The 243793-nt window shown below is 41.0% G+C and overlaps 9 protein-coding genes, 1 long non-coding RNA gene and 1 other non-coding gene across 23 annotated transcripts; 6 read left to right on the top strand and 5 right to left on the bottom strand.

Moving 5' to 3' along the window:
* Nucleotides 1-7778: 7778 nt before the first annotated feature.
* LOC144899854 (uncharacterized) lies at nt 7779-8593 on the top strand. Its single transcript, XR_013628188.1, has 3 exons — nt 7779-7997; nt 8077-8157; nt 8222-8593. It is a non-coding gene; the product is annotated as an uncharacterized LOC144899854 (long non-coding RNA).
* A 1334-nt stretch (nt 8594-9927) lies between these two features.
* best2 (bestrophin 2) lies at nt 9928-18420 on the bottom strand. 2 transcript variants are annotated; one of them, XM_058078501.2, is made up of 10 exons: nt 18244-18420; nt 16961-17180; nt 16802-16896; nt 16493-16726; nt 15214-15368; nt 15045-15122; nt 13407-13559; nt 13245-13325; nt 12702-12856; nt 9928-11011 (listed from the first exon to the last, which is right to left on the bottom strand). In XM_058078501.2, exons 2-10 carry the CDS (start codon nt 17110-17112, stop codon nt 10273-10275), a joined length of 1842 nt encoding a protein of 613 aa, XP_057934484.2. In that variant the 5' UTR covers nt 17113-17180; nt 18244-18420; the 3' UTR covers nt 9928-10272. The 2 variants fall into 2 exon arrangements, with proteins under 2 accessions (XP_057934484.2, XP_078649894.1); XM_078793768.1 differs by lacking the exon at nt 18244-18420 and having other exon boundaries at nt 16961-17351.
* Nucleotides 18421-19223: 803 nt separating this feature from the next.
* get3 (guided entry of tail-anchored proteins factor 3, ATPase) lies at nt 19224-23516 on the bottom strand. Its single transcript, XM_058073427.2, has 7 exons — nt 23332-23516; nt 22344-22491; nt 21987-22135; nt 21644-21794; nt 21464-21571; nt 20662-20859; nt 19224-20382 (listed from the first exon to the last, which is right to left on the bottom strand). Exons 1-7 carry the CDS (start codon nt 23469-23471, stop codon nt 20254-20256), a joined length of 1023 nt encoding a protein of 340 aa, XP_057929410.1. The 5' UTR covers nt 23472-23516; the 3' UTR covers nt 19224-20253.
* A 333-nt stretch (nt 23517-23849) lies between these two features.
* On the bottom strand, nt 23850-25622 carry LOC131139779 (noggin-1-like). The gene has a single exon (XM_058089669.2). The coding sequence runs from the start codon at nt 24944-24946 to the stop codon at nt 24050-24052; it is 897 nt and encodes a 298-aa protein (XP_057945652.2). The 5' UTR covers nt 24947-25622; the 3' UTR covers nt 23850-24049.
* A 162-nt stretch (nt 25623-25784) lies between these two features.
* LOC131139766 (target of Myb1 membrane trafficking protein) lies at nt 25785-35721 on the bottom strand. Of its 3 annotated transcripts, none has more exons than XM_058089650.2 (15): nt 35536-35721; nt 33213-33297; nt 32154-32232; nt 31871-32020; nt 31603-31737; nt 30920-31063; nt 30651-30767; nt 30371-30504; nt 30258-30300; nt 30038-30176; nt 28958-29024; nt 28427-28502; nt 27384-27443; nt 27247-27286; nt 25785-27148 (listed from the first exon to the last, which is right to left on the bottom strand). In XM_058089650.2, the coding sequence occupies exons 1-15, from the start codon at nt 35606-35608 to the stop codon at nt 27003-27005; spliced, it is 1488 nt and encodes a 495-aa protein (XP_057945633.2). In that variant the 5' UTR covers nt 35609-35721; the 3' UTR covers nt 25785-27002. The 3 variants fall into 3 exon arrangements, with proteins under 3 accessions (XP_057945633.2, XP_078649305.1, XP_057945641.2); XM_078793179.1 differs by having other exon boundaries at nt 28958-29021; XM_058089658.2 differs by having other exon boundaries at nt 30038-30173.
* Nucleotides 35722-37144: 1423 nt separating this feature from the next.
* On the top strand, nt 37145-90125 carry grk4 (G protein-coupled receptor kinase 4). 3 transcript variants are annotated; one of them, XM_058065198.2, is made up of 16 exons: nt 37145-37434; nt 56272-56367; nt 63483-63595; nt 64968-65045; nt 65148-65248; nt 68827-68919; nt 70445-70508; nt 70723-70863; nt 79008-79198; nt 81011-81048; nt 81272-81361; nt 81464-81672; nt 84260-84397; nt 85092-85229; nt 86218-86349; nt 87427-90125. In XM_058065198.2, the coding sequence occupies exons 1-16, from the start codon at nt 37383-37385 to the stop codon at nt 87481-87483; spliced, it is 1731 nt and encodes a 576-aa protein (XP_057921181.2). In that variant the 5' UTR covers nt 37145-37382; the 3' UTR covers nt 87484-90125. The 3 variants fall into 3 exon arrangements, with proteins under 3 accessions (XP_057921181.2, XP_057921182.2, XP_057921183.2); XM_058065199.2 differs by having other exon boundaries at nt 86218-86395; XM_058065200.2 differs by lacking the exons at nt 37145-37434; nt 56272-56367; nt 63483-63595 and adding an exon at nt 63646-63816.
* A 1143-nt stretch (nt 90126-91268) lies between these two features.
* Nucleotides 91269-118522, top strand: htt (huntingtin). Of its 7 annotated transcripts, none has more exons than XM_058076022.2 (67): nt 91269-91670; nt 92322-92405; nt 92590-92710; nt 93609-93668; nt 93794-93873; nt 94048-94186; nt 94359-94500; nt 94628-94806; nt 95556-95760; nt 96002-96049; nt 97032-97109; nt 97245-97630; nt 98806-98932; nt 99032-99147; nt 99209-99320; nt 99410-99547; nt 100809-100967; nt 101060-101157; nt 101219-101358; nt 101476-101539; nt 101662-101762; nt 102413-102559; nt 102642-102762; nt 102860-103005; nt 103081-103265; nt 103368-103579; nt 103662-103788; nt 103868-103992; nt 104068-104178; nt 104306-104383; nt 104648-104871; nt 104982-105060; nt 105146-105307; nt 105382-105437; nt 105553-105701; nt 105791-105927; nt 106001-106117; nt 106395-106517; nt 106615-106874; nt 106989-107131; nt 107199-107427; nt 107571-107709; nt 107808-107987; nt 108156-108332; nt 108883-108959; nt 109351-109486; nt 109556-109678; nt 109766-109973; nt 110169-110314; nt 110510-110687; nt 110775-110873; nt 110971-111155; nt 111237-111363; nt 111450-111553; nt 111673-111827; nt 111910-112049; nt 112111-112196; nt 112281-112411; nt 112487-112619; nt 112725-112880; nt 112990-113180; nt 113268-113382; nt 113565-113778; nt 114594-114813; nt 114924-115086; nt 115166-115326; nt 116543-118522. In XM_058076022.2, the coding sequence occupies exons 1-67, from the start codon at nt 91573-91575 to the stop codon at nt 116754-116756; spliced, it is 9564 nt and encodes a 3187-aa protein (XP_057932005.2). In that variant the 5' UTR covers nt 91269-91572; the 3' UTR covers nt 116757-118522. The 7 variants fall into 7 exon arrangements, with proteins under 7 accessions (XP_057932005.2, XP_057932229.2, XP_057931918.2 ...); XM_058076246.2 differs by having other exon boundaries at nt 103365-103579; nt 112114-112196; nt 114705-114813; XM_058075935.2 differs by having other exon boundaries at nt 103365-103579; nt 112114-112196.
* On the top strand, nt 104430-104559 carry LOC131101807 (small Cajal body-specific RNA 14). Its single transcript, XR_009119312.2, has one exon.
* Nucleotides 118523-119380: 858 nt separating the features above from the next.
* rgs12b (regulator of G protein signaling 12b) lies at nt 119381-173045 on the top strand. Of its 2 annotated transcripts, XM_058076452.2 has the most exons (19): nt 119386-119581; nt 120359-121594; nt 122500-122730; nt 123331-124257; nt 131517-131636; nt 156141-156162; nt 162821-162990; nt 163330-163422; nt 163518-163661; nt 165220-165402; nt 165495-165645; nt 165886-165974; nt 166094-166297; nt 168211-168284; nt 168376-168502; nt 169404-169500; nt 169571-169623; nt 171769-171940; nt 172224-173045. In XM_058076452.2, the coding sequence occupies exons 2-19, from the start codon at nt 120554-120556 to the stop codon at nt 172826-172828; spliced, it is 4503 nt and encodes a 1500-aa protein (XP_057932435.2). In that variant the 5' UTR covers nt 119386-119581; nt 120359-120553; the 3' UTR covers nt 172829-173045. The 2 variants fall into 2 exon arrangements, with proteins under 2 accessions (XP_057932594.2, XP_057932435.2); XM_058076611.2 differs by lacking the exon at nt 171769-171940 and having other exon boundaries at nt 119381-119581; nt 172224-172438.
* Nucleotides 173046-180121: 7076 nt separating this feature from the next.
* dok7b (docking protein 7b) lies at nt 180122-194303 on the top strand. The gene is made up of 13 exons (XM_078793113.1): nt 180122-180998; nt 181083-181128; nt 181729-181814; nt 182797-182947; nt 183055-183255; nt 186625-186744; nt 189921-190034; nt 190218-191019; nt 191473-191626; nt 192942-192987; nt 193066-193128; nt 193303-193497; nt 194158-194303. Exons 1-13 carry the CDS (start codon nt 180888-180890, stop codon nt 194283-194285), a joined length of 2217 nt encoding a protein of 738 aa, XP_078649239.1. The 5' UTR covers nt 180122-180887; the 3' UTR covers nt 194286-194303.
* Nucleotides 194304-195430: 1127 nt separating this feature from the next.
* On the bottom strand, nt 195431-204054 carry lrpap1 (low density lipoprotein receptor-related protein associated protein 1). The gene is made up of 8 exons (XM_058077889.2): nt 203775-204054; nt 203313-203457; nt 201598-201728; nt 200419-200539; nt 197696-197851; nt 197390-197472; nt 196869-197045; nt 195431-195716 (listed from the first exon to the last, which is right to left on the bottom strand). Exons 1-8 carry the CDS (start codon nt 203931-203933, stop codon nt 195648-195650), a joined length of 1041 nt encoding a protein of 346 aa, XP_057933872.2. The 5' UTR covers nt 203934-204054; the 3' UTR covers nt 195431-195647.
* Between the last annotated feature and the right edge of the window lie 39739 nt (nt 204055-243793).

The raw sequence follows: 243793 nt of genomic DNA, 5'->3' as shown, positions 1-243793 counted from the left end.
AGTGTCTTGAGACACATGCTAACTCGCAAACTAGAGAGCTAGCGACCTAAACGGTAGCCTTCAAGTTATTTCCTTTAAACTTAAATAGCCAAAAACTTACCACTTCCACATGGATAGGGAGGATAACTATTAACAGTTATTTAACCTTTAACATGAACATTAATCAAACGTAATAATTTTTTCTGGGTACATGATACCATACAGCATCCATATCAAACTTAACATTAAACTTTCATATCAAGGCGGGGGCCTCAAACTAGTGTCCGCATGTTTGAGACCCCTGCATTACAGCATTACAACACAAGACATACTTTGTTGCATATAAAAGTAAAAAAAATTTGTCCAAATGACTCACTTATGCACCTTTGCTATGGCGACATTTACACAATCCTTTCACTTGTTAGAATTATCAGCATGCTAATCATGTTTGTAAACCGGGGTGTGACACAGAATGTGAAACACGCACGTACACGCATGTTAGGCGCACACTCCTTCCCACTTCCCGTTGTGGAATTTCACAACCGATATAAAGGATGAACTTGTTGAACTGGATGGAAGGAGGCCCAGAGAAAGAGAGAGATAGAGAGACACAGGATGACACGGGGTCAGTCACGATGAAGAAAAAGTGTCTAAGGTAGCTGACGAGGGAGGAGAAAGTGGAGGATGTCATGTTTTTGGCGGCCATATGTATTATTCATGCTGTCAGCAGAGACATGGCCGAAGTCACGGGAGTGTAAGTAATGGCCTCTGTCACGTAAATCAGCGGCGACGATGACCTCATTTTACTGCACAACTCCTGCCGCCCACACACTTCAAGGAGCTGCAGTTGCACGTGGCTGCACACGCACACACACACACACACACACACACACACACGCCCAGTAACATATGTGCTTTCTGTTTGCTCACAATGAACAAATAAAACATAATAATGCTGATATATCATGTTTATTATCTGCCTGTCCTGACACATAGAGGCGGTAATCAAATCCATAAAAATAAAAAGCAGATAGCAGAACAACAAAACAGAAAGTATTGAAGTTTTCCATCAGTGTAAAAATGCCCTCTGTGCCTGATATCATCTGTTCGCTGACAAGTTGTTCAAGTTCCTGTTATCATTTCTTTTCAGCATCCCAGCAGCGTACAGTATTTATTTACTTATGTTCAAATCAAATCAACTTTATTTGTGTAGCACTTTTCCTGCAAAAGTTGAAGCTGTCTCCTCAAAAATGGTGAAAATCCAAATATAATAATTCAAATTCACTTTTCATGCTGTATTCTCTAAGATGATCACTTACAGGCACGCAGTGGGGGGAATTCCATGGTAACATCACATTGGGTTTAACTACGTCTTCTTATTTTCCAATTGATTGCAACACTCCAGTCACCGACTTAATTGATTTTAATCCTCGTCATTCCATAAAAAAATAATAAAAATAAACATTAAACAATACTTCCACATTCCAAAAACATCTGGTGACCTTAGAAGCAAAAGGAGTACTAGTTTGATCCAAAGAGAATGAAATGTAGCGGGACAATAACACAAATAACAAAAGTTTTTTTTATAACAAATAACTGCTTGATCCAATCTGAATACTATGAAAAAACTCACAAATCAGGAAGTCATTACACAATATGAAAAATAAAAAATGAAAAAATTCCAAAATTAATCTCATCACACAGCAACTTAACACTCAAAAGGTATACCTCCGATATATACAAGTATGTATCAATATGAGTTTAAAGTGAAAAATAAGTCTTAAAGTATTCCCATTTCGTTGGAGCAAGCCATTTCACAGGCATTTCTCTGTCCACCAGAGGGAGTCAGAAGACCCAGAACGCATAGGGAGGTTGACGTCATTGCAGCATCCCAATGTTAAAGTTAAAGTTTAAAATTGTTAATTCATTCATTCATTTTCTACTGCTTATCCTCACAGGGGTCACAGTCATGCTGGAGCCTATCCCATCCGTCTTCGGGCGAGAGGCGGGGTACACCCTGGACTGGTCAGCCAATCACAGCGCACATACAACACACCACACCACACTTGTTTTCTTAATTTAAAATTTGTATTGGCAGATGTTTGTATATTCAGAGATATACCTTTTGAGTGTTAAGTTACTGTGTGATGAATTTAGTGTTAGTAGTGTGACATGCTTGTTGTGATTGGCTCCCGGTTCCCTCACAGACTCACCAGCGGCACAGTATTTGAACAATTAGTAGTAGTTCTGAAGTAAAGGAGATTATGCATGTCATTGACTGACTGTGAGAAAGGTTGGGAGGCAGTTGAAAAAGCTCCCATTGTAAGAGCAGTACACATCCCTCCCATCTTTAAACTGTGCCCCACCTTGGCCTCGGTGCTAATAACATGCTCAGGTTGGCTGGGTAATAAGGCGCAGTGAGTCCCAAGCTGTCTGCACGCTTTGCGAACTGGAACAAACATGTTTGGCTCTTACTAAAACCCCACAAAGAGAGCAATCAGGCTGTATAATAACAACCATTTGAGAGCAGGTATTGACTTTGGAACTTCAACAAATAGAAAACACATTGAACAACTCCAAACTTCAGCAATATTATCCCATCAATATTTGTCTAATAACATAATTCTAGAATTCAAGTTTGGTGCTTCTGGCCAGCAGAGAAGGCCTTGCTGGTTCCCACTGCTTTCAGGATCTTTGAGAATGGTGCATTCATTCATTCATTCATTCATTCATTCATTCATTCATTCATTCATTCATTCATTCATTCATTCATCATCATTCATTCATTTATCCCAGCTGTCTTGGGGCGAGAGGCGGGGTACACCCTGGACTGGTCACCAGCCAATCACAGGGCACATATAGACAAACAACCATTCACACTCACATTCATACCTATGGACAATTTGGAGTCGCTAATTAACCTAGCATGTTTTTTTTTTTGGAATGTGAGAGGAAACCCGGAGTACCTGGAGAAAACTCACGCATGCACGGGGAGAACATGCAAACTCCACACAGAGGGTGGAATTGAACCCTTGTCTCCTAGCTGTGAGGTCTGCGCGCTAACCACTCGATCACCGTGCAGCCAAGAACATGAATAAAAACTAAAATAAGCATGTGTAAAACTATAAAAAAACATTTGGTTAAGATCCAAAACAAAAGGTATAAGGTATAAAATAACCATTAGATAAAAGTCAAGTTCAAACATTAAAAAAAGTATACTAAGTTAAAAAAGTTAAAAGTTAAATTAAATTTAAAAAATTTAAAAATCTCAACGTCCTCTACGGCCCTCAGGTCCTCCGGCAGGCTGTTCCAAGAAACGGGGGCCATAAAACTGGAAAGATGCCTCACTGTGCCCATATAAGGAAATCCGCCCCTGTGTGACATCACAAAGGTGGCAGTTTTACCACGCCTTTTGAAACCGAGCGTTTTGAGCCATCACAATTTTCTTTCAGGGCTCACTTCCAAATAAGCCCCTCTGCGCGCTAACCACTCGACCGCCGCCGTGCCGCCCGAGAATGGTGCAGACAATTATAATAATATCATATAACCATACCTTTAACATCCCTTAAACATCCCCTTTAACTCAAAGTTTTGAGTTTATAAATAGTTTTGGGCTTAATGGATGAAAAAGTACTGCAGTCACAATTTCAAAGACTCCTCCACCTCCACCCCCAGCTTACCCTCGCCAAAAAATAAATCCCCATTAGGCAGTGAGTGGCATGTAATTAGATTTCAAAATGAGAGGCGTATCGAAAGATTTGTGGTGTTAAATATAACTTTGTACGCAATTATATAACCAGGTGCTGATGCCAAATGAGCATAAGGAGACATCCCCCAGGAGCATGGTCTTTACTTCAATCTATGTGGAAGATTGTGTATTTGAGTACAAAGACAAAATACCATACACTTATGGAGTAAGAATTATTATTTTATGGGTTTAAATATTGCAGTTAATTGTAAAAGCTTAGTATATTGGGAAAATGCAAAGTTACATTACAGGTTCCCATTATTTCCCTAGAGGAAAAAAATAAATTTTTAAGTATCGCTTTTTTGGCTTTTTTTTTGCCAATAACCGATATGCCGATATTGTCCAACTCTCATTTTCCGATTCCGATATCAACCGATACCGATTTTTTGGAACATCACAATATTAAGGGCTCTAAATGCAATATACTTAAGTTCTATGTGAAGTATTTCCATAATGCCTCATATTAACTCACTAGCAAGAACTCAGTGTATAGACTGGTCATATATCTCATCTTGTTTCATATTATCTACGTACTGTATTGTATATAACTCTGGGAAAAACTGTTGATTTTGTTAATACTTGGGTTGTTTATATTGGTTATTTTTCTATATTGTGTATTTTGTACTGCTTAACTGATTCTGTACTCTTGCTGCTGTGCAATGCAAATTTCCCCACTGAGGGACGAATAAAGGCATATCTTATCTTATCTTATATTTTTCTTGTAAAGCAGTGTTTGTTATTTGTCATCAACCTCAATTTCTGCTTTAAAAAAAAAAATTCTGAATTATACGTTATTATATGTTATTTTTCCGTTTTGGGTAACCTTACTTTTTTTTATTTTTTTGTACCTGTGGCACCTCACAGCTTACCTTTGCGCCATTTAAAGCTATTCATTGGACTTGAATGACTTGAATTCCGATACGTAACTGGAAAACGTTTTTTTTCTCGGTATGTTCACAAAAGGTCGATATTATTCACAAATCTGTGTTGCCGAGATAATCCATCCACCTCAAAGGTGCGGTTATATCAAGATGCTGATTAGACATTGCATGAGTTATTGCACATGTGCGCCTTAGGCTGGCTACAATAAAAGGCCACTCAAAAACCTTAATACATTAAAACTGCACATTTTGTCCTTTTTTTTGCATTTTTATCGGTCAAACTGGTGGGTGGTCTGCTTTATTTGAATAAATCAAATTAATGATTTTGAGGAATAATATATTAATAAAACACATAATGGTCATAACTTTATGTGTGTTAGACAGTAACACACAAAGAACCAGATTGACAAGTCCTTACGCACAGAGAGTACTTCTTCCTGATGCAAGTTGTGTAAGACAGGGAGTGGCACAAAACACTCAGACACACACACACACACACTAGAATAAATAAATGTGAAAGTACACACTTGGAATAAGTACAGTAAACATGGACTTGTACATGTCTTGAGTTGAAGTGTGTATTCCATCCAGTTATTTCACGACGGTCAAACACACAAAACAGTAGATACGACTGTGTGTGTTTGTTTGTTTCACCAGTACAACAAAACAAAATGTGTCACATGTGTGTGCAGTAGTACAGTGTACATAATACACAGTAATATCCTGCACATTAACAGGAATTGCGTGTCTGTTATGGTCTGGGTTTCATATTAAATATTTGTCTCTTTTTACACATTTTTTCTCCTGTCGTTGCATTGAAAAAAAACACGTCCAACACGAAGTTTGTAAGGATCTGCACAGCTGATCTGAACCTAAAACGCGACGCAGTGTGACATCAGTGCTCTAGTTTCTGAAGAAACACACACACACACGCACACACACACAGACAACACACGCCCCATTCTTTGAAATCCTCCTCCACATTTTGGTTTTCACAGTTAATGGGAAAAAAATAAAACCACATTTATGAAGTCAGAGTCACAGACCGGAATAAGTTGACCTTGTTAAAAATGTATCTCAGACGGGAAACTGAAACGCGCCAACTTCAAGTTCTCTGTGCTGCTGATGTGTATTCACTCTAGTGTCTGATGGCGTTAGCTGATAATCGGGATGAGAATCAAACTGACGTTGGCGTTTACTCAAACTGGTATTTTCTTTGAACTGACATCGCTGACAGATCACTGACAGTTCTCTCTTCAATTATAAAAATTCCTATACCCAATGTGGCAAGATTTTTTATGGCACCCCCTTATGGTTTTATTTCATTTGAACATACATCAGATTACAATTGAGTGCATCCCATAATCAGTTCCCAGTTCCACATGTCCAAAAGGAGTAGGAAGAAGCAAAGCTTATTAAATCCTACCCCTCCATCTGGTACTTTTACAATCAGTAACTGTTACATTTGTTCACTTCCTGCTTTCCATAATACAGTTTAAGTTGTTTTGTTTTTGTTTTTTTTAATAATGCACCTCGTACTGAAGTACAAGAAGTACAAAATTTAGCCTGGGTGTGTTCTTTCAGCGTAACACGCAGCTGGAGACGTTCTTCAGTTATGGTAATGGTAATGGTAACGGTAATGGTAATGGTAATGGTAACGGTTTTATTTCATTTGAACATGCATCAAATGACAATTGAATGCATCACATAATCATTTCCCAGTTCCACATGTCCAAAAGGAGTAGGAAGAAGCAAAGCTTATTAAATCCTACCCCTCCATCTGGTACTTTTACAATCAGTAACTGTTACATTTGTTCACTTCCTGCTTTCCATAATACAGTTTAAGGTTTTTTTTGGTTTTTTTTTTTAATAATGCACACCAAATCAACTTTTGCATGTTTTTTGCGTATGAACGCGCATTGTGTTCTGCATGCTTGTGGTGCTCTATTGCGTCTGTTATTGTATTTACTACTGCTACCAGTAGAGGGTGTCGTATACCCATGTGAACGTCGAAGGCTCCACCTTATCTCAGTATGTGTTTATGTGCCTGTGCTAGCATAAAAGGAACCCACGGTCTACAACAGTCCTTATTGGCTGACTGAGAACCCACCCATTGTGTTCTGCGTCCTGGTTGGCGGTAGACCATTGTCAATTAATCTCATGTCATTTCCTGTTGTGGTCAATGGTCACGAGCAAACTAGCTACCTATGTGACCTGCTTGCTAACCGCTAATAAACAATAGAAGAAAAAGCTCACTGGAAAAAATTAGTCTTCAGTTCAAGGAGTAGGATGAAGAGAAGGAAAATATATTTTAACAAGGATAGAAAAATGGTACAGCTGAACCGAGCCAGACCAAAGCAGCGTCAGAGGAGTGAATACACGTAAGTCACTTAATAATTTCTTGTGTTTAACTTAGCAGACTGATCATTAAAATTCAAATAAAATTTTAACTTTGAGAATGTTTAAAAAATAGAGAAATGTGAGAAAATGTTCATGGCTGTCTGAGAAAAGTGTATGTAAAAAGTGTAATGTAAAATATAACACAACAATAACAATAAAATTATAGAATTAGTCCCTGATTTCCCTTTTTGTACCAGAATTGCATAGGTTGCAACTTGTTTCTACAACTTACTGAACGCTATTTATGGATATAATCTAAATTTACAATATTTAAAATCATTTAAATACAGTAGCGGTTAATACGGTAGCTCTTTCTTTGACAGGAGTCAATCGTGAACTGTCGAGTGAACTCCTGACAAGCTTGGCAACCCATTTGAAATCAATATAACAGTCTCTGACTTGCGGTGTCATCTTACGAATAACCCTAAAATCATCACACAGCAACTTAACACTCAAAAGGTAGGGAGGAAATATACAATATGAGTACTATCCATCCATTTTCTATGCCGCCATTTTGTGGGGCGCTGTAATGATCCATCTGATGCCTCTGTCCACCAAAAACTGTTTGCCTTCCACACCAATATTGTGTTTTTGTTTAACCTACTAAAGAAAACACTGTTAGTCCATTTAATGAAGGCTATTTTACCACTATTTCACTGATGATATCAGCAGTGCTAATTGCATTGTGTTTGGTGTTTATAGCCACTAATCCACAGGCCAATGACTGACGGTGAAAAAGCCCGAGTCAGCAGGATAGCATCTTTGTGCAGGCAGAAACAAACCAGAGCGCTCGACTCCCCATTTTGTTCTTTCTGCCACACAACAAACCTGCTGCCTGGACTGCCAAAAAAAAACAACATCTACGTATGCCAACGAGTAACAATTTTATTTTTGAGATTGTTTCAGGGATGTCAGGTCGGTTTGTGCAGCGCTCCGCGATAATGACAAGTGAGAAGAAAGCCGGCCAATATGATAAGGAGATGGTAGAGGTGGGTTTGTGTATTGAACCTTTGCTGCTTCTCTGAGCTCTGTGACTTTCAAGAGAAAATTAATTTCTTCTTGCCACAGCGCCGTCAGGGAGAGGATTGTTGTTCAAAGTTCTACCAGGAGCAAGAGGAGGAACTTCTTCTGAAAGCCTGGAAAAACATGGTGGGTAAAAGTAAATAAAACTAATAGTTGCCCATATTACTCCATGCAGTTGTTTGCTCTACAGCAGGAGATTGTGTATGAAGACCTCAGACCTCCAGGCCCTGTGCAGTCCTTCCTGACCAAACAGAGGCAGTCATCACGTAGAAGGAGGGTGCTGCAGCCCAGATAAAAACATTCCTCTTTGTGAAGAGCACTGGACTCAAAGATTATTATTATTTTTTTGGTTTGCCTGAGCCTCATTTTACTGGCTTGATTGTGTCGCCCTCTTCTGGTAAGACATTGTAATTAATTCCATTTCATTCCATTCAGTGTGGCCTTCATGATTCATAATATTTGTGTGTTATTTTTCTGAAAACAAATGTGCTGTGGGCTGCACTTTGGACACCACTGTAGTGTATTTTGTGTATCATATTCATATTAATAAAAGACAGCATCTCAAAATCAATTAAAAAAACAAACAAGTTCTTGTTTTTTAATGCACAAGATTATAGACACATGCAATCCAGAAAATGATATGTAAATGTTACACTTAAGGGGAAAAAGTGAGCCTATCCCAGCTGTCTTTGGGCGAGAGGCGGGGTACACCCCAGACAATCACAGGGCACATATAGACAAACAACCATTCACACTCACATTCATACCTATATGGACAATTTGGAGTCGCCAATTAACCTAGCATGTTTTTGGAATGTGGGAGGAAACCGGAGTACCCGGAGAAAACCCACGCATGCACGGGGAGAACATGCAAACTCCACACAGAGATGGCCGAGGGTGGATTTGAACCCTAGATGTGAGGTCTGCGCGCTAACCACTCGACTACCGTACCGCCCATTCCAGTAACAATTTACCCGGCTGTACATTTTGAGGCGACTCAGAGCTATTATGGTGCGTTCAAGCACACCAAACAATGTGCGAAATCTCAATGCTTCACGAAAAAACATTATCAATGAAGTGTAAACACATAAATGCGTAGAAACTGTGGTACATTTGACCGGTATTATCACAATTCTTTTTATTATTACCACCTTATGTTGAATGAAATATGCTTTCTGTGGAAAAAGCAAAGAAAGAAACCATTTTATAAGCAAAAATTAACCAATTTCCTGAATAATGACTGTGCGGGGATCCACTGTATATGATTCATTTCAAGTGCACTGAATCCAGAATTATAGTAGCTATTACGGTGCGTTCAAGCACACCAAACAATGTGACGAAAAAACATTATCAGTGAAGTGTAAACATATAAATGTGTAGAAACAGTGGTACATTTGACCGGTATTATCACAATTTTTTTATTATTATTATCATTTTATGGTGAATGAAATATGCTTTCTTCGGAAAAAACGGTCTATTTTGAAAGAAAGAAACCATTTTCTTTCAAAGAAACCAAAGAAAAAAATAAAAACTGTATTATGGAAAGCAGGAAGTGAACAAATGTAACAGTTACTGATTATTTATTATTATTATTAAAAAAAAAACTTTAAACTGTATTATGGAAAGCAGGAAGTGAACAAATGTTGGCTTATCGCCGGGCTTTATGCGCTTCTTATTAGCTTTCTCCGTTCATTGCGTCAATATTGAAAGGCATTCACACATATTATTATGCACTTAAATTCTTTGACTATATGGACTATAAGCCACTACTTTAATAACAGTAACAAAAAGTTACTATGGTACCCATTATGTCATTGTATGGTCATATGACCTTGTACTTTGGTACAAGGTGCATTATTAAAAAAAAACAAAAAAAACAAACCTTAAACTGTATTATGGAAAGCAGGAAGTGAACAAATGTAACAGTTACTGATTGTAAAAGTACCAAATGGAGGGGTAGGATTTAATAAGCTTTGCTTCTTCCTACTCCTTTTGGACATGTGGAACTGGGAACTGATTATGTGATGCATTCAATTGTAATCTGATGCATGTTCAAATGAAATAAAACCATTACCATTACCATTACATTACCATTACCATTAGCATTTTATTAGCAAAAAATCAACCAATTTCCTGAATAATGACTATGCGGGGATCCACTGTATATGATTCATTTCAGGTGCACTGAATCCAGCATTATAGTAGCAAATTATAGTAGGAAATTTCAAGTGTTTTGTGCACCTAAGTCCCAGTCAGCTCTGATCCCATGCTGACACTTCGGAAGCGCTGGGGCTCAAAAGATGGCACGGTGAGAAAGGAGATGTTGTGCTGACACAAAGAAGGTTTGGCGATGGCGGGTGCAGCTCTGTGGTGGTTGATAATAGGCTGGGAGCTGCAGTGCTCCAGATGAGAGGAAGAGGGGTTAAATAGGAAAAAAGAGGGGTGTTGGGGGGTAATTGGAATGGTGGAGGCTGGTCGAGTTTCTGTCGAGATAGGAGGAGGAGGAGGAGGAAGGAGCGACACAGGAGGCTGGATGTCCGGCATCTCTTCTTCCTCCTCCCTTGCATCTTCCACCCGTTGTCCATATTTTCTATGATCCCTCTGGCTGATGGTGTCTGCGTCTTGTCCATCAAACTGAATGTCCAGCAGAGGGACTCTGGCAATCTTTTCCTCCCTGAAACTGCAAATAGTGCTTTGGGTGTCTTGCCCCAACCCAGACGGCAAAGACCCCCCTTTACCGATTTTACAACTTTCACTGTCATCATCGTCGCTGATGCACTGGTCGATGCTGGGGGAGTGATGGAGCTGCTGCAGCTGAGCCGAGGTGCGGCGCAGAGCTCCGCTCATGAGGCCGCCGGGCGAGGGAGCCGCATTAAGGAGTCGGTTGAAGAGAGCCATGTTTGGGTGACGGCTCACTGACTCCTCGATGTTCTCCGCTATCTCCTCCAGGGGCTGGAAGTGCATCTCCTCTTTGGGAATCCTGTCGGAGAGCACAGGGAGTTCTGTCTCTGTTCTCTGATAACCACTCATGTTGGTGTTTGGTCATTCCTTATCGGGACTTGATAATGTATTCTTACATCACGCCCCCCTCCTAATTACTTTTTTTTGTTGCATGGTCATCAAAACCTTTAAATATTAGTCAATGACAACACAACTGAACACAAAATGTAGTTTTCAATTTTTTTTTATCATTGAGGAGAAATAAATCCAAACCCTGTGTGAAAACCTTTAGTAAGGTGTGTGTGTGTGTCCCATTACATCTGGTGTAAAACTAACCCCACATTTGAGAAAACTAACGGTAAAATATGGTGGTAGTAGTGTGATGGTCTGGGGTTTTTTTGCTGCTTCAAGCCATGGAAGACTTGCCGTATTACCGAATTTTGCTGTCTACCAAAAAATCCTGAAGGAGAATCTGTTTGTGACTGAAATCAACTTGGGTTCTGTAGCAGGACAATAATCCAAAACTCTCCATGAAGACTTTGGATTGGTCCTGACCTGAATCCTATTGAGATGCTGTGGCATGATCCTAAAAAGGCGCTTCATGCTGGAAAAACCCTCTAATGTGACTGAATTACAACAATTCTGCAAAAATAACTCAATGCAAGCAACTAAGGGTGGCAATCACTTTTTCACACAGGATCATATAGATTTTTGTTCTATCCTAATCATAAAAAGTTTCATTGGATTTTGTGATCAGTCGTGCAAATTTGTAGATTTTAGGTCAAAAAAACAATTTTGGCTCATTTTTTATTTCAGGATAATGTCTTATGAAAATGGGATAATAAATGTAAAAAAAAAAGTCCACTAATTTTACCTGTTTATGTCTTCATCCGTCACTGATTATGTTTTTTTTTTTGTCTAATGTTGAGATTTCGCACTTTGTTTAGGGGTCTTTGAATGCTCCCTGACATCACACATTTTAGATTTTTTGATACTAATAGCAACAAAAACCTTTGTTTTTAAGTATACAAAGTGGACCAAGTCCAGCAAATTTGTGGATTTTCGGTTCAAAAAAATTTTTTTTGGCTTTTTTTTATTTTAGGAAATCATCTCATTCACTGTAAGTCGATAATATCTTATGAATATGTGATAATAAAGGGGGAAAAAGCCCACTATGTTTACATGTTTATATCTTTATCCTTCACTGATTATGTTTTTTTTTGTCTAATGTTGAGATTTCGCACTTTGTTTAGGGGTTCTTGAATGCTCCCTGACATCACACATTTTAGACCCCTCTTCCAGGTCCAACATCATCAATGTTGACCCTACAAATGTTCTTCTGGGGGCTTCTTTTTTAAAAAATGATTTTTTTAAACTAATAGCAACACAAACTTTTGTTTTTAAGTATACAAAGTGGACCAAGTATATTTACAATCAAGCATATACAGTCTCGCAAATTTGTGGGTTTTAGGTCCAAAACATTTTTTGGGGCTTTTTTTTATTTCAGGAAATCATCTCATTCACCGTAAGTCGATAATATTTTATGAATAAGTGATAATAAAGGGGGAAAAGCCCACTATGTTTACATGTTTATATCTTTATCCTTCATTGATTATGTTTTTTTTTGTCTAATGTTGAGATTTCGCACTTTGTTTAGGGGTCCTTGAATGCTCCATCATTGAATGCACCGAAATGTAACAATTCTGAATATGAAAAACTATGACACTCACGCCATGTCAAAAGTAGAACCCTGAAAGGAGGGCTTGCGAAGGACAAAAAGGGTTGCAGCCGTGTAGGGGGGTCTAGGGTTGGAATCATTCCAGTAGCGGTCTCGTTCCATCATGGGCAGATCTCCGTACATCTCATCCACCGCCATCATGGACACCTGCAGTTTGAACGTGCAGACACACATACAGTATATCTGTAATAACATAAATATGAACAGTTTCATCATCAGAGGCACCCACAACTGACCCACAACGGACTCAGTACCTCCAACAAGGTTATGAACCCCTGGCTTGGACTGTGCGTAGGTTACACAGGACTGTATTTTGGACACCCATGGCCTAATGTATAGTCGTCCAAGAAGCATTGCCAGTAAAACTACATGGCTGCACCACAGTAGGCAGTCTTCAGAACAATACCACCCCCTTTTTGGTGGAACACCAGAATTGATGTAAATGTTGCCAGATGTGAGTCAATGAAGTGTCTCATTGTTGTAGTTAAATTACAAAAACAGCACTCTGAGGAAGCAACCAAATGACAAAATAAACCTGGAAATTCCTGTCAATCAACCAATTTGTCTCAAAGTCATCGTCATCTTCTCCAAAGGGGTTGATCAGCTGCTCTGCAACCTGTTGGAGAAGGAAATACCAGTGAACATGAATTACCCAAATTAGGTACTAATTAGGAATTTAGATCAAGCACCAACTGACCTTGAGCCATCCAGCGTAAAAAAAGAATTGGAGTAAAGTGAAGATCGGCACATAGAGGTCAAGGTCATGTCCTGAATAACCTTGATCCGGATCCAGGAACTGACGACCGATTAGACACACCAGGAAAAAACTGTACACGGCCAAAGTCACCACCTTTAGGACAGGTAGGGGAAAGTCAAGGTTACCTTAGTCCAAGTAGGGTCGTTTTTGGAATATCGAACGATTCTATTTGAAGGACAGGAGTCTGATTCAAGTGTCAACAATCAGAAGAAGACCTAGGTTCAAAAGGTTAAATATGATCCCCACAAAGCAATTTTAATCCCAGAAATTAGACTGCGAACTGAGAGTTCTTATTGTTCATCTTGTTTCTATTTGTTTGATATGACTTGCCGATAGTGATTGTGGTTCGCTGTGTCACACAGCTCAGAGACCCGTGTTCGATTCCCCGCTTGGGCATCTCTGTGTGACGTTTGCATGTTCTCCCCGTGTGTGCGTGGGTTTTCTACAGGTACTCCGGTTCCCTCCCACATTCCAAAAACATGATAGGTTAATTGGCGACTCCAAATTGTCCATAGGTATGAATGTGAGTGTGAATGGTTGTTTGTCTATATGTGCCCTGTGATTGGCTGGCCACCAGTCCAGGGTGTACCCCGCCTCTCTTGCCGGAAGACAGCTGGGATAGGCTCCAGCACCCCCACAACAGTATCACTTGGATTGTGAACATCCAGCAGCAACACAACATTTTGGCTTGACTACTATTTTGATGAAAAATATACTGAACCAGGGCTGCACAGCGGCCGGGTGGTTAGAACACAGGCTTCACAGCTAGGAGACCCGAGTTCAATTCCATCCTCGGCCATCTCTGTGTGGAGTTTGCATGTTCTCCCCGTGCATGCGTGGGTTTTCTCCGGGTACTCCGGTTTCCTCCCACATTCCAAAAACATGCTAGGTTAATTAGCCACTCCAAATTGTCCATAGGTATGAATGTGAGTGTGAATGGTTGTTTGTCTATATGTGCCCTGTGATTGGCTGGCGACCAGTCCAGGGTGTACCCCGCCTCTCGCCCAAAGACAGCTGGGATAGGCTCCAGCACCCCCCGCGACCCTCGTGAGGAAAAGCGGTAGAAAATGAATGAATGAATGATATGACTTGCCGATAGTGATTGTGGTTCACTGTGTCACACAGCTCGGAGACCCGTGTTCGATTCCCTGCTTGTGAAGTTTGAATGTTCTCCCCGTGTGTGCGTGGGTTTTCTACGGGTACTCCGGTTTCCTCCCACATTCCAAAAACATGCTAGGTTAATTAGCGACTCCGAATTGTCCATAGGTATGAATGTGAGTGTGAATGGTTGTCTGTGTATACGTATGTACCCTGGGGTGTACCCGGCATCTCGCCCGAAGACAGCTGGGATAGGCTCCAGCATGACTTCAATAGATGATCTGTTTATTTAGCTCACTTGTTGCTTTTTGTAAGATGTTTGAATTTGGGTATTTAACCAGAGTAAAGGCAACAATGGTAAGATTTTTTTTTCTTTGTTTCCAGGTAACTAAAAACCTACCCCATGATTACTGCCTGTCTGCGCTCACCACTTTCGGGACTATTTTATATGTACTATACAAAGTGTCAGCTTTAGCTTACCTGGGTGTAGACCAGAGGAACACTGATCATGTCATAGTGAAACAGCATGCTGCATTTTCCCCGGAACACATTCAGCTCCTGTTTAAAAACAATAAACAATACCATGTGAGGCATTGTTGCCATCACTGTGTGTGTGTGTGTGTGTGTGTGTGTGTGTGTGACTGCACACCTCCAGTAGCAGTTTCAGTGTATGGTCATCTTTAATGCGGCCCTCACAGCGGGCCACAGCAGCCAGGTTGGTGAACCACACACAAGGGATCCAGTATTTATTATAAGGAGAATGGAGGCCTTCGAATTTCTTGCGCTCTTCTCTGGTCATGAATCCTGCAGTTTTTAATCACCGGTACAACAGGTCATTTGATTTCGGACTCTGGGGCAAAAAGAGACTGTAAGATGTGTCATTGAGAGAAAAAAAAAACCACAAAAGAAGAGTACAGCTACACAAGTCTCGCCACAGAGACGATAACTTATTTTATCAGACGTTCTTTTCAAGATGTGCCTGTCCTTGTTTATGTGTTCTGTGTCACACGTCGGCACGCTACAATAAGTTGACTTTTCTCTCAGTAATAATAATGATGAAAGTATCAAATCAACTTTATTTGTAGAGCACTTTTCCTGTAAAGACATGCAACACAAAGTGCTTTACAGAATTAAAAACAATTACCACAATTAAAAGGAAAAACAATTACTAAGAAAGCCCCTCCCTACCACCCTCCATACTAGACACACACACAATCACACACAGTAGGGAGACAAGGAATCAAGGATCAAGGATCAAGGATCAAGGAAACGCCACCTTTGTGGTCGTCCACACTGGGAGGAGCCGCAGGCCGTGCCATTGGGGGACTAGCACCCGTGGGGCCCCCCGACTCCAACAGACGGACGGACCCCCACATTAAAAGGGAGGAACCCCCATCCAGCCGGGTCGAAGGGACCCAAGGATTGCACCCCCTCAGCAGACCCAACATAGCCCCCCAATGCTGAGGAAACACTGGAGTTAAAAGCTAAAGACTCATTCATTCATTTTCTACCGCTTTTCCTCACGAGGGTCGTGGGGGTGCTGGAGCCTATCCCAGTTCCCCAGTATCCCAGAGGCGGGGTACACTCTGGACTGGTCGCCAGCCAATCACAGGGCACATATAGACAAACAACCATTCACACTCACATTCATACCTATGGACAATTTGGAGTCGGCAATTAACCTAGCATGTTTTTGGAATGTGGGAAAAAAACCGGAGTACCCAGAGAAAACCCACGCATGCACAGGGAGAACATGCAAACTCCACACAGAGTTGGCCGAGGGTGGAATTGAACCCTGGTCTCCTAGCTGTGAGGTCTGCACGCTAACCACTCAACCGCCGTGCCGCCATAAATAGGACTAAAAATATAAAAAACATAATAAAAGTTTAAAATTTTAATTAAAAAGTAAAGATATAAAACACTCTCACCTGCCTCCACCACGTGGTCCACGGTGGGGAAGCGCTTGAAGACGGCCGTGCTGACAGATCTCAAAATGAGCAAAGCGGACAAACTGGCGTAGCGCATCATGGTGCGCCTGAGAAGGCGGCCCCGCTCATCACTGCCCTGGAGGCCCCCTGAGAGGACACACATGAGCTGATCGGGTAGCGGGATGCTGGTGTACTGATTCCACCAGCGGTTCACCACTAGTGTCACGTAGAAACCTGCCCACAGAGATTGGAGAATGGGACGTTATACATGTGGGACACTATACTGTAGTACCCTTCCCTTGTACTTACCTAGTACAAAGGACATCGGGATGAGACTGGCATAGTGGTTGCAATAAATTGCAAGCTTCTCAAAATACCTCTTCTGATCATCAGGTAGTAAGAATCTAAAATAATCACAACAAAATGATTCTGATTCGAGGAAATCATGGACACCTTAATTGTCGTTACCTGTACGTGATGCTAATGGCCGTGTACATAGCAAAGAACGCCAGGAACTCCTTATACAACACCTTGTAGATGCTTCCTTTCCACACCAAAAGCAACTTGGAGAATCCACAGAAGCGAGCATTTGCCACCCTGGCCGTGTAAGTGACGGTCATTGGTGAGAGTCAATGCACAGCCCCACAATAAACTGATGCTTTGGAATCCAAGGGAAGGAGAGGAGCCACTGAAAGAGACACTGATATGAGCATCTTTATCATAATTTTAAGTCTAATTAAGAAACCTTGTTAAACCTTGGAAAGGCCCAACTTCCCACTGTCAGTGCGTTGTACTATTGTACTCAAGGAAAAGATACCTGTTTCTTTGTTTGTGTATTTATTTGGTATCAGTCGATACCAAACTCATTTTGGGGTCTCAAACTCAATATACCTGGGGGCCACTGGAGCTCGGGTCTGGGTGAGACTGGGCCGCATCAGGTTTTCAAAACAAAACAAAAAAAATGCATTTATTAAAAACAAAAAAATTTGCTTTGGTTCCAATTTTCTACAATAAAAGCTCTGATAAAACATTCCACTGTTCTCAAATATTTTACTTTTTATTTTTCTACACAAAATAAAATGAAAAATAAATAAACAAATAAAGAAAATTAATCAGTAATAAAGAAATATAATAATAATAATAAAACGGTAAATAATAAAAACTTAAGAAACCACATATAGTTGGTGGGTAGACAAATTATTTTTTTCAGATTAAAATGAACAAAGCATTATTAGAGGCCTGTAGACATGACAAAACACGACTATAGTCACATTTATACTCTTTTTATTTACAACATATTGCGCAACTGCAGGGTCTTGAGACACATGCTAACTCGCAAACTAGAGAGCTAGCAAACCTAAACGGTAGCCTTCAAGTTATTTCCTTTAAACTTAAATAGCCAAAAACTTACCACTTCCACACGGATAGGGAGGATAACTATTAACAGTTATTTAACCTTTAACATGAACATTAATCAAAAACGTAATATTTTTTTCTGGGTACATGATACCATACAGCATCCATATCAAACTTGCGCGGGCCGCATTACATTAAACTTTCATATCAAGGCGGAGGCCACATTTGGCCCGCGGGCCGCGTGTTTGAGACCACTGTTAGCATTGACCCCTGTCAATTGTTAGCATCACTTAAATAACTAATACGACAGCTAAACTGTGTCGGTTCGATTTAATTCCTCATATAACAAATCGCTATTACTTTATAAGGATACTTAAAGGGAAATATGACCTTACCTCTTTTAGTTTAGACATCCAAATGTGTCATGTCGGTGTGTAATTGGTCCCACAGGAGAAATGTTCCCATGTAGTCCAGGTCCTCAGTGAGTGGCTGTGTGCCTTCCAGTGGTGTTTTGGAGCACATAACATCGACATCGACATAGCATAGTAATCTTCGTAGCCTCCTCGCTGCGACCAGTGGTCATTGCGCCCCGGGGTAAATCCCCAAAACAAGGAGGAGCAGCTCGTTAACGCGGCCCCCGACCGGGAGAGTCCGCCAGGCTGATGGAGCACAAGCGACAGACCGCAACGGAAGAACTTGGACTGGAGGAAAGTATTGGACCATGAGAAACTTTTTTTTGTGTTGAGTAAAACAAACATTTTACGGTTATAGTTTCTTCGTGATCTTATGTGATACATACAAGTTTGTATTTCATTTTTTTAATGTTGCTAAAAGTGCTTATTAGACAAATATTTATATTTTCTATACTCAAGTGTAATAGCCTACACATTTTCATTCATTCATTCATTTTCCACCGCTTTTTCCTCACAAGGGTTGCGGGGGTGCTGGAGCCTATCCCAGCTGTCTTTGGGCGAGAGGCGGGGTACACCCTGGACTGGTCGCCAGCCAATCACAGGGCACATATAGACAAACAACCATTCACACTCACATTCATACCTATGGACAATTTGGAGTCACCAATTAACCTAGCATGTTTTTGGAATGTGGGAGGAAACCGGAGTGCCCGGAGAAAACCCACGCATGCAAACTCCACACAGAGATGGCCGAGGGTGGAATTGAACCCTGGTCTCCTAGCTGTGTGGTCTGCGTGCTAACCACTCGACATTGTTTTGGAAAAATTATTTCAATTATTTTTTAATTTCTGTATCCCCACAGTGCTTTTTGCTGCAGCTCCCTGCTTTGCCAAAGTCAATCCATTTTGGAGATGAAGTGGCACATCAAATAATAATAATTAAAAAAAAACACACAAAACCTCTCAAGTTGAAGTAGGTTTATTTAATTAACATTCGCAGCATCATTTAAAAGGAGGTTCATAGAAAACAGAATTTCCGCTCAAGCATTCACTGACAAAAGGTTTTACTTTATGCTGACTGGGTACCCATCATCGGATACTTACAATTCATAACAATGCACTTAATATACTTCATGGAGCTAGACGTGTATGTACCTTTGTTATGTTCTCGGAACGAGCTCCGCAGGACAAAATAACAGTTAAAAGATGGAGCCTCACGCGTCGAGCCCAGCAGAGCTTAAATAAACAAAATACAGATTCCCTTTAGCCTTTTTGCATCATATACCAATGAAGTTCCATGTGTAATTCTTGATGACATTCAAGGGAACGCCCTGCGTTCACCGAGGATTGCCCTATTTGATTGAAAACACCTTGAAATTTGTGGTAAATATGGCATTAAAATCGTTATGTACAGTTACATTTTTAAATATTCCATCTTGTTCCACTGCATGGATAGTTTGAGGTGGCGGGTGTCATCATCTCATAAGGCAAACCTGTCTGAACGCTGGACGTTTCCATTACATTTGTGATCAACAGGAAATCAAATCCTAACCTGATCTGTTCTGCTTTTTTCTGTAATGTGGATTGTCTTGACTGAGGGAAATGACAAAATGACAGGTGGGGGTTTATTTTAAAAAGATTGATATATTTTGTACTGACACAGTGACGCTGCAGTGATCTGGGCCGCCGGAAATGGGAGTTAAAAATAAGACAAATACCAAACCAGGACCATTTCAAAGCTGTTGGTTTGTAGAGTAAGAAGCATTGTTATTGGAAAGTGATGATAGTCAGGATGGAGGACAGTAAGTATGATTTTTTTTTTTATTCAAAAGTGGAATAGTACTGTATTGAAGATGAGATGACACAGAGGCAGCACCAAACTGAGGTGTCGGGCCTCACACGATTCGGGTTTGCACAACGGGTTGAGTATTACTGGGAGGCGTGGTCTTTGGGCTCGGGGAGTGGTGAAGCTGTGGTCCCACAAGGAAGAGAGTTACTTGTTTGGTGGTTTGTAGGGTTCCAGAAGCTGCTTAGAGAAAGTGTTGACCTTGTCGGCACCTCGAACTTCATGGGGAAGCAGCGGCAATTTGACTATGTGGAAATCTTCATAAAGATCCTCCATCTGATGGAAACGCACACTTGTTATTTATACTGTTTGCAGCTTTTTCAAATGTGTACTCTAGTGAGGTTCAATGCAAAAAAAAATGCAATAATGTAGAACTGCACAACAATGTGTTTTTGTAGTGTTGCAATGAACACTGCATTAAAAGCAGATATTTTAACCCAGATCTTGTGTAGGTATGTAGATACTTTAGTCAAGTGAGAGAAATTAAGGATCCATATGGATTGTGTGTGTGTGTACCTACACAACAGTGATCAAATTAGCAACAAAAACACTCACCTGATCCAAATACTTGGACTGAATTTTGTGTCGCGCTTCACACATTTTACACGGCCTCTCGGCGTCTGGGAAAACCAGCTGATTGACAATGATGTTGTGTGTATCGATGCGGCACTTGGCCAGCTCCTGGATCAGCCTCTCCGTCTCATACAGGGACAGGAACTCGGCAATGCACACGCAGATGAAGGTGGTCTGCTCCTGTTGGGGGGGTAGAAAAGATGGCAAGTTACATGGGAGTATGTGGTGCAGTGGACCCCAGCGCATTTCTGAAATCAACATGCATGGCCTCGCAGACTTTTGGTTACAAATATCTTAAATAAATATTCTATGAAAAGTTTTTCCCCCATAAAAAAAATTCCCCCTAAGTCAGTTCTAATTGGAAGTTAAGTTTTTGGCTTCTTACTTTGTCCTTCTCCCCCACTCCATTTGCAATATTGCAACCACTGAACAAATACATTGGGAGGTTAATGAGTTAGCTCGGTGAGTTAGCTTGCAATATTCTATCAGCGGCAGCCGTCTGTTTTGTCCCTGCAGTGATCCCATAGCCTGGACATTAGTGTTATTTATACAAAGAAGTGTAGGGGTGTCATTTTCATGCCTGCAGGGCTCTAAAAATTGTAAAAGTAATGACAATGTCACAAAAAGGTTTTCTATGCTCTTCTATGCTTATTAATACTGAATCCTATTTCATGGTAATTCATTTATCGCGTTTGGTTCCTGGAAGCAATTATCAGCGATAGATGAATGACAACTGATGGAAATGTTCGAGCGTTGTTCATCATCGCCTGGCAATGTGACTTACAGGATCTTTGAACTGCTCGCTAACTGAACGGATGACTGGCAGAGTCTCCTCCAGCTTGGATGCCAGCTGGTCTGCATTCATGTCACCCAGGCCGAGCATGTTGCACATCTGTGAAGAACAAAGAGATTAAAACGCAGACACATTGTGCGTGACCATCTTCAGTCCAAGTGCCATCCTCACCTGGGAGATGAATGGACTGATTTGGTTCTTGATCTGCATGAGTCTGCCCAGGCCTCGTTCCACAATGGTGGGAAAGTTAAGCAGGCGCAGTGTGTGGCCGGTAGGAGCAGTGTCAAACACAACCACTGAGAAGTTCATTCCTTTCACTAACCTGAGTTTCAGAAGAAGCAAAACATAGTGAATAAACCCCCGTTTCGATACATATTGAACAGAATAATGGTGCATGGAGGAGTTGCCAAAGTGTGGATGTAGCCATCTTCCCATAGATAATGTAATGTTAAGTCTTAATAGAGCAATAATACGCTAATTTGGGATGCAAGCTATTTCACCGTGACCGTCTCACCTCATGACCTCTGCATAGCTCATTGCTTCATCAATGCCGGGGAAGGCACTCATGGCCTCCTGCATCATCTTCTTGCCCATGCTGAGCATGTTGTCTTCCTCAAAGAACTCATCGGGCAGCTCTGCCACACCCAAGCTGGGATCAATTTCCTACAGCCACACAAAAACACACTACTGGTGATATCACAATGTAGCATTTGTTAACATCCACCTCAGGCCATTCATTTTTCTAAATGATGGTTTGTGTTTCAAAAAAATGCAAGAAAGTCATATGACTGAAAAGGTCCAAGCACATGTACTAAGTGTGCACTTTCTTAAAGCGCTGTAACGTCTTTTCACACAGAAACTTCAGACTTACCATAGCAAAGAGGTTGTCATAGCCCTTCACCTTTGTAGGCACCTTTGAGAATTTCTGGTCAAAAGCGTCAGAGATGTTATGGGCAGGATCCGTAGAAATTATGAGGACGCTCTCTCTGACAGCAGCCAGTTGAACAGCCAAACTGCAGCTGGAAAACAAAATACGACAATAAATTAGACGTTATGAGGGGTGAAATGATTCCTTGAGTCATTCCAGTACCTCAATCACATAATATGGTTGAGAACATTTTTCTCTGCCTCAAAGAATCCTCACGTATGCTTATGGATTTAGCGTTATTTCAGAGGAAAAAGCAGATGTTTGATGAAGAAGCGGAAAGATGGAAGAGGCTTAATTTTCAAGGTAAACTATAAAAAGAGTCTCTATGCTCTGTAGAACCTTGAGCTGCGACTTCATCACAGGTCTGCATATTGTTTTCAGTGGAACAGTGGAATTGCCTGTAAACATCAAAAATGTTTTAAACAACTAATTAGAACTTTTTGGAGAGAATGCAACCACTGTGTGTTACTCATTTGATGATGTACCTAATTAAGTGTCCAGTGTGCGTCATTTTTTAAAGGAGTTTGACTGATTAACAAGAGGGACCACATTAATTGTAGAACGTTGAGTCGTAAAATATAACCAGGAAACGTTGCCTCGCAAAAGATAAACACAAAAATTTATGTTATGCAACAAGCCAGCTGTTCGAGACACAAGTAATGTGTCTGTTGGCTGACGCTGGGCTAGCTTAACAGCATGCTAACCGGTCCGGCATAAGCTACAGGCAGTTTAGGACAATTACATAAAATTATTTTTTGATTTTAATGTACAGTAACAAGTTCCACCATAGCTATACTGTGTAAAGTAACGTATGACAACATTAAATGGCAAGGAGCTATGTTGAAAATCACCGAATGCTGACTGGAAACTGGCTATGCTAGCTAGCAACGTATGCTGTTGTGACCGGAGCTAACGAGCGTCTTTTACTTACCTACACGTCGTTTTACCTACACCACCTTTTCCGCCTACAAATATCCACTTTAAAGATTTCTGCTCGATGATATTCTTCAGTGTTGGTTCTAAAGGCTCTACATCAGGCGCATCTTCAAACTCGTCTTCCAACGCTGCCATCTTGTGTGTGTTTGCTGTCGTCAAGCTCGGGTGGGCTGAACCGACTCTGATGCCTTCACGGATCCTCGAAATTTTTATTCGCAGCCTAATTGCACTTGCAATGTACCTAACTGTCCACAGGCCAGTGTAAACTTATTTAGATTTGTTTTGATAAATAATTGAATAAAACAATATTGTCATTTAATTGCTGTACTGATTTAATATTTAAAGGCTCAAATGTAACTTTCAAGTCTAACATACACAGGCCACTCTTTGTTTGCTTTATTGACAATAAAAGCCTTTGAATGTTGTCTTGGGTTCCTTTATTTGTAAAGTGTACCTAATTTACGATATCACAAACATGGGGAGACCGTTTGTTAAAGCATTTTGTCCATTTAATTAAAAAATATTGTCACACATAATCATTTTCCAAACACGAGCAAGCCTCTAAAATGTACACACTTTGATCTAAAGTAGCACAAGGTGAATTTCTTTATTTGCAAAATTCTGTTAGCTAATGGACTTGCAGTAATTCAAGACAATCAATTGCAAAAGTACATCTAAGACTAATATTGGAACTACTAATGAAAAAAAAACAATCATTGACATGAACATGTACAAGCTGTCACCACAGGATAGGGCACTGCCATCCATAAACACCTTCTCAACCCTTCACTACCACCCATCAACATGCTGACATCAAACCTGTCAGTCTTAAAGCGCTTTGAATCGTCTTTTCTGATCTTCAAGCAATGCCAAGCCAGAATCTTAACGTGCGTTATCTGAGCTCTCACGCATACCATCCCAGGAGGAAAGGAGCAGCTTTGCACTCTGTCTGACTTGTCGCAATCCGTCTGCCGCAGCCAACGTGGCCAGAACGCCGGGCCTAGATCCACCCACTGAGAACACAACCCGCATGTAGCGGACTGCACCAGCCAGGCTCGGACCGAGGTGGTGACATCTGGAGACAGAGTACTGAGGTCCACATCTGCAGCTTTCCTTTCCAACTTCTTCCTCTGACTTGCTGCCGCTTCCCTCAGCTCTGAAGAAGAAGTAATGTTGACATCTTCTCCGGAAGTGGTGTCATTTGGTAATCTGGCAGGTAGGGAATCGCCTCTTGATAAAGCATCACAGCTACCTTTGTCCGTGTTGACTCCAGAGCTTCCAGATGGTGGACCAATAGACATCCAGAATGGGTCAAAAGAAGATCCCAAAATACGAAGCAGCCGTGAAGGGCGATAATGTCTGGGTTTGGGCATGTAGATGTAGTCCTCGGGATTAGTCCTCGGCAAGGTGTACGGACGAAGTGGCTTTGAGTAAGACGGCAAACTGGCTCTCAGCCAAAGCAATGGTGGATCCTCATCAGTGTGCTCCTGATCTTCAACACCAGTTAGGAGTTGATCTTTGGTGGACATGTTGGACATGGAAGCTGCAGGCACATGTAGCAATGCACATATACTCAGGCAGCAACAGAGATAGACATCACGACCGGGCATCGTCTTTGGTCTGAGCGGTCTTCAGCAGATGAATGAAATCTGTTTCTTCTACTTGGACTTCTGCCTTTACTCCTCTGTCTTCCTATTATTGAGTGCCACAGGAACTTCATGTACCAAGACCCAGACATCCTTGAGTTCTTCAACAATAACAATTAAGGCTTATCTCACATAGACTGGGCTTATTATTGAGCATGGTCAGCATACGGCTGAGCAAAGATCGGTTGTTTAGACTATATTTCCATCAGAAAAAATACAATTCAGCTGAGAAATCACAATTTCTCTCTAACCTGTACTTGAGAATTGGAATAAATTATCAAAAAGACAACCCGCACCAAAGGAAAACATGCCTCATTGAGGATTATTTGGCCTTGAATTACTTAAGACCTCCATAGAGACTTCTTAGATCCATTAGAAAACAAACTTCAAGGAAAATGTGCATTACGGTAGATATCACAGGGATTTTCATTTTTAATAAGTAGCACAAAACATACATTGACCATACATTTATTTTGCCTGTATAAAATGTAGAGTATGGATCAAAGGCAAACAATGGTGATGTGAAGCTACTGTCTTTTAAACAATCTGGAAACACTTTTTCCACAATTAGATTTAAATCAAATGTTTGAATCAACAGCATAATAATGCATGTAATAAATATGCACACAAAGTAAATAAACAGCAGAGTTATCACAGTAGTGGTGTAGTGCAGATCGTTCTATAAGCGTACATAAGTCTTCCAAGAAATACAGTTCAGGTCACAGTATGGCTTTTTTTTGTGTTTGTACTGTCAAATGTGAGGGATACCAAAACTACAATTGCACTGTCGCAGACGACATCCCGTCCAGCAGACCATAATTGCTTATGATAATGTATATATATTAAGTTCTTAATTTGATCTCACCCTGTTCTTATTTGTTATAAGTTGTTTTTATTCTTTTAAAGCACCCTGAGCACCATTGGGATGTTGTAAGGTGCTATGCTATACAAGTCAACTTTGACTTTGGTTTGACAAGACAACTTTGAATTGGCTTCGGGGGCACCAAAAAAATCGGGGATTTTTTTTTTTTTTTACAGTGCAACCTTGGTTCACATCCATTCTAACCAAAACAGACACTAACTGAGTCAATTTTTCCCATAAGAAAATCAGTTAATCCAATGAATATGTTCCGTTGTACTCTCTTCCTTTCAATAAAGACATTAAAAAAATAACACATTTTTGGGATGTAATTATAATACAGTGAAACCGTATTTCTGCCCAAGGTTATCATTCTGTTAGAATCTCATACCGGCCTATGCATGTTTTTACATAATTGATAGTAATTATGGCAATCCCACCCTTAAATTTGACTTTCCAAATTGTATCATGACAAGGTGAACCGAACTGCTTGGAGAAAACATTAGAGGCCTCTATACATATGCTTGTAGGTAGTATATTTCAGTCTAAGGCAGGGGTGGGCAAACTACGGCCCGGGGGCCACATCTGACCCGCCAAGTGTTTGAATACGGCCCGCCCAATCTTTCCAAAGTATTTCATTTAAACTCAACATACAACCTGGCATCATGGCCTGAGCCAACCTTTTGATGGTTTTATCAATTTCGTTTTTTGACATGGTCTGTTGTTTACAAAGTGCTCCTGAAAAAAGGGACACAAGCACATAATAATAAAAATAATAATAATTATTATTATTAGATTATTATAATTATCATTAGAACTATTATGATTATTATAATTATTATATTAATGCTAATTATTATATTAATTATATATAATATTATTGTTATATTTGCATATTTTACTTAATAATAATATAATAATAATTATTTAAATTTTATTGTAATTATTATAATATTTTATTATTTTTAAAATATTTAAATATAAATATAAAATAATAAATAATAATATCAGATTGCATGACAATTTTACAGATACAATAATACCAGGTGGACTGTTACGTGTAAAATATATAGTCTGCCCCCCCCGTAAATTTTGTCATATCAATGCGGCCCGCAAGTCAAAAAGTTTGCCCACCCCTGGTCTAAGGGCTTGCCTCTCAGTCTAGAGTGAAAAAAGCTGGTCATGTGATCTGTCCTGTGGCCTTGTCGATTGCGGCGTCAGTCTAGAGGTGGAGGGCAATGTGTCACAGGTCGTACGGTTACTCTGGTCTGAAGATTTTCCCCGATCCTCTAAAAATTGATCAAATTCTGGAAGAAAAAAAATCAGTCAAGAGAGCAAGCTTGGTTACAAAGGAAAGAGAAGTGAAAACTGTAAAAAATGTTTATACAGAAAAACAGAGGCACACCTTCACTGGAGACTCCCTCACTGACGGCGGACTGGTCTTCCTGCATTTTCACACCAAGCAACACACAAACAACAAAGATGATGTGATATTTGAAAATATCTGTGATGGTGCCGGTCGAAAGAAATGAAGGATCTCACCGTATGACAAGACAGCCATTTATCCCCATTGTTCTGCAGCGTGTTTGTCCCTTGCATCGTCTTAGCAGGATGACAAAGAAAGACAGATACCTTTTTAGTCACATGATTACTTTTGGCTCCGGTGCTCCCCCTGCAGTTGTCAAGTGTAATTTAAATTTAAGGCATGTTATAAATCAGGGGTCTCAAACACGCGGCCCGGGGGCCAAATGTGGCCCGCAGGACACTAGTTTGAGGCCCCCGCCTTGATATGAAAGTTTAATGTTATATGGATGCTGTATGGTATCATGAAAAAATTATTACGTAAAGGTTAAATAACTGTTAATAGTTATCCTCCCTATCCGTGTGGAAGTGGTAAGTTTTTGGCTATTTAAATTTAAAGGAAATAACTTGAAGGCTACCGTTTAGGTCGCTAGCTCTCTAGTTTGCGAGTTAGCATGTGTCTCAAGACCCTGCAGTTGAGCAATATGTTGTAAATAAAAAGAGTATAAATGTGACTATAGTGTTTTTCATGTCTACAGGGCTCTAATAATGCTTTGTTCATTTTAATCTGAAAAAAATAATTTGCCAACTATATGTGGTTTCTTAAGTTTTTATTATTTGCCGTTTTATTATTATTATTATTATATTTATTTATTACTGATTGATTGATTTTCTTTATTCTTGATGTGTTTATTTATTTTTCATCTTATTTTGTGCAGAAAAATAAAAATTAAGATTTTTAAGAACAGTGTAATGTTTTATCAGAGCTTTTATTGTAGAAAATAAAATAAATTAAAGCGTTTTTTTTTTTTTTTTTGAAAACCTGATGCGGCCCAGCCTTGCCCAGACCCTAGCTCCAGTGGCCCCCAGGTAAATTGAGTTTGAGACCCCTGTTCTAAATCCAAAGTCAGATAGATAAAGGCAATGAATGCATTTCCTTGTCATTTTAAGTGTGCAGCTGTTACAATGTTACAGCTCATATTAATTCAACAGGAGGGGAAATCGGGGCAGGTTTAACAACATTAATCATGTGAAATTAGGATAAAAGTATATACTGTACATACACTTCTTGTGACCTGCAACCTTGAGTCCAGGGCCCCAGCAAGGCCCTCTACAGCTCCTGGGTCCTCATACTTGACACTGCGCAAACAAAATATTCACTCTGTAATCCATAAAGCATGAATAATTCCATACATACACGATACTCAATCGTCACAATTGTGCATACTAGAATAGTAGTTAAATCTACGCCAAGATGCCGCACATGGTGTCCTGATGTGTGTATTGTATGTAGTCTCTTTTACACAGAGATCCAGCAAAATTGCTGCATCATGAACATAACAAATGATAACAAATATTTATCCCTTTCACACAGAGTAACTTGCATTCTTTGTTGGGCATTGCCATTGCCTTTCAACGCAACAAGTGAGTCAGTGTGAGTGTGTCAAAATCACACCCCATCATTTGCCTTATCCACACATCCACACCCCTGATACCACTCTCAAGGCAGAATTGCCAAGTTAACTTGCCGTTTAAATAAAACAGTGACACAAACGTAAAAAAAAAGATAACACGGTAATGAAAAAGGGGCTCACCTTTTTCTCTGCTCTGCTAAGGATTTGCCTCGGGTTTGGGCAAACATGTCAAACTCTTCCTCTTCTTCTAAAAGACAGAAGTTGTTTGACAGCTGAATAATAATTTACAAGCAAAAAATGAAGAACCAAAATGTATTTTCTTATGCTTCAACATTCTAAGAATATCGGGCCCTAATTTACCGTTTGTGCAATTAAGGGACCATTAAAAGGCACAGGAAGCGTCTGCAGTTAATTTGCCAAGAGGGCAATACCAGTAGTTGCGAAATGCGGGTCTGAAAGCTGTATAAAGCCGTCCACAATGTAACCCCAACACTAATCAGCGACTGGGCAAAGAAGACAGAGTTTGGACTAAGGATCGACCGTTATGTTTTTTTTTTTGGGCCGATTTTTTTCCATCACCCTTGCATTTTGCTTGGGCCGATATTTGTGGCCGATACTGCTTTTGATCGCTCAATTTACATGAAAAAAATGACCATGATAACAAATATTACAGGTCTCATGTTTAAACAAATATTTATTGAAATGTAAACACTGAAAACAGTAGGATTCAGCTTTCTTAAACACACATTTAAATTGCATTATCAACTTTAAAAGGAATAAATATTCAACCATGTGCAAAACATTTCTGTCGTAGTTTAAATTTATCTAGCATCGGTGTGATGACTGCTCCTCTGCAGCATGACGTGACTGTAAATCATGCGGTGGAAAAATACATCGGCCGATACCGATACAAGGAAAAAACGCAAATATCCTTAGTTTGGACACACTCCTCAATCGCCTTCCTGGCTAGAAAAAGCTAAAATGTTGATAAGAATAATTAATAAAAACACTTCTTAAAATTAATGTGAAAATCTCAATTTGTCTCATTCTTGTGGACCCAATCGTCTCATCTCGTGAGTTGGGGGGGGGGGTCCTTGTGGCACCCCTATTTGTTAGTAATTAGCAGTGCTTGTAAGCATGTGGTACCACGATAATACCAGTTCATAGTGCGAGTTCATGCTTGTTCCTAGTAAGGACTTTAATGCAATGTCTTCGCATCATGGGATTATTAATAGCAATAAATCAAATACTGATACTGACTGTGGTTTGCTGACTGCCTCTGACTGGCAGACTGAGTGTTGGATTCAGGTTGGATGGTTGTTGCAATGACAGCAGGCTGGCTCAACGTTGAAGACTCTAGGTTAAGGTCGACGAGGTTCGGGCTGCCCTCAGAACTCTGCTGGGAGAATGAAATAAGAGTTCATGCATAGAACTTTAATGACAAAATAGTACAGCACTAAAAAAGTACAAAAACTCTCACTTCTTCCCCATGTGCAGTTTGTGCCTTGTTAAGTCTGTCAAACCTAAAATAAACAAAATAAGATTGTATTAGTCCTTTAAAAAAATAGAATAGCGGAAGTGGCTGCCGCATACCTTTCATAGCGGATGAAGGCATTGTTGAGGTCATCATTAACCACAAGAAGCTCCTCAATGAGTCCTTCATCCAGCAACCGAGGGATGAGCTCCACCACCCGAGTCTGCATGTTCTTACATACCGAGTATAGTTGCTGTTTGGACAGAGGGTGGGAGTAGGATTCATGGAATGTCTACGCTCATGATATCAAATTCGTTTGCAGAAAATGATGGCAAACATTTCCTAGAATGCTTTAAACATGCAATGATTATGGACAAAGGAGCACATGACCTCACAAACCTGTAGAAGTTCCGTATCATCCTGCTGGTTTTGTCCTGGTTTCAGCTCATTCAGCATTTCGGACATTACTGTGAGGTTTCCCTTAACCAGCGCCAGATCTCTTTGCAGCTTCTCTTTCTGGAAAGGACATTTTCAAAATAAAGCCACTATATTTAATGTGACGACAGTAGGAAAAATTTTTTTTTTGAGAAAACATACACACAAATACACATTTTATACACTATATAAATATTGTCTTAGGCCTGTCTTTCCTTATTAAGAAGCATTACCTGCTCTCCAGAGAGGGGGCTAGGTTGCTCGCTGGGCGGCGATACAGGGGAAGAACTGTGAGTGGGAGAACTGGGAAGAGTTTGTGGTTGTAACTGACAGGGAGGAGCACCCGTTGTCTCGGGCGTCTCATTTTCTGGGACGGTCTGAAATATGAAATCAAAAGAACGTGAACACAGAGATTCATCATACGTGCGTGTTTGCTAATCAGGTACTGCACAACTTGTATCATATATTCACAAATATAATATAGTCATGACACTGACTGACAAAAGGCATGCCTTCAATAAAATATACACTATTTTTGTGAATGTATATTTTAATAAATACCTCACTGACATGGTCAATCAAAACTAAGCATTGTAATTGGGGATGTCAGGTCATTATTGGTCCGATATCAGCATACAAATGTGATATCGGTCGAAATCTGTGTCAATTTTTTCCCGATCACAAAAATATTTTTTAAATGCTGTGTTCATGATATCGGAAATTGAGAGTTGGACGGTATCAGCATATCAGTTTTCGGCAAAAAAGCCAATATCAGACATCCCTAATTGTAATGTTTGTGAAAGTATGAATTTTGGAGCTCAGATTTTGCAGACCTACTATCTATAATGAAATCTATAAATATATACAGTATATATGCATTTTATTTGCTTTATTTACACCAGATGGTTGGGCTCACCCTGCTGGGAGTGTGAATGGGGGACAGAGCATCCAGGTCTGTCATGGGAAACTCCAAACCTCGTCTCCTTAGGTCGTCATAAACATACACCACCCCCGCGAGGGAGGGGGAAGTACGAAAGGCATCGGCCCATGACTGAGAAAAGCACAGTATATCTTTTTAAAGATGTAACAAAGCTTCCATTCACAAATAACTGGAATACAGGAAACAATAAAAAAAACAAAAGCCTTCATTGTATTACAACCAATGATAGACTGATTAACCATACCTGTATGAGACTGAGCACCCTGTCATGCAGGGCAGTGGGTGGGTTATATTTGGGTAAAATGGCACGCACTAAAACGCCTTCGACAAAGTCCTGTGACGCCACAAGGACATGGAAGCGGTGGCCGCAGTTCTTCACACATGACTCAAGAACCTGCATGACACGGAGACACAGACTGAAGCCCCAGAGAACAACAATATTATATTTACTAATTCTAACGTAGCTTCTGTGTAAGCTCAACACAATTTGAAACATAAAAAAAAACCTGTGCAGATAAATTACTCACAGTAAGGGCCAACATGATTTCTCTGAAGTTCTTGTTACCCACAATTCTCTTCTTAATGGCTTTGACTGCATCTCTTGGCCTGGGAACACAACTTTAATTTGCATTTTCATATTACGCATTTACTGTGCTATGTAAAGTGTAACACAGTGGTTCCACAGGGGACATAAATACGATTGAGAAACCGATACTATCTCTTTGTCTGTGCTGTACAGACTGAACTCGAAACTGAAACCAGTAAAAGCAGTGAAGCTTACAAACGTAGTCAAACTGCATGTTTAGTACAAAAAGTTTGTAGATGTTGGCAGGTCCACAGAAAAATGAATAAACTTTGCTTTGGTTCCGATTTTCGACAAGAAAAGCTCTGATAAAACATTCCACTGTTCTCAAATATCATAATTTTTATTTTTCTACACAAAATAAGATGAAAAATAAATAAACAAATCAAGAATAAAGAAAATCAATCAATCAGTAATAAATAAATATAATAATAATAATAAAACGGCAAATAATAAAAACTTAAGAAACCACATATAGTTGGTGGGTAGACAAATTATTTTTTTCAGATTAAAATGAACAAAGCATTATTAGAGCCCTGTAGACATGACAAAACACGACTATAGTCACATTTATACTCTTTTTATTTACAACATATTGCGCAACTGCAGGGTCTTGAGACACATGCTAACTCGCAAACTAGAGAGCTAGCGACCTAAACGGTAGCCTTCAAGTTATTTCCTTTAAACTTAAATAGCCAAAAACTTACCACTTCCACACGGATAGGGAGGATAACTATTAACAGTTATTTAACCTTTAACATGAACATTAATCAAACATAATAATTTTTTCTGGGTACATGATACCATACAGCATCCATATCAAACTTGCGCGGGCCGCACTAACATTAAACTTTCATATCAAGGTGGGGGCCTCAAAGTAGTGTCCTGCGGGCCACATTTGGCCCGCGGGCTGCGTGTTTGAGACCCCTGGTTTGTTATAGCTGGATTTGAAACTTTTTTTTTTTTTGCATAAGACACTAAAATAATGACAAATTATTCCTACCCTTCATCTGTCTCATTGATGATGTCGCATATCTCCATGTTGAGCCCCCAGTCCTCTGACTGCAGAAAGCCACTGGTTGCTCGCTCTACGGACAGAATACACAATACAACCACTAAGTGATGTAGACTGCAAATAAAGACGATTCTGAAAACGTGCCTTACGGTTATCTGCATTTCGTGAGAATTCTATTATCGTTCATGAAAATGTGAAAAAGAGACACAACTTTTATGCTTTTCATTTTCAAAATAAACAACAAATACATAGTTTGGTTGTTTGTATTTGGTAGTATGGTTTTGGATTTGAATCTCAGATCAGACTTCTTCTCTTTGTGGGGTTTGCTTGTTCTGATTGACCTTATGAGGGTCATATTTGAAGGTTTGAAATTGTCTATAGTTGTGAATACTGGATGTGAATGGTTGCTTGCTTGTCTATGCGTCCTGTGATAAACTGGTGACCAGCCAAAGTCACCTGGGATATGCTCCACTTCATCCATAACCACCAACTATATTATATTGGTAGAAAATGAATACTAATGGTCGTGCACTCTTTATTGATACCAAAAAAAAAAAACCCATGCTGGCAGAGGCGGATTCATTAGAAACAGATGACATGATCATCACTGGGTAGAACATATTTATAATAGAATGGACTGAAAAGGCTTGTTGTTTCCCTAAAAATAAAGGACACAATCTGTAATGAACATAGAAACCTCTGCCCGTTTATTACATAACCAAAACAGCATTCTGAGCTTTAACCTAACTTAACAATTGAGCAATCACAGCCAGCTTTACTCCAGCCCTCACGGGTTCCTCATAATCTCCTTCAGTCCTTCCACCCCCCTACACTTCTCAATCCCATTTACTCTTTAGCCTTGCTGCATCTACTCCCCCACTGAACTTCCACTTCCCAGCTTCGTGCACTTCATGTGACTTGTCAGCTGCTTGTGTTTGCCTCAGAAGGCGCTGAAGCCGCGCTGACATTTACGTGTGAGAAAACGAGCGAATGAGATTAGACGGAGAAAGGGTTGAGTCCTGCCTGCAACACTCTGTCACTAATTGAGTGGGGAGATAACACTTTACATTTGCAAGGATGTGAAGACAATCATCACATATTTATTGTATGAATGGACACACCCCTCACTGTATGATTGCACTCATTTTTTCCCACTTTATGTTGGAGTGTGTTTGTAGGAATTTGTTGCCAATGCATTCATTTTTGAGATCAGCAGTCACTAATGTATAGAACCCAAGCAGTGGCTCATAATCTCTTTTCTAGTTTTCACGTTAATTAAAAAAATGTTAAAATAAAATATCTTGAATACATGACTTGACTTTCTACTAGCTAGTGCTGCTTTTCCTCCATGAAAGAACGGCAGTGACAAGCACCTTCCAGTGTCTGAAAAGCGCTATACAAATAAAGCTTACTTATTTACTTTTATAGGAACAGAGCATTGGAATCAAACATTAACTGTGCTATAATGAGCAATGTGTGGGGTGAGCTCACGTAATTTAAGTTGAATTCACATTTTGAGTGTACAAAATGTGTATTTTCTGGGCTTTCTGATCATAATTAAATGCAGCAAATTGTACTTCCACTGTAAGACATACATTAGAGACTATATCCACTTATTAAAAAGACCACACATACATCCATAATAAAGACGTTGTGATGTTCGGAGTGTCCTTGAATGGTACCCTGTGCCCCCGTCTGCCATCCTAAAAGAGGTGTGGCTTGCCATTGATGCCCATGCGTTAATTAAACTGAAAATGACGGACTAAATTATGTGTCTTTAAATGTGGCTGCCATGGAGCTCCGTGCGATGAGCACATACCATGCATTTTGGTAAATAATATTAATAATATTGATATTATAATAATTAATTACATTAACATATTAATTATCGTAATATGAATTAATAATATTGTTAATTTTATTCACAGCTGTTTGAAAAAGACGCACAAGCCACCAGCAACATCATGTCATCTACACAATGTCAAGAAAAAAAACCATTTCTGCTAATTTAATGTTGTTTTTTTTATGTACAGTAAAACAGTACACATTTTGAATCATTTATGTCGCCCCCTGCTGGCGATGACAAACAGTGCATAGACGATGACCGCACATCTGCATTCGGTGGACTTTGAAAGTGAGTGTCCATGTAAGACATGGATAAAATATTATAACTCGTCTTCTAACACTGACGGGTAGAGATTGTTGTCACTTTAACATAAAGCAGACACTGAAAAATTAGAAAAGAACTAACGCCTGCCTCCGTTCTATGTTTTGGCTTCTTCAGGAACTGCAATGCCTTCGTGCAACTTACCAATTCTCTGACCAACAGGTGTTGAAAAGGCGTTTCCGATGAGAAACTCCATCTTCTCTCCGAGCGAAAACATCCTGTTGAGTTGGCAGCGAACGTCAAATGGAAAACGTACGTTTAAAAGTCTACTCAAATAGTCAATACAGAACCGCAGTGCTGCCTTTCTGCTGTGCTGCGACTTGCCTCAGAGCAGACAGTCACGTGAATGCGCGCGCAAGCACACACACATACACAGGAAGTGCGCGAAGAATAGCCTGTAAATGCGGAAGTAAATAATTCAACAAATGCAATACTGAACTATTGTTAGAAATGTCAAGCATTGGAATTTAAAAGCCACATTTCAATACAGGATTTGAGCTTTTCAAATATCGCACTCGACTACCTACACATTTGTCTTTAGCGCCATCTAGTGCCTAAAATGAACGTAAGTATTTTTAAGTTTTAAACTACCCATAAATAGTAAATAGGTGCTGACATTACAATAGTGAACGAGCACTACTTATTTAAACAGTTTACTGCGATAATCGAAAAACACTAGCAGTTAACTGAGATTTAATAATATATATATATATATATATATATATATACATTGCGGAGGGAAAAAGACCTCTTGTACATTACCACTTCCTGTGTATTTTTTTGTGACGCAGCATTTGAATTTTGAGTGTTTGCATAATGTCCACCAGATGGCAGTATTGAATATAGTACTGTGTAAGACGCCTCAGTGGACACTGTGACAGCCATGGTTGATTGTAATGTTATTGTTTTATATATATATATATATATATACATACAGCAAATGTTGCAAATTTTAACACTGAGGGACGAATAAAAGCATATCTTATCTTATTTGGTTTATTATATTGGAGACTCTAACTTGCCCATGTGAATGTGAGTGTGAATGGTTGTTTGTCTATATTGTGTCCAATGTTTGACGGTTGATCAGGACAGGGCGTACTCCACCTCTCACCCACAGTCAGCTGGGAACTTGGGATAGGCTCCAGCTCACCCATGACCCCAACAGGTGACAAATATGGAAAACTGCAATGTGTTTTTGCAGGTATGTGCCAAAGTGAGAAATAATAGCCCTACAAATAATATTGTCCAAATGTATTTAGAATTCTTATATCTGTATAGGGGGCGGCACGGCGGTCTAGTGTTTAGCGCGCAGACCTCACAGCTTGGAGACTAGGGTTCAATTCCCCCCTCGGCCATCTCTGTGTGGAGTTTGCATGTTTCCTCCCACATTCCAAAAACATGCTAGGTTAATTGTTGACTCCAAATTGTCCATAGGTATGAATGTGAGTGTGAATGGTTGTTTGTCTATATGTGCCCTGTGATTGGCTGGCGACCAGTCCGGGGTGTACACCACCTCGTGCCCAAAGACAGCTGGGATAGGCTCCAGCACCCCTCGCGACCCTCGTGAGGAAAAAGCGTCAGAAAATGAATGAATATCTGTATAGGATTTGAATAAATGTGCAAGCGTGTGTGTGCACTGAGTCCTCCTCTTGCTGGTTGTGCAGAGAGAGGAGGGGCGAAGAGGAGGAGGGAGGAGGAAGAGGGAGGAGAAGTAGAAAGGAAGGCAAGCATTGAGGCAGACTGGCAAAGAGAGAGAGAGGGAAGAGAGAGAGGGAAGAGAGGCAGGCTGTGAATGCTAACAAGCCCCGTCGTAATCGTCTACAGCTTCCCAAAACATGTTGTAATGGAGAGGAAGGACGAGCAACCATTAAGCTAGCTACTATGACACAAGCGCTTCGCAGCCGTCGGCACATTTAATTTGACAGGAAAAAACGCCATTTTTTCTCGCTGAGTGAAATGTGTCGCGACTGCTTGGGGACCACATTGTGACAATGGAGATTGAAAATATCGTGGCTAACACGGTTCTCCTAAAGGCGAGAGAAGGTAAGAGCGATAAAATGTGTTTTTTTTTTTAGCCTCGCTTTGAACGATATAGTGCTCCTTCGTGTCCTCCTTGTGGTCTTTCTGTTTAGTCCTCCATACCTGTTCGCTGCTTTTGTCTGCGTGTAGTTATCGCTTGAAATCAGCTGTTCTCAGTCCTAACAAGAGGTATATCAGGCGGCCAGGTTTGGGCCCTGTTGACTGGGAGAGTGAACAAGGCAGGGAGTGTTTGCACCATCGGTGCATTGCAGGCGGCCGAGCGCATTTTTCCACACTAGCACCGGCGGGGGGGGGGGGGTTTAATGGCTATTTCCATTTAATGGCATGTTACAACACGGGAGTGGAAGCAACCCCCTCCTCGTACCTGTTCGTGTGATGCTTGTGAGCTGATCGGTGCAGTTTGACGCAGAGGTATACCGCTGCCATTGACTGCTACGAGTGCAGCTGGGGGGGCCTGCATTGGGCCCAGATGTGCAGCCCGAGCCTGCACGGTGATCCCCCTGCAGGGTATCACCTGGAGGTGGAGGATCAAAGGCAGAGAGTGCATCTGTTTCCAGGAGATGGTAGAGAGAGAGAGAGAGTGGGCGCAGAGTGGGTGTGCAGCACAGGAGAAGGAGGGGGGGTGTATTATTGTTGCACTAATATGGTTCTCACCACGCTATGAAGATAATGGTCGAGATGACCACTTATATTTGCTAACAAGTACCTCACAGTGTTCTTTTAACTCAGGGGTCTCAAACTCAATTTACCTGGAGGCCACTGGGGCTAGGGTCTGGGCAAGGCTGGGTCACATCAGGTTTTCAAAAAAAAATGCATTTATTAAAAACAGAAAAATATACAAACTTTTTCAGTGCTTTGGTTCCGATTTTCTACAATAAAAGCTCTGATAAAACATTCAACTGTTCTCAAATATCTTACTTTTTATTTTTCTAAACAAAATAAGATGAAAAATAAATAAACAAATCAAGAATAAAGAAAATCAATCAGTAATAAATAAATATAATAATAATAATAATAATAAAACACCAAATAATAAAAACTTAAGAAACCACATATAGTTGGTGGGTCGACAAATTATTTTTTTCAGATTAAAATTAAAAAAGTATTATTAGAGCCCTGTAGACATGACAAAACACGACTATAGTCACATTTATACTCTTTTTTTCTTTTAATTTACAACATATTGCACAACTGCAGGGTCTTGAGACACATGCTAACTCGCAAACTAGAGAGCTAGCAACCTAAACGGTAGCCTTCAAGTTATTTCCTTTAAACTTAAATAGCCAAAAACTTACCACTTCCACACGGATAGGGAGTATAACTATTAACAGTTATTTAACCTTTAACATGAACATTAATCAAACGTAATCTTTTTAGTGACATGATAGTGACATGCATGCACAAAAGCACAGGAGGTAGAGCAGGTTGTCCAGATTCACTCCTTCCACCCAGTCACTGTTGATGTGTCTTTGGGCAAGACACTTCTTGCACCCATCTTGCCTCCAGTGCTGCTCACAGTGGCGTATGAGTATGAATGTTTGGTGTTTGGCTGGAGAGGTTCTAGGCGCTAATTGGCAGACACTTTTATGTCAGATTGCCCTAGGGCAGCTGTGGATACAGATGTAGTTTACCACCACCACCAGTGTGTGACTGAGGAGTGAATGAATAATGCATTCACTTCACTGTGAAGCGCTTCAGGTGCCTTGAAAAGCGCTATATAAAATTATCACATGGCAACCTTTACTATAAAAAGAGGCATTTCTTTCCCCTCTTATATTAAAGTCTATTTTAAATTTTAGCCATTACAACTTAGCTATTATTTAGTTTCATGAAAGGACACGGTATAGACCTGTTCTTTCCAAGGCATCCAAGGAAAGTATCCTTAAATGACTTCTGTTGTGCTGGAGAATTATCGTATAATGTGTGGTTAGTTCTTACCGTTTAGCTTTTCTTTGCTGTTCTGTTAGATTGTACTTGCATACCCAAGACGGCATCATAAGACAGGTTTCTGAAAGGGGTTTGACTCCGAATATATGGGCATCAACCTAAAACAGGTTTTCTTCTTGCACTGTTATTACCAAACATAGCCTACTGTATGTTTGTTTATAGCAGGGGTCTCCAAAGTGCACCCTTGGGTCCATTGGCGGCCCACAGCATGTTTTTCATCGGAATGCAGGACAGTTGGGGGGAAAAAACGGGAAGGAGGGGAAAGTTGCATTGTAACGAGAAAAAACGAATACTGGTTTATGCAGCCGTCGCTGGAAAGAGTTTGGACAGAGTTTGATTGATGCCAATATACTGTAACAATTTCAAAATGGTGGAATAGTAGGCATGTCACTAACAAATTTTGCTGGACGACAAATTATTGCCGATAAATGCTATCATTGGTAAAGAGAGAGAGAGAGGAGGAAATAAAGCATGCATGCACACGTCAACATATTGAGGCCGGCAAAATGATTGAATTTGTTTTTATTTATCATATTGACTATTGCGACCAAATGTGTATTAAGTTAGGTATTTTTTTGTAATTGGCTGATTCGTAAAGTTAGGCCCCATTGTAAGCGAAAAGCATAACTGTACAATACTACTTCCTGTCAGATTTGCAGAAGCTCAAACTAGAAACATTTTTTTAATGTTACAAATAAATATCTATTTGCATAAGTCAGCGTTTATTGCAATCATGTATTGCAATTTGCCTTTCCAGAGGTGAGCGCGGCTGTCACACTGCATACTGTAGACAGTTGAAGCAAACATCGCTCTTAAATACCCACATTCTGGCAAAACACGTCTCCTGTGGTTCAGATGTTGGCTGCTATATTTTGCGCTTTGGTCCCCCTAATGCTTCATGACGCCAAAGTCTATGTATACACCAGCGGAGTGTGTGTTGGAATGGGTCCCCACTGCAAAATCTGTCTTGTATCCCATGAATCTGCAAGAGTTTGTCCTGCTAATGTGTCATTAAGTCTGTTCTCTAACTGACTGACCTCACTGTGGAGAAGGAAATGACGAGACAAACCCCCAGTGTGGGACCCAGCAAGAATGCTTTTTACAGACCAGTGGTGGCTGGTTTGCCACATCCAGGCGGTGTCAGCGATTCCGATATGAGTTAATAAAAATTATAAATGTCTAATTTTGAAGTAAAATATAATTGCTGTTCACTCTCGCTATGCGGCCTCTCCACCTCCATATCTATGCAGGGATATCCAATAATTCGGCGTAGCGAAGGGATGCTATGGCACAAAAACAATAAGGAAGTAATAAACAAAGTACAGTAAAGTCTCATTATATTGATATTCTCGGGAGTCGGAAAAAATACCGATATAACCGGACTATCCATATATCCGATCCTGCGCCCAACTGCATTAAAAGTGGGCAATAATGCACTCGAACAATGTTCTATAGTATAGAACAATGTCGAGCAGCTTAAATCAATCTTTGCTTAAGGATTTCAATACCAAAAAAAGAACACGGCGAACGGCTGCACATGCCTAAAACAGAAGAACCAACTGCGTTCGTGGTTTCTCTCGTGTGTATAGATTCTATACAGGCATGTGTTTGGCCAGCTATGTGGGGCGGGTTGAGCATGACCTCTGAACCAGGAAGTGCGGGAATCGGTGTGTGTGCTGCGCTCTGGTGGTGGAAGTGTGAAAAATAAAGTTGACTGGAAGCAGCCGTTCGCCGTGTTCTTTTTTGGTATTGAAATCCTTAAGCAAAGATTGATTTAAGCTGCTTTTGTATCGATATAAGCAGACCAAATTGGCTGGCGGGAGATGAAAAGGGCATCGTAGTAACTGGATTATCATAATAACTGGGTATCGTACTAACAGAACTAATTATATCATAAAAGACTAGAAATTTGCCGGGAAATGAAAATAGTATCGTAATAAGTAGTAATTCGTAATAACCGATATCGATATAACGAGACTTTACTGTACTACTAAACACTACAAACTCCCCTGAAAACACTGAGCTGCCATCACAGCTTGCACTCGGGTGGCGCCATCTTGAAACTAATACATCCATATGAACTATATGCTTGTGATATCGTGCTGAACAGAAATATGGATATTAAATTTTTTTATTTAATTTTTGTACAGCATATTAAAAGTTTAAATGAAATACTTTGGAAGCTTCTGGCGGGCCAGATTCAAATACTGTAGTTTGCCCACCCCTGGTTTATACAGTAACAGGGACCTTTGCATTGAGAAACCGTGTGACCATAGTTCATCCAGCAGACTCCACTGTTGTGGCATCTTTCTTGGAATCCTATCACAGCACAGCAGATGGTGGTCTGAAGTCTGTGAAACATTGTTTACTTTTGTAGCTGTGAAAGAAAATCCTCACTGCCGTGCATTTGTTCATAAGAATGGCCTGACTGTTGTTCTGCCTGTGATATGATTTTTCTAGCAATCAAAACACATAAAAAAAGACTTTAGATATCTAAGGTTTCTTCTCAGCGGTGACCGTTAAATAGTAATCAAAAATAACTATCGTCATAAAGCTTAACAGTACAGCTTGCCTGTTTGTTGTTGCAGACTGTTTTAGACATAATGACAATTTTTATACAATGTTTTATAATATGTTTGCATTTGCATTTTGTGTTGCTCTCCATGAGCATACGTCTTCATCACATTTTTTCCGATTTTGCGAATTGAACTTTTGGTTCTTAATGACGTTATGCAGAATCTCCTTTTTGAATGCCCGTGTTTATTTGTTGCACTTAGCTGCGAGTTCTAAAAATAGCAGGTGTGGACACCATTAGTGATGACATAGTCCAACATGACTGCTCTCTCCAGTTGGACCTCTTGCTCAAAACAAAAGTGGTAGATGGGTGCAGTTAGATTTTAGCCACAGCTTGTCAAGCATCCGGTCTGGAGAAGCCATAAACACTATAATGTTGACTAGTAGTCACAAAAACAGTGGGGACACACCAATCCACATTTTTTTTACTTCTGATTAGATCTGAATGTAGATAACTGCAGATACTCATAGAATACCGATACCAGAGCTTTGTTTGATTGAATATTCTACAAATAATGACATGGTGGTCTATCAACGATTTCTTTATTGAACATAACAGGTTTTAAAACTACCAACATAGTCCGCCATCCCATCCTACGATATGAGCGAAAGGTCCACTATGTGGAAATATGTACTTTGACGTTTTGTGTGTTATTCATCATAGTTGGAACTGGGCTGAAACTATGGGCATGTGTTTCCAATAGTCAATATACAGTAAAGTCTCGTTATATCGATATCGGATAAAACGAATTACTACTTATTACGATACTATTTTCATTTCCCAGCAAATTTCTAGTCTTTTATGATATAATTAGCTCCGTTAGTACGATACACGGTTATTATGATAATCCGGTTACTAGGATGCCCTTTTCATCTCCCGCCAGCCAATTTGGTCTGCTTATATCGATACAAAAGCAGCTTAAATCAATCTTTGCTTAAGGATTTCAATACCAAAAAAGAACACGGCGAACGGCTGCTTCCAGTCAACTTTATTTTTCACACTTCCACCACCAGAGTGCAGCACACACAGCGGAAAACACCCGTCCCTCGCGCCTACCCCTCCGGGTGGCAACACCTTCCCTATCGATAGTTCCGGGGTGAATTATGTCCCGGTAACCGGTAATCACTACAGCGTAAGTTTATTTTTATTTACTGTAGTACAAAATTTATTGTAGTAGACAAGCATGCTAGATACGCAATCCATGAACTCAAGGAGAAAATTACATGCCATATCAAAGATCCGCCCACTTTTAATGCAGTTCGGCGCAGGATCGGATATATGGATAGTCCGGTTATATCGGTATTTTTTCAGACTCCCGAGAATATCGATGTAACGAGACTTTACTGTACCATCTTGGCATAGCTAACAATGATATAGGTTAGCTTTGTGTACTCGTAGAATTTTGCATGCCGTCGTATTAAGGGTTGGGCAATATATCGATATTTTTAAAAATATCGATATTTCTCTTATACACAATATCAAAAGCAAGCTTATCACTCATATCAATATAGACTTGATTTGATGCAGGGGTGTCATGTTTCAAGATGGCGCCGCCCGAGTGCAAGCTAGTTACGATAGCTCTGTGTCTTCTACGGCGTTTTTAGTGTTTAATTGTGCTTCGTTTATTACTTCTTTATTGTTTTTTGCGCCATACCGACCCCTTAAGCCAGTGTGCAGCTACGGATATTCATCTTATTACGTTTATAGCTCGCTGCTTGCACCATTGTTGACACTCGGGAGCAGTTGTTAGCAGCGGTTAGCATCCCGTCTCGACATCAAATGATGGGATATCCCAGCGGAAATATGGATTTGAGAGGCTGCATAGCGGGAGTGAACGGCAAAAAAAGTCGGTATAAAAGTCTTCAAAGACGGCAACCATGTTCACCGTTTGTCGTCATGGGGAACGTGAGATGGAAGCACTAATGGCGCTAACCCGGCTGCAGAAACTACTATTGTTTACATTTTAATAAAACGTTGCACACATATTTGGCTTTGACTTTTGTCTAAATTCAGTTTATGGCAAAAATAATCAATTTGATATATATATGTATTTTTTTAAAATATATATCGTAAACAACATATATATATCGTAATATCGATATTCTACCCAATTATATCAGGATATGAGTTTTGGTCCATATTGCCCAGCATATGTAGATTTAGTGTGTATTTCATCCGACTGTGTAAGCACAATTTTTGTGACCTATTAAGTCACAAATATCACTATTGTAAATACCATCGTTATCGGTCGACATATTACTCACGTTGTGGGTTGCCAAATGTGGCGCTAAACAAGACCGAAGGTGTGGATAATTGGTATAAACCGTTACCTATCCACCAACAACCACATAGCAACCGTTGCTATCAACAATCACATGACCCGGAAGTGATACTCGGTGACTCAAGCAAATACATAATCCAACAATTTGTGGATACAATGCTATGAAATTCTGGTATTTTTTGTTTATTTTAAATACATGTTTTCCACTTCCATTTTCTATGCCACTTATCCTCACCAGGGTCGCGGGTATGCTGGAGCCTATCCCAGCTGTCGCAGGGCACATATAGACAAACAGAAATAGAAAATGGTTGGATGTACATTTTAGAGCTGTAATTAAAATACCATTAACTCGAGATATTTTTACCCAAGGTTATCATACCGTCACAATCTCATCCCGGCCCATGCTTAGTGTCGCTGTTCGAGAGCCAAGTGGAGCATGTGTGTATGCGGTGCGAGTGAGGAAGATGTCTGCAGTGCATGTGTGGACACAGCCACATTTGCTGTTACTCTTTTGCCAGAATTTTTTTTGCTGATATTCTCCTAGCTAGATTTGCTGTCAACGCGAAAGCACAGGCATGGCAGGCATGAATCAGAAATCTCTACAGGGGATTTTTGTTACATGGATACTGGATCGAGAGGACTCTATACCGAACCACTTCAGTCACATCCAAACCACATAGACCACTTTATTCTGAGACTAATTAGTGCAGCCATTTACACTGTCCACAACTGCATCATCCCAAAGCTTTCCAAGATTACTACATGAATGTAGCTGCTCTGTAAAATAGGTCTTTTGAATGTAAAAAATATATAGCATGTGGTTAGAGATGCTTTCTTATCTTTCATTAAAAAAAAACGTGATCACAGAATTCTAACTTTTTCACCTTATAAACCTTGACCGAGAAAAAGAACATCCAAGTGTGAGTAGACGGTGTTGCCCCTCTCTACCACCCATTAAGCTGTTGGCCAGCAGATCTCCCTCTGACCACTTGTGAGGGTTTTCCTGTGACGTTAGCCAGTGTAGCTTTATTAGTTTTGTGGTCAAAGCCAGACTAACATTCGCTGTCATCACTCTGGGGTGTTTCCTCCAGCTGAGACTCATAAAACACATTGCTTTGTGACTGTCCCTTCATGTGGGACTCATTTTACAGTCATTACACCCACAAATGGACTCTATATAGAACGAGACGCACTTTGTCGCACATGCGGCTCTGCAGTGACGGGATGTTGGCTGGCTGCCCGAGATGTGCACAATTTTGAAGCCAACCTACTAAACATGAAAAGAAAATACTGCTAGTTCGCTCATTGGTTGAGCGGAGTTGGCTGCTCGACTTGGCTCAGTTCAAACTAGGGTATATTGGGTCTGTGACGGCAAAACGAGACGAAAGGAGATTTTAACTAGAGTTGTCTCGATACAACTTTTTCCACCTCTGATATGATACCAATTAGGTATCATATCGATAGACAACATATTGATATTTTTTTAGATACGGGTTTAGAGTTTTCCAACGATAAGAAAATGACTTATATCAGCATTCCGGTTAGCCGATGAGAGCGTATTGTAGCTTTTTATACAAGACTCTGTAGAATTAAAATTTGATATCGTCATATTGTGATATATCGTGGTATACTGTATGCTAAGGTCCATATTGCCCAACCCTAATCCCTATATTGCAACATTGACTATTATCCAATACTGATATTGACTCTATCAACACAAATCATACATACTTTTATGATTTTGTAGAGTGGAATAGAAAATCTTATATCAATTTTTTTTTTTACCTAAATATATCGGGATATGAGTTTTAGTCCATATCGCCCAGCCCTAGCACAGATTGGCATGTCTTTTGGTTAACGATAAACATTTACACCAATATTATTTATTATGATTCATTAACTATTTCGCTACCAAAGACCATTTGGGATGGCTCGTGTATTTCACTCCTTTAACTGTGCCTCTACATCCTGGTGCTGTTCCACTGAAACATTTTTGTATACTTGTTAAAACATAGGCGGCACGGCGGTCTAGTGGTTAGGGGGCAGACCTCACAGCTAGGAGACCAGGGTTCAATTCCACCCTCGGCCATCTCTGTGTGGAGTTTGCATGTTCTCCCCGTGGGTTTTCTCCAGGTACTCCGGTTTCCTCCCACATTCCAAAAACATGCTAGGTTAATTGGCGACTCCAAATTGTCCATAGGTATGAATGTGGGTGTGAGTGGCTGTATGTGCACTGTGATTGGCTGGCGACCATTCCAGGGTGTACCCCGCCTCTCGTGAGGAAAAGCGGTAGAAAATGAATGAATGAATGAATAGAGGGTCCCGAAATGGATTACATCCAAATGAATTAGACTTTAATAACAACTCTTGGTATGGCAGTATGGAAAGTGGAAATACAAGTATGGACAAAGACCATACACTCTATGATCTGTATATTTAACCTATAATGGGCGGGAACACAGTAAGTGCACACCATGTTGACGCTGGAGCATTACGCATGTTTGAAAGTTAGGTGCCTTGCTGAAGGGCATCAACCGTACTCATATACTCCCTTGCAACATATCTCCATGCCGGCTGGGAGTACTGAGTCCTTCGGTAAAAACAAGCGTTTTTAACCACTTGACCATGGCGGTGGCAATGTGCTATAACTTATAGGAAGTTGATGTCATTCCGATGAGAAGCCAGCTGTCAATTTGCTTTCAACTTCATTCTTTCAACTGCAGTGCCGTCATTTTTTTTTGTCAGTCCTTTGAATATGATATACAAGTGTTGTCTTATCAAAGATAATCCTCAAGGTGTCATTATGTTTTATGTTCCACGTTCAAGGGCTCGCTACTGGAGAGGCAGTGCGGCCATGAAATCAGCCAGTTGGCTGCTATACAACTGTACGCCATATATAGATGATAAAGCCGCAGCTTGTTAAAGATAACTCTTACTTTGTTCTTTAGTACTAGGTGGAGTGGTACATCAACACAGACATTACAGCAGGGGTCTCAAACTCAATTTACTTGGGGGCCACTGGAGCTAGGGTCTGGGCGAGACTGGGCCGGATCAGGTTTTTCCAAAAAAAAAAAAAAAAACCAAAAAACGCATTTATTAAAAACAGAAAAATGAATAATCTTTGCTTTCGTTTCGATTTTCTACAAGAAAAGCTCTGATAAAACATTCCACTGTTCTCAAATATCTTAATTTTTATTTTTCTGCACAAAATAAAATGAAAAATAAATAAACAAATCAAGAAAAAAAGAAAATCAATCAATCAGTAATAAATAAATAAATATAATAAAAACTTAAGAAACCACATATAGTTGGTGGGTAGACAAATTATTTTTTTCAGATTAAAATGAACAAAGCATTATTAGAGCCCTGTAGACATGACAAAACACGACTATAGTCACATTTATACTCTTTTTATTTACAACATATTGCGCAACTACAGGGTCTTGAGACACATGCTGACTCGCAAACTAGAGCGCTAGCGACCTAAACGGTAGCCTTCAAGTTATTTCCTTTCAACTTAAATAGCCAAAAACTTACCACTTCCACACGGATAGGGAGGGTAACTATTAACAGTTATTTAACCTTTAACATGAACATTAATCAAACGTAATAATTTTTTCTGGGTACATGATACCATACAGCATCCATATCAAACTTGCGCGTGCCGCACTAACATTAAACTTTCATATCAAGGCGGGGGCCTCAAACTAGTGTCCTGCGGGCCACATTTGGCCCGCGGGCCGCATGTTTGAGACCAAAAGCAATCTCTGTTCTACACATTATCTTTCAGGTGCACAGTGTACCAGTCCCGGCGTGAGATCTTTACACAAAGCAATTTTTTGTGTATTTATTTTTGGGAATTTTGGGAATGGGGAGTGTTTTACTCATGTATATAGCAATGCACAGAACTATTTAAAAACACAAGTGCTGAAGTCATCAGTGCCCCATGTTTGCTGCGGCCAAGTTGTGTGCTCTATTTTGCTTAAAGTACTGAACGACTATTCAACATAAGCGTTTTCTAGGCTCCTCTTTTGAGTCAGGGCCAAATGGAGTAAAGGAAAAGCCCGACCACAAAGAATTGCTGAACATGTAACAAGAGCAAAAAAAAAAAGTGTTTATATGGGGGAGGGGAGCCTGAAGCCGAGAGTAGGGAAAAGGAAAGGAAATGTGAGAGAGGTGAGGATTAGCAGGAGCGCCGCTGCCTGATACTCGCATGTTTCTGTCTTCCTCTCCACTCGCTGTCTTCCACTGTGGATATACAGACGGATTACCTTAAGCAAACACCCGGCCTTTGCTTTGAATAGGCAACAGATATACTCACAGCTAATGTTGTCCTTATCAGGGGCTACTCCAGCCAATCACACGCTGCATGTGAGAGCGCCTGGAAAACAGGCCATTCATTTATCACGGCCCGGCTCCATTGTGTTTGCGTGCGTGTGCATGCTCGCATTACAATGGCCCTAAACTATGCGTGACCCTGTCTCATTTCCTACCATTTGCAATCCATGTTTTTGGGAGTGCCGGAGCTGTCTGTGTCGTACCTTCGTCACCGTAGGGCAGGGGTCGGGAACCTTTTTGGCGAAGAGAGCCATGAAGGCCAGATATTTTAAAATGTGTATCTGTGAGAGCCATATACATTTTTTTAAACATTGAATGCAATAAAATGTGTGCATTTTTATGTAAGACCAACAGTTGTAGATATAATGGGCTTTAATTGTGTAGACCAGGCACACTACCCCACGCCAATGGGGTGTGGCCAGCACACTTTCGTGAGCAGCGCAGTGTCTAATAATAAATCAAATACTTGTTGCCATTAATGCAACTTCTGCTGCTGCATAATTTTGCACCATACTCAGTATATTTCATTCTTTTGGTCATCTTTGCCAGAAGGCTTGGTTCTGCAGCTTTAGCTAGGTGTCTATTTGACTAAAGGAGAAAAGTTTATATTTACATGTTGACATCTCAATGACCGAGGTAGACTACCGCATTACCCAGTAATAATCGAGTTTTGGTGTTTGACCTGGAAAATATCAGGAAAGATGGATATGGTCGGCCGTATTGCAGTAGAAAATAGATGGACGAATTAAACTGCATAAGAAAGTTGTTGATTTTTAATATTATTTTTAACAGTCATTTCTGTGATGTTTACTTTAAAATGTTAGCAAAAATATATTTTTATTGTGGTAAGAAATGCTTGGGAGCCAGATACAGTCATCAAAAGAGCCCTACCTGGCTCCCGAGCCATAGGTTCCCTACCTCTGCCGTAGGGTGTGGCATGGGTTGGTAGCAGATATTAAGGATACAATTCTGTTTTGAAAGTTGCTGTCCGAGTGGTTAGCATGTCGGCCACACGAATCTCTTCTTCAGGTACTCCAGTTTCCTCCCACATTCCAAAAACATGCATGTTACGTGAATTGGCGACATTGTCCATAGGTATGAATGCGAGTGTGAATGGTCGTTTGGCTATATGTGCCCTGTGATTGGCTGGCGACCAGTCCAGTGTGTGCGCCGCCTCTCGCCCAAAGTCAGCTGGGATAGGCTCCAGCTGTTCTGTGGGAGTTTCTTTTGTAATGTCGCTTCATATTCTTGATGACCTTGGTTGAATTAAACGTCACAATTATTAACAGGAAATTGGCGCATGGCAAGTTTTGCAGTTTTTTTTACTGCCGCACACAACATCACCGCTGTTCCTCGCTGCTTGGTTAGCACACAAGCAGACATTAAAACACTGTTGTTGTGATCACATGGCCTCAATCCAGTTGCTGCTGGTTAGATGAGGCTTGTAATGGAGTGCCAATATCGGGGATTGCTATTGGCTTGTTACCGGTTTGAAGGTATACGTTTCCAAATCACTACAATTGTGTGTCATACTGTTTCTACGTTGAGAGAGAAAGTGGAGGACCAGTGTGGCCACCAAGTGGAAATAATTTATCATGTTGTGTGTTATTCCTTTGCGTTTATTTGCATTTTGCTTTGTTTTTTTGTGTGTTGTGAGTTGAATTGCAGGATTAGTCACAGTAGACTACATTGAGACTACATTTATTTTCACTATACACATGTACAATGAGATTGAGAGCAGCTCCTTTTGGTGCAAACGTGGAATAAAAAAAAAGATAAATAACAGTATAGATTATATTTATTTAGAAAGATCTCAATTATTTTTCATTATTTTAAATACATACTGTATCTTCCACTTTTCACTTTCATCTGGTGATATCCTATAGTTTAATAATGACATGATTTTTTTTCGTCTTTTGACATTTCACAATGTCAACCGTCAAACTGTGATATCTTTGCTTAAGGTTATCATATCGTCAATCTCATACCGGCCCGTGCCTAATCTGAGATTTGAGATGCAGCAGATGTAATCCGATGTCTGATATGAATATCCGCTCGGGACATCCCTAGTAACACATATGTCATCTTTAAAATCAACGTGCACTTCCATGGAAGCGAGGAACCACCGTCATTTTTTGTGTTTATTAGGGCGAGTGGTTAGCGGAGGCCACACAGCTAGGAGACCCGGGTTCGATTCCCCATTCAGGCATCTCTGTGTGCATATTCTCTTCATCCATGCATGGGTTTGCTCCGGGTACTCCGGTTTCCTCCCACATTCCAAAAACATGCTAGGTTAATTAGCGACTCCAAATTGTCCAGCGGTATGAATGTGAGTGTGAATGGTTGTTTGTCTATATGTGCTCTGTGATTGGGTGTGATTGGGTCCAGGGTGTACCCCGCCCCTCGCCGGAAGATGGCTGGGATAGGCTCCAGCATGCCCGCAACCCTTGTGAGGATAAGCGGTAGAAAATGCATGGATGGTGTTATAAGGGGCACACATGCACATCTGTCACGAATGAAACCAACACCCGAAAGTGAAGAACTTCATGTTCTGTTCTTCGACATCCCTCACCCCTGCTTCCAAACACAACAGCAGTCCTGTGGGAAAACACTTATTTGCAGGGAAATGTTTGTAATGTACTTTTATACAAATCATCTTCTGTAACTATTATACTACTTGTTAAGTATGATTGTTTTGGGGTTTAACAAAACTGTCTCGTGAAAGTCACAAGTGTGGAGCATCAAGTGCTCCACACACACAATAATGTATGAAGACATAAATACTGGCTGCTTCCCACTATGGTGGATCTGTGTTCTCTGGCCTTGTGGATGAGCATCAGTGTGTAACATGTGTTCATCAGATGGGCGAGTGTATTCTACCACATGGTGATGCAAAAAAAAAAAAGAAAAAAAAAAGAAACTGTGAAAGACTCTGTTCTCATGGTGACTTCAGTAGAATATGCCAGTAATGCAATCCAAAAGCCTTTGCACTTTACCATACACTCTAAAGGTTCTATACACCACACTCGTCATGGGCATGAATATCTTTAATTATGGTTTAGGTCTTTAATGATGTATTTGCACTGTTCCTGAATGTACAACAAACATCTTCATTGACTTTTAAAAGCATCGCCTTCTGTCACCATCAACAAGCTTCTGGATAAGTCTGGCTGGATCTTTTGGTAGAGTTCATTGAAATTGTTTGGTTTCCTGGCCCGGGCTTGGCTTTTAAGCACAGTCCACTAATGTTCAACAGGGTTTAAGGGAGATCTTTCAAGAAGCTGAGAATTGTAGCCTTAGATTTTTTTGTTTTTTTTAAGCTGTTTGAAGAAATTAGCGGTCACCCTCCTTTATGATTCTATCCACTTTGTACAGAGCACCATTGCCACAACAGCCGCACTACATCATAAAAACACCAAAATGGCTGACCGTTGCTCTAGTGTTTTCGTGTGAAAGCTTCATCTGACTTCTTCAAAAATACTTTACTAACTTGTATAAATGTACAATTCTCCTTCTGAATATTGGTTGAGCCAATGAAAGCATTCATCCGCTGTCAATCATTATTACTAATGAGAAGATTGACAAGTAAGCCTTGTCAATTTAAAAGACATTCCAGAAACAATTACTCAAATATTAAGGAATAGGTTTTTATTAGACCCATTATGCTAATGTTTTGGCTTTTTTGTATTGAGTTGTGGCCTCCTATAGAGCAGCTACACACAATAATCCGAAAAGACTTTCTAGATCTTCCAGAATCTACAACAATTCCAGCTGTATTTCCTTGGATTTCCAAAACGGTCTGTTTGAATTTATTCCACCCACGGCCTGCATCTGAGCACCCCCACTCTGCTGTGATTGGTCACACTCCCAAGCGCTCCGAAGTACTGCTGAACCACACTTTATAGTTTTGTGGGTATAGGAGTTGATAATAAATGAATAAAGCTTTTGGAAAAATGGTTAGGAGCTACTGGTAGCTCATGATTCCTCACTTGCAGTGTATGAACTCAACATAGGTCCGCGTTTACTGAGTGCAGGCATAATGTGTCCGACATTAATGCAACTTTTCCGATAAGAGAGTGTGGCTTCTCCTGGCCAACAGTTGCTCTCTCCTCCGTGGATGCAAAGCAGCGTAGCGTGTACAACATCAATGCACCTTTCCTGACGAAAGCGCGCTACTTCTGTCTTCAGCAACAATTTGGCGGATAGTTCCCGTTCACTGATTCCTGAAATTTGTATGACTGATCTGATTCGAAATTAGAGGAAACACTTAATTAATTAAAGGAAACATGATGTGAAAGTAGGTGGACCATACCTAATGTATGGCTGCCGAAAGAAAATGATGGTTTGCTCTGAGATGGTTTGCCCTTAAGCCATTTATGGGCTCTTTTTTTTTTTTTTTTTCCAAGCGACAGCGCAGCTTTTGTCAACAGTATATAAAAGGACTGCAATTACATAAAGAAACAAGTGCAACAGGGGTTCACCCATTCATTTGTCAACTATTGCTTTTCTTGGAAAGCCAACAGCAGAATGCGGCAGGAAATATGCCCCGCCCCCAATGTTTCCTGTTAATTAAAACGGGGTGGGGGCTGGGATGTTGATACTAAAGTGCTTCACTATTTTTTGCTTTTGTTTTGTGTATCCGCAACAAAGTTTTTGTGTTATTTCTTGGTGTCCAGTGCATTTTTTTTAAAATTTCAATCATGTGACCGGTGCATGTGCTCATGCTGACTGGTCCTGAGATCCTCCATGATGATCTCACAGTTGACTTGTGCCAAACTGCTCTGATGATGTTTTTGGAGCGCCCCCGTTCTGTCGGAAGGGAGAACCGAAGTTAAATAAATACTCGCTCCATCCGTTCTGCATTAACGACCTGCACACATGGCTTTGACGTCAGAGTGACATTAAACAGGGTGGGGTCGCTCAGCGAGGTTTGACAGGCACGTGTATGCACAGATGCACAAACACACACACACGTGTGTGTGTGTATTTATATACAGTATATATATTTATATACACACACCTCTCATTTATCCTGTCTTTTTACCCGACTTCAGATTTCCGTTAGTTTGTCATTGGACTGCATTTTTTTGGAGTACAGTCATTCCTTGCATACATCTTGGTTCGATTATTGCTCCCTCATTGTATGCCCCCCCCCCCACAGTAGGCTCCCCCCACGGCCCTAGCGAGAACAAGCGGCATTGAAAAAAATGAATGGATGGATCGATAGATAAATGATTTGCGGTTTCATGGTTTTAGTCAAAACATGGTATGGTATTTGTCAAAATATATTGAAATACAACCGATGTGTAGTATTCTGGTCACTGGGTGATAGTAATGCCACAAAACATTGAAACATTACTTTAACATTAACACTGCATGAAATCATGAAGTCAGCCATGGCAGTAAAATGAATAAAAATGCTCTCCTCCAAGCTTGTGTGGAAGTGGTAAGTTTTTGACTTCATAACTTTAGAGAAATGGATAGTTAACAGTTGCAATATGGCTGAAACAATGAATAATAAGAGTGTTTAGGTGACTATAGGGGTGTTGTTTCATATCTAGAGTTCTCTAATAATGTAAAAAACACGTATTTAGAAAATCATAAATAGGTTTTCTATTCTCTAACTATGAAAATATTTAAGTTATCAAAATTGAATTGAAAATCACAGAAATGTAGTATTTAGCGAAGTTGGGTCTGGAATCAATTAGCCACTTTAAACGAGGGGCGACTATTTCTACTGTACCTCTGCCTTCCAAGCATTTCAACTTGGATCTGTATTGTTCCCAAATCATGACCGCTTTTTACCGGTGGTTAACATCTTGGCCACACAGTCAAGAGATCGGGAAGACCACAAATGCGAGTGTGAATGGTTGTTTGTCTGTATGTGCACTGCCATTGGCAGGGTGTACCCCGCCTCTTGCCCAAAGTCAACTGGGATAGGCGCCCCGTGACCCTGGTGAGGATAAATGGCATAGAAAATGGATGGATTCAGATGTGTACAATAGATAGATCTTGCCAGTGACTAAACCAGTTTACCAACATGCCAATATAAACATTACATGAGGTGTTTTATATTCCTGGGGAAACAGGAACACTGTGGTCCATCTTAGCAATTGGTTGTATAGCTTGCAGTGGTAGCGTTTGGACATGTGTGCACATCACTTTCAAATATGAGCTTGTGTGGCAATGCAGCAATGTGAGTCAGGTTAACGTGTTGATGAATACAGGGCTTGCTGTCAAAGAGCGAGGCGTGCTGTAGGCAGATGGTTATGCGGATGTTTATGTACGCCGCATGTAATATTCTTGTGTATGCAGAACCTGTTTTGCATGGTAACCTTCTCCATATGTATATCGTATATATACGTAGATATAATGTAGATAATCACAAGCCACTGCTAGGCTGGAGGATTTTCCTCAACTGCAGCCAGCTGATTTGAGCTTTCTTTCACTGTGTCCGGTGACCTGAAATTAATAAAAAGGAAGCATCTTTCATTGTTTTGTCTTCCTGTGTTCCATTTTTTTAGTCATGTTTTAATTTAATTCAAATTCATGCTGCTTAACACATAACACATAAGTGATGCAATGCATTGTGTTTATCACAATCAGAATCAGGTTCAATGCTAGGTATATAAATTATATAATTACATTTTTCAAACAAGTCAAAAAGTATAAAATATAAATACATGTTTGGGGCAGAGTGACAGTACATAAATGAACATGTTAATGTAACATATATACAGTAAACCTCGGCTATATCGGATTCAATTGTTCCCACTGGTTTTGTCCGATATAAGCGAAATCCGTTATATGCGTATACCGGAAAATGTCCGTTTTACGCATATATCAGATTTATATCCGGTATATGCGTAAATCGGATTTTATCCGTTATAAAAAGGCACTTCCTTGACTATGTTTCCAATGTACCTGGACGCGCAGGCAACGCTGCAAACAAAGCAAATGACGTCGTATAGCGGCCTGTCACGATTCGGCCATCCGATATATGCGAGGGAAATTTAATGGAAATGCATTGGAACGGGACTGGAGATTTTGTCCGAAATAGGCGAAATCCGTTATAAAAAATCCGATATATGCAATGAATTTTTATTGGAAATGCATTACAGAAAAATTGTTTCTTTTTTTATCTGTCCGTTGTGAGCGAATTTCCGATATATCCGACTCCGATATATCCGAGGTTTACTGTAGTATGGAGTGGTGGGGGTCTTGGGTGACAGTAAGTACAGTATAATTTGGCATTATCATCATTCTTTGTCGATTTATATCCCATTTGGTGATGAAGTGTGCTTATTTGAACATGCATCAAGTTACAATGGAATACATAACATAATAAATACACTGTGTATTGATGTGTATTGATGAGGTCTTTTTCTGTTAACCGTTTTTGTGAAAAAATGTATGAAGTTATGAACAAATGTGCATAATTGGCCGTGACCGATGTGCATGGAGTGTTTATGCACACTGTGGGAGACGAGTTGAAGGCAAAAATGTTGACAATACGGTCATTTATTGGCAATAACTGAAACTGTGAGTATGACAAATGTCATGCCCCATGGTCTTCATTGTTGAGCACATGCTTTGTCATGATGCATGGAAGTCACACCACGGCACACATGTACATGAGAAGATACCTGTGATGAAATGTTGTGACTCTGTATTGATTGTTTGTGTTTCTCGCTCTCAGGTGGAGGAGGGAAGAGGAACGGTCGCAGTAAGAAATGGAAAGAAATGCTAAAACTGCCCCATATCAGTCAGTGTGAGGAGCTTCGGCGTACTGTTGGTAAGAAATTGGTCGTGATGTTCTATTTGAGACAGAACGATAATATGCCATGCTGTGTCAGTGGGTTGGGTCGGCTTGAAGGAGGAAGCTCCAATTGGGCTTCCTTCCTCTTTCTCAGCATCCCCACCCGCAGTTGCAAGCGAGGGACAGGAAGTCACTTGTGTATGAGCTTGTCGGAATTGTCTGCTCAGGCTTTTCTTTCCGTCTGTTTGCACGCGTCACCACTACTCTCCACATTTGGGTTTAGCTTTTTTTTTAATTTAAGGTTTATTTGTCCAGAATAAAAAATCATTAGAGAGATTACTCTTTTCTCTTTTGCAAGAGTGTTCTGGCCAAGAGGCTGCAGCACAAGCACAAATGTAAATTACAGTAGTTCATACATTCTTGCACACAATAAAATGCGATATTAACCATATGTATGTAACTGCTCAGTTATAAACATAGGGTAAAATATATGCAATATTTGGTCGTGGTAAGCATGGTAAGCATACACATGCAATAAACATGTATTTAAATAGTACTTGAATCTTATGAAAATACATTATAATGAATTAACAATAGCTTTTCTCCGGCTAGTCCAATTTCCTTACGCATTTAAAAAATGCATGTTGGGTTAATTGGATACTATAGATTGTCCATTGGTTTGAATGTGAGTGTTAATGGTTGTGCCCTGCGATTGGCTGGCGACCAGTCCAGGGTGTACGCCGCCTCTTGCACAAATTCAGCTGGGATAGTCTCCAGCATGCATGAGGGCAAGCGACATAGAAAATAATGGGTGGATACTTTTATAACGCAACACAGCCAATGTGAATTAAATATCGTGTGCACAAAACGTTTGTCGTTTGGCTTGGTGGGGATGACTAATTTTGGTTCGGCGATGGAGTCTCGTGTTGTATACCTGTGAGAACTTGTGGTGGGGCACATCAAAAACCCAAATGGGTAAAACATTTCCTAACCCTGTGGCTACGTAGTTGAAATAACCCAGCAGTTGTCGTGTCATAGCCCAAATCTCATCTAAACAACATATTACAGCAGGGGTGTCCAATTCAATCGCACGGGCGGCCAAAACTTCGGAGAGGGGGACGTACATTTTTTGTGTCTGTTCATTCCTGCTTGAAATTTACACTTTGTTTTTCTTTTTTTTAATTTCTCTTTTTTAATGTGTTATTTTATACAGACTGGGTGTACAGTTAAACTGTGTTTAGTCATGTAGTATTCAATTATTTTGACTTTTGGTCTGTATCTGGTACCTTTATTAAGAAAGGTTTGGACTTTCGTGCTATATGCTAGTTTTATCCCCCACTTTTAAAATCTAAATTCCAGAGGAGTAGTCTACACTGGAAGAATCATTGACTCACTTAGATTGCTCTAAGCACCTAGTTTGATAAGGTCTTTGAGGCGGGCCAACTCAAGGCTATTTTCCAAACAGTTCCGCGGGCCAGATGAATTTGTGCCGCGGCCCAGATTTGGCCCCCGGGCCTGAGTTTGACACATGTGCATTAAAGGGTTAGACATTTCATAACCCAGGGTTTGTGTTGATGAAATAACCCAGAGTGTAGGGAGTCGGGACCCTTGAAGACCCTTCATGGTGTCAGTCCCAAAAGTACATACTTCGCATTCATAGGCCCGTTGAGGTGACTTGAGGGTGACCAGTCGAGAGACGAGCTCTGCCAAATAAATGTGCATGCTGCAGCACACTCGCTCTTGTCCTTTTGTTCACATTGCACTCCAGTAATGATCCGGGTGCATGAATAAATGTGTTTTTCGTTTTTTTTTTCTCACTCCGAACCTGCAGGTGTTGTACAATATTCCTTATAGTACAACACTCCTTATATTAAAGCGGTAATTCCGTTAACGTGGACGTCATAGGGCCCTACATACAGTATTATGTATGCATTGGTTCTCTTAAGCAGCATGAACCACACTCCCCACCCCCATATGCATACCCCTTTCTTGTTACTTTCTATGCCTCCCCTCCCGCTATCTGACTCTCTCCCTCATTCCTACACTTTAGACCAACCGGAGAGCCATGATTAGAAAATGGCAATGAAGAAAAGAGATGCTTTTACAATAGTAAAGGAAAACGCTCCATGGTAGATTGAAGTTGAAAATCTGCAGAGTTAGAGATGATTTCATGACACAAACTGCAATTAAAAACGCATCCAATTGATAAACAGCCAAAACAGTCGATGCCCATTCAAGTGTTCGGAAAAAAAATGCACTTTGTGTGTGTCGCAGACTATGCGTACTCAGCAGCTGTTATGCGTTACACACGTCACTGTTACATAGAGCCTATTGCATAATTTCCCTATCACACACACACACACACAGCGAAGGATCAAAATAATCTCCCCTTTGCGTACTTAAACACGACGACGTGTAGACGTGTGCACACACGCCCACACACGCTCATGCACATACTGTACATGGCCATATCCTGTGTTGTAACCGGGGGATGGAACACTACAGTATAGACACTGTGATAGCAGTGTCTTTGTTGTGTCTTGATAATGTCAGGCATTTGGCCTTAGCCTTGACAAGTAGGGCAGTTCTAGGAATCCTAGATTACATTATGTTGGCTGTAGCTGCTGTGTCTGCTAATCATTCTACTGCTCTCGTTTTCGTTCCATCTTCCTGTGTCTTTTCATTTCATCCCGTCTGTGTTTCTGAAAGCACGTTCATAGAGTACTCAGTGGCATATTCTATACCAGGGGTCTCAAACTCAATTTACCTGGGGGCCACTGGAGCTAGGGTCTGGGCGAGGCTGGGCCGCATCAGGTTTTCCAAAAAAACACAAAAAACGCATTTATTAAAAACAGAAAAATTAATGCTTTGGTTCTGATTTTCTACAAGAAAAGCTCTGATAAAACATTCCACTGTTCTCAAATATCTTCATTTTTCTACACAAAATAAGATCAAGCATAAAGAAAATCAATCAGTAATAAATAAATATAATAATAATAAAACGGCAAATAATAAAAAATTAAGAAACCACATATAGACAAATTAATTTTTTCAGATTAAAATTAACAAAGCATTATTAGCATTAGCATTATTATTACAACATATTGCGCAACTGCAGGGTCTTGAGACACATGCTAACTCGCAAACTCGAGAGCTAGCGACCTAAACGGTAGCCTCCAAGTTATGCTTTAAACTTAAAAAACACCAAAAACTTACCACTTCCACACAGATAGGGAGGATAACTATTAACAGTTATTTAACCTTTAACATGAACATTAATCAATCTGGGTACATGATACCATAAAGCATCCATATCAAACTTGCGCGGGCCGCACTAACGTTAAACTTTCATATCAAGGCGGGGTCCTCAAACTAGTGTCATGCGGGCCACGTGTTTGAGACCCCTGTTCTATACTGATCCCAACTGTGCTGCATAGATGAAATAAGTTCCAGTAAACCGTTCACTTAAACAGATAAATGCGCCAAGCAATTTACTGTACAGGTTTTCTAAATTTGTCTTCATGAAGCCTGCGTTTCAGAGCTATTTCCAGCCGACAGGGAAACACCAAAGATTCTTGGGGATCAATGATGTAAGGCAATACCCGAGGGAAAGCACAATGCGCTTCAGCACGAGCACATTTGCTTTGTGAGCATTTGCTCTTCAGATGTAAAACAAAAACAGCAGGCGCGGAGAGGCGCAATAAAAGCTCCATCTCTACAATCTTCTTACAAGTGATACCTTAGACCTTGTGATCATGTGAGTTAGACTAATAAGCCATGTGCTGTAGAGCAGAGGGAATGCTGGGTAATAAACTGCGCAGCTGGGAGAGCAGTCACAAAGATTTGATTTACTATTGCATGTTGTTCTGTCGCTGTCATCCCTGGGATATTTTCATCCCGTGCTTCCTCTTCCATCCGATGTACACAAGTGTGCATGCTTTCATCTTATGTGTTTGGCCTATTTTTGGTATTTGTATGGATGAATTGTGTGTTGTTTTGTCAGCTAGTGACCTTCTTCAATTGGCATTGATGGATAAATGGCCTAAAATGGACATGAATTAGTCCTAATAAATTAGGCCTGCTGCACAGGAAGCATACACGCAAACACAATTTTCTGTATTACCCAGTTGCATTCACGGCAACCGTTTGGAAATGAGAAAAGACAGCTGATTGGTTGAAAATTGTGCATATTTAGTTTTTCTTCATTGCAGTAAAAATGACATTATGGATGTAAGTCAATACAATTTGCAATGACTGGAATGCACAAGTAATGCAAGGGGGATTAAATAATCTTCATTTTAAAGGTGAACTGCACTTTGTTTGGAATTTTATCCATCATTCAGAATCCCTATGTGAACCATGAACACATTTTTTTCCATTTCTGTGTCACTGGGACACACCCATTTCAACTATGAAGCCCTCTTAAAAAACCCTGTAACAATGTTGCATGGTTTGATATACATGCTGTGATCATGCATTAACACGTACACTGATGATGTGATGTAATAGTTGCGATATTTTGCCGTATTTTTAATGATTTGAAACACTACTAAGTTCTTATCAGGCGCATTGATTCACATACTTATGCTAGTTTCGTGCAACAACAGCAGCAATAACACTTATGATGTCCGCTCTCATTGGGATGGCTGTGTCTTCCAGCACAAGACTGGTGCTCCAAATCCTCAGGTAAAAAAATGCTGATGGCAGGCGAGCATCTTGTTGAGTCTTTGTAGAGAAATTGAGAGGTACATTAACTCTGAGGTGAGCGGTTAGCGAGGTGTCATGTTAATTAGTTAGTATCAATGTGTGGAGGAACTTTTCTGTAGTTTTTTTAAATCATCAAAATAGGGCAAGATACTACAACTATTACATGTTATCATTAGTGTACGTGTTAATGCACGATCACAGCATGTATATCGAACCATGCAATTTTTTTCCCCCGGCTTTGTAGTCAAAAGAGGTGGGTCCCAATGACAGCATTGTAAGCTAGCTCAAATTAACTTATTTTCTCGTGTTATAATGCACAGAAAATGGAAAGAAATATGTGTTCATGTTTCACAAAAGGATTGTAAATAATGGTCAAAATTACCCCAAAAGCAAATTTCCCCACTGAGGGATGAATAAAGGCATATCTTATCTTATCTCTTGTCTAAAAGTGCGGTTGCCCTTTTAATACTTCTAATCTAATATCAGACCTCTGGGGGAAAAAATCACTTGTAGAGTCAGGGGCAGCATTTATGGAGCAAAATAATATAACGTTACCTGGAGAGTACTACTTATTATTATAATTATCTTATTTCTAAATGTAGTCACAAGTCTAATCTTTCTTACTTCCCAATGTATAGCAATGTGACAACATTTTAAAATATGCAGAATCAAGTGATTCATTCTGTCTGATAAAGCATGACTTTAACTTGAATTTGGTACATCCTTCACCTCTGCACCCCAAATAATAAGTTGTAGTAAGAGTTTCTTTTTTTTTTTATTACTCGAAAATGGTGCCTTTGGTATAGATCAGTCTTTTGCCTTGACTCAATGTTAAAGCAATGGGCTTTAACATCGAGTCAAGACAAAAGACTGCGATCGACCCACTGACCTTGGCAAGTACAATCGTACTGCAAAATGTATAATAACTGTGAAGGCTGTGAAAATCTGTTTTAAAAGTCCACAGAGCAAAATCAGTCATTTTCACCCTGTAGTGCAGCAGCATGCTGTATGTTAGTTTTCACCTGACACTAACCACAAGAAATACCAAGCTATCATTGATGACAAGAAGATATAAAATCCACCATTCACTCATCTTTGAGAAAAGTCAATGTTTTTTTTTAGAATGATTATATGAAGTTGGACTTTACATTCAAAGCATAAGTTTGACTTGATGTGGTCCAACACTCAGTATAAATCTGATACAAAATTGAAGAGGAAGAAGTAATTAACCCAACATAACATTAACATTAACCTAACGAAAATGCACCCAATGGGAAAATAATGCCATTTTTAAGGACGTCCCCACGGACTCTCCAAATCGAGTGTGCATGCACAAGGTCAGATTTTCTCTAATTTAGTGTATATGGTGCAAATCTTGCCATGTTATTAATATTGTGAGTCGAACTGTATTTATATATCACAAAATGTCCTTGTGAGCACCCTATGAGCTTTCCGCTACATGGAAACAGGAAGCGGAAGTCAACTCTGTTGCCCTTCTGTGATGTCATCAACATTTGATAATGTTCACACAAAACATGCATGTGTGTGTATAAAAAAAAAATATATATATAGTACCACTCTCAATAAATATGAGGCAATAGTGTCTACTCTATATTACTGTTGTTGATGTTATGCTTCCTCAGCTATTAGCTAACTGTCATTAGCAAACCGTAGCTAGCTAATGTTAGCTACAGTAGAGGCAATGAGCACTAAATACCTATAAATATGACTACAAATCATTCAAATTACAAAGACAAAACCACAAATTTGCTAGTAATACGTAATAGGAGTATAAATACCAACAAAAACATAAAGATCACCTCAGAGTTCTTGAAGTGCAGTTTTTGCTGACCTCAAATCTCCATGGCGACCATTGAGCACTGTTCACCACTTTATTCTATAAAAACAGATAAATGGTGGCACCCCTAAAAAATATTTTGTATGTGTTGTTTCTACATATATTGGAACACTTTTAGTACCCAGCCATACCAAAATTCAATAATTGTGCCAAATATATATATATATATATATAGCTTCAATGAAGATGTGATTCTTGCTAAAGACACGATGTGGCCCGGAGATCAACAGCAGCTTTCTTGAATTTATTTAAAGTGTTTTCTCTTTTTCTTTATCAAGTACTGGCACTTGCAACTTTCCTTGGCTCCATTTTGGGCTATTGAGGTGAGAAACACCCGATCAAGAAATAGATCTTGTCAAAACCCGAAGGTAGTGTCTGTATTGATCTCACTGCCACATTGTCTTTTCTTACACTTTTATTATCACTTTCATTCAATCAAAAGGTGATTTGGTATATTTCGGTCAGATTCTAACCTTTTGGAATGCAGCAGTGACTTTTGCTTTATTTTTCCACTTTTATTTGGTAACTTAAGCTGTTTTAATGTTGATCATTAATTCTCTTTTCCTGTCATCTCTCCTCTCCTCAGATAGGGACTATACCAGTCTGTGTGAGAAGCAGCCCATCGGTCGGCTTCTATTTCGTCAGTACTGCGACACCAGGCCAGAGCTGAAGCGCTGCATCGAATTCATGGACGCCGTGGTAAGATTTTGAACATGCTGTTTTTTCTGTTTTCTTTTCATGTGTGTGTGTGTGGGTGGGAGGGATTGTCAATGAAGGAGGTGCACATGATTAGTGACATAGACAGGCTGTCAGAGTGCAGACCTCTCCTCTTTCTTTATGCACTCATCCGTGAGATCAAGCCCACGTCAGGCCGTGGAGCAAGCAAACACAAGCCCAAGATTGTGTCTTGGCCCCCGGAGGTATGTGGCTAAGCAAAACAGGAGCAAATCACGCTTATTTAAAAAGAACACACATTAGTGTTTGTTTTTTTTTTAAGTTTGGCATACCTGTTCTGGGATACGTGTACTAGGTGAAATCATTTTTCATGATCAACATGAATACTTCATGGCATGCATATGATACAGAGTCGGTTTTCTTCCAGCTGAGCTTATTTTCATGGCAAACAACTTGAATCTTAGTAGCCTACAGCATCTCCCTGCCTGCAGCCATATTTTTGGTTTTGCTATCTGTACTGGAGCGACGTCTGTGGAAGTTGGGACCAGTTTCCAGCCTGCTCGTGTTAATTTCAAGTTGCAACAGAGTTATGACCTTAGCATTAGCATGTTAGCATCGTCAGTTTGAAGGCAGTTGAAACATTGTCTTCTTGACTTGACAGTTGGCAAGTGTTTGGAATGTAAATTAACCTTAGGAATAAACCCTTTTTTTCTCCCAGTTTCAACGGTACAATTTGAAGAGCTTGTTGCTTAAAAATGGTTACAGATAAAGGCATACTGGAAATGACAAAAATCATCAGTACGACCCAAAGTTTGTGATGGGAGTGAATATACTCTTTATGACGTCACCGGACTGAGAATATTCTCCACGATACCAGCTCATCAAGCACACCCAGCAATCATCATCATCACTTACAGCGGCATCTCGAACAGCACTGCTGCCACGGCTGCTATTATATGCGACCATTATTCCAAAGACAGATATAAAGTATCTAACTAAGTACATAGTAGTGGAAAGTCTATAAACTCCTACAATTTGCATGAAACCAGATCAATAAATGGTTGGTTAGGCCGGCTGGGGGTTCCTCCCTTTTAATGTGGGGGTCCGCTCGTTTGTCGGAGTCTGGGGGCCCGGGTGCTGGTCCCCCCGATGGCCCCGATGGTGATTGTGTATGTGTGTGTCTAGTGTGGAGAGTGGTAGGGAGGGGCTTTCTTAGTAATTGTTTTTCCTTTTAATTGTGGTAATTGTTTTTAATTCTGTAAAGCACTTTGTGTTGCATGTCTTTGCAGGAAAAGTGCTCTACTAATAAAGTTGATTCGATTTATGAATATCAATATATATCTGTAGCGGTATTGAATATGTCTGTACTGACATGGATCTCCTGTTCTCCTGACAGGCCATGTACCAGCTAGCTCCTGATGAGAAGCGGCGGGACTGCGGATTGAATGTTTTAGACACTTACTTCAATAATGGGGTAATTTACACTCTTGATACAGTGGACCATATGTGTAACTTTGATACCAAGCCCCTTGTTTTGATCTATCTGTATATCATCTCTTCCTGTTTCCCCTTCAAGTCGGCGGCCCATCTCCCCGACATACCCCAAGATGTGGTTGCTGGGTGCCGGGAGAGACTAGAACAGAGTCCTTGTAAGGAGCTCTTCAACGACTGCACCAAGTAAGTCTCATCTTCTCCACACATACGACCATTTTGACTTGAACTGCATGGGTCTAACTCGGGTGGGCAAACTTTTTGACTCGCGGGCCGCATTGATATGACAAAATTTACGGGGGGCAGACTATATATTTTACACGTAACAGTCCACCTGGTATTATTGTATCTGTAAAATAGTCATGCAATCTGCTATTATTATTTATTATTTTATATTTATATTTAAATATTTTAAAAATAATTACAATAAAATTAAAATAATAATTATTACACTATTATTATGTAAAATATGCAAATATAACAATAATATTATATATAATTAATATAATAATTAGCATTAATATAATAATTATAATAATCTAATAATCTAATAATAATAATTATTATGTGCTTGTGTCCCTTTTTTCAGGAGCACTTTGTAAACAACAGACCATGTCAAAAAACGAAATTGATAAAACCATCAAAAGGTTGGCTCAGGCCATGATGCCAGGTTGTATGTTGAGTTTAAATGAAATACTTTGGAAAGATTGGGCGGGCCGTATTCAAACACTTGGCGGGCCGGATGTGGCCCCCGGGCCGTAGTTTGCCCACCCCTGGTCTAACTGAACAACCTCTCTTAGAACGCATCGCCGCTTGTAATGAAAGACACATTTGTTAGAGGTTTTCTTTATGACAAGTGTGGGTCGTCACAGCTTAGTGGCACCAAAGGAACCTCTCTCCTCGACCGTGTTTGCACACTGTGCTATGTGCATCCTGTCACTGGTGACGATGAGACAGCTGGCACCTGGTGTGCAGTTTTACACACATACACACTTGCAAACAAGTGTAAAGACTTACAGACGAAAAAAGTGATTTGAAAAGGGGGGAGAAAAAAAAAAGTTCATTGGGCAAGGAGATCATCCGGATGGCTGGCATGAAAACAACCGCGGCCTCAGTATTCACACACATGGACTTGAGCGTGCACACACACAGACACTCACACTCGCAGGTGTTTCTGCTGCCGCCGTTGCAAGCCCGGAGGAGCAAACAGACCAGGGATTATAAGACTGAACTCTCATTGCATGTCTTAGTTTTGCATTCGTCACACTCACCTTTCACTTACCCCCATTTATACACCATGATATTAAAAATATGCAAAAATGGTTTGTATTCATTCATTTTCTACCTACTTTTTCCTCACGAGGGTCGCGGAGCCTATCCCACCCTGGACTGGTGGCCAGCCAATCACAGGGCACATATAGACAAACAACCATTCACACTCACATTCATACCTATGGACAATTTGGAGTCACCAATTAACCTAGCATGTTTTTGGAATGTGGGAGGACCCGGAGAAAACCCACGCATGCACGGGGAGAACATGCAAACTCCACACAGAGATGGCCGAGGGTGGAATTGAACCCTGGTCTCCTAGCTGTGAGGTCCAGGGTGTACCCCGCCTCTCGCCCGAGGACAGCTGGGATAGGCTCCAGCACCCCCCGTGACCCTCGTGAGGAAAAAGCGGTAGAAATGAATCAATGAATGAATAATGTTTTGGGCTTGATTATGTCTCCCAAGCGGCAGTGCGCCAAAGAAAAGGAAAGCCATGCATTGAAATGAAAATGAACATCATGCAAAAAGCACTGACAGAGGAGAAACGGCCACCAATATTAGCCGCTCTATTTGCCCCAACCTCTGGACTGAATCATGAATGAATGCTGGAGGTGTCATGATTTCCTCGCACTGTTGCAAGTAGATCTGGGACAATAAGAAGGTATATGACAAAAATAAGGAGTTATTCTGTTTATTACTACTTCATGTAATTATTGTATTGTCTCGGAGGACCACCTGCACTGTAAACATAAACACTGTTTGTAAACTCAGCTTGAAGTCCACCTTAAACTCAAAAACAAGCATTAAGGATGTTAGCATTGTAGAAACATTGGGACAACTTATGCTTGGTGCATCACCCCTTCCTTACTATTTATAGTCTTTCATTACTATTTATATTTCCTTGTGGAACCTTGTCTTTAATTCTGTTATTCCGATACATCATTCTTTCTCAGTTTTTCTTTTTTTTTCCCCTGAGGGAAAGCCTAAAGGAAAGCATGGTACCGCACGTGGAAAAGTGACGTTTTCACAACCGTTGCAGACCACAGTGTATGAGTTCTCTCATGGGTTTTCCTGAATTGCCGCGGAACAGACAAGCGTATGCGCTTCCGTATGGGCCGTATAAACATGTCTGCTGATTTCATTTTTCCTTCATTCTTTTCCCTCTCTCTTAGCCTTTGTCCAAACAATAGCCATATTGTAACTGTGTTTATTTCTGCTCCCAGTGGTGTCCGTCACGGGCTTAACCCCAAGCCAGGCTGTGCTCGGCTCCTCCCGCTTTAGGAGTCTGTGAACAATTGTAACCCCTAAGACAAAATCATGTTCATTCACTTGATAATTGAGTTGTAATGACTGAACTTGACTGAACTGCACTTTTAACTCAATGGGGTTAATGAGCAGATCATACCCGACTAATGTCACACTCAAAAAGCTTAGGTTCTGCCAAGAACAGATGACGCTGCCGTTTAGAACATATGAAATTATGTATATTCTGGGATTACATAACTGTATTTGCTTTTACAGAGCACCGGGTGCCCCTTTTGTGGAAACTCTCAACCATTGTTTTGGTTTTTAGCGAAAAACAGCCACAGTTTCCCCCACATCTTGAGCTATGAAGTCATCCTAAAATGTGCCAAGGAAAGTCTTTTTGGCAAATTTGACTTTTTATCATATTTTTGGAATATGAGGCACTTGAGATGGTTTAAAAAATATGGTCATTTCTTTTTTTTAACAAGGAGCCACCATTATTGCACAATTCAAATTAGCTTGACCCTATTGTTGTTTTTATCACCATGTAGTCAAAGCAGATGAAGACATCACAAACATGAGAGATGTTCAGGGTCAGGTCATTGAGTCATATTCTCATAACTTGTCGTGATAACTGACATCTTCCAGAAGGTTTTGTTTTTTCCACCTTTTGAAGTATAAAATTATTTGAACTAGGTGTAGAGCAATGCTTCTCAATTATTTTCTGTCATGCCCCCCCACCCCAAGGGACAGAAACTGATATTATTTATTCATTTATCTGTACTGCACAGACAGAACTTAAAAATGAAACCAAAATGGAAGGCGTATTAAAGAGTCAAATTGCATGTTGAGTATTATAAATTTGTACATTGGTTGGTATTGCATTGAAGTGAAAGCAAGAGGCTTTCCTTCTGTCCCTCTGACGGTTGCCCGTGACCCCACCGGGGCGGGGCCCTCTGTCAAAAATTGTACACAATACTTATTTTGTTGTAGTTCACAAAGTGACGTAACATTCATTCATTTTCTACCGCTTATCCTCATGAAGGTCGTGGGCGTGCTCGAGCCTATCCCAGTTGTCTTCATACACCCTGGACTGGTCGCCAGCCAATCACAGGGCACATATAGACAAACAACCATTCACATTCATACATTCATACCTATGGACAATTTGGAGTCGGCAAGTAAGCCAACATGCATGTTCTTGTACATACATAAAATGATGAAAAACCTTTCTGTCTCTCCCCCAGAATAGTTCGTGATTATCTAAGCGGAGCTCCCTTTTCCTCCTACCAGGAGTCCATGTACTTCTCTCGCTTCCTGCAGTGGAAATGGTTGGAGAGGTGAGCAGTTGGACGTACAGTGTTGTTGTGTAGCAGGATATTATGTTGTTGTTTTTTACAGCATCGTCCATTTTTTTTATTGTTTATTAACACAAATTAGGCTGAAGTTGTATCAAAATAATAAAAAATTGTAAAACATACATGTACCACTGACATGAACCAACATGGGTTTATGTCTTTATACTTTACTTATCAATCAATCAGTAATAAATAAATATAATAATAATAATAATAAAACACCAAATAATAAAAACTTAAGAAACCACATATAATTGGTGGGTAGACACATTATTTTTTTCAGATTAAAATTAACAAAGCATTATTAGAGCCCCGTAGACATGACAAAACACGACTATAGTCACATTTATACTCTTTTTATTTACAACATATTGCGCAACTGCAGGGTCTTGAGACACATGCTAACTCGCAAACTAGAGAGCTAGCGACCTAAACGGTAGCCTTCAAGTTATTTCCTTTAAACTTAAATAGCCAAAAACTTACCACTTCCACACGGATAGGGAGGATAACTATTAACAGTTATTTAACCTTTAACATGAACATGAATCAAACGTAATAATTTTTTTCTGGGTACATGATACCATACAGCATCCATATCAAACTTGCGCGGGCCGCACTAACATTAAACTTTCATATCAAGGCGGGGGCCTCAAACTAGTGTCCTGCGGGCCACATTTGGCCCGTGGGCCGTGTGTTTGAGACCCCTGATCTACTTTAAGGACAAGTCCAATATGTTTTTTTTAGCTGAAACATATTGAGGTATCATTGCTGTTATTATACATTTGCACAAATGCTAGTACAGTGTTGCTTTTCTCTCAGCAATGACACAATAAATATTAATCACCCCCAAACACGAGGGTTTGCTTTTCATAATTCTGTGCAAATGTTTCATACATAATGATAATTTGCATTTCATTTGGTAAATGGATTAATGTGGATTAATAATATACTTACCGTAAATTCTGCTACCTTTTTTTACATGTTTTGTGAACCCTGCTGCTTAAAGAGTTATTCAGCTAATTTATGGTTAAATAACTACAGTTCCCATGATGCTTAGAGTGCAGATTCAGGAAGGGAGGTGACACTAAGACACCAAGATCACTTTTTAAAGTCTTTTGCATCAATCATGTTTTGATCTGACAGATCTTAAGTAAGTTTGATCAAGTGTAGAATTACAGTACTACAGCTTCTGCATGGACTGATTAGACCACGGCAACTTTTTAACAATGAAAAATAAACATCTCATGTCTCGCTCTTCAGAGCTCGGGCACAGATTGTAGGTAGGATTGCAAGGTTTATAGCGTGTCTTTGTTACAACATGGACACCTATGGCTTATAGACATGGCCTGTATATGCATAAATGTATTTTTCTTATATTCACTTCAGCGTAGTCCTGAATTTACAGTACTCGGTGTGCACCTTCATATGTTCTGAGCTAAATGTGACCTTTTTAGTTATTTTATGCCTTTTTATCTTATCTGGCTTTCTTCTTGTCTTTCCATTCCAGGCAACCAGTAACCAAAAATACCTTCAGACATTATAGAGTACTAGGAAAAGGTGGATTTGGCGAGGTGAGTGTCACCCGGTTAAAGAATGTTTACTGTGATGCAGCGGCATGTAAGCCTACACGGCGCTCTTTGAAATGTACATAACTTTTAAAGAGTTAATTCAGCACCTTACTTGATGGAAGGGTGGAAAATCCTGTGATCTGACGTTAACTTCCGTTGGTTACTCCTTGACATCAAATCATGTTTGTTCATGTGTACTCGCTACTTGTTTTTCCAGGTTTGTGCCTGCCAAGTACGCGCCACCGGTAAGATGTACGCCTGTAAAAAGCTGGAAAAGAAACGAGTGAAGAAAAGAAAAGGTGAAGCAATGGCACTAAACGAAAAACGAATTTTAGAAAAAGTTAACAGTAGTTTTGTAGTAAGTACTACCCTTTTCTTATTCAACCTTTCAACAAAATTGTGTTTGCTTTATGTGTGTGTGTGTGTGTGTGTGTGCATATGTGTGAGCATTGTTGGCTGCAAATGAAATCAATGGCCGGTTTGCAATGGCTACTGATCAGGTATCAGACTGTTTTCTAATGTCTCTGCCTCTCATATTCAGGGAAAAAAAGAGATGATGGGATGAATTTATATAAGTATAAGTATCATACCATTTTTGACCAGCAGTCATGGGTAATAAATTTGTGTAGTTTTGCTGATGAGCCTGCCATTATTGCAAACAAGCTAACATTTATTTCATTTGAAGCACCCGTACTGGGAATGCTTTTAAAATGTTCATTGATTGTGATGAGCCTTGCTGCTTGGCGGGAATGACATTGTTAAAGCACAGAGTAACCAAATGAAAAACACTCTCACACGTTTTAAAGGAAACCTGCACTTTTGGGGGGGGCGGAATTTTGCCCATCCTCCACAATTCTTTCTGTGAGCGATTGTCTTTTCTGTGCTTTCTGAAGATATAAAAAACGGCTAGAAAGAAGCAGCTCATGAATGCATGTAATGGGACACACCTATTCCACTATTTAAACAGCTCCAAAAACCTCCAACAAACTTTTATGGTTGTATATCCATGCTGCGACCATGTAGTAGCACACGTTGTATGTAGTATTTTGCCATATTTTCAGCTTCCATCTAGAACGCTGCACTTAGAGTTAACTTTTCCACACTCATGGATGATCGGGATCGGAATCGGCAGCATAAAAACCTGATCGGAACATCCCTACTCCTTACTTTTGGTAGTTGTCTGAAGCATTGTTTGTGTGGCGCTGATGCGCTGATGTGCTGGTGCGCTGTGAGTGTGTGTGGTGAGTAGTTAGCCGGTGGTGTGTGGCAAGATATCACTACGCAAGTAACATATTTTTTTGCATAACAATGGGGCTGCACGGTGGTCTAGTGGTTAGCGCACAGACCTCACAGCTAGGAGACCAGGGTTCAATTCCACCCTCGGTTATCTCTGTGTGGAGTTTGCATGTTCTCCCCGTGCATGCGTGGGTTTTCTCCGGGTACTCCGGTTTCCTCCCACATTCCAAAAACATGCTAGGTTAATTGGCCACTCCAAATTGTCCATAGGTATGAATGTGAGTGTGAATGGTTGTTTGTCTATATGTGCCCTGGCACATGTGCACTGGCGACCAGTCCAGGGTGTACCCCGCCTCTCGCCCGCAGACAGCTGGGATAGGCTCCAGCACCCCCGCGACCCTCGTGAGGAAAAGCGGTAGAAAATGAATGAATGAATGTTAATAACAATAATAAAAACAATGTTGCTACAGGTTGGTTAAGACAGTATGCAAGTCTCATTACTTAAATGGAGCATTGTTGGCGGTTTTATCAGAAGGCTTTATATGGTGGAGTTGGTGCGTCCTCTGTTCCTCCATCTTAACACAGAAAAGACAAAGACGTGTGTTCAGGTCTCACATAAGGATTGTGGATGATGGGCAAAAGATTCCTCAGATTTTTTTTTTTTTTTAAAGCCCAAAGTTTTTCTGAGGCTTTTTCTTTAAAAAAAAAAAAAAAAAAAAAAAAAAAAACTGAAATATTGTTTGTAAACATCACAACATCACAGCACGCTATTGGGAAACACGTCATGTGACTTGTTGCAATGTCATTGAGTCTGTTGTGGAATTTTGTGGCTCACAACACCCTGCATGCAGCGTGTAGAAGAAAGCCGTACAGTGTCCTGCCTAAGAGTATGTGTGCCAGAAGGCCCCCCCCCATTAAAAAAAAAAATAAAAAAATCATTACCCGACCACTGTACCACCATGCTTAAAGCTCTTAACACTGCTGTTGTACTTGGCTGATTTTTCATATGGAGGAATTCTGTAAACGGAGGCATAGTCATGAGCGTGTAATGTTTTTTTGGCAGCCAGTGGAATAACAAGCTTGAACAGTCATTTAGGAAGTCACCGAGCTTTGTGTTCCTTGCATGCTGGGCCAAAGCAACGAGGGGCAAGAATGTGAAGCTTTGACAGTCCTGCAAATGTACATTCCTATATACTTTATGGGAACATCTGGAAACTTAAAAGGCAGATGGTTATGGCTATTAATTTGAGGATAAGTTTACATTTTTTGTGAATAACTATAAATACTCTCGGTAGTTGAAATATGTGCATTCTTTGTAAAAGTTAGGTTGATTAATTAATTAACCTGGACTGATCACCTGTCAATCACAGGACATACAGTATACATAAACAACCATTCATACTCGCACTCACACCTGTGGACAATTAAGAGTATTTTTGTGGGGAATAGATGCTCCAACTGAGATTCAAAACCTCAATCTCCTGACTGTGAGGGGGGGGGGCATCCTTTATTTTCATTTTGCAGTTTCTCATGCTTACATCTGTGATGCAATATGTATTTTATTTGTGTGTTTTCCTTCTAGTGTCGTGTTAAAATGTACAGTGGCACCTCGGTTTTCATAGGAGTCCTTTCTTGGTCTTTTGGTACTCCGTCTTGGTTATTGTATGGCCTAACATCGCATCTACGTACCAAACTAGCCCTAACTAGGAATTGAGTGCCCAACAAACAAAGCATCGACACATTAGTGATTCATTCTCTGTGAAGAATGGTAATGTTGGGACACTACAGACAGACTCCGGCCAGAGAATCCTTTAATCATGTTTATTATGTGTGTAAATTGCAACCAAGTAAGTGTCTGCTCATTATTGTATTCTGACGAATTGCGCTGTATGGAATAAGCAAAACCTGGTGTTTATATTATTCAAAATTTTGTCACATGTGAGTGTGAATGGTTGTTTGTCTATATGTGCCCTGTGATTGGCTGACGACCAGTCCATGGTGTACCCCGCCTCTCGCCTCAAGACAGCTGGGATAGGCTCCAGCATCCCTGCGACCCTCGTGAGGAAAAAGCAGGAGACTGAATGAAAAATTTTATCACCAATATTTTCACATTCACAGCAAATGAATATCGGCTCCAAATATTAATTCTTTCATTCATTTTCATTTTCTGGGAGCTTATCCCAGCTGTCTTCGAGCGAGAGGTGGGGTACACCCTGGACCGGTCGCCAGCCAATCACAGGGCACATATAGACAAACAACCATTCACACTCACATTCATACCTATGGACAATTTGGAGTCGCTAATTAACCTAGCATGTTTTTTGGAATGTGGGAGGAAACCGGAGTACCCGGAGAAAACCCACGCATGCACGGGGAGAACATGCAAATTCCACACAGAGATGGCCGAGGGTGGAATTGAACCCTGGTCTCCTAGCTGTAATGTCTGCGCGCTAACCACTTGACCGCCAAATATTGATGATCAAAAATCAACAATGGTACCGGCCCCGAAAAAACATATCTGTTAGTGGTACAAACTTATAAGCTAAAAGAAAATTAGCTTTTGATATACAAAAGAGTGTTTTGGCTAAAAAATGGTTGTTCCAAAGAATTTCTTATTACATGACAAGGACTTTCCAGGTGGGAACAGAATGTTGATTTCCATGGTGGAAATATGTTTCTATGGAACATGTGTTGTACTGTCACCTGCTCTGATACAGAACATCTCCACGTTCTCTATTTAAAGCTAATAGTTGTTTGAGTTGTTGTATTGTGATGCAGGATGAACTATGTTGAGTGTCTTGCTTGAGTGAGTCACGGCCAGCACAAACATACACACACACACACACACACACAAATGCACGGAGGATGGAGTGGGCTTGTTACCAAACCTTACACTTCAAGCTTGTGTCACCTGGGACTGACACATGATTCTGTGTGTGTGTGTGTGTGTGTGTGTGTGTGCTCGTTCTCTTTGCTGCAGGCAGAAATGATGACTCGTCATGTACCTCTCTATCTACAAGAGCTGCTCTGTTGCCTAGCAACACTGACCAAACAGCAGTAGCAAGGAGCAGAGTCAAGCGCTCTCCGAAAACCCCTCATCTGTCTCTTTCCCTCCTGTTCTTTGTCTTTCTGATCGGCGCTCTCTCAGATATTGTTACCTACGGCGGTAAAGTTAGAAATATATTCACAAATTCAAACTCCCAGGATCAATAACTCCCGTGTTAGAGCGCAAACCATACCTTTTTCCAACGAGCTACAACATGAGGACTCTTTTGTGCAGTATGACTTACATTGATCGTTATCAGCGGCCAGCAACCAGACCACAGCGCAGGGACGATATGCCGATATGCAAATGTATTATAATAATACCAGAAAGAAACAAAAGGATCATTCAATAATTTCACTCTGAAGTGTATTGCCACCAAACTCACCTCGGACATTAATTACATCTGAGTGGCGATACTACTGGAATGCCTGAATAGACTCCCAAAGCATCTGGTCTTAATCATCAGTCCACTTGGTTTTTGGGAAAGACTAAAAGCAAGTATTGCATAGAAAGAATATTTTGGACTGTAACTAATATTTAGATTTATAACACTTATGACGGTTGGCACTGCGGTAACTAGTCTTGTATACAGGAAGTTCTTGTAAACAAATAGCTGAATTCGCCTGCACAGCAGAAGTGTAGTAGATTTTTGTGTGTTTTTTTTTGTGCCTTTTGACTTCATACAATGAATAAATACAAAAACACATCTTTTTAAATAATAGATTTCTATTGTAACCCAGGAAGAGTAGTCGCTGCTAAGGAAGTGACTAATAGGGATTCATAAGAATAAACTAAATTAAGCTAAAACTACGGCAATTAGTTTGGAAAATGTACATAATTTTGGAGACTTTTTAGAGATGGCGGGAATAGCATTTGGTGAAAGGGGCTTTTATATATAAAGTTGGGGAGTTTTTCATTTTCTTATCATTTGTGATGAAATAAGCTAACACATTGACCCCCTCCTGGTTGCACTCCAAAACATAGTTTGGGAACAGATGCTTTTAAATCCTTTTGGGGGAGTAATTGAATAATTTCACTTCTTTGATGTGTAGTGCCACCAAAATAGGTAGAACACTTGGATTTTTTTTTTTTGGGGGGGGGGGCATTTGGGATATTGTACAATATTGATATTGTATTGTTATTTTCAATTCAACCACTAGATGTCTCCTGCTGGTTATACTACGACACTTATTTGGGAAAATGTGTTTTGGCATACTCATGAATTCATTCATTCATTCATTATACTCACTAGGGTCGCCGGGGTATGCTGGAGACAGATGGGAATATGTACACCATAGACAGATCCCGTCCCATCACAGTGGGGAATTGTGAGGAATTTTAATGGGAATATCAATGCTAAAACCTCACTAATTCCTTACTTCCTGCCTGCTAGTTACACTACAGCATTTACCTTGGAGAAATGTGCTGGATTACATTTAGCATTGAATATGACAATGCAACACCTTCTACAGGTGGATTTATTAAGTGCTGTGGTATAACAAGGAGGGGTTATTGATGTCTAAGGGGATTTTGGTGGCACTACAAGTCAGGAGTGAAATTAATGAATCTCATTCACAATTAAAAAAAAAAAAATTAAAAAATCCCCAAACTATGTTTATGCAACTTTTCCCAAACTAATTTCTGTAGTACAGTACTTCTCAATTTATTTTATATCATGCCCCCACAGGGGACAGAATTTTTTTTTTTTTTTCAGTAAAGACATTTGTATACTCTCCCTGCCCTTTGGATACTCGCCGAGCTCCATGCAAGTCGTACTGCACAGAGAATCACCCGGTCTTTGTCAAATAATTACAAAGGGTAAAAATCAGACCTAAATGTGCATTACTGTAAATAAATTACTAGTCATAAATTATCTTACTCCCTATTTGCTAGCTTTCTGCGTCCAAAATGAATTGAGAGGCCCGATGCTAATGACACGCGGTATCTATCTTGCCTCGCTCCTTGCATCTTGTGTTGGTTTTTGGATTGCATGGGATATCGCAGAGGAATTTTCCCATTCCCCTTCTTGTGGCCAGTTACCACATCTTCCCCAGCAGATGGGATTCCTCTTCATGGCAGTAACATCCTGCTTGCAGTGCACTGCTACTCACACTAATGCACAATACCCTGCATGTCACTGACCCTCAAGGGAGACAGGGGAAGGTTGGTGGGAATTAGGGAGGGAAAATGGAGCTCAAGAAGACAAGAAAGGCCATGAGACATTGACGTAAGAAGGAAACAAGAAGCCTTTTAACAACCGCACTCGATCCTCGTCCGTGTGCATTCCTGACATTCACACAACATTAGTGAAAGTATTGAGACATCTTTTAATTAATGAAATGTGGGCTATCTCCATCCAACCAAGGCCTTCAGCTTACTATGGGATGCCTTTGAGCAGGGGTCTCAAACTCAATTTACTTGGGGGCCACTGGAGCTAGGGTCTGGGCGAGACTGGGCCCCATCAGGTTTTCCCCCCAAAAAAAAACAACGCATTTATTAAAAACAGAAAAATGAATAAACTTTGCTTTGGTTTCGATTTTCTACAAGAAAAGCTCTGATAAAACATTCCACTGTTCTCAAATATTCATTCACTCATTCATTTTCTACCGCTTTCTTACTTTTTATTTTTCTACACAAAATAAGATGAAAAATAAATCAACAAATCAAGAATAAAGAAAATCAATCAGTAATAAATAAATACATATAATAATAATAAAAACTTAAGAAACTACATATAGTTGGTGGGTAGACAAATTATTTTTTTCAGATTAAAATGAACAAAGCATTATTAGAGCCCTGTAGACATGACAAAACACAACTATAGTCACATTTATACTCTTTTTATTTACAACATATTGCGCAACTGCAGGGTCTTGAGACACATGCTAACTCGCAAACTAGAGAGCTAGCGACCTAAACGGTAGCCTCCAAGTTATTTCCTTTAAACCTAAAAAGCCCAAAACGTACCACTTCCACACGGATAGGGAGGATAACTATTAACAGTTATTTAACCTTTAACCTTTATTGTGCGCGGGCCACACTAACATTAAACTTTCATATCAAGGCGGGGGGTTCAAACTAGTGTCCTGCGGGCCACGTGTTTGAGACCCCTGCCTTTGAGGAAGGAACTTGAGAGACCTGAACTAGGCAAAATTATTGTTAATATAGCGTATATGTGTCAAGACTAGAAATATATATGATGTGAAATGTGTGTACATTATTTATGCTGGCATAAAACACCCCTAAAAATGTCTTGGAAATGTCGCCTCCTACAGTGATACCTTGGTTTTTGTTAGTAATTTGTTCCATACGGTCAGTCGAAAACCAAAACATCTGAAATCCCAGGGCAATTTTTTTTCCATAGCAAATAATGTAAATCAAAGCAATCTATCCCAGACAAACTGCTGGCACACACAGCTTTCTTTGACTCCATGGCGGGTTATTTTGCAGTGACAGTGAGTCAGCATTGCATAGGGTGCTTTGTTTGGGTACTCAATTCTCAGTACAAAACAGGGTGAACTAATTAGTTTGTATAATATTCTCAATTAAGTTTGACAAATGAATGTTCCTTGTTGTATTGTAAATATTGCGATGTTTTGTTTTGTTGGTGGTTTGTTGGGTATGTGATCCAAGATGGCGTAATTAACAAGAAATGCTACATCAATGTACCAAAGGGTAAAATACAACAGTTGAGGCAGACATTTTGGCAAAAATTGACTGAAAACCGAGGTTTGACTGTATTACATTATATACAATATGTAGAGCAGGGGTGTCCAAACTGCAGCCCGGGGGCCATTTGCAGCTTGCAGTTAGTTATTTAGTGGCCCGCAGCCTATTGTAGAAATAAAATCAAACCGAAAAATTGACCAAAAATGCAAAACGTAAAGCAAAGGAGCTGCAATGTTGATGCTAATAACTAATAATAAAACAAAGCTTTGTCTGTTTTTTTTTTTTTTTTTTAGCCTTTTTAAAATATTAAAACACACATACAAATATTATTCAGATATTCCACATCTTTTGATTTTATGCAGCCCTTGGTGGAAAAAGTTTGGACACCCCTGATGCAGAGGCATGAATGGAATGGAACCATTCTGCGCCTGGGTCTCTTACCACTCCTCTTCCTTTTGTCTCTTCCACCCCTATTTGCCTCATGTACAACTCCTTTCTTCTCAACTTCTCCCTCCCTATTGTTTCTACCCCAATGTGACCCCTTTTTTCAGGTTAGTCTAGCCTACGCCTATGAGACCAAGGATGCGCTGTGCCTGGTGTTGACCATAATGAATGGTGGTGACCTAAAATTCCACATCTACAACATGGGCAACTCTGGCTTTGATGAACAGAGAGCCATCTTTTACGCTGCTGAGATCTGCTGTGGCCTTGAGGACCTGCACCGTGAGAGGATAGTCTACAGGTTAGCAAATTCAAGGGTTCGGATCAACAATACTCGACATCTTTTATGACAAATAGCCTCAGACTGTCTTGAATCTTGTGCATATGCTCGCAAATCAGTTAAGTTAAGACAAGAATTTTGAGGAATGTTTGCGGATCTTAGTTTCTGGAAACATATGTTAGGAGTTTAACTCTGCCACAGCCCCTTCTATACAATCTTGTTGTCCGAGAAAATAAATATGTCGGCGTCTGAAGAGAGACGGACATCAATTTTACCCGTGAAGTTATGTCCTAAAACATACTACAGCTCAGCTTGTGAAAACAATTGTATGTTTGATGCCGTCGGTGTTATAGGAGCTTTTGAAAGCCTGAGAAAATGACCCTGATGGTTCAATGATGCGCTTGTTTATCGGAAAGTAAGACCGCATCCATCCATCCATGACAGTGGGCAGATGTTTGGGATTCGTTGTTGGTTTTTCCAGCTGCAGAAATGCTAAACAACGTGATGAATCTCATCTAAAAACTCTTTTGAATAGGAAATGTAACATGTTTGGTACAAATTAAATATTAATTCATTCATTTTCTATCGCTTTTGACCACCGTGGACTGGTCGCCAGCCAATCACAGGGCACATATAGACAAACAACCATTCACACTCACATTCATACCTATGGACAATTTGCCAATTAACCTAGCATGTTTTTGGAATGTGGGAGGAAACCGGAGTACCCGGAGAAAACCCACGCATGCACAGGTAGAACATGCAAACTCCACACAGAGATGGCCGAGGGCGGAATTGAACCCTGGTCTCCTAGCTGTGAGGTCTGCGCGCTAACCACTCGACCGCCATGCCACCACAAAATAACTATTATTTAAAATTAACAAATTAACTTTGACTAGGCCAATCCAAAGTCTTTGTTTTGTTTTTCTTAAGACAATCAGAGGTAAACCTGCTGGTGTGTTTTGGATCATTGTCCTGCTGCAGAACCCAAGTTGGTTTCAGCAGCTTGAGGTCATAAAAGGGTGGCCGGACATTCTCCTTTAGGATTTTTTTTAGTAGACAGCAGAATTCATGGTTCCGTTTATCACAGCAAGTCGTCCAGGTCCTGAAAACAGCAAAACCGCCCCAGACCATCACACTACCACCACCATATTTTACTGTTGGTATGATGATCTTTTTTCTGAAATGTTGTATTTCTTTTGGGACACACACTGTTTCAACAAGTTCAACTTTTATCTCATCAGACCAGAGCGTATTTTCACAACGGTCTTCGGGATCATTAAGATGTTTTCTGGCAAAATTCAAACAACGGTGGTTTTCATTATAAAACTATCTCAGTTTATGACTTTCTTATGGTGGAGTCCTGAACGGTGACCTTAACCGTACCAAACTAAAATTTCAACACTGACTCCCAGATGTCACTTCCTGTTTTCCCTCCACTCGGTTCTCCTAATGCAAAGACACATTTACAGCAACACACACAAGCATGATGATTGTTGTGTCTACTATATTATGCAATAGGAGCATAAAGGTGACTGTATGCTTATTTCATGTAGAGAAGGCTCTGAAAAACGTATGTAGAAGGTTGCACAGAGGGTTTCTACGCTCTATGAAAATATTACATTTATAAATAAGGCATCCTACTTTGCAGAAATTCATTATGGTCAGGCCTAGAACCAATTAACCATTTAGATGCACATACAGCACGGATGATAACCAATATATGAACTCTGTCTAATAATTCCTATTTGTTGTCAATGAATGCTAAATAACCGCTTTATAATTACATTTTCACAGCTAAATTGTACATATTTCCATTGTCTTTTTTTCCAGGGATTTAAAACCGGAAAACATCCTTCTGGATGATCGTGGTATGTCCGTTTCTTCGTTCACATCCGATGTGCTTATTGGAATGCTTCTGCAAGGAGAGAGTTATGTGCATGCCATTGTTGTTTACAATCTAAATTGTGCAAACACAGCAGCATAGCGCATCACATATTTCTGCACTCTGTGTTTGTCCAAAATGATTGTAGTTTTTATTGTCATGGTTTTGTAAAAGCCGGTAATCATGTTTTATCTATGCATCATGTTTAGGGCACATCCGCATTTCAGACTTGGGTCTGGCTGTGCAAATTCCTGAAGCGGAGACGATACGAGGGAGAGTAGGGACTGTTGGATACATGGGTATGAAATTGACTTTTTATTTTTTTTTAACAAAACTACACCCTGTCAATAAGCACTAATAACCAACTAATACACAACATCTCTTCATCCCTTCTACCTCAGCTCCAGAAGTAATCCAGAATGAGAGTTACACCTTCAGTCCAGACTGGTGGGGTCTGGGCTGCCTCATCTTTGAGATGATTCAAGGCCAGTCGCCCTTTCGCAAACGCAAGGAACGAGTCAAGCGGGAGGAGGTAGACAGACGAGTGCGTGAGGATCAGGAGGAGTACTCTGATAAGTTCTCTGAAGACGCCAAGGACATCTGCAGACAGGTGAGTGCGAATGGGTAGATGTTACAAATGTATGGCTTGGTCAAAAGAGAAGAAATGGGGGTCTAAGGCAAGGGTGTTGACTCCTTGTGTTGTTCCTTGCCAAGCACATAGTACCATGAAAAGAAAATGTGCAGAAATAACCGTTTTCTTCAGAGATGTTTGTTTTTTTGGAGGGCTATATTAATTAATCACTAGTCAGAATCGAAGTGTTAAGTTGTTGGGTGATGAATTTATTGCTGTGAGTGCTCTGATAGCTCTTGATTGGCTCCTGCCATGGAAAGAGCAATTGCTTCCTCAACTTGCAATCAGTAGTAGCTCTGAAGGAAAGGCGGTTTCTTGAGATTTTACCATAAATTAGCCGTACCGCTGTGTAAGTCGCAAAGACTACGAAAAAAAGTAGCGGCTTATACACCACAATTTGCCGTGTGTGAAACCTGTTGTTGTTACTGGTGTATAACACCATATACTGCAGTCACGGTCTTATAGAAAGTAAGATATTTTTCACTGTTCAAAAATGCTTCTGGGATGAACGGTGACCAAGTGGTTAGCGTGCAGCCACACAGCTAGGAGACCCGAGTTCGATTCCACCGTTGGGCATCTCTGTGTGGAGTTTGCATGTTCTCAGCGTGCATGTTTGGGTTTTCTCCGGGTACTACGGTGTCTTCCCATATTCCAAAAACATGCTAGGTTAATTAGCGACTCCAAATTGTCCATAGGTATGAATGCGAAAGTGAATGGTTGTTTGTCTATATGTGCCCTGTGATTGGCTGGTGATCAGTCCAGGGTGTACACCGCCTCTCGCCCGAAGACAGCTGGGATAAGCTCCGGCATACCCCCCAACCCTCGTGAGGATAAGCGGTAGAAAATGAATGAATGAATCTTGACTTCCGTGGTGATGGCTTTCCTTTTCTTTGGCGCACCGCCGCTTGGGAGACATAATGAAGTCCAGAAAGCGAACTAATAAGCGATGTCATTCTTCCTCAGTGTGGTTACACATACACACTCTGTATCCTTCCGCCCAGTACGGGCCACACACTGCATTCTTGCGCCGGGTGCGGCGTGTATTCTTCCGCCGGTGTGCGCTGTTGTTAGTTCAGACTCATGTTTACTAACCAAAATGATGTTTAATGATGTTGAATTAGTTTACAAGGCGACCTGTATATATGTTGTAGCCATTTCAACCAATGTTGATTCTAACTTTTCTAACGAAAATGTCATCCATACTCAGAAAAGCGAGCCAGTGAGTTTTCTGTTTGTGAGCCAGAGAGGACGTTTATTTGTGTCTTGCTGTGGAACATTCTGACCTGAGGTTCAACAGATTAGAAGACTCCCTAGGGGGAGGATGAGTGAGGAAAGCAAGAAGAAAGGTTTCTGAAACTGGGGGTGGGAGGAGGAGTCATAGCGGAGACATATAGAAGACCACAGTCCAAAAAAGTCATGTGAGTTATCAAGAGCAGAAAGTGAGAGTCTGACCCAATATGGTTGACGTTGTGCACTGACAGCATTAAAAAAGGTGACCTGGGGAGGTATTGTGTAAAAAGTGAGCTTGTTGATGATGAATTTGCACACATCGCTACACCGCCGCCACTAAACAGCACTCATCCACTTCATAAGCCGGCAGTGCTGTAGGTGGTGTGGAGGGAATATTATCTCCAAGCTCTCATAGAAACAGCGGCGGTGCTTTCTAATTCTATCTATGATGGTGCTGCATTAACCCCTAGGTGCATGGATTACTGTGCATTACTGCTGGTCTTTATTCAATTATGCATTATGTGAAGTTATATAAAGTCAGGAGGGATTACATGTATGTGTTTTTAGCATAAATCATAAATATTATGGACTCCCCTCTTTTGTATTTTCTACATACAGTAAAGTCTCGTTATATCGATATTGGTTAAAACGAATTACTACTTATTACGATACTATTTTCATTTCCCGGCAAATTTCTAGTCTTTTATGATATAATTAGCTCTGTTAGTACGATACACGGTTATTATGATAATCCGGTTACTACGATGCCCTTTTCATCTCCCGCCAGCCAATTTGGTCTGCTTATATCGATACAAAAGCAGCTTAAATCAATCTTTGCTTAAGGATTTCAATACCAAAAAAGAACACGGCGAACGGCTGCTTCCAGTCAACTTTATTTTTCACACTTCCACCACCAGAGTGCAGCACACACAGCGGAAAACACCCGTCCCTCGCGCCTACCCCTCCGGGTGGCAACACCTTCCCTATCGATAGTTCCGGGGTGAATTATGTCCCGGTAACCGGTAATCACTACAGCGTAAGTTTATTTTTATTTACTGTAGTACAAAATGTATTGTAGTACAAAAGCATGCTAGATACGCAATCCATGAACTCAAGGAGAAAATTACATGCCATATCAAAGATCCGCCCACTTTTAATGCAGTTCGGCGCAGGATCGGATATATGGATAGTCCGGTTATATCGGTATTTTTTCCGACTCCCGAGAATATCGATATAACGAGACTTTACTGTATTTGGCCCAGCTTTACCACACATGAAGCAATTTATTCAACATTTACGTTTTTTTGTGTGTCTTTCCTATTTTTTTCTTTTATAGCTCCTCTCTAAAGATCCCAAAAGTCGACTTGGTTGTCAGGGTCTTGGGGCCATAGAGGTCAAGCAGCATCCCATCTTCAGGAACATCAACTTCAAACGATTGGAGGCGAACATGCTGGAACCTCCGTTCAGCCCTGACGTAAGAGAATGGACGCAAAACCTAAAAATACACCGAAGTGCAGAAAGTGGCAATTTCATGTCATGTTGTCATGTCATATCTGGCGTAGTGAGAACCAGATCCAAATTTGAAGATTCCGACTGGAATCTCTTCACACAGAGAATTATTTTATTTTCGGTCACATAAATAGACTGACAGAGGGGAAAGCAATTGTCTTGAGGGGTTAAACCAATATTGGACCGCATAGTAGGATTATCTTCTGCTGTTGGCTTTGTTCGGGTTGGTAGGAGAGCAGTATCAAAGTCCTCACAGTAAATGGCTACGTTCCAAATCATGCACTTCCACACTTGCTGGTTTGACTGTGTTTGTGCATTGTGCCGTCAGTGCACTCAACACGGACCAATTATTATATCATAACCACCCTCAATCCTTGCCATACTGGCTATGTAGCGGAAATTTACGGACTTACTTGAGTGGTTGTAATTCAAAAATAAAAAAATAAAGAAGTGGACTCAAATAAATATTGTTATTGTTGGTAAGTAATGACAGTTATCCATTTAGGACAGCACTACACTGTCAAAATTTGAAGTCCTAGTATGCGGTGAATTGAAGTGTAAATGTAAACGATTTGGAACCCAGCCACTGAGTTTCATTCTATTAAAATGCTAAACTTGATTATTTAGCTTCAAGTTCACAAGTCTTCTTGGAATTTTAGCCCCGGGCCGTGTACTGCAAGGACGTCCTCGACATCGAGCAGTTCTCCACTGTCAAAGGTGTGAACCTTGACCCCACGGATGACGACTTCTACCACAAGTTTGTCACAGGGAGTGTCTCCATCCCGTGGCAGAATGAGGTACTACAGCAACAGTTCACTGCGGTGATGTCATTGTTCCAGCAGCTAGCATAGCACAGTGCGTAGTAGGTTCCATTCAGAGTGGCGGTGTTACATTCAAACTCATTTGCCAAACATGATAAATATATTAAATATCTGGGATCACTGATTTGTTGGAACAACAGTCTTAATAGAAAATCAGTCACATGCAGCCTCTGCTTGGTGTGATTTAATCCAGGTTAATACTTTTATTGAAATGCTTACTTTGTTCTGAACATCAATACGTTGTATTGTGTGCAAATAGACAAGAGGTTTGTTGCTCTTGATAGAACCCTCTCTTTTCTAATGAAGCCCTGATGAAAACTAATCAATAACAATGTAATGGTTTTATTTCATTTGAACATGCATCAGATTACAATTGAGTGCATCCCATAATCAGTTCCCAGTTCCACATGTCCAAAAGGAGTAGGAAGAAGCAAAGCTTATTAAATCCTACCCCTCCATCTGGTACTTTTACAATCAGTAACTGTTACATTTGTTCACTTCCTGCTTTCCATAATACAGTTTTTTTTTTTTTTTAAATAATGCACCTCGTACCGAAGCACTAAGTGATATGAGCATCCAATGCCATAATGGGTACCATAGTAAGTGTCAATATAGTGATATATATAGCACATCATGACTGGTTCAAGACTCTTCATCCTTGTATTTAGCAAACATCAACTGCTTGTATTGTTTCTTGAATTGGCTCATTGTAAATTGGCTCATGTAAATGTAAACAAAGCAATTAAAACAAAAATGTTAAAAGTCAAAAAAGCATTACCTGGAACCAATTAGCCACGTTAAATGGTAAATACTTTTCGTCAGCACCGGTACTATTATGATACCGACTATCGATACCCATCACTAGCCGTGACTGAGCTCTGCTTGTTGTTGTCAACAAGGCCCCATTCAAAAAAAAAAAAAAAAAAAAAAAAAAAATCCAAACTTGTTCCCTCTCTTTGTGTAGATGATTGAAATGGAGTGCTTCAAAGAAATCAATGTCTATGAGACTGATGGGACGCTATGTCCAGACCTGGACATGAACCGGCCAAACCCTCCACCAAAGAGAGGCTTCTTCTACCGCCTGTTCAGAAGAGAGGCAAGTGCTAGTGCTCCAGCAACTGTTCGAGGGGGTGGGGGCTAAGGTACTTCCTCTATTCCTTCTATTCCTCCTTGGCCCTGTTCAACGTTACATCATGAAATGTGAATCCTGTCTCATGTGATCTTGTAAGTGTTTTTAAATTTGACTTTTTGGGGTCTGATCATTTCCAGACTTCACTTCATTTCCTTTGTTTGTCTGGGTTGAATGTTTCCCTTTCTCTCTGTTTCACTAAATTTTTCTTCATGTGTTTTGAAGGTGTGGCTTCATATGTTGTGTTTTCCTCACCTCATCATTTGGTTGCCACAAGTACTGTAAATTCTGGTGTATTGTACACTGTACAACACACTTGTGTTTAAACTTCATGTGGTCACGGTATTAAAATGGCATATTGTGGCGTACACGGGTCCTTGGGGACCAGTCGGCTCTTTATATGACAGGAGCCAATCATGACCTAAAATTCACAACAATCTTGGAAAATTGCAGGTCATAACAGTCAACATTAAACTCATCACACAGCAACTTAACACTCAAATCTTATACTTCAGAAATGCAGAAACATGTACCAATAGAGTTTAATATGAAAAAAAATCTACATTTTGAAAGTTTTTTCCATCATGCATTTCATTGGAGGAGCATAAAAAGCATTTAAAATGGTGGATGTTGCTGCAGTGTTGCTTCTGTCCACCAGAGGGAGCCAGAGTACCCCAATAAAGACATTGCTCAGACACAATGCCTTATGGGAAAACTTCATGGGAAAATAATTTTCAACTCACATTGGTTTGTATATTTATGTATATAGTCAGTGTTAAGTTGTTGGGTGATGAATTTATTGCCGTGAGTGCTCTGATAGCTCTTGATCGGCTCCTGCCATAGAAAGAACAATTGTTTCCTCAACTTGCAATCAGTAGTAGCTCTGAAGGAAAGGCGATTTCATGAGATTTTGCCGTAAATTAGCCCGTACCGCTGTGTAAGTCGCAAAGACTACGAAAAAAGTAGCGGCTTATACACCACAATTTTGCGGTGTGTGTGTGTGAAACCTGTTCTAACACCATATACTGTATGCTTCCTCGCCAGGTCTGCTTTAAGAGCGGTTACAGTGATGACGAGTTCGAGGAGCCCTCTCGACTTTAAACCACTCCCTCCACCCCTGCCGAAAAAACATCCCGCCCGCCGATCTTTACCATAAACTCCAGCCGAGTGCAAATCTTAGGAACTCAGTGAATGTTGACCTGTATTTATGAGCTGTACTAAAAGTGTATTATAATTAAAGAAAAAAAAAGTATGAGTTAAAAGATTTTGTACCTTTGTACTTGAATTTATGTCTAGATGTATATTTTCACTAAAGGTTGTATTGTACAAAAAGCCATAAAAGTACCACTTGAATGCATACATGACATTTTTATTTTATTGTCTTTGGGAATGAGTATGGACAATGTTTCTTTGGGCAGTTTTTTTTTTTTTTTTTTAAAGAAGCACAGTACCAGTTGTCTTTATTTTTCTCAATGTAGCATAATGCCTTTTTTTATTTTTATATGTGCTGTATTTTTTTAGAATTGATTTGGCCAATGCGAGGTGTTTTTAGCACATCAGATCCACATCAGATTCCCAAATTAACGCCCTTGAGGCTCGGGTAGAGCTGAATGATGTCTGTCAATAAATCAACTATGTTGAGTACTGATTTGTTGCTACCCCAAAATTCCGCTCCTTCTTGTCTTGATTGGATAATGCAAAGTTGATTATAACCTTGTATTCACCTCTAACTCGACAGCATGATTTGGTATATGGCCAGCATATGTCTAGTGAAGGTGATATTGATTTACTTTTAATAATTTTTAATCAGAATGTCCAGCAAAAGCTAACATTGATTCCAGATCAGATATCAGATATGTATTTTACAAAGCCACTTTTTCTTTGCACTCTGTCCTCCAGCAGATGTGTCCAGAAACGGGGGAAAAATATTTTTATTATGATTCTCCCCAAATATTCCATGATTTAGCTGGGAGCGAGTCAGGCACCGTGTTGTGAAAAATCTGACCCCGCAGCTAACTTGTTTCATATTTGTACCCACATCGCTGTTGAATGAAATTAACCTCTTTCAATCCCGCCATGGAGTTGAGATTAAAGCCCGCTTTTTTGCCTTTTGTGCAGTAGATCCTAAATAGTATGGCTGTAGTATGGCCACATATCCGTAGATGATATGCAGCTATATTCTGTGACTGAAGCCGTGTCTATGCTTGATAAAGAGAAAATATGTTTGTCGTAATAGTGCACAACTTTTAATCTTCCATGACAAACATACAGCAGTATGTTGTTCGCTCATAGAAAAGGTGCTGGCTCGTTTGTGGAGAAATGGAGAAATGCAGGATTTTCGACTCCTTCCGGTTCTAATTAAAAAAAAAAAAAAAAAGGCTCTCAAAAGGCATTTGACATTGTGGAATTTGTATGTTTTGAGGTGGTCAGTGTAACTTCCTACCATCACTTTTCAATACTGTGAATACTCCGTTTTAGACAGTGTGTGTACATTTACCTTGTATGGAAATTGCATAGAATTTTATCTGAATTCAGAGAAAGGTTGATTTTATTCCCACAGCTTACAAGTTACACTTGGTCATTTCTCAAAAGCAGTTCAAAAGTGAAAATGTGTGCATATATTACTCCGTCTGATTTTAGTGTTTTCTTGCTCTGAAAAATGCACATTCCACTATCACCAAACAAAACATGTGCCATGTATGTGTCGCTGGCTTGGAGTCGTTTGTTTCTATTTGTTGCACTCAGGCATGCTCTGAAGCTTACTCTCTTGCCTTTTGTAGGGTTTTAGCATTTTTTTAAAGTACTTCCAGCCTCAAAAACCTTGTACATTTTAATAATAAGCTGTAAAACACTGACAATACATAGAGAAACCGATGCCTGCTGCACCTATTCACCTAATAGGAGTACAACTCCGCCATCCACTTAACATGTTCATTGCACTGGGATGTGTGTTTCGCCAATGACAATAGGAAGTGTCTCCTTTTTCAATGATACCAAAATCAATACTGAATAAAATGACATGTATTATTTGTAAAAAAAAAAAAAAAAAAAGAAGCCAGGAAAGACTGAAAGCCTTCATTGTGTGTGCCAGTTGCAAAAAGACATCACGCCTTTTTCATCCTTTTTCACCCTTCCATCCATTTCGAAGCGAAATCCTTCACATAACGGAACTTTAAACTGCTCAAAAGGTTTTGAATGTCCGCACAAAGTGCATTGTAATGCCTGTTTTAAAGAAAAAAACATATGCTTTATTACACAAGCATGTATTGGTTTGTAATACTTCAGGTTCCTTGTATATGTACAATGATGACCTTTTAGTGCCAACATATCTCTGATATCTGAGGACAGTTCAAATGACCTGTAGACGTGGCCTTGTTCGAATACGGGAAAGACATTCCTTTTCTTGGAACGGTGAGTCAACCCTTCCAAATTAGGATAAATCTCGCCAGTAACGCTTGAGGGAGAGATCCTCAGTTCCGTGATGTCGCTTGAGTTTCTCATTCGGTCTGGAATCGTTAGTGTAAAAGCTATTTTAAGGAATGCTCTACTGGTTTTCCAACAAGGCCTGACACCCCCCCCCCCACCACCACCTCTTTCCTTTTTTTTTTTTTTGTACCTGTACAGTCATGTTGTTCAACCACTGCAGTCATTGTTAAATTCTTGTACAAGTTGTATCACTGGTTGTTGTACCATATCTTACATTTGTAATTATGAAAAAAATACACTGCCATTTGTATAAAATGTATCCGTGTCCGGACTAATTTGTGTATTTACTCGGGGCTGTCCTGTGAAATCGATATTTTCTCATTGATTGCGTAACAAATAGACTAGTATCATTATGGGAACTTTATTCAAATAATATTTTTTGTTTTGTTCTTCTCACAATACTTTTTTCCCAATCTAGTTTCTCCAAAAATTGCAACTGAGATTAAGTAGATTACATTTTTGTCCTCATAATAGATTGTCATTTGCATAAATGTTGTTGTTGTAATGATACCATACATTTATAATTGTAACATTATGACTTTATTCTAATATTTATACTTTATTCTTGTATAATTATGGCTCTACAGCTTATTTTTTTCTCGTTAGTATTTATATTAAAATGTGTTTGAGGCTGATTAAAAAAGAAAAAAAAAATCAGCCACGAGCCACTAAGATCCCTCGGGCCACATTTTTATACACCGCTGTATTAGAATAATATTATACTAATTTTTCGACCCTTTGTATTGAGTTGTGGTCTACTATAGAGCAGCTACACACAATAACCCGCACAGAAAAATTATTCCAATTGTATTTCCTTGGATTTGTGTTTCCTGTCAAAACGGTCTGTTTTTAAATTATTCCACTCGCGACCTGTGATTGGTCACATGCCCAAAGTGCTTCCTAACTATGGACCATATAAGGAAGAAGGCCCCTCTGTGACATCACAAAGGGGCACTTTTACCACGCCTTTTGAAACGCAGCGTTTTGAGCCATCCCAAACTTCTTTCAGGGCTCACTTCCAAATCCACAAACATTCTAAGTACATTTCTAGGTCAGAAAAGTGGGGAAGGCATAATAGGTCCACTTTAAAATTAAATATTATATATAATATAAATATATAAATATATATATATATATATTACAAAATTATGCATTGCATTTTAAGGTATTGAAGCTTTAATACCTTAAAGCTGACTTAAATTGAATGATATTTTATGTTTACCTCTAAGGCTTACTGTAATATAATTGACAAAGCATACAAATCCATCTGACTAGCAATGGTCCCGTGACTACAGCAAAACAACAAATTAAAAAAAAGTAGCTGTCTCATGATTGGCTGTTGGTAACATAACCCCAATCTGATTGGTCAGTCAGGTTGTTTTCGTCCTATCCCTAAGAATCTGTCACATTTGCCACTTCCTGGTCTGATTTCTGCTGGTGCGTCCGTCTTTGCTGCATCAAATATGGCCCATAAACCAGCATTTCCCTCAGTAAAGTATATTATCGTGAAGAGATAGTAGAAGTCTTGGATAGGAGGGTGAGAGTCGAGAGCCTGCGGTAGTTGTAGCGAGCTGTGTTAGCACGCTCGTTACACTACGCACCGCTTGCTCTCCGTGTGCTAACTTGCCACCCCCGTGTTAGCTAGCTAGCTCACAATTATAAATATTCGCTAGCCAGCAAGGTTTACTCTCGTTTATTGCAAAAATGGCCACAATGGAAAAACTAATGAAAGCCTTTGAGTCATTGAAGTCATTCCAGCAGCAGCAGGGACCGCCGACTGCCGAGGAGCTTGTCCAGAGACAGTAAGTGGGGTTTTTGTCCAGTCGTAGCATGCTAACCATGGGACTAGGCAGATAGCTTAGCCCGTTAGCTATCTTTACTTGTCACAGGGAAATGCGCAGATTTTATCGACCCAATGCAGACTGAAGTCATATTAATTGCTAATAATGCATCATCTCGAATTATGATAGCTTCATTGTGTTGCCAGATATCCACCCTGCTACGTTATGCAGTTGCAAAAATACATTCATATGTTTTTAGTCTTGTTAATTCAGAAACTAGATTCTATGTGGTGTAATTGGCTACAATGTAGGAAATAATGTAGTTATTTGCTGAGCAAGATGATGTATTTTACTGTATGTACTGCAATGCCACAGAATCAGGTGCATCACAAGGGTCGCCCCTGTTGTGATGACGTCATTGATGTCTCTGTCCCTATACCCACAACACTTGTTTTAGGTGCTTGTTTGATTCCACCTCCATTTCTGTAGTCATTTATCACATCTATATCTGGTCTTATTTATCGACAAATATTTGTTAATATAAATATAAAAATACTGCACTGTGATTTTCTGCCTATTGTTACAGTTGTAAACACACTTTTACATCTTACTGTCCTTTTTTTTTGCCTTCTCCGTGCACTATTCTTTGTTTATAATCACCCAATGTTACAGGAAAAAGGAGCAGGCAACAACAAAGAAAGACCGAGTCACGCATTGCTTGACAATATGTGAAAACATTGTGGCGCAGTCTCTCAGGTACGTCTTGGTATTCATTCAAACACTTCCAGGCAATATAAACAGGTGTATATATATACTGAATATATGTATATATATATATATATTTTAGATAATTGATTTCAGTTGCACCAGTACAGTGTGTTTGTATGTGTCAGTCTAATGATGCTTCCTCACTCGACTCCTGTGTGCTGCTTGTTGTTAGAACATCTCCGGAGTTTCAGAAACTGCTGGGCATCGCTATGGAAATGTTCCTCCTCTGCAGTGACGACAGTGAATCGGATGTCCGAATGGTAGCCGATGAGTGCCTCAACAAAATAATCAAAGTAAGAGAACGCTTTAAAACAGCCAGACTATGCTGTGTCACTGTAATTTAGTTTAATTGCAGAAAGCATGACTCGCCCGTGAGAAAATACCTGTCACAAACACCAATTCTGCAACTTCAGTGAAAGATGACATATCAAATATTACATATTATTATTACTATACATGATCATAACAAGGGCTGCACGGCGATCGAGTGGTTAGCACGCCTCACAGCTGGGAGACCCAAGTTCAATTCCACCTTCAGCCATCTCTGTGTGGAGTTTGCATGTTCTCCCCGTGCATGCGTGGGTTTTCTCCGGGTACTCCGGTTTCCTCCCACATTCCAAAAACATGCTAGGTTAATTGGCGACTCCAAATTGTCCATAGGTATGAATGTGAGTGTGAATGGTTGTTATATATGTCTATATGTGCCCTGTGATTGGCTGGCGACCAGTCCGCCCGAAGACAGCTGGGATAGGCTCAGCACCCCCATGGCCCTTGTGAGGATAAGCAGTAGAAAATGAATGAATTAATGATTTATTTGGTCTCAAAAAATATAGACGCTCAATTTGTGGGACAGCCAACATTTCAAAACTGCATGGTTTTGTGACTTGGTTAAATAAAATAGTTAAAATAATAATAACATGAAAATAATTGTTTTGTATGTTGTACCTGATGATAATAATAATCGTACATTTTATTTGTGTAGCACTTTTCAGAGTACTCAGATGCTTTACAGTAGAGAAAAAAATAAATAAAAATAAAGTTGAGTAAACGATGCATTAAAATACAATATCCAAACATTCATTCAGAGCTAAAACAAGGCTAAAAGCGGGGCGGGGTGCAGCAGTCAGGTATAAAAAGTTAGACATTAAAAACTGATTTTGATTGATGGTTGTTGGTTTGATTTATCCACAGGCACTGATGGACTCAAATCTGCCAAGACTACAGCTGGAGCTGTACAAAGAAATTAAAAAGGTAAATGTTCATATTTGTGCATGCACTATTAAATAATATTTGACATTTGGTATAATTATTTGTGGTATGTATGTTATTATTCTAATAATCGAGGAGTTGATGAGGATGAATGTGTCTCTCTGTAGAATGGTGCCTCTCGGAGTTTGAGGGCGGCCTTGTGGAGGTTTTCTGAGCTTGCTCACCTCATCAGACCTCAGAAGTGCAGGTAGACACACAAATAACATGAAACTTTACATTTGAATAGGTTTGTGATACACAAGCCTTTCACCCTGTAAAAATAATCATAAAATGTTTGGTTGAATCAAACTGCATTTCTTCAAGGTTTAGAAGATTAAATAAGTGTGTTTATATTTCTTTTCCTCTCTCTGTTACAATGCAGACCCTATCTTGTCAACCTTTTGCCGTGCCTCACCAGAATCACCAAACGGCAGGAGGAGACCGTGCAGGAGACGTTGGCTTCAGCCATGCCTAAGATCATGGTCGCCTTGGGACACTTTGCCAATGATGGCGACATAAAGGTGTCCACTGATGTGTCTATCCCTGCTTATTGTCATCTTTTCAGTATGAGTTGGTTTTTATCTGTCGATTGTATGTTATATAACGTATACATTTTCTTATTTCTGATTGGATTACATTTAAATGATAATCTCTTTAACGCGCCTGGTTTTTGAGTCAATATTTTTGTCTCAGGTCCTGTTGAAGTCGTTTGTTGCCAACCTTAAGTCCAGCTCCCCCACCATCAGACGTACAGCCGCAAGCTCGGCCGTTACTGTGTGCCAGCATTCAAGGCGGACGAGCTACTTCTACACGTGGCTCCTGAATGTGTTGCTGGGTAGGACCATACACTAACCTGCACAATCGACAAAGTGTTTGTGTTCTATTCTGGCATTACTGACACATGCATTACTTTCATAAAAAGTCTTAACACACTGGCATCCTGTTTCTCACCTGTGGTGTAGGTCTGGTGGTTCCAGTAGACGAGGAGCACCCCAGTCATCTTATTCTCGGGGTGCTGTTAACCCTCCGCTACCTAATACCTCTACTGCAGCAGCAGGTCAACACCACGAGCCTCAAAGGGAGCTTTGGAATCATGAAGAAAGAGGCTGATGTGCAGCCAACACCTGAGCAGCTGCTGCAGGTAAAGATAATCTGGGTGTATGTTTCTTTCATAGGACTGCAATTAATTTTATGAATGTATGGGAAACATTTGTCTATGCATTTTTGTTGACATTTGCACATCAGGAACTATGAAGATACAATTCAAGAGCTGAGTCAAAATATATCACAGTCACAGGTTATTCATTTCATTCATTCATTCATTTTCTACCGCTTTTCCTCACGAGGGTCGCGGGGGGTGCTGGAGCCTATCCCAGCTGTCTTCGGGCGAGAGGCGGGGTACACACTGGACTGGTCGCCAGCCAATCACAGGGCACATATAGACAAACAACCATTCACACTCACATTCATACCTATGGACAATTTGGTGTCGCCAATTAACCTAGCATGTTTTTGGAATGTGGGAGGAAACCGGAGTACCCGGAGAAAACCCACGCATGCACGGGGAGAACATGCAAACTCCACACAGAGATGGCCGAGAGTGGGAATTGAATCCTGGTCTTTATTCATTTCAAACTATATTTAATATTTGTAGTTTGCAGCGGTCAATAACTGCATTGTTTGTGTTACTTTATTCCACGTATGTATCTTCACACAATAAGCAACATTGTTAACTTCTCAGTGTTCCTCAAAACTATGCATTATTATATTTCTGAGTGCAGAATTTTGGCTGTAACAGTATTTCACTATATGTACCTAACAAGGTTTCCAGTAAAAAGCATATGAAACCACAAGTGTTGTTAACGACTCTTCCATTCCATTTGTCTGCAGGTGTATGAGCTGACTTTACACTTCACTCAGCACTGGGACCACAACGTGGTGACAGCAGCTTTGGAACTTCTGCAGCAGATGTTGAGGACTCCTCCACCAGAGCTTCTCTACATGCTCATCACAGCAGGGACCATTCCACACGCCACCGTGTTTCGGCAAGATACCGAGAGTCGTACACGCTCCGGAAGCATACTGGAGTTTATTGGTAAATGCACGGTCGGGTTCTCATAATCGGGACAGCATTCCCTTCTTTAATATTTGGTTCGGGGAGTTTTGTCATCCACTAACTGGACTTCACCTTGCTCATTTGGTGGGATGCCTTTTCCCTGTGTGTCCTGCTTACTCCTTTTTGTAACCTGTTGTTTCTCCTATGAGTCTTTGGCGCTTCTGTTGCTTTTCTCCTCTTCACCTCCTGTTTGTGCCTCCTGTTTCCTCTCATTTTCCAGCTGGGGGAGGGTCTTCATGCAGTCCACTCCTCCTCAGGAAACAGAGAGGTGATTGGCTTACATTTCCTCCTGCTCTCCCAAACCCGCTTTGTGTTACCAGTGTCGCTTGGATGTACTAACGACAATATTTTTGCTTAATAGGTTATTTCCCAATCATAGAACCTCCGATTCAAACCGACCTTCATGTGCTCTGTTTATCCAATGTAGATTTTTGTCCCTGTTCAGTTAAGTAATGGATTAACATTGATTCCCACAATGTGTTCTGTGACTTTTTAATTTAAATACTACCAGAAATATCAGCCATGACATTAGATCCAGCTACAGTATTCGATAAGTGAATGGATTCCTGTGGTGCACAAATAAGAACACAAATCAGACGCTATACAGTCATCCTTGCTACATTGCGTTTTTCAGAGCTTCACGCTATCATCAATCCATTCATACATTTTCTATGCCGCTTATCCTCACTAGGGTTGCAGGGTATGCTGGAGCGTAAGTCGTGAGTCGTAAGTCGTAAATAAGTCGTGCTGTTTCATGGTTGAATACTGGCTATTAGTAAGAACAAAAAGTATGCATACTTATGTATGCATACTTTTTGTACATACATGCCTAAATTAAAAATGTTCAAGCATAAATGTGGCTGAATGCACAAAAGGTTAGAATATAAGGCATTATAAGAAGACATTGAAATTGTCATATGCAGTATTCTACACTGTTTACTAGGGGGGGGAGCCGGTGAATCATATAAGCACCGGACATAATTGCTAGACGAACAGGCTTTTATCACAGGTTTGAAAACCGCTAAAATATTTTGCCACAATGTTCATGCTGTATGAGAGTAGAAAAAATATAAAAATAGCTCAAAACATTTTAGAGATATAACTATAACACTGTAAAACCGGGTTGTTTTTTTTTTTCTTACTGCCAGAATCTCATACTCATACCCATAAACAAGGGATTATTGTATTGCATGTATGGAATAAAATCAGTACAAAAGATTACCATAATGTTTAAGTTTTTTTTTTTCCAGGTAAAATGCTTTCTGGGGAGGAAGATGGTTTGGAAGATGATGCTGAGAAGTCTCAAGTTACCACCGGGATTTTTACAGGTGCGGTCAGCTCGGATGTGTAATGTACGGCAACTGACTTCGCTACATACAGCATGCACACACACACACACACGTCATAACAACAGCACATTATTTATACATATTTATTTACTCTTTCATCTTTCATTGGAGCAGATGGCTCCTCTGCAGCCCAAGTGGACATCATCACAGAACAGCCCCGCTCCTCTCAGCATACCCTGCAGCCAGGTGACTCTGTGGACCTGAGTGCCTCGTCGGAGCAGGGCGGGGGTGGAGGCGGGACATCTGCCTCGGATACTCCGGAGTCCCCCAACGACAATGAAGAGGAGATGCTGAGTCAGAGCTCTAGCGGTGGTACAAATGTTACCCCAGAGACGGCTGACTATACTACTCCAGAGAACGCTACCCCGGAAGGAGGGCCACTAATAGAAGGCGGGTCACAGCTAGGCACCAATGATAGCTCACTGCCACCCAGTGACTCCTCCCAGACTACCACAGAAGGACCAGACTCGGCTGTCACACCCTCAGATGTAGCGGAACTGGTCAGTCTAATTGTACATTTTATTTGATGTTTGTTATTGGGACAAATGTTTTTTTGCAAGCTAACCTGTCCTCTGTCCTCTGTTGCTCACAACGTAAATTACTCATGGCCACCGGTGCGGTCATTAGAGTCAACTCTTTGTTTGTCAGTGAATTGAGTTCAAACCATTATATCATTTTCTTTATGCGGTTGCAGTATCTTGCACTGCCAATGCCATTCTAACTATTTTATCTTTATGGTTTTGCCCCCCTCTTCTTCTTTTTTTTCTTGTCCTTACTGTCCCAGTTGCACACGCCATTGCCACACGTGACAGCGCCATCTCCGCCCTCGCCAACTTCCACCGACGGTCCCGATGCTACAGTCAGCGACTCTTCTGTCTGCATTGCTTCTTCATCATCTTCGTCTCTCTCTTTTTCCTCCTCTTCTTCCTTCTGTGCCACCTCCTCTTCTAGCACTAGTGATAAGGTCAGCCCATTGGACGATTCATGGCGAGTGGGAGGCGTTTGCTTGTCCGTCGACTTTTACCATCCTCCTTTCTTCTTTTTTTATTCTCTCCGATTCACTTGTTATTGTTGATTTTCCTTGCATTCCAACAATAACATGCTTTTTTTTAAAGCCATTAAAGCCTTTGTCAGAACAACAGCACCTCCTGCACAACATGATGTGGCCTAATCTTGTGTTTACTTTCCAGCATGATGACCATCCTTTACCCTTCTGATTTGTGTTCCCATAAATTGCAAAGAGTCGACAGGCTTTTGTTCAAGCAGAGGACAAATCTAGTGAAAATACCGTACATATTTGTAGTTAAGCATTGCACCTCAATTAGTTAATGTAAATATCCCAAATGTTCCCATTTTTCCATTGTAGTGGCCATCAAGTAGGCAAACAGGATGCCTTCTTTTGGGCCGTTGAACAGAGGTCTCAAGGCTGTGTTTTTCTCCCTGAAGATGACTTTTTGTTGTGCAGAGCCAAAGCATGGAACATTTGACTTGAAAATGAGTATTTGCTTGTGTAAATGGAGAGTTAAATTTTGTATTATTAATATGAAAAGAATGAACTGCACTTGCAAGTGGACTTTAATTCGGATATATCAATCAATTCCCCGTTTTTGCAAACGTAGTAGTAGTAGTAGCGTAGTAGTAATTTACTGAAAATCAACTGTGTGTGTCAAACAAGGTGCTGGATGGCAGTGAGAGCCAGTACTCCGGGATGCAGATTGGAACGCTACAGGACGAGGAAGATGAAGGGACAGGACCTTTTTCCAGAGATGAACCTTCTGAAACGTTCCTGCAGTCCGCACTAGGTACAGTATATTTGTTTACACACATCAAAATGCATACGTGTATTTGCACTGGAAACTTCTTCAATGACTGACTATGTCACTGTGTGTGTTTGTGGGCAGCCCTGAGCAAACCTCATCTTTTTGATGTCCGAGGTCACAACCGGCAGGGTTCAGACAGCAGCGTGGATCGCTTCATACCAAAGGAAGAACCTGCTGACCCTGAACCTGACAGCAAGGTCAATATTTCACAATGCAAATGATAATAAAAATGTCTTACTTTTCGTTATTCTTCTCCAGCCATCAAGTATAAAGGGGCCAATTGGACACTATACAGACCAAGGAGCAGAGCCACTTGTGCACTGTGTGCGTCTTCTTGCTGCCTCCTTCCTGCTGACAGGACGAAAGAATGGTCAGTGTGATAAAATTGATGTAAAATAAAATTTAATGTTGAAGAGTTTTTCCTTGCTATTCAAATTCATTTTGTTTCTGTATCACCAGGTCTGATCCCTGACAAGGAGGTACGAGTGAGTGTGAAGGCTCTGGCAGTCAGTTGTATTGGCGCAGCTGGGGCACTGCTTCCTGAAGCCTTCTTTAATTCCCTCTACATGGAGCCGCTGGACGGTATTCCTGTGGAAGGTAAAAAAAAAAAAGGAAGTTTTTCAAATGTTGCATTTATTTTGTGCCACCAAATCATTCTAGTCAAAAGTTAACTGTTCCCATTTGGACACACAAGGGCTGCATTCCATTGAGTTGCTCTCGTTCACCTCCCCGAAGCGAACACACCCTATTTGAATATTACCATGTTTTCTTTAAATTCCATTTAGGTTTTTTTAATTTCCAAAAACTCCACCAGTAAAAGTAGTCAAATACAATTACCTCGCTCATTTTATGCATCTTCTTCTTCCAAACAAACAGTGCTTGATTCATTACTGCCTCCCCATGGATGTATTTTTGTGGCCCGCAGGACACTAGTTTGAGGCCCCCGCCATGATATGAAAGTTTAATGTTAGTGCGGCCCGCGCAAGTTTGATACGGATGCTGTATGGTATCATGTACCCAGAAAAAATTATTACATTTGATTAATGTTCATGTTAAAGGTTAAATAACTGTTAATAGTTATCCTCCCTATCCGTGTGGAAGTGGTAAGTTTTTGGCTATTTAAGTTTAAAGGAAATAACTTGAAGGCTACCGTTTAGGTCGCTAGCTCTCTAGTTTGCGGGTTAGCATGTGTCTCCAGGCCCTGCAGTTGCACAATATGTTGTAAATAAAAAGAGTATAAATGTGACTATTGTCGTGTTTGTTAATTTTAATCTGAAAAAAATTTGTCTGCCCACCAACTATATGTGGTTTCTTAAGTTTTTATTATTTGCCGTTTTATTATTATTATTATTATATTTATTTATTACTGATTGATTGATTTTCTTTATTCTTGATTTGTTTATTTATTTTTCATCTTATTTTGTGTAGAAAAATAAAAAGTAAGATATTTGAGAACAGTGGAATGTTTTATCAGAGCTTTTCTTGTAGAAAATTGGAACCAAAGCGAAAATTTTTTGTTTTTAATAAATGCGTTTTTTTGGGGGGGGGGGCTGATGCGGCCCAGTTTCACCCAGATCCGAGCTCCAGTGGCCCCCAAGTAAATTGAGTTTGAGACCCCTGGACTATGTAGTGCATATTGCTCTATTGCCAGTGAGCTATTGTAATTGTCAAATTTATTTGAAATATTCCCAAGTATTTGTTGCATGTACAATATTTTTGACTTGTCAGTGTGCTTCTTTTTGCCTTTACCAATTGGATAACTTGTATTTATTTTTGCATTGCATTTTCCATTTACGTGAGTGTTCTTCAGTTCATGATCTTTGCCTTTAATCCGCCTATGTTTCACATTGTCTTTTAGAGCAGCAGTATGTCAGTGATGTGCTGGATCTCATTGACCATGGGGACCCACAGATCAGAGGAGCCACAGCCATCCTCTGTGCAGCCATTATTCACGCTGCGCTCACCAAAACGCGTTACAACATTCACACCTGGCTGGCCAGTGTGCAGAGTGCCACAGGTCTGTATTTTGAAGTCATGTCTGGATGCAGAAATGGGAGGGCAGCAAGCAATCATTTTAGAATTAGTCATTGCTACTATAATCCTTTTCAGGTAACCCTCTGTCCTTGGTGCACTTGGTGCCTTTGCTGCGAAAAACCCTGAAAGATGAATCTTCAGTTACCTGCAAGATGGCTTGCTCTGCAGTCAGGGTAGGTTTGTTTCTGTGTGTAGTGGTCTACTTTTTGTCTAAGTGATATTTGTGTGTTTCAGCACTGCATCATGACAATATGCAGCAGTACACTAAGTGAGCTGGGCCTGCAGTTGGTGATTGACTTGGTGGCTCTGAAAGATTCTTCCTATTGGCTTGTCCGCACTGAACTGTTGGAGACCTTGGCCGAGATGGACTTTCGGTAAGATTTTTAAAAATTATTATTAATTATATTTTCTTGGCATTATTGAATGAAATGTTGCTTGTGCTTGTAATATTGAAGAAATAAATCTGTAATCAATTTTGTTTTGTTTCCCAGGTTAGTTAATTTCCTGGAGAGGAAAACAGAGACTTTACACAAAGGCGAACACCACTACACTGGGGTAATTTTCACATTTTTAGACACCCGTTGCCCATTTTAGCTTAATTATGAGCAATGCAAAGTTGTTTTATGGATATTTACAGTGTAACTGGTCCATCAATTTGTCCTTTTTTTTTGTTGTAGCGTCTTCGGCTGCAGGACAGGGTTCTAAATGATGTAGTCATTTGCCTGTTGGGAGATGATGACCCCAGAGTCCGGCATGTGGCGGCTTCTGCTGCTAGCAGGTAAGCAGTAGTAAACAGTAGTTTCTGCACTGGTATCACTGTCTTAATTAATTTGTTCCAAAAAGTCAGACAAAAAACAAAACATACCAAAAAGGCACTTGTTCCCATAGGAAATGGAAATTTGAACAAAAAGTACATTTTATTCATAATCAGAGTTTTATATGCTGGAACTCATTGTTGAGGGTGACTTCCTGTATATCCTTTGCAAAATAAAATTCAGTAGTGTTTGTCACTTTTATCAAATTGCTGTCACTTGCAACTTTCTTTAATAAATATCCGGAGAGCAATACCTGCCATGCAATCCATGTCTGAAACCCAGCCCTTGACCAACATTGCCAAAGTTTGCGCTCATCTTCATCAAAAAACATGTGTGTTAAAGGTGTGGCACGGGACAGAATATATATTGAAGTGGGCCAAGGGTCACTGCAGAAATGAAATAAATAAAAACTGATACTAATAACTAATTTGTGTGACAAAAAACAGTTCAAAATGCACCTTTATTGACTCTATCCAGCTATATTTTTTACCTGGAAAAACATTAAAAAAAAGTTTCAAACGTGTGGACAATTTTGTTGTTTTTGTTTTTCTGTTTGTCTTTCAGTGTCAAATGGACACAAGTAGTAATTGGCTTCCTTTTCTTAATCCAACAGACTGGTTTCTAGATTGTTCTTTGACTGTGACCAGGGTCAAACAGACCCCGTTGTTGCTATTGCACGGGATCAGAGTTCAGTTTACCTCCAGCTGCTGATGCATGAGGCGCAGCCCCCCTCCCAATTCACAGTGAGCACAATCACAAGGTAAGTATCTTGTGTATCAGCAAAAATGTCTTCTGTATAGCTATTTTGTGTTAATTTACAAAATCTTATTTCTGTGTGCTAGGACTTATCGGGGCTTTAACCTGTCCAACACCGTGTCTGACGTCACACTGGAAAACAACTTGTCTCGAGTCATCACTGCTATCTACCATGTGTTCACGTCCTCGACCTCCAGAGCCTTGACTGTGAGCATGTGCACTTCGCTCAAATATTTTACTGCACCCTTTTCTTGCAATTAAGAACTGAAATTAAGTATTATTTCCATATCATGTCTTTTAAAAGTTTGGCTGTTGTGAAGCGCTCTGTCAACTGGCTTCACATTTCCCTGTGTGCACGTGGAGCACCGGCTGGCACTGTGGCTACATTAACTCTATTAATAGCCTTTCATCTCGAGCCAATCTCAACCGTAGCCGGGGCAGAGCCCTCAGGTAATGTGCACACAGACGCATACATTTTATTTCCCTGTACCGTATACATATGTTTTACTCCTTTTTTTTATTTAGCCTTCCCCAGTCCAGCAGTGCTCCATCCTCCTCAACCTCCAACTCCTCTGCACCTGATGTGGACCGAAGGACTCTAACAATGGGAGTGACCAACATGGTACTCTCCCTGCTGTCCTCTGCCTGGTTTCCACTGGATCTTTCTGCACACCAGGATGCCTTGTTGCTAGCTGGAAACCTGCTCACTGGTGAGCAGTATATAAAAATGATTTAATAAGTGGTGCAACTTTGAGGGGTAAACAATTGCCAGTTTGCCAATTGAAAAATTTTCACCTTCATCCTTTAAGCAGTGGCTCCTAAATGCATGCGCAACCCCTGGGGTGGCGAGGAAGAAGGAAACGGTGGCAGCAGTGGAGGACCAAATAAAATGGAGGAACCCTGGGCTGCGTTATCAGAGCGCTCCTTGGTGGCAATGGTGGATCAGCTTTTTTCTCATCTGCTGAAGGTCCTCAACATCTGCGCCCATGTTCTGGATGACACTCCACCAGGACCAGCAGTTAAGGTTTGATTCCGTCAGTATGGATAACATCCTTTTTGTAAGAAATAAGTGAATGTGTGTTTCATGTACGTACCTCTTCCTGTAGGCCACACTGCCCTCCCTGAGCGGCGCTCCCTCCCTCAGTCCTATCCGCAGGAAGGGCAAAGAGAAGGAACCTTCTGATTCTAATGCTGTGCCCTTAAGCCCCAAAAAAAGCAATGAGGTCAACACAGGTACATAATACACAAACCCAGGAACGCAACAGACCTCTTTGTGGTTTTGTAACTCGTTTTTTGTGCCATTTGCGAGCAGGCAGAGCTGTTGACGGTACGAGTGGAACAGCGGTAAACAAGTCTAACACCATCGGCAGCTTCTACCACCTGCCCCCCTATCTCAAGCTTTATGATGTTCTGAAAGCAACTCATGCCAACTATAAGGTGATTCTTATTATTTTTTATTTAAAAAAGATACTTTCTGAAATACAGGAAACTTATTTTTCTGTTTGTTGCTAGGTGACGTTGGACCTTCACAGTAGCCAGGAGAAGTTTGGAGGTTTTTTGCGCGCTGCCTTGGATGTACTGTCTCAGCTGCTTGAGCTGGCCACACTTCATGACATCAGCAAAGTAAGTATTTCTGCTTTCATCTCTATTGGATAATAATTTAGTTACAGGCGGTGTGCTGACCTGTTCTACAAGGCAAGGCCATTCATTGCAATGCATTTCAAAAAAATATATTTTTCTCCCTATGTAGTGTGTAGAGGAAATTTTGGGCTATCTCAAGTCCTGCTTCTCCCGAGAACCTACCATGGCTACAGTTTGTGTTCAGCAGGTGAGTAGTTTGACTAGATAGGACTGTGGTTAGTCTCAAATTGTGTGTGGCAGTCTCCATAAGGTTACAGCACTGAGCACTGTGTTGGCACCAGGGACTCCACACAGAGTAAGGCTGGATCCTGCCGACAGGGCCTGTAAAGGCGTTGGCTTCCCTGTGCGATGGTTCCATACATCCCATCATTTAATTAAAATAAAAATTCTGTGAAAGCAATTATAAGGATGAGTTTGAAAAATATATTGGTGGTAAAATTGTTTCTTTCAGTTGTTGAAGACCCTGTTTGGCACAAACTTGGCATCCCAGTATGAGGGTGTACTGAGTGGACCCAGCCGTGCCCCGGGCAAGGTACTTCGTCTTGGCTCATCCAGCCTGAGACCAGGCCTGTACCACTACTGCTTCATGGCACCATATACACACTTCACACAGGCTCTGGCTGATGCCAGTCTCCGTAACATGGTGCAGGCTGAACAGGAGCAGGACACCTCTGGGTGGGTCTAAATGCGTAGACCAGATGTATGAAAGGACTTTTCTTTATTGTACCATCAAAAATTCATTGGAATGTGTCACAGTATTTTGTTACTTTTTTATCAATTTCCAGATGGTTTGATGTGATGCAGAAGGCGTCTAACCAGCTGAGGTCTAACATTGCAAATGCAACACGTCAAAGAGGAGACAAGGTATATGTATTTTTTTTTTTTATGCACCTGGGATAACTGATTACAGATCACTCCAGAGAGCTAAAGCGTTACCATGTTCACACAGAATGCCATCCACAACCACATCCGTCTTTTCGAACCACTTGTGATTAAAGCTTTGAAGCAATACACCACGAGCACATCTGTGGCTCTGCAGAGACAAGTTCTGGACCTTCTAGCCCAGCTTGTGCAGCTCCGAGTTAACTACTGCCTGCTGGACTCTGATCAGGTTGAACAGATTTTCACACCATGATCTGCATTTGTGTGTTTTTTTCTTTAACATTTCACTTCATTTCATTGCAGGTGTTCATAGGGTTTGTCCTGAAACAGTTTGAATATATTGAAGTGGGACAGTTCAGGTAATTTCCCTCAAGTATCTCCATCGACAGACTGCAATATTTTAAATTTGTAGAAGCTTACACTCGACACATAGCAGGGCTGTTTTACAGGAAACATTTTGGGTTTGTCTTTCAGAGATTCCGAGGCCATCATACCAAACATATTTTTCTTCCTCGTACTATTGTCTTACGAGCGTTACCATTCCAAGCAGATAATCAGTATCCCCAAAATCATCCAGCTATGTGATGGCATCATGGCCAGCGGAAGGAAAGCAGTCACGCACGGTGAAGCAATCATAAAAGATGGAAACACTAAAAAAAAAATATGTGAAAACATACTTGTAATAGCATTTCTCATCTTTTTTTATCTGCAGCAATTCCTGCCTTACAGCCAATAGTCCATGACCTGTTTGTCTTGAGGGGCTCAAACAAGGCAGATGCGGGCAAAGAGTTGGATACGCAGAAAGAAGTGGTGGTCTCTATGCTGCTCAGACTTGTTCAATACCACCAGGTACACCGTAAAATGGGTGTTAAATCACCAGGACCAGGCCTTCTTTTGTTCTTATATTTTATTTGTGATGTAGGTTTTGGAGATGTTCATCCTTGTTCTGCAGCAGTGTCACAAAGAAAATGAGGACAAGTGGAAGAGATTGTCCCGACAGATTGCAGATGTGATTCTTCCCATGATTGCTAAGCAGCAGGTAACATGCATCATCTTTGTTCAGCTAGTTTGTACGGTTTGTCGGTATGACATTTTCCATGCCGCTGCTTTTTTTTTTTTTTGTGCACAATGACACACATGAGTTTTGCATGTCTCTTGGTTGGACGTGATACTCTATACACGATAACCCTATCCTTTAAAAATGAATGGAGTGGAGGCAATGTCAACTACTATGTGTTGCAACCATTATACATGTATAATGCCATGAAGTGATTAATCTTAATTTTTGACATTTAATGTGTGGTGAATCCCAACAGATGCATTTGGACTCCCCTGAGGCTTTGGGAGTTTTAAACACTCTTTTTGAGACTGTGGCACCATCCTCTCTTCGGCCTGTGGATATGTTGCTCAAGAGTATGTTCATCACTCCATGCACCATGGTGAGAAATCACTCAAACGTTTTTAGAGTACAATTTTAGTGACTTATTTAAATATTTTTCAAGTTGATGACCTGTAATCCATGGCCCATTCCCCCAGGCATCGGTGACTACAGTTCAACTGTGGGTGTCCGGTATCTTGGCAGTGCTCAGGGTGCTAGTCTCTCAGTCAACTGAGGACATTGTGTTATCGCGAGTCCATGAGCTCGCCCTCTCCCCACATCTCCTTTCGTGCAACACTGTCCACCGGCTCCATCAGCAAAGCCCCTCCTCAAATGGCCCACCCACTTCTGATTCATTTGCTGTTCAGGAATCAAATGGTCATGCACAGAAAACCTTGCCTGAGGAAACGTTTGCCAGGTTAGTGTGTTTACTGACTGATCAAAAGTACATGCATGCCTAATTTTCAACCCTGTTGAAATGTTTTTGTCACATTTGTTCATTTTTATTGTTGTTGTTGTTCTCATCTGTTAGATTCTTGCTTCAAATGGTTGGAGTGTTGCTGGATGAAATTTCCTCCAGACAAGTTAAAGTGGACATTACAGAGAAGCAACACACCTTCTATTGCCAGCAGTTGGGCACATTGCTCATGTGTCTAATACACATCTTCAAAAGTGGTGAGCATTTTTTCCAAGTTTGATGTTAATCACTGAAGCAGATTTTACCATGTGCTTTTCTATCCAGGAATGTTTCGTCGAATCACAGCTGCAGCCAGTCGCCTCTTGATGGGTGAGAGCGCTAACGGCCAGAGTGACTCCGAGGCCGGTCTTTACTACCATTTAGAGACTCTAAACGGCATGGTGCAGGGCCTGATCACCACCCATCCCTCCTTGGTGCTGCTTTGGTGCCAGGTCCTACTCCTCATCAACTACACAAACTACTCGTGGTGGGCTGAGGTTCACCAGACGCCGAAGTAAGGACAGTCATAGGAAATAGACAAACAATTAGCATATGTGAGGTTATACAGTATGTGACTATAGGGATAAGGCCTTTATGTGGTTATTTGAGCTACTGTGAATCTGCTGTCAATCCTCTTTTCTTTTTTTTTTCAATCAGGAGACACAGCCTATCATGCACAAAACTGCTGACCCCTCACTCTTTAGGAGAAGGTGATGACAAGCCTTTGCCCCAGTTGGCTATGGTGAACAGAGAGATTGTCCACAGGGGAGCTCTTATCCTCTTTTGTGATTATGTGGTAAGTGAGATGACAACTGAGATACTAGGTGACTAATATTTAATATCTGTAATCTTTTGCTGTAGCATGTCCGTTATGAATTTTTTTTTTTTTTATAGTGTCAGAACCTCCATGACTCAGAACATCTCACCTGGCTCATAGTCAACCATGTGAGTGATCTCATCAGCCTTTCTCATGAGCCGCCCGTGCAAGATTTCATCAGTGCTGTGCACCGAAATTCAGCTGCCAGCGGCCTCTTTATCCAAGCCATTCAGTCGCGCTGTGACAACCTCACCACAGTAAGTTCTTTCTCTGGGCTTAATTTCCTCATGTAATCAGACTACTGCACATGTGATACAATTGTCATTTATGTAATATTTATGTAATAATAACATAGTCAGTTATGTAATATTTTATATTCATCTTCCTTTACTTATCTCTTACTCTTCCCTATCTCTTCTGTGTAGCCTACAATGTTGAAGAAGACTCTGCAGTGTTTAGAAGGCATCCACCTCAGTCAGTCTGGCTCCCTGCTGATGCTGTATGTGGACAAGATGCTGAGTACACCCTTCAGGGTTCTGGCTCGTATGGTGGACACGCTGGCGTGTCGCAGGGTGGAGATGCTGTTGGCTGAGACATTACAGGTTTTTACAAGTTTTATCATTTCAGAAGTAAAACCGCTAACTAGGGCTGCAGCTATCAAATATTTTAGTAATTGAGTATTGTAATAACATTTGTCAATGTAGTATTGGAAAAAACTTTTTTTTCTGTAAATGTATTATTTAACCAAGCAAAAATATAAACATTTCACTAAATAATGAGCGATCAATTGATTTTAATTTTTTAGATAATCAAGGGTTTTATTTCAGACATTGTGCATGGTGTAACTGATGGTTATTTTTAGGACTGTATATACAAAATGCATTTTGACCGCATGCAGGGCAGGGGACTGCTATTGTGCTATTGTCTTTTATTGCCTTGTTGCTTTCTCGAGCCTCTTTATAAACGCCGGCTTCCTTCTTCATCCACTGTGCGTGTTGATGATGTAAACGATTCTTCAAAGTAGATTAAAAATAAAGTTTTTGTAATTGTGGTACTCAAATTATTTGAATAATCGTTGCAGCCCTACCGCAAACTGAAGTTAACTACTTTGTAGCAGTTTACAATACTCTTTTTAATGACTCTACCTTCCAGAACAGTATAGCCCAGCTGCCCGTGGAAGAACTGGACAGGATCCAGGAATACCTTCAAAGCAGTGGCCTGGCTCAGAGGTAATTTCCGCTGGCATTACTGCCATTTTGATTTAAGCATTAAAACTAGGGGTGCTCCGATCAGGGTTTTATGCTGCTGATTCGATACCGATAATCCATGATTGAAATCAGCCAATATCTATCAGGTGTGTTTTGGGTTTGGCATGCTTGTGCAGTGAGAGGGGCAAACGGGCTTGGGACATTGGATATATTGGCTATTGGATATATTCGAGCCAGAGATGATTGCCGTTGAAAGGTGTTCATCATCATATACCGAATATATTCTATTTCACAGCCGATACTGATTGGTGGCTCATCCGTCAGAGCATCCCTAATTAAAACTTAAAAATTGTAAGAATTCACGAGTTGTCTCTGCAGATCTGGAAAACTGTGATTTATTTTTCCATCACAGGCATCAGAGGTTCTACTCCCTGCTGGACAGGTTCCGAGCCACTGTTGCTGAAACCAGTAGCCCAGTCCCTCCTGTGACATCACACCCCTTAGATGGGGATCCACCCCCTGCTCCTGAACTGGTCATTGCGGATAAAGTGAGGAATCTGATTTTTTTTTTTAAAGCAACTTCCCTTAAATTCAAATGTGCAACATTTTTTTTAAAGGAGTGGTATGTGACCCTGGTGAAGTGTCAGTGTTGTCTTCGTGGAGATGTCTCTCTGTTGGAGACAACAGAACTCTTAACCAAGCTCCCTCCTGCTGATGTTCTCAGCATCATGAGATGTGAGGTAAACGCGTATTGCTAATGAACTTCACATGCTCTTTTTTTTGCAGTACTTTCAAACAAAATGAACTTGTTCTCTCTGTCATGACAGTTATTCAACTTAAGTCTGCTGTGTCCGTGTCTGAGCATGGGAGTACAGCGCTTAACACGTGGACAGGGGTCACTCTTGTTAGAGACGGCGTTGCAGGTGACCTTTGAGCAGCTTGCTGGCGTTACACAGTTGCTTCCTTCACCGCACCAGTCCTTCTTGCCTACATCCCAGCCACAGTCTTACTGGACCCAACTGGGTGATGTGTATGGTAAGTGTGGAATCCTAGACTGGGGTCTGTGGATTAAATTAAAGTGTTCCTGGCGGGACATTTTGAAACTTAAGTGCCTTAAGTGAGCAATTTTTTTTTTTTTTTTGCAAAGCTGCTGTAGTACTGTCTGCGTGGAAAACAAGATGTCAATCTTTACTTTCCTGCTTCAATTTTTCATGCCTTGCTACATTTCAGATGAGCCAAGTTTCTACCCCAGGGTTTTAGCCCTCAGCAGAGCACTGTCCCAGTACCTCCTAAGTGTAAACCAGCTTCCACCCTCATTACACATTCTCTCTGACAAGGAAGACCTCATCACTACTTTTACCTGCACTGCTGCTGAGGTAAAATACCACATTGCTATCGAGTTACATTTGTTTACTTTCCCTCTACAGTTAGCATAGAGAATATTGCTTATGATTTCAAATACAAAACACATTGTAGGTTGTCATGATCCATCACGTCTGCTGTAATAATTTACTCATTTTGGTGTCCACGCGCCACATTATTAGTCTTTTGTTTTTGTTTTTGTTGCCCAGGTGATAGCGTGGCGTCTGCTCCAGGATCAGCTCCCCCTGAGTGTGGACTTGCAGTGGGCTCTAGCCTGTCTCTGCCTATCCCTGCAGCAGCCTTGCATCTGGAACAAACTGTCCACGCCAGCGTATACCACACGCACATGTTCCCTCATCTACTGCCTACGTCTGATTATGGTTGCTGGTAAGGAGATAAATATGTTGAATGCTGTTACATCGTTAAACTTATTTTCCAGCTTTAAAAAAAGCTTTCTTTGAACTGGCATTTAAGTGGCCGTGAGCCCTGGAGACCAGCTTCTTCCCCCAGAGAAGAAGAAAAGGTTAGCCAGGGATGCTAAAGGAGATGAAGTGGATTCAACACATGCTAACCGTGAGGATTCATTTACTTGACAGTAGCATCAGTTTGATTTTCTGAACATAGCTTGTGCAAAGTTGATGAACATGTGACTGTTACGTTTTGGTTGCAGATGATTGCGAGTGGCAAGCATGTGAGATCATGGCAGACCTGGTGGAAGGGCTGCACAGCATATTTTTCTTGGGACATCATAGAAATAGCGCCATCCCTGCTTTTCTAACGCCGACCTTGCGTAACATTGTGATCAGTATTGCCCGACTGCCTCTGGTCAACAGCTTCACTCGAGTTCCTCCTCTGGTTAGTGCGTTTCTGTGTTTTGAGGGGGGGAAAAAAGCAAGTGTGTGAGGCAAATACACTCATTTGATGTCTCAACCGCAGGTTTGGAAACTGGGCTGGTCCCCACAGGCAGGGGGGGAGTTTGGTACAACATTGCCTGAGATACCTGTCGACTTCCTGCAGGAAAAGGATGTCTTCAGAGAGTTCCTGTATCGCATAAATACGCTTGGTATAGAAAAACACACATGTGGCATTTACAACCAAACTATACTATTATTTATTTTAAAATAATAAAACATTTTCCGGCCGTTTCAGGTTGGAGTAGCAGGACTCAGTTTGAGGAGACTTGGGCCACTTTGCTGGGGGTTCTGGTCACGCAACCAATCACAATGGATCAAGAGGAAGAGACCCAGCAGGAGGTGTTTATTTTATCATGCATTTCAGAGTCATCCTTATACAAATGTGCATCCAGTTTTGTATGCCTGCAGAATTGTCTTGAAATGACAAACCACTACTATACATCTGCTTCACATTGAAGGAGGATTTGGAGCGTACCCAGTTGAATGTGTTGGCAGTGCAGGCCATCACCAGCCTGGTGCTGAGTGCCATGACGCTGCCCACTGCTGGCAACCCTGCAGTCAGCTGTCTGGAACAGCAGCCTCGTAACAAGAGCCTCAAGGCCCTGGAGACACGGTAGATTTTCATTTTTATCCTTCCACAGTAGCCACACACACACGAGTGTGCCTCGAATTTAGATTTTTGAGTTTGTGCCCAGGTTTGGGAGGAAACTGGCAGTTATCAGGGGTGAGGTGGAGAGGGAAATACAAGCTCTTGTCTCCAAGAGGGACAACATTCACACACACCACCCTTACCATGCTTGGGACCCCGTACCATCCTTGTCAGCAGCATCAGCAGGTAGCCATCAACATTGCGTAACTGATTTTAATGTTTGCCTAATTTAATGATTCCCATTCAGCAGGAACCTTGATAAGTCATGAAAAGTTGCTGCTTCAAATCAACACGGAGCGGGAGATGGGAAACATGGACTATAAATTAGGACAGGTAGAACCTACATGGAGGTCTATGACAGTTTGTTTGATTTGGTAGTTTTTCCATTAGTTTTTTGTGCTCTTCACTACTTTTCAGGTGTCCATCCATTCAGTGTGGTTAGGAAATAACATCACACCGCTGAGGGAGGAAGAATGGGGTGAAGATGAGGAAGATGAAGTAGATACGCCTGCTCCAACCTCCCCACCTTTATCACCAATTAACTCCCGGTATGTGAGTAATTTAGACTGCTTAATGCGTTTTTCAATTGCGCCCACCTGACCTCCTCCTATTTATGGTTTCAGGAAACATCGTGCAGGGGTGGACATTCACTCTTGTTCCCAGTTTCTGCTGGAACTCTACAGTCAGTGGCTAATCCCAGGCTCTCCAAGTCACAGGAAGACTCCAACCATACTAGTCAGTGAAGTGGTCCGATCGGTGAGCACACGCTGACATTAGAACCAGATCACTTTATCTTGTGGCTAATTCAAGCAGACTGCTGACTGCTACCATCTCCTACTTCCTTCTTGTTGTTTTTGGCAGCTGCTGGCGGTGTCAGACTTATTCACAGAGAGAAACCAGTTTGACATGATGTTCTCCACCCTGATGGAGCTCCAGAAGCTCCACCCGGCGGAGGATGAGATCCTCAATCAGTACCTGGTGCCTGCTATCTGCAAGGCTGCTGCTGTGTTGGGCATGGTGAGTATTATTTTCTCTGGATTGATGATGGTAGACATGTACTTGTATCACTTGGTTTATAAACAATAAGCGGGGTTGTACGTACTTTTTTATTCATGTTTTCTTCCAGGACAAAGTTATTGCAGAACCAGTTTGTCGCTTGTTGGAGACAACCCTGCGCAGCACGCATCTGCCCAGTCGCATGGGTGCGCTTCATGGGGTGCTGTATGTGTTGGAGTGTGACCTGCTTGATGATACAGCCAAGCAGCTCATTCCAACCATCTCCGAGTACCTGCTGTCCAACCTGAGGGCTATTGCTCAGTTAGTGTGGCCATTTATTCCTCCATGAAATAACACATCTTTGGAGAGCCACACAATAAATGCTTATTTCCCTCTTGTATTCTATAGCTGTGTAAACCTGCATAACCAACAGCATGTCCTAGTGATGTGTGCTGTGGCCTTCTACATGATGGAGAATTACCCTCTTGATGTAGGAGCCGAGTTCATGGCTGGAGTGATACAGGTAACATTAGAGACATGAGGGAAAACTGCTATCTTTGCATAATAGAATGCAGTAAATGCTCACCTTGCAAATGGCAAATAACCAAAAATTGATACGGCCATATAATTTTTTTAATTTTTTTTTTTTTTAACCCCCATACCGTCTGTCTAGCATGATGAGCTCCGATCTTGTCTTTGTTCCAGGTGTGCAGTGTGATGGTATCGGCCAGCGAGGACTCGACCCCTTCAGTGATCTATCACTGTGTTCTCCGGGGTCTGGAGCGCCTCTTGCTCTCCGAGCAGCTGTCTCGTATGGATGGAGAGGCGCTGGTCAAGCTGAGTGTAGACAGAGTGAACATGCCATCACCTCACAGAGCCATGGCCGCCCTGGGCCTCATGCTCACCTGCATGTACACCGGTAAGCATGGCTCAAAGCAATCAGTGTGCAAAACAGATTTTCTACTCGATGCGCTGTTGTGTGCTTCATGTTGGCCAACTCCCCTTGACGGTCCACTGTTGAGTCAAATGTGCCTCCATTAAGTTTTGCATGAGATTGTAAGACCTAAAGCTTACCCAGCTTCATGCTTCAAAAAAATGTCTTCTTGCATGTAAGTTGCTCTTGAGCTTTCCATCCCACCAACATATTTTTCTTGTGAATTTTGTTTGAATTTGCATGGATTCATTCATATCATTATCCATACTTATTGGCTAATACGCTAATTCTTTGCATGCATGGTAGATTTGGAGTGCAGCAAAACTTCAGATGCATCAACTACTCTTAACACCTGCTTGCTCCCTGCATGCAATTTATCGTTAATATAATTGTTAGGTGTAGCCTACCTTTAACCCCTACCTCGACCCGTACTAATAATTTTGTTCTCCTTGCATTGAGTGGCCACATAACACCCTGAAAAGTTGCCCAAGAGATATGCAGCACTTTGTGCTTTCTTGTAAAGTAAGCTCAAATACATGGAGCTCACTCGATTGACTGTTCTAGGTAACGGTGTAGTAAAATGTATCAGTGCATATCTCAAACTTTTTGAAACAGCAGTCACTTCCTGCCTTGGGATCATAATGAAATAAAAATTGAAATCCGCCCCCAGAAATGCACCATTAGTATGTCTTGGTTGTTACTAAATTGATATTGAATCTCTGCATCCGTGTCCCTGCTCAGACTCTTAACCTTTCCCCGTACTGATTTAACTGGTGCTCCCCTCCCTGTCGTCCCCTCAGCGGTGCTTGCGTCAGGTTCAGAAGTCACAGGGGTTAAAGGTCAGGTTGACTCTGGCTCTGCTGTAGCGGATGTGGTGGGCGTCACGGCGGGTCATGTTGGTTTCTCCTTAGGCAAGGAGAAAGCTAGCCCCGCCAGTCGCCCAACACACGCAGACCCTCAGGCCCCAGATAGCGAGTCGATCATTGTCGCCATGGAGAGGGTCTCCGTGCTTTTTGACAGGTAGGTGAACTCCTACACGCAGACATCCCTTTTATTTTGATGGGGCGCTCCTGCGGACGGATCATTTTCCTGCGATACATCATCTCACCACTTGGGTGTCCTGCATACAGAATCCGGAAGGGTTTGCCCAGTGAAGCTCGAGTAGTGTCGAGGATACTACCGCAGTTCCTCGACGACTTCTTTCCACCTCAAGATGTCATGAACAAGGTCATCGGAGAGTTTCTGTCCAACCAGCAACCTTATCCGCAGTTCATGGCAACAGTTGTCTACAAGGTTGGTAGAAAGAACACCCAAGAGGCCAAATGTTCATGTTCATGTGTGAGTAGACCTTACTTTACCTTCCCACATTCAGGTTTTCCAGACACTCCACGCTACAGGTCAATCATCAATGGTGCGTGATTGGGTGCTGCTCTCCTTGTCCAACTTCACGCAGAGGACACCCGTAGCCATGGCGATGTGGAGCCTCTCGTGCTTCTTTGTCTCTGCCTCCACCTCACAGTGGATCTCGGCCTTGTATCCTTACCGTGTGGACATAAACAAGTCATTTTGTCACTCTGAAGCCAGACAGAAGTCTGGAAACATACTCTAAAACCCCAATATATAGTATTGCGTCACAATTCTGGATCAATTTAATCTTTGTAGTCATTGCTTTTACATCACCAGGGAGCCCAAAAAATAGGTAAAATTTCAAATTAATGAATGAGAATTCCTGGCTGCACCTCTGCTACTGTCAATATATGAAAAAGCAATCCTAAAATCACCACACAAAAACAAATATTACTTTTTGAAGACAACTTTACATATATATATATCACATGTGAAACTTCCAGAGGATGAGACGCCTTCTTTAAGGAGACTTTTGATAGAAGCTGCTCTCCGATTAATTTATGTTTTGGCTTATTAGCTTAGCCCTCTTGACTGTCGCACGCATACGGCGGCGCGAGTTGGCATTTGACTGATGATCACACGTGAGGCTCCGAAGCTCACCGTTATCTCTCAACTGTTGTTCTTCAAATGTCATATTAAAGCTTTTTAATGCGCTACCCCCCCCTTGAGATAGTCTTTGTGGCATGTGTTGGCAGTTAGGTTCCACACTGCAGACATGATTGTGTTTTGAAGGAAAGCGTGAGGACTAACACTGCCAAAGACGTTAGGGTGGGATACCACAGATGATCGGTGTTTATGGGCATATGCCAATCATATGATTTGTTTACGTGAATTAGACGACGCTGAGCTATCAGAGCATCCCTAATTTTAGAACCTTGAGATGAGTTTATTTTCAGTGGATGATGCCACTTCAGCAATCATTGCCAAAAAGACTAAAAAGTCGATAATAAGATAATTTCACATTTGTCTTTATGCTTCACTGAGTGTAGAATTTTGCACTTTGAATGCACCGTAGTTTTGTGTAGTGACTTGCTCCAACTTGACTCCAATTCCATCTGTTCATGGTTCATCTTTCAGTATCATTCATTAGTGTTCATCACTTTAATAAGAGGCGTATTTGGCAAGTGAGTAATGGCAGTTAAACGCAGAGAAGCCGAATCCAATCTGATCATTCCGTCAGTCACTGTTAATGTCAAGCTAGCAGGGGAGTTTGAAGGAGAGAGCGAACTCTGTTTTTTTTTTTTAGTAGTGCATATGCAGACATTACCTATGTCAAGTACAAGCTGCTGGCGAAGGTTCAAAACCCACACAGTGTTTGTCTTTAACCCTCCTCCTCTCCCAGGCTGCCTCACGTCATCAGCAGAATGGGCGCCAGTGAAGTGGTGGATGTCAATCTGTTCTGCCTCGTGGCCATGGACTTCTACCGGCATCAGATTGATGAGGAGCTGGACCGCAGGGCCTTCCAGTCTGTCTTTGAGACTGTAGCTTCACCGGGAAGTCCTTACCACCAGCTGCTGGGCTGTCTGCAGTCAATCCATCAGGATACAACACTCTGAGAGAGAGAGAGAGAGAGGGAGAGAGAGGTGGACAAATGTGGTGAGCTTTTCTCATTCAAGGAATGAGCAGCAGTAGTTACCTGCCTTTTCCCCTCTTCAGATGAGATCTAAGGTATACAGTAATGTCCATCCATGTGTGTAAGATGTGAGAGGAGAATCTTATGAATAGAACCAGACACCATATGTAACAACCCCACAACCAATCGTCGTTCCTGTTCTATATAGCACCTTGATGAAAGCAGAATGAGATGATTTATCCAACACTTTGTTTGAATAGTATCATATAGAGTCATTTTACAAGATTTCAAATTGCATCTATTTTTCAATGTATTTTTCTTGTGCTTGTCAGGACTGACTGCTCATTCTTTAAAAATATAAATATATATTTAAGCTTTGTGTGGTCATCCTAATAAGCACACTTATTGGAGGAGTCAAATGTTTATTTTGTGTGTACGACAATGATCACTTCTAGCCATTCTAGCTTACTTTTGTTATTGTGATCAAGAATAATGCAACACAATTGTTTATGCTACTTCAAAGTAATACTTTTAAATTTTGCCACATGGCAACATGTCACATATATTAGAACGGAATGAACAAAAACACCAAAATCCACGCTACTTCAGTTGTCATCCTTGTTTAAAATGGTATTTGATTATTCCACCACGTGTACCCAAATGATTCCATGTGTCCATCTCTTGTTCCTTAGAACACTCAGGCTGTAAGATGTGATGTGTCTCACTTCAATGTTGTAAAAAGTAAATGAATATGTAAGCCATTGTGCATGATAGAATTGTACAAACATAAGGAGAGTTCTTACAGTACCAATACGTTGTTTGTTTTTTTTGTTTTTTTTAATGCACATAAGATCATGAAAGCTACGTGACCACGGAATGCACCAAGCTGTGTATTTAAACAAAGACTCGGGTTGCCTGGCACTGTGCTAGGGTGTCATGGTGTGTACATACACTTGCCTTAGATAAGGATGATGTCCTGTACACTGAGCGCTTGAAAGCATGCTTAGCACTAGCGCTAACGCTTCTTGCATTATTGCCTTTTAGTGTACGGTATGTAGATGGATACAGTTGCCATGACTCTCGTGCGGGCCTGAAGGCAACACAAGCCAAAGGCAGCCTTGTTACCATGGCGACAAAACCGCAGCTTTGACAAATCAGACAAAAGAATTGTTGATAATGTCAGAGCGCAGCAGGTGTTTTCCTCTTGAGTTAAGCTTTAAATCAGTTTGTCAGAAATGAGAAGGTAAAAAAAAAAATGTTCTAAACGCCTAGCACCTGGTCTTGATAAGTACGTTCTGCAAGAAAAAGTGATGGATTTTTATGTTGAGGTCCGTTTAAACTCTAAAGGCAATGCAAGTTTGACCGTGTTAACTTGTGTATTAACACAATAAATAAATCAGTCATCTGCTGCTTGGTAGACTGCAGCTGTTATTGGAATTCTTGTGTGAAACCACACCTTCTTCAAGCAGATTAACGTTTTTTTTTTTTCCCACTCATTCTGATTTTCAAGATACAATGTACTACTTAAAATGTCAACAGGAATTACTGCAAAACAAGATTTTAATGTGTTAAAGTGATTGGTTTGTTTCAGCATCTCCCCTTGAGCAGCAAAAGCCCGAGTGGCAATGGGGACTCTGCAGGGGATAATAAGATTACCCTGAAATCTTTGGTGGTTTGAGAAGATGGTTTAGGACAACATTATGGTAAGCTGTTTTAATTTGCTTCCTCAATAAAAGAGTCTTGATTGTATTTTTTTGACTGGAAAATATGATAGAAACCGGAATCAAGCATTTGCGATAACTTGTAATGAGTCTCTTATAGTGCTGTGGAGGAATTTTTGTTGTTTTTCTTTGGCAGACAGCAGAATCCATGGTTCCATTTATCACAGCAAGTCCTGAAGCGGCAAAACAGCCTGAGACCATCACACTACCACCACCATATTTTACTGTTGGTACGATTTTCCTTTTATGTCAGATGTAATCTAGGTGTAACACACCTTCCAAAAAACTTTGTGACAGTAAATCTGCCATTAGGTTGAAGGTTTTTGGTAAACAGGAAGTGAATGGTGGAACTGGGAAAACACTAATGTAAAGGATGTTTTAAGGTCCGAATGATGCACATACGAATACATGACCTGATGTAGTTTTAAAAGTAACAAAGATTAGAATAATTGAATAAATCCAGGACACATAATCAGACAGCGGTGTCCATGAAATAACGAGAAATTGTGGAACTCAGTATAAATCACATGATGATCATTAGTGAGAAATAAATGAATTTGTGTCCCTTAAATCGTAATGCATGAATTCAGGATGTGTGATATCAGACATTGTTTTTTCATTAAATAATGAATGATATCAGACACTTGAACACTGGGGTTCATTAAATGATAAATTAATTCAGGATAAACTATATCAGACACTTGTGCTGTTTCATCAATTGACTTGTAACGATACAAAATGAATATTTAAATGACAGTAACGACAAAAATAATAATGTGTTGCACTTTTTTAATGGGTAATTTAAAAGATAATCTGCTTTTAATGATGTTTTGGACAGTAGTGTTTAATGGCCTCATTCCAGGATTGGAACAGTTCAATATTTCCTCCACATCCAGTCCCTCCTCGCAGCCCACTCTCCTCCTCCTCCTCCTCCTCCTCCTCCTCCTCACCCCCCAGTCCTCGTCCTCGGAAGGCTACTTGGCCAGATGGTGCAGCCTTTTCTTTTGTTTACTCATCCGCCATGAGTTGCCCTAACTGGTCCTAGCTACTCAAGTATGGATGCTGCCTGGGAGCCGCCATTCGACAAGTAAGTCAATAGCGCTAAGCTAGCTAACTCTCCACTAACTCCTTTTAGTGGCTTATGTGTCATTAAAAACAGCATCTACTTTTGACTTTGCAATCTTAGCTTCATAAACTTATTTTTTTTGCTTCCCGTTTTTTTTTTTTTACCTCCTTTTATGAAACACATATACACAAAGCACGGTGTTCTTAGTGTACATTAAAATAGGGCTCCGCTATTTTCTCTGTTGCGAAAGTTAATTTTTATTTCTGATTTCTCACCCGAACTTTAGTCAAGTTCTCCACATAACTGTTCCTTATAAGAGTGACATGTGCGTAAGCCAATGGCAGCCTCTTAAAGCGTGTGTGTACGCCGCCGTTGCCAACGTTACAGCGCCATTCTGTGAGTTTGTGTACGTGGGAGGCGGGGCTATAATGTAAGCAAGGGTGGGTGCGCATTGGGGAAGAAAAAACTTTTTAACTACTGTAAACAGAGGAGAGTGCGTATTATTTTCGCAACACATTTATTGCATGGCGTGAGTTTGTATCCTAGTTAGCAGTTACACCCAAGCATCGCCGTCGTTAGCAAAGTAATAATAATGTAACGACCCCAAAGATCATGTAAACTAATGTACATTGTCATGAAGACCACTATGTGCTGCGTTGGAAATAGGTGGCTACTTTGTAATGCATGCAGTGATGTAGTAGAGTAGTTTTTGCAACCATATTGACTTTTTTTAAACATACTTTAGTGCAAATAAAGGCTCATGTAACATAACTGATAATGATCTGGTCTTTTTTGCAGGTAGAGAAGTCTTTCAACTGGAGAGTGATGTAGAGGTCCACTTTAGGAAGGTTGTACCAGAGCTGAGTCCAAACCTTCACCCCGTGGCGGAGCTCTTCGACTAGAAGATAGTTGTTGGCTGGATGCCGGGTGCTCCTGCTTGACAGAGACTGAAATGTTTCTAAACAAATAAATGAGAGAAAATACTCTTGCATAATGTTCAAGCAAGCCGATACCTCATCAAGACGACGTCCTCATGGTGGCAATGAGCCCATCCGATCCCAGTCTCCACCCCCCTCTGTCCAGCAGAGGAGAATCCGGACTGTGGAGGTGGCAAGAGGGCGGACAGGGTATGGTTTTACACTCTCAGGCCAAAACCCTTGTGTGCTCAGTTGCATCCTGAAAGGAAGCCCTGCGGATTACGTCGGTTTACGTTCAGGGGACCACGTCCTTTCTGTCAATGACATCAATGTCTCCAAGGCGTCCCACGAAGATGTGGTCAAACTCGTCGGACGCTGCACCGGTGTATTGAAGCTGGTCATCGGCGAGACAGAGCGCCACAGGCGACATCATCACCAGCAACGCAGCGCAGGTAGTCGTCACCATAGCAGCAACGCTATGGCCGCATCTTACCAGGACTCGTGCTCCAGTGACGATGAGTTGGACGGCCTTTATGATAACAGCATCAACAACAACAACAACAGCGCCAGGGCTGGCTGTGGAGTTCACGGGGTCTGGTTCAGACCCAAATTGGATTCGAAGCAGCTCGGCATCAACCGGGCAGAGAGGGTGGTGGCAGAGCTGCAATCCGGAGGAATTTTTAACATGATTTTTGAGAATTCCAGCCATTCGTCCAGCAGCTCTGACAAGGAAAGACCTGCACACACATCATCGTCTAAACCGCGCCCGTCATCCGATGCCGAGTTTCCCGCCTATCGAAACCCCTCCAACCCCGTCCAGCTCTCAGAGGAGGAAATGGCCCAAGTTCTTAATGATGACTCGGTTTTCCTGGACACAGATTTTCAGCGTCTCCACCTTCATCATCACCAACAAGACATGGATGTAGGGGATGGCCGTGACTTGGTCCTCGAGCCCAGTCAGGACATTGTCAACGTGGGCATGATTGTTGGCTACCTGGGCTCCATTGAGCTGGCATCCACGGGTACCAGCCTGGAGAGTGACAGCCTGCAAGCCATCAGAGGATGCATGAGGCGCCTCAGGGCTGAACACAAGATCCATTCCCTGGTCCTCATGAAGGTCAGCTACAATATGTCTCATTATACTCATTCATTCATTTTCTACCGGGTTGCGGGGGGTGCTGGAGCCGATCCCAGCTGTCTTCGGGCGAGAGGCAGGGTACACCCTGGACTGGCCCCCAGCCAATCACAGGGCACATATAGACAAACAACCATTCACACTCACATTCATACCTATGGACAATTTTGGAGTCGCCAATTAACCTAGCATGTTTTTGGAATGTGGGAGGAAATCGGAGTACCAGAGGGGGGAATCAAACCCGATCTCCTGACATGTGGCCAATATGCTGAACAATCTGTGATAAGTGATTTTCCGTGAAGTAGGATTTCTTATTTACTTCACAGTTGGAGTATATCAAACCTGTTTAGAACCTTTTAAAAACAGTTTAACATTATTAGAGGTAGCTATAATCACATTTATAGTCCAATTATCCAATATAGTAGACATAAGAGTCAACTTAGCCATTTAATTTACGCCTGTATAGGCTCCAGCATAGCCCGCAACGCTAGTGAATATTTTTTAAAAAATAGTGAAGAGTGAAGCTGTAACATTCAAAGTGTAATGTGTTGATGGGGCAAATTTTTGACAATTTGGAGTGGCCAATTAAGCATGTTTTTGGAATGTGGGAGGAAACCGGAGTACCCGGAGAAAACCCACGCATGCACGGGGAGAACATGCAAACTCCACACAGAGATGGCAGAGGGTGGAATTGAACACTGGTCTCCTAGCTGTGAGGTCTGCGCGCTAACCACCGCCCTCTCATTATACTAATATATTATATTAATGCATTTGTATGTATATCTGTAAAGACATCACACACATGTTGTATTTTCTGAAATATACAGTAAAACAAGCATTTTAATATACCTTCCCAAGTGTTAATTTTAAACTTGTTTTCTTGCCAGGTCATGTATGACAGTGTGCGTCTATGCAACGACAGAGGGCAGATCCTCGCCATGTATCCTGCAGAAAAACTAGCCTTCAGTGCTTGTTGTCCTGATGACCGACGATTCTTCGGACTGGTCACCATGCAGGCCACAGATGATTGTCATTTCAACAGAGGACGATACGACGAAGGCGGTTTGAGGACTTCTTGTCACGTGTTCATTGTGGACCCCGACCTGTGTCACCACCAGGTGAGACACTGTGGTTGGGTATTCTGATACCCTTATTTTTTTAAACCTGTACATATTCACTGCATTAGGGTCTGATATTGATTTATTACAGTACATATTAATGAATTAAAACATAATATTTTATTTTAATAATATAATAAAAGCGGCACGGTGGTCTAGTGGTTAGCGCGCAGGCCTCACAGCTAGGAGACCAGGGTTCAATTCCACCCTCGGCCATCTCTGTGTGGAGTTTGCATGTTCTCCCCGTGCACGCGTGGGTTTTCTCCGGGTACTCCGGTTTCCTCCCACATTCCAAAAAACATGCTAGGTTAATTAGCGACTCCAAATTGTCCATAGGTATGAATGTGAGTGTGAATGGTTGTTTGTCTATATGTGCCCTGTGATTGGCTGGGGTGTACCCCACCTCTCGCCCAAAGACAGCTGGGATAGGCTCCAGCACCCCTACGACCCTCGTGAGGAAAAAGCGGTAGAAAATGAATGAATAATAACAAATTTTTCTTCAAAGGAAAGTAATGATAAATTATACATATTTTATTATTTAAAAATTCCCTTTCTGCTGTGGCGGTTTATCTAATGAGGACCTGGTCTTGTTTTGCTCAGGTCCACTTAGGTGTAGCCAGACGGTTCGGCTTTGAATGCACCCCTGAGCCAGACACCGGAGGCTGTCTGGAGTTCCCACCCAGCTCTCAGTCTCTCCTCCACTTTGTGTCTGTACTCTACCGGGACATGGGGGACAACATTGAGGGGGTCCGTGCCCGAGCGTTTCACGATCCAGATAATGATGCCCAACAGAACCACAGCACCAGCAGCAACAGCGATAGCGGGATTGGTAACTTTTTACCCGAGGAGAAGAGTAACAGAGTGCTGTTAGTTGACCTCGGAGGCCCACCTAACCATAATCACGTTTCTGGACCACGCCAGTGGGACAGCCCACCTTCCTCTCAGCAGGCGTGGAGCCCCACCCTAGGAGTTGCGGCCTCTCACCCACCTCCCCCTCCGCCTGCTATAAGAAATGGCCACTACCTGGCTGACCTGCCTCATCCCCTCCCACTGGCTCAGCCTGACGTCCCGGCGAGACATCCCCGAGTGGTCCACCCCCACCATTACTCACAGGGCAAGTGGGGAGGAGCTGTCGGGGGTGGGGACAAGAGAGGGGCTGGAGGAGGGGCGGAGCCGCAGCGTTGGTTGCCAGTCCACGTGCTGAGAGACTGGCATCAGCAACACCACCACCTCCAGGGTCTCAGCAGCGATCAGGAGTCGTACGCCGAATCCACCGACGGGTGGTCATCAGCCAACTGCAGCACCCTGCCTCCACCCATGAATAAGATCCCCGCCGACCGTTACCGGGCCCCTCTGGTCCCCGGAGAACACCTGCCACCACCTGGAGGCTGCCAGCCTCCACCTCCTTTGCACACCCAGACCCACACTCACCGGCTGGCTGCTCAGAAAGACGAGTGGGCCAAGAAGCTGTTTGGTGCTGGGGACAACGAGAAGAAGCGAGGAGGCGCCAAAGATGCTGAGAAAAAGGTAAAAACAAAATAATTATCATTTATTTCTGCTGCCTTTTGATTGTACTTCCACTGAATGTGGAATTACGTGTCTTTCCACAATGTGATGTGTCACTGTGTTCATGATGGCTTTTGGAGGAACCGTGCTAGAACTAACCATGATATGAGAAGCCTTCATGGCAGGTAGTCGACTCCATCCCGCTGTGGAAATTTACTCTGACTACAGTCCGTCCAAGTGCAGTTTATTGAGGTTATAAATCTATCCGTGTCCATGCCAGTGCTCTCCATCTTCCTCCTGCTCTGAATGCCTTCCATTTAACTCCAGCGTGCTTCGACTGAAGCTTCTCTCTCACTGACATGTCAAAGCTTTCGTGCGTGTGAAAGTTTTCCTGACCTACGTCGGCCCCCGCCAAGCACTTGGTTCACTGCCCAGGCTTGGTTCATTGATATGTTATTTAGCCCACTGCTCCAGTATCAGATCATACATTATGCACCAGAGAGACATATGTCTTCACCTGAAAACCACCTGTTTCATTCCAAGTCCCACTGGAGTGGATTTCTAACGAGTTCTTGTGGAGTAAATTTACATTTAGTTTTGTCCCAATTATTAAGACGAAGATGTAGATGGACACTTCCTTCTCATGTTGAACTAGGCTGTTGTTTCCTCCCGGTCCCGGGGACCCCAGGCTACAATCAGAGGAAGTGTTCCAAAGCCGAGGGGGCAGGAGAGGTCCTGACAGTCACAGGAAGTTGGACTTTTTTTTTTTTTTTAGACTAGTATTTTCGACAGGGGGGCTTTTGTTGACATGATGACTGTTTTTTGAGATAAAAATGTGGCTTCTCCTGTGACAATTGTTATATTTGCTATAGTCTGTTCTTTAGTCGGCTGCACGGCGGACGAGTGGTTAGCGCACAGACCTCACAGCTAGGAGACCAGGGTTCAATTCCACCCTCGGCCATCTCTCCCTGTGCATGCGTGGGTTTTCTCCGGGTACTGCGGTTTCCTCCCACATTCCAAAAACGTGCTAGGTTAATTAGCGACTCCAAATTCTCCATAGGTATGAATGTGAGTGTGAATGGTTGTTTGTCTATATATGTGTCCTGTGATTGGCTGGCAACCAGTTCAGAGTGTACCCCGCCTCTCGCCCAAAGACAGCTGGGATAGGCTCGTGAGCGTTAGAAAATGAATGAATGAATGTTCTTTAGTCATACTGTATATTGTTTATATCAGCCAGCCGGAAGGCAAATTGTATGTTTTTGCCACACGGTGGCACTGCTTTGCTAACTTTAACCGGGGCAAGGATTCAAATGATTAATTGTGTACTGTACATCTCTTTACTCTGATAATGTAGAATTCTCCGAATGGGGCTATAGAAGGAATTCTGCCTGTTGCTCAACTTTGATTGACACAGTCAGAGGTAGGCCTATTCAACGACATTGTCTGTTATTGTGGTGTGGAATTCTGTGTTTGACTAAATTGCTGTTATGAGTTTCTTTGTGTGTGTGTGTTTGAGTGAGACAGACAAGGTGTTTAGGTACCAGTCAAGATGTTTACTTTTAAGTAAAGTACAATGAAAAAAATATGACCTTTACCACTTTTTCCTACACTCTTTTGTACTCTCTGTGTGTATACCGCTGACCCCGCCTACACCCACTGAGACAGAGAGACTCTATGACAAAAAAAAAGCTCACCTCGTTTATGCACACCAAGGTGCTGAAACCAATGTAAAGATTAAATCCTCTACCAGCATGGTTGGAGGCGCGAAACGAGGAAAAAAAACACATGGCAATGTATTGAGCTCGGCAAAATGATTAAGTAAATTTTTATTTATTCATTCATTTTCTACCGCTTATCCTTATGAGGGTCGCAGGGAGAGACTCCAGTCAGAGGCGGGGTACACCTTGGACTGGTCGCCAACCAATCACAGGGCACATATAGACAAACAACCATTCACACTCACATTCATACCTATGGACAATATGGAGTCGCTAATTAACCTAGCATGTTTTTGGAATGTGGGAGGAAACCGGAGTACCCGGCGAAAACCCACGCATGCACGGGGAGAACATGCAAACTCCACACAGAGATGGCCGAGGGTGGAATTGAACACCGGTCTCATAGCTGTGAGGCCTGCGTGCTAACCACTCGACCACCGCGCAGAGCCATTTTCATTTATTGGTTAACTCATTTGTTTATTATCCTCCTGGGCCTAGCACCCATGAGAACAAGAAATCTCGTGAGATCTTGTGACACCCCGAATGGATACATGTTTTGAGATGATTGCTTCCTTGGACACCGGCCCAACCACACATTGAACAAGGTGGATTACTTTATTTGAGATTAACAAATAACATGGACAATATATTGTACTATAAATTCCACTTTATGGCATTCTGCAGTATTCACAAGCAGCGGTGTACGCAAATTAGCCTAATGACATTTATGAGGAGGGTGGCATTTTAAGTCCTAAAGTATTAAAAAAAAAAAATCTTGTATTGAATGTGTTTGGTTTAGGGGTTACGTCATTGTTTAACTGCTTTGACCAATAAAAGTTGATGACACAGTGACTAATGTCTTGCACATTTTAAGCAACTGTTTATGACATTGCGGAATAGCTGCTCAGTCTCTGTCATTGCAGTTAATGGTTTGCCATGACAGCAGTAAATCAGTCCACGGATCCATTTATCATGCACACATCTTCTCCTTTGTTTATGCCAGCCGATATTGGCTTACTACAACATGACAGTATGTCCTCCGTTATTTGTGCGGCTTCCCAGTGAGGTTGGATGCATTGTGGTTGTGTATGCAATAACCAAGGACCGCACATGCCTGTGTATTACATGTGGAATTTAACATTTCAGTGGAGAAAGAGCAAAAGCACTTACGTAAATGGACTTGCCACCGCACCAGTACAAGGCACATAAGGATTGTGGGCAATAAATGATACCTGACAATTTGCAGCAGCTGCCTTGACATTTACAAGAAGCCACTCTCAGTAGTGATAATAGTGGCCGTCCTTTGTTTGCTTCAGATGAAACGAGAAACAGAATTAATGGTTGGGATTTTTATTTTTTTTATAACCGCTGACATCATTATTAACTGGAGAGGCTCGATAATGGCTTTCTTACAGATATCCATTATTGGACAGACGCTGACATACACGAGGCAGCAGCTCTTTCCTCAAATTAATGTCATGTGATTATTTCACAAATAAACACTGTTTGTGCACAATAAGACAAATATTACAATATGCAACACAAGTAATGGAAAAAGTACCAAAGCGCTTTAATATTGATGTACTTTAACACCTAAATACTTTAGCAATCAAGCACTTTGCTTCCCTCACTGCTTATCGTCACGGGCATGCTGGAGCCTATCCCAGATTGTCCATCTATCCATTTTTAATACTGCTTATCCTCGCAAGGGTCGTTGTTATGCTGGAGCCTATTCCAGCTGTCTTCGTGTGGACTGGTCGCCAACCAATCACAGAGCACATATAGACAAACAACCATTCACACTCACATTCATATTGCATCAAACCCGGGTCTCCAAGCTGTGTGGCTAGTGTGCTGACCACTCACAGTTACACATTAATTCATTTTCTACCGCTTATCCTTACGAGGGTCGCGGGCGTGCTGGAGCCTATCCCAGCTGTACCCCAGCACATATAGTCAAACAACCATTCACACTCACATTCATATTGCATCAAACCCGGGTCTCCAAGCTGTGTGGCTAGTGTGCTGACCACTCACAGTTACACATTAATTCATTTTCTACCGCTTATCCTCACGAGGGTCGCGGGCGTGCTGGAGCCTATCCCAGCTGTACCCCAGCACATATAGTCAAACAACCATTCACACTCACATTCGTACCTATGGACAATTTGGAGTCGCTAATTAACCTAGCATGTTTTTGGAATGTGGGAGGAAACCGGAGTAGAACCTGGGTCTCTTAGCTGTGAGGCCTGCGTGCTGACCACTCGGCTCACCGTGCAGCCTACTCACAGCCATTATTGTCTAAATCAGGGGTCTCAAACTCGTGGCCCATGGGCTAAATGCGGCCCGCGAGACGCTAGTTTGAGGCCCCCACTTTGATACCAAAGTTTAATGTTGATGTGTGGAAAACCGGAACCAAAGTACTGAAAAAGTGTAGGGTATAGCAGAAGCAAAAGCATTGAAGATAGTTTTTTGCTTTTTGTTTTTTTTTTTGAAAACCTGATGCGACCCGGCTTCACCCAGAACCTAGCTCCGGTGGCCACCAGGTAAATTGAGTTTGAGACCCCTGGTCTAAATAGCTATCAACACAAGTGAGTATACCTCACAGTAAACATGTACAAATTGTGTTTTTGTTATTTGGTATTAAAACCATTGTCATCCAGCACTCTAATCCTATTGGGAATGAAATTCAGCGCAGATCCACAGGTTGTTACTAGAAACCTCTTCCCTTTCTCCGTGATAACGCCACAGAGCTGGTGTGAATGCCAGACACCGTCTCCTCCTACACCTTCCCCCTCAGGTGCTAAATTAGCTCCAGGTCTGGAGACGTACTTGGCCAGTCCCACTCTTTCATCTTAAGCTTCCTCGGCAAGCCAGTTGTCATCTTGGAGGTGTGCTTGGGGTCGTAATCATGTTGGAAAACTGCCATGCAGCCCAGTTTTCCAAAGGAGGGGATTATGCTGTTGCTTCAGAATGTCACAGTGCATGTTGGAATTCATGTTTCCTTGCTGCAGCTCCTCAGGCCTGGCGACGCTCGTGCAACACCAGACTATGATGCTACGCTACATTAAGTGTTTTTATTTCTGCTACGGTGTGCATTATTTTATAAAAACAGCAGCAAGAATTTGCTGTCCAATATAATGCACGTTCATTTAAGAGACGCGGGTTCGATTCCCTGCTCGGGCATCTCTGTGTGGAGTTTGCATGTTCTCCGGGTACTCCGGTTTCCTCCCAACATTCCAAAAACATGCTAGGTTAATTAGCGACTCCAAATTGTCCATAGGTATGAATGTGAGTGTGAATGGTTGTTTGTCTATATGTGCACTGTGATTGGCTGGCTGGCGACCAGTCCAGGGTGTACCCCGCTTCTCGCCCGAAGACAGCTGGGATAGGCTCCAGCACCGCCCGCGACCCTCGTGAGGAAAAAAACGGAAGAAAATGAATGAATGAAATGCAGCGGAGTTCTTATAAAATGCCCTCCTGCCACATTGTGGTCGTATTTTCAGCTTAAAACTGCATCAAACATGCTCTCTTCTATTGTAGAGTTACATCATCACCTCCTTGTGTAAAAAAACGTGATATACATATTTAGTAGTGATTTAGTTAATTAGTTATTTTCATGCAATTAATTGGTGAACGTGCATTCTTTGGTTGATGCGGCTGGGTTATGACAGATGGGCTGCTAAAGTGGGTAGGTATGAATGTGAGTGTGAATGGTTGTTTGTCTATATGTGCCCTGTGATTGGCTGGCGACCAGTCCAGGGTCATAGGCATAGGCTCCTGCATGCCCAAGCGGTACAAAATGGATGTGTGGATGACTTAACTTCTTTTATTTTATTAAGTGGAAGGAAGGGGAACCGAATGCAGAACAGTAACAGCAACAAACAATGGGAACTTTTATTTTCCATCTTACAAACTCTGACATAAAAACGTTGCGTTAAAATACTGAAGAAAACATTAATGGCGATCAAGAATCCAGATTGAAAAGAATTCCACAACAAAGGTAGGCAGCACAGAAAGGAAGGTATTTGCTAGAAATACAAAGTAAAGTGGGCAAACGTGAAAATAATAAGCTAAATAGAAGGAACACGTGAAGTTCCTCAGTATGCACATTTGGACTTCTCTTTTTTTGGATTCATCATTCATAGTTCAAGCACTTGCCAGTGGTTCAAATACCTGAGCATGTTCTTGCTCAGTCTGTTTTTGGAAAGAATGTGTGACTTGTGTGAACTTTGACTAGTCAGTACCTTGTTTTGCGTTGTGTTGGCAACAAAAAAGAAATAAAAAACAGTCCACATACAGTATGTGCTTTTAGATTTTCTCTAAAATATTTGTATGGACTCATCTTACCAGTGTTATCATGGCTTTTGGGCTTCTGCAAGAACCAATGCTTAACATGGACTATGGACAAAAGTGTTGCCATTCCACCTAGATCAGGGGTCTCAAGCACGCGGCCCGCGGGCCAAATTGAGGCCCCCGCCTTGATATGAAAGTTTAATGTTAGTGCGGCCTGCGCAAGTTTGATATGGATGCTGTATGGTATCATGTACCCAGAAAAAATTATTACGTTTGATTAATGTTCATGTTAAAGGTTAAATAACTGTTAATAGTTATCCTCCCTATCCGTGTGGAAGTGGTAAGTTTTTGGCTATTTAAGTTTAAAGGAAATAACTTGAAGGCTACCGTTTAGGTCGCTAGCTCTCCAGTTTGCGAGTTAGCATGTGTCTCAAGACCCTGCAGTTGCGCAATATGTTGTAAATAAAAAGAGTATAAATGTGACTATAGTCGTGTTTTGTCATGTCTACAGGGCTCTAATAATGCTTTGTTCATTTTAATCTGAAAAAAATAATTTGTCTACCCACCAACTATATGTAGTTTTTATTATTTGACGTTTTATTATTATTATTATATTATTTATTACTTGATTGATTTTCTTTATTCTTGATTTGTTTATTTATTTTTCATCTTATTTTGTGCAGAAAAATAAAAAATAAGATATTTGAGAACAGTGGAATGTTTTATCAGAGCTTTTATTGTAGAAAATCGGAACCAAAGCACAGAAAAAGTTTGTATATTTTTCTGTTTTTAATAAATGCGTTTTTTTTTTTTTTTTGGAAAACCTGATGCGGCCCAGCCTTGCCCAGACCCAAGCTCCAGTGGCCCCCAGGAAAATTGAGTTTGAGACCCCTGACTTAGAGGAAAATGTGGAGTTGAAAGGCCCTTTCATCCAGAAGTGCATTTCTCTGGTCACCTCAAAGATGTTTGATGGGGTTGAGTTCAGGGTTCTGAGCAGGTTTTCCCATACCAAACTCACCCAAGCTTGCCTTTCACAGCCTGCCCAAAAAACTGCTGTCCCAGAACAATGCCAAGATGATCTAACCTGAAATTTCAAAACAAAACATTGCTGATGTGATCCAGTTCAATTCACATGTTCACTCCTGAAGTGGTTTGTTGTTTGAAGCTTTAGTCAAGATTCCCGCTAACCATCTCCACAATCTCCACCATCTCTGTTGTGAATGCCTCCTCCCCGGATGTAAAACGTATGCCTTTTTCACTTTTCAGGGTGGTCGATTCCGAGGTCTGACCATGGGTTTCCCACCTCTTGCCCCACGTTCCTCAGCCAGACGCTCCTTTGGACGTTCCAAACGTCTCAGCCTGGCTCGTTCCTTGGATGACCTGGAGGTAGGTGCACATGATTGCACATGCACCACACACACACTTACACACACTTACAAACACACACACACACACACACACTGGCTGGCCCTTTGTGCATCTGCAGACAAGTGGCGAGTGTTATTGCAACACTCAAGCTTCGTCTGAGTGCTGCGTTGTCGTCACATTTGAGACGCACGTGCACCGGCTCTAATAATAGCAACTCATGCGCATCATCACATGACACTTCAGGCCCTCTTCTCATATCACCATGGCAACATACACACAGTTGTGGAGAAGCCAGCCTATGGAGCGAGACCATATACATTTTGTGATTGCTCTACATTTACGGTATATAGTATGAGTTAGTTTGTTGTACAATGTTACACAATGGTTACTTTTAGAGACAATTATACTGCTGCTTCTCTTCCCTTGTTTACTTAAAACTACCCGAACAGTTATTTTCCCTGTTTCGTACAACATGGCTGCTCTGGATCATCTGCAGTAAATAAAAATAATAAAAATATGTAGGCTTTGTCACAAACAATTAAAGGGGGTCTATTATACTAATTTTCAGGCCTTTGTATTGATTTATGGACTCCTATAGCTACTCATGATAACCCCCACAGAAAGCTTTCTAGATCTTCCAGACTCTGCACCTGTTCTTGCAGTATTTCCACTGGGTTTCCTGCCTTCCGCCATAATTTACTCCACCCTCGGCCCTTCTCCAGGCACGCCCACTCTGCTGTGATTGGTCACACTGTGATTGAACACTGCTTGTGCCTGGGCATGCCCATATAAGGCAGTTCAGGTTGCCCAAAAACAAACCCAAAACTGCTCACTTCCAAAAGCGCAAACCTCATTATCTGACATGTTGGCATACATAACCAGTTATCCAACATGATCTGAATTGAACCAAACTGTTCTTTCCGCTGAGTTATTACAGTTATAACAGTTTATTACATAAGTCAACCAAAGGTCTCCCAGCCCCCCAACATGCTCAGGATTGAACGAAAGTAGTGTCGTTTTTTTTTTTTGTGCTACATTTGTGCAGTTAAAATGAACATTTGGGCTGCTTTGGTTTTTGATTTATTAACGACTTGAGTTTTGGACTATTACATAATCAGGCGCAGGGTGTGCACAAAGTTGTTGGCAAACTTCTGCTGCATGCAACAATCCTTGGAAGTGGGAACTATACTGCTTGTAAAAAAAACAACAACAAAAATCATGGCTTCCAATCACATTATACTAATGCAGTGGAATCTGTATGGACAACTTTTTTTGAAAATGTAACCATAAGTCAACCACTTAACCATAACTTAAACAACAAAACACTTGCCTTCTCCTTGTCTATACGTCTTAACTTAAATGCCAAAATAAATCGGCACGCATGCAATTGAATCCTTTGAAGGTAGTTGAAGTGAGCTCCAGTGAAGTTCGACTTTTGACAGTTTCCATCATTTCCATTTTTTCCCATCAAAAAAATGTTTTATGCAATAACTCAATGCAGACATGATATGGCGATATAGTCAGACATCAGTTTCCATGGAGAACAGTTTTCTTTTGTTGTTGCTATGTTGCCAGTTTTCTGCCCTGCAGCAACAGAAACAGCTCTCAGTATGGTACAGCGGTGCTGTATGCTACTAGAAGTTACAACCACATTGTACCACATTGGTACATTTTTATTGAAGCCAAATGGAGTGTCTGCCAGGTAGTATATTAACTAATACCTGTTTGACCTTAGATTGCTGCAGCTTTGCCTGAAAGGTGTGTCAAACTGTACTGGTTGCAAGATCTAAGCATTTACTCATTCAGGTCCTTCAGTCGGAGTCATGTACTGGGTACCTAATGATTTGGCCAATGAGAGAACATTGACATAGAAACCAAGTACTGACTATTATTTTGATTGTAATTCATAGAGTACTGCTACACACTGTAGTAAAGCCAAAGTAAACTTTCACAATGTTTTTCTTCAGCTGGCATCTGATAAAGCGAGAATGATGGACGCCGAACGCGATTCACAACAACAGCTCGGTTTGTCTATCCTAAGATATAGATCAGAGGAAAGCTAAATGTTTCCGCTGTTCTGCAGCTTCTCCGGCACCATGGAATTTTCTTTATTACGGTTGCGCAAGGAGAAATTCATCGGAATCCCAGGCAGAGATGCTGGAATGCCATTATTGGTTTTAATTGGCCATCCAATTAAAAGATTTGCCTCAATTTGAAAGTGTATTGTAGTGTATATATATAAGTATTTGGTATACAGTATACCGTATTATTATTATGTTTTCATCATATTCTAGTTGTCATTCCACCGCCATTGCCGCCCTCGTTATCTCACTTTTTTCTTCCGGTCATTAGGCCTTTTTCTGTTTGTGCACATGCAATAATGTCCACAGACAGAGAAAGCTTTGTGTTCGGTATTGGGGATGTGTGTGTGTGTGTGTGTGTGTGTGTGTGTGAGCGAGCGAGAGAGAGAGAGAGATTGTGTGTGTTTTGGAGTGGGCAGCTCAAACATACCCAGCACACATAATGAGCGCCGATGAACAACATGCTGCTCGTTAGTGTAGCTTCAATGCACAAAATTCACACACATAAAACAATACCATTCTGAAATTAGCGACACACTTCAATACCCATAATCCTCCTTTTATGACTATGTACGTTCTTTACATACACAAGTATGTGTTCTGTGGGTGAAATGTGTTTGACTTTGCATCAAGACATCATTATCATACTTTGTGGGAAGTACTGTACAGTCGTGGACGCTAATATTGGCATGCCAAAGATGCCAATGGCTGTGAAAACTAGGCTGATTTGGTTGTAAAGTAATGGCCAAAGACAGTGACATCTTTGGCACCCCCCCACCTCACCCCCCCACATTGCCTGCAGTTGGCCTGCTGATCTTTTTGTCAGACTGTAACCCCAAATGGTAATGGTTTTATTTCATTTGAACATACATCAGATTACAATTGAATGCATCCCATAATCAGTTCCCAGTTCCACATGTCCAAAAAGGAGTAGGAAGAAGCAAAGCTTATTAAATCCTACCCCTCTATCTGGTACTTTTACAATCAGTAACTGTTACATTTGTTCACTTCCTGCTTTCCATAATAATATAAATAATTCCATAATTTCATTTTTTTTTAATAATGCACGTCGTACCAAAGTACGCGGTCATATGACCATCCAATGACATAATGGGTACCATAGTAAGTGTCAATATAGTGATATATATAGCACATCATGACTGGTTCAAGACTCTTCATCCTTGTATTTAGCAAACATCAACTGCTTGTATTGTTTCTTGAATTGGCTCATCGTTGTGCATTGTTTGATTTCCTTACTCAATCCATTCCATAGTTTGATTCCACATACTGAAATGCTGTGGCTTTTTAACGTAGTCCTAGCATAGAAGTGTTTCAAATGTACTTCTTCCCTGAGATCATATTTCTCCTCTCTTAACCTAATTGGTTATTTTTAGCCTGATGCAAATTAACTATATCAGCAAGTTTACGTATTTGTGATTTTAGAAATGAGGAGTTAGTATGTTCTCTGTAGGCGGCATTGTGAATTATCCTTACTGACCTTTTTTTGCAGTACATTTAGCGAGTATGAAATGAAAACAACCTCTATGCCATTTGTCACCGAACACCACTACTGCAAAAGCAGAAAGGTATTTTTGTACATACGTATACTGTATGAGCCATACCGGACATGTCCTTGTCATAAAATGGTGGCACACGCGAGTCTGTGAGAAACAGACAGCTCTTTATTTCAGTCAATCATGAGCTATGAGCTTGTCATAGCCAAATAGTTTGTCAACTCATTGCAAATTGTAGGAGGTCATTACTCAACAGTATGACTCGCAGTGTTATCTTACAAACAACACTAAACTCACTAAACTCATCACACAGCAACTTAACACTCAAACGGTATACTTACTCAGAAATATGCCAGTATACAAGTTTAAAGTGAAAAAATAACTGAAGTTTTTCCATAATGCATTGCGTCTACCTATAATCGAAAGGTCTTCCCGATCTCCTGACTGTGCGGCCAACATGCTAACCACTCGATCACCGTACGCCCCCGTATTTCTTTTTTTTTTTCATTACATTTTTTTTTCATTTTAAGTCATTCCTTTTGTGTAGGTGCTTGTTTGCATATTACTTAAGACCAACAGAGACAACAGAGGCCCGAACCCCTGCAGGTTTTCTTTCCAATCAGTTTCTCCAGCAGGTGATTTAATTTGACGAACTCCTTCCTTTCTGCTTTACCTCCACACCTGCTTTAGTGACCGGCTGAAAAAAAAAAACCTGTAGTGTCTCGGCCCTCCATGGCATGAGTTTGACACCCCTGACTTAGGCCCTTTAAGTGTTAGGTTGCTGTGTGATGACTTAATTGTTCTTTGTAAGATGACAGCGTGACTCAGACTTATACTGAGTAATCACCTCCTGCAATTTCCATTGGGTTGACAAGCTTGTTGTGAGTGCACTGATAGCTTGTGACTGGCTCCTGCCAGAGAAAGAGCTACCCGTTTCCTCACTGACTCATGTGCGGCACAGTCTTTAAATGATTAGTAGTAGTCCTGAGATCAGAATTTAGCCATAAATTAGCTGTAGGGTTCAAACTTAAAAAAAAAAAGTAGTGGCTTGTGCATTGGTGTAGTATTTATTAGTAGTACTTATTACGTTACCTTATGTTTATACGCTGTTCGATGATGAAGTGCAATTGTATACATGTTAAATTAAATCTAAAAAAAAAATCAACATCTCGTTGAATGATTACCTCCCTCACAATACCAATCAAACCCAAGCATTTTCATCTTTGCAAATGCTTCTATTGGCTCTCATTTGATTGTGCCTAACGAGTATATTTAACCGTCAGTGCAGATAACAATCCCGTATATGATTTCAATGCTATTGTGGTGCAGCTAATGGAATTAATCAATTGAAAGGTCAACGGCACACAGAAACAATTGTTGAGTGGTGCTTGACGGCCGTGCGCAAAAAGGCGAGGAGATTGTGCTGCGATTGGTCCCAGCTCTATAAGTTGTTTACCAGCTAGACTCGCAACTGAAAATTGGTCAAAAAAATATTAAAAATTAAGGGTTGAACGCACAATAAGTGTCAGACAATGCACACAATAGGCTGATTGCTGCAACCCCCCCTCCCAAACTGCAATGTAATGATGCAGGACCACTTGGAAACACAACTCGGATGCAGAGAGCTCAGTTTCCTGTATGGACTGAAACAAGTTGAGTGTGAAGATCTAAGACTTATCTGGCGCCAAGCTGCCTTTTGGTGACTAGTTTTGTCGATTTGGTGCTTTTAAATAAGACTTTTCAGTGGCCGAATTGACTTTTTCATGAGAGAAAACAGGCAAAAAAAGGCGCCAAAGCTGTAAATTTTAACTCAAAACTCGGGTGACAAATTAAAAGCCACAATGACATATTAATTCTGTGTGACTGCTACTGTAGAGCTGCCCGGTAGGCTGTTTCCTTGGCAACTTGCGGCATAATGACATAATGATCACATCCCCAAAAGCATGCATGTTATGCTAATAGGAGAGTTGAACGTGAGTGTGAAAGGTTGTGTGGCCCCTTGCGATTGACTGGCAAACAATCCAGGCCCAAAGTCACTTGGTGACCTGAATGAGGGACAAGCGGTATAGGAAATGGTGAGAGAAACGTTTAGTCTTAGTCGCGTGTGAAAAACCGTCCACCGCCGCAACAGCCTGACACACATCTCATGCTAGTGACGAGCCTGGTCACACACTGCTGTGGGGTGGCGTTCCACTCGTTGTGTTGGTTACTTTTTTTTGGTCTGTTTTCAGTTGGGTTGAGGCCAGCCTATTCTGTCACCATCATCTAGCGACTGTAGAGGGATGTTTTTTTTCCATTGTTTGCAGAATCACATCATTCATTCATTCATTTTTTATCAATTTTTTATTTTTCTACAATCACAGGGCACATATAGACAAACAACCATTCACACTCACATTCATACCTATATGGACAATTTGGAGTGGCCAATTAACCTAGCATGTTTTTGGAATGTGGGAGGAAACCGGAGTACCCGGAGAAAACCCACGCATGCAAACTCCACACAGAGATGGCCGAGGGTGGAATTGAACCCTAATCTCCTAGCTGTGAGGTCTCCGCGCTAACCACTCGACCACCGTGCAGCCCTCACTCTTCATTTCTCCTATTGAAATTTTAAATACACGCTGCACAGCAACCAGGAAGTGAAAATGAATCTCGCCATGTTGCATGAATGAGGTTATTTTAATGAGCGTGTACACAAATAGGGTTCAGTTGTAAATGTTAAAATTATAAATAGCTCATGGTGTTAAAAAAAAAAAAAAACAATGTAAAACATTTTTTAGTGTTGTTTATGTTGTGGCATCATTGTTTAGGCATTTTGGGTATAAATGTATATGACTACATATCTTCAAAAAAATCCTACTTTCTCCCTTTTTTTGTTGAGAACTGATATTTTGCTGGGAGAACGTAAAAGAACAGAAAAAGCTAGAAGCAAACTTTTATTTCTAATGAAAGATGAGAGTCTTCCTTGTGCCTTGAAAATCAGTCAAAATCATCCAAAATGGACGGTACCGAAAACGGCGGCTTTTGAATGGAATTGAACGAGTTAATAATTGAGAACCACTGGCGTACAATATGTGGGTCATTTTTGCGCTTTTTGTAAGATGCGTCTACTTTATAACTTGTCCCTAAAGCTAGCCTATTTAGTAGACAAATGAAGCTCTTATCTGATTTTTTATGGCTTTAACCCACCAACGTGAGGTTGACATTTGCCTGTGTGGCCTGCGGCTAAGTCGCCTCAACATCATATTTTAAAGTCACTTGGAAACATCTTTCTGTGCAACAATATATAAAGATATGCCACTATTGTCACACTCGATGTTAATAAAAACTGTTTATTTCAACTAAAAAGTAGGCATTTCTTGATGATTTCAACCATTGCTCGGCCAATAAGACTCAGTTTAATATTGAATTGTAATAATAAGTAATAATAACCAGATGGGGCATCGTCCTGCTCATAAAGACTATAACCATGATTACAATAATTATCATAACAATACATTTATTTAGAAATACCTTTCAAATTATTCAAGAGTCATGTGCTGCTATACTATATACGTATACTCTACTGCAATGATTTTCAACCACTGTGCCGCGGCACACTAGTGTGCCTTGAGAAATTGTCAGGTGTGCCGTGAGGAATTATCCAATATCACTTTTTATAATTAACATTTATTAATCATCATTTGCAAATATTATGTCAATATCCACGTATACGTGGACCCAAATATTCCAATTGCATTTGGTTTATTTGCTCAAACTGAAAGAATTTAACCTTTGTATACGCCTCATTCCGAAAGAATAGTGCCAATCCCAATGAATATATAATCGGATTAACAGGGATGGAATATTCCTTTCCCCAATCCGACTGAGGTATCTTGTAGCCGCTCAAACAGAAAGTTGTCAGTTTGCGTTCTTCTTCTTCTGTACTTTATTGGCGGTTGGCAAGCAGCTTTCGTGTGCATTAGCGCCATCTGTGGAACAGAATCTAAACCCTTCTATACGCCATTCATAAGTCCATAAGTCAAAAGAAAATATATATCTATATAAAACATGTACCCAGTTGAATTATAAAATATTAGCAAGCTTGAATTTGATCCTTTTCCTGGTTAAATTTATCATATCGCATGCTCAGATATGACGTAACACGCAGCTCCAGACGTTCTTCACTTTTAAAAATGGAGGCCAGCAATCGGCACTGGACTGATACGGAAAGTTTGTTTTTGATTCAAACTAAATTTCAAGACTGGACAAATGAAAAACTGGCAATACGGAATTATTCCAACAAGTGAAAGAACAACTCGGGGAAGTCGCTATCACGTGATGTTGGTGTTTACGTTTTACTGGGCATGCCCCATTGACTATTCTGGTTGATTATAGCGACGCATGTAGACAAGAGATTGGAATATTCCTTTCCATGTATACCATTGTTTCCGGAAAAGTCATTGGGAAAGAGAAAAACTCCTCATGTAAACATGGCTACTGTGGAGTGTCCGTGGTGTAAAGACTGGCAGAGCAATGTAATATCGGTCCGTGTGGCAACACCTAGCTCCTTCCTCCTATAGACTTAGTGATGTTTTCCAATGTAAAAAAAAACGTGTCGTGGCTCAAAAAAGGTTAAAAAACACTGCTCTACTGTATATATACTATTACTACTACTTTATTACTACTTTGTTCATACATGTTCTCATGTATGTAGTGTAATTGTGTTGTTGTACAGTGCATATTACTTTCCAAAGTCAGTGTGTTTTTACTTTGCTATTTGTGCAACAATTCCAACATTGTGTTTCAACTATAGTTTTTTTTGGTTTTAAATAATCTTGTGATTGTTTATCACCCATTTTCCTTACCGCAGGGCCCTCCTTGTGCCATGTGGTGAAAGGGTGTGTGTGTGTGTGTGTGTGTGTGTGTGTGTGTGTGAGTATCACCAGTATGTGTCAAGGCATGTTGTGGAATTCGGCTATTTTCTACCAAAGTGGTCTCCAACTTTCATCACTATCACTAAAGAAGAAGTGAGATACTTCGTTTTCTGCTATCGTCATTACAAGAAAGACACGATGTATAAATTGAACAGTTAAAAAACAGTCATATCATTTATGCATATATTCCTCGACCCTTTGTTGAGCTACTCCAAATCAGGAAGCTACCTGCTGTTATAATTATTTAGCGACCTGTGCTGTCGCCTCGACTGTTTGAGTGCACGTCTTTGTCCATTATTCAGTCCTTCAAGAGAGATCAAACTCTGTCCATCAACCCCCCCCCCACACACACTCTGCTCCCTCTGTCATGAATGTCACTTGTGTATGGGGCATACTAATGAGATGACAGAGCGAGGGCACCGAGGGTGAGGCATTGACCAAAGCTGATCCTATACGTGGGTGTATGTGTGTTCTGTCAAGATGGGGGTCTCCCTCTATAGCCATGCATCCACATTCATCTGATTAGTGTGTGTGTGTGTGTGCGTCTCACACGGTGTGGGTGGAATAGAAATCACACAAGGGTGGGTGGCAATGCAGAGAAAGAGGAGGGTGAGTGCAGAGAGGCAGGGCGAGGGAGACGATATAGAGCGAGGAGGAGCAAGAAGAGGAAGGGGAGAGATGAGAAAGCGCAAGCAAGTTGAAAAAAAAGGGTAATCCGGCGATAGCGACATTCTGGAGTGGTCCGGACATTTAAAAGCCGTCAAGCGAACACACACACACCGATTGAGCCGATGACAATGTGCACCGTGGGGATCTGTCTTATGTCGTGTTGAGGATTACTCTTTCTTCATGGAGCAGCAAACTTTGAGTGTGGATTCAGAAACCACCTCTGAACCAGTGAGTAACCCTGTTTTGTGTATGTCTGTGTGGACATGTGTGTCTGATCCAATAAGATACGGTCACATAGAACGATACACAATATGAATATTTCTGTAATAATTCAATATTAGGGTCTGGGTTACTTCATTGTTTTTTTTTTCTATGTGTCAGTTCAATCCATCTATGTTCACTAAATGTATTGAAAGTTTAGTTTGCACTGCCCATCTCTGGAATGGCTGGTCATGTGACCAGTGCAAAACCAATCAGCATGCAGTTTTTGTTGACGTTTCATCAAAGGGAAACCTGTTGATATCTGGCGTCGGTCTATTCATGTTGGCAACAAGAGAGAACATGTTAAATTTTGGATTGCAGGTCAAATTAGATTTCTGTTATGTCATGTTATGTTTTTTTTTAATGTTGTCCTCGGCTCTATGGCGGAAAGCAGCATAAAAAAAATAACATTACTAAGCAAAGCAATAAGAAAACGCAAGCTTTGTAGTACCTCTGACACGCTGCATGCATGCATGCATGCAACAGGCCGCAACCCCCCCCCCCCCCCCTAACCCGCTTCTATTATAAAACGCCAATTCATATCCTGTAAAAAAAAAAAATAGAACAATCACACAATAGGATGCCCACAGATAAACGACAAGCACACATATTACTTCTGTGTGTGCTCCTCGTGATTTCCCCTGGGACCAAGAGTCTGTAGATGAAGGCGAATCAGATGATGAGTCAACACTGCTCCTGTACATGAAACACCTCAGGAGGGCAGGAACAACATCAGACGCAGCTCCACTTTCACATAAACACAAGTGCCTCTTTTTTTTGGTCTCCCTTCAAGTACCAGATGGATGCAGATAGAAATGTTGCCATGTGATAAGTCGGTGGCTGCATTGTGTGTTCATTTTGCACGGAAGAGAAGAATACGTAAAAAATTTTTTTGCTGTACATTTTATTGATGCCTGTGCCTTTTTGCTCACCAACTATTGACATGCATAACCGTAAACCAGTCAGTTTTAAATTGAACGCTTAGATGCAGTACTGTTACATAAGTGGGCTTTATCATTATCACATTTTGTTCTTATTTTGTCATGGCGGCATATCTTTTTGTGACTTTTTGTGCATCAAGCAATCAACATCAAGCGCAAATAAACTTAGCAACCTGAGCTTTCTGTCCTGCCATACCATCTTTCTAACAGCAGAGGGCAATATTAAGTTGTGTTGATTCTGTGACTGCAAGACAAAAAAAAAAAAAATGAAATCACCAGAAATATATTTAAGAGTGAAGTGAAATTGAGTCAGCACTGATTGAATGCTATGTAACATTCATAAAGTACTACTTTTGTAGCCAATGAATACCTTGATACGAAGCATAGGGTGACATTTTACTCATGCATGTATTCACACTAATTCATACCAGCATTTAAACACAATTAATCTGTGAAGCAATCATGTTTTTGACAGATGCTTATTAATGTGTAAATAACAATTACAGTGAAACCTCAGTTAGTGTCATTAATCAGACTTAATCTGAGACATAATCTAACCAAAATAATTTTCCCCATAAGAAACAATGCAAATCCAATTAATCCATTACGGACACCCACAAATGTTGACACAACACACTTTTTTTTATAGTTTTGCTATAAAAGGTGCATATAAATGACGATTTATGATGTCACTTTTAGCCTGATTGTAGACCATGGGAGCAAGGAGAAGCTACTGTCTACTTGACATCATCGCACCGCGCAATGCTGTCCAAATTAGAAAGTCCGCAAAGGCTCCTCCTTCCATTGAAGTCTGCATTCAGACCATCCTTTGTGACCCATTATATCCCAAGATATTGATTTGTTTGTAAGTCGAAAGTATTGATTTATTTGTACAAGCTGACACCTGATCAGTAACATCATGGAACATCACTGATGGCCATCACTGATTCTCCTCTTTTGGCTGCCTGCACCTCAGCATCATTTCACCCGTCCTCCAGCTTGATACTCTGCAGGAGGCTACATTGTTTTCATTCATTCATTCATTTTCTACCGCTTTTTCCTCGCGGGGGTGCTGGAGCCTATCCCAGCTGTCTTCGGGCAAGAGGCGGGGTACACACTGGACTGGTCGCCAGCCAATCACAGGGCACATACGTATAGACAAACAACCATTCACACTCACATTTATACCTATGGACAATTTGGAGTCGCTAATTAACCTAGGATGTTTTTGGAATGTGGGAGGAAACCGGAGTACCCGGAGAAAACCCACGCATGCACGGGGAGAACATGCAAACGTTTTTTTGCATTGGAAAACATTCATTCTTATCCTCACAAGGGTCGCGGGGGGTGCTGGAACCTATCCCAGCTGTCTTCGGTCGCCAGCCAATCACAGGGCACATATAGACAAACAACCATTCACACTCACATTCATACCTATGGACAATTTGGACTCGCTAATTAACCTAGCATGTTTTTGGAATGTGGGAGGAAACCCACGCATGCACGGGGAGAACATGCAAACTCCACACAGAGATGGCCGAGGGTGGAATTGAACCCTGGTCTCCTAGCTGTGAGGTCTGCATGCTAACCACTTGACCGCCGTGCCGCCCGCTATATTGTTTTATGACATTAAATGAAATATGCGATACAATGATACATATATAAGCATAGTAGAGGTTGATGCTCATATCTATATATAAATTTATTAAAGAAATAATGTGATCAGAGTGTTGTACAAATGAACCAACTAGCTACTCATAGTACGATTGTTTAATATATCAGGTTCCGCATACAAAGAATGACTCTTCTCTCTCCTGTAAAAACACAGTAAATTTAAAAAAAAACAATAACTTTGCTTCTATAATTTCACATATTGTTTGTCTGTTATACTTTAGTCAGGGTACATTTGAGAACACGTGACAAAACCAGGAAGTCTGAGGAAGGCTAAACCCTCTAAATTCCCAAGTCAAGTTGCAGCCGGAGTAACTTCCGAACTTTTGTTGCCGTTCGTTGACCAGGTCGGCTACTGGCCTTGTCGACTGCAGGACTTTCTATCAAACGCAGCCATTGACTCCCGGTTCCAGTTTCCATGCCAACAGCAATGTTTTGCGATACATTATGAACACAGTTGGACCGTATTGTACATTAACCGAAAAATCCACACAAAACCAATGCAAAATGTTTGCATACATTTTCAACTTAAACTGAAAAATACGCAAACAGGGACGTATGCTAACCGAGGTTCCACTGTATTAAATAACCTATTGACTCCGATTCAACCTTGGGATGGAATGAAGAAACCTTGTCGTCTCATCAGGATGTGGATTTAGCCAGTTTCAACTGCAATACCGCACACGCGTGGGGATATAGTAATGACAGTGCTAAGAGGAGAGGGTGGGCTGGTCCTTTTGGTATCACTAGAAGCATGTGTCATGTGACTGTGGCAGTATGCTTCGCCTCTGTGTGTGCATGGGGTGGTGGCAGTGGTGTGGGCTTGCATGCTGCAGCCATCCCTGATGTTGCTATGATACAGGGATGTGGAAGGTTAACTTCATCAATAGCATGCCACAGTGTTCCGGTTTCAGAAATTGAAAAAGCTGGCGATGCTGAAAAGAGCATTAGAGGGTGTATCGCCTTTTGGATGCGTTTGGTTATTTGGGGTGCCTGGCACGGTGTCTGTGAAATATGTCTTCAGAGGGTGTTTATATTGGTGTGTCAGATATGTTGTGGATGGCAGATCGAATCAAATCAACTTTATTTGTAGAGCACTTTTCCTGCAAAGACATGCAACACAAAGTGCTGAACAGAATTAAAAACAATTACAGTAAAGTCTCGTTATATCGATATCGGTTAAAACGAATTACTACTTATTACGATACTATTTCATTTCCCGGCAAATTTCTAGTCTTTTATGATATAATTAGCTCCGTTAGTACGATACACGGTTATTATGATAATCCGGTTACTACGATGCCCTTTTCATCTCCCGCCAGCCAATTTGGTCTGCTTATATCGATACAAAAGCAGCTTAAATCAATCTTTGCTTAAGGATTTCAATACCAAAAAAGAACACGGCGAACGGCTGCTTCCAGTCAACTTTATTTTTCACACTTCCACCACCAGAGTGCAGCACACACAGCGGAAAACACCCGTCCCTCGCGCCTACCCCTCCGGGTGGCAACACCTTCCCTATCGATAGTTCCGGGGTGAATTATGTCCCGGTAACCGGTAATCACTACAGCGTAAGTTTATTTTTATTTACTGTAGTACAAAATGTATTGTAGTACAAAAGCATGCTAGATACGCAATCCATGAACTCAAGGAGAAAATTACATGCCATATCAAAGATCCGCCCACTTTTAATGCAGTTCGGCGCAGGATCGGATATATGGATAGTCCGGTTATATCGATATAACGAGACTTTACTGTACCACAATTAAAAGGAAAAACTGAGGATCAAGGAAACGCCCCCACTAGAAAGGGGGGTCAAAGAAGGTTTTTCAATTAAATCCAAATTTAAAAACACGCAGCGGTTAATTAGTAATGTTTTGTTTTGGATGGGAAGCCGGAATTTTGAATGATTTGAAATGTGAAGTTATAGGAAAAGCCGGGAGAGGAGAGGGCTGTGCTGGAACATGATTGGCGGACTGACCTTTGATCCCTCCCCCTCCTCAGCGGGGCGTGTCTCTATGGAAACAGCCCATTTATATGTGTGTGTGTGTGTGTGTGTGTGTGTGACAAGGCTTGCTAAGGAATGGAACTTCCCAGTCAGTGTGTGTGTGAGTGTTCCCGCATTAGTTAAGATGCAATCAGAGAAAATCAGTGTGCTTGCACGGAGTTTTGGCTTTACTTCTTTCAGCTTTAGCTTATAGTTAGCTCTGCATGTGTGTGACAGATGTGCACAGCCCCCCCCCCCCCCCCGCTTCATCCATGTCAGCTGTCTGCATGGGTTTCCTGTCCTAAATAGCTCCAGAAGACGCTCAGTGGGTGTCGGGGGCATTCATCTGTGTGCGAGTGTGAGTCTGATGTGTGTTTTGGTGAGCAACATGTAGCTGAAGTCAGTCAGCAGTCACCAGGATGAGCTTGAGGAAGAGGCTCTCCTTTAAGCGGGTCTGGAATTTCCATACAGTGAGTATTGCAGTTTTATGTATTTATTGTAGTTCGATTCCATTCACATTGTTTATCATTAGCTGTATAATTGTTTTCAAAATGAAATACATGTAAGTGGATGATGAGAGAAAAGCAGATTTGCATACCAGGATACATTATATGTGTAACGGTTCAGCCATAAGCATGCTGGTAAAGTCCCTTCCATGATGTCTTATAAATCCTTTTTTGGGGATGCAGGTTCAAGCTCCGGTCAGGGTGCAGGCTGAATGCGTTACAGGGAATCAAACTGCAAACACAAATGTGGAGCTGAGCTCTTTGTTGCTACTCTAAGAACTGTCACACCTCTTGGAAGACTTGCTGCAAGATTCCGAGTGTGCGGGGAATTTTGTGCTCCCTGATGTTGTGACTGCTGCTCTCGATTCTGGTTCATCCCAAAGATGCGACTGAGGTCCGGACTCACAGATCAAACAGAAAAAGGGCCGTCCCCAAACTGTCCCCACACATTCGGCAACATATACAGTCATTAACCAAGAAGTGGAAGAGTTCAGATTCACTGGTAATTAACTCATTCGTTATCAAAAATATATTTATACGTCTTTTATGTTTGTTTGTTTTTTTTGCACAAGAGGCACAAAGAGGTGATGATGCAACTCCACAATTGAAGAGATCATGTTTGATGCAGGTCGAGTGGTTAGCACTCGGACCTCACAGCTAGGAGACCAGGGGTTCAATTCAATTCCACCCTCGGTTTGCATGTTCTCCCCGTGCATGCGTGGGTTTTCTCCGGGTACTCCGGTTTCCTCCCACATTCCAAAAACATGCTAGGTTAATTAGCGACTCCAAATTGTCCATAGGTATGAATGTGAGTGTGAATGGTTGTTTGTCTATACTATGTGCCCTGTGATTGGCTGGCCACCAGTCCAGGGTGTACCCGAAGACAGCTGGGATAGGCTCCAGCACCCCCGCGACCCTCGTGAGGAAAAAGCGGTAGAAAATGAATGAATGAATATTTTTGGTTGAAAAAAGTCCAGTTCGGTACGGCAGCCTAGTGGTTAGCACGCAGACCTCACAGCTAGGAGACCAGGGTTCAATTCCACCCTCGGCCAGCTCTGTGTGGAGTTTGCATGTTCTCCAAATTGTCCATAGGTATGAATGTGAGTGTGAATGGTTGTTTGTCTATACTATGTGCCCTGTGATTGGCTGGCCACCAGTCCAGGGTGTACCCGAAGACAGCTGGGATAGGCTCCAGCACCCCCGCGACCCTCGTGAGGAAAAAGCGGTAGAAAATGAATTAATGAATATTTTTGGTTGAAAAAAGTCCAGTTCGGTACGGCAGCCTAGTGGTTAGCACGCAGACCTCACAGCTAGGAGACCAGGGTTCAATTCCACCCTCGGCCAGCTCTGTGTGGAGTTTGCATGTTCTCCAAATTGTCCATAGGTATGAATGTGAGTGTGAATGGTTGTTTGTCTATATGTGCCCTGTGATTTGGCTGGCGACCAGTCCAGGGTGTATCTCGCTTCTCACCCAAAGACAGCTGGGATAGGCTCCAGCACCCCCGTGACCCTCGTGAGGATAAGTGGTAGAAAATGAATGTTGATATCGCCCTAGGACACTATTCTGTGTGCCTTGATGTATCAGTTAAATGATCAAAAATGGCCAGTATGAGAGGAATGGCTTTTGAAAAAGCTAGGGGGGGGGGGGGGGGTTGGACCGCTGATTGACTCAATAATGAACTGATTAAGAGCAGTGACAAGGAACGCTTAACTTTCATAACATGCAGAAAGAGAAAACAGGAATGAGAGTAGGGAAAGTGTCTATAGAAAAGAAATGAAACACAAATGAAAACAAATTATGGCAAAGAAAATCATTTGTGAAAGAACCACGTCGAACATAACATGAAACAAAGGTTGGACAGAAGTAGCAGACTCGGTGAAGTGACACTAAAAACTAAGAACAGGATGAGGCTCCAGGCTGTTTCTCTTTCTCTCCAAAGCCAGATGTGTGTTGGCTTGAGCAGGAGAAGCAGACAAGCTTGGAGACATTGGCCAGAAATGACAACAAATAGACACTAAGACAAAAAGAATGTCTCGCCACTGTGAGTCATATGATTTGTACACACCACCCAAGGTGTACGTCAGCGTGACCGTGTCATAAGCGTGTATAGTATATGTGTGTATGTGTGCGCATTGTAGAAGACAACGAAAAGATGAGCCTTTTCTATGCCTTCAGTTCTTCCAGGATTATTACATTTAGTGTTTTGACGGTTGATGTTTCGTGTTTGATTGAAGTGCCTTTAAGTCAAAGCAAGGGGCCAAATAACGCTTGGCCTTTTTGAGTCACATCTGATGTGTGACTCACATGTTGGGAAACAAACATCAACCTCATTCCTTTCTTTTGACAGTTAGTGATTCATTAGAAAGTGTTTCAACCTTGCTCGGCATTCCAGCTAGCTTTCCCAAACCTCATATTTGTGATTCTTGCAAACACATCCCAAATCAGAACGGGAGTTTCCACATTCAAGCGCACACCTGCAGAGCCTCCATTTTGGGTCGTTTAGAGCAGTTTTTTCAACCTTTTTTGAGCCACGGCACGTTTTTTTGCATTGGAAAACATTCATTCTTATCCTCACAAGGGTCGCGGGGGGTGCTGGAACCTATCCCAGCTGTCTTCGGTCGCCAGCCAATCACAGGGCACATATAGACAAACAACCATTCACACTCACATTCATACCTATGGACAATTTGGAGTCGTCAATTAACCTAGCATGTTTTTGGAATGTGGGAGGAAACCGGAGTACCCGGAGAAAACCCACGCATGCACGGGGAGAACATGCAAACTCCACACAGAGATGGCCGAGGGTGGAATTGAACCCTGGTCTCCTACTTGTGAGGTCTGCGTGCTAACCACTAGTCCGCCATGCCGCCCCATTGGAAAACATCACTAAGTCCATAGGAGGAAGGAGCTAGGTGTTGCCACACGGACCGATATTACATTCCTCTGCTAGTCTTTACACCACGGACACTCCACAGTAGCCATGTTTACATGAGGAGTTTTTCTCTTTCCCAATGACTTTTCCGGAAACAATGGTATACATGGAAAGGAATATTCCAATCTCTTGTCTACATGCGTCGCTATAATCAACCAGAATAGTCAATGGGGCATGCCCAGTAAAACGTAAACACCAACATCACGTGATACCGACTTCCCCGAGTTGTTCTTTGGAATAACTTGTTGGAATAATTCCGTATTGCCAGTTTTTCGTTTGTCCAGTCTTGAAATTTAGTTTGGATCAAAAACAAACTTTCCGTATCAGTCCAGTGCCGATTGCTGGCCTCCATTTTTAAAACTGAAGAACGTCTGGAGCTGCGTGTTACGTCATATCTGAGCATGCGATATGATAAATTTAACCAGGAAAAGGATCAAATTCAAGCTTGTTAATATTTTATAATTCAACTGGGTACATGTTTTATATAGATATATATTTTCTTTTGACTTATGGACTTATGAATGGCGTATAGAAGGGTTTAGATTCTGTTCCACAGATGGCGCTAATGCACACGAAAGCTGCTTGCCAACCGCCAATAAAGTACAGAAGAAGAAGAACGCACCCTGACAACTTTCCGTTTGAGCGGCTACAAGATACCTCAGTCGGATTGGGGAAAGGAATATTCCACCCCTGTTAATCCGATTATATATTCATTGGGATTGGCACTATTCTTTCGGAATGAGGCGTATACAAAGGTTAAATTCTTTCCATTTGAGCAAATAAACCAAATGCAATTGGAATATTTGGGTCCACGTATACGTGGATATTGACATAATATTTGCAAATGATGATTAATAAATGTTAATTATAAAAAGTGATATTGGATAATTCCTCACGGCACACCTGACAATTTCTCAAGGCACACTAGTGTGCCGCGGCACAGTGGTTGAAAATCCTATTTTCATTTGACTTTTCCTACATGGACTTAGCAGTTTTAAGAGCTGGCAGGATATCTCAGGTCCTCTCAATAGTCGCCACTATTCACCTCATATTCAAAAGTAAACACTCAGGCACACACATTCAAAGCGTTGTGCAACAGCTTCCTCTTCAGTTGCAAGTGTGAGTGTGTCGTATTTGGTGAATTCCGAGTGGCCTAAAAGCACAATGTGTATGTCAGTCATTCATTTTCCAGCCATTTTAGGTGTTGTAAAAACAAACAATTGTTTGTCTGTATTTCAGTTTTCTCCAGAATCCTTTACTTCCTCTTATACTTTGCTGTGTCTCCCATTCCGGACCAAGGGTGGCTGTTGCCGCTGCCATGACGGAGCCAAGAATAGGTTCCTGGTACAAACAGTCTTGTCTTTGTGAGCGCTGAGTGCATATGTTATCCCTCAGAGTTTGTCGCACGGATAGACATGTTTTATGCACCCACTAAAGTGTCACTGCCTGCTTTGTGTCTCATTCGATAAAACAGATCCCATTTTTCCAGCAGTCAGTGTCAAACTTTATGCCTATGCGCAGACGTTTCGGAAGATTCAGTTTGTTTAAATAACGTTTGATGGCTGTACACGTAAAACTATTATGAATACAGAACAGATGGCTATAAATTGTTAACCCCAACATTCTGGGTTCATAACAGATGATGTAAGCCTTCCCCTTCACGCAGCTCGCAGCTAATAAATCACTTGGGAGCAACACAGCAACACACAAGGTGAAGAACCACTCCCTGTATGCATACAAACATACACAGAGGCCCGACACATGCATGCAAACATGCAGTGAACTAACTTCATAGCAAACAGAGAATGTAGGCGAACATGCTTATAGTTGGCTTGTCTTGAGCAGACTAGCATCATGTCATTGCCATGACAACCTCTCTGGTGGTCCATGCAGAAAAACATTTGCAATGCTTATTTTGATGGAGTATTCCGGCTTTTCTTTTCAGGAATGTGATGTTCACAGTAGGGGCTGCATGGTGGACGAGTGGTTAGCACGCAGGCCACACAGCTAGGAGACGTGTGTGGAGTGTGTGTTGTCCCCGTGTGTGCGTGGGTTTTCTCCGGGTACTCCGGTTTCCTCCCACATTCCAAAAAACATGCTAGGTTAATTGGCGACTCCAAATTGTCCATAGGTATGAATGTGAGTGTGAATGGTTGTTTGTCTATATGTGCCCTGGGATTGGCTGGCCCGGTTTCCTTCCACATTCCAAAAACATGCAGCCCAGAGTGTACCCCGCCTCTCGCCCAAAAGACAGCTGGGATAGGCTCCAGCATGCCCATGACCCTAGAACAGGGGTCGGCAACCTTTACTATGAAAAGAGCCATTTTACCCAATGCCCACTGAAGAAAAATAGCCTGGAGCCGCAAAACATATAGTATGTTTAAAACAACATTGGAGGGAATTTGGGGGTATCAAAGTAGTTCAGATAAGAAAAGACGAGTTGGAGTACTCTTGCTAGTTTTGGAGATAAACGTACATAAATGTATGTGTAAACTACTGTAAACGTAAAAACAAGTTCCCATGTCGCTGTTTTTAAATTATCTCGAATTTATTTTTTAGATTTGTAGGTAAGTATTACTTGTTTTTCTTCATGTACTGAACTGGATAGCAGTCAGAACTCACTCAGGATGCATTCATGGTCTCAGACAAAGTTGGATTTTTTAAAACTCATTACAAAAGACGTGCATTTTCTCCACTCGGGTGTTAAAAATATTCAAGCATCGCATAGGGAGCCACAATAAAGAGGCTGAAGAGCCACATGCGGCTCTGGAGCCGCAGGTTGCTGACCCCTGCCCTAGAAAATGGATGGATGCTCACAGTATTGTACAGTAGTAAGCACTAAAATTACATAAACATGTCGAAATTACTGCGCATTAGTGCTTATAATGCTTGAGTGGTTAGCATGCAGGCCCCACAGCTAGGAGACCCGAGTTCGATTCCACCCTCAGCCATCTCTGTGTGGAGTTTGCATGTTCTCCTCTTGCATGAGTGGGTTTTCTCCGGGTACTCCGGTTTCCTCCCACATTCCAAAAAACATGCTAGGTTAATTAGCGACTCCAAATTGTCCATAGGTATGAATGTGAGTGTGAATGGTTGTTTGTCTATATGTGCCCTGTGATTGGCTGGCGACCAGTCCAGGCTGTAAGCTGGGATAGGCTCCAGCACCCCTGTGACCCTTATGAGGATAAGTGGTAGAAAATGAATGCTTGACAAAACATCTTACTTGATAATGTATTACTTGACAAAACTTTAATATTCCAAACATAAATTGGTTGAATACGTTTCTTTTTAGGTTTTTTTTTTTTTTTTTTAAACATGTCTTCGATTCATGCAGTGTTCACATTCACCAAAGTTTCCTTGAAAGCAGACCAAGACCAACTCCAAGTGGTCCCAGCTTTTTTTTTTTTTAGTGCATACCAGGATTTGGATGATACCATTCACACTTGACATAACAAACTTCACAAGCCCAACAAAAGCACCGTAGTTCATTTTTACTGAAGTGTAACAGAATTGTCCCGTGGGCGGCAAAAGGAACATTGACGAATAACATCAACATACTGTACAATGGGTCTAATGCCATGCCATCAATAATACTCAGTACTACTATCAAGGGAAAGAGCGGACATCATCTTTTTGTTGGGTTTGTATACTCTGTATCAAAGTTTGATCCCATGTCTGGGATGTGTGTGCTGCAGGGAAGATGCTGCTGGAGGCGGAGGAAAGATAGAAACAGGGAGGAAATAATGACGGCAATGTGCTAATAGAGAAGTGCATAAAGTGAGGTGATAATTAGTGTTTGTGAATACTCAGTATTGAGGGAAAGCGGAGACAAAGCACGGAGCATGGAAAAGGGTCATGGAGAAGAGAGGGAAGAAACGAGAGAATGTGAGAAGATGTGGGGCCTCGACTAGGGGCCAAACCGCTACACCGCAGGGAAAGTCTGGAAGTGATCACACTGCAGTTGAATTCGGGGGGGGGGGGGGCGTGAATGCGGCCTACATAAAACAGGCTGCTTTTACATATGCATCTATACAAAACACACACACGTATTATACACAAAGCACAGGCCACTGGAATGTGTGTGCAATGTTCTCAAATCAGCAACGGGATCAAGTATCCATACTGAGGTTTTTCATCTGTTCTATGTGGAACTTTGACCACAGTCAACTACCATTAAGTCATATCAAATGTCTTTTCACATACGGGAAACCACCTCTGCTCTTCCAAAGGCCATTTAAAATAAATAAATACAGTCATTACGCACACACACACACATATATATATATATATATATATAGCCAAGCCTGCAGGACAACATGGAGCTTAATCAGATCAGCATGTAATGTATATTCACCAGTAGGTCAGTTTAATAGATTGATTTGTTCAATATGAGCTATTATGATTTTATTAAGAGTATTCCATATCAAACCGATCCAATCATTTATGATCCTTGCTTTGTGCATTGGGATAAAGACATGCGAAAACGGAAAATGGGGGCTGGCCGGGTCCGAAATAGCTCAACTCCGATTGATTAATTAGCTAATTTAGTGCTAAACACCATTGTTGCATTAGTGTAGGTCGTACAAGTGTACAAGGGTACAAGCGAGGGTGCCGTTAAAGGTAAACAGTGTAGTCCTCACACAAGTACACACAATACACACAAGTGAATGAAAGCGGCTTATATGCAAATAAGCAGATATCCGCACTGACTGACAACTGCGGGGTCTTGAGACACATGCTAACTCGCAAACTAGAGAGCTAGCGACCTAAACGGTAGCCTTCAAGTTATTTCCTTGAAACTTAAATAGCCAAAAAATTACCACTTCCACACGGATAGGGAGGATAACTATTAGCAGTTATTTAACCTTTAACACGATACCATACAGCATCCATATCAAACAACATTAAACTTTCATATCAAGGCGGGGGCCTCAAACTAGTGTCCGGCGGGCCACATTTGGCCCGCGGGCCGCGTGTTTGAGACCCCTGATGAAGTGTATGTTTGGAATGTGGGAAGAAGCCGGAGTACATGCAAATTCCATAGAGGGATGCCCAAACAAAGCTATGAACCCAGACTGTGTGGTCAACATGCTAACCCCGACGTCCACCGTGTTATTTATTAATTCGTTCAAATACTTTATTTATTTTTAGTTCCTATGGTGAGCAATTAAACAGAGTCAGACAAGAATGGAAAACACGATGAAATACGCTCCAGAAAATCTCTTTTTTTGTTGTTTTTTTTTTCTTTGTGTGTTACTTGGACAGCCAGTCTGTCTAAATGTCTTAACTACTGGGCCAGAACTTTTCAGGAGGTCTGTGAAAAAGACCAGTGATGAACTCTTAGGCTAGGTCTGTTTAACATCAGACTCCTGATCAACACAGTTTTAATTTCTCTCAAATGGTAATAAGTATTTATTCATGTTTGAGCGGATTTGGAATGTGATCTGACTCAAAGTGGTCATTTTTTACAGTAATTCTTGTGATGAACTAGTGTCAAGGAAGACTTTCCAAGTGGAAGAATTTTATCCAACGTCACCTCGATGAGCAAAACTATCCACTCCCAAGTGGAGCGACCCACAGATGCTTACTGTAAAAAGTGGTCATGACTCATATGGACAAGATTTTATCTAAATTCATCACTTTAAATGAAATATTACATCAACATTTCTTGGAATTTACATGAACTTTTTTTGTATTTTCTGCTATTTGTGCATGTCATTATAAACATGTTTTCAATTCTGTTTGTCATACTCATTAAAATAGGAACCTGAGCAAGAAAGGCCCTCTGTGGTTGTATTCTGTCCAATACATTTCTTAGTCATTTTTCACTGGATTTGACATTCATGCTTGTGCATTTCACACGGAACCCAGCAAAGTGTTGTGCACATTCCAAGTGACAGAATGAAGCAATCCGCTAATCATATGCATGATGACACAGCATCTGCCGTGACGTCAAAAAACTTCCAACGCAACAGGGTGGGAGTGTCAGGTATTCATTTTCAGACTCCAGTCCTGGCATTGGATACGGATAAGATATGCTTTTCACACAGGCACCTTTGTGACACGACATCAAAAGCTGGAAAATTTGCAGCTAGACTTCATCTTCCCATTCGGTGTCGTTCAGACAGAACCGAGACCTGTGAACACGCCAACTTTTAAGGGTGCTTGAAACCCTATGGAACGTATGGCTCATGTTCTTCTTTCTATTTTCGGTCGCCACAGCAAATCAGTCTTCTGCATCTGTCTCTCTAACACAAACTACCCTCATGTCCTCCTTCACTACATCCATAAACCTCATCTTTGGTCTTCCTCGACGCCTCCTACCTGGCAGCATCCTTCTACCAATATATTCACTATCTCTCCTCTGGACCCAACCATCTCAGTCTGGCCTCTCCAAGGCCTCTAACATGTAATGTCCCTCTGATCCTATCCATCCTGGTCACTCCCAATGAGAACCACAGCATCCGCATCTCTGCTACCTCCACTTCTGCTTCATATGGCTCCTATTGAACCCTAAAAAGTTGTATTATATATCCGTTGTATCCATGAAAAATGGCGGAATTTATCTAAGTAATTTTCTCTGCTTTACTGTAATATTATCGGGGAAATAGAATTTGGATTCTAATTCTTAGCTCCATGATTGACTTCCAACCTTATTGATTGATAATTGTCTATTTCTGTGAGTGGCAAACATTACTCGTTTGTTTTTATCCTTATCTCTGTAATTGGTCAGACATGCAAATGCTTTTAAATCCCACTTCAATGTAAAGAAGTCTAAACACACACAGACAGACTTAGCCCCGCCCCTTCAGGGAGGTGTTCTTGCAGAGCAGGCACATCCAGTTCACAGATGATTCCGCAGATGATTCCACCCACCCGAGTGTATCACGATGTGTCAAATCCTGTTAAATGTGCGGTCACAAGTGTGGCCGAATGCCAGTTGGTCTTCACACCAGTGAATGAGCACGAGTTGGAGAGTGTGTCATCTTATCAGTGATGACGAGAGATCCTAACCCATGTCTCTCTGTGCTTTCTTGCAGTCCACCGCAGTCTCTGACGGAGGTGAGTTGCTGTTTTTCCTATCGATAAGTACTTCAAAGCTATGTTGTCATGATATAGTATCGATTGGACAGACTTTTCTGATATAGAACCAGCTATATCTGTCACGTATAAGAAGTGATGCTGTATGTCCCATTGTTTTTAAATACCGTATTTTCTGGACTATAAGTCGCACAAAGCCAAAAATGCATAATTGGGTAGAAAAAAAAAACGCACTGGAATATAAATCACATTTATTTTACAAACTACTTGACCAAAACTTACATTACATCATCTTGGAAGGCAAGTTCTAACATTAATAAAAGAATAGATAACATGAACATTAAACAATAAACATGAACAGAAAAGCTTTCCAGTGTTTATGTAACATAACAAACAGTTTTAAGTACAGTAGTAACTAGTTTGTTTTTTTGTTTTTGTTTTTGTTTTCTTCTTCTTTGTAAAGCCTCCGCTCGATTATTGTTTCATTCATTCATTTTCTACCGCTTTCACGAGGGTCGCGGGGGGTGCTGGAGCCTATCCCAGCTGTCTTCGGTTGAGAGGCAGGGTACACCCTGGACTGGTGGCCAGCCAATCACAGGGCACATATAGACAAACAACCATTCACACTCACATTCATACCTATGGACAATTTGGAGTCGCCGATTAACCTAGCATGTTTGTTGGAATGTGGGAGGAAACCGGAGTACCCGGAGAAAACCCACGCATGCACGGGGAGAACATGCAAACTCCACACAGAGATGGCCGAGGGTGGAATTGAACCCTGGTCTCCTAGCTGTGAGGTCTGCGCGCTAAATACTCGACTTCCGTGCCGCCCGATGCAAATTTCACTACTTGCAGCTTGTAGTCTGCAGAATAGGATTTTCTTTTGTGTTCTGTTGTTCTCAGTTGTCTTTGTAAGCTAACGTGTACTGTTTAAATATTGAATTGTTCAGGAGTAGGGTAGAGCGCCCTCTTATATATAATATATATATATATATATATATATATATTTTTTTTTTTTTTTTCCCATTTATAACTCGCTCTGGAGTATAAGTCGCAGGAACAGCCAACCTATGAAAAAAGGTGCTACTTACAGTCCGGTAAATATAGTAGTTGTTTTCCACTCAACTGATGTTGCTCAACATGTGGCAAGACAAACAAAGGCACTGATTGTGGACTATTCTAATAGTGCTTCGACACCTCCCTGTCACAACAGATGGGAGATAAAAGGAGGAGTTGGGAGGTGACAATAGAGACAAAAGGCATGCAGACGTTTCGGAGTATGTCCGCTCAATTATACCCTTGTTACTATCCTTTTTGACCTGAACGTTTCCTTGTGGACAAGCCCCTAAGTCAGGGGTCCCCATTACGTTGATCGCAAGCTACGGTTAGATCGCTAAGGTAGTTGGGGTCGATTGCGTCAATGTCGCTGTCAGTCTGACATTAAGCTCTGCTTCTGACTCGCTCTTGCTTCCACGCTTCCGTCATTTACATACATTTCATATTTTCAATGCATTGATGCTTCAATAGACGCCACTGGAAGTACGCTCACAATGCTCAGAAGCGAAGTCGTGAACATAAACAAAGGTTGAGGAAGGTAAATACATGCTAACATGGACTACCCCCAACATCACTTCCACAAGTCCACATGTCCAGAACACATTTATTTTAACACACACAAGTTAAATTATTTATTTTCCGTTATTGTATCTACTATATTGGGTAATACGGATGTAAAGGTGACCATAGGGGTGTTATTTCATATCAAGAGTGCTCTTCTTTCTTCTTCTTCTTTTTCTTTTGACTTTTGCCTTCAGGGGTCACCACAGCAAATCAATCTCCTCCATCCTACATCTGTCTCTCTCACACCAACTACCCTCATGTCCTCCTTCACTACATCCATAAACCTCCTCTTTGGTCTTCCTCTACGCCTCCTACCTGGCAACATCCTTCTACCGATATATTCACTATCTCTCCTCTGGACATGTCCCAACCATCTCAGTCTGGTCTCTCTGACTTTATCTCCAAGGCCTCTAACATGTAATGTCCCTCTGATGTACATGTTCCTGATCCTGTCCATCCTGGTCACTCCCACTGAGAACCAATATACTCACTATCTCTCCTCTGGACATGTCACAACCATCTCAGTCTGGTCTCTCTGACTTTATCTCCAAGGCCTCTAACATGTAATGTCCCTCTGATGTACTCCTTCCTGATCCTATCCATCCTGGTCACTCCCACTGAGAACCAATATATTCACTATCTCTCCTCTGGACATGTCCCAACCATCTCAGTCTGGTCTCTCTGACTCTATCTCCAAGGCCTCTAACATGTAATGTCCCTCTGATGTACTTCTTCCTGATCCTGTCCATCCTGGTCACTCCCACTGAGAACCAATATATTCACTATCTCTCCTCTGGACATGTCACAACCATCTCAGTCTGGTCTCTCTGACTTTATCTCCAAGGCCTCTAACATGTAATGTCCCTCTGATGTACTCCTTCCTGATCCTATCCATCCTGGTCACTCCCACTGAGAACCAATATATTCACTATCTCTCCTCTGGACATGTCACAACCATCTCAGTCTGGTCTCTCTGACTTTATCTCCAAGGCCTCTAACATGTAATGTCCCTCTGATGTACTTCTTCCTGATCCTATCCATCCTGGTCACTCCCACTGAGAACCAATATATTCACTATCTCTCCTCTGGACATGTCACAACCATCTCAGTCTGGTCTCTCTGACTTTATCTCCAAGGCCTCTAACATGTAATGTCCCTCTGATGTACTCGGTCCTGATCCTATCCATCCTGGTCACTCCCACTGAGAACCTCAGCATCCTCATTTCTACTACCTACAGTTCAGCTTCCTGTCTTTTCCTCAGTGGCACTGTCTCTAGACCAAACAACATGGCTGGTCTCACCACAGTTTTTAGGTGAAACTCTTCTATCACACATCACGCCTGACACTTCTCTCCACCCGTTCCATCCTGCCTGCACACGCTTCTTTGCTTCCTTTTCACAATCTCCATTGTTCTGGATTGTTGACCCCAAGTACTGGAAATTCTCCACCTTCTGTATGGTTATCGGATTATAGGGCTATAGGGATCTAATAATGTTAAATACCATATTTAGAAGATGGTAAACAGCTTTTCTGTGCTATATCTATGAACGTTTTGGGTTTATAAATTAGGAATCCTACTTCACCGAAATGCGCGATAAATGAGGGATTCCTCTACCAAAGTAGTTCTATAATAATATATTGTTGAACCATTGATTCATTGATTGTAGAGTCATACATTTGTAATGATGATACATTCATTCATTTTCTACCGCTTATCCTCACGAGGGTCGTGGGATGATGATGATACATATACTGGAAAAAGTATGGAATTTGAATGAAATGTCAAATCTAAAGGAACCGTGGTTAAATATCCAGGCCATAATCTTGTTTTCCATATTGATATTGATTTCTATATAATGTGATAGTTGTTGATGATTGGGATTGCTGGAGAGGTCAATCGATACAAGATGAGGCCGGCATATATTCTTCCTGTGTGCGCTCCTGAATGCTCCTAAAGCCTCGGTGGTGTCAGACTTTTAACAACGTCCTCATGAATACTGCAGTGAGCGCGTGTGCGCGCACATACGTACGTGCTCACACGCTCTTGTCTTTTTACCGTCCCGGCTCAGTCAAATCTAAATAATTCATTATGTCAAGACCTGTGGAGGCATGTATTGCTTACCCACTGAGTATCTCATTGGTGGACGTGTATAATTATACACGCATGCGGCCGCGTGCGTGTTGTGACCTGACTCTCTCAGGTTGTTAGCCTGCTTGCGTTTTTGCCTCCTTTTGTTCTTTTATACTACTTTTTTTTTTTAAACCTTTTTCTGTTCTCGCTGTGATGGTGTGTGTGTTCCACTCGGTGCTGTGTTACCTTGCAAGGGGGGCTTTTAGGCCCTTTTAGGTTGAGTATGGATGGAGGGACTTGGCTCCCGCTTAGGATTCGCTACCACTGGCACCACACTGGCTCCTATCGGCTCTACCCAGGTGAGGAGAACTTTGGTACCTTAACAATTCCTTTGCGATGAAATATGAAGCACAGGGGTCTCAAACTCAATTTACCTGGGGGCCACTGGAGCTAGGGTCTGGGCAAGGCTGGGCCGCATCAGGTTTTCCCAAAAAAAAAAAAAAAACGCATTTATTAAAAACAGAAAAATATACAAACTTTTTCAGTGCTTTTGTTCCGATTTTCTACAATAAAAGCTCTGATAAAACATTCCACTGTTCTCAAATATCTTAATTTTTATTTTTCTGCACAAAATAAGATGAAAAATAAATAAACAAATCAAGAATAAAGAAAATCAATCAGTAATAAATAAATATAATAATAATAATAATAAAACAGCAAATAATAAAAACTTAAGAAACCACATATAGTTGGTGGTAGACAAATAATTTTTTTCAGATTAAAATGAACAAAGCATTATTAGAGCCCTGTAGACATGACAAAACACGACTATAGTCACATTTATACTCTTTTTATTTACAACATATTGCGCAACTGCAGGGTCTTCAGACACATGCTAACTCGCAAACTAGAGAGCTAGCGACCTAAACGGTAGCCTTCAAGTTATTTCCTTTAAACTTAAATAGCCAAAAACTTACCACTTCCACACGGATAGGGAGGATAACTATTAACAGTTATTTAACCTTTAACATGAACATTAATCAAACGTAATAATTTTTTCTGGGTACATGATACCATACAGCATCCATATCAAACTTGCGCGGGCCGCACTAACATTAAACTTTCATATCAAGGCAGGGGCCTTAAACTAGTGTCCTGCGGGCCACATTTGGCTCGCGGGCCGCGTGTTTGAGACCCCGCATTCACTGACTTATAAATAGTCAAATATTGTTAAGTCATTGTAAAAAAAAATGTGCATTTTCCCAACTCGGAGCCACACCAAGGAGGCTAAAGAGCCGCATGTGACTCTGTCGCCGTGGCTTGCTGACCCCTGGTCTACACAGTAGTCAGTGGTTTATTGGAACAAGTGTTTGGGTGGTGCTGAAATTGTATGTTGATTACACATTTTCCACCGAAGTGATTGTGCAAACCAGAAAGCATTTAGACAATTGGCCATGACGCAAAACTCCACCCACAGTAGAAATACTGTAGAAAATGAATGAATGAACATTTATTTACGGGGTGTTGGTTCCATTCCGTGCAGTGGTAGACACTTGTGGGTCTTGGAAAAAAAACATTTATGATGTCTCCTTTAAGTGTGCACTGATATTAAAAGTTAAAAGTACATACCATTCTACATGTAATGTCTCACTGTATTGATGGACGGAAGCTTTACAATTAGGGCTGTCAAAGTCGATGCGTTAACAGAGGTTTCCTTTAACAGTGGCAATTTTTTGACGCACGATTAACGTGCGCTCCTCCTGTTTGACCCTCGCTAACTACGTAGCTACAAGCTGGAGCAAATATTAGCAGAAATGGAGAAAGAAACGAGTATTTAGATCGGTAAAGGTAGCTTCAAAGCTCTGGAATATGGCTCTTGTAGCAAGACAAAATGTATTTGTGTCTACTGTCACTGTGTTTGACTTATCATGGATTACATTGTCTGCCAGAGTCTAGAGCAGTGCAGGTATTGTTTTTATTGTCATATATAGTACATAAGAGTGTCCCAACTAACCAGTGTTTTTTACATTTTTACATCTCTATGTTGATTTTTAAATATTTTGCAAATATGCTTGCTTTAAATAATGGCCCACAGTTCCACAATTGATATGCTTATACATAAAATATGTTGTTGTAGTTGCACATTGATATCACCTACTTATTATAAATAAAACCGTATTTCTGTCAGCGATTAATTGTGAGTCAACTATGGATAAATGTGATTAATTGCGATCAAATGTTTTAATCGATTGACAGGCCTAGTTATAATGCATGACTAAGTTAGCTGTGGTTTGTTGGTATGAGGTGTGTCAAGCAGCGTTACGATGCCATCTACTGGATGGAGTTGTAATGACAAGCTCTACAGATAGCCACACAATAATATGACTGTGCGCCACAAATAAATGAATGTATGCGGGGTAGTCGTTTTTTTCGCAGTAGTGGGCATCATTTGAATTTTCTTGGTCATTCATTGACTTTATATTATCTTGGCCACTTCATACTGTCTTGCACTGAAAATGGAGCTGCTGTAAATTCATTCTACTATAAGTAAAATGACACTAAAGGGCATTCTGATTCTGATTCTGATCAATGGTTCCCCAGAGCACTGCTTGGATCTTATTTTTGCGATTAAAACCACCAACACCCGCCTTCTGGTGGTGCGTAAATCAGTTTTAACACTTGGGGACATACACCAACATTAACTATTAATTAGATTTATGATCTCTGCACAGAACTATGTATTGTTTATATATTTGCGACACTCACACAGCTAAGTACAGTATGTTACAGAAGCAGTTTTTGAAACACTCATTACGTGTTTATACAGTACTTACCGTTTATTGAGTCATTGTCCACTGGAAGCTGTGTATCTACGTGTTTTTTTTTTTTTTCAATCTTAATCCAAAAAAGTGAAGCTGCTGGGAATGATCACATCCTTAAGTATGGAAATTACTGTGTGTGTGTGTGTGTGTGTGTGCATGTAGAACTGAACAGCGTGGAGCTCCAGGGCTGCAGCAGCGACAACAGCCTGAACAGCAATGCCAGCCTCCCCAGTGTCCAGAGTCACCGGCGCCACACTGAGCGGAGAGTGGCAAGCTGGGCTGTTTGCTTCGAGAGGCTGTTGCAGGACCCCGTGGGAGTCCGCTATTTCTCGGTAAAATACTATAAGTGCGCACAAAGTTTGTGAGCAAATGACTTTGTGAGTTGGGTATTCCATGAGAGAAGTGCAGAAGAATTCACCTGTTCTTATAAAATAATAAATATATATAAATAAAACAATGGGGGCACGCATAACAATTAGGGATGGCCAATCAAGACAAGACATTTTGGACAATTCTGTGCTACCCTTTGAAATAATTATTAAATATTTTGAATAAAAGTTATGAGCGTTATCCATGTATGACATTCCTTCACAGACCTTATGAGACCTTTTGTGGGCTTGTCTCTCCTCCTCATAACTCCTGTTTCTGTTCATCCACATTTCTTGTTCCAGGAATTCCTGAAGAAAGAGTTCAGTGAGGAGAATATTCTGTTCTGGCAGGCATGTGAGTTCTTCAGCCACGTCCCTGAAAATGACAAGAAACAGGTACAGCACATACTGTCATTTTTGAAATTCCCATCAGTACCCTTTCAGCGGTACTATATCTTAGGTGTGATCTTGTTCTCTTGTCTTGCCTCCAGTTGTCTCAGCGAGCCCGGGAAATCTACAACAGCTTCTTGTCTAGTAAAGCCACCACACCGGTCAACATAGACAGCCAAGCTCAGCTCGCCGACGACATCCTCAACGCCCCGCGACCTGACATGTTCAAGGAGCAGCAGTTACAGGTTGGTATCTTGTATTCCTGAGCATCCACTCTATTTACGACACATTGAAAGGAGCAGTAATTAAAACTAAAAAAAAAATAAATAAATTATATTGTGGCAGTGAATTAACATCACAGTTATGGTTTCTTGCATAACATGGGAAAACAAGGCTGTCGCATAGAAGGAAACCTTATTGAGAAGCTCCATTGGTTTAACTTATGATAAGAGTCACAAGGCAACAAGATATCCCCAGGCCCAACATATTTTGGTATCATTCCTTTCAAAATTGACTGTTAATATTAAGGAAGTTTTTTTTATTATTAAGTTTATTATTAAGTTTTTTTTATTAACGGAAGTTTAACAGATTTTTTTTTTTACCTGCAAATAACATGCGTTCCTCCTGTTTGAACCACGAAAGCACAAATGAAGAGCTTGCAACCAAAAGGCGCTAAATCCATTTTGACTGATTTCGAGAAAATCAATGATTTTTAACTACGCACATATCAATCTATTTGGTCATCAAGTTTATATTGCAAATGAAAGAGCTATAAATATAGGTCATAAAAATGCATGCTATAAAAATCCTGCACACACCATGTATTTTATATATATTTTTAAATTAATTTTTTTTCCGGATTTAGCGCCTTTTGGCTGAAATGATGGATTTAGCGCTTTTTGGCTGAAATAAATTTGAAGTTACCTTTAACTTCTTCAATGGCATTGTTGTAAAAGAATGTAAGGTGCTTTAATGTGCTATGCTAATAAAATAATTACAACACAGAAGCCATTCTCAACATACAATACAAAATAATTATTATTAATTAAATTAATAAAAATTTTATTAAAAGCAGTGCTCATATTTGACTGCACCATGAAAGTTGGAGGTGTCAAGGTAGAGACATGCCTTTTATGGCGTAAAAAAAAATTCCATGTTACAGAATACTGTAAAAACACAATTTGTGTTGTCCTGAATTGCATAACATACTGTAACTATCATACGTGTACTTAATATACACAAACAAAACAGAATGCGCACTGATACTGGCTTTCTGTATGTGCAGTGCCAATTGTATTCTTCTCTCTGATTGGTCAGATTATCAATAGATGGGAAACTTGGGCCAATCAGAATAAAGAATAAAGAAAGGGATTTAGCGCCTTTTGGTTGAAATCTGAAATGGAAATAGCGCCTTTTGGTTGAAAGCATAAATTTCATATCACTTTTTTTCATATTTTTTAAAATGATTTCAAGACCAAAATATGTGATTTGGATACACATGACAGAGGTCTATTAAACTCATGAAAAACATGCAACTTAGTGAAAATTGGATTTAGCACTTTTTGGTTGCAAGCTCTTCAAATATTGAGCAGAAATGGAGAGAGAAAAGAGTATTGTGATTGATGTAAATTGAATTGGTGATTGATGTGCCCTGTGATTGGCCGGCGACCAGTCCAGGGTGTACCCCGCCTCTCGCCTGGGATTGTGATGCTTAATTTGCGGTTTCCCTCATCACTCTTTTATGGAACAATTGTTTTTTCTTCCTTTCTCTGTGTTTTTTTTTTTTACTCTTTCCCCTTTTAGATATTCAACCTGATGAAGTTTGACAGCTACACACGCTTCCTCAAGTCTCTGCTTTACCAAGAATGCATGTTAGCCGAGGTGGAGGGCCGACCCCTGCCTGACCCTTACCACATCCCCAGCAGCCCCACCTCCAAACACAGCACCACGGGCTCAGACCGCTCCAACTTATCCACACCCAAGAAGGTAAGCACTGACCTTCCCGCTCGGGTGTGTGTCAAAACAACTTTAAATCTGCTCTCTCCTCATTTCCTTTTCTTCCTGTTTGGATTTGACAGGAGGACAAACGCAGCAAGTCAGGACGATCTTTAAATGATGACAGCCGGGATGATTCAGGAGACCGGAGGAAGGGCATGTTCTTTTCCTGGTCCCGCAACAGGAGCTTTGGCAAAGGGCCCAAGAAACGGGAACTGACGGACTTTAATTACAGTCAGTACATGTTCTTCTTCCTACTTTGTGTGTCATATTAGTTAAGTATTTAGTTAAAAATACTGTGGATCCCCAAAGGGATGTGCAGTAAACCTCGGATATATCGGATTCAATTGTTCCCACTGGTTTTGTCCGATATAAGCGAAATCCGTTATATGCGTATACCGGAAAATGTCCGCCACATTCATTACACGGACGCGCAATGCCATGGGGGAACTTTCTTTGATCCTTGTTTTTCAGATTTTGCTGGTGGTCGCCGTGAGTCGCAGGGTTCACTCTCATCAGGTGCCAGTCTAGAACTTGGGACATCTGTGTCTGGGAAGAATGAAGTGAGTCTGGAAAGAGGAAAAAAACACAATATATTATGAAGGAAATGGTTAATTTCTTGTCATTCTTAATCACTTTTCCCCTGCCGCTGTCTCCTTATGACCTTGTTTATGTCTTTCAGGGAGATGTTTCTCGTGTAGGGGTATCAGAGCGTGGCGGCGGCAGCGCCCCCCTCAGGCAATGTAATATAAACTTGCCAGACGGCTCGTGTTGCTCTGTGCCGCTGAGGGCTGGTGTGTCCATCAGGGACTTGTTGTTGGGCCTTTGTGAGAAGCTCTGCATCAACCTGGCAGCTATCGACCTGTTCCTGGTCGGAGGGGAGAAGGTACGACACATATAGAGATGCGGTGATCCTAGAATTCTGGTCATTATGTCACACGGATTCTGTGAAATTTTGTTTGGTAGGCAAAAGGTATTTTTTTTTATTACCAGTGAGTTCAAATAAACACATGAACATAGTCCAAGATTTGAAACTGTCAAACTGCCACCATCATAAGAGCTTTGTTTGATCATTTGTAGTTGTCATACTAAAAATACATATTTATACGTTTTTATTCCAACTTGAACGCCTGATTCCAAATTTCAATATTTATACATCTTTTATGTGTTTTTGCGTGAGAGGCTTTCTTTTGGTAGGTACAAAGGAACACAATAATCTGTGTGCCTTGCACGGATCGACCGATATGTTTTTTTTTTGGGGCCGATGCCGATACCGACTTTTTTCCATCACCCTCAGCCGATGGCCGATATTTGTGGCCGATACTGCTTTTGATCCCTTAATTTACATGAAAAAAATGACCATGATAACAAATATTACAGGTCTCATGTTTAAACAAATATTTATTGAAATGAAAACACTGAACACAGTAGGATTCAGCTTTCTTAAACACACATGTAAATCATGCAGTGGAAAAATACATCAGGGAACCCACGCACGTATCGGTACAAGATACCAATACAAGGAAAAAACGCAAATATCGGCCGCCCGATGTATCGGTCGATCCTTAGTGCCTTGTAAATATCACTCAAAATGGTCAGAAATGGCCCGTAGTGAGAGATGAGGATGCTGAGGTTCTCATTGGGAGTGACCAAGATGGATAGGATCAGGAACAACATTTGCAATAAGAATGACTGTTATAATTATTTAGATTTTCTCCTCAAGATACAATTGCAAGAATTTACATTTTGCAGCAAAATCCGTGAGTGACACATAGCTTACTTGATGATTTTCTCTGATTTCAGATCAACATTTGCAATAAGAATGACTGTTATAATTATTTGGATTCTCTCCTCAAGATACAATTGCAAGAATTTACATTTTGCAGCAAAATCCGCGAGTGACACATAGCTTACTTGATGATGTTGTCTGATTTCAGATCAACATTTGCAATAAGAATGACTGTTAGAATTATTTAGATTCTCTCCTCAAGATACAATTGCAAGAATTTACATTTTGCAGCAAAATCCGCGAGTGACACATAGCTTACTTGATGATGTTGTCTGATTTCAGATCAACATTTGCAATAAGAATGACTGTTATAATTGTTTAGATTCTCTCCTCAAGATACAATTGCAAGAATTTACATTTTGCAGCAAAATCCGCGAGTGACACATAGCTTACTTGATGATGTTCTCTGATTTCAGATCAACATTTGCAATAAGAATGACTGTTATAATTGTTTAGATTCTCTCTTCAAGATTCAGCTTTCTTAAACACACATGTAAATCATGCGGTGGAAAAATACATCAGCGAACCCACGCACGTATCGGTACAAGATACCGATACAAGGAAAAAACGCAAATATCGGCCGCCCGATGTATCGGTCGATCCTTAGTGCCTTGTAATATCACTCAAAATGGTCAGAAATGGCCCGTAGTGAGAGATGAGGATGCTGAGGTTCTCATTGGGAGTGACCAAGATGGATAGGATCGGGAACCAGAACATCAGAGGGATGTTAGAAGACTTGGAGATAAAGTCAGAGAGGCCAGACTGAGATGGTTGGGACATGTCCAGAGGAGCGATAGTGAATAAATTGGTAGAAGGATGCTGCGTTTAGAGCAGCCAGGTGGGACAACAAAACATTTAAAATTGTGTACCTTTTATAGCTTCAGTGGACTCATCCATATTTATAATGTATGTTTTGTAATTATGACCATTAAAAAGTGTTTTAACTTTTCATGTTCTTGCATGACCATGTCATATGATCACCTCTCCTGACTTTGTTCCGTCTTTTTCAGCCACTTGTTTTGGACCAAGACTGTATGACTTTGTGCTCTCGAGACCTGAGACTTGAAAAGCGCACTCTCTTTAGGTCAGTCATTTTCTCTTTTTTTTTTTTGTATTATCAATTTTATGCCACATCAACGTCAAGATTTTCAAAATTTTGTTCTCCACCGTTGCAGGCTCGACTTGGTCCCTATTAACCGCTCAGTGGGGCTAAAAGCGAAGCCCACCAAGCCAGTGACAGAGGTTCTCAGGCCTGTGGTGGCCAAGTATGGTCTGCACCTATCCGATTTGGTGGCACGCATTGTGAGTCCACTTCTCGCTAACGGGAACATCGTAACATTTTTGCAGGGATTACTTTGTGGGACCGTTGGTGAATGGGGAAAATCTGCGAGTGACACATTGCTTACTTGATGATGTTCTCTGATTTCAGATCAACATTTGCAATAAGAATGTTATAATTATTTAGATTCTCTCCTCAAGATACAATTGCAAGAATTTACATTTTGCAGCAAAATCCGCGAGTGACACATAGCTTACTTGATGATTTTCTCTGATTTCAGATCAACATTTGCAATAAGAATGACTGTTATAATTATTTAGATTCTCTCCTCAAGATACAATTGCAAGAATTTACATTTTGCAGCTAAATCCGTGAGTGACACATAGCTTACTTGATGATGTTCTCTGATTTCAGATCAACATTTGCAATAAGAATGACTGTAATAATTATTTAGATTCTCTCTTCAAGATACAATTGCAAGAATTTACATTTTGCAGCAAAATCCGCGAGTGACACATAGCTTACTTGATGATGTTCTCGGATTTCAGATCAACATTTGCAATAAGAATGACTGTAATAATTATTTAGATTCTCTCTTCAAGATACAATTGCAAGAATTTACATTTTGCAGCAAAATCCGCGAGTGACACATAGCTTACTTGATGATGTTCTCTGATTTCAGATCAACATTTGCAATAAGAATGACTGTAATAATTATTTAGATTCTCTCTTCAAGATACAATTGCAAGAATTTACATTTTGCAGCAAAATCCGCGAGTGACACATAGCTTACTTGATGATGTTCTCGGATTTCAGATCAACATTTGCAATAAGAATGACTGTTATAATTGACTGTTATAAGTATATTGTTTGTGTTATTGATCTTCTGAATTTCTCATGTTTATTTGTGCCCTGTGTTGTCAGAGTGGTGAATCCGAGCCCTTAGATCTCGGTCTTCCTATATCCAATCTAGATGGACTTAGAGTGGTTTTGGATACAGCCGAGCACACGCCAGGAAAGGGTAACGAAAATCACACATGCAAGTTTATTTCCACCAAAATGGCGGATTTTTAACGGTGTCTGTCAATCAGCTCCATCTAAAAGCCACATCCAGGCCTCTCCAAGCAGAAACCAATCAACAACAGTAAGATCTTCTCCATTTTTTTTTTATTTAAGTTTTTATTTTCTGGAATGTTCCATAACTCACCGATTGTCTCCACTTCCTGGTTGATGATATCACGCTACTAAGTGTCTCCCCCGCTGTCCTCAGTGACCCGTGCCTGTTTGCAATGTGTTTTAAGTGTGCACAGGTGTATGACGCGTCTCTTTGGTAGCATCCAGCCTGTGTGTGTGTTTGTTTGTTCGTTTTCAATGTCGGGCAGTGATCTTCATCTCACTCTCAAAGATGCTCATGGTGTATTGTTGTCTGTCTGTGGCCCAAAGCATCAGCAGCTTTTTTCTTCTGCTCTGTGATTTCTGTCTTCCATAACAAAGCACCATAGGACTGATGGCTTATTGGTAGTGGGAGCAACCATATAGACGTACTTTTGTTTTGCAGGGATCTTATATGCAATAGATGCCAATCTGTGGTGGATATTTTTTTGTTGATTTTGCTTCTGTAGCGTGGCTTTAGATTAGTTGATGTTGTGGTGTGTGTCACTGTGTTGGTGATGTCTACGATACCGGGTTAAGAGCAGTGGTTGTCCATGACCACCTCGGTGGTCTTTAAGCCTTCACAACAGCGGTCCCCAACCACCTGGCCATGGGTCATTATACCGTATTTTGGACTATAAGTTGCACTTTTTTTCATAGGTTGGCGGTTCCTGCGACTTATACTCCAGAGCGACTTCTAAATGAAAAAAACAAAATCACAGCCAGCCACAAGAGGGCACTCTAGACTTTCATATTGATATCTCCTACTTAACAATTCAATATTTATGGTAATGATTTTATTTCATTTGAACATGCATCAGATTACAATTGAATGCATCACATAATCAGTTCCCAGTTCCACATGTCCAAAAGGAGTAGGAAGAAGCAAAGCTTATTAAATCCTACCCCTCCATCTGGTACTTTTACAATCATTAACTGAACATTTGTTCACTTCCTGCTTTCCATAATACAGTTTAAGGTTTTTTTTTTTTTTAATAATGCGGAGGCTACTCTTACTACCATGAAGAAAACTAAATGGTTACTGTACTTAAAACTGTTATGTTACATAAACGCCGGACACCTTTTCTGTTCATGTTTATTTTTCGTGTAGCTGAATAACCATTATGTTAGCATATCTTACATTTATTCAGTCTCAATATTCTTTTATTAATGTTAGAACTTGTCTTCCAAGATGACGTAATGTCTATTTTGATGAAGTTTGTAAAATAAGTTACCCACAAAAAATGAGACTTATACTCCAATGTGACTTATGTATGTTTTTTTTCTACCTAGTTATGTATTTTTGGCCTTGTTCGACTTATACTCCGGAGCGACTTATAGTCCAGCAAATACGGCATTTATTCATTTATAATATTCTTAAAATATCATCTCCCCGTTTTTTTCATCTGGGCATCCTTCCCATTCTTGTTTTTTTCTTTTGTAATATTCTCATGTTAAAAAATGACTAGATTATCTTGCCATTTTTTCCAGCTTTTCGATACACCGCAAGCTAATCCTTGCTATAGTGAAAAAATACACATTTGTGTGGAGTTTGATTGAAAATAGAGAAAATACCCGCCTTACTAAATGTATGGTTTTATCCCAATGGGTGATTCACATGCTCTGAGCTCACTCTGTATGATTTATAAAATGTTTTTCCATATATTAACACTTATTGTGACTAGCCGTTCTGGTCCATGAATATAGTGCAACAGAAAATTGGTCCATGGCACAAAAAGGGTTGGAGACCGCTGCTTTATAGCACGCAATACTTGTTATTACTTGGCCACATTTAAGTTCATTGGAAAGTGTTTTATTTTTGTGTTTTTTCATTTTATCATCACAACTTTACATTTTATTATAATTTTTAGATAATTTCACTGAGCTAACACCTCCAACAGTCTCACAATGAAGCGTGAACATGCACATAAGTTACCAAATATGGTTCCAATCACAAAGCGCTAACTAGAAATATCCACACATAGTTTTTTATCAACCACACAAACTGGATCCACGTTTTTCACAAAAGCCGCCCATCTCCATCATCAAAATATTGTCATCCTCCTCTCCATCAGTAGCTGTAGTCACTGCTACGTACGTTTACACCTCTCCGCTCCGCTCTCCTTGTGGCCCCCAGGGGGAGGACAGGCAGTCAAGGAAAGCCGCTTCCGCTCACCCCCATGGGGAAAACGGCAAGGCCGGGCCCAGCCTTGACACAAGCAGTCATCCTTTACCCAACCACTCTGTCTCTCTTCATAAGGCTCCGGAGAAAAGAAAGCAGAAAAAGATTAATATAGACGAAGCTGAAGGTAAACATACAAAGACCTCTTTCTTCTTCTTTCTTAAGCCGTGTTGCTGTGATGACACTAACCCTTGCCGGCATGTTTGCACTACGACTAGCAAAGCTACATGTAGCACAGTCGCCTACGCTCACGATGAATGTGGCTTCGACTTGTCCTACTGACGCTGTGCCGCATGTCCCTTGAATGATAACAATTAGCACCGTTTTTCCCGGAAAGTTGGGTTATTCATGTCTTTGCGTGCTCGTGTCTGCACATATATTTTTCTATTTGTGTGTGTGTGCGTGCACAGAGTTCTTCGACCTCATATCCAAAGCTCAGAGTAACAGAGCTGACGACCAGCGAGGCCTGTTGAACAAAAGCGACCTGCAGCTCCCGGATTTTCTGCGCTTGTCACCAGTGGTAACGAACCGAGCCGGACCTCCAAGCTACGACCCTGAGCCTGGTTGCTCCACCCCTTATTCCCGTAACTCCGGCAATGGCGGCTTCCCTAGTGGTCGCCTGGGCAACAAGACCAACCACAATGACAGGGGAGGCGGTAGCGGCCATTTTCTCAATGCGAGTTATCAGTCCCAGAGCTTGGACTCAGCGTTGGGCTCTGACAGCGCAGGATGGGGGGATGCCAGACCTTCTTCGTCCTTGTTTCCTGCCACAATCTCACCCATCCACCCGTCCCGGGAGGCGCATCACGGTGCGTTCAAGGATGCCGGCAGAGCGGCATCGGTTCAGATGCTGGAAGAGGACGCCCTGTCGGACCTGACTTTGGTAGGCGAGGCGGAACTCAACAGCCCCAGCCTCAACTACGTCACGCCGTCCGCCCTGCAGTCTAAACCCCACGCCCGACCCCGACAACAATCACAAGACGGTCGGCCTAGCTCAGGTACCTCCCCTGTTTGACCTTTCACCTCTCCCTTTCTCCTGGCTATAAGTGGGAACAAGTTGAATGAATGCATCCACGTCTCCTCCCTTCCTGTAGTCAGTTTTTTCCCATGTGGGACAATTAAAAAACTGCCTGTGGTACAGAAACATGAACTCCTGGTGTACAAAAACAATAACTAACACTATACATGTTTTGATGTGTTCAAATAGTGACGTATGCACTGTGACCAGAACCCCTAAGCCGAAGCGAGGATAAATGGATGCATTAAGAGTTGTCAACGGAATTTTCTCTGTGTGGTGTGGATCTGTGTGAACTTTTAAGCGTGCTTGCTGTGGATTTTATTTTTCTTGTCTTTTCCTAGAGATAAGAGTAAGAGTGTGGGGTTGAGGGGAGCGTCCAACTCCCCGTCACCAACAGAATGATGCACTTTAGCCAATTATGAATACGACACGCGTTAAAATCACTCCCTCAACGTTTGACTTGAAAGTACAGTATCTTCTAATTTATATTGTTTGTTCGGTGATCACATGCTCTACATCCGGAGGGCCCCCCCCCCCCCCCCCTCCAGTGTGTTTCTGGACCATGTTTTGTATTCAGCGTGCTGCACACTGACCCCATAAATTCCGACTCCATGCTATAGTTGCGTGAATAAACACATTTTTTTTCAGCTGTTCTTTGTTCCGACTCGAGCACAGTACATTCTGTGTTTGCACCAACCTCACCGCAGGCGCTTTTTATGCCATTCATTCAAAAACAGGCCACAGACTGCAGACTAAAAAAAAAAAAAAAAAAAACTCAGAAAGTTCTGTATTTGTCTTCTTTGCACTATATCACAAATCTATTTTGTTATTCATGACAGTGTTTCCATAGATTAGCCATTGAGTGATTTTTGTAGCTCTAATACAATAAATAAAGTCAGATGCAGTTTTTATGACCATCGCTACAATGGATTTTAAATAAAATTATCACAATGTGATTCAAGTGTTGACTTTCAAAAATATGGCATTCATCCACTTTGCGCTTCAGATTTGGCGGCTTCACTTTATTGCGTTTTTTTCCAAAATGTATTAATTACTAAATCAGTGCTGCTTTGTAGTTAACCATGGCCTAAAATTTAAGCAAATTTGATGTATTTATGGCCTAAATTAAGCATTTTAAGCATAAAAATGGCTAAATGTATGGCATTCAGAAGATGTGCATGTCATGGATATGTAGTATTTTACACTGGCCACTAGGTGTCAGTAATGTTACACAAAGGCCCACGCAGGAAGTAGCAGCAACAACAAGGAACTCTTCCAATGCTAAACATGTATGACAAAGTTGGCCCATTATCCATAGTACTTATAAGAGACATGAACACACGTGTTGGCTTTTTTTGTGTGTTAGAAAGACATAAAAACATAAAAAGACATAGCTAAGAGTGCACTTAATGGGAAACACTTATCCTGCCTATAGAGCCTTCTGAAAAAAACTCCAGAAAGCAACAACAATGGCCCATTTACATATGACATATTTACACATTGTTATCAATATATTAACATTGTATATTGTATATATTAACATTGATTGAACTACATGACTGGCTTATTGACACCTACTAGCCAGCTAGCTACTAGCCAGCTAGCTACTAGCCAGCGAGCTACTAGCCAGCGAGCTACTAGCCAGCGAGCTACAAGCCAGCTAGCTACTAGCCAGCTAGCTACTAGCCACATATGACACTCATATTAACCAAGCTACAGCAACATTGTTAGCAATATATTAATATTGTTACACTGATTGAACTACATGACTGGCTTATTGACACCTCGTCACTGCACACCGGCTAGCGACTAGCCAGCTAGCTACTAGCCAGCTAGCTACTAGCCAGCTAGCTACTAGCCACATATGACACTCATATTAACCAAGCTACAGCAACATTGTTAGCAATATATTAATATTGTTACACTGATTGAACTACATGACTGGCTTATTGACACCTCGTCACTGCACACCGGCTAGCGACTAGCCAGATAACTAATAGCCAGCTAGCTACTAGCCAGCTAACTAATAGCCAGCTAGCTACTAGCCAGCTAGCGACTAGCCAGACAGCTACTAGCCAGCCAGCTACTAGCCAGCTAGCTACTAGCTTCACCACACATTCGCCCACAGCACGTTAGCGCCACGCTCACAGTGCCTCAAACCACAAAGCTAAGGCTACTAATTGGACATGCCACCGCTACAGCTCCTGCGTTTTTATTTTTCAGTTTGGAAAAGTTAAAGCTACGTTTAGGCGTTCATTTTTAACTCACTTTGTGAAATCAATGCACCCAGCAAGGAAGTTAGGGTAATGCTTAAAAGGACCAAAACAGCAAAACACTGTAAGTATTACATGTTTTTATGAATGTTATTGTTACTACATGGTTACAGCATGTATATAAATCCATAAAAACTTGTTGGAGGTGCGACCTTTGTCCCTTTTTATCTGTTTAATGTCTTTAGAACACGGAAAAGTGTGTTCATGTCTTACATAAGGATTGTGGATGATGGACAAAGGACTCTAATCATGTTAAAATTGTATTTAAGTACGAAAATATTCAATTCAAAAATAAGGAATCCTACTTTGCACAAATCCACTGTGCACAGTCATTTAGGAACCAATTAACTGTACAGCCTTTTGATGCCATTTTCAGCATAAAACTATAAAGCAAAATCACAAAAACATTCATTTGCCATTGTCAAATACTATACGATAATTATATGAGGCAATTATGGCGTCATACCGTCGTTAAAAATAGCTCCAATCACCAATTATTTAAACAAAACACTCCAATGATGCAAGATTCCTGTCGTAACTTCCCCTGAGCTCACATGTAAACAAACATTCAGGGGTGGGGTATCCCCCTCGAGGACACAAAAAAACCCTGAAATGCTACATCACGGCGTTGAAATGTGTGAAATGTGCAAAAGCGCACATGTTCCGTGGCGTCACACTCAGAACATGTGCCTGAATACAGTACACCTTCCGCTCTATGTGCTAGTAGTAAGATTATATTACAAACTGCAGTCGATCCCGATCAAATACATCTGGACCCAACTAACAACTAACAAAACTCAATTGTTTACTTCCTGCCTTCTCTCTTCTGTTGTATAACCTTGAAGAAACAGTCGTTTATGGCTCAAGATCAGATTTTCTACTCGGTTCAACAAAAAGTGTTCATTTGTACATAGCCAAATATGTGAGATCTCCAATGACTGTTGCTGTTGTTAAGTTGCATTGCAGCCAACCGTTTCTGCAGCAATGTCACCGTAGACATTGATCCTTACCTACGAGTATTCGCTTTCAAACTGTAAATACATTGAATAAATGTTTAGAGCTTGAAGGCTCCCTCCAAAGTATTCTCCTCCTCTTCTTTTCTCTGACCTCTGACCCTGTCCAGGTCATATGAGAGGCACTTGCTTGAATGCTTTACTTTAATATTCACCCTCAGGTATAGATTTAATTGTTAATTAATGAGCAGTTTTACACCAACATTATGTATTACGTCAAGGTGGTCGTTACAACAGGATTAGAAGATTACTATGATGTAATATTGAAGTGTGTCACATGCAGTTATTAGGAATAATCACAATAATAAACAGGCTTTTGAAGAGTGTGGATGCCTATTAGATTGGCATGGGTTCCCTTTGAGCCGAGGTTTGTTAGGCCCTTTCATCAGCCTTTTTTTTTAATCTTCATTAGTGGAAACAATGTAATGGAAAAACACGCAGAGATTTGGTAAAAACAAGAATGATCACTTGTGAAATAGAACACATTTTGCAGAGAATGTGATATTTGTTTTTTTTTTTTAGAACATTCTAAGCTTTGGGCTAAATGTTTGTTGGCCAGGAAATAAAAGTCCTGCACTGGAACAATACAGTATTTGTTTCAAATGGCTCCATCTTCTGGTGAATAGACACTCAATCACAAAATCATACTAAATGAAATAATACAATAATAAATCACAAAGGGATGCACCGTGGTTGGCACTTGTTAGGTTAATTGACGACTCCAAATTGTCCATAGGTATGAATGGTTGTTTATGTACATGTTCTATATGTGAAGTCAATGCTCCAGCATACTCCGTGACGACATAGAAAATGGATGGATGGATAAATCACAATGATTAATACAACTGAGAGGTGTTTTTCATGTTATTTAACTACACCAGAAGAGCGAATTGTAATATTGAAAACATTGTATTACAATGTAGTCTGTCAGTATGGGTTTACTATCAATTTAATGTGCAATGTTTAAAAAAATATATAAAAAAATGAACAGTAAATGACCAAAACATTGAATAAACAGGAACAACAATTTATCGCTCAGCCACTAGATGGCAGCATTGTACATTAATGACCCATTCAGTGTGAGCAGCTTGGCGCTCTCTTTCCCATGATGTCATGAGCATCTTGGGAATTCTTGTCATATCCACTACATTTCCTGCCCAGTTTTCTCTCCCTCTTTCTCTCATTCTCTCTGTAGCCTATTTACCGGAACACATTTCAGAGAAAAAAAGCACTTAATTAGGGTGAGCTCATTCAAATGAAAACAAAAACCATAGAACCGTGGTTACCAAAACCCCCACTACCCATTCAGACATCTGACTGGAAGTCATGGAACCCCTGTTCCTGCACACATAAACCACACAATAAGACATCTTTTGGCATTATTAAATATATATTATGACATATCATGTGTCTTATTTTTAGGCTACTAATTTAAAAGAGTTTGTTGTGGAGAGTTTTGTGTTCTTTTTGGTGAATTTAAATAATAATTCAAGCTGGGATAAGATGTGATGAACTGTGATCTTTATGCTCTTTTGCTCTGCTTTGGTTTGCAACAATAATAATGAATAATAATGAATACAAGGCAATTAATGTTAATAAATATGAAAACAAAATCACATAAATCAATAAGGAAATTAATTCAGTACGAGGCTTATTACTGAGCCAACACATAGAGCATGAGATTATGCAACACATTACTATTCCACCTCTCTATGGACCAGTCCTTCTCCAATAGAGGGGTGGGCTTTCATTTTAATGCAGACTTACCAACGTACAAATTTATAGTACTCAACATGCTATTTGACTCTTGAATATGCGTGTATGCGCTCCATTTTGTTGCATGGTCAGTCTGTACAGTACAGATAAATTAATAAATATTATCAGTTTCTCTAGTATTTCAGGGGGGGCAAAAAAAATGTCTGTCCCTTTGGAGGGGGGCATGACAGAGAATAATTCAGATGCACTGCTATAGACTAACACTAAAATATAAACGAACCCTCCTCTTTTATCCAGGCAGTGTGCCACGGAAGCTGACTGTACACTGCTGGCTTGTGATTGACTTTGAATGGGACGGAACTGTTGCTCAGCTCAATAATACACAGGTTTATTTTTGAGTCCCCAAATACATTTTGAGAAAATGTGTCTTCAAGGGGGGTTGCAATGTTGCCAGATCTCACGACAAAATCAAAAAGTTGGCAACACCGGTCTGAGAAAGTCATACACACGAGTTTCAATCAAGTTTCAAACTCAGTCAAGCCAGTCTCTGTGATGATCTGGAAAAATCTTCAAGATGAAACACTTGTACTGCACAACAGCATCATCAAACTCTTAACACTCTTAGCCTCTTCACATGATGTGTTGGAGTGCATTACGTACATCTTAGTCTTCCGCGCTAATGTAGTCAAGCCTGCCCACTATTCCAATCTGCATACCCCACTTGGGGATGGATGTCTGGGGTAAAGGAACTCTGGATTTTATGCTCATAATATGTTGCGTATTCAATTCTCGCCCTGCTTTTAACATGCTATACTATACTGCGGGGGCATCCAAAGTAGGGCCTGGGGGGCCATTGGGTAAAAAAAAAGGGAGAAATAGAACATAGACATAGACATAGATTTCTTTATTGTCATTGCACAATAACACAGCAGTGAAATTGCCGACAAAATTTCGTTGCCTGGCTCCCGTGTAATAATAAATAATAAATAATAAATAATAAATAATAAATAATAAATAATAAATAATAAATAATAAATAATAAATAATAAATAATAAATAATAAATAATAAATAATAAATAATAAATAAATAAATAAATAAATAATAATGTGGAGAATAAATACATTACAGCAATGTACAGCGTAAACAGTAATTTGCACAAATAATTTAAATAATTTAGAATAAATAATAATAATAATGAGGAGAATAGAACAATGAGGAACAATGTAAAGAAAAAAAAGCAGACGTGTTGTGAGAACAAAAATATGAAACTAAAATATTTAGTGCAAAGTACAAAATAAATGTATATCTAAAGTAATATAAACATTTTAAAAAGCCAAAATTCTGATGCAGTTAAAACCGAAATGTAGCAGAAATGCACACACAAAAAAATATATCCAAGTTTTCCAAGCATGAGTTTGCAGTGGTTTTGTGTTGCTTTTGTGTATTTTGTTGTTTTCACAGCAGCCTCTTTCTCCTCAGGTAAGGACAGAGACAGATGGAGAGGGAGGGAAAGAAAAGAAGGTTTTAGAATGCTTAGCAGAACAGCATCCAAGCCAGAACCTCCCTCTCCATCTCCTCTTCCCGCCCCACCTCGACCTCGTCCGCGCTCACGCCGCAAATCCAAGTCGCCCTCATCCCGCTCCATAAACCATAAAGTCACAAAACAAGCTTTGGATGTGGATAACGTTGGTGTAAGTCATGACTCTGATGGTACCGTGCAAGCCCGTGCAGGGTCCCGAGACTTGAGGGGCCCTGTGGGATCTGAACGAGACAAGAAGTGGGAGGATGTGGCTTCGGAGCTGCGTTGCCGTAGCGGCAGGATGAGGTCGGCCGTGTACCAGACATCGGATCTTCCGTCTATGGTGAAAGCCAAGAGACAGTTGGAGCCGAAGGAAGTCAAAGGTCACGCAGAACGAAGTAAACTGAAAGCAACATTTGTATGACGAGCCCGCCTACTCGCTGTGTGCCATCTTGTTGACTCTGACACTTAGCTTGTTAGTTAGCAGCTTGTTAGCCTCCGCGTGGAGGTGAAGAGATAATCTACCACCTCTATTCACTTATTCTCTATATTGCCGTGCTCACCAAAATAAACTATTCTCAGCAAAGTTGGCATGCAGGAAAAAGTTTAATTTCGATTCCATAAGACAAATGTCTGTATTTGACAGAAGCCAATCACAAGCTAGGACAAAACGTATCAACTCAGGAGGTTATTGCTCAATATGGAGTCATCTGGCGGACACAGGCAATCACTACAACTGAATGAACTGCTGTTGGGAAGCAACAGATGATATCTTGTATATTTCTACCTTTGAGTGTTAAGTTGCTGTGTGATGATTTTAGCGTTTGTCTAAGATGACATTGTGAGTCAGACTGTTATATTGAGTAGTGACCTCCTGCGATTTACGATTGCGATTGGCTCCTGCCAAAGAAAGAGCTACTGTTTCCTCACCGATTCGACAGCAGAACAGTATTTAGAATGATTATTAGTAGTTATTAAGTATCGAAGATGTCACGGTATATACAGTAGTTAACTAGTTAGTTCCCATTCCCTTCAAACTCTATAGATTGTTGTTGTAACACATTATTTACAGTAATTGTAACATTATTTACAGTAATTGTAACATTTTGACATTTATGGAACATTCCACACTACAGTCAAAATTGCACTGTATATATGTTCCTGACATCATCCTCAGTCATCCTGAACCTGAGGATTTTGAATCTTTTTACCCTGGGGGAGGTCTGTGTTCTCCCAGGGGGCGATTTTTGGACAACATATATATGAAGTAACTTTTAAACAGTATTTCCAAAGAGCGTTAGATGAGTGTTAAGGTTCCATAAATCCATGTCTAAGACCCAGCCGGAGGCCAGACTTAAAAGATAACCGCCATTTATACCATTTTAATCGAATTAGCTGTAATGTAAACAAGAAGTACGCAGGATGGCAACTGTACTAACTTGGCTGGGCACCAGGGAAAGGGGGGGGGGCTGTGGCCCTCTGAAAGTATAGCTTGCTCAGCTGAGGCTATTTTGAAATCGGTGGTTGTTGGAAATGGTGGTGGGGCTGGGCGACGCACTCACGCACAGTTGCTGGAAACCATGTCAGAAGATGACGGATACAGTTGTCGCGGAGGGACAAGTCAAGTTTAGAGATGGAAAAAAGGTGAAGTGTACAGATTTTTTTAACTTTTAACATTTATGGGAAAACACTTTAAAATGTCTTTTTTTTCCCCATTTAAACCTACAGTGGAAGACTCGCTGGGTTGTTGTTCGGAAACCTTCTCCAGTCGCAGGTATGCAGCGTTGCATTTTCTTTTTAGTGTGTTTCACATTATGACTTTATTCATGAAGATGGCACTTTGCGCCACTTCCAACCACATTTGCATTGAAGCGTATTTTGGACATGACAAGCAGCAGAATTGTTGTGCGTCAATACATTATTATTATAAGTTGCTGGCCAAAATGTGAATGTAAAATGCAAATCAACTGTAGCAAGTTGCGTTGAACCTCAATTATTTGGGAAGTTATAAAGTGTTACATGTGTGTGGCAAGTTTGAGTTTTAGAGAGGCAACAGTTTCAACAACAGTTTCGACAACAGAACGTGCCACTGCAGCCTACCCAGGCTTATTCTTGTTGCCATTGTTAAAAAGGCAAATAGGGTTGGTGATGTTATGTCTGTGTGTGTCGCCGTGTGTGTCTGTGTGTGATTTTCATTCTCAGCTGTGCCAGTGGATCAGCTCATTATGTTAGGGTCTGGTATGACAGCTGTGCCGTGGACACATGACACAAAACAAAAGTGCCTGTGTGATGCTATTAAAGCGCAAAATTACTTTCCGGCTGGTGTGTGAAACTTATCACTGTGTTGGTGTGTGTGTGTGTGTGTGTACATCAGACTGTTTGTCTGTGCTGACCTATAAGGAGAAGAAGAAAGCTAAGGAGCGAGGAAGCCACAAGGATCGTCTCAGTGTGACATTGGAGGTACAGGTTGTTTTTTTATCACAGTTCATGGTGAATCCTTTTAAGCTTTTAACGCACTGACAGTGTATGCGTGTAGGGTTGATCACATAACACAGAGAGGTCACAGAGTGCACATGCACAATTAAATCAGATCATATATTGGAGGAAAAAACACAACCCGAGGAACAAAAAATGTCAATAATAAACACCACTGCAAACTGCAACCACAATGATTAGCATCATTATCACATACTACAGTATTAATTGGCCCTGTACCCTAGAAACCCCCCATGAATGATACGGGAAAAGGCTGAAATGATACTGTGTCAAAGCCCAGAGCAGTGATACTGATAAAATATAGAGTTTAACCATGTCCAGTATCAGCCCCCGTAGCTGTCCACTCAGAGCGCCCAATCAGAGAACAGAAAATTTTCTGGAAACAAAATGGTCCTTTGATTAAATAGTACGTGATAATAAGCTCATGATTAAATAGTACGTGGTCGGTCTCAGGCTGATACTGACACTTGTGGGCATGATACCTGGCCTGATACCAGACAAACCATGTGATAACCTATAATTATCACATACTATTTAATCATGAGCTGATTATTATTATTATTATTATTATTATTATTTAAATAAACCAAAACAAACGCTGTGTGTTCACGCTTGTGCGCTGTTCTCTGATTGGTTGTTTCACGGGCACGATACCAGAGCAGCGCGCTCTGAGTGGACAGCTACGGGGGCTGATACTGGACATGGTTAAACTCTATATTTTATCAGTATCACTGCCCTGGGCTTTGACACAGTATCATTTCGGCCTTTTCCCGTATCATTCATGGGCGGTTTCTAGGGTACAGGGCCAATTAATATTGTAGTATGTGATAATAAGATCATCACATGGTTTGTCTGGTATCAGGCCCAGGTATCATGCCCCCAAGTGTCAGTATCAGCCCGACCGATCAGACCGACAAACCATGTGATAACCTATAATTCTTGTTAGGGCATCTTTGGTGTGGAACCCGGACCTGGCTATGATGGAGTCAGCTACACCCTCTCTATACTCTGCTTAGCACGCACACTGGTGCTGGGCTTCCACAGTCGAGAAGCTCTCCATGCCTGGGACGCCCATGTACGCTACAGCTTGGGAGAAGGCAAGTCTTCGGGAAAGTCGTTATATTGAGAGTACAGTAATTGTATGCTGGTACAATTTCATGTATTATGTACTCAAGTGTAACTGTCTGGTGATGTCACTTTGCAGTGCACAGATTCGGTGTAAGTGTGGAGCCCGGTACCAAAGTGGAAAGCGGACCCGCCTCTCTCCACCTGTGCAACGACCTACTAGCCCTCACCAGAGGTCTCCCCCCTGTCATCATTGGCCACTGGAAGTTGTCTGCATTACGTAGATATGGCGCTGTTCCGAACGGCTTTGTGTTTGAAGGCGGGAGTCGTTGCGGATACTGTGAGTACGATTTTTATTTTTATTTTTTCCCCGTTCAGCCTTTTGAATCAGAATCAGAATCAGAAAAAGGTTTATTGCCAGATATCATTAAACACATACTAGGAATTGGTGAAGTAGGTGCAGACACATCGATTAAAAAAAAGAATGAAAATACAAACTATACAGAATAAACAGTATAAATATATGTACACAGTCTGTCTAGTTTTGGGCAGATAGTATTGATATTGATCTTAATGTCTTTACATGCTAAAAAGAGTGAGTAAGAATGTTGATATACAGTTACTATGTTTACATGCAGTCATAATCGGAATATTAGCAATAACACAGCCAGGTAAACACCAAAAACCCTTTTAAAAAAATGTCAAACACATCCCGGTTTCTAAAAAATCCAACTATTACCCATGTGTTACTTCTTTTATAACCCGAATTGGGTCATGTATACACCCGGAAATACATATACATTGGGGTTTCCCAATCACAATGAACATTAATTTGTGATTGCTTTGGGTTTCATTCATTCATTTTCTACCGCTTTTCCTCATGAGGGTCGCGGGGGGTGCTGGAGCCTATCCCAGCTGTCTTGGGGCGAGAGGCGGGGTACACCCTGGACTGGTTGCCAGCCAATCACAGGGCACATATAGACAAACAACCATTCACACTCATCAATCACTCATTATCATCAATACCTATGGACAATTTGGAGTGGCCAATTAACCTAGCATATTTTTTGGAATGTGGGAGGAAACCGGAGTACCTGAAGAAAACCCACGAATGCACGGGGAGAACATGCAAACTCCACACAGAGATGGCCGAGGGTGGAATTGAACCCTGGTCTCCTAGCTGTGAGGTCTGCGCGCCAACCACTAGACCGCCGTTGGGTTTCAGTTCAATAAAAAGTTTGTTTGTCCAGACGTTTTTATTATTTTTTTTGCTGACACCCCTAGTTACTAACAGTTTTTAGAATTCCCTTGCACTAAATGATGGAATACCTTTTTAAACCAAGTCATTTCTCTGATTTCCCCAGAGCCTCGAATGCATCAACAACAACACTATGTCATTTAAATTTGTGTCTCGGTCATCTTCTGCTCTTTTCATCCAAGGGTTTTGTCCTTGAAAATACCAAGTGCTCTCTGCTGTGCTCTGTACTTTCTCAGTCAGCTGCACCTCAGATGCTAACTAACACCTCCGGCTGCAGACGTGTCAGCCAAAGTGACATGACTGGCTTTTGTATTGGCATGGACACACACACACGGGGGACAAGCCAGTCTTGTGAGTTGTGGGCCAGTTCCGCTGTGCAAAGCATTTTTTACTGGGCAATGATCAGTTAAATTTGGAGCCTCATAAATGTGGAAGTAGTTTTGTGGCTGCGACATCACGTGGCGTTGAAGGTACACACACATCGATGTGAGTACTCTGGCTTTCGTACCATATTATCACGAGCCAGCGGCGCCCTATAATCGATGACGATTGGCGCAAAGCCCGTGCCCGAGCAGCACAGATATTTCCTGGCTTATCAGGTAGACACGGGTTCATATTGGCTCTGTAATGAACAAGCACACACAGACACACAAATACACATCCAGCAGCAATAAAGGATCCACTGCAGCGTTTGGAAAGCTGTCAAATCTGTGATAGGTGAAAGTAATTCAAATCCAAGCATGCTATGGCAGCAATTTTTCCATGTCTTTCAGCAGACACACACACACACACACACACACAGTATGTGTATGCACAACTAGGGCGTGCAAATGCATCATAGCAGTTTTGGATTGTGTGTCCTTCTACCGTGGTATGCAGTCAATAATGTAGTGCAATTGGAGGAAGAGCTAATTATTGCCGCCTATATATAATTATTGGCATACCTGGCTGAACAGTGCAGCTGAAGCTACAGCATATCAAACTGTACCCAGTTTGGTCTGTCTATCTATCTGTCCATCTGTCCATCTGTCCATCTGTCCATCTGTCCATCCGTCCATCCATCCAGTCATTTTCAACCACTGTGCTGCGGCACACTAGTGTGCCTTGAGAAATTGTCAGGTGTGCCGTGAGGAAATATCCAATATCACTTTTTATAATTAACATTTATTAATCATCATTTGCAAATATTATGTCAATATCCACGTATACGTGGACCCAAATATTCCAATTGCATTTGGTTTATTTGCTCAAACGGAAAGAATTTAACCTTTGTATACGCCTCATTCCGAAAGAATAGTGCCAATCCCAATGAATATATAATCGGATTAACAGGGATGGAATATTCCTTCCCCCAATCCGACTGAGGTATCTTGTAGCCGAAAAAAAAGTTGAAAGTTGTCAGGGTGCGTTCTTCTTCTTCTGTACTTTATTGGCGGTTGGCAAGCAGCTTTCGTGTGCATTAGCGCCATCTGTGGAACAGAATCTAAACCCTTCTATACGCCATTCATAAGTCCATAAGTCAAAAGAAAATATATATCTATATAAAACATGTACCCAGTTGAATTATAAAATATTAGCAAGCTTGAATTTGATCCTTTTCCTGGTTAAATTTATCATATCGCATCGTAACACGCAGCTCCAGACGTTCTTCAGTTTTAAAAATGGAGGCCAGCAATCGGCACTGGACTGATACGGAAAGTTTGTTTTTGATCCAAACTAAATTTCAAGACTGGACAAACGAAAAACTGGCAATACGGAATTATTCCAACAAGTGAAAGAACAACACGGGGAAGTCGGTATCACGTGATGTTGCTGTTTACGTTTTCCTGGGCATGCCCCATTGACTATTCTGGTTGATTATAGCGACGCATGTAGACAAGACATTGGAATATTCCTTTCCATGTATACCATTGTTTCCGGAAAAGTCATTGGGAAAGAGAAAAACTCCTCATGAAACATGGCTACTGTGGAGTGTCCGTGGTGTAAAGACGTGTGGCAACACTCGTTCCTTCTATAAACTTAGTGATGTTTTCCAATTTAAAAAAACATGCCGTTGCTCAAAAAATGTTGAAAAACACTGTATTATATTATATCTATTAGAGCTTAGTCCACTACTGTATGTGAGGATATACAATATGTTATTATGAAAATCATTAAATATTGAATCTAGTATTATCATGTGGTTAAAGTGTAAATATTTATTTAGATGGATTTCGATTGTGCCTAATGAAATATCCATTGAGTGCAAAAGAATCCTTTGCTAGTCTGGTCTGTTTTCACCTCTGTGGGTGGGCTTGATGGGAGAATGAGGTCTGTTTTTTTAACCTTTGCCGCTTGCTGTGAGAACAACAACTACACTTTGAACCTCACTGAATATTATTTGGCTTCTCTCCGATTCGCCACTTGAGTTTACATTTTCTCTCTGCTGTGTCGTCCATGTCTGCTGTGCAGGGGCTGGAGTTTTCTTCTTGTCCTGCTCAGACGGGGAGCAGATCAGTTTTCTGTTTGACTGCGTCGTCGGTGGCATCACCCCCTGCAGGGTCCCGAATGGGGTGCGACCTTCCCTTCCAGGTAAACACGCACATGCACCGTTACTGCCTATTAAGTTTAGAGCAGCGGTCTCAAACTCAGTTTACCTGGGGGCCACCGGAGCTAGGTTGTGGGTGAAGCCGGACCGCATCAGGTTTTCAAAAAAACCCCCAAAACGCATTTATTAAAAACTGGAGAAAAAAAATTCAATAAAAAAACTATCTTCAATGCTTTTGCTATACCCTACACTTTTTCAGTACTTTGGTTCCGGTTTTCCATACCAAAATATCTGATAAAACATTCCACTGTTCTCAAATATCTTAATTTTTATTTTTATATACACAAAATAAGATAACAAAAATTAATAAACAAATTAAGAATAAAGACATTAAATCAATCAATCAGTAATAAATAAGTAAAATAATAATAAAACAGCAAATAAGAAAAATGTAAGAAACCACATACAGTTGGTAGAGAAATTATTTTTTTCATATTCAAATGTACAGTATTAACAGTTATTTAACCTTTAACATGAACATTAATGAAACTTGATCATTTTACCCAATTAGCAAGTTAGCATTGTAGCATCTCAGTTCCATCTGGGACCAGCGTCGTAACTTTAACAACATGTTTGATCAGATGCTTTATCTTTATTTACCGTTTTATTCCAAATCATTTCCAGCATTTATTTGTACCCAGCGTCATAAGCCTTTAGCTTCATTGCTAATCCAAAGCAAAACAGGGAGGGGTAACAAGGTAGGGTAACAGTATGGGCGGGGCAAAATCATGTTCTGTCCGGTGTGCACACAGCTTTAAGCTGTCATTTCAACGTTAAACTTTGGTATCAAGGTGGGGGCCTCAAAGTAGCGTCTCGCGTGCCGCATTTGTCCCGCGGGCCACAAGTTTGAGACCCCTGGTTTAGCGTATTTCCTTTGGGGGCGATGCTAACGGAAACACCACACACTTAAAGCCCAAAGGTTCAACCCATGATTACTGGGTCAAGCCTTTGTGCATGACTTGTGTATGTGCCGGTATGTGCTGCTATGCTCACATGCATTTCTAAGACACTGACAGGGTGTCGGAGGGGGTTAGTGACAGCTGAGGAGAGACGAGGGATGTGAAACAAAGATCTGACATCACCTTTTTATAGAAACAGACATGCTTGCTCCACTGTGGCAAATCAATGTGTTAACAACCACCGGAAGAGACCTCCCTGTACTGGCACCCCAAGACTTGCAGTGCAGCTTATCAAGTATTGTACTAATCTGGCCTGGATCCAATGTAAATACACGGGGCCAAGTCATAACAGGGGTCAATGCATTCATGTTTACAGTCACGGTAATGGCGGACCTTGGTGGTGGCCCCTGATGGACCAGTGACCAATTAAAGTGAATGGGAAATATAATAATATCATGTTTGTGGTTGTAATTATTTCAGTTATGATGCTTGCTCGGGTGGTCTAGTGGCACGGTGGTCTAGTGGTTAGCGCGCAGACCTCACAGCTAGGAGACAAAGGTCCAATTCCACCCTCGGCCATCTCTGTGCGGAGTTTGCATGTTCTCCCCGTGCATGTGCGGATTTTCGGTTCCAAAAACATGCTAGGTTAATTGGCGACTCCAAATTGTCCATAGGTATAAATGTGAGTGTGAATGGTTGTTTGTTTATATGTGCCCTGTGATTGGCTGGCCACCAGTCCAGGGTGTACCCCGCCTCTCGCCCGAAGACAGCTGGGATAGGCTCCAGCACCCCCGCAACCCTCGTGAGGAAAAAGCGGTAGAAAATGAATGAATGAATGATGCTTGCTCGGGGGCGGCACGGTGGTCTAGTGGTTAGCGCGCAGACCTCACAGCTAGGAGACCAGGGTCCAATTCCACCCTCGGCCATCTCTGTGCGGAGTTTGCATGTTCTCCCTGTGTATGCGTGGGTTTTCTCCGGGTACTCCGGTTTCCTCCCACATTCCAAAAACATGCTAGGTTAATTGTGAGGTATGAATGTGAGTGTGAATGGTTGTTTGTCTATATGTGCCCTGTGATTGGCTGGCGACCAGTCCAGGGTGTACTCTGCCTCTTGCCCGAAGACAGCTGGGATAGGCTCCAGCACCCTCGCGACCATCGTGAGGAAAAAGCGGTATAAAATGAATGAATGAATGCTTGCTCGGACCTTCTTCTATTTTAATTGAAGACCCCTGATCTAATATCATGTTTTATGATACCTCTTATATGCTTATAGTATTTTTTCTTTAGATTGTGTACATGTAACGGGCTCTTTTCACACCTTGTACCTCATCTAAAGTTGAAAAAAAAAATGAAAGAACGCTACTGCGGGGCCTCACGACATTCACTGCAGTTATAATTAGCATAGACTAGCAATGCTAGGAAGGATGTTAGCTGACACCTTTCATACTGTAGTGAAGAAACTTGGCAACAGCACGTTAGGCATTAGCTGTTACAGACCTGAGGCACACAGCCAAGGGTTGGGTTGTTGTCACACACAGAACACTGTGACCCACTACAATCTGCACCGGCACACACACACACATGCTCAGGCTAACCTTGGCCCGAGTTCATTTTGAGAAAATATCCTTAATGTACAAAATAAATAATAAGTTTCTTGTTAGTGGTGCGCCAAATGAAATAAAAAGTACACATCCCGTATTGGGCTGCACGGTGGCCAAGTGGTTAGTGCGCAGACCTCACAGCAAGGAGATGAGGGTTCAATTCCACCCTTTGCCATCTCTGTCCCACTTTCTGTCCCAACCTCCTCCCACATTCCAAAAACATGCTACGTTAATTAGCAACTCCAAATTGTCCATGGGTATGAATGTGAGTGTGAATGGTTGTTTGTCTATATGTGCCCTGTGATTGGCTGGCTGGCCACCAGTCCAGGGTGTACCTCACCTCTCGCCCAAAGACAACTGGGATAGGCTCCAGCATACTCGTGACAATCGTGAGGATAAAAATTAAAAATTGTCGTTTATCATCATGCAAAAAAAAAAAAACATGACGCAGCCTCCTCTGCAGCCCACCACCACAGCTTCAAAAAAAATCCTAGTGGAAACCCTGAACATAGGATACATACAGTTTCTACATGTTCTTATGGCTACAACAAATCAGAAATATTTATGACACATTTTTACATTTACAGCGAACCGTAGTTGTTTTCGCTAGTATTACTAGTAGTATTTTCACTATGTGTGCTTCTCTCTGTTAATGCAAAAGCAGAAAATCTCAGCACTGCGCCAGGATCCACAGAAGAACGAATCAAGCAGGAGACTTCAGAGCTGGAGAAAAGACTCAGCATGCTTTCTACCTGCAGTCTAGCAAACAGCACAGGTACTTTTCCACTCTATCAGCATCATCATATCCGCTATTGAACACATTCAATTCAATTGAATTGCTTGTATTTGATTTATTCATGGAGGTCCACTAGTCATGTACAGTACGCTTTTATCTATCATTCATGACAGCTTACATGAATATCTGATAAGCGTTTTATCAGTGATCATTCGTCCTCAGCCTCCACTTCCAGCTGCAGCACATCTCTCGCCGGGGATGACCGCAGCAGCATCTCCAGCTCCTCTTCGGGCCAATCGGACACAAGCTACGGGAGCAGACTTCCTTTCTGGGTGGAACCGTTAGCCAAGTTGCACCTCTCCGGCGAGACGGCATCAAACTCATCTACGCTGAAGGTCTTCACCGATTCAGATGACCGTCTCTACGCTGCTGTGATGGGATGCTCCGCTCCATGCTCCGCCCGACAACATCCTCGTGGTCTCCATGACAGCGGGCGTCAGAGCTCGTTGGACAGCGGAATCGGAATAGCGACCGGGAGCTCAGGGAGCTTCTCTTCCTGTACAGGGAGTCTGGACATGACCGTTCAAGGAGCAGGAGAGGAGTTTGGCTCCATGACCAGTCTGCCTGCTCCTCATATTCTCAGTCCTCCATCTTCACCTTTCCTGGAGCACAACATCTCCCCGTGCAGCTCTCAAGCATCTCAGAGGCTTAGTGATGAATGCCAGAATCCGAGCCTGCTTAGATTGCGCTACGACGTCCCGAGGAGTCTTCTCCAGAAAGGGAGTTTGAGAAACATCTCAGCTGTTAAGGGAACATCTGAGCAGTGCAGGTCCAACATGCTGGTTGCTGATGGGGTTGGAAGTCAGGACCGAGGACTGACTGAAGGCTCCACAGCAGCTCAACTTCAGCGCCAGACTTTGGTGCAGCGCTCGCTCTTCTGGAGCAGTGAGACAGCGCCCCCTGTGGACGGTGGGGAGAGGGCGACCACCCAGAATCTATTATTGCTGGGGGAATCACAGGTGAAGTGACTAATCAATAATAAGCTCATTAAATGCAAGTATTACGAAAACATGAATATTTGGTTAGTTGGAGACTCGGTGGTCTGAATGGACGTGTCAATCAAAAGAAGTTTTATTTAATAACAATCTTGATTGTTTTGTTGAACAACTTTTATGTGACCTTGGGTTTAATCAATCCTCTGATAGGTTGTGAGATCTTCTCCCTTGTCATGAGAACATTTCATCAGCGCAGTGTGTCTTGTGATTTCTGATCGTGTGTGTGTGTGTGTGTGTGTGTGTGTGTGTGTGTGTCTGACAGCAGCAGGGGGGCTCAGATAGTTAATGAGTAGTGATGAAACCAGCAGAAACCCTCCGAGAGGGTCATGTTGAGTGAATTCCAAATGACTTTTCTTTCTCTAACCCCGAGGTGCCAGCAAGACAACGTGGCCAAAGTAAAAAAAAAAAAAAAAAAAACTTAGATTTTTGCTAAATAAGACGACAAACGTTTTCAATGCTATGATGTTTATTGAGAAAAATGACTCTCGTGTCTTTGCACAGTTCTTGCATGGCTTGGATAACTACATCACACCTGAGCAGTGGCGGTCTGCGAGGAGCAGAAGTTTGATGATGCAGGTAAGATTTGGATGTGCTTATTAAGCTTTTTTCAGGGGGAGGGGGGGGGCTAAAGCAATACTTCCTAAAAAAAAAGAAAAAAAAAGAAAAGTGAGGTTGCTGTGTAAAAATAATACCAACTTTTAATGGCTGCCCGAGAAGCCATCACTAGATGACATCATCGTCTAATTTGCATATTGTTCATTTAAAATTGGCCATATTTTCATGACAATAAAATATATTTTGTATTTTATCTCGGCCAACGAGTATATGAGAACATAGCAATACAGTAGGCTTAGTAAGAATTGTACTCCAAACCTCGTCATTTTTACTAATAAAGATTTTCATAGTATCAAATAAGTATTTGATCCCACTTGCTTACCAGCAAGGGTTTCTCAAGGTTACACAGGGGTCAGACATTTCTTGCAGAAATCTCAGCAGGGACTTTGGTTCACTCTCCATAGCCAGAAGGTTTCAAGGCTGTCGCTTGGCAAATCAAAGTCTCAGTCCCCCTCCCCCTCCTCCCCTCATAGATGACTTTTTTTTTTTATGCTATCTGGAGATTGGCTCGGCCACTCCGGGATCCTAATATGCTTGTTCTTGGGCCAAGCTTCTTGCTGACTCTACAGGACTAATTTCTATGATTCATGCATCCCTGTTTTCCAGATGATCCGACATTTATTTCATTCAATCAAATACAAATTCATCTATTTGTATATTGTTGTTTATATTCAGTCTTCACCTACCATAAAAATATGGACTGGCTATGTCTGTATAAAGAGTCAACTTAGGAAATATTCCATCCAATATCTAAATAAATGCCTAGTCCAAGACACGAATGGAACGCATCAGATATACCATTATATCTCAAATTCAGCATTATTTGATCTTTTTATTGCACAACACGACATCCGACTTGTCCGACAATATTGTGGACCACCAAAAGGATCACCATGGCAACAACAGACCCAATGCACCACTGATATTATTTTGTACCTTTTGTCCATCCATTTTCTATACCACTTGAAAGGAAAAGTTTAAAAATAGAACCAGTATAGGATACTAACATGATGATGCCTACCTTTGCTAAATGCATTTTAGAGATGACAGTATAAAGGTGGAAAATTATTATGTTATCACTGCTAGCCAAACAACCATTCACACTCACATCTGGAGAAAACCCACGCATGCACTGGGGAGAACATGCAAACTCCACACAGAGATGGCCGAGGGTGGAATTGAACCCTGGTGTCCTAGCACTAACCACTCGACCGCCGTGCCGCCCCATGTTAACCATAAAGGTTAAAAATTGTATTATTTTGGCATTTCTTCCTAGGTCGGCAACCCGTCATCGGGTCCACGGTCTTCATCAGATGCACCAGGTGTGTTAGTTCGAGTGCGGCGGCGTCGCTTTGATGTGTGTACTGTGTGTAACCTGTTTGTGTAATACCAACATGCAGACCCCCGACTACATGTGAGAGAAGAACGCCATGACACTCTTCCTGTCCCAAAGTCAGCATGCGGTAGGACTAAAGTCAGGTTGGAATACTAGGCCATTCCCAACCAGGAAATGATTATGTATTTATTATTCATAAAAACCATGATAGAATGAAGGTGTGGAATTTTTGCGAGGGGCAACTGTAGTCCCTCCCAGTCGTGTCGTATCATTCTCCAATATTTGTGTCTTTCCCCTCCAGGCATGTTCCAACCTAACGGTGATGTTCCAACAGCTGCCCCCCGGGACGCTGGGCACCATTATGACAGCAGCAGCCTCAACTATGTCAACATCCCAGTCATCCCCCCGACTGCCAAAGCTAACATAGATCTGTCGGAGCCAGACCCGCAGGAGTCCTCTTTATCTCCAGTTTTTAGTACCAGCTGTCCTGTCCCAGGTAAGCCTGAACTAGACCATGTCATCGTGTACTGTATACAATGCAGGAGTGGAGGTACAGTATCTACTGTACATGGGATGAAAGGTTTGACCTCAAAATCCCTGCAGTACTCAGGGATGCAGGATGTACTCTTTGCGTCCGAAGTCATTTATTATTGGCCTGCAAAATACAATTAAACACAAAAGAGATAAAAATAGAACAAAAAGGTCAATAACCAATATATTAATAACTAATTATTTAAATAGTTGTCTAAAAAGCTTCTTCATTCATGTGCTGGAGCCTATCCCAGCTGTCTTCGGGCGAGAGGCGGGGTACACCCTGGACTGGTGGCCAGCCAATCACAGGGCACATATAGACAAACAACCATTCACACTCACATTCATACCTATGGACAATTTGGAGTCGCCAATTAACCTAGCATGTTTTTGGAATGTGGGAGGAAACCGGAGTACCCGGAGAAAACCCAAGCATGCACGGGGAGAACATGCAAACTCCACACAGAGATGGCCGAGGGTGGGAATTGAACCCTGGTCTCCTAGCTGTGAGGTCTGCATGCTAACCACTCCTCCACCGTGCCGCCTAAGTTTCTTTATATAAAATAAAATGTATCAATCATAAGATTCTTCCTGACTGTCACCACTTTTCCCACCCACCCAGAAGACAGACCCATCAGGTACACCCACATCAACAACGTTGCCATGGAAACAGCTCCACGAATGGGGGTGGAGCACACCGAGGGCAGCCGAGTGACTCAGATGGACAGCAGGCGGCGAGGGCCACCACACTAACTTGCACCACCCAAGTCAGTCCTTATTCTCTCAAGTCTAACAATAAGCTCAACTTATCCCGAATTGTTGTCGTATTCCACAATAAACCACCTTGGAGAACAAATCCATTCCATAGACAAAAATCAAAAATGGGAAATATCTGGGAAATCTGTTGTGTGGATGCTTATAGATTTGAATTAGAGTGCAGTTATTAATCTTGTATTTTCCTCGAAGACTCATATACAATTATTATTATTATATATGAGTCTTTTTGGCTGCATGGCATCATATCGGCTCTCAAGCGCTAAATATCGAAATGTCACCACTGAAATTGGTTTAGCTTGTTTGGGTTGCGCTGCCTCGTAACACCTCGCCCCCGCCGCTGACATGCTATGAAATTGTATCGTTCATCACAAAGCCAGAGCGGAATCGAATCACACGGGCCCCCCTTTGTGTGTCATAGACTTTTTTTTTGGAGGAAATGATTCCGCATCAGAGCTTCAAAGCTTTAGAAGCAGGTCATCTGTGGAGAGCGATCAGGCAGCCAAGTAACATTTATTCATCAGAGTAATCGATGCCTTCGTTTGTGGTCTGCAAGAGGCCACAAACTGATGAATTGTAAGGCACCGCGCGTGTGATCCAATTTCCGAGCCTCCTGTTGATGGCATTGAGACAAATTGGCTAATATTCGACGCCAATTTACTTTTATGGGACTTGTGTGTCTGAGGAGAAAGCTTATGATGCTGAGTCACACAGGGAGTCCACTCCTGTCACCGCAGGGACGGAGTTCCTTAAGAAGGGTTGTATATAGCAAATGCTTTTATTTATGCTAAGTTGATATGAATTATATTTGTTTTTTTAAATATCATTACTCTTTGTATGTTGTATGCCACATATTTGATTAAATATTAAAGATTGGTGCAAGATGTTCAGCTCCTCACTTCTTTGTATTTCATGAATCTATGGGGCTTTTATTTTTATGTTAGCAAGTAATTGCAACAGAAGGAAGACTACTGAAGTAAGAAACCACTGGGAACAACCTGGGATACACTTACACACGTTTATGGCCACTGGTGGAGGTTAGATGCCAGGGTTTCATTTTTTCCTTGCATTAATGCAGCTAATGAGCACTGGATCAACAATCTAGAGTGCTATTAAAATACATATTGAAATGGTACCACAACTAATCATTTATTACAAAAAAAAAGAAATCTTATAGTATGTACAAACTGGTAATTCGTTTCACATAGACAACAAATCAACAAGTCAACTCCAACATTCTTTTTCCAGTGCCTCACTGAGCTGGAATGGGAAGGGAAGCAGGCAGGACTTGGTTGAGTTCTTTGATCCTTCACTGGCATGGTAACATTTGGCCGAGGGTCCTCACAGCTCGTTGTGGGCGAGACCCTGACGAGAGATCTTGCTGTGCAAGTCCTGCATGTGCTTCTTCATCTGCAACGAAGACAGTCAATTTCTCCCTCTTTATTCTGTTTTCACTCCATTACAAACACAGCAGATAACATCGCCATTTTTATATACCGGTATATCTAAGTCCTTCCAATGATAGGAATGATGTTGATACACAGAGAAAGCCCAGTTGATGACGTGTTTTCCCTACGACTGTGTGCTGCTGTGCACTGTGTTAACACACTGGCACTACTTGACCACTAACATGGTCCAGCGATGGGCCCGCAGGCCAAATGTGGCCCGCAGGATACTAGTTTGAGGCCCCCGCCTTGATATGAAAGTTTAATGTTAGTACGGCCCGCGCAAGTTTGATATGGATGCTGTATGGTATCATGTACCCAGAAAAAATTATTACGTTTGATTCATGTTCATGTTAAAGGTTAAATAACTGTTAATAGTTATCCTCCCTATCCGTGTGAAAGTGGTAAGTTTTTGGCTATTTAAGTTTAAAGGAAATAACTTGAAGGCTACCGTTTAGGGTCGCTAGCTCTCTAGTTTGCAGGTTAGCATGTGTCTCAAGACCCTGCAGTTGCGCAATATGTTGTAAATAAAAAGAGTATAAATGTGACTATAGTCGTGTTTTGTCATGTCTACAGGGCTCTAATAATGCTTTGTTCATTTTAATCTGAAAAAAATAATTTGCCAACTATATGTGGTTTCTTGAGTTTTTATTATATTATTATTATTATATTTATTTATTACTGATTGATTAATTTTCTTTATTCCTGATTTGTTTATTTTTCATCTTATTTTGTGAAGAAAAATATAAATTAAGATATTTGAGAACAGTGGAATGTTTTATCAGAGCTTTTATTGTAGAAAATTGAAACCAAAGCAAAGTTTATTCATTTTTTTGATTTTAATAAATGTGGGTTTTTTTTGGAAAACCTGATGCGGCCCAGTCTCACCCAGATCCTAGCTCCAGTGGCCCCCAAGTAAATTGAGTTTGAGACCCCTGCTCTAAATAGTAGCATAGGTAAGCTTATTTTTAATTATATGGGGTGAGGTTTGTATCTTTTTATACAAGAATCCGCTGAATTTGATTATGTTGTCCAATCCCAAATATCCCCAAAATCTTGTCATACATGCTAAGGTCCATATCGCCCAAACCCGAACCCAAACAGCCATGATTGTTACCTTGTATCCCATCTCCCTGGTCTTCTCGGCCAGCGTGTTGTACTTCTCCTGGTTCCTCTTGATGTGTTGTTTGTCTCCTAAAGCCTCCACGTGTTGCAGCTTCTGGTGGGAAAGCTCCAGCTGCTCCTGATAGTGGCTGTGCTTCTCCACCTTGGTCTCAAAGTGATGCAGCTCCTCCTAAACGGGCGAGGCAGGGAATAAGCAGAACTGTAAATGGATGCCATGTGGGGAAGCATTGGGTGTTGTGGTTGTGAACTACACTAAAAACAATGGGTCATTAAAAAGACCACAAAGACAAGCATGGTGCAAGCCGGATCTGATCCTAAGTCATTCGTACTGGAATAGGACACATTAGGAATATACAACAGGAAGTCTTTATGGTAAAATGCATTTTGAAATTAGAACAAACTGGAAGCGAACCAGCGTCACCAAACAGGAAGTTCCGCTGCAGTGAGACAGAAAATGTGCGTCCAAGAACAAGTCGATAAGAGCAGCGATGTCAGAAGAGATGGAAAAGCCACCTTTAGGGAATCCAGCTCATCTTGGCTCAGGTTGGCTCTCTTGGCCGCCTCCCACAGTTCGATCACACGCGGCTCCCGGAATTCTACACAGGGAGCAGCGACAGAGTTGAAAAGTGCGTGTGTTTAAACAAAAGGGGCAGCGGGATGCGACCCGGGAAGAACCTGGGAAAAAACAAGTGAACGGTGGAAATAAATCCGCAGGGAGGAATTTATTGACAGACTCTCACATAAGAGATTAGCATCTCCTCATCCCGTGTGGTTTTGACTATTGATAATCAGAGTGTGAGTGGGTGCGCTTGCCCTTACCGCTGTCCTCTGTGAAGCCCTCGTGGCTGAGCTTCCGGAGGCGCTCGAAGCCTTGGTTGAGGTCTCTCATCTTCTGCTTCAGTTCTGTGTGCTTCTGCTGCACCTCCTGCTCATTGGCGTCACCCTCCAGGGGGGAGATCACGTTCTTGTGGATCTCTGGAAACCAAACAGACACATTAGAACATGGTGGGTCAAGGGAACCATGTGGGTGGATGATGATGAAGATGCAAAGAGGAAGAGCGATGATGAATGCCATGAAGAGGGCTGCGTTTTATAGGAATTAAGGAACATCCATTAGGTCTTTGCTCCACACACTTTTATGATAGTCTTGTATTGGATCATAACATATCTTACATTAGGTATACCTAATAAGTGTGTAAAATCATATATACTACGTTTAATTCACAAGTAAGTATAATTGAGTAAGATAATCACATTTCCTTCTACCACTTACAACAGATATGCTGTAGGGGGCGCTCATTTTCTGCATAAGCCAACGGTCCCATCATTAACAGCTCCTTTTTTCCCCTCCGTGACAGATACAAATGTGAAGCCCATCAATCAATTTTGACAGATGACACCACCAGAGGCAAAGTTCCATCAGAGACGTGCCACTGGTACAAAGAGAGCTCAAGCTGTTTCTTTTTCCCCCGATCTTCTCTGGGAAGCAAATGCTTGCAAGATGAAGAAATCCTGGTGTGAGAACATTAATGACCAGTGATCGTGTCCCTGGTAGAATAAATGTCCCAAAAGTGGCGCCTTCCGTCTGCGGCGTGGCTGCATGAGCAGACATTAAAAACACAATATCACCTTCCTACAGAAATGCGAGTCCTCGGGGACACGCGGCGGCAAAATAACTGCCATGTGACCTAGATCTGCTTTGTGAGAGTTACTTTCCGTATTACATCACATTAGGTCATGCAAGTTCAGTAGCGTTGCACACGATAACACCATGGGGATGACAACTCAACAACTCAACAAATGGATAAATACCAGTGTTTCTGGCCCGCCACAAGAACATCTGGACTACTACTGATACATTTGCCGATTTTAATGGGACCGACTGTGAAGCTCCGTATATTAGATGGCATCACGACTGCTTCTCAACACAACTCATATGTGCAACAGTGGTCATCCCCTGACTGAGAGATTAGCACGCTAGCCAAAAAGCTAAAAACCCAGGCTAACCAACCCATTGACCAATGTACTGTAGCGCTTAAGTTGTTGGCGGTGAGGTTTACTTAACGCAGCGGGCTAGCATCCGTTACATGCACACTCAAGCGTTACAAAACAACCACAGGTAGATTGCAGTCCTGTGGTTAACACTGACTACCTATGCTGGAAGTGCTCAGCTAACCCCAGCATGGTTACAACAATATCATGTCCTTTTTTTATAAGTTTAAATAATTTGCCAACTATATGTGGTTTCTTAAGTTTTTATTATTAGCCGTTTTATTATTATTATTATTATATTTATTTATATATATATTATTTATTATATATATTATTATATTATTATATTTATTAATGCTTTGTTAATTTTAATCTGAAAAAAATAATTTGCCAACTATATGTGGTTTCTTAAGTTTTTATTATATTATATTATTATATTTATTTATTACTGATTGATTAATTTATTTTTCATCTTATTTTGTGAAGAAAAATAAAAATTAAGATATTTGAGAACAGTGGAATGTTTTATCAGAGCTTTTATTGTAGAAAATCGAAACCAAAGCAAAGTTTATTCATTTTTCTGATTTTAATAAATGTGTTTTTTTTGGGGAAACCTGATGCGGCCCAGTCTCGCCCAGATCCTAGCTCCCAGTGGCCCCCAAGTAAATTGAGTTTGAGACCCCTGCTCTAAATAGTAGCGTAGGTAAGCTTATTTTTAATTATATGGGGTGAGGTTTGTAGCTTTTTATACAAGAATCCGCTGAATTTGATTATGTTGTCCAATCCCAAATATCCCCAAAAATCTTGTCATACGCTAAGGTCCATATCGCCCAACCCGTAGATGACTACCTATGCTGGAAGTGCTCAGCTAACCCCAGCATGGTTACAACAATATATGTCCTTTTTTTTTAAATCCATCTCTAAATCCAATAACTACAAAAGAGGAGTGAAAGCATAGAGGAAATGAAGCAAGACAGATATGGAGGGGTGAGTGAGGGTGAGTGAGGGTGTGTGGAGGGGGGTGGATGGAGACTCCCTCCCAGGCAACCTGTGATTGGCTCAACATTTAAGTGCATCTGACAAGCAGAAAAATACCTGCGGCAGGTTGAGGAGACTGGCAGCAGTGCCAAGATCTAACAGAAAGGTTCTGTCACAGAACAGGCGGGAAGCGTCAGTCAAAGCCAAAGGAAACGGGCTGGTCGCAGTACTAAGAACGGTGCCATGTGTCAGCTCGGCTTATGGCTCACAGCTTGATGTGATGTAATGGCCGGGCGACCACATGCGTTTCAGCAAAAGACCTGATAGACTAGAACTTTGACGCCCCAGTGATAGAGTTCCTCTTTGGAAAGGGCTCTCGTCGCTACAAAATTAAAATGCGTCCAGTGGGATTTGAATATGCAAATGTAAACGCTTGGACGCCGTCCCGGCCTGTGATAAAGAAGCATCATTACGTCTATAGACATAAAAGATTCAGCAGGGAGCATTAAGGCCACAACTTAGTGGAGGCAACAACAACAGAGCAGTGAGGAGGAAATGGTTTAAAAGCTCACCTTCTGTCCTGCTGACAGTATCCATGAGGATGTTGTACTCGTGGATCTTGTCTTTGTGGTGCTGGAACTCTCTCCTCAGGCTCTGCAGCTCCTCCTCTGAGAACTTTCCCGAGCTTTTAGCCTGGCAGCATCAGAAAAACTGGTAACTGAAGCAATCACCGGTGTCGTGAAGGTACCTTCTGTGTGCTTCACAGGGGAGAACAAAACTTGTAACCGTGGTAACAATGAAGCGTGAAACTCCCTTAGGTTGGTAGAAATATGATGAGGGCTGCACCGTGTGCGAGTGGTTAGCGCGCAGACCTCACAGCTACGAGACAAGGGTTCAATTCCACCCTCGGCCATCTCTGTGTGGAGTTTGCATGTTCTCCCCCGTGCGTGCGTGGGTTTTCTACGGGTACTCCGTTTTTTTTCCCACATTCCAAAAACATGCTAGGTTAATTAGCGACTCCAAATTGTCCATAGGTATGAATGTGAGTGTGAATGGTTGTTTGTCTATATGTGCCCTGTGATTGGCTGGCCACCAGTCCAGGGTGTACCCCGCCTCTCGCCCGAATACAGCTGGGATAGGCTCCAGCACCCCCGCGACCCTCGTGAGGAAAAGCGGTAGAAAATGAATGAATAAATGTATGTGAATAACGCTAAGAGACCAGGGTTCAATTCCACCCTCGGCCATCTCTGTGTGGAGTTTGCATGTTCTCCCCGTGCATGCGTGGGTTTTCTCCGGGTACTCCGGTTTCCTCCCACATTCCAAAAACATGCTAGGTTAACATGCTTAGGTATGAATGTGAGTGTGAATGGTTGTTTGTCTATATGTGCCCTGTGATTGGCTGGCCACCAGTCCAGGGTGTACCCCGCCTCTCGTCTGGGATTGTGATACTTAATTTGTGGTTTCTCTCATCACTCTTTTCTTCCTTTCTCTTTGTTTTATTACCCAGACTTTTATTTTGTGCCCTGTGATTGGCTGGCAACTAGTCCAGAGTGTACCCCGCCTCGCGCCCGAATACAGCTGGGATAGGCTCCAGCACCCCCGCGACTCTTGTGAGGATAAGCGGTAGAAAATGAATGAATGAATTATGCCCAACTCCAAATTATCATGAGTATTTACAAGGCAACGGACACCAGCCTGGAAATCCTGATTGTATAAAACTTTATGTAAAAGTCCCAAACACCAATACACACCTTGTTCCAAAGTTTGTCCAGCTTGGGGTCATCAAACATGTCGCTGTCTTTGATTTCATGGTCCTTTAGAGAATTGCTCTCCAGCGGTCTTGTGTCTCTTTTGCCATCCATTCCATACTTGGCCAGAATCACTGCCAAACAAAAACCAAGTTTAAGTAAGAACAAATATATTGAGTGATTGTCTGTGATGGCGCTACATGATGATGGACAATAGTATTAGGATACCTGCCCGATACTCCTGTTGGAAGTAAAAAAAAAAAAACACAGTAGAGTTGATCACCCCTATGCTGTGAAGACTATAATATTTAGGAATGTGTTTGTGGGGAATTTGGACTACAGTGCTGATGGGGATGCCATATAGATCCCTTTACAACTTACCGGGAGCCATGAAACTAATAAAAGCTAAATGCACGACTCTTTCTATGAGAGATAAACGATGATGCTTCTCACACTTGGCAACACACAGTGTAAAGGCATCGTACTATGGTGCGTTCAGCAACAACACAATAGTGTTGGACTCGGCATTGTCCTCGTGATTCTGCTGCAGCAGCTGATTCAGCACCACAATACTTGGTGCAGTGTTACTCATCAACCAGTTAAGTGTCACACACACAAGCTGTGATCCTCATAATCCGGTCGCAAAGGATCCCTGAAGTTACTCATTTACAAACATTTTACGGATTCACGTGAGTCCAGTACAATAAAAAAAGCACCAGTAAAACTATTTACAAAAACAGTTCAAATGCTTCATCAGTGTGTGATCAGTGTGAAGAAGGTCACTTTTGGTACTGCTTCTACAGTTATATTTAGCCATCACAGGAGTGAGTTTCTGGCCCAAGACCTTCAAGGTCACCGTTGAACTGCAAAGTGACAAGTCCAGGCTGCCTCTGTTCTCCATTTCTGGAGGTCCTAATGAATTATTCAGTTTGAGTCAAGTCATATGTCATTTCAATGAAGTGTGTGTGAATACTAACCATCCTTAGCACACAACTCTGTCACACCATATAATATGGTTGAACAGGAGCGGTTAGTTCAATTCCACTGTGTGGAGTTTGTATGTATGTATGTTTTCTCCGGGTACTCCGGCTTCGTCCCACATTCAAAAAACATGCAACTCCAAATTGTTCATAGGTATGAATGTGAGTATGAATGGTTGTTTGTCTATATGTGCCCTGTGATTGGCTGGTGACCACTCCAGAGTGTACCCCGCCTCTCGCCCGCCTCTCCCCTGCGTCCCTCGTGAGGATAAGCGGTAGAAAATGAATGAATTAATGAAAGGAGCAACAAAGCTAAAAGTGTCAATGTAACATTATTACTGACTGTATCTGGTCAACACGCTGTATTTTATTGTTTATGAATATGTATTGGTCGCTCTCTAAGATGCACAGAACAAACAACATGGATCACATCAACTGAGCATTCAGTGGTTATGCTCATACAGCTATACATGACTGGGTTGCGTGTAGTTTTATGCAACACCCATCAATTTTCCTTTTTAATGTCTACTTGTGGATACATGACAGCTTCTTACCTTCTCGTAAAACCAGTCCATTAAATCTATCTTGCAACAGTGAGGATGTGCATGCTCCAAGATGTCATAATTAGTTGTATTTTTTATTTTTTTTTTTTCAAAATAGGGTCTGATCAGAGCAGTATAATTCACGGCCTACATTAACGTTCGCTTCAATGTTATTTCTGCAAGCACTGCGACTCACCATTGAAATTACGGCGAATTTGGGCCTCTTTCTCTCCGTTTTCATCCAGGCCCTCCACTTTCATTTTCTTCCACTGCAGCTCATCTTTCTCCTGGATTTTCAGGTCACTGTGCAGCTCGGCTTGCTTCACAGGGGACAACTGCATCTGTCGAAACACGCAAGACAACATTAGTTCCTGTGTCAATTTCAGTGAATTTCTCTCATTAATGTCCAAAAACATGCATTGTGAGGTTACTGTTTGGTGTCAGGTTGCCCATGTGTCCAGTCAGAGTGTATACTGCCTTCCCAACTGGGATAGGCTCCTGCTCACCCGTGACTCTGGACAGGTTAAGCTAAATAAAATGACTGAATTAACGTATGTGCAAAGGTTCCATTCCCTTGCCGTGCTATGTGCTGCTCAAGTGCTAATGCACCAGCTAAGCTAAGTCTGAGCCACACTATTTACTTTAATTACATACATACCCGTAAGGCCTTGTTCCACACTTGGTTCAGCTTCGAAATCCTGAATTCTAATGTCTGTTCATCATCGCCGCCCACCTTCGGCTCGTTCAACTCCCGAGAGTATTTCCCACCCATTACCCCCATACCGAGACAAACAACAAATAAATACAATCCTTTCATCTTAAATAAAACACTTGTTAAGTAGCTAACAATACAGCTAAAAAGTAAAGAATAGTCAAAACTGTCTGACAGGGCTTCGCTTGTGTTTTGCCTAACCGGATACCATACGTCACATGACCAAAGGGGGCGTTTAGTTCCGTGTTACGTGCATTGTGGGACATGTAGTCTCTTATACCGGTAATGTACAATCAAAGTAGTGCAAATATGACCTTTTTAAACTACAAGTTCTAGCATGCAGCGCAATGCCGTTACCAGGGAACGGAGACTGCCAAACTGAGAGCAAATAGAAATCCTCCACGCCTTTTACACTGACACCGCTTACATCTTCACCTCGATTAAAGTTGTGGCCGGGAGGTGTCACGTTAATAAATCATGTAATTGGCGGGACTGTAACAGTCATTGTAATTTAGGAAATATAATTTGAAATAAAATGTATTTCCCTGTTTGTAAGATAAAGCCTGTGGGATATTTTATTTCATGTTTTCACAGAGAAAATGAGACTGGTACCCATCCTTATGTGAATAACTGATTAAAAAAAATATCCATCCAGAATATTGAATAGTGTATGTATCAAAGAAGAAATTCATCCACCCATAGTGTATAATAGTGTAACTATAATATTATGTTCACTATTCTGTGAAGTGTGAGACACAAGTCTACATGGCGGAATGAAGACAAATACTTTCTTCTATAAATTAATTTCTGTTTCTCTCCACATTTAGGGAGGCAAATATTTATTAATCATTCATACTGTTGTACGCCTCCTTGCATCCACTCGACCTGTTCAGCTTTGTGGGTGAGGAATCAAAAGCCTATTAAACTTGAGGAAATGTGAGAGGTCAGCGGAGGTCTGATGAACAGTCCAAGGTAAATATTGGAAATATTGGATTTCTGTTTGGTAATATGATTTTCAAGCTTCACTGTCAATAAATGTCATTCAGCTGAAGAGTATGTCGGGAAATCGGCGGTAGAGTAACTCAACAAATGAGAGTAGCATGCTATCATAAATCAGAAAATGCATTTATTACTAACCTGGCGATCAATATCATAGTACAAATGTTAATAAAAGCCCACTGTCAAGTGTGAACAGTACGATTTTGATATTTTTCAAATGGCCTCCTTCAAGGTTAGGTCTCATCTATCCGACCAATATGTAATCGAAATGCGTTTTGGATTAAGTTACTTGTCAATGTAGGCAAAAATTATTTTTTATCATCCAAAAATTATTCATAAAGAGTGTGAGTGAAGCAGCTCACAACAATGCCCCACCTCTCCTTGCTCCTATCTTCTTTAGATAGAGATTTGTGCAAATGTGATCATCCACAGCAGTGTTTCCTATACCCGTATATTCATTTATTTGTGGCGGGCCACATTATGACATTGTGTTATGAATTCACATGCATTGTGAAACATCGGAAGTGTTTCTTGCATCATGTATTTAGTTGATAATCAAATAAAAACTGTCACAAAAGGCAAATTAGTGGTAAAAGACAACCCACCCATCCATCCATCTTTTATCGTTTATCCAAGGGCAGGTGCAGCAGCCTAGCCTAGAGGAAGCCTAGACAGAGGTTAGTTTCCCCCGGATGACAGTGCCACTTCTCATCTTATCCAAAGTGTGGTCTGGGGGCTATTTTGCGGACTAAAAATACAGCAACAAAACAGCAAAAATGGAAAATAAAGCAAAAAGGCACAATGAGCAAGCTATCACCACACATAGATTGCAGTCCTGTGGAAATCACTACTCTAAAGCGTCAAACAAATCATATTCTCTGAAAAAAGACATTTTGTTACTTATAGTCTTCTGCTGTGCTGAAGATCTCACAGTATGGGAAGCTTTGTGTTTTTTCTTTTTTTTCCACTTCAGCCAGTATCACCGCCTTCATTTATTTATCTTGAGTGACATCTTGTACAGCACTCCATAGTTCTGGCTTTAACAAGCAAAAGTGTCTGCCTGACAGTTTGTGCTGTGACAGCGCAGCACTTAATGAACACGTCTGCATTTAAGGACAGCCTGCTGGAATTGAAAAGGTGAAACGCTGCTTTTGATTTTCAGTCTCACCCATAAATCCCTGTGAACATGAACATTCTATTAAATCAAACAGTTATTCATATTGAATTGATTATTATTAATTATAAAATAAACATTAGCCCTCATTCAACGTTTGTTAGCATGTCTGCATGTATAGTGTTGCAGAAACATTTAATATATACCGTCATGTAATGTCTTGAATGTGTGACATCATTATTCTTTGTAATTGGACTCAAATATGGAGAAATGTCATATGCAGAAGCAGTGCAGTACTCTTACTTCAGGGGTCTCAAACTCAATTTACTTGGGGGCCACTGGAACTAGGGTCTGGGCAAGGCTGGGCCGCATCAGGTTTTCCCAAAAAATACCAAAAAAAAAAAAAAAACGCATTTATTAGAAACAGAAAAATGAATAAACTTTGCTTTTGTTCCGATTTTCTACAAGAAAAGCTCTGATAAAACATTCCACTGTTCTTAAATATTTTAATTTTTATTTTTCTACACAAAATAAGATGAAAAATAAATAAACAAATCGAGAATAAAGAAAATCAATCAATCAGTAATAAATAAATATAATAATAATAATAATAAAACAGCAAATAATAAAAACTTAATAAACCACATATAGTTGGTGTGTAGACAAATTATTTTTTCAGATTAAAATGAACAAAGCATTATTAGAGCCCTGTAGACATGACAAAACACGACTATAGCCACATTTATACTCTTTTTATTTACAACATATTGCGCAACTGCAGGGTCTTGAGACACATGCTAACTCGCAAACTAGAGAGCTAGCGACCTAAACGGTAGCCTTCAAGTTATTTCCTTTAAACTTAAATAGCCAAAAACTTACCACTTCCACACGGATAGCGAGGATAACTTATAACTGTTATTTAACCTTTAACATGAACATTAATCAAACGTAATAATTTTTTCTGGGTACATGATACCATACAGCATCCATATCAAACTTGCGCGGGCCGCACTAACATTAAACTTTCATATCAAGGTGGGGGCCTCAAACTAGTGTCCTGCGGGCCACATTTGGCCTGCGGGCCGCATGTTTGAGACCCCTGCGTTAACTGGAAGGTGCTTGTCACTGCCATCCTTCCATAAAGTTTTGACAACAGCAGCACCAGTTGAAGAATGCAGCAAATTAAATCCAAAATATTTTTATGCTCTTCTGAAGGAGGACAAAGCCAAAGAGGAAAAAGTAGAATTTTTTTTCAGTTAATAAAAAAAAAATGTAAAAGGCACTAAGAAGTATGTGAAAACAAATGTTTGAATTACTCTCTGCTTTTTCTCAATATTGTCTTAATGAGCAACCTGTATTAACCAAGGGAGTCTGCGCCTCACCAGCCATGGACCACATTGCACAACACTGCTTTCCAGACAGCATGATTTAAGTGCACTCCTAAAAAGTATTGCAAGAAGATGCAAAAACCCTTCACCTAAATAAACGTATATATTCTCCAGCCCATCCTTGTGAAATGAGCCAACATGACTCATTTGTAATATCACGGCTTCCAAAGGGAAACGTCCAGAGAGTTATTTGGCGTTATATCGCATCTGACTGGTTGGACTCTTGCAATTACTGTATGTCATGCCAGCAAAAGTGCGTTGTGTTGGAAGTTTGTAAAGAGAATTATTTTCTGAAGGGAGTCTGCTGCACCGTGGCGTGACATAAACCATGTTTGTTGACGGTTTTGTTTTGGAAAGAACTGAGGTAGCGTACGAGGGCACTGAGAACGAGGGCAAAGACGGGGCAAATAAGGAAAATAAGAAAATACTGAAAGGGAAAGAAACAATATATTGAGACAGATATTGAGCCGGCTTGTGTTTTATTAGCAGCAGTGTTGTGCAAGGGACAGCCATAATAGAATAAAAGATATATTCAATCACTGGCCATGAACAAACACAGTCATTAAGACCAAGTGATTGTAATAAATTACCTTTGATCATCTTACTTCCTGTGCTAATGTAACTGCAGGGAACAACAGACACAGACACATTAAGTTAGAGCTAAGCTTAACTCATATTAATGTATTACTTTTAGTAAAAAGAAGCCTTTAAAACTGTTAGTAATAGCTTGGAATCAGAGGAAAGACATTTTAAATATACAATATATATTTAATAACTGCAGATATCTCGTCTTTACCAAGTATGCTATCCTCCGCCAGCTTTGCCACACATGGCATCCATCGGAGGGGTCCTGTTGGTTCCGCTGGGTTCACCGTCCTGGCCCGGGAACAATCATGGCTGGTGAGGCAATGACTCCTTTTGTTTGTTTTTTTGTTTTTATTAACGTTGTCACACTCCGTCCTCACGTGAGTTCTGAGGAGTTGTAGCCAAATTGTTCCAAAGGATGTCAAGACATCCTATCCTTCGCCAGAATGAGTTCTGATTTTCTTGTTGTAAAAGTCTGATAACCTTCCAGTAAGGTTGGAGATATGTTCAGCCATCTTGGCAGGCAAATTAATTCATTCAGTCAACAGAGCATACAAAATATGTGGCATTTTCTTTCCACTGTCAGCTGGCTGTTGCTGCTGTCCAAAAAAAATGCTGGCTTTTCTTTTTAAGGAAGGACAGCAGTGACAAGCACCTTCCAGCAAATGCATATATTATTATATTATTGGCAACATGCTGACAAAATGACTAGAAACTGCCAGATGCCAAGATCTAACTCAGTGTAACTCAGATGAGAAAAGAGGCTCATGGCGGCCTCATTTAAGGTTTCTGTCATGTATTTGATTAGGAAATATGCAAAATTATTGTCTTTATTATTAGGCAATTGAGGCTGAGCGTGTGAAGGCAACCTGAAGTGGTTCTCTGTATAACAATGATGATGCTTTACTAGTACGTCAGTTGAGGAAAGGACCAGTAACACCCCCGTAACAATTAATATCTCGAAGAACTAGTGGATTTCAACCACTCGTAAACAAAAAAATGATTTCTGAGTCATTCACTCAACAAATTACTATTTTTTTCATCTTCCATTTTAATAATCAGTAAAGTGTGAATATGCCAACAATCTCCAGTTTGGTTTCTGTCCACTTCAGTCGTGCTAAAATGACTAATGATCTCTTAATGGCTTGTAACCAATGTAATAATGTCCACAAACATAATAAACCACAAATTCTATAAAAATCCTGCAAACCTAATATTTTTTCCACAAACATAATAGCGGGCGCCTATGACAAACGTTTTTTATATTTTTCATAGCCTATGGTAGTTTTAAATAAAATATTGCATGATTTTATTAAATCAAGTTATTCTAGGAATTAATTTACTTGGACCAGACTTCCTCTGGACTACAGTGGTCACCATGACAACAACAAAGCAACCAGGTCCCAAGCCTCTGATCGGCAGGTTCGTTTTTTTTTTTTAGCCAAGAGCCCCAACTCTGCCTGTAATAAAAGGTATAAATCATTTGTCATTCCAATTAGCCTCGTCCCAAGAAGTTTAATGATGATAAAAATTAAACACAAACCTGCATATTTTCTCTTGTCTGTGCTCCTCTGACAAGTGTATTGCAATACATGAAATACAATATAATATTCCACATTAATTTGTATTAATTTGTTATTGTTAACCATGTAAATTGAGTCAGACGTTATCGTACAAATTAAAAACTATGCCATTCAATTTCTTTTAACGAGAATGGAGGAGGTTTTGCCCAGGGCTTCACTTTGGGTATAGCTCTGGATTAAATAAGTCACTGACCCGCAAGGTAATACATTAAAAGGGATCATTCACACGTGCAGTCACACTTATCGCATTTTTATTTCTTTTTCGCAGTCGTAACCACAAAGCACCACTGTAAATTCTACACTGAATAATACATGTAATCCATTTAGTTGTTTTCTTTTTCAAGGTCCTCGCAAGCACAGCCGCTGAATGACTTTGCCATTGCTGGGGGCAACCGTCTATTGAACAGGTCTGGGAATTGAACCCAAATGAACGGTGAACCTTGCTCAACTGCATAGCACGTCCAGCAAGAGACATGTTTTAACCTGTAATGACTTTGTAGCGGTTTGACTTCACTTAAATGTCTTCATAAGTTATGCACATCAGGTGATCCTCATTTGCAGTAAAGCTTAGCACGAGCAATGACCTGTGATCAAATTTTTATTAGCGCTTACGTAACGCTGCCCCGCATTCGGCGGCCTGGTTGATGTTGACTGTGTGATGTAAGAAAATACTCAAACTACTAAATAAATAATTTCACAATGGCAAGGCAAGGCAAGTTTATTTATAAAGCACCATTTCTACACAAGGTAATTCATAGTGCCTTAGAGTAAAGTCACTTTATAAAATCATTCTATAAAAACATGGAATCATTCTAAAATCATTCAACAAAATTCAATAAATTATTCCATAAAACAAAGTCAAACCAAATAAATAATTAAAATGAAGACTGCAGATGACTGCGTGCGTGGGTTTTCTCCGGGTACTCCGGTTTCCTCCCACATTCCAAAAAACATGCTAGGTTAATTGGCGACTCCAAATTGTCCATAGGTATGAATGTGAGTGTGAATGGTTGTTTGTCTATATGTGCCCTGTGATTGGCTGGCGACTGGTCCGGGCGACCCTCGTGAGGAAAAAGCGGTAGAAAATGAATGAATGAAAAATGAAAAGAAAGTAAAGCATGTAGCCCACACAGTCAGGAGATCAGGAAGACCTTGGGTTCGATTCTCTGCTTGGGCATCTCTGTGTGGAGTTTGCATGTTCTTTTTTCCGGGTACTCCGGTTTCCTCCCACATTCCAAAAACATGCATGTCATGAATTGACTCTAAATTGTAATGATGGCATTTGAAGTAATATATTTTATCCTATGGATTTTTTTTACATGCCATGACAGTGAAGTCCCACATGGGTGTGATCCCTGTTTGCCCAATGACGAAAGAAGCCATATAGAGGCAGTCGAGCTAAGATAAAAGCTAGCAAGGAAGCGGAGATTCGCCTTTGGCACCTTCTATTATCATGGGAAACGTGAATTCACAACGGGACAAGATCCACGAGCTTGGCTGCGCTGACAAAGAACTTCAAGACCTTCAGGGAGTGTAGCTTATTGTAGCGTCCCAGAAGCTCACTATAAGCCCGCTTCCTCCCCCACAACACCACCAAGACCAACAGTTTCCTGTGGGAATCTTTGCATCCATGCTTTACTACCAGTGATGCTAATGCATTGACTCAATGTGGAAGAATGGACTACGGGATTTTTTTATTGATATAATCTTATGGGGACAATGTTTCTGCTTTGTGTGCTTGTGCATGTGTGCCAATGAATTCAATATTCATTAAAAGCTGACAGTCTGCTGACCCCCCCCCCCCTTCCTTCTGCCTCCCTGAGCCCATACTTCATTTGATTCAATATAAGATGCTCATCCTCAAAGCAAACTTTCATTTACAGATCTATTCCCTTGTGATATTGTTTGGATAAAAAGAAAGAGGAGTCAGTGAAGATCAGTTGTATGAGTTGATTGGAAGAGAAGACATGATCCTTGGACAATAACGGCAAAATAAAAAAGGTTAAATAGTCAGGGAGAGTGATGTGTGGTGAGGTTCACTGTTTTTTTTTTTTTTGCTTTAATACAGAATGCTCAGGGCAGCACGGTGGTCTAGTGGCTAGCACGCAGACCTCACAGCTAGGAGGACCAGGGTTCAATTCCACCCTTGGCCATCTCTGTGTGGAGTTTGCATGTTCTCCCCGTGCATGCGTGGGTTTTCTCCGGGTACTCCGGTTTCCTCCCACATTCCAAAAACATGCTAGGTTTATTGGCCACTCCTAATTGTCCATAGGTATGAATGTGAGTGTGAATGGTTGTTTGTCTATATGTGCCCTGTGAGGGTGTACCCCGCCTCTCACCCGAAGACAGCTGGGATAGGTAGAAAATGAATAATGAATGAGAATAAGTTCATGATTTTGCCTTTAATATGTTGATAATAATGATAACTCCAATCACAACAACATAAGATAAAGCTTTTAGATAAATTATTAAACAACATACAGTACACATATAAATATACATAAATACATACGTACAAACAATACAACATCACACACCAGTGGTCATCAACCAGTATCCATCAAGTGGCTCTGACAGATAGTATAGTTACATTCATTTTAAACGGTCTCCTTCCTCTCTCCGCTGTTGAAAATAAGGATTTAATTAACATCTTGGAACCGACCCAACCCTCAGTCACAATGCCCACCTGAAGAGCTCTCAGAGAGAGGATCATTCTATGACCCTCAGAATCTGGGAAAGCACATTCCGCTAATCTGCAAACACTGGCCATATTTGCCCGACTATCGATTTATGGACAAATCAATCAATGAGATTCTTTTTTTTTTGGGATGAGAAGCCATTTCAAATTGCAGAACATAATTATTTGCTGTCAGTGTTTTACAGCTGAAAATATTTGCCAGGTTTATGATCGTGTTCTGGACAATTACAAGATCCAGAACAAGGTTCCGTTCATTATAACTGACAATGCATCCAACATGATGAAGTCATTTACTCTGTTTCCACCAGTTCATATTAACAGCGAGAGTGATGATGACATGCAGGACCTTGAAGTGGTCAATGTAGAAGAAGAGATAATGAATTTTCCATATTTGCTTCACGCATATTCTTCAACGCATCAGATGCTGTAGACAAGTTGCAGAAAATTGTTGCTTTTTGCCATAAATCTATGTACAGATGTACAGATCTTGTGTATTTATTACCTTTTGTTTTAGGCTTTTTTGTGTTTATTTATTGTGCTGGAATTTAAGGAAATGGATATGGCCATGTGGCACTGAAGCCCTATGGCTTGTGCACACATTTGCTCGAGCGTGCACGTGTGTGTGTGTGCTGCTTTGCAGCATGGAGCCATGTACTCCCACTGGCCATCTGTACTTCAGTTCCTTTCCCACATACAGGTAGAACACACGCATAGAGCAGCCATAAGTATGTGAGACAAACTACCTAATTATGACGTTAGATGAAATAATGAATCCATTATTGCTATGATATGCTGTTATGTATTAACCCTTAACACTATCTGGTTAAATAAAGGTTACAGGTTACATGGGGTTATATTTGCACAATTCAATATGTCCGAAAAGGTGTAGGAAGAAGCACAGATTAAAACCCCATCTCCATATACCGGAAAATTCATTCACACCATATCTTTTCTTCACTTCCTGTGTGCTTTGTCACCATTTTCATGAGAGAGTACAATTCAGAATGTGTAGCAAAGGATCGATAAATGTGATCAGGACAAAATGAATTAAGGAAGGAATTAAGGAAGGAAGGAAAGAAGGAAGGAATGAATGAAGGAAGGAATCAATGAAGGAAGGAAGGAATGAATGAATGAAGGAAGGAATCAATGAAGGAAGGAAGGAAGGAAGGAATGAACGAATCAGGGAAGGAATCAAGGAAGGAAGGAAGGAATCAAGGAAGGAAGGAATCAAGGAAGGAATCAAGGAAGGAATCAAGGAAGGAATCAAGGAAGGAATCAAGGAAGGAATCAAGGAAGGAAGGAATCAAGGAAGGAATCGAGGAAGGAAGGAATCAAGGAAGGAAGGATGGAAGGAAGGAAGGAAGGAAGAAACGAAGGAAGGAAGGAAGGAAGGAAGGAAGGAAGGAAGCAAGGAAGGAAGGAAGGAAGGAAGGAAGAAATGAAGGAAGGAAGGAAGGAAGGAAGGAAGGAAGGAAGGAAGGAAGGAATCAGGGAAGGAATCAAGGAAGGAAGGAATCAAGGAATGAATCAAGGAAGGAATCAAGGAAGGAATCAAGGAAGGAATCAAGGAAGGAATCAAGGAAGGAAGGAATCAAGGAAGGAATCGAGGAAGGAAGGAATCAAGGAAGGAAGGATGGAAGGAAGGAAGGAAGAAATGAAGGAAGGAAGGAAGGAAGGAAGCAAGAAAGCAAGGAAGCAAGGAAGCAAGCAAGGAAGGAAGGAAGGAAGGAAGCAAGGAAGCAAGGAAGCAAGGAAGCAAGGAAGCAAGGAAGCAAGCAAGGAAGGAAAGAAGGAAGGAAGGAAGGAAGGAAGGAAGGAAGGAAGGAAGGAAGGAAGGAAGGAAGGAAGGAAGGAAGGAAGGAAGGAGTGTTTTGTCTTCATGTGTTGTTTTCCCCTAGGTCCAGAAGTATTTGCAAAATGACATATTATTTTTTTAGTAATTATGATCATATTATTTTTAGGAATGACCTGAACTTATCAACAACAGTGCAATTCCAACACTATATATGCAGACTGCGAGGTGCATTCACAGACACTCAGAACATCACAAAAACGTCTTTATTATATACATGTATATGTCATCTAAATCAACACAAATGCAAAGAAAAACATCCATCTATTTTCTGTACCGCTTATCCTCACGAGGCTCGCAGGCATGCTGGAGCCTATCCCAGCTGTCTTTGAATGAGAGAAGAGGTAGTGCAAATAGTTTTTTTCCGACTATGGAATTATTTTGCTGACATGCACATGGAGCTACTTGCGCTGATTTGACAGAAATGAAGGTTTCATCCACTCCAATGATGTATTTAGCCTAATGTGTGTGAACGAATCATTTATCCCGAAGTCTTGAACCGTGAAGACAAAAACTGATGGAATCACTGATGGGTTGTTTGGAATGGAGGCATTGAACATGAGGTATTAAGTCGGAATGAAAAAATTTAGAGTTAGAAAAACAAAGCCGCCGTCAAACTTGTTGATGTATTTGTGGGGCCTTTAAGTCAGCACACAATTCCCGGAGCTCCATGTGGCGCATAAGTGAATGTCTTTCATTCTCGGTTCATTTGCTGCAATCAACCTTGCTGTGTCGTCAACTCCCTGATGAATTCAACAGTGATTCATTATACAGTATATGCTTTGGAGAGCTTGGGTTCATATCATTCATATCCTTTTATCTTCCACTGCTGCATATGATCCTGTAATATTCTCTGGCTGGCTGCTGTGTGTATGTGTGTGAATCTGTAAGTAAATTTGCCAGCACAGCAAATCACACAGCTCAATTGTGTATTCTATTAGGCGCATCACTATTCTCCCAACTCCCTGAAGAGATGATGCAATTATATGCACCAGAGAGTTGCAGTGGCAGGATCTTCACATGAATAATGGACCTCAATAAAGACATCATTAGAAAAGTCAAATCAAAGTACAATGTGACACCTCGAGAACACACGGACATTTAGCCTAAAAGTTTAAAAAGTGGTTCTCCTGTACTATACTGAATATGGGCTAACCGCATACTTTTAAATACTAAAACCGTCAAACGCAACCATCTCCTGATAATTGATGGCCAAGGCCATTTTTGCTTTGAATGCGTTAAAGAAGGAGCCAGGAGGGAAGTAAAGGAGCTTTGAAAAAAAGGATACTTGATGTGTGAGTGAGTCTCTGTCACTGCTTATTAAATTATTAGTACATTAATTAGACAAGGGGATTCTTGTTCTACTTAATGTTATCATCATGCAGGTTGCTTGTGACCTGCCTCGATGGTGATAAGCTCATTAATCACAGTTGGAGATAGTCGTCCCTCGCTCCATTGCGGTTCGAACGTCGCTCACTCTATCGTGGTTTTTTTTCATCCATTAATTAATAATTGCTGTTTTATACTTGACAAAGTTACCTATTACCAGTCAAAAAATGCATATTTAAGCAAACGTTACATCCATCCGTCTATCTTTTACGCTGCTTATCCTCGCAGTTATGCTGGAGCCTATCCCAGTTGTCTTTTGGCAAAAAGCGGAGTACACCCTGGACTGGTTGCGAGCACAATCATTCACACTCACATTCATACCTATGGACAATTTGGAGGATGTAAACTGATGTAAACCGATACAGTACATGAGCATCCAATATTAAAGAATACTTTTGTATACACTCAACATCTTGCTTTGGTTTTTGTGGCACTGTGTCAAATTTAAATGACCTTGGGTATTATTTGCACACCACAATGGTGCGTAGTCAAAGTATTAAAGATGCAAAACTGTTTGTTTCAAGGTAATGAAATTTCTTTGATTGGTGGAATTAGTGGATTAGCGAATTGTCCTTCAGTGGAAGGGAATTACATGAAAGTGCATTGAGTGGGGGTTTGGGGGTTTACCTCGACTGCAGCTATGTGTTTGTTTCCAAAATGAATAAACTGCTGTATAGAACGCAGAGAATAGGACAGTTTAATTTAATGCCTTATTAGGTACACTCATTCTAATGAAAGCCAAAATAATCAACAAGAACATAGTAATGCTCACTGCTCAGTATTCTCTACATCAGTGTTTTTCAACCTTTTTTAACGTTTTTTTTAAATTTTGCGGCACACCAATAACCAACATTATTTGCTTCTTTCAATTTTTTCCTGATTACGGACTCGCCACAGCAGAGCCTTTTGATCCGCGTACTAATTTAACCAACAATGTTACAACATGTCACCACTACCTCTCACGTGCATCACTAAGTCTATTAGAGGAACAAGGCAATCAGCTGCGTGTTGCCACACGGAATTGAACCCTAGTCTCCTAGCTGTGAGGTCCTGCTTGCTAACCACTCGACCGCCGTGCCGCCCACAATGACATAATATTTGCAGAAAATTATTAATACATGTTAATTAAAGAAAGTGATATTGATACTTTTTAAAAAATTTTTATTTATAAATGGACGAATAAAGGCATATCTTAATCTTAATCTTAATATTCTCATAGTTAGATCATAGAAAACCAATGTGTTCTTCATAACATGACTAAAGCCCTCTTTAGATTCATGTTACCCAATATAGTACACATGATAAAAGTACATAAACCATTTAAAACATAAATTAGACTCATGTGTTTTGTGAGTGACAGGCGCACAGGAAGTGACGTCTGGGGTTCAGAGTTGACTTTGCGTGGGTAACAGAAGCCTGTGTTTTTCATTAAGAATTTTTATTAAGGATTATTGTGCCTATTGTGAGATAACCGATAAACCGTTGTTACAGCGATGAAGTCCAGCGTTTGGGTGTCTCACCGAACATCATCCTAGTGACCGTAAAGTAGACGGTAAATATTACATATCAACGTCTTTGAATGCTTTAGATTTGTATTTTTGTTCATTTTGCCAATTTTATGCTTGAACGTGCTTAATTCAGGCAAAAAATACACAACATTTAAATTAAATAAAACAGCATGATTTATTTACTAATATATCGTTGAAAAACCGTGATACTAAAGCCGTGAAATCTGAACCGCGATGTGTTGAGGGATGACTATAATTGATACGACTATTACTGTTATTGCTTCTCAATAACAACATATGAAAGTCACATCCGAAGTCACTTCATCATCAGGACAGTCATTCTCTGCCTCTGAGTATATTGTTTTGCTGTGTGTGCGGGTACTATATTGTGTAAACGTGACCTTGGGTAACATTTGCTGTGCTGTGTGTAGCATGCAAGCTTTATAGAATAAGATTCTCACCTTGGTGCAAATGAACATAATGTGATGAAGAGACAAGAAGGCAGTATTGTCATCTTCCCAAACGTCATTAAGACCATCGACTGTCTGTAGAGACCATGTAATGAAGGAGCTCTCCGTATGCTGTTGCTTTCAACCGTTGTTTGTCATTTCCTATATCATTGCTTGTCAAACAAGTCACTGAGGCATGCATGGACTCACAAACCAGCCTACCATGATCGGCTGATTGATCGATCATTGTTGCATCAATTGATTCTTTTTCATTACTGCACTGAATTGAATCAGGCTGCCTGTTGTCTAATCTGGAGATTAAGCTGCTGTTGCTTGCGTTATTTGCATATTGAGCCATCTGCCGGCATACAATCAGCGGTCGAGTGGTTAGCGCGCAGACCTCACAGCTAGGAGACCAGGGTTCAATTCCACCCTCTGCTATCTCTGTGTGGAGTTTGCATGTTCTCCCTGTGCATGCGTGGGTTTTCTCCGGGTACTCCGGTTTCCTCCAAAAACATGCGAGGTTAATTGTCCATAGGTATGAATGTGAGTGTGAATGGTTGTTTGTTTATATGTGCCCTGTGATTGGCTGGCGACCAGTCCAAGGTGTACCCCGCCTCTCGCCCGAAGACAGCTGGGATAGGCTCCAGCAAGCGACCATGCGACCCTGGTGAGGAAAAAGCGGTAGAAAATGAATGAATGAAAGTAATATCGTAAAGTGCAAGGTTGCTAATGGCAATTTGGACAATTTAAATCCAACTGAAATTCAGTCCTGGAGATCTCAAAAAATGCCTGCGACCAGCAGCTAAAATTCATTCGTTTTATAAAACGCATTTAAAAATTCTTGATAATAAAATAAAATAAAGAAAATGCAACGGGCTGATCTTCAGTGTCATTTATTGTCATTATTACAGCAGCCTTCAGCTTCTAACAGTCACCACCAGCACCTGAAGCTGCCCTGCGTTGGCGTGCATGTGTGCCAGAAGCACAGAGACCAGCAGTGCAAATGATAGCAGATAGAAAATCAGAGTTAGATGAGGTTATGATGTTCATTTGTGTCACCCTGTGTGTGTATATCAGTTCAATTGCTCATTCAATTTAACGAGGTATTGAATAAAATACACACAAAAAGACTCGGGCATGTTTTTTTTTTTACAATCATTACAGCGCCATTGTGGACATCTCTCACTTTTTGATGTTACCGTCTAATGTCCATGCTGATGCATGCTATTAGCACTTTGGTCAAATAGATGGGAGCAGGGCATGTGTGCTGCCAAGATATCTACTTTTCTGCTCTTGTGTTGGTGGACAAAACCTGAGTGATGACCCTCTTCACTAAGACCTCTCAAAATAAATCCCTCAAAACTATCAACACCATTGTAAAATTGTCGACATGGGGAAGAAGGTCAAAGTAAGAATCCCAAAACTTACCACTTCCACACGGCATAGGAGGAAATCTTTTTTGGCTGACGACATGCAGTGTTAAGGTAATATCATGTATAATAATGTCTCATCATATACTGCATAAGGCTTGCTTTTGAATATTTTTTGACGAACAATAGTCCTTAGTCAACCACAAAACAGATGTCAGATGTTTTTTTAATCCCCTTAATCTTTTCAGCATCACGAGCCGAGAAATGGGGTACACCCATAACAACTATGGACAGTTTTGAACATTCAATTAGTCGAATATGCATGTTGCTGGGATGTAGGCGGACACCAGAGTCCTGGAGAATAACCTTGTGTTGCTAGGTAGAATTAATTTGTGTGCCCTCTCAATATGCAGTTTCCTTGGCAACTTGGGACAGACTAGCGGCAGAGAACACACCCACTCAGACAGTGTCACATGGCCACACAAAGGAAATTACTCCAAAACACTTTTTATTTTGTTAATGTATATATTTTTTTATGTATTATTATTTAGTGTATGCAAGCATGGTGGAGAAGGATAGGGAATTCCATTAGGCCCTGGGGGAATTACTTTGAAGGGGAAATTTGTAGTTTGTATTCTAAATAAATCTTGGGACAGTCCTGGAACTTTTCAGGCACACCTCGTAGATCCCTTATGTTGTGTTCGGAGCACTTGTGTTGTTGTCGTCAAAACAGTCCAATTTCCTCTGAGGTGCTGATGATTTTAGTGATTCCCACATTGATCCTGGAGATTGGACTTGATCTGCTGAGACTCTCTTGAGCTTGGACACCAGGCTGGCCTGAAAACTAGCTTCAGATGCCTCAAGTCTTTGGGGCCTCCTTTCCTTGGTTGGCTTTGAAATGAAGACATTCGCTGCAGGAGATCCTTTAATCTTTCTGGTGACCAAGAATGTGATCCAGAAGGTGCCAATGTTTGGATCGAGAATGCATCCATGCGGTCGTTAGACTGTCTCCGTGCTAAAATATGGTATTTGTGCTAGTAACCTGATGCTCTGGATAGACTCTAGCAGTAAGCATCCATTGTTGTTTCACGTGCCAACTCCATGCTTCCCAAAAACTCCTTTCCATGCCACCGAATACTGGCCTACTCAAGCACTGAAATCACCAAGAATCAGTACTTTGAGGAGAGCTGTAGAAGACTGTGAAGGTCGGAACAGAATTGCCTTTATCAGCAGGACTTGCCCGCAGTGTCAGATAATACACAATGAAGAGTGTGGTGTGCTGCTGAGTGCTAAAGCAAAAGACGCATCGAGCAAAAGACTAGACGGTCAGAGTGAGCCGTAGGCAAGGTTTCAAGTTTAGAGTCCACGAAGCCGACACCTAATAGATGTTTCTCATTTGCCAGTTTGCCTGACCAGATGAGAGTGTATCCTTTTTGTTCTCTTTAAGGAAATCAGACTTTACTGAGGACTGCTACATCAATGTGAAGCTGGTTCTGGTTTAGGTTTGAGGAGACAAGCTTTGGTTAGGGCACCTTTTCTAGACATTAGGGGCTATCCCTAGAGAAGGCCGCTTGGTCATTCGGTGCTGATGAATGATGAGGTTGTCTACGGGTCGTGGCCCAGCAAGCCATGACGCCGCCATTGAGGTCCTTAAGTCATAGAATTTATCAGGGGTCCCAGGATTGACCCCTGGGGAACCTCACAGATCATATTCATTTGACCTGTGACAGTTACCAATTCCAACAAAGTACTTTCTGTCTTCCAGATAGGCCTTGACTCAGTTCAGATGTTCAGTTCAGAACGTGAAGGTTGCGAGTTCGATCCTCCGTCCTCCCGGTATCCTTCGTCAAGTGACTGAACCTCCAGCAGCTCCTGATGCTGTGTCATCAGTAGGTAAATATGCTAACGGAGGGTGAAATTTACCAATTACCATCAGTACCAGAGATTCCCACCCTGTTTTCTATTAATATCAAATGGTCAACGTTATCAAAGGCAACACTCATGTCAAGCAGAACTAAACCTGAAACTTGGCCTGCATCTGTGTTCAGAAGAATACCGATATAAAACTGGACTGAGTATTGTTGCAGTACTGTACTGGGTTCGGTGTTGTGTCATCAAGTTTGATCTTCTTTGGAAGAGGATTAATGACAGCAGTTTTTCATGTCTTTGGAAATTTTGAGTGAGTTGCAGTAGAAAACTACTCAGCACAGACATTAGACATGTATTGGGTCAAGGTAGCATGTTGATGGACTTGGACTGCAGATGATCTCTTCAACTCTTTTGCGTTTTTGATTGGTCATATTCATTCATTCATTTTCTACCGCTTTTTCCTCAAGAGGGTCGCGGGGGTGCTGGAGCCTATCCCAGCTGTCTTTGGGCAAGAGGCGGGGTACACCCTGAACTGGTCGCCAGCCAATCACAGGGCACATATAGACAAACAACCATTCACACTCACATTCATACCTATAGACAATTTGGAGTGATTGGTCATATTATTATTAATATTATTTCGCATACAAATATTACCGTATCTACTTGAAAATGAATAATGGTGCTCTTTTGGGACACTTTAATTTAACATAAGTATAGTGCCTTCACCATGAGATGAACATTTCAGCCTTCTGAGCTGTCAGTCCGCTCCTCCTTTCATGGGTAATAATGGCTGTGCTGAATAGCCTCTCACTGTCCACACTGGTTGAAGTTGCACAGAGAAGTCTTCCAATTCAGGAATGGGTTGACTCTACTGTTGTCACGACTCCCCTTTCTTCTTAGCATGAGTTTACTGTAAAAAAAAACAAAAAAAACTCAGCATATTCCTTACTATCATACTTCTGAAAATGTTTTTATCAAATTTGTCGTGTTGCTGCTGCCATCCCTTGGGATGCGCATTGGCGCACATGCCTTTTTTAAAAATCTATGCATGCAAAATAACTCCACACATCTGTCATGTCAACTGCCCTAGGCTATTTGACTCACATTTTTAGGGAGGTACACGTCAAGCTACACAGCAGGGCTGGCACCTCTGGCCTAGTACTGAGTAATATAACAAATCAGCAGCAGTGTTTTCAGAAGTCAAACCAATAGTGGTGTTGTTCATGATGTGCAAACGTGAAAAGAAACCTTGTAAAAAAAAAAAAAAATGAGTGTGCATGCAAACAGACATGTTACCCACAATGCCAGTACATCAAGCTACAGTATTTGTAAAAATGGTCACTCATTGTATTCTTGACTGCATACTTGGACTTTCTTTGCTCTTTATCGCAGGCCTTCATCGGCAGGGTACAATGCCGCTGTATTTTTTTTTATAATGTACAGTATATTAGACGTGCACAGTGTTTAATAAGCATTAAAATGTTCAGTAATATGTTCAGTGCTTGCATCTGCATGTTCAATTCAGTTCATCTGCATGCGCGTGCTTCCATAGAATCCAAGAGCTACTTTGACAAGCGTTTTGTTAAGACTGAAAAGATTGAAAAAAAAGAAAACCACGTGGTTATCCTGTTCAGGGTCACGAGAAGCTGGAGCCTATCGATCTTGGGCAATATCTTGCACTTTGTGTACAGCAGTGGTTTATTATTTTCTGTCATGCCCCCCCCAGGGGACAGAAATGTTTTCACCCCCCCCCCCCTCCGATTTTACATATTTTTGAGAAACTTAGAATATCTATTTATTTATCTGTACTGTTCAGACTTAACTTAAAACTGAAATTAGGGAAATGCAACAAAATGAAGTGAAACAAAAAATAATTCAAAATGAATGTTGAGTACAATAAATGTGTACATGTTGGCAGGTCTGTGTGAACATTGAAAGTACCCCCCCCCCAATCATTCATAGGAATAGGACTAATGCTGGCTGCATGATAAACTAATATAACTAATATCAATATCACTAATATCACTAATATGACATTAGTGATCAATTACTGTATTCATTCATTCATTCATTTTCTGCCGCTTATCCTCGCGGGGTACACCCTGGACTGGTTGCCAGCCAATCACAGGGCACATACAGACAAACAACCATTCACACTCACATTCATACCTATGGACAATTTGGAGTCACCAATTAACCTAGCATGTTTTTGGAATGTGGGAGGAAACCGGAGTACCCAGAGAACACGCAAACTCCACTCAGAGATGGCCGAGGGTGGAATTGAACCCTGGTGTCCTAGCTGTGAGGTCTGCGTGCTAACCACTCGACCATCGTGCAGCCCCAATTACAGCATTATTGGTCCAAATTACAAAACTGATACTTACATCCAGCTGTGAGTGAGTGTCTTCACATATTATAATAAGAACAGAATGCTGTGGTGGAAGTTACTTCCCCCACCAGTGGCTGTGGAAACGGGACAGTACAAATGTTGTCAACAGTGTTGGGTGGTAATTTGTTGGCGCTGATTGAAGTCGGGTCCAAATAAGCAGGGTAGCATGGTTGTGAACTCACGGTGATGTTGCACAGCCTCTGTGCAAAACTAGGTTATGATTCACCCTAGAGTGTTTGTACTTTTATGTCAGCAAGTGTCTGCCAACAAGAAACATCTCTCTCCTCTCCTGTGGGTTTTTTGCACAGAATAACATAAAGGCTAAATGGCAACATGGAGTTCCCTCAAAACATGACTCGAAAAAATACAATCATTTCTAAATAACTATGTCAAATTTGATACCTTTTGGAATCATAGGCCATTATTTTATTTTAAAAAGTAATTGTTTTACACAATACATAATAAATAAGATAAATTAGATCTCCATAATGTACGTATATTTTGCTGGTGTGTGACGAGCTAGCACACTGCTATTTACTGTACATCCCCAAAGGCCCCCAAATAGCTGTCCTCTGCTGTGCCTGTTATTAACAAGCAGCTTGTAACCCAAATTTTGGCTCGCACCTAAAAACACATTTTAATTGGAACACTCGTATGCCAAGAGACCACTGTATAAATGACAATAAAAAAATACAGGCAGTGCTTCACACTTCTCTCTGGTAGTCAACATGACTTGACTTCAAGAATATAATATAAACAAGAATATAAACAAAGGTGGGGAACACCGAGGTAGGTTATTTTTCTTGCTAATGTACAATTCCACATCACCCACAGTAAAAGACTTTTGGACTCCACCATCATAACTTTCACAGAAAAATGACCGCCACACACTTCTGGGTGAAACAGGCAAGACAGACGTGCAGAAGGCAGAAGACGAGCATCTTTTTGAACTGCTTTCTGTATCACTAAATAAATAAAGGTACTGTGGGTTGTACGTTAATGCATGTTAAGTGTGGGGATGTTTTGTAGCCTTTTTTCTTTGAGGTGGAAAAAGTCACAAATGAGGTCTGTTTATTTGTGGGGATCGCCATTAGCACCCCCCCGCCCCCACTCCACCGTGACTCATAGCGTTACAATCACAATGCATCTCCAAGTCATCATTCATCATCCTCCGTGTACCATATGTTATGGTAAGATTGTTGTTTATGTTGGAATATGTTATGTTAATGATGGTGCATCAGGAATGAACTGACAATAACCATTGTCTGTTGCCTTGGTAACGATTCAACCTTGGTGGAGGGCCGCACTCTACTGAGTTTTCAATGTTTTATCTTGAGCAGGGGAACTTTTGTCCCCTTGTGCTTGACCCTAAGAAATGTAAAAAGTAAGTAAGAAAAGTGCTTGCTGTTAGTTTTAATGCTTTCAGTGAAGGAGTGCTTCGGAACTTTGGTTTTGATTAATCTTTTAGCAGGGCTGTATTCCGTATTTTTGTCTCATGAGATTCAATGTTGGTGACCAAGAAAGTGGAATTCTTAATTCTAACCCTGACATTTTTTTTTACAGGTTCCACGGTCATCATTCCAGAACAGGGGTCTCAAACATGCGGCCCGTGGGCCAAATGTGGCCCACAGGACACTAGTTTGAGGCCCCCGTCTTGATATGAAAGTTTAATGTTAGTGCGCACGTTTGATATGGATGCTGTATGGTGTATCATGTACCCAGAAAAAATTATTACGTTTGATTCATGTTCATGTTAAAGGTTAAATAACTGTTAATAGTTATCCTCCCTATCCGTGTGGAAGTGGTAAGTTTAAGTTTAAAAGAAATAACTTGAAGGCTACCGTTTAGGTCGCTAGCTCTCTAGTTTGCGAGTTAGCATGTGTCTCAAGACCCTGCAGTTGCGCAATATGTTGTAAATAAAAAGCGAAACAAGGGTGGTTTAATTATGTTTTTAACCGACAGTAGGTGTTAATTTAGGTATAATTTATTGTAGGTACAAGTTTTGGACTTAGGAGCAAACGTCCCGGGTTTAAATCTCCACTAGTAAGTATCATTGGTATTCGTCAGGAAGGGCATCCGGAATATAAAGTGTCATGCCAAAATCAGTATGCGGATCAAAAAACAAAATCAGAAAGAAACAAACAAGATGCCAGAGTGTTTGACCTCTGAAGATTGACTTCAAAGTCATTTCACCAGACTTTGACTTTCAGACATTTGAACCATCAAAACAACATAAATCCACTTTCCATTCATTCATTAATTAGATGGTAAATGATATTGATTTAGTCACAGTCTCCATGTAAATTTTCCTCCCGGCTCTTTTGTGTTTGATTCCAAGAGCCCATCTGTTTCCACCCAAAGGCTTGACCAGCGTGACCTCATTGAGCTGTGCTTACTGTAGTGAAATTCTGCTGTGTTAGTGTGGAGCACGGCTTCTGCAAAAAGCTGCTCCTGAATCCCTTCCAAATTCATTTACACTGAGTAGACCTGCAGAAGGCATGCACAACCCAGCCACTCAGCAAAAAACCCTAGTTGACAGGCGATCCTTCAAAAAGGAAGGGGTGTGTGTTTTTTTTTTCCCTTGAATGAAGAAATCCGTCACCCTCTTGAAAGTTAACCAACTCTCAAAAATAGCTGGGAATTGATGTACACGTTTGGTAAGCAAGTGATAAATGCTGTCAGATTAGCAAAGGACAGTAAGGTTACTGGGAGTTCAGATGCTTAAAAGTATTTCCTAGTACTTATTATAATGACTTTGCACACAGCTTAGTATGTGTTTGCTTACACTTGGTCAGCACATCTTAAACACACTAAAAAGTCTCTACTCTTCTATTATTTGCCCTTTGCTTATCTCCACTCACAAAGTCACAGCCTCAACTTCATAGATTCATGGGCAGTGTGGTAATAATTAAAAGTGAAATCAAAGTGTTTTTACACTGTGTGTGTGTGTGTGTGTGTGTGTGTGGTCAGTGAGCTGTGATAAATTGCAGTTTCCACCAAGTGAAGCACTTTTTTTTTTAAAGATAAATCAGTTAGAATATTAGCAGGCCGACTCCATACTTCTTACTTTTGGGGCTGCGCTGCAACCTTCTATGGCAAAATCAATACCCCCAAGCAAGGGCAACTGAAAGCGGGTTTCAATCAGCACATTTAACACGGTAACAATCAATCATACAGACGTAAAAAGGCACTTTGCCAAACATTGTCACGGAAACAAATTCAGCAAGAACAATGCTGAATATACACCCCGTAGACAAAAGTATTGGGACATATTGCCATCACACATTGGTCTCTGGGAATGTTTGTCCATTCATCCAAAAGAATTTGAGTTTGTGTGGTGAGAGGCGCCGTTGACAACTTTTCAGTAAGAAAATACCGATAGGCTTCCTGAGAAGTTAGAAGTTGCTGGATAATAAAATGCTATGGGAAAAAAGCATAATCATCCAAATAAAATAACCAATACTTTTTAAATTAGCCACTAGAGCCAATAACAGATTATTTATTCATTCATTTTTCTACCGCTTATCCTCACGAGGGTCGCGTGGGGTGCTGGAGCCTATCCCAGCTCTCTTTGGGCGAGAGGCGGGGTACACCCTGGACTGGTCGCCAGCCAATCACAGGGCACATATAGACAAACAACCATTCACACTCACATTCATACCTATGGACAATTTGGAGTCGCTAATTAACCTAGCATGTTTTTTGGAATGTGGGAGGAAACCGGAGTACCCGGAGAAAACCCACGCATGCACGGGAGAACATGCAAACTCCACACAGAGATAGTCGAGGGTGGGGAAAGACAAAATAAGAAGCCAAAAAGTTACCACTTCCACACAAAATAGGAGGATAACTCATTCATTCATTCATTTTCTACAGCTTATCCTCACGAGGGTCGCGGCGGGTGCTGGAGCCTATCCCAGCTGTCTTCGGGCGAGAGGCGCGGTACACCCTGGACTGGTCGCCAGCCAATCACAGGGCACATATAGACAAACAACCATTCACACTCACATTCATACCTATGGACAATTTGGAGTCGCTAATTAACCTAGCATGTTTTTGGAATGTGGGAGGAAATCGGAAAACCCACGCATGCACGGGGAGAACATGCAAACTCCACACAGAGATGGCCGAGGAATTGGAATTGAACCCTGGTCTCCAAGCTGTGAGGTCTGCGCTCTAACCACTTGACCACCGTGCCAGATTATGCTGTGTTTATTCTACGTCTTACATGAATATGACAGATGTGGTTCATGAGTAGCACATTCTTCTGCTGAATATATGTAATAGCAATGCATTTGCACTTTGGATGTGTGGAGGTTCACATCATGGCGTGTTGCCTTTGGTAAAAAAAGTTGGTAGATTTGGTAGATTTGTCACTTTTAAGAAAATCTGTCATTAGCATAGGGTTGGAATGTTGCCAGATACAGCGACAAAATTGCCAAGTCGGCAACACTGGTTAGAGGTCGGCTTTTGTTGGATGAAAAATGGAATCATGTTATCATGAAACGTCTTCTAAGACAACCTGAATAGTCCAGTTGCAATCGATTGATTCCCTAAAAGTGCAATTACTTGGATGAATGAGGATCTTCACAGGCTATGGAGCTCAGTGACTTAGCACCATATGGAGGCGTTCCTGCTAATGTGCACAAAAGAAGGAAATGCTGACATCAATAGACAACAGAAGCAGTGTACTGCTTATAGGTGGCTACTGATGCCGTAGAAAGTGGTGATATTTGCAGTTTTTTGAAGCATGTACAAAAACATGATAGCAAGAGTCAAACTGCTCTGTTACTTTTGCTGAGTTTTAAACATAAAAAAAGTTTACCATGCTGTAAATTGGACCTGGCCGGGGCCACCGGACTTTGTGCGAGAGGCAGGATCCCCATTTAGATTTAGATTAATGAGAAGCATCTCTCTTCCAAAGTATCTCGGGATCTTGTTAACGAGTGAGGGAAGGCTGGAGCGTGAGATCACCAGGCCAATTGGCAAAGTCATGTGGCCGCATGATTTATCGGTTCCTCTACATTCCTACCCTCACCTATGGGTTATTTACCAAAAGAACAAGATTGCTGACACAAGTGGCCAAAATCAGTTTCATCCGTGGGGTGGCTCGAATATCGCTAATGCTAGAGTGAGGAGCCCGGTTATTCTGGAGGAGCTTTGAGCTCCTTCAGAAGAGAAGCCAGTTGAGGTTGCCCGGGCATCGCCTCCCTGGTGAGGTGTGAGATGAACATGTTTTTGCATTTCATTAAAAAAAATCCCTATAATTCTCTGAAGAGACCATATGCAAGCAGATTGTTTTTATATTAAAATAAAGGTTTATTGGCATAATAATGCCGTATATGTGGAGGATTGACGATGGATTATTCAAATCTTTTCATGGTGATGCAGCTCCACATGGCCTCCAATAACAACCCTGGATCCAGCAGATGTTAACAGAGATAACTGACATTTTTTATACCCAGTCTTTTTTTATGGAACATAATGGAACACGAGGGCAGGCTCGGAAAAGCCCACGTTGGCGAGAAAAGGTACATAATTGAAGTAAACATAGCAAACAGGCTGATGGCTGCTACAAGAATATGTAATAAGGGGACATAAGCCACAGGGACCATGCTCCTATTTGTGACCTATGACCTTGTCTCACTGAGCTAACGACTACTCCATTCCTCTATGTCTATTTTGTTTTCATCCATTATCTAAGTGCCCATTTCCTCCCCTCTATAGTTTGCGTGTTGCTAAAAGTGCTTTTCTGGGCCTGGTCGAACCACACGTTCTCCATCGCTGATCATCTGTGCAGCACAAGAACACCAGCCCCGCTTCCATTCTCTGACATGCTTTCACTTCTCCAGTGTGCTCTTGCTTTTCACCTCGCCAATTATTTTGTTTTGAAGTAGCATTGTTAACCTGCTACTCGGGCTTTCTCCCTCGAGTTGCACCAACCCTCAACAAAGCACTCACCAAAATCTTGAGAGTGAGTAAGTCTGGGTTTTATACATATTTTTATTATTGCCTTTGTAGGCTAAAACAGCATTGGTGAAGGTTACAGAACATACTATTATTGACACATGAATACCTATTAGTGTTGGGGCGGCGGTATTAAATACAAAAACGTGTCAGTAAATACCTGCTATGATAATATCCCCAACAGGATGCACAGTTATTGACAGTTGCGAACTAGTCAGCCTCCAACTAATTTATTATTATTATATTAACTTAAGTGAAGCAAGTATCTGAGCATACACACACAAAAAAAAATCCTGTCATAATAATCAATAAATTGATTGAACAGGATCTTATCATTGGCTGGACAGTGCTCACCATTGTGTTACAGTGTTGTTGCATTGCAAAATGGTACACATTAAATTGTTATGTGTTTATTTCACAAGTATTGCATAAGTGATTGACGTAACACAAGCCCGCAGAGCCCCTTCTTGTCAAATGTTGCGAGACAAGTTTACCGAGGAACTTTAAAAACAAACAGAAATAGAAGAGAGCTGAAGAAAACCTAATAAAGTCCAGGCAGTGCGACCAAAACAAACAACGCAAAACAAGCTGTTTTTAACTTGCCAATTGTTCTGTGTACGTGAATGAGGCACCGCTCAACTACTCCGTGACTGCCGCCTCCAAGGTCTAGGGCAGGGGTCTCAAACTCAATTTACCTGGGGGCCACTGGAGCGAGGGTCTGGGCAAGGCTGGGCCGCATCAGGTTTTACAAAAAAAACAACAACACATTTATTAAAAACAGAAAAATATACAAACTTTTTCAGTGCTTTGGTTCCGATTTTCTACAATAAAAGCTCTGATAAAACATTCCACTGTTCTCAAATATCTTAATTTTTATTTTTCTGCACAAAATAAAATGAAAAATAAATAAACAAATCAAGAATAAAGAAAATCAATCAATCAGTAATAAATAAATATAAACAGCAAATAATAAAAACTTAAAAACCACATTTAGTTGGTAGGTACACAAATAATTTTTTTTCAGATTAAAATGAACAAAGCATTATTAGAGCCCTGTAGACATGACAAAACACGACTATAGTCACATTTATACTCTTTTTATTTACAACATATTGCGCAACTGCAGGGTCTTGAGACACATGCTAACTCGAGAGAGAGCTAGCGACCTCAACGGTAGCCTTCAAGTTATTTCCTTTAAACTTAAATAGCCAAAAACTTACCACTTCCACACGGATAGGGAGGATAACTATTAACAGTTATTTAACCTTTAACATGAACATTAATCAAACGTAATAATTTTTTCTGGGTACATGATACCATACAGCATCCATATCAAACTTGCACGGGCCACACTAACATTAAACTTTCATATCAAGGCGGGGGCCTCAAACTAGTGTCCTGCGGGCCACATTTGGCCCGCGGGCCGCATGTTTGAGACATACATAATAAGCATTTTATTTAAACACAAATACGGATTATGACTAAATGTACTCGTATCCGGCACAAATGCTCATCCCTAACAGATATTATATATATAACTGTTGATAATTTATGATGTGGCATCCATTGTTTCAATCTGACTGGGTTCAACACACAATCACTTGGCACAGTTCATGAAAGATGGTGTTTTGGTTTGAAATAAACAGGTCCATTGACATCTGCTGTAATCACAGGCTTTTTTTTTATATGGTCACAATTTGGAAATGAACAGATGTTGCAACACTTGGCTGAGTAGACATGCAGGCAAAGGTTCTAAATGAGGATCAGCGGGTTCATTTGCATCCTTAGTTGGCCTTTCTTGTTGTTTGTTGACATTTCCAGATTTGCTGCATCCATAATTAGCTGCTTGAGACTGTCACTTAAATGACAGAAGCTGCTTTTTGTACTTGTGTGTACTGTTTGTTTTCCGTCTCACTTTTTATTAATATAACTTTGAAAAAATATTGAAATGTTTAAATATTTATTTCATCATTGTATCAATGTATGTATTGTATACTACTCTCAAAAAAGAGGATTATTCGGCTTTCGGGTGAAATTTGATAATTAACTTGCAATACATTATAATATAAAACTTAATTTAACAAAACTGTATCAACTGTGGTGAGACCAGTGGTGTCGTTTAGTCCAGAGACATTACCACTGAGGAAAAGACAGGAAACAGAACCGGAGGTAGCGGAGATGAGGATGCTGAGGTTCTCATTGGGAGTGACCAGGATGGATAGGATCAGGAAGGAGTACATCAGAGGGACATTACATGTTAGAGGCCTTGGAGATAAAGTCAGAGAGGCCAGACTGAGATGGTTCGAACAATATCCAGAGGAGAGATAGTGAATATATCGGTAGAAGGATGCTGCGTTTAGAGTTGCCAGGTAGGAGGCGTAGAGGAAGACCAAAGAGTTTATGGATGTAGTGAAGGAGGACATGAGGGTAGTTGGTGTGAGAGAGACAGATGCAGAAGACAAGATTGAATGGAGGAGATTGATTTGCTGTGGCGACCCCTGAAGGGCAAAGCCCAAAGAGAAAGAAGGAGTATAAACTTTCGAATTCATAGGCCCAACTGAACAGTTTTTCAGTACTTCTGGCAGAACTTGCTATTCTTTAACAAAGGGCTGAATGGTAACATTCACAACCGCTGGAGTATTTTCTTCTAAGAAGTCAACACCCGGTGGATATTCTTCTAATCAGTAGATACAAATAACTTTGGTCTTGCTACAAGAGCCATTTGCCAGGACTTTGAAGCTAACTTTACCAATATAAATACTCTTTTATTTCTCCATTTCCCATCAATATTTGTTCCAGCTTGTGGCTACAGAGTTACCGTGCTTTAATCAAACTACAGTTTGGGCTGAGGGTCAAACAGGAGAAGCGCACGTTAATTGCGTTAAAGGAACAGTTCGTTTACCCATCATTAACGAATTAACTTTGACAGCTCTACTATATATGCTACATGTGGATCATAAATCTTCTTTTTAAGGATCTACTGGAAAAAGCATTAGTTGATTGATTTTTGGTTCTTCACTCACAAAAAACAGACTTGTGAGCTGGTGTAATGTCATCCACGCGATGCAGCTAAATAAGAAATATTTTCGGTATATGTAAAAATATGTAAGGTATGTATTTAAGTTATGCTGTTGACTATGTACTCATGTTGCTGTGTTAAAATACTACAGCAGTATAAATGGTTCATGGAGTAATTGTTAGCTCCTGGACTTTGACTTTACCTTAGACATCAATAAAGGATGCGCCTCACCATATGTTGTACATAAACAATATGTAATAACGGTATTAAAAAAATGAGTGTTTGTTTGATGTGGTGAACTTTAACTTTAAGCCTCATCATCAGGCACAGAATTAGCCCAGGTCTGATTGCAACCACTATGTCAGCTAATCAATAGACTGTAATTGAAGGAGTAGGGGGTGGATTGATGCAATTTGGTGGCGAGGAGCCTGGAAAGCGCTAATGATGCAGAGCATGACTTGATGCGCTGCCAAAGCATGACATTATATAACCGAATAGCAGCGGTGACACGCCCGTTACGCTTGTGCACTTTATATGACATTGTCTGATTGTCAACATATTAAGAATGTGAAATGTTTTTATGTTCGTCTCAATGATGCTTTGGTCAGTTGGAAAAACTGGACGCAGTGCTTTTGAGAAAAATACTTATATCCCTGTTTTCCATGTTTGCATGAATCACCAACTTCACACATCTCATTAAAAATAATTAAAGAATAAACTCTGAAGAACCACTTCCACACATACACAGTATACATATAAACACTACGTATAGCAACTTCTAAGCAATCCACGGCAATTACAGACTTAAAATTAATGTACTGATTTAAGCCCTGCTCATTTACGGTTACATCACACTACTTATGGTTCAACTTTATTTGTAGAGCACTTTTCCTGTAAAGACATGCAACACAAAGTGCTTTACAGAATTAAAAACAATTACCACAATTAAAAGGAAAACAATTACTAAGAAAGCCCCTCCCTCCCACCCTCCATACTAGACACACACACACACACACACACACAATCACACACAGTAGTGAGACATGGCATGGCACTGAGGATCAAGGAAACGCCACCTTTGGGGTCGTCCACACTGAGAGGAGCCGCAGGCCGTGCCATCGGGGGACCAGCACCCCACATTAAAGGGAGGAACCCCCAGCCGGCCAGGTCGAAGGGACCCAAGGATGGCACCCCCTCAGAAGACCCGACACAGCCCCCAAGTGCGGAGGACCCCCCTCTGAGGAAATACTGGAGTTAAAAGCTAAAGACTAAAACCATAAAATAGGACTAAAAAGATCAAAACATAAGAAAAGTTAAACAAATATTAGTTAAAAACCTTTAAAAAAAATCTTAAAAAAATAAAATAAAATTCCGAGTACAGATACGGATAATTTAGATGGGTGAACAGATACAGATAGTGAACAATAAAACAGAAATGCATGTTTCCTCTGCTTGTTGAGATATGAACCATGTTTTGTCACTTCTTCCCATCAATCATTTTGATTGATGGGATCAATTTTCAATTTTATTTAGTTCATTCATTCATTTTCTACCGCTTTTTGCTTTTTCCTCACGCAAAGGTCACATAGTCACATATAGACAAACAACCATTCACACTCACATTCATACCTATGGACAATTTGGAGTCGCCAATTAACCTAGCATGTTTTTGGAATGTGGGAGGAAACCGGAGTACCCGGAGAAAACTCACGCATGCACGGGGAGAACATGCAAACTCCACACAGAGATGGCCGAGGGTGGAATCGAACCCTGGTAACCCTGGTAACCACTCGACCGCCGTGCCGCCCCTAGTTTTATTTCAATAAACACCATAAAAACAAGTTCCATCACAAATTTGAGGGAAAAGCCCAACATGAAATCAGTCATTTAAGGCTTCAACTATCTAAAAAAGGCAAAAAAAAAAATGTGGCAACACTTTCTGACTTTAGATCTTAAAGGAGTATTTCCCAAGAGGCACATCATGAAGTAAAAACTTTTACTGTAAATACAGAAGTAATAAAAATCCCATAACCACTACCCTTGATAGTTCTCTTCCAAGAATATTTTCCAAAAATTCTTCTTGTGTGGTGTCTCAGAGCTGGCAAGGAACCTGGATGTCACGTGAAGGTGTCACAGGCAGACCCCATGTCATGGTCACATGTGTGGAAGAACCCCCCAACCCAGGCACCGTTTCCTAATCACATCCACCCGCTGCAAGACAGCATTGCCACAAGGCCGCGACATGTGCTAACATGATCTGGTCATTAGGAGGTGGCAGAGTCGACAGATAGGAGACCTACAGTAACCCCCCTCCAGCAAGACCTGTTAATCAGTTTAAAAGTGCCAGAGAGAACTCCAATCCACCTCGCCAAAAAGAGAGACAGTAAGACTCGTCTCACTCAAGGGTTTTTCTATTGGGCTCAACATGGGGATGTTACCAGGGAGATTGCAGAAACATCACTCCAGCCAGACCTGATCATCTGTTCGGAGCACCACGCAAGACCATCGTGTTGGTGGAGTTCACTGTTCTGTGGGTGGATGAGTCGAAGCACTCTGAGTGGTGGCAGACTGCATGAAGGCTGGCTGGAAGATATTCACATGACCCGTCCGAGTAAGATGAGGGGCTTCATCTGTTCTGAAAGCGTCTGCCTACTCAGCATCATAGTCAGAAAGGCACCAAAGAACTGATTGAGGAGGCAGACAAGGGCAGCTTCTGGCTACGGCGAAGGAGAAAGGAGAACATTTGGTGGCCATATAACACCTACGGCATCAGCAGGGCTGGCAGGGAGGAGATCCCTGCCATTACTCAGCTACTAGAAGATCTACTGAGGTGTAATGAGCGAAACCTCCATGAATGGTTGTTACCAGCCAGAGGTGTTCAGAGGAACATGCAAAGGTGGAGGTGCATCAGGCAGCATTGCCCACCACGTCCATCATCAACGTGTATATTCAATTCTGATTCACCTACCAAGAAAATACCATGACAAATATGATGCAGTTTTGCTGTAGTTATGGTTATGGTTGATCAAATATTAATAAACTTGTGCAAACTAGAACAAAGATGATGCGTCAGCAGGTGACCTCTGACATCACATCCAGATCAGGGGTGCTCACACTTTTTCAGCCTGCAAGCTACTCCCAAATTTGTAATATATTATAAGTATGAGTATTTATGTACATTGTACATGTATATCAAGGGTGCACACATATTTCAGCATGCAAGTTACAATCTTACTATCTCTTATGATAAACATATAACATATACAGTAAAGTCTTGTTATATCGATATCGGTTAAAACGAATTACTACTTATTACGATACTATTTTCATTTCCCGGCAAATTTCTAGTCTTTTATGATATAATTAGCTCCGTTAGTACGATACACGGTTATTATGATAATCCGGTTACTAGGATGCCCTTTTCATCTCCCGCCAGCCAATTTGGTCTGCTTATATCGATACAAAAGCAGCTTCAATCAATCTTTGCTTAAGGATTTCAATACCAAAAAAGAACACGGCGAACGGCTGCTTCCAGTCAACTTTATTTTTCACACTTCCACCACCAGAGTGCAGCACACACAGCGGAAAACACCCGTCCCTCGCGCCTACCCCTCCGGGTGCCAACACCTTCTCTATCGATAGTTCCGGGGTGAATTATGTCCCGGTAACCGGTAATCACTACAGCGTAAGTTTATTTTTATTTACTGTAGTACAAAATTTATTGTAGTACAAAATCATGCTAGATACGCAATCCATGAACTCAAGGAGAAAATTACATGCCATATCAAAGATCCGCCCACTTTTAATGCAGTTCGGCGCAGGATCGGATATATGGATAGTCCGGTTATATCGGTATTTTTTCCGACTCCCGAGAATATCGATATAACGAGACTTTACTGTATATATATAATCCAACCGCTAAACTTTGCAAATACAACACTAAACACTATTTCATAGTCTCAAAGTTTAACCAAAGTAGTTGATATCACTCACAAATAATTCACATGTCAATAAAGTACGGCAACAAAGACAATTACTCAATAGTTGTGTACATAACCTGAGTAGTATGTCGACAGTTACATAACTGCAAGTGCTAACATTTGCTATCAGTCATTGCAGATTTTCAAGAAATTAAAATTATTATGCAAAAAAAAAAAATGCAGCCGAAGTCAAGGTAACATATTAAAAAGTTTTTAATAATAAAGGCACATTTACCAATTAGCGTAACAGGTCCCCTTTAATCAGCTGACTGATTTGCAAAGTGATATTTTTGCTATCACCCGAGACTACCTTTGTGATTAATCGGTAGATTGCGATCGACGTAATGGGCACCCCCGTTCTATTTGAATGGATAACAATTTCGACATTTCTTTCATGTCCAAATAACTTTGATATATGAGAAACGTTAACCTTAAGGATACTTCTCAAAGTCAACGAATTGTTTGAATATGAAATATGCCTGGATGAAGCTTTTCATCCATCCCACTCTGCCATCTTGTTTGTTCTTTTCTACTGCTGGTGTAGTGGGTGGGAATCAGCTGGTGGGTGGAGCTGGCAGGTCCGCCGATACCTGTCCATATGGCCAAAGCTTTCTGTTATTATAAAAGGTAACCATATTGTGCATCACTATGATGTTTAAATAATGCATGTTTATGACTACATTTTGTTTCTTACGTGCCACAGAATCAGCAGCAAGGAAATAATACTGAACACAAACGCTCTTAACGTATGACCTTTTGAATGCAGCAAAGACCACAGATCATCAATTATCATTATATCTGATGGACCCTGTCAGCGTGTAGAGTGGTAATGAATGGGTCTATCCCCCATGCGTGGATTCATGCTTCTTCTTAATGCAAAGAAGCACTTAATGGTTTTGCTGCAGGGCGTGCTGCAGGTACTTAATGACTACACATTGCATAATTATGCATCCAGTCAGACTGGTTGGACCTGTGAGTATGCATGGACAGTTCATTCGACTAATCTGAGTTATTGTGTAATTTTGTGGATGACTTGACTTATGTGCGGAAAAAAAACATGTGTACAATCATTATGCACATACTTTCAGTCAACAACACAGTAGTTTTGCCAAAATTTCACCCATAAGTTCAGGAGCATAAGAATTTCACCATGGGGTGTCCAGCATTTTTACATTTATCACTGTATATTCAGTTAATCTGAGTTAATCTGAATTTACTATTACAGAATGATGGCATTTATGCTGCAATGTTTCTAGTGGCAACTACATGAAAATTCTTATTTTCCTTTTTGTGCGGTGTCCAAAGTGTGGCCCAGCTATTTTAAGCCCACAGCTTTTTATTTATGGGCTCTTTTCATATTCTAAAAATATATTTTTTTCATCATAAATATGAAATAATATTAAATGTTACACTAGCAACTATTTGACTGGGGTCCCCACAGCCCAATACTGGTTTGTGGGCAAGACCAAACTGGGACCAACTTCAGACGCAATGATCCAAGAAGACACTTAATTAAAACAGTTTTGTGGTTTTGATTGTATATCAATTTCGGAAATAAAAGCTATTATTCATTCATTCATTTTCTACCGTTTATCCTCATGAGGGTCGCTCGGGGGTGCTGGAGCCTATCCCAGCTGTCTTCGGGCGAGAGGCGGGGTACACCCTGGACTGGTCGCCAGAAAATCACAGGGCACATATAGACAAACAACCATTCACACTCACATTCATACCTATGGACAATTTGGAGTGGCTAATTAACCTAGCATGTTTTTGGAATGTGGGAGGAAACCGGAGTACCCGGAGAAAACCCACGCATGCACGGGGAGAACATGCAAACTCCACACAGAGATGACCGAGGGTAAAAGCTATTTTTTTTTTAATTATTGTATTTACTTGCTACATTAAGTGTTTATTCCGAGCAGTCCTTAAACGTGCCCCACTTGACCCCCCATTACGAGCCGGTGAATATTCTCATTCATACAGGCCATTGTATTCTGGAGCAGGTTTGATCGGTTCAAGCTCAAAGATCATGATGAAGCCTGCTAGGATGAGAACCAGAACATCTTTGAAGACAACCTGAACAGTCCAGTTGCAATTGACCGAATGTGCTGACTCATGTTGCCTCCGCAGCAGCATGTTTCCATCTCAGCATGGGGCATACAGTAGGTACCATAGTTACTAAGGCTAAAGCAATAAACATATAAGTAAATAAATATCCATCAAGCAGCCCATTAGTGATCGGACCACTGGGAAAACTAGAATTCCCGATAGCCAATCTCCTGCTGCTCCCCCATAATCAGTGGAACTGAAAGTAACTTTTCCATTTAAGTACACAATGAACAATGAATTTGGGGCGTGGCGGCGTATCAGGGGTCCACATTTTCAACTTTTTCAGCAAAGAACAGTGACAGCAACCACTGAACCAGTATGGGCATTTTTTTTTATTAATTGTCCCATCACATGTGAGATGTCAGGCATAACGGGGACTCAACCTGGCGGCAGCTGAAAGTATGAAGCTGCACTGAATACTGTAGTATTCATTCTGACTGTCCTATTAGCCCTCCACAAGTCAAGTTCAAGTCATTAAAAATTGAAGATAATCTGTTGTTCCAGGAGGCTGTTCAACAACTGAACCTAGTGTTTACCCATTCCAAAATAATGGAAGTTGGATTACTGCCTCACAGCAAAAAGGTTCTTGGTTTGAATCTTTGTAGCTCAGATCTCCATGTGTTGGTTAGACAATTGGTTAGACAACCATTATTTGGGAACAGTTGCTATGCTAGGTTAATTGGCGACTCCAAATTGTCCATAGGTATGAATGTGAGTGTGAATGGTTGTTTGTCTATATGTGCCCTGTGATTGGCTGGCGACCAGTCCAGGGTGTACCCCGCCTCTCGCCCCAAGACAGCTGGGGTAGGCTCCAGCACCCACCTCGTGAGGAAAAGTGGTAGAAAATGAATGAATGAATGAATGTTGTCATTACACAAGCATATCGTCGATCTGGGTCGCCAATCTGTTTCCCATTGTTGTCCAAAGATAAACACAGCTTTGACAAGTCTTGTTCTCGGTCAAGTAAGGACCTCCAGTTCCTTCAAGTCTATCTGAATTAATGTGATTTTACCGTATATGTCCATCCATATGTACATTATAGTGGTTTTACATAATGTTGTGTGTGTACATGTGCTCACGCATGCAGTACGACGTGCACGTACACAACAGATTGTGTAGTCTGACAGCTCCCGCCAGTTGGTCGCTCCTCATTCTTTATTGAGTTGGTGCTATCACACAGGGCCAGGTGGCCGACGGGCAGCGGCCCACCTCCCTGCATGCACACATGTGAACATCGCCAAAGAGTAACTTGGTGCCCACGTCACTCCTTGAGTCTCCTTCTATGCAAATCAGAATACACACAGCAAAAATGACAATCAAGCAACATCAATTCAATTGAATGATGACAGGCTTCTTAAATAAGAGCTTTTTTTTTACAGCTTCATGGAAATCTTTCTCTTCCTGTAATCAGAAACAAACTCTGCATGCGTGTGGTTCTGCTCTTTTGGGATGCTATTTTGGTTTGCTTACTCCATCTGTCTCCAAATCTTCTTCCAATGTTCACATGTCCAAAATTACCTAAAACATGTTGCTCACTCTGTGATTGCGGCATGAGCGTTTTAGCTAATTAATCTACAATCCACAGTCAGAAAAGATCAAATTCTGTCTTTTGGCTCTTTCAGTGTACATACATATACTGTACGTATACTGTAGGGAATACAAATGGTACCTAGTAACTTTAACTAGAACGGCTCGGTGATTAAGGGTTCAGACAACAAACATCTAAACTACATCATCTGAAGCAGTTGATTTAATAGCCATGCATACGTGGACCCAAATATTCCAATTCTAACCTTTGTATACACCTCATTCCGAAAGAAAAGTACCAATCCGAATGAATATTCATTCATTCATTTTCTACCGCTTTTCCTCACGAGGGGTGCTGGAGCCTATCCCAGCCAGCTGTCTTCGGGCGTAAGGCGGGGTACACCCTGGACTGGTCGCCAGCCAATCACAGGGCACATATAGACAAACAACCATTCACACTCACATTCATACCTATGGACAATTTGGAGTCGCTAATTAACCTAGCATGTTTTTGGAATGTGGGAGGAAACCGGAGTACCCGGAGAAAACCCACGCATACACGGGGAGAACATGCAAACTCCACACAGAGATGCCCGAGGGTGGAATTGAACCCTGGTCTCCTAGCTGTGAGGTCTGCACGCTAACCACTAGACCACCGTGCCACCCCCGAATGAATATATATAATATATATATATATATATAATCGGATTCACAGGCGTGGAATATTCCTTTTCCCAATCCGGTTGAGGTATCTTGTACCCGCTCAAACGGAAAGTTGTCAGAATATGTTCTTTTCTTCTTCTGTACTTTATTGGCGGTTGGCAAGCAGCTTTCATGTGCATTAGCGCCATCTGTGGAACAGAATCTAAACCCTTCTATACGCCATTCATAAGTCCAGTTTTATTAAAAAAGAAAATATATATCTATATAAAACATGTGCCGAGCTTAATTATAAAATATTAGCAAGATTGAACTTTCCTGTTCCCGGGTGCGTTCTTTCAGCGAATGCTGAGATATTACGTAACACACAGCTGGAGACGTTTTTCAATTTAAAAAAATGGAGGCGAGCAATCGGCGCTGGTTCAAACTAAATTTCAAGACTGGATGAAGGAAAAACTGGCAATACGGAATTATTCCAACAAGTGAAAGAAAAACTCAAGGAAGTCGGTATCACGTGATGATGGTGTTTACGTTTTACTGGGCATGCCCCTTTAACTATTCTGGTTGATTATAGCGGCGCATGTAGACAAGAGATTGGAATATTCCTTTCCATGTATACCACTGCTTTCGGAAAGGTCATTCAGAAAGATTCCATTCGGAAAGAGAAGAACTCCTCATGTAAATGTGGATAATGTTACAATGTTTATCTAATAACATGACAGAAATATGAAACATTTTAAGTAAAATGAATGCCAATTCCTCCTGTTTAGCCAGCCATTGTGGGTGTAACATGTAACATGTAACATGTAACATGTAACATGTAACATGTAACATGTAACATGTAACATATTGAACAATTTTACTCTGATCTCAAATCTGAAATCTGATTGGCTGAAAATAGCAACCGCAATAATAATAGTGCTAATAATTGCTAATACTGTGTCTATTAAGGCCTTGGGCAGATTGCATTGATCCGGGCCAGCAGAAAAGGCTTTGCTGGCTGCACTGACTGCACACCACTTGTCTCGACAGGTGGTGTTCAGAGAAGAAATAAAAGCAATAAGTTTAATGAATTAATCATGGTGACCGTTTGACCCTGGAACAGATTGCAGTCAATCCCTGCACATTCGGCAGCCCTTGAATGCACCATAGTTGTGCGCTGTTAGACATTGACTTTGATTGTCAATCTGACCCGACAATTTGCAGTGAGGTGAAGACAAGTTAATAGAATATCTGAAAGAGTTACTCAGAAAAATCAGAACAAACAAGCACAGATTATGTAGACCAGGGGTCTCAAACATGCGGCCCGCGGGCCAAAGGTGGCCCGCAGGACACTAGTTTGAGGCCCCCGCCTTGATATGAAAGTTTAATGTTAGTGCGGCCCGCGCAAGTTTGATATGGATGCTGTATGGTATCATGTACCCAGAAAAAATTATTACGTTTGATTAATGTTCATGTTAAAGGTTAAATAACTGTTAATAGTTATCCTCCCTATCCGTGTGGAAGTGGTAAGTTTTTGGCTTTTTAAGTTAAAAGGAAATAACTTGAAGGCTACCGTTTAGGTCGCTAGCTCTCTAGTTTGCGAGTTAGCATGTGTCTCAAGACCCTGCAGTTGCGCAATATGTTGTAAATAAAAAGAGTATAAATGTGACTATAGTCGTGTTTTGTCATGTCTACAGGGCTCTAATAATGCTTTGTTCATTTTAATCTGAAAAAAATAATTTGTCTACACACCAACTATATGTGGTTTCTTAAGTTTTTATTATTTGCCGTTTTATTATTATTATTATATTTATTTATTTATTACTGATTGATTGATGTTCTTTATTCTTGATTTGTTTATTTATTTTTCATTTTATTTTGTGCAGAAAAATAAAAATTAAGATATATGAGAACAGTGGAATGTTTTATCAGAGCTTTTATTGTAGAAAATCGGAACCAAAGCACTGAAAAAGTTTGTATATTTTTCTGTTTTTAATAAATGCGTTTTTTTTTTTTTTTTGAAAACCTGATGCGGCCCAGCCTTGCCCAGACCCTAGCTCCAGTTGCGGCCAGGTAAATTGAGTTTGAGACCCCTGATGTTGACGCTTCCCTATCATGCTAGTCTCTAGTCCAAGTCTGTTGACCAGGCTAAAGGCTACACGCTTGACCCATTCTGAAACAGACAGATATCAATTTCTCACCGTTTTTCGCCAATCACCGGCGGTTTTGAAACATATCTCCTCTGAAAAGTGGGGATCTTCTATATTTCTATTCCCATTATTTTTTGATGGAAAAATAGTTTCGGGATAAATGGTGCCTGACCTCAAAGGTTTCATTGTATTTGATTCCCTCTGACTCCGATAAAATTGCACGTATTTTTCAAGAGTCTGGTAAGCAGGTCCTTTAACAGCCCCATAAAGACATGATCAGGTCTCCGTTTTGAACGGTCTCACTCAAGCTCCTCAAGCAGCTGGTCAGGATGTGCTGCAGGCCCGTCTGTGTGCGTGTCGACGTTCTACAGTCCATCTCTGATTCTAACCTATCTCCCTTATGGAAGGTCATTAGCTACCTTATGAATAGTTGAATCGTTTTTAAATTTTACATTCACATCATCTTTGTGATGTCATTACAATTCAGTCCTGGTCCATCTTAATGACAATACGACCCCCCACACCTCTCGCCAAACTCCCGCCCACTCCACCAATGTAATTAACCCCCCTCCTACAAAACACCCCAGGGTCAGGTACTGTCAATGTGATGAAAATGGTTAGTCTGTGTTCTTAAATGAGTATTCCATCGTTGTATAAAAGAATTACTGTTTGGTCAGTGTGGTCATGAGGTACGTAGAGGAGGAATAAAGAAGCAGGATGAAGATGAGCCACTTTATTGGGCCTACTGTTGGGATACAACATTACTCACCATGGCGTAAAACCAGTAATGGTAGAGTCTATTGTTAAAAAAATGTACTTGTTTTATTAGAAAGCTGAGCAAGTGAAATACTGTAAAGGCAGGAGGTGAAAGCAAAAGAAACAAAACAAAAGCTGACTTCTGGGAGACCCTGGACTGGTCGCCAGCCAATCACAGGGCACATATAGACAAACAACCATTCACACTCACATTCATACCTATGGACAATTTCATTCATTCATTCATTTTCTACCGCTTTTCCTCACGAGGGTCATGGGGGTGCTGGAGCCTATCCAAGCTTCGGGCAAAAGGCGGGGTACACCCTGGACTGGTCGCCAGCCAATCACAGGGCACATATAGACAAACAACCATTCACACTCACATTCATACCTATGGACAATTTCATTCATTCATTCATTTTCTATCGCTTTTCCTCACGAGGGTCGTGGGGGTGCTGGAGCCTATCCCAGCTTCGGGCGAAAGGCGGGGTACACCCTGGACTGGTCGCCAGCCAATCACAGGGCACATATAGACAAACAACCATTCACACTCACATTCATACCTATGGACAATTTCATTCATTCATTTTCTATCACTTTTCCTCACGAGGGTTGT

This window comes from Doryrhamphus excisus, linkage group LG9, assembly GCF_037039965.1.
Source record: "Doryrhamphus excisus strain RoL-2023G ecotype Guam linkage group LG9, RoL_Dexc_Guam_v1.1, whole genome shotgun sequence".
Taxonomy (NCBI): domain Eukaryota; kingdom Metazoa; phylum Chordata; class Actinopteri; order Syngnathiformes; family Syngnathidae; genus Doryrhamphus; species Doryrhamphus excisus.
The sequence above is the reverse complement of the archived record's forward strand: the minus strand, read 5'-3'. Positions and strand labels throughout refer to the sequence as shown.

Coding starts and splice junctions, on each gene's coding strand:
- best2 (XM_058078501.2), bottom strand. CDS start 17,112: ATGACCGTCACTTACACGGCCAGGGTGGCAAATGCTCGCTTCTGTGGA. Junction 15,369..16,492: donor GGACCACGTGGTGGAGGCAG/GTGAGAGTGTTT, acceptor TAAAAACTGCAG/GATTCATGACCAGAGAAGAG. Junction 12,857..13,244: donor TGATTGACAGGAATTTCCAG/GTTTATTTTGTC, acceptor TTCAAACTGCAG/GTGTCCATGATGGCGGTGGA.
- get3 (XM_058073427.2), bottom strand. CDS start 23,471: ATGGCAGCGTTGGAAGACGAGTTTGAAGATGCGCCTGATGTAGAGCCT. Junction 22,136..22,343: donor ATGACAACCTCTTTGCTATG/GTAAGTCTGAAG, acceptor GTGTGGCTGTAG/GAAATTGATCCCAGCTTGGG. Junction 20,383..20,661: donor AGTCCAAGTATTTGGATCAG/GTGAGTGTTTTT, acceptor CGTTTCCATCAG/ATGGAGGATCTTTATGAAGA.
- LOC131139779 (XM_058089669.2), bottom strand. CDS start 24,946: ATGCCCGGTCGTGATGTCTATCTCTGTTGCTGCCTGAGTATATGTGCA.
- LOC131139766 (XM_058089650.2), bottom strand. CDS start 35,608: ATGTTTTCGCTCGGAGAGAAGATGGAGTTTCTCATCGGAAACGCCTTT. Junction 32,233..33,212: donor ATCAATGAGACAGATGAAGG/GTAGGAATAATT, acceptor TTGTGTTCCCAG/GCCAAGAGATGCAGTCAAAG. Junction 30,505..30,650: donor ATGATACGGAACTTCTACAG/GTTTGTGAGGTC, acceptor CTGTCCAAACAG/CAACTATACTCGGTATGTAA.
- grk4 (XM_058065198.2), top strand. CDS start 37,383: ATGGAGATTGAAAATATCGTGGCTAACACGGTTCTCCTAAAGGCGAGA. Junction 85,230..86,217: donor CCATCCCGTGGCAGAATGAG/GTACTACAGCAA, acceptor CTCTTTGTGTAG/ATGATTGAAATGGAGTGCTT. Junction 86,350..87,426: donor ACCGCCTGTTCAGAAGAGAG/GCAAGTGCTAGT, acceptor CTTCCTCGCCAG/GTCTGCTTTAAGAGCGGTTA.
- htt (XM_058075859.2), top strand. CDS start 91,573: ATGGCCACAATGGAAAAACTAATGAAAGCCTTTGAGTCATTGAAGTCA. Junction 103,789..103,867: donor AAGCAATGAGGTCAACACAG/GTACATAATACA, acceptor ATTTGCGAGCAG/GCAGAGCTGTTGACGGTACG. Junction 109,679..109,765: donor TCAGCATCATGAGATGTGAG/GTAAACGCGTAT, acceptor CTGTCATGACAG/TTATTCAACTTAAGTCTGCT.
- rgs12b (XM_058076452.2), top strand. CDS start 120,554: ATGTTCAAGCAAGCCGATACCTCATCAAGACGACGTCCTCATGGTGGC. Junction 122,731..123,330: donor CCGACCTGTGTCACCACCAG/GTGAGACACTGT, acceptor TGTTTTGCTCAG/GTCCACTTAGGTGTAGCCAG. Junction 168,503..169,403: donor CCGATTTGGTGGCACGCATT/GTGAGTCCACTT, acceptor CTGTGTTGTCAG/AGTGGTGAATCCGAGCCCTT.
- dok7b (XM_078793113.1), top strand. CDS start 180,888: ATGGTGGTGGGGCTGGGCGACGCACTCACGCACAGTTGCTGGAAACCA. Junction 193,129..193,302: donor TGTCCCAAAGTCAGCATGCG/GTAGGACTAAAG, acceptor TTTCCCCTCCAG/GCATGTTCCAACCTAACGGT. Junction 193,498..194,157: donor TACCAGCTGTCCTGTCCCAG/GTAAGCCTGAAC, acceptor CCCACCCAGAAG/ACAGACCCATCAGGTACACC.
- lrpap1 (XM_058077889.2), bottom strand. CDS start 203,933: ATGAAAGGATTGTATTTATTTGTTGTTTGTCTCGGTATGGGGGTAATG. Junction 201,729..203,312: donor AATTCGCCGTAATTTCAATG/GTGAGTCGCAGT, acceptor TTTGTTTGGCAG/TGATTCTGGCCAAGTATGGA. Junction 197,852..200,418: donor TACTGTCAGCAGGACAGAAG/GTGAGCTTTTAA, acceptor TTTGGTTTCCAG/AGATCCACAAGAACGTGATC.